Source organism: Pan troglodytes, chromosome 2, assembly GCF_028858775.2.
Source record: "Pan troglodytes isolate AG18354 chromosome 2, NHGRI_mPanTro3-v2.0_pri, whole genome shotgun sequence".
NCBI classification, from domain to species: domain Eukaryota; kingdom Metazoa; phylum Chordata; class Mammalia; order Primates; family Hominidae; genus Pan; species Pan troglodytes.
In genome coordinates this window covers 108,950,878-109,239,235 of record NC_086015.1, presented here as the reverse complement: position 1 = coordinate 109,239,235, position 288,358 = coordinate 108,950,878, and the positions used below count along the sequence as shown (strand labels likewise).

At 35.7% G+C, this 288,358-nt stretch overlaps 1 protein-coding gene across 23 annotated transcripts; it reads left to right on the top strand.

The window, feature by feature from the left end:
• Nucleotides 1–56,349: 56,349 nt before the first annotated feature.
• Nucleotides 56,350–268,444, top strand: CBLB (Cbl proto-oncogene B). Of its 23 annotated transcripts, none has more exons than XM_016941587.3 (19): nt 56,350–56,872; nt 58,715–58,896; nt 72,664–72,914; nt 149,830–149,976; nt 174,449–174,605; nt 180,028–180,149; nt 185,418–185,555; nt 189,316–189,403; nt 192,429–192,560; nt 206,344–206,547; nt 222,429–222,614; nt 224,145–224,510; nt 233,037–233,131; nt 241,130–241,276; nt 244,774–244,868; nt 244,982–245,113; nt 248,008–248,148; nt 256,241–256,360; nt 267,484–268,444. In XM_016941587.3, the coding sequence occupies exons 2-19, from the start codon at nt 58,729–58,731 to the stop codon at nt 267,741–267,743; spliced, it is 2,949 nt and encodes a 982-aa protein (XP_016797076.1). In that variant the 5' UTR covers nt 56,350–56,872; nt 58,715–58,728; the 3' UTR covers nt 267,744–268,444. The 23 variants fall into 23 exon arrangements, with proteins under 23 accessions (XP_016797076.1, XP_054536818.1, XP_054536820.1 ...); XM_003309912.5 differs by lacking the exon at nt 56,350–56,872 and adding an exon at nt 57,121–57,566; XM_009446087.4 differs by lacking the exon at nt 56,350–56,872 and adding an exon at nt 57,267–57,390.
• The last annotated feature ends 19,914 nt before the right edge of the window (nt 268,445–288,358 follow it).

Genomic DNA, 288,358 nt, shown 5'->3' with positions numbered 1-288,358 from the left:
ACAACTATGTGTGTCTGTGTGTGTGCACACTCTCCATCAATCCAGAGTGGGGAATATGGGCAGCCATGACAACTCTCCTGTGTGTCTCTGTGCACACTCTCCATTAGTCCTGAACAACTCACATATGAGGATATTCCTATGAAATCTCTCCAAGTGGTCTTCTTCACCATGAAACCCTCTCCCAACAGAAGTTAAAGAATGGAAAGAGAATAGGACCAAGAAGTAGGAGGAGTATGGAAAGAAAATAACTTTTTATCCCTAAAGTGAGGTAAGCACAGTACTTCATGTATTGGGACCACAGAAACTGAAAAAGGAAGTTACCTTTAGGCTGTTCCAACCTAGGACAGAGGAGTAGTTAGGATCTCTGAATTGTGCTTCCTCTTGAGCAACTTCTTCCAAAAGAAATAGGTGGCAATTTTCTTGGTGGATTTTGTGACCTTCTCTGTGACTATAATATTAATTCCATTATGATGTATCTACGTTTGCATTTTACATTCAGTATGCAATTTTAAATATTGACTCTCTCTCATTCTCTTCTTCTGGAACTAATATTAGACATGTACTGAAGCTTCTCATTCTATCTTCTTCTTTGTCAATATTTCTCATTTTCTTATATCTTTGCAATTTAATCTGAATTACCAACGTATATTCTAGTTCAACAATTCTCTGTTCACTGTTCTAGCCTATTCCTTAATCAGTTAAATAATAATAGTTCTAATAATACTAATTTCAATAGTTTTTTTTTTTTTTTTTTTTTTGACATGGAGTCTCACTCTGCCACCCAAGTTGTAGCGCAGTGGCACCATCTCAGCTCAATGCAACCTCTGCCTCCCAGGTTCTAGCGATTCTCCTGCCTCAGCCTCCTGAGTAGCTGGGATTACAAGCATGCGTCACCACGGCCAGCTAATTTTTTGTACTTTTAGTAGAGACGAGGTTTCACTATGTTGGCCAGGCTGGTCTCAAACTCCTGACCGCAAGTGATCCTCCCGCCTCGGCTTCCAAAAGTGCTGGGATTACAGGCATGAGCCACCGTGCCCAGCCTTCAATAGATTTTTTATTTCTAAGTTTTCTAGGATAGTCTTTTTCGAATATTTCCATTCTTATTTTGTGGGTTCTATTCCTTTCTATGTCTCTTTGAAGAATTTAAGCATACTTATTTTAAAATCCTTTCCAGATTTTTCTCTGTCTCATCTGTGGACTCACAGGATTATACTTTTTTATAGGTTTTCTTTCTTTTCTGTCTTTCCCTCCGTCTCTCCCTGCCTTCTTTTATTCTTGCCTGCCTTCCTTGCTTCCTTCTTTGCTTGCTTGCTTCCTTCCTTCCTTCCTTTTGAGGCAGAAACTTGCACTGTCACCCATGTTGCAGTGCAGTGGCATGAACATTCCTTACTACAACCTGAAGCTTCTGGGCTCAAGTGATTCTCCTTCCTCAACCTCCTGGGTAGCTGGGACTACAGGCAGATGCCTCTGCATCCAGCTATTTCTTAAATTTTTATTTTTTGTAGAAACGGGGTTTCACTAGGTTGCTCAGGCTGGTCTTAAACTCCTGGCCTCAAGTGATCCTCCCACCTCAGTTTCCAAAGTATTGGGATTACAGGCATGAGCCACTGCGCTTAGCCTCATGTTTTTTCTAATTATCATATGTATTTTCCATGTTCACAGACAGTTATTTTCTATCAGACACTTGTGCATGGGTCTTAATGGCCACCCTATGGGATTACTTCAAAGTTGCCTGTCAGGAGTGTACAGAGATTACCAGTACCAAACAAGATTTTAAATTATGTTAGGCTTTTCACCAGTATGCAACATAGCTTCTGAGTTACAATTTCTCTAGAATGACTCTTCCCATGCTTTAGGGCAAAGAGCTTCAGGCCAGGAGACAATTCCCCTGTCTTCACGCAAAATTAGGGCAGCTCATTCACAATTGCCTTTTTCTATGCAGAGAATGCATTCCTGCATTATGCCATACCCCAGTCCAGGAACTAAAACCTGCCTTATGCTATACCCCAGTCCAGGAACTAGAAAGTTTCCAGGCTGCTAGAGAAGTTATTTGTAATGTGACTTGTGAGAAGAGGGAAATAGAACATATCTTACTTTGTGTGCTTCTCCCCTTTTATGTGCATCCCCCCAAAATTCCACGATCTAGTAGGACATAAGGTGGGGGTGTTCTGGCTTCAAGGACTAATGAGAGCAAGGCAAGATTCTTGTGTTAGAGAAATTGGGGGGCTGGTTATCAAAGCAGGAACTCAGACACGGAGAAATACAAAACAAGGCCTCTGGGCCCGTTTGATGGAAATGAAGGCTCAGTATATTAGCTTGCTGAAATTCTGAACTAAAATTACCCCCTAAATATATACTAAAGCTTGGGACAAACTCACCAACAAGTGTAGGTTGAGTGTTTGTAATTGGGAAGGAAGACTGGCTAAAGAGGCAAGGAGCCACGCAGGTCATTTATTATTGTGTTAACTACCTTCGGATTCAGACTTTTTTAAACTTAATGAATGGAACAGAGTACTGTGAGCACTAAATTTTTTTCACATATTTCTGTGATAATATTTTGTGAAATGCAACTTTATAATTGATTGTAATGTAAAAAGATTCAAACCTGTAATTTCAGACTTCTGGAATGAGGGACTGTGGTCATCATGAAAAAGACCGTCAGTAAGAGGAAATTATTCTTTCATGTCTTATGAATTTTATAGAATATTTGAAAATAAAAATAAAGGCTTATTATTGAATTACTTCTGGGAGGGTAGTCTCAATTCATAAATACTACAGTATTAAAAGTATGTCAGGAGTGGAGCAATGGCGGAATAGGAGTTCTTTGGCTCCATTCTATCTCCCCAGCCCATTCCATCTCCCCACCCCTCCTCACACACAACCACAGAATCTAACCAGCAACTATTCACAGACAAGAATAGCATCCCAAATATCCCATAACTTGGGAGTGAAGCTGAAACACCTCCACTGGACTGCAGCACCAAGGAAAGCTGTAATCAAATGGTAAAAATAATGGTTCTCTTTGAGTGCACCAGCCCTCCCCAAAGTCAGCCCAGCACCACACATGGAGAATTCCTCTGGAACCATGGTTTTCACAGTAGGAAAAGTGAGGTAACTCGACATTCAGCTTGTCTACCATTCTAGGACCCACTCTTCTTTCATCCCACAAGAAACACTGGCAGCACAGGCAGAGTCAGACCACCTAAGATGAGCTAGAAACAAAGAATATAGGTAGAGCTCACAGTGTACAGAACTTGGTGGCTACTCCACATTCCAGGCAAGGGAGGCACCACACCAGAGAAACTAGCCAAGAGGATCACACTGCAGAAAACATAGTCCATAATTATTTTAGGCTCGAATCCTTAGCTCATGTCCCCACACAGCCTTAATGCTCTTCCCAGGTCTTCTATATGCCCTATTTAGGAGAAGAAAAGGTGCTAGGCAAGCTTGAGCTAGGAAGGCAAGCAGAAGCTCCACTCAATCAATAGGCACTCCCAATGACCTCACCCAGGCAGAAAGACTCCCATCTTCATACGTCTCAGAGTAGTGTATAGGCTAGAACAGCTTGAACCAAAAAGTTAGGCAGCAGCTTCAACCAGCCAAGATGCCTGCCAAATGATCCCACCCAGCCAGGGAGACTCCCACCCCCATGGATTTCAGAGAAGCAAAAGGACTAGACTGGGTTGACCCAGGAAGTCAAGTAGTAGCTCCACTCAGTCAAAAAGCCCACCCACAACTGCGCCAAAGCAGGGATACATTCATCTTCACAGATTTCAATCCTCAGTTACACATTTCTAAGGATTAGAGCCCCTGGCCCTGCCTGTCCCAAGCAGAGACTACACCTACCCTAGGAGCCCAGTTAGTACCTTTACTTGATAGCAGAGCTTAGCCAGTGGTCTCACTGGACAGCAGAACCTAGCCAGCAGCCCCAACAAACATCAGAGCAGAAGGAGGGGCTCAGTCAACTAGAGAATTCAACAGGTCTGCCTGTCCAGGGTCATAGCAGCAGGCCCTTCCACAATCACAGGCTAGACTAAACACTGAAGGCTTATCCCTGACAAAGATCTCCTATAAAGCCTAGAGAAGAGGCTGTTTCCTCAAATGTGTAGACAACAATGCAAGGACACAAGAATTATGAGGACTCAGGAAATATGACACCTCCAAAAGAAACTAATAAAGTTCTGAAAATAGACCTCAAAGGAAAGGGCATCTATGAAATTACTGAGAAATAATTCAGATTAACACTCTTAATTTCAGTGAACTACAATAACATATGAATAGAACATTTAATAAGATTAGGAAAACAATACACAAAAAAAGTGAGAAGTTTGACAAAGAAATAGAAACAATAAAAAATAATCTGGACATGGTTGGAGCTGGAAGCCATTGTCCTCCACAAACTAATGCAGGAACAGAAAACTGAACACCACATGTCCTCACATATAAGTGGGAGCTGAATGGTGAGAGCACATGGACACAGGGAGAGGAACAACACACACTGAGGCCTGTTGGGGGTTGTAGGAAAGGCTAGGGGGAGAAAGAGCATTTGGAGAAATAGCTAATGCATGCTGGCCTTAATACCTAGGTGGTGGGTTGACAGGTGTAGCAAACCACCATGGCACATGTTTTACCTATATAACAAACCCGCACATCCTGCACATGTATCTCAGAACTTAAAATTTAAAAGAATGTCTTTTTGGGGTTAGTTTCATGATTAAAAAAAAGATAGAAATCCTTCAGATGAAGACTACAATAACTGAACTGAAGAATTTAATTGAATGTTTCAAGAGCAGACACAGTCAAGAAGAATGAACCAGTGAGCTGGGAGATAGAACAGCTGGGAAAGCAAAAAGACAAAAGAATGAGAAAAAATGAAGAAAGCCTACCAGAATTTTGGGACAGCATCAAGAGACCAAACCTTCACATAATAGAAGTTGCAGAAGGAGAACAAAGGGAAAAATGGCCAGAAAGCATATTTAAATAATATTTGGCTGAAAACTTCCCTAATATGGAGATAGACGTCAACACCTAGACACAGGAAGTGCAGAGGTCTCCAATTAAATTCAAGACCAAAAGGAGTATACCAAGGTACATCATAATCCAAGTAACAAAAATCAAAGGAAAAGGTAAGATACACATCATATACAAAAGACTGCCAATACACTATCAGCAAATTTCTCAGCAGAAACCCTGCAGACCAGGAGAGAGTGAAGTGACACCTTCAAAGTGCTAAAGAAAAATAAATCTGCCAACCAAAAATACCCTATCCAGCCAAGATGTTTTCAGAAATGAGGGAGAAATAAAAACTTTTCCAGATAAACAAAAGCTAAGGAAATTCGTCACCACTGTGTCTGCCTTACAGTAATTGCTAAAGGGAGTTCTTTAAATTGAAACCAAAAGCTGCTAATTAATAACATGAAACATATGAAAGCATAAAACTTAATGGTATAAATAGGACCATATTCAGAATATTCTAGGACTGTTATAATGGTGTCTAATGCAATTTTATTCCCAGGAAAATGGCTAAAATACAAAACAGAGAAAACAATAGCTAAAATAAATTTTCAAGGGATATAAATTGCAAAATGATGTAAATTGTAACATAAAAACCTAAAAGTGGGGAGTGGTAAAAGTGTGTAGATTTGTTAGATACAATCCAAGTTAAATTATTATTAGCTTGAAATAGGCCATTATAAGTATATGTTATTCACATAACCCTTATGGTAACCACAAAGCAAAAATATTCAGTAAAAGCACTAAACAAAACAGAAAGGATTCAAAGCATATCACTACAGAAAACCCCAGCAAACCACAAAGGAAGACAGCAATAGACAGGAAAGCAAAGTATCTACAAAACAACTGGAAAACAACTAACAACATGGCGGTCCTCAGTCCTTACCTATCAATAACTACCTTGAATGTAAATGCATTGTATTTCCCAATAAAAATACACAGAATGACTAAATGGACAAAAACAAAACAAAGCAAAGCCCAAATATATGGTGCCTAGAAGAGACATCTTTAAAGGCACACATGGTCTGAAAGTGAAGGGATGGAAAAATAATTCTACACCAAGATGAACCAAAAGAGAACAAAAGCAACTAAACTTATTTGAGGCAAAATTGACTTTAAGGAAAAAAAAAATTTTTAAGACACAGAAAAGAACATTATACAATGATAAAGGGGTTAATTCATTGAAAGAATTTAAAACTTGTAAACATATATGCACACAACATTGGAATACCTAATTATAGAAAACACACATTAGAGGATCTATCTAAAGAAAGTGATAGAGTGCAATACAACAATAGTAGGGGACTTCAATACCATAATTTCAACAATGGACAGATCATCCAGACAGAAAATTAATAAGGAAACTTTGGATTTGAATAACTCATTAGATCAAATTGACCTAAGAGGCATGTATAGAAACATCCCATCCAAGAGCAACAAAATACACATGCTTCTCAAGTACACACAGAACATTCTCCAGGATGGATCATATGTTAGGCCACAAAGTAAGCTTCAGCAATTTTAAGACTGAAATTATATCAAGTTTTTTTCCAGCCACAACGGTATGAAGCTAGAAATCAATATTAGAAGGAATTTCAGAAAATTTACAAATACATGAAAATTAAACAGCATGCTCCTAAAAAGTCAATGCAGCAATGATGAAATTAAATAAGAAATTAAATATATATCTTGAGACAAATAAAAATCGGAAAAATGGGACACAGCAAAAGCAGTTCTACAAGAAAAGTATAGCAGTAAATGCCTACATCAAAGAAGGAGAAAAGTCTCAAATATAAAACCTAACATAACACCTCAAAGAAGTAGAAAAAGAACAAACTATGCCCAAAGTTAGCAGAAGGAAGTAAATAATAAAGATCAGGGCAGAAATAAATGAAATAGAGACTAAAAAATAACTTAAGAATCAATGGAACTAAGACATGAATTTTTTAAAAGGAAATAATTGACAAATCTTTAGCTAGACTAAGAAAAGAAAAGAGAAGACTCAAATAAATAAAAGCAGATATGAAAGAAGAAACATGACGCCCAAGGCCACAGAAATAGAATCATAAGAGGCTATGAAAAATTATATGTCACAAGTTGGACAACCTACAAGAAACGGATAAATTCTTAGACAAATAAAACCTACCAAGACTAAATTATGAAGAAACAGTCAATCTGAATAAAATTGCAATGAGTAAGAAGGTTAAATCAGTGATTGAAAAGTCTCTAATTAAAGAAAATCCCAGGACCCGATGGCTTCGTGGCTGAATTCTACCAAACATTTAAAGATTAACTAACACCAATCCCACTCAAACTCTTCCCAAAAATTGAAGAAAAGGGAATACTCCTAAACTCTTTTTACAAAGCCAGCATTACACTGATATTAAAACCAGACAAAAACATTAAAAGAAAAGAAAATTACGGGCCAATATCTTTGATGAACACAAATGCAAAAATCCTCAACAAAATACTAGCAAACAGAATTTAACTATATATTGAAACAATCATCAAACATGATCAAATAGAATTTATGCCTGGAATGCAATGATGGGTCAACATACACAAATCAATATATGTGATAACATCATATTAATAGAATGAAAGAAAACCACCATACAATCTTCTCATTAGGTGCAAAAAAGCATTTTACAAAATTCAATGCCCTTTCATGATAAAAAATCTCACCAGGTGCGGTGGCTCATGCCTGTAATCCCAGCACTTTGGGAGGCTGAGGAGGGTAGACCACAAGGTCAGGAGTTCGAGACCAGCCTTGCCAACATGGTGAAACCCCGTCTCTACTAAAAATACAAAAATTAGCCCAGCATGGGGGCGTGTGTCTGTAATCCTAGCTACTCTGGAGGCTGAGGCAGAAGAATTGCTTGGACCCGGGAGGTGGAGGTTGCAGTGAGCCAAGATTGCACCATTGCACTCAAGCCTGGGCAACAAAAGCAAGACTTCATCTCAAAAAGACAAAACAAAACAAACAAACAAGCAAAAAACAAAAAACACTCTCCAAATTAGATATACAAGAAATGTACCTCAGTACAATAAAGGCCAATTATGAAAATCCTACAGCTAACATTAGGCTTAACTGTGAAAACTTGAAAGCCCTTTCTCTAAGGTCTGACCAAAAGAATGCCCACTGTCATCACTTTAATAAGGTATTAATAAAGAAATTATTGCCAGAGCAATTAGGCAAGAGAAAGAAATAAAAGACATTGAAATAGGAAAGGAAGAAGTGAAATTGTCACTGTTTGCTGATGATGTCATCTTATATAAGAAAATCCCACAGATTGCATTGAAAAACTGTTAGAACTAAAAAACAAATAGACTGAGGTCACAGGATACAAAATCAACACACAAAAATCAGTAGATGCATTTGTATGCAGTAATAATAAATGATTCAGAAACTAAAGAGAACAATCCCATTCACAATTGCTACAAAAATAAAACATTTAGGAATAAATTTAACAAGAGGGTAAAAGACCTGTACACTGAAAATTATAAAACATCGATAAAATAAATTAGAGAAGATATAAATAAATAAAAAGATAGTCTGTGTTCATGGATTGAAAAAAATAATATTGTAAAAAAAAGGTCATACTACCCAAAGTGATCTACAGATTCAATGCAATGTCTATCAAAATTCCAGCATCATTTTTCATAGAAATAGAAAAAACAATGCAAAGATTCATGTGGATCCACAAAACCCCTAAATAGCTAAGGCAGTCACATGCAAAACAACAAAGATGGAAATATCACCCTACCTGATTCCAAACTATACTACAAAACTATAGTAATCAAAGCAGCATGGTTTTGGCAAAAAATAGACACATTGACCAATGGAACAGAATAGAAAATGGAACAGCAATGAATTCATACATATATAGCCAAGTGATTTATGACAAAGGTGCCAAGAATATGCAATGGGAAAATGACAGTCTCTTCAATAAATAGTGCTGGGAAAACTGAATTTCCACATGTAGAAGAAAGAAATTGTACTCTTATCTCACACTATAAAGAATAATAACTCAAAATGGATTAAAGACTTAAATGTAAGACCACAAACTGTAAAACTACTAGGAGAAAACAGGGGAAAACTACATGACTTGGGTCTGGGCAATAATTTTTTTTGATTTGGCCCCAAAAGCACAGGCAACAAAAACAAAATTAGACAAATGAGATTACATCAAACTAAAAAGCATCTGTACAGCAAAGGAAACAGTTACCAGTGTGCAAAGATACCTACTGATCGGGAAAATATACTTGCAAGCCATACATTCAATAAGGGGTTAATATCCAAAAGATATAAGGACAAAAAACTCAATAGGAAGAAAAAAAGTCCAATTAAAAAAATGGAAGTCCACTTCCACATAGAGTATGCAAGTATACAAATAAAAGTTGCATGTAAAAGGTTTTTTGATCATCTGTTTTCTTTATGATTCAAACCTGACTGTTGTGTAAAATGGTATTGTATTAGTCTGTTCTCATACTACTATAAAGAACTGCCTGAGAATGAGTAATTTATAAAGGAAAGAGATTTAATTGACTCACACCTCTGCATAGCTGGGAAGTCCTCAGGAAACCTACAATCATGGTAGAAGGGGAAGCAAACATGCCCTTCTTCACATGGTGGCAGGAGAAAGAAGTGCTGAGTGAAGGGGGAAGCCCCTTATAAAACCATCAGATCTTGTGAGATCACTCATTTCCATCAGAACAGCACAGGAAAAATGCCCCCATAATTCAATTATCTCCACCTGGTCTCACCCTTGACATATGGGGATTATTACAATTCAAGTTGAGATTTGGGTGGGGACACAGAGCCAAACCATATCAGGTATGTTAGGTCACATCTAGATGCCAAATAATGTTGCTTTCAAGGAACTTATGACTTGAGGAGTGAAGTCATAAACCAGAGAAGTTTAATTAATTATACAAGGCAATATGTGGTAGGTAGTAAATGGTCTGGAATCTCAATGGATTAATTCAGTAAAGTAGAGATTATTGATCATTTGCTTGTTGTAGAGTTGTAAGAAGATTTGACCCTATATGTAAGATTTAGTGCTATTACATAGCTCTAAGCTACAGATTCAAATTTCAAGAATTTTATTTACTGCTTTAAACTATAGAATTGCTATCCTATCAACAGGTGATAGTAGGAATACCAGTCACCTAATCTGAAATGTAAAGCATGGGTTAGAGTGGACATTCACTATAGTACCACATATTTTTCACTACCTTTTTTTTTTTTTTTTTTTTTTTTTGAGATGGAGTCTCACTCTGTCACCCAGGCTGGAGTGCAGTGGCGCAATCTCAGCTCACTGCAATCTCTGCCTCCCAGGTTCACACCATTCTCCTGCCTCAGCCTCCCGAGTAGCTGGGACTACAGGCACCTGCCACCACGCCCTGCTAATTTTTTGTATTTTTAGTAGAGACGGGGTTTCACCGTGTTAGCTAGGATGGTCTTGATCTCCTGACCTCGTGATCCGTCCACCTCGGCCTTCCAAAGTGCTTGGATTACAGGCACGAGCCACCGCGCCTGGTCTTCACCACCATTTTTAAAGGTAAAAACTACACATAATAACATTTCATGGAATCAATTATTTTTTATAAAACAACACTGATAATGTAATAATTGCTTAAGGTGCCTGTTAATCTTTCTCAATAATCTTTTATTATTGCTTCAAGGAACAATGTTAGTTTCTATCAGTATCAGTTTTTATCACACGATACATAACTATTAAGAGCCATCTATTAGTTAGAAATTATCTTTATCTTTCTAATTTGTTTCACCCTGAGTTCAGTTATAAGCTAAATAGACATGTCATTTCCAGCAAACCCACTGTCAAAAACCCTTAAAGGTTTGCTGATCTGCTAGCTTTGAGTACTTCAATGTACCCAGAAGTAAAAATTCTGATATCTATTTTGCGGACTATTTCAGAAATAAATTAACACGTGTTTAAATTCTTTTCTCTTTGACTTCCCTTTTTCTTTTCTCTGTATTAGTAGTCAAAATAATAATGGTTAACATTTATTGGGGACTTGCTGTATATCATCAATATCGCATTTAGTCCTCATAATAACACTGAGTTTGGCACTGCTATCACGTCTCCTGTGTTACAGGTAAGGGAATGCAAATATTGAGAGGCTAAATAACCTGCTTAGGGACACACAGCTAATAAGTTGAAGATCCAGGATTTATAACCTAGCCAGCCTAACTCCAGAGCCCAAGCTTTTGTTGTAGGACTTTCTTCTTAGTTCAGCTAAAAATGGGGTCCTTGTCATATGACCCTGAAATATTAGGCTCACAGACACTTTGACGGGTGAGGAAAATGGAATTTATTGGGCAAAAAGGAAAAAAGGGGAAACAGGGACTCTCAGCAGAGAGAGACCCTTGATACGCTATGCTTCCTGCCTCGCAGATTGAATCCCAGGTACCACCCAGGAAGAGGAAGGGGCAGGCTCCACCCCCTGCAAACAACGCTAACTTCCTGAGGCTCCACCCCAGGGTGCACTCCTCCCAGTGCGCAGGCCGGTCAGAGGCTTTTCGGGGTCCCCTTTATACTTGGCTGTCTCACTTTCACCACTACATGATATCAGACCGGACTGAAAATATTAACTTGAGAGAGATTGTTCTTCTCCAAAAATAAAGTATTTTGCTTTATAAGGCTAACAGCACTTCTACTTTATTCCGTAGACTAATCTACAAACATAAGATAACAGCATTTGGGTATCATAGTGCCATTCCTAGTAATATCTTAGCATCAGTTTGGCCAACAGAAAAGATGAATACTAATTTTTTAGATTTTCAGCCCTCCTACTTTCCACCTCACTTCCCTCCAATCCAATGTAATTAATGTTAATGAAGGGGAAGGCTGAGAGTTGTATATGGAGAAAAGAATGAAAGGTTAGTTGAGAAGGAAGAGAAAGGTAAGTAGCCATTGGAGTGTGTATTTGGGACAGAGTTTATTTGCGTATTTATTTTTAACTTTGGATAGAGGAAGAAGAGAGACACAGAAGGATGTCTATAAGAGCATTCTAGAATCTTTCAGTCTGTGATATATTACAGGATATAAGGAATCCTATAGCTCACCTCAACTCTCTATTTTGTTAAATTTTGATAGACTTCATTAGACATTTAACTTGCTCTGTTACACACACACACACACACACACACACACACACACACAAACTGAACTAGTGCTGGTATTTCTTCTGAAGGTTTCATCAAGCAGAACATGGACATCTTCATCTCTACTTAAGTACTGTTATTTTTTTTTCCCCTCCCACTTAACTTCTGTAGTTAAGCATGGAGTTAGTTGTACAGCAGTGTTTTGTGAAACAACCTATACTTCTTAAACAAATAAGAAAAACATAGTAAAACTTTATTCAAGTTTTTGAGTGGCCCCTTCAATCTAATTTCCCAACAAGCACTGTAACTTATACTTTTTCTTCTTCACAAACTTTCTATAATCTTTGGTAACACTCTTAAGAGCACACACTACCTGTCTAAAAGTAATAACTTTTTTGTTTTCACTAGAACAGAAATTAAGTGAAAAGTGACTAATGAGAGAAGATCACCCTAGAGAGAGAAAGATTACTATAAATGCTAGATGATAATATACTTTTGTTCAAATTACTCCTTAGATAGCCATGTTGTGTTCAATGATTTTTCTTTAGTTTTAATCCCTGGCCAAAACATTCCTTTAAAGCCCCTTGCATATTTATTTTCATCTGTCCTTGACAACTTTGATTCTCCAGTTTTGTTTTCCCCCTCCATGTTCTTTCAGACTATCAGGCCTCTCCTACAATCTCTGCTATCTTTTGTATCCCCAAATCTATATCTGATTATCTAAATGACTTTCAGATTACCCTCAATTTCCTTGCATTCCTCTTCCTCTTCTGCCCTCTGCATTAATGCTAAAATATGCCTTCTGTGCTCATATACCCTGGACTCTGAGCACAAGTGCAGAAAATCACCAAACGAATCAAACTGTGGTCATCTTTAGTACACAATTTCAAATCTCAGATGGTTCCTCTGTACCAGTAGTTAATGTTTTTATTTGTCCTTGGTCAATTACCTCTTCCATTCCTGTCAGTGATTATTCCAGATCCCAATCAATCTCTCTTCTTAAGTTCTCTGATCAATTCCCACAGTCTTCTTTCTCAGCAGAAAACCTTGATTCCAACTGCATTGATACTATTGGAGCCTTCAGATATGATCCATGTCAACTTCCAGGCTCCAAATATACAAATCTATCTATGTATAAACCCAAGATTTTTTCCTTCTCTCCTAGCTAAGAACTCAATCCCTCATGTTTTAAACAATCCCCAAATCTTTGCTCTCCTGATTCCAAGATTCCTTGCTCTTAGTTGTCTTACCTTACCTTACCTCTTACCTCTGTATTTCCAACTTCTCTCTCTCTCTCTTAATTTGCTGTAACCTCTGAGCCCAAAAATGTGCTCAAGTCTTCCCCATTATAAACAAACAAACTTCCCTTTAATGCAATACCTCCTTCTAAGAACCATCTCATCTTTCTTCTTCCTTTCTCATCAAACTTCTCAAAAGATTAGTTTCTATTTCTATTTTTTCATCTGTGTAATCATTCCTCACACATAGGCATAAGGATTCTTCCCCATTACAACTCTGGAAAAATCACTTACTAAGATACTAGTGACTTCCTTATCACCAATGAATAGGCAGATACTATTCTTTCTCCTTCTGGACTTTTCTGTTTCAATTAAGATTGATAATTGTTCTGTCCAGCTTTCTAGAAACAAAAACACATAAAACTTTAATGCTTAGTAGGCTTCTTTGACACTTCATTTTCCAGCTTAAATTTTCTTATTACGTCTAGCCAATCCCATTCTGTCTTCTTATAGGGCTTTCCTCCTCTGACCACCTAAAACTACTTTCAAAGACCATATTCTTGGGCTACTGATCTCATTCCATACACTTTTACTGGGAGATCTCAGCTCACTCATTATTTTAAATACTGATATTTATATTTCTGATTAGAAATCTCCTTTGAGTTTTGGCCTGGTATATACCAGTGCCTGCCAGATAACTCCATTTGGATGACCTAAATAAAACCTTCTTTAAAATTAAAATGTCGCAACTTCAGCCTATCCTCTTCCTCTCTAAACCTACTTTTCTGGAGTCTTTTATACAAGTTAGGGCTCTCCCATCTACTTTGTTACCTACACTATATTTATGTTTACTTACTACCTGAATTTTAAGTTTTCCAATTCAATAAATATCCTGCTGACTTGACCACCAAAACACATTTATCAGATCTGTCTAGTCTTATTCTTTCTTACTAGAAGTTTCCAAATTCTGGATAGACAGTATCTTTAAAATGGATTATTACAACAGGATCCTAATTAGTTTCAAGCTAACCCCCTCAAATTCATTCTCCACATGTCTATAACTGCTTATAACACTTCTATGTCTCCTCTTTGTTCATAAGTAAAAGACCAACATCCCAAACATGACATCCCAAGCCCTCTGGAATCTGGCTTTTCCCCATCAATCTAGTAACTCACTGCCATTTTTGATCTTCTACTTTATGCTTTAGCAATATTAGTGAAATGCCCTACATACCATCTCTTTTAAGCCCCTCTATCTTTAAGTCCCTCAGCCTTTATTCCTGATCTCAAATGCCTACCCACCTGTATCTGACCAATTTCTGCTCATTATTTAAGAAATTTCCCGCAGAAGGATTGCCCTCTTCAATTTCCCATCATCCTGAATCCAGCTTAAAGCCCTTTCATAACCACTCACTCATTGTACTTCATTTGCTGTGCCTATCTTCTCACTGGACCATGCCTTTTTTGAGAGCAAGGACCATAGCTTTCCATCACTTAGCGAGATGCATAATAGACTCTCAATAAATATATATTTTTAAAAAATGAATGAGTAAATGAATTCTGCCATGAACAATTTTGATGTACCAAAATTAACCTAAAAACTTCTTTAAGAATATCTTTCTCTAAACCCAGCTACCACTATGCATTTTTGAGACAGATATCTTTACTTGACTTCCTCTTACTAATGATCATTAAAGTTAATTTTAATAAATTAATGTGATCTTTTATGAGTTCTTCTAGGAAAGCTCCTTGTCATAACATCTGGCAATATAAAATCAATCATCAATCATCAAATTCTCTTTTAAGTGAAAAAATGTATGACAAGAATACACAAGTAATCTAAATATTTATTATTCGACCACTTTAGCTTCTTTCTCTATGCAACTTCTTACCCAAGATGGAACTTCTAATTCTTATTTTTCATTTAAAATTTACTCTGCCTAGTGCTTTGATGACATATGGATGATTTTATAGAGAATAAAGGGAGGAAAAAGTCAGAAACATTGAAAACAAGTTGTAAGTAATCTCTTTGAGGAGTTTATACATGAGATGCAAAGTAGAGGGATGCACTGATACAAGAGCTAATATGGGTAAAGTAAAAACTGAACCATTCATTTCAGTGACAAAACCTTCGATATTTCTCATTCTGTAAAACAAAGGTCTATCAGCAAGAAAATTTCTTTATGAAGGAAATAATGGCTGATAGGAACAGAATCAGACTTTAAAGACAAATTATGTTTGGAAGCAGCCTAAGAGTCCATAAACAGATGAATGGATAAAGAAAATGTGGTACATATACACAATGAAGTACTATTCAGTCATAAAAAAGAATGAGATCTAGTCATTTGCAACAACATGGACGGAACTGGAGATCATTATGTTATGTGAAATAAGTCAGGCACAGAAAGAGAGATGACATGTTCTCACTTATTTTTGGGAGTTAAAAATCAAAACCTTGATTCCAACTGCACTGATACTATTGGAGCCTTCAGATATGATCCATGTCAACTTCCAGGCTCCAAATATACAAATCTGTCTATGTATTGAACTCATGGACATAGAGAATAGAAGAATGTTTACCGGAAGCTGGAAAGTGTAGTGGGCAGGGTTTGGGGAGGGAGGTGGGGATGGTTAACGGGTACAAAAATATAGTTAGAAAGAATGAGTAAGCCGTACAATTTGATAGTATAATAGGGTTACTACAGTGAATAATAACTTAACTGTACATTTAAAAATGACTTAAAGAGTATAATTGGATTGTTCGTAACTGAAAGGATAAATGCTTGAGGGGATAGATATCCCATTTTCTATGATGTGCTTCACATTGCATGCCTGTATCAAAACATCCCATGTACTCCATAAATACATACACCTTACTATGTACCCACAAAAATTAAAAAGAAAAATAAAGATAGAATATTACATAAGAAAAAAAGACAAATTATGTACTTTGTTTGAGTGATGTTGTTAACAGATAAAAAAATCAACGAAGTCCCGGCGCGGTGGCTCATGCCTGTAATCCCAGCACTTTGGGAGGCCAAGGAGGGCGGATCAAGAGGTCAGGAGTTCGAGACCAGCCTGGCCAACACAGAGAAACCCCATCTCTATGAAAAATACAAAAATTAGCTGGGCATGGTGGCGGGTGCCTGTAATCCCAGCTACTCAGGAGGCTAAGGGAGGAGCATAGCTTGAATCTGGGAGGCTGAGGTTATAGTGAGCCGAGATCGTGCCACTGCACTCCAGCCTGGGCAACAGAACTAGACTCCTTCTCAAAAAAAAGAAAAAAAAACACAAAAAAACAAAAATCTATTTCTTAAATTTAGTAGCTGACGTGAGTCTATCTAAACTTTCAATTCCAGTTTCACACATTCCAAGACTGTCTCTAGTATCAATGACAACAGCACCGTTCATTACCAACAGACTTATAATATTTTAAATAATTAAAATGCTGTGTTGCATAAAAAATAGAAATTACCTTCTGTATAACACATATCTCCAAAAATGAGCTCTTAGATTATATTGTATTTATTGCTTTAAAATGGAAAAACATCTGAAAATTAATCCATACATGTCAAAAGTTATAAAAATAAAAAGAATGAATTAAATATTATCAGAGTTTTAATTTAAAAAAAACCCAACTATAATTATTTGTCAAGATCCAATCAGTTTCTATGCATTTTATAATATTTTGTTTTGAACATGATAGAATCTAAGAAGTGAGTTTGATGTAAGGAGTATTTTAAGACTCAGGATAATTGTTGCCAATGTAACCAGGTAACGTTTAAAACATCCTGGATCCTTTATTCCAAGAGTGAAGAGCTGTAGGGTATCAGGGCATTTTAGAAACTCTCAGTGGCATTTAGAAACTCTCAGAAGGAAGTAGTGTGGTGACTTTTATGTTTTAATGTTTCCAAAGGCTTTCAGAATGTCATGTGATAAGAGCTCAAAAATTTTTGCAGCAGCCAGCTTTCCAGCAGCTTGCTTCTGCTTTTTAGCATTGAAGTACATGAGACCTTAGTCGTTAAAAGCCTCTCAATATTTACCAACCACGAATTTGCTTTCTATATTTTTCCTTCCAAGTGAATCCCAATATCTTTAGGATGCCTATTTAACTTCTGTGCTCCACAATGACTGTCTTCTTTGATGAAGAGTTATTAATGAGTATTTGGCTTTTAATATGAAAAACGAGGTAAACAGAATTACCAGGAGAGGTCCTAATGGTACAATCAAGTCAGAGTAATGGACAGAGTTTCCTGGTGAATTTCTAAAGGAATATAAGCAAATAACAAACAATTTACTTGAGGGATAAATTTAACATTTTCTAAAAGTTCACTCTGAATATTGTTTGTTAAAAAGTTTACACATTTTTCCTGCATTTTTGCCAGTTAAAAAACAACTATACCTTTGTTTGATCTTAATATAATTAGGATGAAACAATATTAAATAATTTTTAAAATGTTATAGTTTAAGAAACAGAAATGCAGGACTTATACTTTCATGATAATTATTATAAGCTGTAGCAAATTATTGTACCATGACCTGATTTTAGTAGTTTTTAACATGACAAATTTTAGATCCAGTCTTTTACTGAACCATTTTGTAGAATTAAAATCTCTCTGAAAAACATTGTGATGCCTTTAGATTGGACAGCGGAAAATAAAATGTGTCTTAATAAGTACTCTTGACCTTTTAAGGCTTCAGGAAGTATGTGGAGGTAAGCACTTTCCTGAGGTGTCATCGTCTCTGAGGACAGAAAAGGGATCCAGCTGCCAAGTGACGTTCTAATTCTCATGGTTGGGCCTGTTGTCTGGAAAAAGAGTCATGCTCCATTTAGTAATTCCAGTGTTTCTTCCTCTTCCTGTAAAGAAGGGTGTGGGAGCAGGGAATATTCATTCACAAAAAATGGAACAGAAATATGTATCCCGTGGGAAGGAGCCATTTATAGAACTGTCTAAAAATATGTATTTGGGCAGGTCAGATGATATTTTGCAATATTACTGGATGACCATTAAGTTTGTACACTGGCTTTGAATATGTGTTCATTTCTGAAGCAGGAGTCATTTTGAAGTACTAGGAAAATGGGGTTGCCAAAGAGATAAACTGTTATATGGCTAATTTCTTTGTATCTAGTTCAAACCAGTTCCTCCAAGCAGAACTTATGGATATCTGAGAAATTAAAAAAGTAATAGTCTACTTAGGATTCCTTACCAATGACATTATCCTTATAATATAGTATTACAAGTTATAGTCTTTTTTAATTTAGTACATAATTTTATGACTTATTAAATAGGTCATAAAAGTAACTGGGCAAGGGAAAACTAAGATATTGCAGGAGAAATCCAGGTCATAGAGCTCATTCAGCACAGCTGACTAGAAAACTGATCATTCTTGGACTCTGATTGCTGATTTGGGGCATGGAGAGGTTTTTTTCATCACCGTCTGAGACTGTCTGAGAATGGGCACAGGTTGGAGTGTAAGAAACACAGATTGCACACAAAAGCCTTGGTTTCCACCTCCCTACTCCTTGTCACACATCCACTGGGTGACCTTGATTTTAACCTCTTTAAACCTCAGTTTCCAAAGCAGGAGTGAGAACTGAATAATTCATCAGTTTTTTTTTTGGCTCTAGATTCTAATTTCATGTTTTATTATCTTTGGCTCTCCCTCAGTTGTGAAAGAAGACTGCATTTTGCTTGTGTTCTAGATAAAAGAAGATTTTCATGTTCATTCAAATCAATATTTCAACAGAAAATTACTACAGTTTTATTTTTCAAAAGTGATCACTAGGCTTTCTTGCTCGCATATATTTTTATCCGGGAGACATGTGATGTGTCATGCCCCATCCTTGAGAGAGAAGCAACATCTAGCTTAAGGGTCAAAATGGAGAGGGCTGAGGTTGCACTCTTTCTGAGATGATGGTCACTGTCTGCATGGGAGGCTGTTTTTTTTTCCTGGGGGTGGAGTCAGGTCATCCCAACTCTTTACCACCTCATTTCTTTAGCCTCCGCAAGACCATCTCTCTATATATGCGGGTATATATAGGTGCTTTTCTTTATTGAAGCATTGGTGTAATTTAAGATGATAACCAAACAAAAAAGGAGTGAAATTAAGGCTTTATGTTAAGTAGTATATTTACAGTTTCCAAAAGGAAATCACAATAAGAATTGAGTTACTTACAAGGAGTCCAATCCTGGGCATCTCCCCACATACTTTCTAACCATATCTTTCTCCCCACTCCCCATAATGAAATCAATGGCAGTCTCTTCTAAGTGCTTCCTGTTCTAAAGCTTTTCTTGGCTAATCTTCATCAATTTTTTTTTTTCAGGAAACTTTAGCCTTACCTATTTCTTGATTATATTCTCCTTCCACAGTGCATTTTCCCAAATATGAGTCATAAGTTCTGGATTCTTGAAGAGGAAAAATTTTATTCATATAATGAATAAATATGAACGAAATTCTGGAATGACCCTTTCTTAGGATGGAGAGGAAAAGTAAATACATCATCTCCAAGTTAATGTCTTTATCTTTATTCTAAATCAGAAAAGTGAAGATCATGTTCTGTTACCATTAGGGAACATATCCAAGTCATGCAGCACCAAAGTATGTCAGCAGCAGTGAATTAGTACGGGTCTGCAGCAACCCCAGTTCTTGCCTCCTCAGGAGGAAGAATTCAATCAAGGGGCATAAGACAAACAGAGACTGAGGCAAGTTTTAGAGCAGTTGTTAAAGTTTATTTAAAAGCTTTTGAACAGGAATGAAAGGAAATAAAGTACACTTGGAAGAGAGCCAAGTGAGTCACTTGAGAGATCAAGTGTCTGGTTTGACCTTGACTTGGGGTCTTATACGTTGGCATTTTACATGCACAGTGGCCTGCCAGCACTTGGGAGGGGCTGCATGTGCATTGTGTTTACTGGAGTTGTACGCATGCTCACTTGAGGCATTCTTCCCTTACCAGTCAAATGTTCCTATAAGGTCATATAACGGTTAAACTCCATGATTTCGCCTCTTAGTGCACATGCTTGAGCTCACTTGCCCAACTCTTGAGAGCTTATCAAGAAGCTGCTGATCACCAGTATCGGATTTCTATCTACTGGGAGACTATCTTTGCCTGGCACTGGCTGTGACCAATTACTATTTTAGAAACACACTTAACAACCACCTGACCATCACCTGATGGTTGCCTGACATTCTTGGTTGGTATTGGAGGGGATGGCTCTCCTGCCCTGCTCATGTCTGACTACCTACTGTAACATTCAAATGAAGAGATACTATCCTGTCTTTTCCCACTATCCTGGTCATTTGGAGGTTTCTGTCCCATGTGGAAGAAGGAGGGGATGCTACATGAATGTAGGTCAAAGAAAGAAGAACTCAGTAAAATCCAGCTTTAGCAATAAAATGCAGGCGCCAACTAAACCATCACATAAGCAGAGCCAAGTTTTGACTGCAATGTCAACCACAGAAAGTAACTTTGCTGGAATGTCTAAGGGTTTCCAGTGGTCTGGTGGTGAGAGAGACAAGTTAGGCCTAAATTTTGCCAGCTCTGATTTCTGTGTTTTGAATGTGTTTCTTGGAAGTAGAATCTAATTATCTTATTTCCATGGACTATCTTCTATCAAATCACTGAAGTAACCTCTAGTTACATTTCGGTTCTAACATTTAATATACCTGGCATCTGGGTAGCCAAAAGATTGCTTTACCGTATGTATTAGTCAATTTTCGCACTGCTATAAAGAACTGCCTGAGACTCGGTAATTTATAAAGGAAAGAGGTTTAACTGACTCATAGTTTAGCATGGCCTCAGAGGCCTCAAGAAACTTATAATCATGGCAGAAGGTGAAGGGGAAGCAAGACACTTCTTCACAAGGTGGCAGGAAGGAGATGTGCCAAGGAAAGGGGAAAAGAGCCCCTTATAATGCCATCAGATCTCTTGAGAACTCACTCACTATCATGAGAACAGCATGGGGGAAACTGTCCCCATGATTCAATTACCTCCACCTGGTCTCTCCCTTGATGCATGGGGATTATGGAGATTACAATTCAAAATGAGATTTGGGTGGGGACACAAAGCCTAACCATATCACCGTATATAAATATGTTTATTTATGAGGTTTATTAAGTGTTGTTTGGGTTTGAGAGTACTAGTCTCTCCAAACACCAACAAATTCTGTACCAATTTAGAAATAAATAGAAGGGGCAGGGCACGGTGGCTGATGCCTGTAATCCTAGCACTTGGGAGGCTGAGGCAGGTGGATCACTTGGGGCCAGGAGTTCAAGACTGGACTGACCAACATGGTGAAACCCTGTCTCTACTAAAAATAAAAAAAATTAGCCAGGCATGGTGGTGCACCTGTACTCACAGCTATTCGGGAGGTTGAGGTGGGAGAATCGCTTGAACTCAGGAGGTGGAGGTTACAGTGAGCTGAGATTGCACCACTGCCACTGCATTCCAGCCTGGGCGACAGAGTGAGACCCTCTCTCAAAAAAAAAAAAAAAAAAAAGAAAGAAAGAAAAAACAAAAAAAGAAAGAAATAGAAGGGCTAACTATAGATAAAATTGTAGTATTGATTTGTATCTGATACAGCTAGATTAGAAAATCACTCTTGTACCTGAGACCACAATGGGTTTCTTCACATATGCAGGCACTGGAACTTACATATGTAGATAGTTGGGTTTGCAAAGCAGGCACATTCTTCATTAGTTGCCCCACCTCCAACTACACACAGAGCTCAAGAGGAAAGGCCACTTATGGTCAATAAGCATGAGCATATTGATGGTGGCCATTAGAAAAAAAAGTGTAAATCAATGTAAGTCAGTCTCCCACTATCAGACCTGTCATATAAATCACTCTTTCTACTAAAGAAAACATCAAGTGAGAAGCAAGAAAAAGGTTAATGGTTTCTTTGCAAAATCATCGTTTGAGTCTAAGTTCTTGTTTTATGAACTAAACAGAAGATGGAAAGGGGGAAAGGATGGTTTCCCTTATAATCGTAAGAAGGTCAGTAACTTTCAGCAGATTACCCGAATTTATACCATGAACTGAATGTTATTTTTTTTTAATTAATGATTATAAAATCTGCATCCTACCTAATAATTTTAATAGCACTGTTCTTTGTTTCTTTCCTCAGACTTTGTGGTAGATTCATTCCTTTATTTATTAACAGATACTAGGGATACACTGGTATCTTTGAAGAAAGCAAGATATTTCAGGAAAGAAACAAGTGAGCAAAGAGCTTCAATATACTGTGGACAATGCTGCAGCAGAGAAGGATGAGAAGGCTCCAGAGGTGGTGATACTTAAAAAGAAACTTGAGGCCGGGCACAGTGGCTCACCCCTGTAATTCCAGCACTTTAGGAGGCCAAGGTGGGCAGATCACCTGAGGTCAGGAGTTGGAGATCAACCTAGCCAACAATGTGAAACCCCTACTAAAAATACAAAAATTAGGCAGACGTCGTGGCAGGCCCTTGTAATCCCAGCTACTTGGGAGGCTGAGGCACAAGAATCGCTTGAACCCAGGAGGCGGAGGTTGCAGTGAGCCGAGATGGTGCCATTGCACACTAGCCTGGGAGGCAAGGGTGAAACTCCGGCCCCCACCCCCCGAAAAACTTGAAAGATGAATAGCCATTAAAGGGGCAGGCAAAGAGAGGGGAACGCATTCGAAGCAGAGAGAACGACATGCCTAAAGTTATGGAAAAGTGATACTGCTTCAGGGAGTTTCAGGGAACAAGAGTGGTTTGCCTGGAAATTAAGGGGCATGGGAAAGTTGGATTTCTTTGTCTGCCTCAATTATTATTGTGCCACTTCCTTCCTAGGACAGCACTTAATACTTTGATGCAAATTACTCCTTAAACTCTCTTTCCCCTTCTAGATCAAGACAATAAAACAAATATTATTCTTCTTGGCTTTCTTATTCTTTTGTGGCTTTCTCCTACTTTCACAAAGAGGAAAGTACATTCTAAGACTGTGATTTGTTTCTTTGTAGCCTTTTCCTTAATGTCTGTTGGTGAGGGGTTGGTTCTTATACATTTATATTTTCTTGTGTTTAAAGGGTAAGCACAATTTTTCCATATGTTTATTTTAAATTATTTACTATTGGGCCAATCCTCAGGTATATTTGCAAAAACTCTTTCTTAGAACTTTTACTTGCCCAGCTACACTTTAAATTCTGTGAAATCAAAAGAGAAATTGTCTCATTAGGAAAGCACAGGTAATGATTGGACTATACTTGAGAATTCAGAATATATAAGGAAAACAGTACAAAATGTGATCATGGAAAATTAAGCGAGTGTCACCTGATTAAAAGCCTTGAACTCTTCATAAAGAAGTCATTTGAAGGAACTAATGTAATCACATCTGTGTCTTAAAAACATTTGTGGGGAATGGACTTTAAGAGGAAACATTGAAAACATAGAGACTAATTATTAAATCCTACAATATTTATGGGAATACGTTACTAATTTTTAAGTAAAATGGGGCTAATGGGAGGAAACAAAGAGAAAGAGGAGTGGGTTTAAGAGTTGTTTGGAGGTCAGTTTCACAGGATATTGTTCAAAACAAGAAGTGAGTGAGGGTAGTGAAGTATAGAGATCTTTGCCGAGGTTAGAAACACAGCAGGAAAAGGAGTTGGGGCAATGAGCAAGAAAAAACACTGAATTTAATTTTAGACATTTTTAGCATTAGGCTCCTACAGGACAATCAGATCACAATTCATTTGGAACACTTTCAAAGCTTATATAAAAGGTACATTAGGAGTGGATCTAATTTTTCAAAAACTGACAAAAATTACCTCAGAAGTGGAACTGCTGTGTCAAGTGTATTTGGCGTGCAAATGTTCTCTTCTTTTTTGTTTTCAAGGAGTGTGATTATAAGTCAGTTATTTATGTGGTTTTCTATAATCTTACTAACATGTTACCTTTACATTGGGACAACTTAGAATCGACTAAAGAGCAATTAGAGAAATGCTTCTGCAATCAAAACTAGGATTTTAAAAGGCTAGAGGTGGAATATAAAACAAAAAATTCTTAGCAGAAAGATAGACTATTTCAGTCAAATCTCCTTCACTTCCCTCTCATTTGCTTACTCAGTGCCAGGACGTATTTTTATTCTGTCAAATCTCATGTAATATTTCAAATGAAACACTGGGTTCTGACACTTCAACATATATTCTACAATAAGATAAAATTTTCATAGTTAAGATCTCTTTTTTGCAGATTCTAAAATAAGAAGAATTGAAATAATAGAAGAGAAATGTATTCTTAAATATATAAATCCAGAAAATGGCCAATCTCTTAAGATTTTATGAATAGTCTACTTTCATGGACTATTATCAAGAATTATCTAAGAATTACTCAAAATTAAATTGCAATTATCTACATGACTGAAGATAAAGTCTTAAAATGCTGTATTTTTCTTCAGGGCATTAAAAATTAGCAACTGTATGTTCTCTGCATCTCTCTTGATTCATGTAGGCAATGTCATCAACTGCTATAGGGAAGCTATTCCCATGCATTAAATATTGCATTTCCCAAAGTAATAAAATTGTATGTCACAACTTTTTTTTTCCAGCTTAGGCAGATTTCATTTCTCAGATGATACTCCCAGGAGACCTCTCTTTTGGCAGCGCAAGAGAAGGATGAATTGATGTTTATCTAAATGCCCAATAGTCTAAGAAATGGAAAATAAATAGATAAAGGCTATTACAATATAGAATTCTATCAAAGCTATGAATTCCTAATTAATAACTTTAAAGTTTCCTGAAGAAACTTTTGCCCTGAAAAGAATAGATAGACCACTATTCCCTATCACAGCATATAGGCTTTTTTTTTTTTTTTGAGATAATAGGATCTCACTCCCATCACCCAGGCTGGAGTGCAGCAGCACCATCAAAGTTCACTGCAGCTTCGACTGACCTCCAGGGCTCAGGTGAGTCTCCCACCTCAGCCTCCCATGTAGCTGGGACTACAGGTTCATGCCACCACACCCAGCTACTTTTATTGTTGTGGTTAGAGATGGGATTTTACCATTCTGCCCAGGCTGGTCTCAAACTCCTGGGCTCAAGCTGTCCACCAGCATCTGCTTCCCAAAGTGCTAGGATTACAAGTGTGAGCCACTGTGCCTGGTGGAGACCCAATTTACATAAATATGCTGTGTGTTGAAAATGAGCAAACAACTGAGTATTAAATCATAGGTTCAATATAAAGTAATGATTTGGGTGTCTCAAAACAATAACTTGCTAAAGAAGTTAATTTTGTGTTAAAATGTATACTATTTCATTAGGCATATGGAGTGATAAGTTTATTTAACTAGGCTTTAATAGAAATAACAATATACATACATTTTTTAGGTAATAAAAGATTTTTTTAGGTCATAATACCTAAAAAATATCAAATGGAATAAAGGAAATTAAATAAGAATTTTCTTCCTTCCATCCTGCCACCCAGTCCTCATCTTTTATAGCTTCCCCAATTTTCTCTTCCCCAACCCACCAAGAAACTACTGTTATCAGTTATTAGTGTTTTGTATATTCTATTCAAAAAATCCTTTAGATATACAAGTTTATATGTTATCTATCTATCTATCAATAATCTTTTTAACACAAATATCCTATTCTACAGTCTAATTTTGTTTGCACTTAATATATCTTCAGTATCATTTCATATTAATGAAAAAAGAACTACATTTTGCTTTTTATATTGCAAGCTTGGTGTTCCTCCACCATATGAATGAGCCATAATTTTATTTTATTTGTATAGATTTAAAGGGTACAAGTACAGTTTTGATACACAGATATATTGTGAAGTCTTGGCTTTTAGTGTAAACATTACCCAAATAGTGTACGTTGTACCTATTAGGTAATTTCTCATTTCTAACTACCCCTATATCCTCCCACATTTCTGAGTGTCCAGTGCCTATTTTTGCACTATCTGTGTCCACGTATACACATTATTTAGCTTCCGCTTATAAGTGAGAACATGCAGTATTTGACTTTCTGTTTCTGAGTTATTTTACCTAAGATAAAAATGAGCCATAATTTTAGAAATGGCTTTTTCTTAAATATGATACAAGTTTGGTTAGAAACTATGCTGGCTTTTAAAGGCTCAAGAGTAAAAAATTCCACCTGCTGTCAACTCAATCTCAATTCCATTGCATTTCTCTGAAGAATTTCATAAACAAAGGAAGAGATCCCCCCAAAATGGAGGGGTCTCAGATACTCTGCTCTGCCTCAGGGAGCTTTAAAATCTTGAGAAAACAGGCTCCCCAAACACTTAGATCCTTGACATGTAAAATGAAAAAGTCAGTAAAATTATTGATGGATATTTCTTCCATCTTAACAATCAGTACTTTCAAAATGTTTTATGTTGAACATGTATTAATTCAATACTTGGTCTTTATAAACTGCATAATAAAATAAAGAACTTTAAGAAGATTGTAAAGTCAGGGAAAAATTTTGGTCAAAGGATGTTCCTGCATTTGACGACTCACATGAGTCATAGATACCATCTACATAGGCCTCTGCCTATTGCTTAATAAAATGGGATTCTTGAGTCAGCAAGTAAATTCCTGAGATAGTCTATGGGAATTTCTTGTGTCCTTTTCAGATTCTTATTTTAAGACCATCAGCAGGAATTATTTACCATAATGGAACTTGGGGAGAGAATTCATTTCAAAACATTTACTCAGTTCCAAGCTTGTAATGTCATAAATCCACAAAGTTAGCACCTACTAAGAGAGCTCACAAAGCAATGTAAATAACAGAGTGTAGAGCCCCCACTCTTCTTAGCCACTTAATTCTCAGAAGCTCCACAAGCTGACATCCAAAGATTCAGGCTTCTCCAAGACATGTTGGTTTAAGACATAGCCCACTCTTCTAATTTAATAAAATTTAAATTGTTTGCTTAAATTTTTAAAGTCTTTATTTTTTAAAAATTCTGACCTCTTCACTACTCCCAAATTTAGATTCTTTGTGGGACTTTGTGTTTCTCAGACAATGCTTTTCTATTTGTTTTCCTCTTTACTCGTGTACTTTATCATTTAACAGCATTTTACTGAAAATATTACTGGAACTTGATAGTGTAGAACTATATTTTGAAGGGTTACAAATGGAGGAAAATAATTTAGTGTGTCTGCAAGCATACTTTATTTTGGTAGAAAAAAACATACCTAATCAAATTCAGTGTAGCTAGTACCTGAAGTGTGTCACCTTCCCAATAACACAGCCTTCCTTGTACTCCATGTTGACCCAGGATATCATAAAGTTTCAGCCTGGGTTTCCTTCCCTTAGATGCCATTGCATGTCGACTCTACTCGAATGCTTCTCTGTCTTACAGTAAGGCCTACTGAATTCAAAGCCAGAGACCAGGGCCCTTTCCCAAATCTAGATCCTGCCTCCAGGACTTTCTGTCCACAGATCTGCTGTGTATAGGAAGTTCTCCTAATGTCCTGCACTTCAGAATTATCTGCAGTATTGCTTCACCCACTGGGCTAAACCTCCTGATATCAATATACATATTACATTTATGGGGGCTTGCTATGCCCATTAGGTACTATGCATTGGGCCACCCATTGGGACAGTCATCTGAGGCAGCTCTGTAGCAAAATGAGTTTGCCTAGGTCCTTCCCCACTTTAAAGATAAGCCTTTGGCTGGAACTTGGTTACCCATTTCTTAACAGCTTGCATTGTTCCAGTTGTGGTATATTTCATTCCTGAATCTACCTGAGTTACCAAAATAATATTTGAGGAAATCCTTCATAACAACTAAGTCTTCCTTTTCTGGCCAGGTACTCATATCCTGGGCTGGCAGTATTACAGCTGATAAAGCCATGTTCTCAAGGAAGATATTCTCGATTCCCCAAAGACAGAACTGATTGCCTGTACTCTTTCTGTCATAATACCTTATATTTACACAAATAAACACTTTTCATATTATTTGTAATTGACTGTCAAAAATTGTGCCCTGCTCACCATTATGGTAGTCGAGTGCGAAGCACATTGCCTGGCATGTAAAAGTGCTCTGTAAATATTTGCCAAATAAATAAATGAAAGTTGGAGCTTAAGGAGAAAGAACAATCATAGAGAGGGATATGTGAGCAAGCAGAGAGCTATAGAGATGCAACATAATCACCACAGATAATTTCTCCAGAAGGGTGTTTGTGTTAGAAGTTAATCTGGCAGATAACCATGAGGAAACCTTGTATAAACTTGCCCATATATGGCAATATAATAAGTGGTAATGAGCGAAATGGATTCTGAACTAAAGAACAGGGTAATTTGTGAGAGAAAAATGTGTTATAAAGAACAGTTGGGGAAGGAATATAAATGCATTTTATCACAGATTGTTTCATAGGCACTAACATGCAAGATGGCAAAACAATATTAAAAGAATAGATAATCCTATGTGCCGTGTGTGTGTGTGTTTCTTTTTAAAGTAATGGCTTTAATGAAAACAACTATGATATAATGTTAGCTGGAAACCAGTGATGTAAAAATGCATACATGATACAAACAACACTACAATTGCAAAAAAAATGTATGGGGTGAAAAAGAAGGGAAAGGTCTCAAAATAGCAACAGAATATGTGTTTGTTGAAAGAACTATGGGTGACGTATTATACTTTTTAGTATTTTCCAAAGTCTTATTTAATAAATGTATATTACTGTAATCATTTACAGTTTCTATCCTTTTTTACATAGATTAATTTATTGAACCTAAAAATGTAGTTCCCATAGCAACTGGACAGGTTGCAAATCTGTTTCCTTGAGTAAATACAACATTAACCATTAACTCTTTCAAAACAATATGAATGAAACATCCTGAAATAGTTGTTAGTGCCAAAACCAATCATATCACCATGCCTTTAAGATGAGCACTAATTATTTTCAAAGAAAAATATTTTAATATTTTAAGATATATGAAGACAGAGGTTGGCATTTTTCACTTCTCTATAACAAGTGTCTCCAAGAAGTATGAGTACCCAAACATGTTGAATAATGGTCCTTATCTATCCTTTTCCATCTACAAATGCACAACCATGTATGCATATGCATAAACACACAACACAGACACACACGTGTCAAGGGTCATATATGAATCCAGAGCTAGTTTTGAAAAGGGAAAAGTATATAAATAAGGTTTAATTGGGCAAATAAACTATATAATCTCTATAAGCATACTCTGTATAGGGGTTAAATAGAAGATTAAACAATATATCTGTGGACATGTTTATGTGTATATGTATGAAGTGTATACATATATGTACCCTTGCATTCAAGGATCTAAGTATATCATAAAATATATCAGATTAAATATTTCTTTACTTTTATTTTTTAAATGGTAGGGAAACTGAGATACTTGATACTAGCACAACTTCTACGGTTTAAATTGTATCCATCGTGCTTTTAATAATAGGGTTACAGAATTTTTAAAATCAAATTATAAGCATTTGTATGAATAAAATAGCTATTGTTTCTGGTCATAATATCGTAACTAAAATCACAGACAATATGACTTCAGGCAAATGTCAATTGAAAGATGGTTCAACTTACATTAACAGAATACTGACCTCTGGAAAAATTAGTAGAATATCAATTACTAGAACATACTCCTTTTAATTGTAAATATTCATTATGACCATCTTGTGCAAAAAATATATCTTGAATTATAATAGCTTCTGTAATGTATTTTCTGGCTTCAATAATTAAGTTTCAAACCCACAGAAATTAACTGGGTTTGATAAGAGAACTTCATAGAATATAAAATTTTCAAATATAGATGAAATAATGTAATGAGGTTAAAATTTACTTTCAGATGTATTTAGAAAATATATATATATATCAGAATATCATAAGAAACCCATAGAAAAATTAGAATTTTGGCCAGGTGCAGTGGCTCACGCCTGTAACCCCAGCACTTTGGGAGGCTGAGGCAGATGGATCATGAGGTCAGAAGATCGAGATCACCCTGGCCAACATGGTGAAATCCCGTCTCTACTAAAAATACAAAAAAATTAGCTGAGGTGGTGGCACGTGCCTGTATTTCCAGCTACTTGGGAGGCTGAGGCAGGAGAATTGCTTGAACCTGGGAGGCGGAGGTTGCAGTGAGCCGAGATTGCACCACTGCACTCCAGCCTGGGTGACAGAGTGAGACTCTGTCTCAAAAAAAAAAAAAAGAAAAAAAAGAAAAATTAGAATTTTGCTCTTCATGTAGCTGATAAATATGATATGAATTTTATTAAATCACTTATAAAACATTTAGACAATTGACTAACAAATAACAAGTTAACATTTACATTGTAGTTTTTTCACATCATAGAATTTTGTTTCTTACTTATGTCACACTCTGATTCTGGTGTTAATCATCCCTGTGTAAGTGACTTTCCAATATATGGTGATTCAAGGACCTAGGGTTCTTCCCTTTTGTCACTTCATCTCATAAGGTCTTGGAGCTCCTCCACATATATTTGACAAATGGGAGAAAAGAGCATAGGGAAGGCACATCTACATACTTTGTAAATACATTTGCCCAGAAGTGATACCGTGTATACCACTGTCACTCACATTCCACAAGCAACAACTAATCACACAACCCACTGTGTTGCAAGAGTAGTATACAGTCCCAGGCTAGGAAGCCACTTCCCAGCAAAAACTCAATATTACAGAAGGAAAATGTAAATTTTGGTGGCTATATCATCATATCTACCTCCCTAGCAATGATAATAACAATCTTTTATTAATATTTGCTTACTTTAAGAAAGATATTATATTATTTGATGTGCTTAATATATATAATTCAACAACTCTGTGGGCTAAGAAATGTTCTTGTAACTATATTATACATGAGGAAATAGGCACAGGAAATGTTCCAGAATATTTTTTATGAAAGGACTTTCTTATGGTAGAAATTGAATCTCACTCTAATTTTTCATTAGAAATGATAATTTTCACTTACATATAATATCAAAAGGTAGTGTGTATTTAAACATAGATCACAGAATAAATATTTTATTTTAAAAAGTAATGTTGGATGTATCATGAAACAATAATTAATTTTCCTTTTTATAGTCAATCCCGCTTTTTTCATATATAAATTTGTTGATTAGTAAAGGTTTTCAAATACTGCTTGTAACACAAACACTAAAAATTCAATTGCTGTATCATATGTTTCTATCATGTGAAGGGATAATTACCAAACCTAGTAAAAAGTCAATTTTCTTTATACACCAATACTTCTAATTTGAACAATTTTAACCCAAGGACTTTGATGATTTCTATCAGTCTGCTTCAGATTTGAGCAAATTAGGAACAAGTTTACTATTTACTTGATGAATTGGCAGCCTGCTTTTGGTCATTAAAAACACATTATTTTAGAATCACTAAAAATTTTCAAAATTGCTGAAGTTATAACTTGTACTGGAAGATGTTTAAGAGAACACACACATATTATTTTTCTTTTCCATTTGTACACATTATCATCTTTCATTCTTTTATTGGTCTTAACCAAATAATCAAATATCAAGGTTCCTAATACTTGTAATTCTACAGAGTTTTGAATTAATTAGGTTTGTTTTTGGTTACATTCAACAGAGAACATGACCTATAGGTGCTTAATCAGGTAGGTTACCCATTTTTCTCATATAAGGAGTTATCTGACTGCAGTGGTCCAGAATGGTGCAGCATATTCATGATGTTGTCTATTCCCCAGGCTCCTGTTTTTCTGCTCCCACCATCTTAAACATATAGTCTTTCATATTCATGTTTGCAAGCTTGATCCTGTGTTCTAGACAGAAAGCAGTAGAAAATGCAAATGGCAAAAGTGCTTTGTTTAGCAAGTTTTACGTTTTTTAATTAAATGGCCTGGGCCTTCCTCCTGCATCCCACTGTCTAGTACTGGGTCACATAGCCACTTGTAGCTGCAAGGGAGTCTGTTTTTAGCTGGATACCTTATTGGCTCAAATGAAAACCAGAGTTCCCTAAGGAACAAAACATTACACTAGTAGTGTCCTATTTCAATTCTTGAGAACCACATCTAACATTTTGACAATTTCTTTTAAATTTTACTTTTAAAGTTAAGACAAAAGCATGCAGCCAAACTTTCCTGAGTGACAATAATTTATTCTCTTGACATCTTTCAGATATTCTCAAATATACTACAAAGTTGCCGCTTAATATAGCATATGCTTTGCAAAAATAGGTTTATTGCCATTTTAAAACTTTCCTATAAAAGATAACTCAGACAGGACTTTGATCCATTAAAAGTTCTGATCCAGTGAAAATTTAATTTTGATTTTTTGAATAAGTTATTATGTTAGTCTTGAAATGCATTTTATTGCTTTCAATCATATTTTCAAGTCTTATCAAAATGTTTTGCTGTGTTATGTATTTTTGACTATGTTTTGAATAACTTGTGATTGCTGACATACACTATGTGTCCAAATGCTCACAACATAGTAAATCAGTATTAAAATAGAAATAATAAATATTATCCTTTTATAATTACATTTTTATTTTGATATATTTTTAAACTGCTTTCTTTCTGCTTTATTTCAGGAAATAAGAATAAACAAGTCAGTCTTAAACTTTATAGAACCATTATGACTGTATTTTCAAAAGATGAAAGCATAAATTTTACTGTGAAAAGCTAGAAAACAATACTGGTTGAAGATGTAGCTGAAGCATATAAAGAAGCTATAATTTAGGCTGGGCGTAGTGGCTCACACCTGTAATCCCAGCACTTTGGGAGGCCAAGGCAGGCAGATCACGAGGTAGGAGAGTGAGACCATCCTGGCTAACACAGTGAAACCCTGTCTCTACTAAAAATACAAAAAAATTAGTTGGGCATGGTGGTGGACGCCTGTAGTCCCAGCTACTCAGGAGGCTGAGGCAGGAGGATTGCTTGAACCTGTAAGGCGGAGTTTGCAGTGAGCTGAGATTGTGCCACTGCACTCCAGGCTGGGTGACAGTCACAAAAAAACAAACAAAAAAAAAAAGAAGATATAATTTTGAGATCATCTCTGAGTTTAGAGATGATGCCAAAGCAGGCCTTATTATGGTGGTGAATTGAGAACTAACTATACACACAGGAGGGCCAGTCTAAGAACTCCTCACATGTGGTCAAGAAGTTGGTACTTTACCTCTCCCAACTCTGTTCTTTATTTAGTCTTCAAGTAGCTTTCCTTGAGCAAATACAAAATAAAGAAAATAAGAAAGCAGAATTTATTTGATCAATAAAAAGTAGTACTTCCTTTTTTGGTCTATACATTGAGAATTATTTCTGGCTTAAAAATATACAAATTGGTATTAACTCACTCCAGGTAAAACCTTAGGAAATATCATTGTTATTATTTCTGATTTATGTTTGAATATTCTTTAAAAATTGGAAAAAACTATGTTTTCAGGCATTAGCATCCTGTCTTCAGATTTGATTCTTTGTGTCAGGCCTCTGAGCCCAAGCTAAGCCATCATATCCCCTGTGTCTCCACGTATACATCCAGATGGCCTGAAGCAACCGAAGATCCACAAAAGAAGTGAAAATAGCCTTAACCGATGACATTCCACCATGGTGATTTGTTTCTGCCCCACTCTAACTGATCAATGTACTTTGTAATCTCCCCCACCCTTAAGAAGTTTCTTTGTAATCTCCCAACCCTTCAAAATGTACTTTGTGAGATCCACTCCCTGCCCTCAAAACATTGCTCCTAATTCTACCACCTATCCCCAAACCTATAAGAACTAATGATAATCCCACCACCCTTTGCTGACTCTCTTTTCGGACTCAGCCTACCTGCACCCAGGTGAAATAAACAGCCCTGTTGCTCACACAAAGCCTGTTTGGTGGTCTCTTCACTCAGACGCGCATGACACTTTATAGATGCTCTCAGTCATTTTCACATATAAGTAATATTTGATATTCTTTATTACCTTGGATTAGAATACTACAGAACTAAGAGAACATTTCAAACTTGCTCATTTTAGTAAATTTAAATTCTCCCTGGTTTAGACTCAACATCCATTACTGTAAACGGCTCTACATATAGACCAAAATGAATACTTAGTCAATTCTCCTACATCTATTTACATGGACAACAATAGAAAGATACTAACATCATTTATTAAGCATTTCTAATATGTCAAGCTCTATGTTAAGTACATGGATTATCTCATATAATCTTCACAGTAGTCCCATCTATTACCATTTTTCAGATTAAAAATCAAATACAAGAGAATTAAAACAACTTGATCAAGGCCACAGCATACAAGAGACACAGTTACAATTCAGGCACTAACAGAAAACCAATAAAGTTTACATCTAATACATCTAATTTAATAATAAAATTCACATGAAGTCCAGAGAGGTACATGACCAGAAATGTGGCTAATAATTTCTAAATCATTTCCATCCTGCTGATATATGAGCTACAGTGTGAAAGTTTTGCTTAATCTTAAAATAGAGCTGGGGAAAAAAACAAAAACAAAAACAAACCTAAAGGAAATGATTATGTTAGGGAGAAAAGTGCTTGGCTTTTGAACCATGAAGAAAAATGAGTTAATACTACTTTGAGTGATTTTAGATTTGAATCAAACTTTACATTGACATTCCTGGATTCTAAGAAAAATCAGGGAAATATGTGTGATAAAAACTGTTCAGCAGGTATGAGTATACATTAGTATAGATCAATAGCTTTTCTTAACCATTTGACTTTGAGCATACTGTCTGGATTCTAAAGGCAGAATAGGATAAGAAGAGACAGAGTAGCATAAGGAGGATCTGTATCAAGTCTACAAGCTAAAGATAAGTTGTTTTATTTGATGATTCTCAGAAGACCAGATATTATCCTAGACAATTCTAGGACTAATCCTAAAATGTAAATAACATTTAGAAGTATCCTGAGTTCCTATAATGTGTATGTGTGTGGTAAGGGTGTGGGCGGGGGTTGGAGGGCTGCTGGGAGAGGTAATGGAACAAGAGGTTGCCTCAGAATCCTCCATCTTAAGAAGCAGTTTAAGCTGTACTGAGGCAGCTTGCCTGCCAATAACTTTTGCTGCAGACCTTAGCCTGGGGAAACATTTAATTTTGTAAGATTGGGGTTGTTTTCTCATGTTACTGAAAGAGTGAAAAAGTAAAAGGTTTGTGCCTTGGGGTTGTTTGCCCAGACTAGGAACTGTGACATTAAGCTCAATCCCATCTTGACTTAACTGTCTCATTTCTGACACCTATTCCTCCAAATTGGGATTTACTGATCTGTGAATGTCATAACATAACCAGGAAACTACAAAACAGATTTAAAGAGAAAGATTAGATGCTGAGTTCACATTTTCTAGATACAGAAAGCGAAAGGGGGAGGCTGTCAAGGATGTATGCAGAAATATTTTCCTAACATGATTTTAAATGTTTGATTTTTCAATTTTTATTTTTAGGTAATTTGACAGGAAGTTAAAGAGAAGTAAAGCAACTGGAAAAAAATTATAGCAACAATTTCAAATGAAAAATTTTTGAGTTCTGCATTATAAATCACTGGGTTACTTTACTTGGAAATTCTGGTTTATAATGAATTAAAGGATTAACTTATGAGGAATAATACAATGTATTTAAAATTGAGTTAATTTAATAAGTGAGCTCATTTAACAATTTTTCATAAAGTTCTCTTTATATGTTGCTTATAAGGTCAGAATAAGAAAGTTCAGTGATGGCTGTGCAGTCCAGTTTGGCAGCCATTAGCCATATGTATCATTTAAATTTGTATTTTAATTCAATAGAATGTAGGATGCAGTTCCTCAGTAGCATTAGCCACCTTTCAAGTGTTCAATAGTCACATGTGGCTAGTGACAATCTCATTAGAGAGCCAAAGAGAAAGATCACTTCCATGCTTGCTGAAAGTCCAATCGGACCGGAATAGTGAAACAGCATGGGCTCTAAATTTAGATAGACCTCAATTTAAAATCATTAGCTGAGGTTAATGACACTTACAAGTTAATTTATCTGTGTTGCAATTTTAATGTTTAAGTCACAGGCAGCATTTTCTGCATCATGTCATTGTTGTTAGGATTAAATGTTGTGACAGTCTTAGCTCAGAATGTCCCCGTTTAGGAAGTTTGTATTGTGAGAAATTAAAAGGATGGGCTCTGGAATCAGGCCTGTGTCTGAATCCGAGTCTGCTCTTTAGCAGATATGTGATTTGGGCAAACTACTTAATTTTCTAAACACCAATTCTTTAGATTGAGAAAACAATACCTACCACATAGAGGCATTGTAAGAATTGAAGAATTAACTGAGAAAATACAAGTAAAATACTTTACATAATGCATGGTACCTATTAAACAGTCACACGTTAAGTTCAAAATGTGAGTTACCTGTCATACTCAAGGCAAACTTGTATACCACAAAATAACTTCCATAAATTTCATAAACTAAAACATAGAAAGTATAAAATGCTGCCAAATATAGAAATAACAATAATAGTAATAATTATCACTGCTGCAATGATTAAAGAATAAGATATTCCAGTAACTCAATTCAGCCATTATTAAAATAGAGTCTTTTCATCAACATTTTACTGATCGTCAATGTTTTAAATAATGCTTTTTATCTCATTATTGTTATCTTGATTCCTTCACTTAAGGGAGAATAAATTAACAAATATATGTTTAACTTATGTTAACACAAACGCAATGTTTATGTTAACATAAATAATAGGATTTCTTTATTGTAATTTCATTTTAAGTGAATAACTATCCCTTGCCACATACCAAGGTATCTTGAGAGATAATAGCTTGTCTCCTTAGCACACCTCAATTTTGAAAGATGACATTCACTCTAGGTCCTATGACCACGAGAGTTAAATTTTAAAATGGTCCACAGATGGGATTATTTTATTTTTAAGCACTTCCATGTATGCACATATGCACATTAAATTTACTTCACAGAAAGGCCTTAAGTGTTTTAAAACTCTGTTTGGAAAAGCCTTGAAATTTGAAAAGGAAAGATTTCCAGGCATTGGTTGGTTTGTGGTTTTACCAACATGATTTTTTATATGTGTAGATTCTTTAGAGATGGTATTTAAACTTTATACTTTTACATTCTCCTTTTAATCTATAACTCTTTTATACTGTGTGCACTTTACTAATCACACTGAAATATGGGTGTGTGCATATGGCTTGGAGCAATGAAGTATTTAAAAGACATTTAAGGTAAAAAAAATCTGTGTAGTAAAAAAATGTAATGCTTATATGGTTTATGCAGAAAGAATATTTAAAATGGAAAATAAAGGCTACTTTAAAATATAGACGAGTCTCACCAAAAAATTTGTGCAAGGCATTTGGTAAAGCATAGGTATAATTGTTAAAAATACTATGTTTTCATTTAAGGTTAGTATGCTTTTCAGAAAAGAGGAAAACATCTATATTGTTAGCAATTCAAAATTACAGTTTCTAGGTTGACTAGCACGGAACTGAATACTATAGTGAGTTGTCCTGGCTTAAAATGTCAGTAACAGCGATGTTTAATGCCCTCAAGGAACAGTAGGAATATAACTGTTGTAGTAAAAACCACTTAAAGTTTTCCAGGGCTATTATATTCATGCTATCATATGTGCTACTAATTAGATAAATTTTATCTTTTTCCAGTCTTTTACCAGTTTATGAATTTCATGTCATCTTTGAGTATAAAAAAGTGTACATTTTTAACAAGTATTTATGCTCACTGTTCCCCAAAAATACTTTAAAAATCCTACTCTTATGACTTTGTTGATTTTGGGGAAAAATGAAGTACTCTTCTTTTTTAAAATTCTTTTGCATAGACAGGGTCTCACTCTGTTGGCCAGGCTGGTCTGGAACTCCTGGCCTCAAGCAAACCTCCTGTCTCAGCCTCTAAAAGTGCTGAGATTTATCAGCGTGAGTCCCAGTGCCCAGCCTGAAACACTTAAAAGGCAAAAGAGACATGCTTCATAAAATGTTATTTCTTGGCTCTCTTTTCAAAAAATATATGGAAAAACTGAAAGAATATAAAATACATAAGAAAGTATTTATCACTCATAGATTAAATGTACATAGGAAAAATAAAGAAATAAATGAAGCAATTAATGGAACTATCTCTTGAACATCATTTGTGTCCAAATTCCTGGTGTTAAACACTGTAGTCTACACAATGATAAATAAGAAAGAATCCTGGATTGCAAGAAAATAGTCCAGAAAAGGAAATAAGCCATGAACTCAAGCTACTATATGGTGAAAAGTTTTGTAGTGTTTCATTTGAGGGAGCTATGTCTGTCTGAAAGAATCAGAAAAGACCATGGAGGAAGTAGAATTTGTGCTTGAAGGACAGGAATCCATAGGGAAGAAGTTGTACAGAGAAAGTCCTAGAAGTGGTAAATGCAAGGCATGTATTGAGCACACAAAATATTTCAGTTTGATTGGAATATAATCTGTAAAAAGAGAATGTTTAGAAATAATTGGGTAAACGTTCATCGAATCAAGATCATAGAGAACCTAAATGCTGGATACTATATTGAATAGACACACAGTTGGTACCCTAAAATCATTTTGATGATAGGAGCAACAAGAACATTATTTTTGGAAGACAAAAAGAAAGATTGATACAAGAAGAGATTATATGTGGAATCCAGGTGGGTGATTTTGTAATAGTGCAGGGACAGGATGGGGAGCACCTCCCTGCACCAGGGAAGAGCAGTAACGGCATTGAGAAAGTTTATAGGACGATATGCTCTAGAGGCAGAATCCATGGCACCTGGCAAACAATCAGGGGTGATACCGAGAGAGAGAGACAGAAGCCAAGTAAATCTGAAAATTTGGGACTGGCGTTTGGGAGATGATGCTAATGCTATCAGAACTGGAGAAATCAGAAATGTAAGAATTTTGGGGGTGGACTGATAACTTGAAATGATGAGTAATTTTTACTTATACTTTTAAGAAATACTTATTGATATTCTATTATGTGCCAGAAGCTATGCTAAATCCTGGGGATGAAATGCTGAGTGCAAACAGGTTACAGTTCATTGAGGAAGACACCTTTGATGCTTGACAATACAAAGAAACATAAACATGAAAGTAACAAATGTGACAAGCACTTGAGACCAGAGAAAAAATGCTTCCAGGGAGATTGTTTCACCCACTAAAATGACTCTTAAACTGAAATCTGAAGAGTAAGTAGAGGGAGTCAAATAGAAGAAGACGGCAGCAAAAGGCCTTCTAAAACAGAGGTCATGTGTATGCCGCTACAACCATGACAGGGCCAGGCGTGGTGGCTCAGGCCTATAATCCCAGCACTTTGGGAGGCCGAGGCAGGTGCATCACTTGAGGCCAGGAGTTCAAGACCAGCCTGGCAAACATTGTGAAACCCTGGGCATGGTTGGCGCACGCCTGTAATTCCAGTTACTCGGGAGGCTGAGGCATGAGAACAGTTTGAATCTGGGAGGCGGAGGTTGCAGTGCGCCGAGATTGCATGACTGCACTCCAGCCTGGGTGACAAAGCCAGACTCTGCCTCAAAAACAAACAAACAAACAAACAAACAAACAACAGCAACACCAACAACAAACCCACTACAGAATCTGATGGAGAGGAGAAAGAAGATGGTTGTCTAAGATGTGGAAAGATGGCCATGTTGCTGGAGCAGAGAGCAAGGGGAGAGGAGGTGCAATCCCAGAAAAGAGGGGAAAGAAAGCTAAATCATGTACAGCCTTATAGTTTGTGTTAAGCTAGGAGCAAGAGGATGACACTGAAAATTTTTAAGCATGAAAGTACCATAATCAGAGGACAAAGTGGTAATATAGACTGTGTGGTAGTGAGAAACAGGGGAGAAGTGAACCTGTTTAAGAATATTTCAGAGGAAAAAGGGTAGGGTTTTACGATATGATATGCATTAGAGAGAAGTAAGGGCCAGGGTAATTTCTATGTTTTTGTAGTACCCAATGGGATAAATGATATGAGCATCAGTAGAAAAGGTCCACATAAAAAGAGGAAACTATCAGCTGAGTTTTAGACATACACAATTTAAGCCAATAAGATAATTTGCAATTTCCAAGTAGATATACCCATAGCTATTAAAAATGAAGAATAGCTATTTCTGAGGTTGGGGAAAGGTGGAGATAAAGACCTGAAAGTCGTTGGCACAGAAGTGGTAGTTGAAGCCATTAGAGCAAATGAAATCCTAAAGCAGAATACAGAATGAGATGAGGGAGACCAAAGACAGAACTTTAAGAAATATCCAACATAAGAAAATAGAAGGAAGACATTCCCAAAGGATTGGCAGGGAAGAAACAATCACAGAGGTTGGGAGTAGAAGAAACTGAATAATAAAGCTCTATGGAGTTTCATGAAGACCTAATTACCCATATTGTTCATGTATAATCCCTTTTATATATTTAATGATATGAACAGCTTCAAGATGTACAAACATTGACTTTGGTTGTCTAGACTCCCTCCCTCCAAAACTTCAACACACACACACACACACACAGACACACACACACACACGCACCTGTTCTCCCGCTGTGTTAGGTAAGTATGAGGTAAATGGTTATGAAAGTACTCTTTATTATCCTCAATAATAGGTCTGTATTTAGATAAACAGATTCTTGATATATTCTATTAAGATCTATGAAAAATAGAAACAAGAGAAAAATTATCTCTAGCATCAAGTGTCAAGAAATTACAGCTATTATTTGTCTGCATTTAACTTATTGAGATATTGTGGCATGCAGCCAGGTTAACTCAACAATAGATAGTATCAGCAATGTAACAACAAAGTCACTGGGCTTACATGAATACTATAAAAGGATATTTGCTGTATTGTTCTTGCCCTTGGAATGCTCCTTCCTTCCCTTCCTGTTTTGTTGCTGCAATAGGATGTCAGCTCAAATTTACTGTCATTATTGTCATTTGGCCAATGAATATTACGAAATGTGGTAGGCACTTAACGAACATGCAGTCTGAAGTCTGACTCCTTTAAAGAGTTTATCGGATTGGCTGAATGTTCTTGGAATATGAATGTGACAATAAGGCTTGTCTCTTCCCCCATGTGAAGTGAACCCTTCAGAATGGCTTTGTATCTCAAATAAAAGTTATGGCCTTTAAGAAATACAATTTACTTTCTCAGAAATTTTCAACATTAGTCCACAGCCTAAGGTAGCATCCAGAAATTCCGTAAGAATTTCCCTAAAAACAACAAAAACCTATCTTCATGAGAAACAAGCCTAAGACAGAGTTTCTTAACCTCTGCACTACTGACATTTTAGACAGGGTCATTCCTTGTTGTGGGGGTTTGTCATGTGCACTGCAGGACATTTAGCAACATCCCTGGCCCCTATCTTCTAGATTCTAACAGTACCCTAACTCCTACAAGAAGTGATAATCAAAAACCTCTTCAGACATTGCCAAACGTTCACTTGGGGGCAAAATCACTGCAGGCTGAGAAGCACTGGCAAGAGAAGTATCTTAATGGAAAGCAAAAATGAGTAGAATTTGTAAAATATATATGGTATAATCACAATTTAATTTTCCTTTTTCACTTCCTATCATTATATGGTATAATTGTACCTAAAGAATAAAGGCAAGCCTTTAAATAGTAAAATCACCTACTAATAGTAACAATTTTCTAATCTTTCTTATCATAATGAAATATTAGGTAAGCTCTCTGAGATGGTGTTTGCATTTTTTCTGTTTTGGATTTTACATACTAGTTTTATTCACTCATTTATCCACTCATTCATTCAATAAGTATTTCCCTTTATGCTCCAGGCAATAGGTGTTGGAAACAAAATAATGATTAAGATAAGCAAGGTTGCTGCTGCCCCAGTGGAGTTTAAATTCTAATAAACAAAAGCACAGTACACAAATAAGATTCAGCTAAGCAGAGGATCAATACAGTTTGATGTTATTGAACAAGGATTGGCAAACTATGCTGGCTTGTTTTTGCAAATAAAGTTTTATCAGAACACAGCAACACATTTACTTATATATTGTCTATGAATGCTTTTCTGCTGCAACACCAAGGTCAATTAGCTGTGATAGAGAACATATGGCCTGCAAAGCCTAAAAATATTTGCTATCTAGTACTTGCGGGAAAAGTTTCCAGACTCCTGTAGTAGAATGAGATTGGGTGGCCATTTTTGATTAATTGGAAAACAACATTTTGCAAAGATGATAGCTACTAGACATTTAAACTGATAGCTACTAGAAAGAATCAGGCCTGAGAAGAAGAGACAGGGAAGAGCAGGAAAAGGAGAGGCTGGAAAGAAACCCCTAAGGCAAGAATGAGCTAATGTGGTTGAGAAATAGGAATGGTCAAGAGATGAGGTAGGAAAGATAATGTGTGCCAGACCATGCAGGGCTTTGTAGGTAATGCTAGAGATGAAGATCTTTACTCCAAGTGAGATAGGAAGCTGAGTGGGATTTGAAAGTTTTGTGTGTTGTGACCTAAGTTACGTTTTAACTGGAATATTCTGGCTGTTCTGCTGAGAATAGAATATAGGAAGGCAGGAGAGATAATTTAGGAGGTTAATAGTCAACAGACAATAATTTCTTGAGCTGGACTATTAGTGAAGACGGAGAGAGGGAATGAGTTTGGGTTAAGTTTTAGAAGTAGAATTTACATGACTTGTCAGTAAGGTAGAAATGAAAGGTAAAGAAAGAAACAGAATCAAGAGTAACCCCTAGATTTTCGAAATAAATATGTGCAGGAGGAAACGGGCTTGAGGGTTTATAATATCAGCAGTTCTGTTTTGGGTTTATTAAATATTCATGTAGAAATATCAAGTAGATACAGAGATATAAGATTCTGGAGTGGCAGGGAGAAGTCAGAGTTGAAATTAAATATTCGGATGGTATTTAAGGCTATGAGAGAGAATGCGGTCATTTAAAGAGATGTTGCAGGTGGAGAAGAGCAGACCAGAGGACTAGTCGGTTCCCCACTGAGAAATTAACTACGAGAGGAGGATGCAGCAGAAGACAACAAGAAGTGGTGTCTGGTGAGAAAGAAATAAAACTAGGCAAGTGTGTTGTCCTGGAATTGTCATTCGATGAATAGAATACCCCATTGTCTTTCCAGACAAACTATTTATGTTCCTACTTTACAAGAAACTGAGAGTTAATGAGATTGGGTGGCTGGTCAAAACTAGTAATCAGCGGAGTGAGGACTAAACTCAGATCTTATTCATCTTACATACAGAGCTCTTGTGGCCATGAAATAACTGAGGTGGACGCTTGGTTTTTGTCTAGTTAGCACCTCTTTGAAGAACTATCTCCTCACTTCATCCTCATTCCGTGTGGGTGGAATGAAACCCCCTAATCAGACCTTCGATCTTATGGCTCCAGTAACTGTTTGGGGCATCAATTAATGATACAAGCCAGGCTAATCAATTTTTCTCTTTTTTTTTTTTGAGACAGAGTCTCACTCTATCCCCCAGGCCGGAGTGCAGTGGCGCGATCTCGGCTCACTGCAAGCTCCGCCCACCGCGTCACGCCATTCTCCTGCCTCAGCCTGCCGAGTAGCTGGGACTACAGGGGCCCGCCGCCACGCCCGGCTGATTTTTTGTATTTTTAGTAGAGACGAGGTTTCACCGTGTTAGCCAGGATGGGCTCCATCTCCTCAACTCGTGATCCGCCCCCCTCGACCTCCCAAAGTGCTGGGATTACAGGCGTGAGCCACCGCGCCCCGCCAAGAATTTCTTTAAACTGTGGAGTAGGGGAATACTTTCACAGGGATAATAAGCTGTGAGAATGATGAACGCCTTGAACTGCCAGTGTCCAACTTGCTACCAACTGGGGGAGGATACTGCTTACAAATAGGACCAATGCTGAAACAACATAATAGTTGTGTGAGCATCTGGAAACACAGTTGGGCCTGGGGATAAAAGCACAACTCCCCCAGACCCGGCTCGTTCCTTCATTTTACTTAAACTGGTTTGAATTGAGTTTTTACCATTTGAACTACCAGAATTTCTAGTACAACACTTTGACTTGTTTATCTGTGTATACCAGCGTATCTCCATCCGCACATAAAAGATGCTTAATAAATATTTATTAAATAAAATGGAAAATGAATATTTAATAATAACATATCTTGATTTAAAATTAAATCATTAGTTTAGCTATTTAACTTTCAAAGGATTTTAAAGGCTTTTCCTCCCATTACTAGACAAAGATGTTCAGTTTTCTGAGAAAACATAGTTTCAACCAAAATTGTTGATCTTTTCAAAATGTCAACATTGACAAGTAAATAATTTAACCATTTTTTTAAAATTTAAGGTCACTCTCTTCTTTTTTCTCTCCCCTTTATTTTCATAGTTTGGTGAATGGACAAAGAAGAATTTTAGGACAACGTTCATCTAATGGTTTCAGTTGCCTTTCTCGCTCTAGTCTTTAAAGTATATTATCCCATTTACCTTTTTTCCTACGTTTGTTACCCCTTGGGTTCTGACTTGACAAATTGGTCTTCAACCTAAGTGTTTATAAAATTCCTTTTGTATCTCTAAGTTGCGAATACACCTTTAAGCTTATGAAAAATAAGTTAGTATGACTACTGGTATAATCACTGTTGCCATTTTATTATAATTTTTTTCCTTTTGAAAATTGTGAGTGAAGATTATTAGAAATATGAGTCTTCCATTGTGTGGGGGAGGAAATAGAATTTTCAGTTATTCCTCATTTTAATGGAATCAGAATGAAAAACCTGACTTCTCTATCTAACTGTAAATGTAGTAGCAATAATCTTGGTGCTAATTTTTCCTTTCTGAAATTACTGACACTGCTACCATTTTTATTACCAGAAGGAAAGTAATCCACTGTTTTCTGGGACTACCTTAAAGAAAAAAGTAATGAAATTTTAGCACTCTCTGGAATTTTTAAAGTGTCCACTTCTAGGGCCTATAAATATTCTGATTCTACCTACCACAGTCTCCACACCTGTAATGTCTTAAATCAGAAACTGTAACAAATCTGGTTTGTGGCTATGAACAGAGTGGGCTCCACTGAAATACACGACCACCAACCTCTACAGTTAACTTTAGTCACTGCATAATTCATTTTTACTACTGCTGTGTCTGTTCTGCTTTATCAAAAGTTATGATTTCAAGTTCTATTTGTACCTTTTCTGGCTTAGTCTGAACCAGCTTTTTTTTTTTTTAATGTGTCAGGTTATTAATCAAATTTATACTGTTGTAAAAGTTTCCATTACTCTCAGCATCTCTTCCTGCCCCCGCAATTTTTCACTATTTGGATCAAGGTAGCATTTACCGAGTACTTATTTTCACACATTGTGCTTTGATTATTATATTTAATTCTTTTTCTATTTTTAATGTAGATTTTATGATACAAGCATCACTGAGGCCTCTGAGATAAATTCCACCCAGTTGAGTTCATTTCAGACTTCAAGTAAACATTTTTGTTTCCACAGTGATAAGCTTCTTTATTTAGTTAAGAATTACATATTAGAATCTGCTATGTATGAAAGGACACACATCTAAATTATACAAGCATAAGAATATTTTAATCAAATACTGATTCAGCATGTCTCTTCAATTATATGTTGTATATGAGTTTATTATAAAATGACTTCTCTTGAATTTCTATTTCTTATTGAAGCTTAACCTTTGATGACATCGCCAAAAAATGTTGAGCCATTCTTCATAAGCTTATCCATTTCAGGCATTAGCTAAATGTCATCTGGTGGCTTCTGTTACATAAATGTTGAATAAGTAAGAGAAATTATCTGAAGTGGATTTGAAGACTCTTCCTTTGATTCTAGTGAAGAGATCCTTTAAGGTAGACTTGACAAACTTTCTTGGATTTGGGTCTGCTACTATGGTAAATGGTCCTATTGATCACTAGAGTTTGTGTGTGTGTGTGTGTATATATGTGTGTATATATATGTGTGTGCATGTTTTAACTGATGGGTTATGAGAAAGTTATAATTAATAACGTTATTTAGGCAATCAAAAAGATGGGCAAAAAAATTAACTAAGTAGTATTTTGGATGAAATAGACTCGAGCTTAAACAAAACAATAACCTGACAGACCACATCGGTGGTAGAAAAGGCTGTCTTAACAAATTTATTATGTGTAAAATGAACAAGTCTAAATATGCTTGGTAATGAGACAGTGTCTGCAAGAGTATTCATACATGAACATTATATTTTAAGAGAGAAATACCAGAAAGTGAAGAAATAGAAAGCAAATAATTTGAAGACCAGTTTAAAAAACTTAGACTATTTATCCTAAATAATAGAAGGTACAGGAAACTTTATGTTGTCTTGTTAATATACTGTAAATACTTTTCTACCAAAACGCACATTGCATTTCTCTTTATGGCCCCAATTGGGAGAATTGAGGTCACTGAGACATGTCTAAGTACATAGATTTTGGCTGCTTGTAAGGAACAGCTTTCTTCCCATAAAGAGAAGTACCTAAGTGGGAACAGAATACTCTCTTTGTGTTTAAGCAAAGGTTGTTATATCACAAAGCGGGGTTGTATTTGGAATTGAAGCATTGAATCTTCCTAACCCAGAGATTTTGCTCTATCCTAAGCTATTTCCCCATCTATCAAACCAATGATTATTTAACCAGATATTATTAGGAATTGTGATATAACCCCAATTCTATTCCCCTTCTTGACTTCCCTATGTTTTTTTAAGTAAGATATGTATGTTATATACATATCTTTGATGAAAGTATATATCTATATCTACATATATTTATAAATAAATTTTCTTTTTACTTCTTTTCTAAATCATATTTAATTAAAATCAAAATCGTGATCCTTTTTCTTTAAAACATATGTCTAATATTCATTATTTTTAACTTCTTTTCATTGCTGGAGCTGCCACATTTTCCCAGATCCTAATCTGCTCAAACCCAAACCAGGTAGATAGCGTGCTAACAAGAGCCCTTGCTACCGGTATCCTCATTTCTATATTTTCTTAGATACTCTACCATACCAATAATACATCCCTTAAATAATAATTTTATTTTACTTTTTTACCTCTTTCCCTTTTTAAAATTTCCTTTGACTACAGAATTGGTACAAACTCCCAATTAAAAAATTCAAAAATTCCCATAACTTAATTTTTATTATGTATTGAATTTTGTCATTCTCACTGTGACCTTTCTGGTATGGGAGCTGATACCGTTCTTTCCTAGGGACATCGAGACTTGATTATTTGTGTGCACTTCATCCCCCAATTTTAACTCCCATCTCTGAACTTCAATTTCCTTCACTCAATATCCTGGAAGGTCTAGCATACTTTCCCTCTGGTGTACTTCCTTACCTCTCTTGCCCAAGTTAAACATCCATTTTTGTCTTAGTTTATAGTAAGCACTGTAGTTACATATTTATGTATATATGTGTTGAATAAGCTGGTAGCACTCAATTTACAGTGTGTTTGAAGAAGCTCCAGATTTATAATATATCCCTGTTCATTTTTTTTTACAAATAATATGGTTTAATTGTGCATATGTAATCACAATTCTACAATAACACTTACTTCCTACAACATTAGACCCTGAGAAAACATGTGGCAATTCTCTGTGAATTTGGAAAGGAAGCATTCACCTATGAAAGAAAATGCTTCCATCAGGTACTTCAAGGTTGAAGAGGCAGAGGACAAGCTATCCACAAGGAATTTGGAAGAGAAGCTTGTTTCAAAGTTGGATGAGCCATGGTAAAATCTCAAACAGTTTGTTATTTTTAGCTCTGCCAAGAAATAGCTAATTTCATGCAAGAATTATCTTGCATCTGACCCAGAGCAAAGACTCCCTGGCTATTCTTTGTATATGTTGATGCAACGGGAGGATTGTTTCATGCTTTAAAAACCAAGTAAGGAAGAACTTGAGAAAAAGAAAAGAGAGTTGTAGGGTAGGTAGGTAAACAATTTTGCTTTTCTTTTTGGCAGACTTATTTGTAACTGAAAAAGAAAAGACTGTCAAGATATTTGGTAGCTAGGAAGAAATGAAGTGGCTATTTTCCCCCCAAATTTTTATAAACCTCTTTTTCTAAGTCAGGTTCCTTTAGGAAACTGACTAACTAGGTAGTTAGGTCTTTCTTTCTCTGCTGTTGACATTCAACACAAACAATTCCGTCATTTATCCTTTTATGTATATATATTTTTTAAAAATCAATGTTTGCAATTTTGATTGCCTTCTTCACAATATTCTTGAGACTTGTGAGAATAAGATGAAGCATTAAAAATAGGTCATTTAGAGAGCAGGCATAGGGAATGGAGAAGTGTAGGAAATCAACTGTTTCATCACCCCAGTCCCTTTCCCAAGACTGCCTTCTAAAATGCTGCCTTTTATTTTCAAATTCATTTTTCTTTATATTCAGTTCACCTTAGGTAGTAAGAAAGGCTTTGATCTATATTTTATTGGTATTACTCATATGAATACTCCTTTGTATTATATAGAGGGTATAAGCTACACATATCTCCTGACCTCACCCTGCCTCTTGTCCTTGCCTGCTGGTCATGAAATTATATTTAAAATGTACATCTGTTTATTCCTTAATACCAAAGATTAAATAGCAACATGAAGCCTCCTTCATTTTCTCTTTTTCTGTTGGAGATTGAGGTTTTCTTATAATCAGCAAGCAAAATAAAAACAAAAACAAGACACGACAGAAAAAAAAAAACGGTATATAAGTAGACTAAATGACTTCCTGTTGGGGAGGTGTTTGACTGCGTGGGGGTGCACATAATCAAAATCATCAATCCTACCCAAGCATGACACTGGCATAAAACACTACCAAATGAAGACATCCTGTTATTCCTGCATAAAAGGTAACTATTTGGGAAAAAATAACATATTAAGCTCATATAACTGTCAGCACGAGAAAATTTGTCATAATTTTTCAGCAGTCAGTTGGAGGAAAGAAGACTGAGAGAGAACAGGAACTTGCCTGGAAAAAAAACATAACACAATCTGAGTACAATGTGTACAGTGTGGGTGAGCTCTGACATTAAAGAGCATAGAGTCATAGAAACTTGAAATTGGTTAAGTAAAGAAGGCCTGGTCAGATGGGCTTGGTCAGATTTGTATTTCTAAAGATAGAAAAGGTACAGTAAAAATATGGTATTATAATTTCATGGGACCACAGTCATATATGTGGTATGTCATTGACTGAAATGTTGTTCTGGGGTGCATGACTGTATATCTGTGTATCGCTCTTTTTATAGCAGAGGTCTCCTTTTTTCCATTCTCATAGGGTGACATGCCCTTTAATCTCTTCCTTTTAAAATTATCTCTCAACATATACACTCTTTAAATTTCTCATTCCAAGATTTTGCTCTCTTCTTTCCCCACATAAACTGCATTTATGTACAGGTACCATTTAAATTCTCTTATCCATGTTTCTCATGTTTCTCTTCTCATCTCCAGTTGTTATAGCCTATGAATGTTTTGCAAAAAAAATTATTTTTTGAGTCAGGGTTTCACTTTATCACCCAGGCTGGAGTCCACTGGCAGCATCCTAGCTCACTGCAGCCTCAAACTCCTGTGCTCAAGGGATCCTCCAGCCTCAGTCCCCCAAGTAGCTGGGTCTACAGGTGAGCATCATCATGCCCAGATATTTTTGTATTTTTTGTAAAGGTGAGGTCTCACTATGTTGCCCAGGCTGGTCTCAAACTCTTGGCTTCAAGGGATCCTCTTGCCTCAGCCTCTCAGAGTGCTGGGACTATAGTCATGAGCCACTCCGCTTGGCCTGCAATTTTTAAAATAAATTGGAACTCTTTCCTGTATTGAAACTGTTGCTCACTCCATAGAAACATGGAAATCTCAACTTTTTTTTTGTGATTATCTATTTTGTCCTTTGTTTGTCTATAATATCTTTTTCTTCTGTTATTCTCTGAATGTTGTTCCTCAGGGTTCAATTATCATCTCAGTGCTCTTCTTATCCTATGTAATCTCCTTTTATGGTTTAATAACTCTCAGGTATTACTCAATTGTCAGTGTTGCCAAACGTGTGATCATTTATATTCGATCATCTAATAAATATCTGCTTATTCCATAGATGTCTTAAATTTTCCATTTTCAAAATTAAGTTCATTCTTTCTTTCCCTGAAATAGATTGTTCTATAATATTCTCTATGCCAGTTGTTGAGGCTTTCACCCAGTAATTAAAACTAGCACACTGGCAGTTATTCTTGACTCCTCCATCTTTTGCACAGCTCATATTTCTGTAATTATCAAAGACCACTAAATTAGCTAATCAGTGGTTCTCAGCCTCCCTTGCTAACTAGAATCACCTGGAGATCTTTAAAAATATTAGATCAATTAAAACAGAATCTCTGGGAGTAAGGTCCTAGAATTTGTTTTTCTAATGTGCAGAGAGGAATGGAAACCACTTTTCTCAGATGTCACTTATTTTTTACCTCTGCCCCATTTCAGGTCCTCATCGTCACTGAATGGGTATCTCCTATATATGGCCACTCTGCCTTCAGTCCTACCCCCTCCGATCCATTATCAACCCGGCCATTAGGGTAAACATTCTTAAATAGAAATGTTACAAAATCATCTCCCTTGCCTCTTCTGTTTCTATTATATACACTCTCCCTTGGCTTAAAATCCTTCAGTATCTTCCCTTGAAAAAAAAAAATCAAATCCTAGCTCTTTAATTGGGCACATGAAGCCATATTTTAACTTATGCATCACTTGCCACTTTTTGCCTTTTGTTTACTGTTCTCTGCTTCCCACAAAATGGACTTTTTTCCTATTCTCTCTTCTTCTTTCTTTTTTGAGACACAGTTTCACTCTTGTCATCCAGGCTGGAGTGCAATGGTGTGATCTCGGCTCACTGCAACCTTCACCCCCCAAGTTCAAGCGATACTCCTGCCTCAGCCTCCCGAATAGCTGGGATTACAGGTACCCACCATCACGCCCAGCTAATTTTTGTATTTTTAGTAGAGACGGGGTCTTGCCATGTTGGCCAGGCTGGTCTTGAACTCCTGACCTCAGGTGATCCACCCACCTCAGTCTCCCAAAGTGCTGGGATTACAGGCATGAGCCACCACACCTGGCCTCTTATTCTCTCTTCATACACAGCTTTCTTTCTTTTATGGCCTTGTTCATGAGCTCTCCTCTGACTAGAATGATCCTCCTGTGATTAACTATTAATCCTATTTATCGTATATGTCTTGGTTTAGTAATTACTTTCTCCAAGCTGGGTTGAGTGCCTTTCCTCAGTTCTCATAATGACCTCTGCCTATAGAAATTACTGCTTTTACCACTTGAGTTTATAATAATCTCTTTATGTTCCTTTCTCTTTGGAAACAATGACTGGTTCATAATCATCTTTGTACATCCTGATGTCCAGCATAATGCTTGGAATATATTAGGTACTTTAAAAAAAGGCATATTAAATAGATGAGTGAATAAGAAATCAGAAATTTTAGCTGATAACATAAAGATAGGTGCCTAATAAGTTTTGTCCCCTAAAACAAACAAGATAATTAAAATAGAAAAAGATCATTTCCTTTATACTGAGAATAGGAACTTGAAAACCAATAGGGAAGACTTTCTGTAGATTTGCAATATATTAGATCTCTACTGGCATTGTTAGAGTTACTTCTGTAGGTCATTTTTTTTCTGATTTCTATATTTGTTTTGGATCTTAATTTGCCTTCTTGAGTGGAAAAATGAACATATAACTGGTCTATGTTAATTTTAATCTGATTAGCAGTTACTTTTCATGTAATTACATGGTTTTTACACTATAAAATAATCCATGAATTTAGGTTTATTACCTACACCTTTTAGGGTTCAATCACCCTGGATAAATTTGCCAATTTCCCCATCTGGCAAACTGAGTGGTGTGATCAGTACCAAGATCCCCTTCAGCCTTAAAATTTCTGAATTTATATTGTTAATTAAAAAATAAAAATAAAAATTCAGTGTTGTATTTATTTGGTATTAATCAAAATGCATGGGGACTGTAGAGACACTGTTATAACAAATTCTAACTTTACATTCTTCACAAAAATCTTGAGGGAAAAGAAAATTGTCCATTTTTTTTGAATCATGGCTTCTTAGGGAAACACAGGAAATGTGAGAGGGGCATGAAAAAAATATAGAACTGAGACAAAATAGTAGGTTTACTCCAAGTTTACAAGTAGCAATATTTAATGCTTTGGTATAAATCCTCTTTATTACAGAGAACAACTACCAAATAAATCATTGTGTGGAAAAGAATTGATTTGGGAATCAACTGTCTGGGAAAGAAAATCACAAAGAAGTGATTGTGAAGACATTCATTTGTTCTTCAGATATGTAACTGTTTAATCTGAAGTAAACTTTGGGATGGAAAACTATTAGGAACGTTTCTTGCTTAATTTTGCCATTGTACGCTCTGATATTGATTGTTCAGGATTAGTGAGCACACATGCTGTAATGAGAATTGTATATAATTTATTATATATACTTACATATGATAGACATTAAAGGATATATGTGTCTAGTAATAGCAGATGCATGTTTCTGCCCACTAAAGAAATGGTTGCAGCTTTTAATAAATATGGCTAAGGGAATGATGTTAAGATTACGTGTGTGTGTGTGTGTGTGTGCATGCACATATTCTGGATTTCAAATGAGTATACAAAATTATCATTATCTTACACCACTTGCATTGGGATCTTCAGTTTTTCCTTCAAGAAGTGAATGATTAATAACATATTTAACTTTTAGAGTATTATTGTGGTAGGACTCGCCAGTTTCTTGCTACAACATCTATTCATCCCTTTCTCTTTAGAAACAAACTAGAATTGTTATATTGCTTCCCATAATAAAAAACATATTGCCTTCCAGATTTTGCAGCTAAATTTGGCTATGGGACTAAATTCTGGCCTTGAGTTGTTTAAGAGAGATACTTGTGAGAGTTCTCTGAAGATTGGTCAAAGGAAACTAACTCAGATGGAAGATCCATTTGCCCTCCTGCCTTTCCTCTTAGCTTTTAGCCTGAAAATCAGTGGTGATGGCTGGAGAGCCAATAGCCATCTTGGAACACGACGTGATTCTGAAGGTGGGAAGCAAGGCTGGGATGGTACAGAATAAAGATAGGAACTTGGGTCCTTGAGAAAATTGTGGAGCCACCATATCTACCTGTAATTCCTACTTTCAGACCTTTTTCTATGTGTGAGAGATTTATCTTATTTAAGTCATTGTTATTTTTGTTGTTAATACTGTTGTCGTTAAGCTAGCATTCTAGTTGAGCCCAAGCTAGGACTCAGAGTCTGGTTATATCTGATGAGCCCCTAGATCAGCATCCCTCAATGCCAACTATTAAATGTAATGGGTTAATGATGAATGGAACTCTATTTCACGTAACAAAGAACAACTTGTTATGCCCAAATATTACGAGGTCATATTGCTCTTATTTCTCTCTAACCTGAGATTTGGGTCCATGTTCTCTATGAGAAATTAGAAATTTCTGTTGTGGTATTCTGTTTTTGTGTTAGGATCGTCACTGTAAATCTACTTAATAGTAAAAATAAAATCTTGCTTGGAATTGTGAATTAAATGAATTCTCCATTGTGCAGAAACAGGAACAGCATTATATTTTGTATGTAATACTCTTAAACAGTCAATTCATTTATTCAATTAATATTTTTGAGCTATTATGGGTTACATAAGTTATGGAGGGGCTTTGTTATTTAGTCAACTCATGTCCAATATCACAGGGGTCAGTTGTGAATTTGGAAAAAATAGAAGAAAAGAAAAATTAAAGCAAATGACAAAAGTCTAAATATTTTCCTCAAATAATTGTCTTTTTTTTCCTTAATGTCTTGTGTTTACAGACTGGAATTTAAGCCGCATTTTTCTAGATGGCACCAGCCTATTGGTACATATATTAATGTCAAACAGTAATGCTCAAATTACACGGGTTCACAGCTGTTTCTACATAATTTCTTAAGTATTCTTGCCACGAAGTCTCCCCCTCTTTTCTGGGAGACCTGGGGGAAGGGTCTCACATGTCCTTATGACCGATTTGCTCACGTTACTCACTTACTAGCCACCCTCGTGCTTACAAGATCCTTCATGTAGGAGCTCCACCATTCTGTCTTATGTCAGGATCTTCCAGTAGAACACTGCTGTCCCGTAATAAGGCCATATACATGTTCTTTCTAGGTTACAATTTCCCACACTGCTAACTGATGCTGTATTCACTGTAAACTGCACCCTACTGGGGACTGACTTGTTCTATAGAAATGAGGTGACTGTTTCTCTAGCCAACTCTGTCAGCTTGAAGTACTACTGCTTATGTCCTAAAGTCTCTTATGGAAACATTTCTTTGTCTTCTTATTTATAGTCCTGAAGCATGCATCTTTCATTGTGCTTTATCTCTTGTGTCTCTACTGGAGGCACCCGGGGTATGAAGTTTTATCCCAGCAGTTATTTATTCCCCGTGCACATTTACTTTTTCTAATAATTGGCAGGGAGGACTTCTACTGCTCCATCAGTTTATGACAGAAAACCAAACTGAATCCGAGTTTCAGCTCAACTGGGAACCCTGCTACACCAGAACTTAACCTGGATTCCAGATTGCTTGATAAAATAGCTAGTTGATGATAAGCTATAATTTCTTGACCACACACACACACATGCGTACATATGTACATACAGCAGTTCCCTTCATCCACAGGATATGCTCAAACCCACGGTGCACGCTTGAAATCTCAGAAAATACTGAACGCTATATATACTATGAGTATTCCAATACATACATACCTATGATAAGTTTATGAAGTAGTCACAGTAAGAGATTAATAACAATAACTATTAATAAAATAATAACAATATGCTGTAATACAAGTTATATAAATGTGGTATTTTTCTCTCTCTCAAAATATCTTTTTGTACTATACTCACCTATTTTCAAACCCTGGTTGTCCACAGGTAACTAGAACCAAGGAAAGTGAGATGGCAAATAAGTGGTAAGGGATGCTACCGTATCTCACATACATATATTTCAAAATATGTCAAACCATACACCTCAAAACTTGCAATTTATATCAACATGATATGCTTGATACCATAGGCAATGCCATTTTCTCATTAAGTCATCTCTTTCAGTTGCAAAACACCATATAAAAGGAATGGCACATGCTATAACATGTATTTTGGGTATTTTACATTTATCCAGATATGAATATAAGTAATATACTTAGTTATAATGTTCCCTTAAGCCACTGTTTCGCTACATGCTTCTACAAATTAATTCTTTTAAAATTTATTTTAAAGGTAACACAATTTTTTTCTTTTACAGTCTCCCCTTAGTAAATGTAGCTACTACGACTACGAGTAAAAGATATGGATGGGTGGAGGAGATATGGAGAGGCCAGCACTTTTGTAGATAAATGCAATGTGAAAACAAGGAACTACCCTTTAATTACTGGCACAGAAATAATGACAAGGAAACAAAATTACTTCCTGAATCACACTTTATCACCTGACTGGTTGCAAAGGCACATTTTTTTTTCTGTTTTCGTCAAATTAAAATCTTAACCATGTAAATTCAAGGCTGTAAAGGACAACTCAGGATCCTTCATCGTAATAATTACAGTATTAAAATTCTTAGTTGCTACAAAGTGGTTAGAACCATTGAGAAACATTTTATCAGGTTACGTGGTTAGAGCAAGATTTGAAAAAACAAAATCAAAAACAAAAAAACCCAATGTAAAATATCAGAACATCTGAGATGTCCAAGCTGAAAAGTGTAATAAACGCTATCAACTGTAGTGGAAAGAAAGTTCCAAAGTATGAAGTCCAGAGCAATTGTTGGTAGCATGAGTGGTGGGATTGAAGTAAACTGAAATAAATGGAAGGCATTTGTTTAACCTATGATATTGCTGAAAGACAAGTCCCAGCACAGTAGCTTTCTCCTTTAAAGACTAGCCAGATGTCGGCCTTTTTAAGAGCACAAAGAAGGGAGCCACAGAAAGAGGTAACAATGCTGGTAGAGAATGGCAGCTACAGTAAGGTTGTTTTTAAATGGATAGAAATCTATGTAAAGGTGACTCCGACAAAACACAGTAGCTGTCTCCTCCTCAGTCATTTAGGCAGAAACTTGCACTAAGTAAAAAGGTGCAAGGTATTTATCAGCAATTCCCATTATCTGGTACTTTTATTGCTTTGGCATGATTAGCAGAGACTGGCCAGCGTTGTCAACTATTTGCTTTTTCATCAGCCTGATGTTTGGTCTGCAATCCCTCTAAAACTAACAGCAAAAGAGAAACTCGGAAACTTGGGAAGTTTTAGTTGGCATTCAGGTGTCACCCCAGCCTACTCTCTGTGAGATTTATTCTGCATTTTAGAAGCTCGGTGGCTGTTGCTCTTTTTGATAGCCAACAAGAAACAACGTCATAGACCTGTTTGGCTGCTGTCCTGGGTAGAAGGGTTTGGCAGCCCTAGGGAGATGAATTTCTCCAGCGTTGGACCCGCCCAGAGCGGAGAAGCAACACCCTTCCAGCCACTACTCTGTTGCTATGAAACAAAAGACTAGGAAGGTAAGCGAAGCAGGAAGTCCCGCCTTTCAGCCCCAGATGGCTTTGGCTCCCGGTCCCGACGCTCACGCCCACCTGCCACCCCTTATTGGTTAGCTCCTTCGTGCCTTGCATCCCTTCGTCCATTTCCTTTCCCGTTTCCACTTTCGTTCCCGGGAGAGTCCAGGCCCCTCATTTCTCTCCGAGTCCAATTCCTTTCTGACGTGCTGCGAGCGGGCCTTCCTCTGGGGCCATTGTGTACTGTGGAGGACGTGGACGGGGCGGCAGCGCGAGGAGGACGGGCGCCTCCCGTCCATTGGCTGCACCCGCTGTCGGGCAGTGCGCGGTTGCGCGGCATTGGCTCAGCGGCGCCCGGCCCCGCCCTCGCCCCGCCCCGCCCCGCCCCGAGCCTGGGTCCTGTGTGTGCCACAGGGGTGGGGTGTCCAGCGAGCGGTCTCCTCCTCCTGCTAGTGCTGCTGCGGCGTCCCGCGGCCTCCCCGAGTCGGGCGGGAGGGGAGAGCGGGTGTGGATTTGTCTTGACGGTAATTGTTGCGTTTCCACGTCTCGGAGGCCTGCGCGCTGGGTTGCTCCTTCTTCGGGAGCGAGCTGTTCTCAGCGATCCCACTCCCCGCCGGGGCTCCCCACACACACTGGGCTGCGTGCGTGTGGAGTGGGACCCGCGCACACGCGTGTCTCTGGACAGCTACGGCGCCGAAAGGCAAGAAGGGAAGGGGTCGCCGGGGAGGTTCCACACTTCTTGCCGGCCCGGGGGCCCGGGGTAGCCAGGCGCGGGCCAAGGAGGAAGAGGGGACAGCCCTGGCTCTCAGCTGCCTTTGCCGCCGCCGTCCAGTTTGAAGTGGGGCATTTAAAGACCAGAACCCGCAGGCCGGGGAGGAGGGAGAGGGCGTCCAGGCAGACGGCGGTGAGGACTGCAGCAGGCGGCCGGGAGGCGCGTCCACCCAGGCGCCGAGCCCACAGTGTCCCTCCCGCGCCCTAGACGGACGGTGCTGCGGGCACGGGAGGGACACTTTGTCCCCTCCCAGTCCATCTTCCTCCTGCAGCTCAGACCCGAGGGGCCGGGAAGGGGCCTGAGCAGGGAAGGGACACAGGCGTCCTGAAACAAAGCTTTGGGTGAGGGCAGAGGCGAGGAGCCAGAGAAGTGAACTCCTCCTTTCCGTGGCCGCTCTTGTCATTTTTCTCTTTTCTCTTTTCAAATGGGCTATTTGTGTGTTAATTTCATTTGGTTCTTGGGAATAACGACTCACCGCGTTGATTTAAAGAAAGGTGTTCGTGTGTCCGTACTTGGTGGTTTTAGTGTGGGACATGTCCTGCGCTTTTGTTGACAACAGAGCTGTCCCTTACGTTTGTGTAGGATAATCTTTATGTTTATATAACTTGGAGAAATCTAACAGAGTGAAAGTGAAGTTTCTGCGTAAGGCTCCCAAAATGTATGATAGGACCTTCAGTTGTTCTGGTATTTTGAATTGGAATTAAGGCAGGAGGGGAAGAACATTCTGTTTTTATCTAGGTGGGGGAAACCTGTTTAAGTTTTGTTTGTTCTTTTTTTTTTTTTTTTTTATGAGTTGGGTATTAGTTCAGCCTTAGCTACTTGAAACGTGAGCATGATGCATCTTTAACTCTCAGTATTGTAAAAGCAAATCTAGGATCACTGCTCTTAAAACTACTGTGTGTAAAGATTGAGAGTGTAAATTCACAAGCTTATTGATAAAGATGAATCCGGAACTTTTGGTTTTGCTCTAATTGATGGAGGAAGATGCAGTGGGTACAAGTTAGTCTCTAGTTTTCTGGTGGGTAAATATTTTCAAAACCAACTAACTTTTCTTTTTTTAAATCTGCCTTTTAAAGAACTAAAATTCCAGATGGCAAACTCAATGAATGGCAGAAACCCGGGTGGTCGAGGAGGAAATCCCCGAAAAGGTCGAATTTTGGGTATTATTGATGCTATTCAGGATGCAGTTGGACCCCCTAAGCAAGCTGCCGCAGATCGCAGGACCGTGGAGAAGACTTGGAAGCTCATGGACAAAGTGGTAAGTTCTGTCTGACGTTGCCTGTGCGAAACACTATTCACTTTGTCTGTGGTTTCTCCAGATTTATTTATACTGTTAATTAATACCAACCATTGTTATGGCAACAATCTTTTGATTTCAATTCATCATTTTTCTTCAACTCTGTGTTTTTTGAAAAGTTGGATTCAAAGACTTTTTTTTTTTTAACGTTTCATCCTTTCTACTCTTTAATGTTCGGAGTTCCTCTACATGACTCAGTATGTAAAGTTTTACCTTTGGCTGCTTTTTGTTGGTGTATGGCCATAGAATGCTTGGAAGTGTTTGTTCTGTCTTCTGTGAGGTTGTGTTGCTCTTAGATAACAAAAGAGTACCAGCAGGTTATTTAAGTCTTTGACCACTCATGACAATCATCTGGTATGATACTGAAAATATTTACTGGGGAGAGAAACAGATTAGTTCTTAAGTGAAGAAGCAGTAGTTGAGGGAGTTTCCATTTTCATCTTTGAGAATTCATCTTCATTAAGAAACTTTTTTTGTTGTTAATGGGAGAGTTAACAGTTTCTTTCATCTACTATTCCATTTTGAAACAGGAAACCTTTCGATGGCACATTGTTTATTGTGAAAGGAAAATTTATGTTGGGGGTGGTGAGGCTGAGAGTATCAGAAACCTCTGTGGTTTCTGCATGTTGCTTTCAGACAAACTAATTTCACAAGAAGAAATCATGATGGGTGTCAGTATCCAGAGAAGTCAATCTGAATACCTTACAGAGATTTACTCAGAAACTGTAGCTGTCAGTATCCTACCTTACTAAGTATGATTATAAAATAAATTTAAGATGTAGCTTGCTGCTTTGCAAAAATTAATAATTCTTTTTTTTGAAGCAGTAGCACTGTCCTGGATTTATTAGTAAATGTTTGGAACACATTATGACTTTATTTCATAGATATCTGGGGCCAATTATAAGTTTAGTTGAGGCAAGACTAAGTATCTTTATAACTGAAGAAATGGAGGTTTTAAAAACAAATTTCTGTGTAAGGATGTGCCAAAGCATCCATGAAATCATGTGGTAACATTCATCTTTGCTTTGATTTGCTCCTGTCTGTAAATATTGGCTATAAAAGCCACTATCAGTAGTAGTAGCAATATATGAATGTGACAAGATTTCCATTATTTTCATTTATTCTGATGGAAAGGACACACAGATGAATGACTGGCCTGTCATTCTACAGGCAATGGTGCTAAATGCAGAGCCAGAATATTTTTGCCAGATAAATAGCCTTAGTTTTGGGCTTCAGTGTGACCTATTTACGCTTCTGCCAATTTATTCAAATTGTTATATTAAAGTGCTCCAGACAGAATGATGTCATAGTGTCAGAATATTGCAACTTGCTGCTTGGGGTTCAGTTTTGATTTTAGCATTGGATACTTTAGAATAAGGACTATTCAATTGGAAAAATAGCATATATTTGTCAAGCACAATGCTGCCTATCTTGTCTTTGCTAAAGAGTGTGCATTTGAAGGTCACTCTCACTGCCTAAATCATTAGTTGGGGTAAGAGAAGGAATTCAAGGTTTTTCTCTAACTTATCTGCTACATAAGTGGACAGCAAATGGTTCAGATTCTATAAAGGGGCTGTTCTTTTTCCCCCACCCTCCAACTTTGAGTGGTCAGTGTTTGTACATTTGTGTTAGGACATCAAATCAAAAAGATTTATATAAGGATGTGGTGAGCTATAGTTACTATAAAATCATTATTTTTGAAACATTAAAAATGATGTACACAATTTTGGTCTGTAACTGGTTGTTAACATAAGTTTTATTCACTTTTAATTATTTCACCATGAGTTATGGTAAAATAGATGGTTATTTGATAGTTAAACATCTGCTATTGTTTATTTTATTAACCCTTCTGTGGGTTTAGGTTTAGTCTCTCCAATTGAGAAACTTGACCCAACAAGGAAATCTATTATCAAAAGTCTCTGCTTAGTGGGATGTGGGTGCGGGTGTTGGCAAATGTACATTGCCTGTTTATCTTCATTATTTGTCAAAGATGAAAATGGTTGTGTTCATTTGTGAATGTACCCAGGGGCTTTGTGGAGAGAAATCGCATAAATTATTATGAAAGAATTCAGTACGTTTATTTTTACTGTAAGATACAGTAAATAGAAAGTCATTGATAATTACTAATTGGCAGTATATAAGTGTGTAGTACAGAAACATCCCCCTCTTTTGTTTATCTTTTCTTATTTGTTAGTGGTGAAGGAAGTGGCTCATAATATCAACATTGTCCTGATGATTACATCAGGAACTTTATTATTAGTTCTGAAGTTAATCCCTTGACACATTACCTTTTTAAAAAAATAACTGCAATAGCATGAATTTAGTTTGTGAATAACAGAAAATAGCAATTTTCAAGTCTAATTGGTAGGTATGTAAAAGGCAGAGTTAAGTGTATAGTTAATATTTTTTTCTTATGAAGCCTCTTTGCAAGGGTAGATCTTGGAAGTATAAATATGAACACAAGCTTCAATTTCAGTGTGTTTCAGCTACCAATAAAGTAAAATAACTATTTTTACAGGGAATAATGAAGCAGTCTTGGGTTGTAGGGGAAATATCTAGTGAGTATGTAGTTTTACCATTTCTTGGCCTCTGGAATTTAAAATGGTCAATTGAAATTCTTTCCAATTAATGTTCTGTTTTCAGAGGGCAGGCTTTTGCTCTAAGGTCACTGAGAATAGGAGAGCGTAATTGCTCAGTTGTGTTCCTTATAAGATGTAGAGTGTTTTGTAACAGAAAATCAGTAGCACAGAGTTAGCATAGTCTATGTTTTGAGGAAAAGAATAGTAGATAGTAGCATATCCCAAAACATCCCATTACAGATTTTCTGGCCTTAGCTCTGTGTATGTGTAATTTGATAGCCGACCCAGAAGCCCTCACATCAGTGGATGCTTATTTGATACAGTGATAGAAGTATTAATCATGAATACATATCTAGGTTCAAATGCGCCAGAATGAAATGTGGAGTCTGTTCTGAAGCTACTCAAGAGACAAGGTTTCTTAAACACTTAATAAACATTTTTTGAGGGCCTACTGTGTTTCCACTGAGTGCTCGTTACTGGGGATATGAAGCTAGACAAGACATAATCCCGCCTTTGACCTGTCAAGGAACTCAGAGAACAGTATCAGAGCCAAACACATAAATGGATAATTGCCATGTAGTATGGAAAGGGCTGTATTACAAACCCCAAGTACAGTGGGAACAGAGTAGAGAACATCCTCCTTGTTTTTCTGGCCAGTGTTCAGACAGTTTTCTGTCTGGATTCTGCTGGCCATTGCCTTTTAGGAACAGCATTATTGTGTTCTTGTTGGAAATGCTGAGGTGAGAGTAAGGAAATGATTACTAATCAGTATGGTTGGAATGATAATTTATTAATGTGAGGTTCCTGAGCATGGTTTTCATAAAAATCTTAGCCAGGTGATGGAAAATAGAAGAAACAATTTTCCATCTAATAGATACTAAATGTACTGAGCATACATGGATGCTTAGGAAATTAGAAAATAATTAATTGATGCTGAGGAGCAAAGCACTCTGAGTACCTGCCTCAAATTTTTGTTTTGCTGTCCTCGTCATTTATTTTAAATTACATTACCAAAAGAATTTAAAAGGCATTTAGGAAGCGATGATGCCCAGTAGGCTTTTCCTGCCTTTTGCCCTCAGTCTATTTAGTACATTTTTCAAGCTTGAAATATAATTTACACTCCTTTTAATTTAATTGTGATCATAATATATTTTAAAGTTTGTCAATCAAGGATGCTTGGATTATATATAAATATTTTAAAGAATACAAGTCAACTTTCTTTTCTAAGCTGAGTTCCTCATATCTCTGAAAGATATTCCATGTGGACTAAGACAGGTTTTAGATGCTTGTTGTTTGTGTTTACTAAGTTGGAGACTCTTACATTCCTAGAGCCTTAAAACCAGGGATATCATTCATTTGAATTATACTTCTTGACGTATTTCCTTTTCCTCACTGAAGTTGTTCCACCTTAGCAGAATCATGGGTCATGGTAGACTTGGTTAGGGGATAATAACAAATTGTCTGGACAGTTTTGTTTAGTACTCAGTTCAGTTTTGAATTTGTGTTGTGATAAATGAAGTGATCCCAAAGTTTGGTACATGACTTCTTAGAAAAGCTATTGATAAAGTGAAAGATTTAAAGAAATCATATGAAGACTTACCTTGGTTTATCCCTGTGATATAAGGCATTCATATAATTCAGGCCTTAATCAGTTAGTAGTCTTTTAAATATTACAGAATTTTTAGCATTGAGATTTTGAATCTATTTCTTTCTTCTTTTTAGAAGGTGCTTTATGTGCTGTCTGTTGATTTCATCATTCATTTATCAAATCTCAACTATGGAAAGACAGACATTTCCAAATAGCTATGCCATAGAGTAAAATGTAGTAAGTGCTTTAAGGTAGTATAAATAAAGTGCTGAGATGTAGTACGTGGTAGAGGTGAACCCTTGCTTGCTAAGGGTGAAAAGTTGGTGTAGAATGAAGCATGGAGGAGGTACTGTCCAGCTTATGGGTTGGATTCCAGTGAGATGGAGGACATGTTAGGTTGAAGGAATGATAGATTGTTGAGTAAGAGAGGGGAAGTTAGGGTAAGATGATAGAGGTTTTGATTGCTTTTGTCAAATAATTGTGTCTTAATTTATTTGGTAGAAAACCATTGAAGGCTGTTAATCAGGGAGGGAAAACTTCAGGGCTGTGCTTTGATAGAATACTTACTTGACTCTGTAAAGCTTGAATTAAGAGAAAAAAACTGAAAGCAAGAGTAATGATCAAGAGGAATTAAAACAGTCTGGGCAAGAAATAATGAAATGCTGGCCTAGATACTTGGAAGTAGGTGTAGCAAGTGTTGGTTCAGATGTGGGAGGCATTTTGGAGGTAAAATCTACAGGTCTTGGTGACCCCTTAGAATTAGTGGATGAAAGAGAAGGTGCAGTGAAAGTGACTCTTGAGGTTTTCAGCCTAGTTGACTCCGAAGGCAGTGATGCACTTAATGAGGTAAGGAACGTAAGAAGGAAAAGAGGAAGTGTGGGGGTTAGTTTTTGGCCATGCTAAGTTCACCGTACCAGAGTGAATTTCATTTAAAGTCAGAAAATTAAGTGTACAGTTCAAGAGAGAAGTAGAAACAAGAGACACATATTTGGTAGATATTCTCATAGAGATAGCATTTCAAGCTATATAACTGTCAAGAGATTTCGGAGGAAGAGTAGAGGGAGCAATTCAGAGAAAAAGTCAGATAATTGAATTCTGGGGAGATTGAGGGGTGTAATTAAATACCAGAGAAGGAAAGAGAATCCTACATAGATTAGTGATGAGAAAGGTAGAATTAAACCATAATGACATCCTAGGTACAAACAGCTTTAAGAAGAAGATAAAATCTGAAGTTCTGATAAAACTAAGTTCAGATTCAAGTGGAGAAAACCAAACAGGGTGAAAAGTTAAGAAGTCATTGAATTGTATGATTAGAGGCCATTATTGACCTTTGTGGAGCAGTTTAACTTATGTGATGGGGTGAGATTAAAATGAGTATGTGGATTATTTAAAAATTGTTCTAGAACTGTAACAACAATGAAAAGGAAGGGAGTTCTGTTAGCTTGAGGATTTGAACATCATTGAAATAACTCTCTCTGTGTGTGTGTCTGTGTGTGTGTGTGTGTGTGTGTATGTATGTGTGCACGCACCATAGGAGAGGTTCAAAGATTGGTGGGAAAAAAAAAAGATTGATGGGAAAGGATGTAGTTAGGGAATGGCCTAAGATGCAAGGGAAAAAGAAATAGTTGAAGCAGTAGCATTCTAGATTAAACTGTTGGAGGGAAAGAGTAGGAACAAGTAGAAGGGTTAATCTTGGCGGATAGATGTAACTTCTGCTTACACAGGAGGAAAGCAAGGGAATATACAGAGAAGTTTTGAGGGAATTTGTAAATTTTATATTGGGTTGTCAGGAAGTGATTTAAGGCATAATATTTATAATGTTTAAACCATGTTTTTAATTTTTATATCATGAAATATGCAATATATGTATTTTAACTAGTCTTCTAGCATTTAAGTGGGTAAATGAGTAAAAAATTAAAATGGAAATCAATTCTTATCTTTAATATTAAGTTCATCTTATTATACACTTGCTGTGACTTAAAGGATGCCACAGTGCTATTTTTATCTACTCTGCTTGGGCATATATTAATAATATTATTACAATTTTACTAAAGTTTTTTGTTTTTTGTTTTTAAGTATTTGTAGGTTGCTAATTTTTTTCAAGTAATGAAAGACACATTTTGAAAATATCCAACACATTTTATAGGTTTTTAACATAGTTACATTTAGATGATTGTTGAGCTTATATTATCTTACAGTATCAATGAGAAAAGTATTAATAGTTATAATATTCTACCTGTTAAAAGATTTAAAAAAATATTAAAGCCCTACGTCTTTTCCTGAGAGCCTCTTGGGTTTGAAGAAACCAGAGGATTCCATGTCAGCTGACAGGAACACTGACCTGGGCTTAGCCTTATTTCCTGCTTTTCTGCACAGAACATTCCAGGCTTTTTAAGGGTTTTAGGCAGCATGAGTAACTTTATGAGCTAAAAGAGCTTCTAAAAATCATGATCCTCAACAAACTGTTCAGTGCCCTTGGTCTAATTTTCATACCTTTGCAAAATCTGCAGGGATTTTGCCTTGTGATGGAATGTAAAATATGGAAGGGAGAAGAAATATTAAGAAGGAGATAGGGCTAACTATGTTCTGGACACAGTGCATAGCACTTTACATTTCCTCTTGTAAGAATTATAATATCCTAAGAGGTTTCCCGAAGAAGAACCCTGCCCAAGGTTGTAAAGCTAGTAAATGTTAGGGCCAGATCCTAGGTTTGCTTGATTCTAATGTCTGTGTTCACAGTATGAAGAGTGAAGCACACTGCTCCATGGAATAATATGATGCTTCCTTTTTCCAAAGGAAGTAAATCAAAAGGGCATTTCCCCTCCTCCACTTCCATATTTGATATTATCAAATTCTTCTCCAAATTTTGTACTCATTTTTAGGCAGCTTTATTCAATGTAGTTGTGGATATGCTATTTGTAATATAATTTTCCTGAGAGGTTCGTCCTTACCTTGTTTGCTTCCTCCTCCTCTTCCTCCTTTCTGCCATCAAATATTTGTTGCACATCTACTATATGCAAAGTTCCATATTAGGTGATAGAGAGAGACCAGTGAGAAAGACTGTTCTTCACCTTCAAGGAAGTTCCATTCTCATTTGGAAGAAAGAGAGTGAACAGAATACACAATTGATATTTTAATTACAACTAGTCAGTTCTTTAATGGTGCTTCTTAATGTCAATCTTCTGAAGACATCTTCGTGGAAAACCATAAAGGTCTTGGTAATTTTCTGTAAATTCAGCTGTGCTGGACTCATGATCAATTTTATATGCCAACTTTGTTTTGCCCAATTAATAATCTATTAAAAAAGTGTATTTTTATACTTTTTTACACTGTACATTTTTATACTTAGTAAAATACATTTTTATAATTTTTATATTTAGTAATTATTTGCTGCATTAAAATGGAAAGAACCCAAAGAACTCTTCGGTACCTGTTATTATAAAGAGAGAGATATATATATACTTTTAGGTAACTGTAATAAGAAACCTCTTCTAACATTTATAGGAGGAGGACAGGGCTTTCTTTCTTTTTTTTTTTTTTTGACACGGAGTCTCACTCTGTGGCCCAGGTTGGAGTGCTGGAGTGCAGTGGTGCGATCTTGGCTCACTGCAAGCTCCGTCTCCTGGGTTCACGCCATTCTCCTGCCTCAGCCTCCCAAGTACCTGGGACTACAGGCGCCTGCCACCACACCCTGCTAATTTTGTTTTTGTATTTTTAGTAGAAACAGGGTTTCACCGTGTTAGCCAAGATGTTCTCGATCTCCTGACCTCGTGATCCGCTCGCCTCGGCCTCCCAAAGTGCTGGGATTACAGGCGTGAGCCACCGCGCCTAGCCCAGGGCTTTCTATATTGTCTTTAAGAATGAGGCAGTTCACTTGAGAGTATATGACTTTATTCAGTATAACTGAATGCTCCATGAAGTGAGGCGTGCTTTATAATGAAAGTCTTACAGTATAGGCACAATCCCTTACTGTTGAAATTTTCATTTTATTTGGTAAGAGTTCTTTCCTTTGTTTCACAGGGTGGTTTGAACCTTGTTTGCAAGGAATGTACTATCTGATCTAATACATTTTTATTACCTTTTGGCTGGAAGTTTTAATTAAGGCGCAGTCAGAAAACTCTTTAAATGCAAGATTATTCCAAGAATAAGTAATGACTTTGAAAATTCTTATAGCATTAGTAAATCCTGTTTTTGTATTTGTGCTTTTGCTTTGATATGGTTGAATATATGTATCTAAATACGTATTTATGTATTGGAATGCATAGCCAATATATTAATAGTATATTTTTATTCATGTGAAACAACGCATGTACAGAGAGAGTCTCCTTAAATATTTCTAATACATTTAAGCAAATACAAAACTCAGTTGTATATTGGTATGGAGACAGTTCCTGATTCTCAAGTCCAGCTATCAGGGTTCTGAGCAGTAACCTTAGTTAGGTTCTAGTTCTGTATTTCAATATTGACATGTCAAAGGGAATTGGTCCTGGTAATTTCCAAATTTTTTGAGTCAATGGCTATAGTGGAATTTTCAGCCTAATTCCAATAATAAATGTTTTGCCTTTTAGTTCAACAGAAAAGAGCAATATTGCTATCGAACCAATTCTTTTATGCACCAATCGGTGCCCTACAAAGTTCATCATTTTATAATGTGACTACAGATTTGTTCTTTGTCAAAGCTCTTCTGTGTTAGTACCAAGCTTCATTCTAGGAAGCAATTTAGGTATTTCTAGAAGAGGTGTAACCATTTGAATCTGAACTTGACCCTGGTGGTGAGCTTGATTTTCTCTCTAATATACTGCTTTTAGAAAAGCAATTTTTCTTTCCTGGCTTTTGCAGCTCCTTGCACATAGCAGGTATTCAGTAAATATTTATTGAATGGAATTGAATTTGACCTGCTTAGAAGTCATAGTCCTGAAGTAGGGTTATTCATTTTTGGCAGAAGCTGTCATAAATCACAGGGTTTAATAGTAATCCAACTGATGAACTGCGCACTCAGTGGCATACAGTAGTTCAGCATTGTATGTTGCACTTTCCCAAGTGCAAATTTAGAAAACAGTTTAGCCTACAGGGCCTTGATGAACTGACTCTGGCCTATTTCAGATCTCTCGTACTACTCACTCACAGCCTTCCTTCCTATGCTCTGACCTTTTAGAATAACTGCATTTACTTCTCTCTTAACATGCTTGCTCTCTGGTGTCTCTTAAGCCTTAGCACACTCCTTTGCCTAGAATACTCCTTTTGGCAAATTTAAGTATGTATTTCCTGACACTCTTGGAGTGTCACACTCATCTCACACGTGGAGATGAGTGAGCTGCTGCTTTTCTCCTGTAGCAGTTTGTACTTGCCTCCATCATAGCACTAAATTCTCCTGTAATTCTTTTCCTAAGCTACCAGTCTTTCCCACTAGACAGCTGCTTGAGGGCAGGTGTGTGATTTATTCCTTTCTGTGTTCCCTAGAGCCTGAAACAATGCCTGCCACATAAATGTTTGTTGAATTAACAAATGGGTCCTGAAGTTTATGTAAATTTGCAAATGGAATAAAATAAAAATGTAAATGAGTTTAGCAGGGATCATTAATTATATGCCTAATTTTAATTAAATTGTGATATAGTTAGAAAGATCAGCCCAAGATTCAGAAGATACAAGCTCTTGTATTGGATTAATGATATTTTAATTGTCCCTTAATCTTTCTAGTTCTTAGTTTTTTTAAATCTGGAAATGAATGGATTGGGTGGAATCTTTACTAAGATCCCTTAGAGCAAGAATTACATTGCTCTGAAGTTAATTATAGAGAACTACGTCTCTTCTGCCAGACTCTTTGCATCTCTTTGAATCAGGAAGTATGTTCTAGTCATCTATAATTTCGTAGCTCTAAGCTCAGTACCTGGCATATAGTAGTTCAAACAATTTCCACCTGATAAAGCAATAAATTCCCACATGGAATTACAGTTTTAAATAAAGCAAATGAGAAAAACATTCAGATAAAGAATAGTGAATTAAATATTTGTAAAACATAAACGTTTCTGTCAAAGAATATTTATGTGGAATGTCTGGAAAAAAATACCTGACAGAAATTTTGTATGTATCAGTTAAAAAGTTCTCTAGTAGAGGAAATGAATTTGAAGCTGCCTGGTCCCCAAACTAGAAGAAAATAATGTATCAGTCTGTGACATGTTACACCAAGTTTTATGTTGCTGAAATTAAACTATGCCTGCTGTAGAATGTTGGTGGCAGTATTCTTGGTATTTATGTATACTTGTGATAGTATTTTTGGTTTAAATAATTTAAAAACCATATTCTTTTTCAAGCAGGATTTGTTAAATAATTGGCATATTTGGGACTTAATCTTTAGGACAGAATGAACTCTGATTATACTAACGTATCACATATTAAAAAGGGGGTAAAAAAAGCTCTGTCAGCCATTTTCACTATACTTTGTAAAGATTTGCTGTTATTTAGTAAATGAGATGACATCTTACCTTTCCAAGGACTTTCTTGGAGATAAAAATACTATTATTACTTTTTAACTAAGCCTATACCTTTGGATTATTAATTTGAATACTTGATACTTTAGAGTTCAATTGTAAAAATAAAGGAAATAATACAATCAAACTATTTGTGAAAAAAAATAGCAGTCAACCAATCCATTAATTTGTTGGTTATATACTCAACAATTCTGCTTTAAGGCATTGTTTACAAAGAGGAAGAATATAAGATCATGCCCTGGGTTAATGTGAAAAACATCTTAAATTAGAGGCTGATGGTTGGAAATTTGAACCAGATTTTTCTCTCCATCTATTCCCCCTGAAAAAAACCCTGATCCCCAGTGATTTCTTTTTTTTCTTTTTCTTTTCTTTTCTTTTTTTTTTTTTTTTTTGAGATGGAGTCTTGCTTTCTTGTCCAGGCTGAGTGCAGTGATGTGATCTCAGCTCACTGCAACCTCTGCCTCCCGGGTTCAAGTGATTCTCCTGCCTCAGCCTCCTTAGTAGTTGGGATTACAGGCACCTGCCACCACACCCAGCTAATTTTTGTATTTTTAGTAGAGACAGGGTTTCACCATGTTGGCCAGGCTGGTCTTGAACTCCTGACCTCATGATCTGCCTGCCTCGGCCTCCCAAAGTGCTGGGGTTACAGGTGTGAGCCACTGCGCCTGGCCAATTTCTTTAAGAAAGTAAGTGTGATAGTGTGTATAAGAGTACCCTTTAAATTTGTTAGTTCCTTGATTTATTGTGTTCGTTATCCTTGAAGTTGTTATAGTTCGATTGTTTATTTGTCCCAGGCACTTTTATGGGTGCCCAGAGGCAGATCCATGTTTTATGCCCCCTGAAACTTACATAATTTGAAAGAATCTTAACAAATATAAAGAATACGAAAGTACAAACATCAAATTGTTTATGAAAGTGAATTTTTTTTAGAATGAGAAAAATCCACAGAGCACTATAATTTTTAAAAAGCCGGTATATCTACAAGTGATTAGAGAAATAATCTAGACTAGTTTTTGGCTCTGTACATTCTATACTTTGATTATCTTCCGTTACCGCATATACTTCCAGTTTTGGGTGCCATGAAACACATTCAAATTGCCAGATTTGAATTGGATTTCACTGTTCCCATGGTAGGCTAGTCAGCATTGTGGGCACCTCAGGTATTTCTAAAACCATCTTTTAAAAAAAATTCTATTACAGATTTAAAAAATATTGTATTTATTTAAGGTGTATAACATGATGCTTTGATATATATACACATAGTGAAATGGTTACTACATCAAATAAATTAACATATCCTTCACCTTCCATAATTACCTTTCTGTGGTAAGACCATTTAAACTCTGTTCTCTTAGCAAATTTTCAGAATACAGTATTATTAGCTGTAGGCCTCATGCTGTACATTAGATCTCCAGTATTAATTATCCTACATAACTGCAAATTTGTACTCTTTGACCTTCTTCTCTCCATTTCTTCCCCTCCCCATCCCTGGCGCCCACCCACTGTTCTACTCTCTGTTTCTTTGTTGCTTAACTCCTTCTTTTAAGATTTTGCATATGAAAATGAGATCATATATTAATAGTATATTCTTTCTTTGCCTGCCTTATTTCAGTTTCATTGGGATTGCTGACAGTAATTAAACCATTTTACAGGAGTGACTGTATGCCTCACATATACCTTCCACTAAACCCAAAGTAAATGTGTCTTCAATTCAAATTTCCATTAGCCAGATTCCAAAAATACCCACAGCCACTCCAGTGCCACCCAACAGGAGGCTTTAGCCAATTATGTTTAAGATATTATACTCTTAGGCCGGGTACGGTGGCGCACACCTGTAATCCCAGCACTTTGGGAGGCCGAGGCGGGTGGATCACAAGGTCAGGAGTTCGAGACCAGCCTGACAAAGATGGTGAAATCCCGTCTACTAAAAATATAAAAATTAGCCAGGTGCGGTGGCAGGCACCTGTAATCCCAGCTACTTGGGAGGCTGAGGCAGGAGAATCACTTGAACCCGGGAGGCAGAGGTTGCAGTGAGCTGAGATCATGTCACTACACTCCAGCCTGGGTGACAGAATGAGACTCCGTCTTAAAAAAACAATAAAATAAAATAAGATATACTCTTGTCAATTTTACAAAAAAAAAAATACAACGAGGGCCTTAGAAGAGAGCCATGTATCTTTATGATCTTTATGTGAACATTTAACCTTTTGTAAGAGTGCTGTCCCATTACACTATATAATGCTATTGTGCAATTCTCAATTATTTCATTTGAAAGTTATTTATGTAAAGAGTTGATTATGCCCTTTCTGGAGGGATAAGAATGTGGTGGACTAACTTACTCTTGGCTAAATCACATGAACATGTAGAAGTGAATACATTAGTTGGATTACTACCTTCTCTGGCCGGCAGAAGGTACTTTCAGTTCTGCAGGCAGCCCCTGAACGCCCCAGTGGTTGGGCAGCACCTGTGATGGGATGACTGAACCGTTATATGCCACATGTTTATAGGCGTGGTAGACAGTATGGGGAGGTGGAAAAGACTGGTTCTGACCTGACACACATTTACTACTTAATAACTCAGTTATTCAAATTGCACCTCTTTGTTTTATTGTCCTCGGGGTTCAGAACAGTACACCAAAATGCTAATTAACAAACTATGAGACAGCAACAGCTGGGAATTCAATGTAGTAAAATAACATATAAATGTGAGACATTGGTTGTCAACAGAGAAGGCCCATTTCCTCATTTTTATTTAAAAAAAAAGACTATCAGTGATGTACAGTGATTAGCATACTGGAGTTCTTTTAAGCTATGCACAATGAGGTATCTTAGAATTAAACTTTAGAGGTTCAAAATAAGGATATGATATAGAAAAGATTGAACGGTAGGAGAACAGAATAGGATTTATTTATATTATGACAAACGTGACTATCAGTTAATAAATTGGAGATAGTAAGTTAAGATCATTATTTATATTATGGAAAAATGAAGAAATAGGACATGGTTCTCTAACTTTTAAATTTTTCTGTGAAATAAAATATTATGATTTATTTTATTTTTATCTTTGTTTTTAGGTAAGACTGTGCCAAAATCCCAAACTTCAGTTGAAAAATAGCCCACCATATATACTTGATATTTTGCCTGATACATATCAGCATTTACGACTTATATTGAGTAAATATGATGACAACCAGAAACTTGCCCAACTCAGTGAGAATGAGTACTTTAAAATCTACATTGATAGCCTTATGAAAAAGTCAAAACGGGCAATAAGACTCTTTAAAGAAGGCAAGGAGAGAATGTATGAAGAACAGTCACAGGACAGGTAAGAAGAATATTTCAGATGTTTTGGTGTAAAGGTCATTTATGTTGCTTTTTACTTAATAGTTAACCTAAACATCACCATGTAATTGTTTTGGGGTAAATGTGAGTCACTTTGTATATAGTCCTGTGGTGCTTAACGATGGGGATACTTTACAAGAAATGCATTTTTAGACCATTTCATTGTTGTGTGGACATGATAGAGTGTACTTACACAGAGCTAGATGGTATTACCTACCACACACCTAGGCTGTATGATGTAGCCTATTGCTCCTAGGCTGCAAATCTATACAGTATGTTACTGTACTGAATACTGTGGGCAGTTGTAACACAATGGTAAGTATGTGTGTATCTAAATATACCTAAACATAGAAAAGGTATGGTAAAAATACTGTATAAAAGGCCGGGCGTGGTGGGTCATGCCTGTAATCCCAGCACTTTGGGAGGCTGAGGTGGGCGGATCACTTGAGGTCGGGAGTTCGAGACCATCCTGACCAACATGGAGAAACCCTGTCTCTACTAAAAATACAAAATTAGCCCGGCGTGGTGGCACACGCCTGTAATCCCAGCTACTCGGGAGGCTGAGGCAGGAGAATCGCTTGAACCCAGGAGGTGGAGGTTGTGGTGAGCCGAGATTGCACCATTGCACTCCAGCCTGGACAACAACAGCGAAACTGTCTCAAAAAAAAAAAAAATACTGTATAAAAGATAAAAATGGATAACCTGTAATAACCTGTATAACATGCATGGAGCTTGCCAGACTGGAAGTTGCTCTGAAAGTGAGCGAGTGAACGGTGAGTGAATGTGAAGGCCTAGGACTGTTACTGTACACTACTGCAGACTTCAGAAACATTGTACACTTAGGCTACACTAAATTTATAAAAAAAATTTCTTTTCCAATATGAACAGCCTACTGTCACATTTAAACTTGATAAACTTTTAATTTTTTTTAACTTTTTGACTCTGGTATTAACAATTAGCTTAACAAAAATATTTTCTTTCTATATTACCCTATAAGCTTTAAAAATGTTAAAAAATTAAGTTTTAAAAAAAATTTTATAAACTTTTTTGTTAAAAACTAAGACACAAACACACACATTAGCCTAGGCCTGCACAGTGTCAGGATCATCAATATTATTGTCTTCCACCTCCACATCTTATTCCACTGGAAGGTCACACAATATGTAACTTTTTCAGATTGGCTTCTTTCACCTAACAATTTGCATTTTAGCATGGCGCAATAACATGCATGGAGCTATCATCTGTGATAATAGTGCCTTCAGGAATACCTCCTGAAGGACCTGCCTGAGGCCGTTTTACTGTTAGCTATTTTTTAATAAGTAGAAGGAATACCCTATAAAATAATGTTAAAAAGTTTATAGTGTAGTAAATACATCAGCTAGTAATATAGTCACTTATTATAATATCATTATCAAGTATGTGTTATGCATAATTGTATGTGCTATGCTTTTATGTGACTGGTGGCACAGTAGATTTGTTTACACCAGCATCACCACAGACATGTAATATGTTGCACTATGACCTTGTGACGACTATGACATCACTAGGTGATAGGAGTTTTTCAGTTCCATTATAATCTTATGAAAGCACTAACATAAATGCAGTCTGTCATTAACTGAAATGTCCTTGACTGAAATGTCATTACGGGGTTCATGACTGTATTTGCTTTTAACATTAATAGCTTTATGTGAATTTACTTATGATAGTAGCTAGATCATGAGACAGTATTCTCAATGTTTTAATAGACTTTATTTTCAGAGTCATTTTAGGTTTACAGGAAAATTATTCAGAAATTACAGTTCCCATAAATCTCCTCTGCCCAAGCAGTTTCTCCTGTTCACATCTTGCATTGGTGTAGTGTGTTATAGTTGATAAACTATTGTTGATACATTATTATTAACTAAAGCCTAGAGTTTACATTAGGGTCCACTTTTTGTGTTGTGCTGTTCTGTGCTCCATAAATGCATAATGTAATGTATCCACCATTACAGTGTTATATAGAATTGTTTCACTGCCCTAAAAATGCCCTGTGATCTACTTACTGTCTCACTTCCCCCCCTGAACCCATGGCAACCGCTGATCTTCTTACTGTCTGTGCAGTTTTGCCTTCTCCACGGTGTTACATAGTTGGACTCACACAATATGTAACTTTTTCAGATTGACTTCTGTCACCTAACAATTTGCATTTTAGGTTCCTCCATGTCATTTCATAACTTGGTAGCTCATTTCTTTATGCCACTGAATAATACTCCATTGTGTGGTTGTATCACAGTTTGGTTTTTCACTCACACCTTGAAGTACATCTCGGTTGCTTCCATTTTTTGGGTAATCATGTATAAAGTTGCAATAAATATTTGTGTGTAGGTATTCATGTGGATTTAGGCTTTTAACTCATTTGGGTAAAATACCTAGCAAGATTGCTAGATTTTCAGGGTATGCATAAGTTTAGAAAGCACATAAGAAACTTTAAAGAAAGTTTGTAAGAAACCCCTTGACTGGTTCCAAAGTGGCTCTACCCTTTTTCATTCCCACCAGCAACGAATGACAGTTCTTGGTGCTCCACATCCACACCAGAATTTGGTATTGGAGACAAGTGTTTTAAAGACATAGTTTGATTGAATCTGCGGATGTGGTAGATGTGGGTGGGAGATGTAACTTCCATCTGTGTATTTTGACTTAAGTGAGAAACTGAACTGGGCTGGCAAGGACTGAATTGACATCAACCAAATCCTAATTTTATAGCCAGGATTCTTCATTTAGATATCCTCATTCAAGTTTATTGTTTGGCCATTCTAATGTTAAATTTCAGGATCTATCTTAAACAAAATAAGGAAAATGATAGAGTTTTCCATTTCTGGGCTATTTTAAATATATATGGAATATTCATGATAGTGATAGTTTATTTAGATTTCCAAATTGGAAAACCAATATTAATGAAAATATATAGTGTCTTAACATGTTAGTTAAATTTTAGTGTGAGACTCTTAACCTCTCTGTATTTAGTTTTCTGACATAGGAAAACCTTTAAGAAACCTCTAATATTTCTTTCAGGTCAGAAAAACTGGCCTCATAGGGTTGTAAAATAGAAAATTCAGTTATGGAGGTATGTGAACTCTAAATTTTCTATGAATACTGGCCAAATACCCATAACAAGTAAAACCATCAAATTCAAACATAAAAAACCCTCTTCCAGATGTAAAATGGCATAATTATATATTTATAATTTATAATTTTCTCTCGCAATTAGAGATGAACCCAAACATACTCGTAGACGTCTAACCAATTATGTAACTTTGGGCTCGTCACTTAATATTCTTGGGCCACAGTTTATTCATCTTGAGGGTGGTGAATCTTCCTGTTGCCTTTTAGCATTAATTAATGCTTTAAAATTCTCCAGGAATAACAAGAGGAATTTGAGTTGCCACAGTGTGACAGAAGTAAGGTAGAGAAATATTATAGTGATTGTTTATTCTTGTACACTTTTCAAGAAGTGCTAACATCTTGGGAAGTCAGATATTTATGTTAAATTTTTATTTTTCACATTGTATTTCTGCCATTGACCTAATAAAACTAAGTTCTTTACAAATGTCTTTATAATTCTTTTTTCAAATTTAGTAGTTTTGAAATTCTTCCTGATCCAGCCAAGTCATCCATTAAATTTTACTCTTTAGGGTATCAGTACATTGACAAGGCATATAACTCCTTTGACTAGGAATTTGAGTGGATACAGTGTTTTAATTGGATGTAATCATATATGATGTGGTAAACTTGTATCCCACTTTTACATCTTCTGTGGAAACTTGAAACATTTTCTAACCCAGTAGATGTTTTATAATTTCCATTTGATAATTTTGATAGTTTTGCTTATGTGGAAACATTTCATGGGAGACATTTAAGTTTTGATTGATAATGTATAGATTCCCATAGATTTTGATAGCTCTCACAATGCTGACTATTCACAATGAGGTCACTCATTCTGTGTATTCTTGCCTGCATTTTAAGTGTCCAAGTGAATTTTGTTCACTGTCCTAAATGCAACCCTAAGGCAAAATTTATTGGTTTCTATGCTGATATAGCATATCCTTAATTGGATATTACTGTTATCCTTGTTCTGTTTACTGACAGTGTTCTGTGGCCAGCTGTGTTTATGCAGAATTTACATTTGATAAATGTTTCATAACAATTCATAATAATGTACCATTCTTGGTACACCATAACAGGCACATAAACTTTCGAACTGTGTTTCTTTTTCTAGTAATATATTTGGACACATTCACTTCTAGGTTCCCTTAGGATTCCAAATGCAAACTGAGTCTAAAATGTGCCATTGCACACGGAGCTCTGAGGCATTTTGCTCTACAGAACACAGAAGAGTCTTCTTAGCATGTTTTCATTTACAGAGTGGCCTCATTGTGAATAGTCAGCATTATGAGATCTATTGATCTATGAAAATCTATACATTACCAATCAGAACTTAAAAGTCTCCCATGAAATGTTTCTACATAAGCAAAACAATCAAAGGTAGTTAGGCAACAAAGTATATGGTTTAGTAGAATGACTCCACCTAATCGGTATGACAACGCTGGTTACTGGGAATATTATAAATTCACTACAGAATTGTTTCTTTGATTCTGTAAGTAGCTCACTAGGGACATTACTATAATTGAGCTAAAAATGAAGGACAGTAATAGTAGAAACAGTAATTTGGAGTTAATTGACTTAATCAGTATTACTTCATGTGATTCTGCCCGCTTTATTGAAGAAATTGTGCTGGATGAGTACATGAATCAAAATGCATATTTTAATGTTCCTGCACCTCTGTTGTGTCAACAATAAATGCGGATTGTTATAAATTTAAGGGGAGATGAGAAAAAATTTAGGTGTCAATTCTGAACTGATTGCTTTTTAAAATTTTAGTTGATTGTTAATGATGAATGAGTAGCCCAAATTTTAAAGCAATTTTATATAAATGTAATAAATAGAAAGATAAAGAAGTAAATGGCATTCAATACATTTCCTAGTTACTTAGGTCCTGTGTAGAAGGAGAGAGGTAGAAATTATAGTCACATAATTGTATATGCTACTGAAATAAATATTTAGGGCACAGTGAAAGTCTTTTGCCTTGAGAGTAGATAATGATTTCTAGTAGAGAAAAGGCATGAGCAGGCTGCATGCCTCCCCCGACTGATACAGTAAACCTTCATCTTTTATATCATTTTTCCCAAATTGTTGTTGTTGCTGGTGCTCTGTTGTTTTGTTCTTTTTCTTTCTTTCTCTTTTCCTGCAAACAGTTCAATGTCACACTGAGTTGGTGCTACTCCAGCTGGGTGTCTAAACCATTCTGAGCTGACATTTCTGGGAAGAGTAATTCAGTGATTTCTGGCAAGCATAAAGCTTGCATGTGTATGTGTGTGTATGTGTGGAGAGAAGGAAAGAACATGTGGAGAAGTCTGTAGTTTGAAGCACAGAGAAAAGGAAAAACTCTAAGTATTATATTACTTAAAGTTTTAGTGGCACAAGTAAAAATGGATGTGAAGGTTGTCATTGCTAACGAATGTATAATTGATAGGAGGCATTTCTATGATTTGACTGGCAGTTTCATCAGTTAACCATTTTAATAGTAAAATTTATTTCTTCTGAAAAGTGTGTATTAATCAGCTGCTCTGCAAGGTCTGGTGTTGGCCACTGTGTTTTTTAAAACACTCAGATGATGGCCGAAGGATACTGAGATTTTCCCTATTTTTGAACTGCTTGAGTGAGCCAGGGTGCTACAACCCATTTTCCCCTCCTACACACTGCTAGACAACCACTGGAAAAAAAAAAGTCAACTGAGGTGGAAAAAATAGCTCTGCCTTTGATAGACTGTGAAGAAAATAAAGATTAACAAAAGCTCTGGCCAGAGAGGAAAACATAGATGTTGCCTTAACATTAACATTAATGTCATTTCAGAGCCTTTGAATCATGCCTTAATAACCAGTGTTGTAGAAAAAATAAATGACAAAATGGTGTGTGTGTGTGTGTGTGTGTGTGTGTGTGTGTGTGGTGGAGGGTTACATGTTCTGTAGTTAAAAAAAGTATTTGACATAGAAAAATTAGCTCTAGAAGAAGCTAGCCTGTATTTAAAAGGCTTCAGGAGCATCAGGCAGAAATATTTTTCTCCATTGACTGTTTGGCTAAACAAAGAATAATTTGTAATCTGCTCCATTAATAAAGTGCCTTTCCCCTTAAAGGACTACAGATCACTATGCTTGCTGTTTCTACTTGTGTTGGTTATTTACAAGATAGTGTACCAAAAAACATTTTGCAACTGGTACGTTGAAGATACATGGTTAAAAGTTGAATCAAAAGCAACAGCAGCCACAATAATAACAAGAGCAACAACAAAACAAAAGCTGCAAACAAACCTACTTTCTTTCCTTATATTACTGTATGACATCATTGCTTTGAGTAAAGAATAAAGTAGTATTAATTTAAATGCTTAAATTTATATTTATACAAATGTTGATAGCATGGTCATTGAAATAGTTTTGCAAGTCCTCATAGGTTTTCAGTTTACCATATAAAGAGATTGATCTGTATGTGTAATTTGTGCTTTAAGTGGTAGTTTTAATAGTTACTGGACCTCACAGTTTAATGGGCATGTTTATAATGCTACATCAATTACCACATTTTCTCATAGTCAGCTCTGTATATTGTGAGAAGAAAATGAAAAAAGTGCTGTTTAACTAAGTACAGGAATGTGGAGCCGGGAAATCTCATGCTCTGATGCCATTTCTTCTCCCAGTGTTCTTTGTAACTTTGGTTGGCTTTCTGACTCCAATTTACATTTTTTCAGTTATTAAATTATTTTCTGGTTATTCATAACATTTTCACCTCAGACATTTCAATATCACAAATGAAAATTAAGTTGTTTCAGACTAAATGCTACTATTGCTACCTCAGTCTGTTAATATTTCAACTTTAGTAGTAGTTTCTATAGTAAAAATATTGTTTTTGTTATTATAACAATTATTTGCAAGATAATCTTAAGGTTTGTCTTTTATAAATAAATTATACTATATTGGATATCTATGAAATATGTAATGATACATGAAAGGGAATGGCTTATATTCATCATTAAAATAATTTTACATTTAAAAAATTAACCTAGTTTTTCGGTTTCTCCTTTTTTTGTTTACTAATGGTGAAAATTGCAATTATTTTGAATTTGATGAGGACAAAGGACAAATTGCAAGTAGAAAATATTTCTAAATAAATCAAAATAGGCAACTAATTTCTTTTGAACACAAGTATTTTGATATAAACATATACATTTACTCATTTTTTCTATATTTGTTTGCATTCAAGGCATTTTTTCCTTTTAAATGGGAAACTAGAGGAATGAAAATATGAATTTTTGATACTTCAAAATAATAATTTTTATCTTGGATTCAGAAGACAAATAGTAATCAATCTCTTATGTAGAAGTATGTCTGCCAGATAGGAAGTAGAATTTGCTTTAGAAAGCTTGAAAAATCTTCTGAGATTGATTTATTGTAAATGAATAAAAAGTTTATTTTATCTTGATGAGAATGTTTTTATGCATATTTCAAGCATCTGAGTGGTGTGAATAGACTTTTCTAAAGTTTGGAAATGAAGGGGCTCATTTCTTTAACACACCATGAAAGTAGAGGCCACAAGAAAGTTATTTAGACAAATGTTTTCAAAGTTAAACAAAGGGAGTCTGTTAGGGGAGGCAGGTGAGAGCTTGCAGAATCTTTGACTGTTAAGGACTTTATGGCCCTGTGTATTTGGCTAACTGCACCCCTGCTGCTTAGCTAGCTAGATACAATGTAATTTTCTTGTTGATTTTTCAATGAAAAGTGAAAGTTTTTTTTTTTTTTTTTTAATAGCAGTTTCCTCTCTAGGGTATATTTTACAAAATACAAAAGAAAATGAAATTTTTCAGATGTAATTAAAATGAATTCCACCATTAGCTTTTTAAATTTTAATAAAATGCTTACTTGTAATACATTTATTTGCTATTTATTTCATTTATTTAGTTTAGTTTTTTTTTTTTTTCTAAGCCCCATGTTAATACTGTTCAGCCCCCAACTCCTGGTTTCTTAGTAACTAAAACTTATTGCAAGTATTTTAATTTCTTCTAAATCAGATCATATATTATGCACATATGATAGTTGGATATTAAAATTGAGGACTTTTTTCCCCCACAGATGAGCATTTGTTAAATGTTTATATATTCCTGAGAATGATACCAATTATTATATATATTAAGCAAACTCACAAGACTCAAGTGAACTTGGCTTTGCAGTGGAATACCTTTTATGTTTTTCAGTCTTAGGTAGCTTATTAAAATTGATGTTTTCCTTTCAGTAAATATCTGGTGACATTAAAATTTGATAATTAAAATCCAGAAGCACTCAAGAAAGAATGCCTGCTTTTAGTTTCATAATAACAATACTCCCACAAAGAAAGTTGATGAATGATGTCTTTCAAGTGGCAGAGTTGTTATTTAGTTAGAGAAAGCTCCTTTGGCAGTTTCTTACAAAACTAAATTAAAGTTTGTTTATAAAACAGACAAGCTACAGTGATAATCCTATAGCCTCAAGAGTGCTTGGAAATCTAGCCCAAGAAGAGTCTTGTTTTTCAGTGATTTAACAAAGAATTGGAGTTTCCAAGAATCCAAACAGATTAGCATTCAGTGCTAATTGGGTAGGGTGTAAAATAGTATTCATGTCTGATTGTTTTGATGTGAAGTACTTCATAACCATTCCGTTTTCTAAATCTTTTAAAAATATTAATCTTTTGTCTCTTCCGATTTGTTGTTTGAGCATGAGTTTTTGTTTGAGGATATATGTATACATCAATGGTTCATAGATGTGCTGTAAACAGCAAGACACATGAGATCATTACAAAAAGTCCCCTTTATAGATTAAAATAATAAAGAGAGATTGAGGCTCTGTTGTTCAGTGGAAACATTGAAGAACAAATTAAACTGAAAGATAATTTAGATGTTCTATTGAAATGTATTACTTTGAACATCTGATCATGTGATTATAATATACCACTTTCACATATAATCACAAATGTGTGACTGTATTTGTTTCTTTGGGCTGCAGTAACGAAGTACCACATACTGGGTGGCTTAAACGAGAGAAATTTATTCTCTCACATTTCTGGAGGCAAGAAATCTGAAATCAGGGTGTCAGCCAGCAGGGCCTTGCCCCCTCAGAACCCTCTAGAATAGGTAATTTCTTTGTCTGTCTCAGTTTCTGGTAGCTCCAGGAAGTCCTTAGCTTATGGCAGTGTAAGTCTGTTCTCTGCTCTGTCATCACACAGTGTTCTCTGTGTATGTACGTGTGTGTCCAAATTTCCCTCTTACAAAAACACCAGTGATTTTGGATCAGAGCCTACCCTTGTGACCCCATCTTGACTTCATTACAGCTGCAAAGATGCTATTTTGAAACAAGGTCATATTGACAGGTAGGATTGAGGTTAGAATTTAAACATATCTTTTTAGGGGACACCATTCAGTCCCTAGCAGTGACCAAATATGGCAGTGTACATTTATACTAAGGAGGGGAAGAAAGTTGAAACTCATTAGAACATGTCATGGAGGTTTGAAAAACTTGGATTAATAGAATATAATAGCAAACAAAATTACTTGTAATTATTTTTTGTAAAGGTCTGTAGCTGAAATAAGTTTTTTTCAGATGTGTAATGCATGGTTAATTTATGCATTACTTTTTATAAATATATTGGAAAACATGGTGTATTCTACATTTCCCAATAATACATTTTTGTATTTATTGATATAATTGAATTTGTAAGTACCTTTTTATAACATTCTTACCGATTTTAATGTATAAAGTGCCATCTCTCTTTAGAAATTATTAGTAATACAAATATGTACATTTAATTTACATTTATAATATTAATAGCCCTGGTTATTTCTTAACAATCCCTGTTTTCTTTAATTTTGTGATAATCTCTGGAGGATTAATTAGAATAATTATAACTTATTAAATCTGCTTATAAAGTTTTCCCTATTGCACATAGAAAATAAATAATTGGGAAGTGTTTTCCATGTTGGTGACAAAGAGAAGGCAACACCATATTCATTTTGTCTTTAATATTAAAATATGAAGTATTAAACATGATTTCAATTCAAATTTTAGGAAATCAATTTGAGGATTTTTGTTTAGACAAGAGTAAATGATTGTTTCCGAAAGTGGCATGTTGAATGGTTTAAACCATGGGTCAGCAAACTGTACAGAGCCAGATAGTAAATATTTTAGACTTTGCCAGATGGTCTCTGGCAATTAGTCAGCGTTGCCTCTGTACTAGGAAAGCAGACATAGACAGTCTGTAAATTAATTGACATGGCTGTATTTTGATCAAAATTTATTTACAAAAATGAGCCAGACCAAATTTCACCATTGGGTGGTCCTTCGCCAACCCTTGGCTTAAAGTACCTATCTAATTTTTGGAGAGTAAAATTTTAAAACTATTTTATCAACACCAATCCATCATATAAGTTGCATTATATGTAAGTTTCATCAACACAGACTGAGTATATAAGTTGGCTAAAAGTAACAATACCCATCTAACAGTACAATGCTGTCAGAGACCCAGGCTCTTTCTGGCTTATTGTAATTCATTTCCTTAGCATGTTGGGTTTTATCTTCATTCTGTTCCCTTCACAGTTGTGGAATTCCTGTTGCAGCTTCATTTTTTAAGGACACAAGGCAGGAAAGGGGAAGGGCAACTCCACACGTGTCTGTCTTCTTATCTTGGATTGCAAAGCTGTCCCAGTACCTTACCACCTACTTGCTTCTCTAGCAGATTCTCTTCCATATTATTTAAGCCACTGGGTCACTCCAGGTTACAAAGGTAGCAGTATATTGAAACTTTGAAATTTCAGCCTCCATAGTAAAGAAGGGCAAGGGAGAAACGGTGTTTGTTTAGTCAGTCTAAATTGTCAAAAGAGATAGCCAGATATCTCTTTTTGAGAGATAAATAGACACTCTTCATTTAAACATGGTATAACTTGGCTTTAAGGCATATTTCTTTAAAAATATATTGTCAAGGACTGTGAAGAGCCTGAAGCTACTTTGCCATACTTTCAGGGATAGCAGAAGACAGGAGAATACTTGGTCGGGGAAAATGAACCATTTATTAGTCACAGAGGGACAGCATTAGGCAAGGGGTCATCACTTGTGCCAGGTCACCAACCCTCAGTTTCTATAGGACAGTATAAAGGGCAGGAGACACCTGCATGTGCAGTGGCTGGCATTACAGACGGATCCCAAGCCTAAGGACCCTGAATTTTTATAATGGACAGTAAACCTGCCTGACTCTTGCCCTGGAAGGAGACATTATCTTTATTGAACTGGACTGTAAGCCTCTTTTTTTTTTTTCTCCAGAGGAAAACACTGTCCCTATTATCTAAGGCTGTTTGATACACAAATGTTCCTGAAAGGATAATTTGAAAGGCTGGCAGTATCTGGTTGCAAGACATGAAAAAATGTGAGAGACCTATGGATAATTCTCCCCAAAATATTTATGTTCTGTTCTTTCTTAAAAACTCGTAATGTATCTCATGTTCTCAGTTTTGAATGCTACTTAAGAGTAAGGATATTGATTCTATTTTGGATTATTGGTAAGCTTAAAATCTTGGGTTCTGGGCCGGGCGTGGTGGCTCACACCTGTAATCCCAGCACTTTGGGAGGCTGAGGTGGGCAGATCACGAGGTCAGGAGATCGAGACCATCCTGGCTAACATTGTGAAACCCTGTCTCTAATAAAAATACAAAAAAATTAGCTGGGCGTGGTGGCGGGTGCCTGTAGTCCCAGCTACTCGGGAGGCTGAGGCAAGAGAATGGCGTGAATCTGGGAGGCGGAGCTTGCAGTGAGCCGAGATCACACCACTGCACTCCAGCCTGGGCAATACAGTGAGACTCCATCTCAAAAAAAAAAAATATATCTTGGGTTCTGCCATTTTAATATATATAACAGATTATGTATTTGATATATCTAATATGTATATTAGAAATCTCACATATATGTGAAGTAATGTGATCTCCAGAACAACTGTGGAAACTTTGTGGTGTAAACATTTTTCATTCCTTTTTTTTTTTTTTTTTTGAAATGAAGTCTTGCTCTGTTGCCCAGGCTGGAGTGCAGTGGCACGATCTCGGCTCACTGCAACCTCCGCCTCCCAGGTTCAAGCGATTCTTCTGCCTCAGCTTCCCAAGTAGCTGGGACTACAGATGCACGTCACCATGCAGAGCTAATTGTTTTTGTATTTTTGTAGAGATAGGGTTTCACCATGTTGGCCAGACTGGTCTCAAACTCCTGACCTTAGGTGATCTGCCCACCTTGGCCTCCCAAAGTGCTGGGCTTACAGGCATGAGCCACTGTGCTTGGCCTACATTTTTTATTCTTGTTTGCATATTAGAAAAAAAACTTTAATAATTAAAGAAGGAACAGTTTTACAAAGACTTTTCACTTCAAGCTCATTATCCTTTAAAAGAGAAGACGATTCTATTTTCTTCTTTTTCTTTTTCTTGAGTAATACTTCATTCACTTTTCAACTTTGACTACTGTAACTTTAGGTTTAGACCCAAATAATTGGTTTCAGTAGGTAAGGAAGGTTGAAATTATGTGATATAAGAATGATATTGTTTATCTTTGTTATCAGTGTCTAAACCTCAGAGATGAGCACCAGGTAGTCCAATTCCATTTTCCTATGTGGAGAAGCTAAATAGATTGGAGGTTACATGACTTGACACACTGGGGTGTGCCTATAATATTCATGTGTGATATATTTCTAAATGAAGTCTCGTTACCAGTTGGCATGTCTGAGCCTGCAGCTGTTGGCATATGAAGGGTATCAGAATTGTAATGCCTTTTTCAACTTTGTTTCGGGAGGACTCATTTGAACAATTAGCACATTTTATGGTTGTGAAAATGAACTGTTGTTTTTTCTCTTCATTAAACCAGAATTAATATTGTATGTCATCTGGTCAGTTGATGCAACTTTTTTTTTTTTCTAACACGATGCTTGTATTCATTAAATTCAGAAAGACTATTTAAAGATTTATTTTTCAAGTATACCTTTTTCTGTAAATATCTCTTCCTTTCTCACTCTGTTTATGTATATACATGTGTGAAATATTGCTTGTAACTTTTTAAGCATTTAATTTGTCTTGATGGGCACAGATTTTTAAAAAGGAAGTAAGAAAGATTACCTAGTTTTTTCTGAACTATATTAATGATAAAGCATCTCAGCTCATTTTACAGATGCTGAAAACCCTTCGCGTTTTGTTCTGAAGGTTTTTTTGTAGGGCATACTGATTTTTTATGAAGTATGTGGAGCTGTCAATTTTATTCTTTTTTCCAGAGATTTCAGAAAATTTTCATTTAACTAAAGATTTCCATACTGGTCAGCAGGGTCTCATTTACCTGATTAAAATAGGTTTGCATGGATAAAGTCTTAAAGCAAATTCTCCTTACCAAATTTTGTGTGAATTTTTTCCTCTTTAATACTAATTTTAGTTTGTTCTCATTACAGTTGCATATGTAAAAAATATTTTTTGATAAAGCAACTGAAACTTTGAAGTTGATAATTTATCACAATACTTTTTTCCCCATTATATCAACACTTGGCAAACTACAGACTGTGAGCCTAATCCAGGTTGTATTTCCTTCTGTGAGTAAATTTTCAATGGCGGAGCCATGCTCATTTATTTACTTACTGTCTGTGGCTACAATGGCAGAGGTAAGTAGTTCCATAGAGACTATCTGGCCTGCAGAGCTGAAAACTTTTACTCTCTGGGCCTTTACTGCAAATGTTTGCTGACTCCTGCATTACTGATATCATTTTCATAACAGTCTTAAAAACTTGGCATTTTTAAACTTAAATACTTTTTTCTTCTTGTCGCTTTCTTCTCTACCCTATCTCTGCCAGCAGTTCTTTGTGAATTACCATTGTGATCTTCTAAAGGCAAAAAAATGGTAGGTAGTCAATGACTGATAGCTATAGACCTATGAAACTAGCATTTCCTATCTTGTCTCAATATTCTGATGTATATAATCATTTTAAAACATAATAAATTTAGGCCTTTTTTGTTTTTGTTTTTAACACAAGATATGCCACTAATGTCTGACAAGCATTTAATCTAGTGGCTTTCCTGCATTTTCCATGGATCAGATGCATTCTAATCCTCTGAAATGATTATTAAATGCAGATTGCCAGCCTTTATATAATGCCTGCTAAATTTACCAGTTGGGATCTGCACATATATTGGTAAATAGTGCCCTAGCAGTTTCTGACCTTCTGTCTGCTTTCAGAATCCACATGAGTCAAATTATCTCCTTTTATGTATAATCTTATCAAGGACTATTGAGGTGGCACAGGTGGGGATGGAATCCTGGATGTGTTCAGAACTCCTTTCATTTTACTAAGCTTCCTTTATACTACCGGAGGAATCCACTTCCAGTCTCGAGTCACTTAGAAGAGGGGGCCGGGCGTGGTGGCTCATGCCTGTAATCCCAGCACTTTGAGAGGTCAGGAGATCAAGACCATCCTGGCCAACATGGTGAAACCCTGTCTCTACTAAAAATGCAAAAATTAGCTGGGTGTGGTGGCATGCGCCTGTAATCAGGAGGCTGAGGCAGGAGAATGGCTTGAACCTGGTGGGTGGAGATTGCAGTGAGCCGAGTTCACACTACTGCACTCCAGCCTGGCGACAGAAAAAAAAAAAAAAAGGATACATTTCTGTAAGGTTTTTAAAGTTTTGTTGGAAAAGATGGATTGCAATTCTCTTCTTATGTTTTTCTGAGATTAGCCTAATCACTATCCTTGGAATTTACCTTTGCTTGCCAGCCTTTTATCCTGCCCCTTTCTCCTCACTTTCCTATTTCCAGTTTATGCAGATATTCTTTCTTATTACTGGCATAGCTAACATTCCCACTCTATCCCCATGCCCATCTTGGCTCTGATTTTCTGATCATTCTAGCTAAAATGTGTCTTTTCCTTCTGACCATAGCATTTATCAAGGCCTTTCATGTGGCAGTTAATGATATATTGTCAAATATTGTTATCTTTTTAAAATGGTGTTAGGAGCCTGGGTAACAGAGAGACCCCATCTCTACAAAAAAAAAAAAAAAAAAATAGCCAGGTGTGTTGGCACATGCCTGTGGTCCCAGCTACTCTGGAGGCTGAAATGGGTGAGATTGCTTGAGCCAAGGAGGTTGAGGCTACTGTGAGCTGAGGTCATGGCGCTGCACTCCAGCCTGGGTGACAGAGTGAGATCGTGTCTCAGAAAAAAAAAAAAAAAAGAAAAAAAAAGAAAAAAAAAGGTAATAGGCTATGTCTCTTCTGTGTCTCCCATGGTATCCAGAACAGTGCTTTATACTTGGCAAACACTCATAATAATATATGGTTATTTCTTTAGAATTACTATAGGATGATTTGAAAATCCTGATGTATTCCTAGATTACGAGCTGCTGGGGCCTGGAGGGAGGCAGAAGAGAGATGTTACAATGGAAAGTGTTGAAGTGTCTGAAGGCTTGTTTTTAGAATTTGTAGGTACACTCTGAATGTCAGCTTCTTCACATTTGGGAATGAGTACTGGCGATTTTAGAAGAAAAGAAAATGCTTATAAGGATAGTAATATCATTATTATGTTTTAATTAAAAATATTATATTTCAAAGCAACTCTTAACTGTATGTATTCTCAAAATAGCTTTACTGTAATAACATTCTTGGACAAAGTTCATGAAATTACTACAGTTTACAAGTACTTCTTTAATGGAGTGTCCTTGTAGCTACACTTAGTACCTGTAAGATAAATTCCTAAAAAATTCACATCATTCTGCCTACTCTCACAAACTACTCAAAGCAATGAGCATATTGCATAGCCTTCTTATTGACTTATTAGTTCTGTATCTGAGCTCCAATGAGTGTTTTCACTTCCTCTTATGCTTATATTAACATTTCTTCAAAGACTGTTTTTGTTTCTGTGATGTGTTGTACTTATGACCCTGAATACACAGGACTTTTCGGCAACTGGGGAATCCTCCAAAAATCTATGCTTTCGACATGAATAGTCCAGTTTCATTTGGTATGTATTATTGACAGAAGTGCTTCATCCTCTTTATAGCTTGCTGTGCAGCAGATGGTTGTTATATTATTCAGGACTCTTGAGGGAGTGCATTAATACACGTGCACAATGTTTTTTAAGTCTTATTGTGGGAATTGTCTTGTGTCCTTGTTGACGGAATTCCTTAATACGGATGAAGATTTCCAAACTTGAAAACTAGTTTTTAAATTTTAGCTAAGGCTATTTTGTATTTATGTATTGCTTAACTGCTATCTCTTTTTCTTTCCTTTTAAAGTAAAGGTCGGAGGGTTGGATCTAATATTCTTGCTATAAATGATTTTTTTTTTTTTGGTCTTGTTTTGATGTGAGCATATCAGCTTTGAGGGACATCTGAGATATTTTGAATATGTAGGCAGGGCTTTTAAAGAAAGGAATTGCTGTTTTCTTACATCCACCATGCAGACTTAGACTTGACAGGAAAACAGAGGCATGTGTGTTCTCACTGTGTATTATCATTGCGCCCCCTCACATAGCTGTTAGGGTTTGTCAGCAGTTTGTTTTGACTCACTAGACCAAGGGTGGGGGTGGTTTTGTGTGTTTTTGTAAGTTAACTAGTGTGGGATGTCAGTAATCTCAGCTTTACCATTTTAGTTGGCCATGATCCCTTCATGTAAGAAACCGTCATATTTGCCCTATTTCTCAGGCCATACTGTGGTTCCGAAACTTGCCCGTAAATATTTGTGAAATAGTTTTTCTTTTCTTATAACTCTGGAGGTCAAAACCCAGCCCTAAGATAAACTCCTGTTTCATATTGCCTCTGCGGGGTGCTCATGGTATGTCCCCAGACTAATTTGGGAACCTCCTTGAATTACTTTTTAAAATTTATCTGGATAGTTCTTACACAATTAAATTTAATTTTTATTTATTATAGCAAGATTGGGGACACTCCCAAATCCACACTTCATTTCCTGGGAGATCATGTTAGACACAGATAACTATGCTAAATTATTTTGATCCAGGTAAGCGTGTTAGAAAGAGAGGATGGGGCTGCTGGACTTCATTGAGAGGATCTTTTGATTTCAGAAACCATTAGTGAAGGAAAGGTGTACTAGACAGAGCTGTCGTAACCTTTTTACTATTTCTTAAGAGAAGTGGTACCTCTGAGAGTTGTGTAACATGGTGGTCTTCCCACATCTTTATCAAGAGATTAATTAAGGTTGTGAAGTAAAGCTTTAGAGGTGAGGCACAAAAGGCAAGCAGTGTTTACCTCTAATCACTCGAGGTAGCCTTTATATTGGAAGATCAGTGTAGATGTATTGTGTACCAGATAACATTCCATTATGTAACTATTCTTTATTTACTTCCTCTACTGTATGTGTGGCATCATTCCAGCAGCAAGTTTAATCCTTCTTTGTATGCATTTATTGTAAACTGTCATTTATGTGGGATTAAAATAACTGGAAAGCCTAAATAACTGGAATTCTTGTAGCATGTTTGGTACTTGACATTTAAAAGAGAGACAGATGGCAAGTAAACAAGGTGAGAGCAGGACTTTATTTGCTGTACTGCAATCTCAAACTGCTGTCAAGAATTTTAATTAGATGTTATTTTAGGAAGCTTTCAATTTACTGCAGGTCATTGAAGCTTAGAAAGAAGCAGAATGTACACCAAGTATTTTAATATGTTAGCAATCCACTGCATTTAGTTAATCTGGAGCTAGTAGGTTGTATTTTTAAGAGTGTAAACATTTTACTGGGTTTCAGTGTGACTTAGAGTAAAATAATTTTTCTGTTTAATTTTAAATCATACTATTTTAAATTTCTAAGTTGGGCTTCAGTATCAAGTTGGTTGAATTAAAGATTTAAATATTTCTCCTGATGTCTTCCCTTCTCCTTCCTACTAAACTGGTGTTCATTTTTCTTTATGGTGATCATTTCTAATTTCCCACAGCTTCCCTGGACATTTCCTTCACTGTGAGATAGTAGTTTTACACATCATTCAACATCCAGTTGTTCAGTTTTCACAAAAAGATTTCTGAGAAATCTGACTTCAAAGTTACTCTTTTCAAACTGAAGCTTGTTTTTAGAACTATTCATGATATAGGAAAATACATTCCTAACTGAAAGCTTTTTTTGGGTTATTCTTTGTAACATTACATGCCGCTTTTCACCAATGAAAAGAATACTCAAGAACCTGGAAAAAGCAATTCCTTTTTGCAGTTAAAATGAAGATAAAGAGCCTTGAAAAATGGCTGATGCTAATAGTTCATGGAGATTAATAAGTGATATGTGAAAGGCAGACTGTCCTGTAGTTGCAAAATGTTACATGGTTTGTACACCTTGTCAGCGTTGTGATAACATGAAGTCATAGTTTAATTGGTAAACAAGAAAAGCTTCCAATAAAGTGTCCCATGGATGATCTTTTCCTTTGAGACTGCAGCATTTCTGAAGAATATAGGGTATCTTGTGATACAGCAAGGTAAAAGCAGGGCACATCTTCCCTATGATAAATCTGTGCTCTTATTGTCGGAGTTTAACCTAGTCCTTCATATTTTGTTTCTGAATACTTGAGTTCATTTATGTGTAGTGGGGAAGATTTTGTTTTTGATTTTGACTTCTGTCATGCTTGCTTGCTTCCTTGCTTACTTGATTTCTTTTTCTTTTCTTTTTTGAGATGGAGTTTTGCTCTGTCGCTCAGGCTGGAGTGCAGTGGCGCAATCTCGGCTCACTGCAAGCTCCGCCTCCCGGGTTCATGCCATTCTCCTGCCTCAGCCTCCTGAGTAGCTGGGACTACAGGTGCCTGCCACCACGCCCGGCTAATTTTTTGTATTTTTAGTAGAGACGGGGTTTCACCGTGTTAGCCAGGATGGTCTCCATCTTCTGACCTCGTGATCCACCCGCCTTGGCCTCCCAAAGTGCTGGGATTATAGGCATGAGCTACCGCATCCAGCCCTATTTCTTTATTTAAAAATGACAAATACATTTATGGTTGTACTACATGATGTTTCTGTATATGTATACATTGTGGAATGGCTAAATCAAGCTAATTAACATAGCCATTACTTCCCATACTTACTTTTTTTCTTTTTTAACTGGTGAGAACATTTAAAATATACCCTCTTAGCAATTTTCAATATACAGTACATTGTTGTTAACCTCTTGAACTCATGTCTCCGGTCTAACTGATATTTCGTATCCTTTGACCAATAGCTCTTCATCCACTGCCTCAACTGCCCACCCCCACCCCAGGAAATTGTGATTGGTATATTTTTTAAGGATGTTGAATTAATTGTCTCTTTTGCAGTTAAAAAATATATTAATAGTAAAATGGGCTAGGTAGAGATTTTTTCAGAGGGCAAGTTAATTCTGGACCTGACAACCTTAAGGTCTGGAAAAGCAGTTACTCTCAAATTTTTTTTTTTAAAACAAAAGGTTTTACTTAATTATCAGGTTCTAATTCCCTTAGGATACTGGTCTTCAGTGATTGTTTAAATGTCTCAGAGGAAACTGTTATATAAAGTTTGGAATTTTCATTTTAAAATTTGTGTTGTTCCGAGATTTCAAAACAGATCTAATCTAGATTATTATTGATGTTAAATGATGTAAAAGAAAAGTATATTTAATTTTAGAAATTTCCATTAATAATAAAATTATTCAAATTATAAGGAAAATACCCAAGAATGTGAGTTCTTTTCAAACCAGAATTAAACTCATTTATATTTGTAATACCCCTAAGTACTGAAAATAAATACTAACAGCATTTCTTATTCAGAAAACAAAACTGGTTGCAAGCAGCAAGAGAAAATATCTTGCTGAGTGTCGCTTTGAAAGCCAAATGAGTTGTAAAAAAAAAGTAAAAGTTCCTAGTTTTTGTTCTTACAATAAAGTTTCTAATTTTGTCTTTAGTTTTAACTGATCATAGAAATTAATAAGCCTGTCTGTCTCAGAGAGAGATATTTGTTCTGCCTTCACTATTCTGCCTGAAGCAGGATTCTGGAATGTTCTTCAGAATCATGCAGAATGAGTTGTAATTATTTGCTACAGAATGAGTTGCAATATTTGCTAGTCTTCAAATTCATTCTCATTATTCAAGATTATATGATCAGAATGAATGGAAACTGCGATGGCTGTAACCTAGAGAAGTAATAAGACAAAAAGCATTATTTACTCATATGAAGGGTTTATCATTCATATTTCTTCATCATCTACCTTTCTAGATTCATTTCACGACACTCTCCCTCAGGTCTTCCTTCTTTATCCACTCACATCATTTTTCAGTTTTTCAGGCCTTTAGGACCTCCACATCTGAGGCTTCATGTGCCTGATTTTTTTCCAACTACCTAACACATCTTTCGTATCATAACTTAAATGTCATTTCCTCAGAGAGGCCTTCCCTGACTGATCATTAAATGTTTTGACACATTATTTTATCTCATGGTATTCTGCTGTGTTCTTTCCAGTACTCGTCACAGTTTCTGTTTCTTCGTTTTCTTCACCACTGTCACCACAGTGCCTACTTCATTTCCAACACGGTGTAGGTACTCAATACAGATTGAAGGAATGAAGGATAGATAATGCACTCATCTTGAGCTACATCCTATTTAGTGAGCCCCATAAAACTTGTCAGGCATCGTTAGACCTTTATATGGACAAGAGCTGTTGATGGTTTGTTTTTGTTTTGTTCAGTTTTGTTTTCTTTCTGGAGATGGAAAAAGAAATTTAATAGTGATAAAGCCAGAGAAACTTAAGCTGGACCTGTCAATCTGGTATGGTCGAGAGGTATTTATTTTAATCAGCTGTGGATTGTATTTTCATGTGACGTTTTAAAAAGGATGAAAAGGGTCTTACAGCCACATGCATCATTCTTTTGCCTGCTGATCCATAATTAGAATCAGCATCTAGAATCTGTTTTTGTATAGAACTGAAGTATCAGAGTTACAAGTAAAACCACTTTCCACGTTATTTGTTGTCCATTAACTGCTGAAGATTAGCATATTTAAAAGTTTTACTGAGAAGCACATAATTGGAACGTGATGTTTGTTATTTATCCTGATTCATGTTATATTTTCTTCTTAATGGACATTAAAATTTCAAAATTGCTATAACAAAGGTGCTGTTGGGGTAGTTTCTTAGTTGTATATGGGTTGTATATTGTATATGGGAATCTTTTTATGGTACACATCTGTTTTCATCAAATAGGTGAGTAGTATTCGGGCATTACCTTATACCTTCTTTAAAGAATTTTCATCCATTGCTTTAATAATTATATTATGCCAGCTCTATTTAATATAATTAAATTTTTTAAAAAAATTTCCTGTTGTATCAACCTGAAACTACTTTGACTAGCATTTTGGCTGCAGCCTTCTTTTCTTAACTATTCAGTATCCCTCTGTGTATTTTTATTTGGTTCCCTTAATTGGAAATAATTTAAAAAACATAATGTGTGACTTTCTTGCTTACTCTTGAATAACATTTAAACTTCAGCCTCACTTGTCTAATTTCAGTTCCGAGGTATGTTCTACTTGTTGCCTCCTCAAATTGCTTTGCCTTCCTGAAAAGTTTTTCTTTTGATTCTACATATTTTCAGGGGAGGGATAAAGATCTAAGCATAAATATCACCTCCTTAGATGGGTCTTTTTTGACCATCCTATCAAATAGGTTGTCACAGTTAGTATTGTGAATAGTTTCTGATGATTTATTTTCTCCCCCAACAAATTTTAACTGTCTTTCAAAGTATAATTGAAGTTCTCATTCTTGAAGCATTTTCTGAATAATCAAGTGCTAGAACTTGAGCATTTTTTAGCTTTTACTTTTTGTCAGAACATTGTAGTTGGTGGTGTAGAGACAGTTCTATCTTGATGCTTCAGGTTCTCATTTCTACTTGAGGGAAGCTCACAATTTTCAGGAATCACGGAGGATGGCATTTGAGCCCGCCTGGCGGTCTGAGCCCACCTGGAGATCCCCATCCTTTCAATGGGGAAATGTATTTGAGCTATTCCCCAAGCTAATGCTCAGGTAGGAGATACAGGCAGGAAAAGATGTCATGGAAGATATTTTAAAGGAATGGGAGTATATGCCTAGCTTAGAATACAATATGTGAAAGCATATTGTATTGTGGTTCTTTGGTGCTGGATATCTCAGGAGTGGAGGAATTGAAGGATTGTGTTTTCATTTTTACACTTTTTCTCTTCTGCTCTTCTGATTTTTCAACCATGAACATGGTTATGTGTATGGTCTGGTTTGGGGAAAGTGTATATCAGAAAAAATAAAACAAGAAAGGAAGTTACTCTGGTTACCATGCAATTTCGTATTTAAATGACAAGGTTTTGCATTTTGGATATTTCATGTCAGCCGTGTCTCCTCAGCTAAGTTCTAGTCACTTAGAAGTTTGGTGTCACTGAATTATAATTTTGGTGCTTCCCATGTTTTATGTTTACACTAGACTACATGCTATATGGACAATGTGCAATCAGTTAATATCTGAATGAATGAATTGACCAACTTTTGAGAACAGAGTTTGACATAAATTTGGTGGTTTTTGGTTCATTGTGCTTTAATTGAAGGAGAAGTAGACATTGTACTTCACATTAGGCTACTCTTTAGATAAGCTTTCCATTACATGGCGTGTGTCTTACTTTCTTACTTGATAATGGCTCTGTTTCTGAAATTATATAAACAGATTTTTACTGTTTTTAAACTTTACAACTTAATATTAGACTGTAAATTATTTACTTATTTATTGGAAACAAACTTTTAGATACAGAAATTGGTCTTTTAAGACAACAACAAAAAATACCTAGTTTTTAATCTGGCTCCTGTCTTTCATGACTAAGTCTGACTGATCTTTCTTGTTATATGATGCTTTATAAGATTGATTCTGTATCCGGGTTACCAACGCTTCCTGTAACAGAAGAAAAACATTCAGATCCTTATAGTGCTGAGTCAGGGGAAATTATTACATACAACAAAGGAAAAGTGTTTGATACAAAATATTGCTTCTGGTAGGAAATTAAGTACAGAGTACAAGGATCTAAATGTCTGTCATATAAACAATGGGCAATCTTATTAGGCAATTTTGGACACCTATTACGTGGCTTTATTTATTTATTAATAGTAGGCTTTTCTCATCATGGTTCATGGGGATTTGTAAGGTAACGATACCCTGGACAGCCTTCCAAGATGTTTTGATGTTGGCAGCCATGCATTACTGGGGCAGGGGCAGGGGAGGAGGTAGAAAGTGTGATAACTCTACATCACTCCTTCTTCTTTGTTCTCATTTATAACACCTAAGGCATTGGAATTCCCCAGAGTAAGAATTCTAGTGAAAAGGGAAGCAAATAAAATACATCTGACAGTTGGGATCCTTTGGTTTATACATGTGCTGACTAATTACATATGAAATGAGATATCCCCTTAAATTAAAACTATTTGAAGATACCACTTCAAATATATGTAATAGATGATTTACACTTCTTATCATGGCTTTCAATAGCAAGAATTTCTCTTGCAGTAGGATAATTAACTAGAAATATAAAGAAATGTTTCAAAAGTATAATAATGTAGAAGAAAAATAGAAAAATTTGATTTTGGAAAATCTTCCTCCATATTATGAAGATAGCTGCAGTTTGTTTTTTTTTTGTTTTTTTTTTGGGGACGGTCTTGCTGTGTCACTCTGGCTATGGTGTGGTGGCATGAACACAGCTCACTGCAGCCTGTACTTACTAGGTCGAGCCATCCTCCTGCCTCAGTCTCCAAGTAGGCTCCCAAGTAGGTGGGACTACAGGTACATGCCACTATGCCTGGCTGATTTTTTAATTTTTTGTAGAGACAGGGTCTCACCATGTTGCCTAGGCTGGTCTTGAACTCCTGGGCTCAGGCATTTCTCCTGCCTTGGCCTCCCAAAGTGTCAAGATCACAGGCATGAGTCACCACACCCAGCTGATAGCTGCAGTTTTGTGTGTGAGAGTTGATCTTCTTGCCTTTACTGTGACAAAACATCTTTATGGAAAGACAAACAGTATTCATTACATTTATTTTACCTGTGTATTCAAGAATGTTTATTTTTTTCATAAGCTACAAAACCAGATTAGAAAAGTAACTTGTATTTCCTAAAAGGAGGCATATTTTAGGAGCTATATGAACTGGGCATTTTTAATTTTTTTTCATTACTTTGGGGAATATTTCAGGATCTCATCAGCATTCATTACACGGGAGGACAGGGGATTAAAAAAACAAAATTGATTGTTAATGAATTTTTTTTTTTTGTATTTAGGAAGAAGAAAGACTGTAACTTAAAAAGAATTGTGGCAAATTATATATGTTAAATATTCTGGTCTAGAAATGTGGTATAGAGGTTCCCTAGAAGCTTCTGTTCCACTGTGGTTAAAATGTTTTCTCACCTTCTTGAACTGTCTTTGTAGGTGATGTCATGAAATGTCCCAACAGAACGTTGTATAAAACTTCCTTTGACCTTTCTGGACTCAGGGCTGAGCTCCTTAGACCTACAGTTTCTTGTTAAAATCAAGTAGGTTGTGTTTGAAAAATAAAGTTTATTTGTAAAATTATTTCAGTTTATATTTTATGTATAATCATCTCTCTTACAAATATATGACTCAAGGAAAGATAGTATTTTGCCCTAGGGTCAAGAGTGAAATTATTTAAACTTATTAGTGCATATTTATTTCTTTTCTATTTTATGCTAAAAAATGTGTGGAACTAAAATTTGAAAAGATACTTATTTTGTTAGTTTAGAAAATGTTTAGTATTTCATATAATCTTAACTTTCAAGTATTTTGGCATCTATCTTAATATTTTCTCCTTTAAGAAAAGACAAAAATTAAAAATCTTATTCTAACTTAGTTTAGTCCACTCAGTGAAACAGCATTTAATATTTAATGAAAATTGTTTTGTCGTTTCCTTTGACATCTGTATGAAAGATTGCTAATTGCCTCCAAAATCCATTTTGTCCCTTTCCTATCATTATATATTTCCCCATTGTTATCCATCCATAGTAAAGATAGCATTTCCTGGGTTCACATGTTGCTGATGTGGCCCTGTGAGCAAGTTTTGATGAATTGGATGTGAGTAGAAGTGAGCTGTGCAGCTTCTAGATCATGCCCTTAAAGGGAAGCCACATGCCCGCTCATTCCCCTTTTTCCTGCTCCCTGCTGGCTAGAATGTGAACAGGGTTATGAGTCATCTCAACCATGTGAAGGAGGATGATGGAACAGGGATGGGAGAAGGAGCCTAAGTCCTTGACTTCTCCATAGACTAGAGCTGCTTTGCTTAGGCGAGAAGGAAATAAAATCAGCATCAGATAGTATTATTCTGTCACACTTAGCCAAAACTGTGTATAAAATACATCACCACGCTGACAGAATTCACCATTTCTGCTGTGTTTTTTTGAGGTTTAAGTTTCAAATTTGCATAATATGTGAAGGCATTTTCATGTGAAATAAAACATTATTAACTATATCTTGTTTTCAGAGCAACCACTGGATTCATGCTAATACTGCTTTTATATTACAGTTATTCAGTATTAAACCATTTTGTGACTATCTGTAACTGTTAGATGTATGACCCATTTGAGGCGTAAACAGAGTGCTGTCTCTTGATAATCTACATTTCCTGTCTTAAATTTTTGTGTCTGCTTTGCCTCCCTTTCTTTGTCTTCCTCCCTCATGTCTTTCCCTCCCCTTTCTGCCTTTGGCTAATGTCTGGGCCAGTGCTGGTAAAGTGCTCCCTGGCCAGTCCATGGGAGTTTAAGGACCTTAACAGAGACCAGGTTCCTGGCGTTACTTCTGAACACACACACACACACACACACACACACACACACACACACACACACTGGTAAAATTCAGTTACTTGCTTGGGGAGTTTATGAGTTTATATTGTAATGGATGGAAAAATGCCCTGTGCTTTGCAACCTTTTAGACTAAGTAATAACACTTACAAGAAATTGTGAGTGTTATGGGAACCAACTTTTGTGTGGGAGATGAGTACGAGGGAAAAAAAAAAGTTTCATAATGATGAATGAGAAATTTTCAGAAAGCATTGTTTGGTTTGTCATTTTCAGTCCAGAAGGTTACTTACGTCATTACTCTGGGGATGGAATATAGCTTCACTGAATGACAGCATTTGGTTCCAAGTTATTTAGTTATGTTTCATTGTGTTGAAATACCCTACCTTTGCCAGAATCGTTGTAAACTATGTGTGAAGCCCTAGGTGGGGAAAAATTGAAAGGAGCGCCATATTATATTACAGGAACAATGCATGTCCTACTCTTGGTTTCCTTTCAAAGCCCTGTATTTGTGGCTGTGCTAATAAATTCCATCACATTCATTATGCATAGCTGTAAGTGTATGTAAATACCATGCATCTTGCATTTTGAAGAAAACCAGGGAGTGAACACACATAGTCTTTCTTGCCTGGGATTCATTTATGTTTTAAAATTCATTTTATATATGAATGAGAAAGTTGAGGGAACATTTCCTTTCATACCAACATAGAAAATCCTCTAATACCACATCCCCTGTCTCCTGGTCCCGGGAGCAGTAATGGGATTTTCTGGGTGCATTTGCATCATGTGTATCATTGCTTTTCTGTTTATGTTCAGAAGCCTTTTCTGCCAAGGCTTCCACAATCTTCTGACCCCAGCAGCAGGCACATCCTTGTAGATGTCAGTGTAAGTCTTTATATTATGAAGAGTATTTGAGAGAATGGTACAAGAGGATGAAAGGGTGAATGGAAGTTGGGGGCAAAATAATGGAGGGCTAAAGAATATAGATTTGATTTTACAAAAGCTGTCGAGAAACCATTGTGCATTCTTAAGCAGTGAAGTGGCACCATTTAAAATGCACATGAATGATTAGTCTAATATAGTTTGTCTGACGGCAAAGACTGGAGAGTGGAGTAAGAAATTTGTTGGATTTTATACCAAAAAGCTAAAGTGTTTCTAGGATAGCATGTCTTGTTTAATATTTTATCTTTTTTCAAAATGGAGATCATGTTTTATACTGCCTTGTTATATGGTTTTATTACTTCTTTATGAATGACTTAATAGAGCATTTTGTGTATGTAGTAAATATTTGTATGTTCGTTTCTCTGATCAAGAAGCTAATGGGTTATTTTGAAGTATCTACTATTTTGTAGCACTACATGAGTTGTACAATTAACTTGAGTCCCCATAAACAAAATTGGGGACATGCTGGATCCATGTCATGCTGTCATGCTGGAGTTGTGTCATGCTGGAGCCGTGTCATGCTGGAGCCATTTCAAACTCCAGTGTGCTTGACGTTAAATTTCAAAAGTCAAGGAAATTGTTGTTAAGGAGCTTAGTTGAAGCTATCTTTTCAAGAATTTAAGTCTACTAATTCATTTTGTTTAATTTTTAGGAATTTGTATGTCATTAAAATACTCTCAAAAATGCTGTTCTGATTTGAAATGAAATACGAGTATAAAAGTTGGGGTCTATCTTTGGTATATTGTTTATTGTACTGGAAAATGAATGCTTAACATTAGTCTGTGATAGTGATATCATGCTATTTTATATTCAGGCCTTTATATGTTTTCATCAGGAAGAGTCAGGCAAAAGCAGACAAAAATTTCAACTAATGGCAAAGCACTTTGTACCTTTAAAACAATTTAATGAGGAGTTGTTTTTACTCTAAAAGCTGAGGCAAGAGATACATGGCAGTAAAATCTGCTATTGTTAATCTACTGTAGTCTCAAATTTTTATTCATTAATTTATTTATTCATCAGTTCCTTCAGTGATATTTGTTGAGCGCCTACTCTGTCCTGGCACTGCTGTAGTCACAGAGGACAATTATGAGTTACTGAGCCTGACTCCTCTCCTATATGGATTAGAGAGTGAACATAAAATATCAGGAAAACTAAACAGTTTTTACATTTTGCTTTGAATGTTTTTTTACTTTCCTCTCCCCTTCCTTTCCCCCCTTCTCTTCTTTCTCTTTCCATCCCAGGTCCTCCTTTTTCTCACTATCTGAGAGTCAGAGGAAACAAGGAGATGGGAATTTGGAGTTGAAGATAGGTTTAAGGAGATAGTTTTCCCACTCTGGTTCTAAATTCTTGCACAATATCTGATATGGCATTAGCTGAAGAATCATGACATGATTGATTTCTTTTTTTCATCCCACTAGTATATGTTACAGGCTCTCAGTGTGCCAACCTTGTTTGAGGCACAAAGGATTTAGTAGTGAATAACCTAGATGCAGTCCTCATGGAGCAGACGCTGTGATGGAGAAGGTAGACCACAAGGAAATCAGTATATACAAACATGCTATAATTTCAGTTAGTGATAAATCCTATAAAGAGGAATGATCTAGGATAGGAGGAGAGAAAAGGAGAAGATGCCTTTATAGTAACGCTCTAGGTACTCTTCTGATTACACTCTAGGATTGTGTATAGGGCTCTCTCATGTCCTAACACTTTTGCAAAGAATGGGGATATGTTTCTTTTAGTAGGTCTAAGTCTAAACAAGAGAAGGTGGAATGATGAGATCTCCCTCTCCGTGGCTGGAGTGAAGTGGAAGGGTGTAGGAGGCTCCCCTTTCCTGAATGCCCTTGCTGTCTCATCAGGGACACCAGATGAGGCTGAGCTGTTAGCTTCCCTCTCCAAATTGTCATTTCTGCCACCTTGAATCCCACAGTTGGCATAAAAATCGTATTTTAAGATGTTATTACTATAATTTAGTTGTGAATAGGAATGGGTTATGTGATAGGCATCAGGGAAGGGCACAAAGAAGAAAGGGGCCCAGGGTGGGGAGATGGCAATTTGCTAAAGTCAGGCTGACTCTACTCCACAGTCCTCCTGACCTAAGGCTGTGTTTATGATATTCAGTCCTCTTACGTGACAGAAATATGTGGTACTTGGTTTAGGTTCCAGGTGCATATTTGTTAACTAAAATTGCCTTGCTTGGGTGGCAAAAAACTAGCCTATAGTCCATTTTACAAGCATAAGCGGTGAAGGTGTTTAAGATTTGACTTTGCATCCATGGTAACAGTCTCCACCAATAGTACATGTTACAGAGTCCTTTAGGCCTACAATTGTACTGTAAAGACAGACTGTAGTGACTTGTCTTTCTTATCAGGACCCCACCCTACATGGATCCTTGAAGAGTGAGCAGGTCAGGTGGATTTGACAGCTTATAAACCTGGAGTTTGGGGAATGCTGAGGCTTCAGGAAGAAAACACCAGTAAGCTTAAGTTTAGGATTCCCACTACTCAGGAGGACTGATGATGGGGACCAAAGTTAGGAAAGCAGAGGAGTTTTGGAGAACCTATGAGTTCAAAAGGGTGAAGTAGGAAAGGTGAGAATGTGAGGGAGAAATGTCAGAGTTTATTTGGATTCTTTTAAAGAATAAAATAGAACACAGTGGGGAGATTCAGAGTCAGCTTGGTAGGGTTGAGTTTGAGGGCCTAAGAAGGAAGAGAGTGATGGAGACATTATAAGAATGGAAGCTCAAGAGAACCATGTAGGTGCTTTGTACCCTGGTATGGAGAATTTCTGGGTGCAGAGTTCATGGACCCTGGTGAGTAAGAGCTCAGCACAAGAGATTAGTTGCTACTTAAAATAAACATGATAATTGTGGCCCAGACAGAAAAGCCTCCTCTTTTTCAAACGTCAAGATTGCTGAGGTACATGACTCAGACCTTGCATAGCAGTAGGAAGAGTAACCAGCAGCAAAGCAGTAAGTTGTTTATCAAAGGGTGCTGGTGACTGAGTCGGGAGGATTTGGAATAGAATGATTGATTTGGAAGTAGGTTAAGCTAACCAAATAAGATGAATCTCCTATGTGTTTCTTAAACTGATTATTTTGAACTCAAGATTCTCTTCTAGTGTTGTGAAAATAGTTTGTGATATGAAAATGTATATGCTCAATTGCTGTGACCACTAAGGGAGACAGGTATAGCAAGAGAAATAATGGTTCAGTCTGGAGGGGAAGCCATCCCTTCTCGCCCTTCCCCTACGTTGTGTGGATGGAAGGTCTCCAAGAGAAGCATCTATGAGATTAGGCCAGGGAGCCTTCTGTTTCAGGGCCACCCCATTCTGTGTGGTTTTATTTGTCAGAGACGCTGATCCTAACAGAAACAGCTGTTTCAGTGAAGTTCAAACTTGCCATCTATTTTCAGTAGAAGCAGGAAGAATGTCAGAGACAATGTTTGCATTTTAGGACCTTTTATAGGAGCCTAAGATAAAGCTGTTTAAACCTTCTGTCCTCTGTCATTTCACTTATCAAATTCAAGCAGAGCCTTTTAATTTCAACACACTTAACTTCTGGGGATGAATAGGGCATTGAACGGATTCTATAAACAAGTAATTTTCTGAGCGATAAACAGGAACAAAAGCAGCACAAAGATAGCATGTCAACAAGGTAGGGTGTATTGTGAGAAGGGCAAGGCTTGAGAGCCTTCTCTATGCTATTCTGGGGAAGCAACTATGTTTGTTCGTTTGATTTAAGGAGCAGTGAAGTTATAAAGAGCAGAAAATGCTGATGTACCTGAAGGCCATTATTCACTTCTGTAGACAGTGCTACTGGGTGAGAAGTGAATAATATTAGTAATATATGTTCATTAACTAAATGTAGCTTTTGAAAGAAAACACAAGATGGAAAAGTGAAACAAAATGGATAGAGTTGTTTGGGTACTAAGAGTAGTAGAGTAGATTGAAGACCATTTAAATGGGAGGCGGATTTTCCCATGCATATCTAAAAAGGTCCTAGTGTTACCCCTTCACTCCATTTTAGATTTGTTTGTTTAGTTTGGCCCTGAGTATGCTAGAACAGATAATAACCTCCCAGCAAATGTAACTGAGTGGGAACATTATTTTAGTTCACTTTCAAAAGAAGAGGGAGATCCAATTCATAATACCCAAAATAGAGAGTACCGGTTAGTTCCAGAATTGACCAGCCATGGAAAGACATAGAAACTTTGCCTGTTAGAATGCTCATCCTAAGAATAGGACCTGAGCTTTTAGAGGTGTTAGATGACTAGAAGGCCTTAGAACCATTAAGGCATTTTATTTCTTTCACATTCAGCCAGCTTTCCTTGAGCAGCTTTTCTATGCCTCTTGCATTTATAAATACTTAAACATGTTATCCCATTCAAAAGTGTAATTTGTTGATACATTGGTTCAACACTGCCATTGTATATGTGTGTGTGCGCACCATATATGTTCATATTATAGTTGCAGATGAATAAAAGATAATGATAAATAATAAGTTATTTATAATAGTGTCAATTGGTTAAATAACTTATACATCCATATGATGAAACATTTCCATTTTTAAATATAATGAGCCACATTTATATGTGCTTGTATGGAACAAGCAAAAAAAAAGTTAAGATGCAGAAAGATGTGTTTAGTATCATAACATTGAGGCAAGCAGAGATACACACAGATGCAGACTTCACATCTCTGTTCATTTATATTTGAACTATGAGAAGAAGTGAGAAGGGATGAAATCATGACCTTGAAAATAAGAAGCTGTTTCTTCCTCTGAGGTAGGAGGGAAAAGAAGTTGGGTAAAGATATGAAATGGTGAAACATTAGTTGAGGAAGAAAGGACAAATCAGTGAGCAAAAATCCTGTTTTTGTTTTTATAAACATTTCAATCCCGGGCAATCTTGAGAAAGCCAGGGTCATAGGTTGGATGATTGCAGTACTTTCTTGTGTGTTCAAAGAGGAAAGTCCAAATGCGCATTTGGCACTGGCACTTCTGAAAAGCCCTGACCTTTGTAATCAGGTTCTTTTTCTACCTGCCCTGCAAAGATTTCTTTTTGTTTTGTTTTGGCAGTAGTGTTTATGTGAACCTGTACCCTTACTGTGAAATTTTAACTTACTGTATAGACTGGTTTGTGTGATGGGCTCCTACCTATTTTAGGACTAGAAAGGACTGATTAGATCATTTGCTCTGGCAGTTGGCTTTTAGGAAGGTGAATGTGTAAGCCTTTGAACTGTTCGGCATTGAAAGATTTATGGATCTCTTAGGCAGTTGTATCACCATTTGAATAGTAGGTGATAGATAGATAGATAGATAGATATAGATATAGATATCTGATCTTTAAAGGACCAGGATTGTAGAATAATGTTAGCTAGGTATGTAAATTATTTTGTGTTTGGATGTATTTTGTTTTTGGATGTAAGGGACAGAACAAGTACATGGATCAATTTTCTTCATCCTATAAATTTGGTAAAACAGAAACAATATGATGTTTATTTCTTATTTCGTATTTGTATAAAGAATGTAAGTGTTGGGGATCAATGTCTCTTATGGTACCTCACAACCCATCACTTTATATCCTACCTTCAATGATATAGGTAAAAGATATATTTTTTAAACCAGATTTTACAAATTTCCATTAAAATGTTGAATTTTTAGTTTTTATAAAACTAAAATTTTGAGTAAAGAACAAAAAGGAACAGAAAATAGTGAAGATAGAGAACGAACTTCCTAGGACTTTTTAAGCAAAATGAATATTCAGGCTAATAGTTCTATTTATTTCCTAGAAGTAGTACACAGTCTAGTTTTTCTTTTATACATTTTCTTGATTTTATGGTATAAAATTAAAAAAAATTCTGAAGAATTTCTTTCTGTGCTCTTTGAGGTTTTGCATTTTTATCTGGTGTTTGTGTAAAATTCATTCAACTTAATTATGGGAGGGGTTTAAAACAAATGATACTCTTTCTAAGCTGGGACAAGTTATTTTCCTTAGTCACTATAGGAACAAAGAAGGAATGAGTGGCAGAGTAGAATTGCTTTTGTTGAGCATGAGCTCTGATATCTTGGCTGTACTGTTCATTTACACATTACAAATATTTTCTTAGATTCTAAGTAAATGTTACCCCCTGCCCCCGAACCTTGCTTTTACTATTTTAAATTCTTTCTGCTAGCTGCTTCTTTCTGAACCCTAACACAGGGGTCCTTAACCCCTGGGCCACAGACCGATATCGATATCAGGAACTGGACGTACAGCATGAAGCAAGTGGTGGGCGAATGAAGGCAGCTTCATCTGTATTGACAGCTGCCCCCACATTGCTCACATGACCACCTGGGCTCCGCCTCCTGTCAGCTCAGTGGTGGCATTAGATTCTCATACGAGTGTGAACCCTATTGTGAACTGTGCATGTGAGGGATCTAGGTTGTGCTGTCCTTAAGAGAATCTAGTGCCTGATGATCTGTCACTGTGTCCCATCACCCCCAGATGGGACCGTCTAGTTTCAGGAAAACAAGTTCAGGGTTCCCACTGATTCTACATTATATTATTTCATTATATATTACAATGTAATAATAATAGAAATCAAGTGCACAATAAATGTAGTGCACTTGGATCGTCCTGAAACCATCCCCATGCCCCTGGTCCATGGAAAAATTGTCTTCCATGAAACCGGTCTCTGGTGCCAAAATAGTTGGGGACTGCTGCCCTAACACATGTAGGGTAAGTGGGATTTCACATACAGGTATAAAGATAACATTTTCATTTTAGGAATATATTTTTCCATATAATAATAGGAAAATTGTGTATCAATGAAGTTTTGGAATGGTTTGAGACTCTCTATGTAAGACAGCGAGTCCAACTGAAAGGAAGCATGGTGTCCATTGAATGAATTTTGCTTCTTATCAATTCCTGCAAAGTTCTGATGATATCACATTTGTAGAAATGAGAGCAAAGATACAAACAAACAAAACAAAACAACAAAATACTACTTGTCACTTTTGAGGAGAAATTGAATTGTTTCTATACATCTTACTTTCCCTTCATTATGGTTTTTCTTTTCTTTTTTTTTTTTTTTTGAGAGGTGGAGTCTTGCTCTGTTGCCCAGGCTGGAGTGCAGTGGCACAATCTCAGCTCACTGCAACTTCCTCCTCCTGGGTTCAAGTGATTCTCCTGCCTCAGCCTCCTGAGTAGCTGAGACTATAGGCATGTGCCACCACGCCTGGCTAATTTTCGCATTTTTATTGGAGACAGGGTCTTACAGTGTTGGCCAGGCTGGTCTCGAACTCCTTGCCTCAGGGGATCCACCCCCCTTGGCCTCCCAAAGTGCTGGGATTACAGGCGTGAGCCACTGCACCTGGCCTCATTATGTGTTTTGATGAATCTGTTAATTTATGCTCCAACTTAAATATTCATATTTACTTTTCTCTTCAAGTGTTTTCACCATTGTTGACTATATTTAACTGATATATGAAGCTAGATTTAAGTTATATCTAACATTTTGCAAAGTATGCTTGAAGCAGAATGGAGTTATTGTATAACTATACATAAGCAGAAGTTCTATTTGCAGATTCACAGATGCAATTATGAAGTTAAGTCAGAGACAGTTGAGTTGAAACAAACTTTTTCACTATAGTTTTGCTTCCTCATGTAGCCATTTTATTTTTTTTTACAAATTAATCTAAATCTCTAGACTTTCATTTTTCTATATCCTATATTCATAAATTACTAAAGGTTTTAAAGTAATAGAATAGGTTAAAATAGCTGCATACTCTTCTTAGAATTTTGCATAAAACTAATCTTCACAATCTGTTTTTCTGAACATCTGTATGCTTTTCGTATTTAATTTATTGTTTAAAGAATTTTTGCAGTTTCTCTTGTGTTTAGAGTTAGGTAAACAGCATTTGCATTAAATTCAGTGGTAATCTACAGTTGCATTATATACTTACTATAAAAAGTAAAAATTATTCATGATTTTTTTGCTGGTAAGTTTGAGTTTTTAACTTAAATTAAATTGCCTTAATTTCATAAATTTCAGTGCAATTTCTTAGCATTTTTATTGAAGTGAAGAAGCTATGTAGTCATTGTGCCTTATTTTTAAATTGCTCTGGTACTTTCAGTAGGGAATATTATTAACATGAACCCCATTTCATTACTTTTTAAATGTCCTTCTAGTTGCCCTAACTGTATTGTAAGTACCTGGAGATTTTATGTCTCAAGCCTTCTTTTTATCAGTGTGGATGTATAATCTCCATAAATGTCAATTGGTAATGATGATGAGCCATTAAAATTAATAGCTTATTTGCTAAATTTGATGCTTTTAAGTCTAGGATACGATTTTACATGATTAGACCTATAAATACATTTTATTATTACAAATTTATTGGTGTCCATTCTTTGGAATAATCATTCTGAGAAGTTTCTTTGGGATACGTTTTCATTAATTTTGATGAAATTTGTGGTGTTTTTGAAACATCCCCTTTAATATTATTGTGACATATTTAAAGGAAAGCACATGGATTTCTGGAAACCAGAATTTTAAACAAGATAATATAATTACATCTTTTGGGAAAAAAATTGTTTATTTTCACTAGTGTGTTTTATTCCAGGAAGCAAGTTTCATCATCATGATTTAAAATAATAAATTGAAAGACATAAAACTTAATAATGCAAATTAGCTTTTGTTGGTTGTGATGATGTACTTTGCTTTACGTGTATTTATATAATACCTCAGATACCCAAAATATTTATTAAATACCAGCATCTTTCTCACATTAACCTGAAAACTTACAGTAGTCACTTTTCTGCTTGCCTTTATTGCCAGACTAGTGGCATACACAACTGTCTTTTCTTACAACTAATGCCTTTGGTTATTTCTTAGATATGAGCTTTGGTATGTTACAGTTTTCAGAACTTGCTCAAGTAAGGCCTCATTCGGCCTCATTGTTCAACTCAGTGGCTCGGGCTCTGTTGCATCTCCCGATAGTTTTTTGGAATATTCACTACTCTAGTTTTCAGTGACATTGTCTGTCTTGGTTCTTCTAAACTACTTAATGTGCATTCCTCTTGTAGGGTTCTCATCCTCCTAAATGCCGGTATTCTCCAAGGCTGCTTCTTTTAGTGTCCTCAAGCTTCAAGTCACCCATGGCTACTCATCCTTTTCTTCTATTTACCATCTTCAGTTAGTCCCAAGTCCTAGAATCTCCTCTCCCTTAAAAATAATCTTTGCTGCTCCTCCTTGTCCCCTGTTCTTGCAACTGTGTTATTTCATCCTTCCCTTACTCGTGATAAGATTACTGATAATGGCTGGCCTTCTAATATCTTGCTCCCCAATGTGCTAAAGCTAGAGAAGTCTTTAACACTTTAATCCTCTTCTGGGCATTTGCTTTTCTTGCAAAAGATTAATTATCTTCTTTTTAATCTGGTTTATTTTACATATGCCGTCTTATTTCTCACTACTACGGACTTGTCTTCATCTCATTTTCATGCCTTCATAATTCTAAAAACATGTCATGCTAATTCTGCCACTCATCTGGAATCCTGCACACCCAGTTCCTGTCCCAGCTCTTCCATAAGCCTTCAGACCTTGCTGATTTCTCATTTTGCTGAACCTGTCTTCACTTTTAATAGCATGGATACTGATGTATATATATCAAAAACCCTTTTTTTTAAACATTACTTAGAATTGTGGTGGAGTTGTCACTAAAGATTAAAAGTAGGTTCCATTGATAAGAGACCATATACTTTTTGGTATCCACCGCAGCAGTGCTGGGCCCATATTTTGGTGCTCAGTAAAGTTGATGATTGATTTAATTGATTAAATAGGTGATACTTCAACTTTCAAATAGAGACTTTGTTTTTAAAAAGTACTTAGCTTTATATTAGTTGAACAGCTGTGTACATGAACATGTAAAGTAGAACTTACTTTATGCACTATTTACTCCTGTAGTTCTAAAAATACTGCATTTTGCTTCTCTTTTTTTGTAAACTACTTTCTGGAGTGCTTTTATTATTTAAAAATGTATTTCTTATCATAGGGATTAGTGAGAAGTGTTTATGAGAGTTCTGTTAATGTACCTGTAACCTTAGGTATACCCAGGAGCTTAACATTGCAAAAATCAAGCTTTTGAGGAAAGAATAGCTTAAGTGCTAAATTTGAAATTGCCTGCTTAGTAGTTTTCTAGAAAAGTAGTTTCTAGAAAAGTAGTTGACACGTTTGTTTCAAGTGATTTTGGAGCAGCCAATTTGTTCGTTTTTTAAAATTAATAAGGGCAGTCAATTTACTAATTTTTACTAATTTCATGGTTTTGCAAAGAGAAAAACAAGATCGGGTGACATCATGCAATTTTTTTTTTCTTTTTTAAAAAATATACTAAGTTCTGGGATACATGTTCAGAATGTGCAGGTTTGTTACATAGGTATGCATGTGCCATGATGGTTAACTGCACCCATCAACCCATCATCTACATTAGGTATTTCTCCTAATGCTATCCCTCCCCTTGCCCCCTACCTCCCGACAGGCCCCAGTGTGTGATGTTCCCCTCCCTGTGCCCATATGTTCTCATTGTTCAACTCCCACTTATGAGTGAGAACATGCGGTATTTGGTTTTTTGCTTTTCTCTTCCTGTGTTAGTTTGCTGAGAATGATGGTTTCCAGCTTCACCCATGTCCCTGCAAAGGACATGAACTCATTCTTTTTTATGGCTGCATAGTATTCCATGGTGTATATGTGCCACATTTTCTTTATCTAGTCTAACATTGATGGGCATTTGGATTGGTTCCAAGTCTTTGCCATTGTGAATAGTGCTGCAATAAACATGTGTGCATGTGTCTTTATAGTAGAATGATTTATAATCCTTTGGGTATATACCCAGTAATGGGATTATGGGGTCAAATGGTATTTCTGGTTCTATATCCTTGAGGAATCGCCACACTGTCTTCCACAATGGCTGAACTAATTCACACTCCCACCAACAGTGTGTAAGTGTTCCTATTTTTCCACATCGTCTCCAGCATCTGTTTTTTCCTGACTTTTTAGTGATCACCATTCTAACTGGCGTGAGATGGTATCTCATTGTGGTTTTGATTTGCATTTCTCTAATGGCCAGTGATACATCATGAAATTCCTTTCAGTTTCATTGGAACTGATAGAAATTGTCATTGATATTCCATTGTAATATAAAGCCATTAACAGCCTTTCTTCCTGTGTTTTTTGCTAATCATCCTTTGAACAGAATGGATGCTTTTGTCTTTCACTACTACATTCAAAAGAACAAAGATATTTTTATCATTCATTCAATAAAGAGTAGGTACCTACAGGTGTACAAAGCATTTTTTCTAGATTTAAATCTCAATCTGCACTGAAGGAGTTCTTAAATTAGGGCAATAATGTAGGTTTACAAAAGACAGTATGATTTTGCATGAAAATGCACTGGGAAGTGCTTTCATAGATGTATAAACACATTCTGAAGAGAGAGAATTTCTTATGCCTGACAGGGCTAATTACAGATAATTTTGTGAAGGAGCTAGCATTTGAATTCATCTTCGGAAGCAGTTGGAATATTAGTGGCTAAGGATGGAAGTGGAGAGACTGTACTGTGTGAGACACAGGGGCAGGAGATACAGGGTGTGTGGCATTAGAGGGTGGGGGGTGGGTACAAAATTTGGCTCTGGAGATAAGTGGGACCATATCTGGGAGGTGTCTGAATCTTAGACTATGGATTTTCTTCTCATATTCATTGGACATGAGGAATAATTGAAGGGAATTTTCATGACCAGAGGTGTGTTTATGAAAATTTGTCAGCGCTGTTGAGTATAAATTGGAGCATCATGAAATTGGTAATGAGGACGGTCCTAAACAAGACGTTGTAGTAATATAAGTAAGAAATAATTGAAGCCTAAACTGAAGATAATGGCAGTAGGAATGGCAGTAGGCAAAAGAAGGAATGGACACAAGAGTGATTTCAAGAGACTCAGCATAACTTGCTGCCATATTCAGTTATATTTCCATGAATCCTTTTTGTCATTCTTTAAGTACATATTGTACATGTACACTATTCTCCTTCAATATATTCAGTGGTGGAAGTTAATTGATTAAACGATTTTAGTTTTGTAGCATCAAAGTCTGTTTACTCTTGTGACAAATAACTGAGTTCAGGTTTGTTACAGAATTTAAAACAGTTAAATATACCATTTGCATAGACAAAACAAAAGGGAATCAACAGTCTCATTAATACTGATTAATGATTTAGGTATATTGATAAATCCTCTTATCTGGGTTCTATGTTGTTAGTTTTATTTTCCGTCACATTTTATTTTTCTTATCTCTGATGCACGTATAAACATAAAGCACACAAAAGCTTTAGTTGGGAGAATTTAATTCTTTCCGAAATTCTATTCGGATTTTGAGTCTCACTCTTTGATTTCTCAAGTTCTGAGTCATGAGTGTGTGGGCATAAAAACCTGATGATCTTTTTTAAAATTTTCATTAGAAAGAATTAAACAAGCAAACAATCAGAATTGCTTAATTGAACTACATTTGAAACCAAATTATAGAGGTAGTTATAATTTTATCAACTTTTTCTGTCCTACGATCTTTCTTATTAGACAAGTCTGATAGGCTTTGTAAGCAGTATATATGACAGGTTTTCATTGAAATGCTGCCAGTGTTGAAGAGGAGAAAAGCTGATTTTCCACAAGTGAGAAAGACAAGGAAACAGTCACAATTTTTTAAGATTAGTTGAGGAATACCACACTTGGCTTCTTGTTATTGAAGTTTTTTGGTGTACGTCTAACAATAAAAATCTTGTAATATTGGTTCCATATGTATAGCTGCTTGTTTCATGTAATACTTTCATCACAAAAAATATATATCTAATATTTCTGTGATAAATTATAAATACAGTATTGGTTTTGGTCCTTGGAGGAATAACCTTACAAACCTTTAAAGACTTTTAATTTTAATTTTTATTTTCTTTCCAGCTTTATTGAAGTATAATTGACAACTGAAAGACTAGTTGGTAATTGAAATTAGGACTCATTTTATAGTCAGACAATGTTAATATTTAGGAGGAGAAATGATGATTTATTAATAACTTTACTCAAAATACCATTGCATAAAAATTATACATATAATAAAGTGATTAAGGGGCACCCACTTTTAATTTACTAATAACTTAGAATGTTCAATAACTGTTGTTTGTAAAGTGAATTTTCTTTTATCCCCATGTCTGTCATTCTCCATTCTTAAAATATTTTCCTCTGTGAAACAAGCCAGCAGGGATAAGCCCCATGTTTTGTTTGATCTAGTTAATTTGACTTCCTTCTGTTTGCAATGTGTTATTATAAGGTGAAATATTTTCTGGAGTTGTTTCTTAATCATTTTATTACTCTTCCTTCTTGTAGGGAAATGGCGTGCCATTGTTTCCTTCTTTTGTTTGCTAAGTTATCTGAATTTTATCTAAGCCATAGTTTAGGTGGGTTAGCTTTAATAGTATTTGAAATACTGCTTTTGAATTAATATACTGCTTGTTTACTTTATCCTTTAAAATGTACTTTACCATTTAATTCTTTTAGTAGCACTGAGACATAAATAGGGCTGAGGATGATTTTATTTACATTTCCTAGATAAGAAAATTGATAGACTATCAGTTTAACCGCCTAAGATGACTAAGTTGAAATGAGAAATTAGGACTGACATTAAGGTATTGATTTTATTTCAAACAGCATTCAAGAAGAAGGTTAATAGTTATTTTAGATAAAATTAATATAGAAATAGGAAGCACAAAGAATAAGCACCCCACATTTCTGATAGATACCACATCTAAATATCACCTATAAGATCTTCCTGAGTCTAGCCCTTCTTACTTTTGTATCTTCATCTCACAGGGTTTCCCTTGTTTCTTTGCTGCATCCATGCTGACCCTTTTTTCCAGTCCCTTTGCAATTGCTCTGCCTCCTTTTAAAACAAAACTTTTGCCCTTGCTCATTTCTACTTGGAGCCGTCATTTCTTCCTCTTAGCATCAATAACTCCATTTTGCTGTTTAGATCGTATCTTCCTCAGAAAAGATGTTCCAGACTTCACTAAGTCAAATTCCTTTGCATAGCTCTTGGCACAGTTGTGGTGTTACTTTTGTGTGCATGTTAGTTTTATTCCTTCCTTTATCCCACTGATCTGAGTTTACAGATCAGTGGGATGTGACTGGTCTGTTTTTATTCATTCTTGTGCCCTAGGTGACTAATAGCATAGCCATTGAGACATAGTAGGTGCTCAGTAAATATTTGTTGGATGAGTGTTTAGGTTTAAGAAAGTATCTTTGCAAACATTTGCAGCATTATCTTTTAATATTTATAGCTAGCCAGTCATATATGCCAATTTCTGCATCTACCTATTTGTCCTCTTTAACTGTATATGCCACTAGCAGCAAAGCAGTAATATGGATATTACTGGCAGGTTTAAGTCATTGATAGGTAAGTTAAAACAACAAACAAACAAGAAGGGAAGGGAGACCAAGTATTTAAAAAAACAAACAAAAAAAAGGAAGTGGGGCCAGGTGCGGTGGCTCATGCCTGTAATCCTAGCACTTTGGGAGGGCAAGGTGGCAGCTCACCTGAGATCAGGAGTTCAAGACCAGCCTGGTCAACATGGTGAAACCTCGTCTCTACTAAAAATACAAAAATTAGCCAGTGGCAGGCGCCTGTAATCCCAGCTACTTGGGAGGCTGAGGCAGAAGAATCACTTGAACCTGGGAGGTGCAGGTTGCTGTGAGCCGGGTTCGTGCCATTGCACTCCAGCCTGGAGAACAAGAGTGAAACTCCATCTCAAAAAAAAAAAAAAAAAAAAAAGGAAGTGATTTTCGTAGGGTTGTAGAATTACAGAGCTTGATGGAATACTGGGGTTTATCTAGGGAAATCTCTCTGTCTCTCTTTTAAAGCTTTTTATTTTGAAACTTTACCCAGTCTGCCTCAGTGTTAACGTCTGTAGCACAATACCAATAGTAGGAAATTGACATTACTGTCATCCACAGAGCTCATTCATATTTCTCTAGTTATGCATGCATTGATTTGAGAGTGTATGTGTGTGTGTAGGCCAGTCATTTTTAAGATAATAGACGTTTATAAACTTGTTTCCGTGACTTACTCAAAGCCACCAGGCCATGAGGTGAAATAATTTGTTTTTAAACTCTATATTGCTGTCTGCCCAACAGCCATGAATTCTGTCATAAAATTCTACAGATATCAGGGATTGTTCATTAGCATTAGTACCAGATTTAGACTAATCCTACAATATTGAAAGATATTAACTATACCTTTTAGCTATAACTGTGTTTATAATGACTCAAAAAATTTAGTTCTATCAACTTGGATCTATGTCAAAAATTAGAATTAAAATCCTACTTTTGTTTTTGCCCAGTAGGACTTCTCTGCTATTCAGGGAAAGGCCTAATTAAGGTTTCCTGAAAAATACTCTTTAATCACTTGGATTAGAATAAAAAAGAAATGTTTTTAATCACATACATATCTGCTAATGCTTTTCTTCTAGTATCTAATGGCTTTGATAATAAAAAGTAGTAATAAAACTGGAGAACTAATGGATTTTAAACATGTTTCTATACTGTACATATTATAAAATATGTATACTTAGTGCAATAAGTAGTATCTTAAACTTATACCTATGAAGTACTTACGGTCTAAAATTGATCAGGAGGCAACCTTACTTAGTATTTCCTGGAAGTAGCAGGCATTTACTCCTAACAAGAAGTACAAAGAAATTAATATAGAGTTTGATTCAGCATTGGAGTCTGATTTTTAAAAATCAAACTCATTTCTGTCTTGCAAATAATTATATGTAATATTTCCTACTTTTTATAATTATAGAAACATGACAGAACTATAAATTATTTTCTGAATCTATGGAATATTATTGATTGGGTCAGTAAGTTATCTATCATTGGACATAAACAGAAGAGTATATAGGTTTCCTTTGATTTTTTATTTTGAGGTTTAGAATTAAAGTCTTAATGAAGATTAGCTATTTCTTCGCTAATGAAGATTAGCTATTTCTTCGCTAAATGCTTTAAGTTATACCCGTGCAAAAACCTCTGATTTGTTTTTGTAATTTCACTAAAATAGGCTAGTTGGTGGGCTGTGGAGTATGTCTTAGGAATTTAAAATAAAAATAAATATTAAACTGCTTAAGTGAATCTGGTTCACACACAAAAAAATTCAGGTATTTTAATTTTTTACCAGGACATTTTTTAAAAAAGATTTTGGGCCAAGAAACTTATTTTAGTAACAACATGCTATAGTAAATGCAATTGGAAATGTAAGTAATTAATTTTATTGAATAAAATAAGAGCAAAACATTTCCCAATAAAAAATCTCTTTGAATTGGCACTATTTCCAGCCCAATTGATTTTAAACAGGTATAAATTCATAGCAGAACCAGCTTAACTTAATTTGTAGAGCTCCTATCAAGCAGGTCTCAGGGTGTACACGTTCTGTCTTTGGTGGAAGCGTTAGTTTATATTTCCTCTTGAAGCCAGTGGACATTTTAAAGTTTCTTTTTTTCTTCTGATGTTTACAAATATGTTTCTTTAGTAATTTTAGGCTTGCTAGTTTGCTATGCTAGCTTATATTTTGTTATTAGGGAGTGCTGATTCCCTGTTTCTAAATGTCCCATCTTTTTTTCTCACTGAATTTCTTCACTTCAGAAACATGATAATGGGACATTAAAACCACATGTGTAGTTTACCATTGCTTTATTGTTATTATAGGTATTATTAAACAGTGTACATGACCTTTCCCCCATCTGATCCCTCGTCTGTTTGAGAAAGTAGATAACCAACCAGGATTTGTAAAGGAAAACAATAAGAACAGTGTTTGGCAGCTTGCTGGGGCAGCTTGGGGTTTATACATATTTCTTTCTCTCAGACTTTGAGTTTATGACTCCACCAATCATAAAAAAGAGTAAGCATAAAGCAGATCTTTTAGTAGATATTCTGAGATTAAAAACAAATCCAAGATGGTAATGAGGTTATTGTTTTGCTTGTGATTCTTGGTAGACTGTATGTATGTTTAAAAAATAAGTCTCAAGGTGCTGTTTGTAGACTCATGAGTGGCTGGCTCTGTGATGGGAGCATCTACTGAGCTGGTAGTATAGCCTCCTGCTAATCATCTGCCAGCTTCTAAGCTGCTCAAGGAGTTAAATGACTGTTGATACAATTTTTAAGGAGTGGAATTCCATTCTTGTCATTCAGTCTATGTTAATAATCTCCTGTGATGAAACTCAAGTGTTGGGTATGTTTGTTTCCTGAGCTCCTCATAGACAGAATGTGTGTTTATATACATAATACTTTTTAAACTACTTCTGATGTTATTATAACAAGGTTGAGTATAATAAAACCAAAGTTATGTTTTAAGATTTGCTTTATGTGTGTATTTGTCTGCTTCTATCTGTTTCTCCGTTTCATTGGTTTATCCAGATATCTTTCTATACATTCACTGCTGTGTCACTGTTGCCCAGATGGGTGCGTGCAGGTAGCTGAACTCAATAAATATGAGCTAAGTGAATGAATGAATGTTCCTAAATGGTGGGTTATTTTGTCTTTTGAGCAGCTGACAGTGATTCTGATCTTACAATCTAAAAGCTACAATTAAGTTAAATAATACATAGTATTAGGAATTTTTCTTAATTTATTTTCAGTGCTCCTATTTTTGAATATACTCTTGCATTTATCCTAAAGTGATATTTAAAAACTGTTACAGGAAAGCATTTGTATCAGTTATTTCTATAACTGGTTTCTATAAATCAACCAAATAAACAATGAATACTTATTTTTTTGAAATATTTGCAATGAATAATACCTATTAATGCTATTCTCTTCTTCAGTGTACTTTAACCTGAATGCATATTTCTGTTGGTGGCTCACATAGTGAGATTTAAGTCATAGATTTTGTTATCTACAAGGAACAGTTATTATATGTTTACCATTTGCAAAACAAAAGAAATATGAAATATGACTCCTGCCTTCAAGAAACTTAAGAATATAGTTGGATAAATTTAGTGTAATGACATAAGACAGCCTAGTATACAGCATGAAACTGGCATAAAGTTTATATTATGAAAACACAGATCTTGTCTTGATGGAATTTCAGGTGAATGAGTATTTGGACAACTTACCTGTAAAATAAAGACTACAAAACAAATACACAGACAGGTCCTTAGAGAAACACATATTACTAAAGATGTGGGACAGGAATAGTTTAAAGTTCTTTTATAAGTTTTTGTATTAAGCTAAAGATTTTTAAAAATAAATTTTCTTCTTTAAAGTTTGTAGGTATTTTAACAAAACATCATTTTATATGAAAAATGGCTTTGTAGAAGTTTGGAAAGTTAACTTAATATTTTCTTTTAAAATTTATATGGAAGATACTTTTCATCTTGGTTTTATAAGGCTCAGTTGAAGACAAGTGTTAGCACTGAAGCTTAAATAGTTAAGCTGGCCAAACAGCCAAAGGATGAAGAATATTTTTTAGGAAAAGTTCGGTAAACTTAGGTTCCTTATGGGTGGCTTGTTTTCTAATTTTATAACATAGAGCGGTTACATATTTGTTACCTACACAATGATAGTGTAATGACTGAGCACTCACTGACGCATCAAGGGATCCCAATTCTAGTCTTGATTCTATTTCCAACTAGTTGTATCATGCAAGTCCTCTGAGTTCCTTTACTTATCTAATAATTCATGGAGTTACACCACACCATGTCTAAGGTCCTTTCCAGCTCTATGCTGATATATTCGATTCTACTTCAAAAGAAGTTATTCCGAATAACCTTTGCACAAACTCACAGTATAGTCTTGAGAAGGATCTCAGTTTTGTTTTGCTTTTTTTTCTTTAAAGCAAATAAGGACTTTTAAAAATAAATTCTCATTATGTTTTGTGCCATATATAATTACATATATAATTATAAAGTATATATAAAAATGTATGATTATATCCAACTATGATGAAATTATGTTTTTCCATTAAATTATATGTGTTTCTCTGAACATAGGATTTTACTTCACAAATAAGACTATGTATTGAACTGTTAAAAGGGCTCACTGGACACATACCAGATTCTCAGGATTCTTTTCAAGATTATATTGCTAGTTAGTGCAATAATATCACTGGTAATGCAGAATATCTCTACCTACGAGGTCTGGACATGTTGCCCAACCTGTTCACGAACGCCTGGGCTCAGGTGATCCTCCCATCTTGGCCTCCAGAAATGCTGGGATTACAGGTGTGAGTCACTGTGTCCGGCCATATCACAGTTTTTTGAGGAAAAGTAGAATCTTTAAGAAAATAAGTGACTAATCTTTCTCAAAAATTTAATCTGGTAAAATTTATTTAGGTGACATTTGAATGTATTAGCAGAAATTTACTTGAAAAGTTAAAGTTTCCTTTCATATAATGGTATTCTATTGGATGTATGTATGATGTACTGTTCAATGTACTAATTGACTTAAATGTTTAGTTTGGTGTTACTCAAAATTAACTTATTGCTATAGTTAGATAGCAGTGAGTGGGCCTAAAAGAGCTTGTTCGTGTCCCTGTGCAGCTCAATAACAGTAGTCTAGCAATTCATATGGTTCCATTTTTAGTTTTGTAACAAAAATGAATTGCTTAAAAAATTTTTTTAAGTTTTGGAAGCAACAATGAATGTTTTACACAAATCAGCCTCAATTAAATTTCTTTAATTCTGGTAAATTAAGATTTAGTTTTCTAAGTATTCCATATTATTGACCAGTATTTTAACAGTTTTCGGATGTTTTTGCCATATCTCCTTTTTGTGCATTTCTATCCATCAATTTGCCACTGAAAATTAAAAGTAACCTGTTGCAGGGTAGTATTTCAATGAAAAAAAATTAAAAGTAACTTGGTATGACATGCCTGCTTCCCATGGCATGTCTGTGTTCTTTGAGTTGGTTTTCAGCCAGCTATTTGGCAAAGCTTACTGAGGGGTTATGACTCATCATATCTTTGTGACCTTTAAAAAGAATATCCACTTGCTGTAACAGATAGGGATCTCACACAATTTCTGTTTTTTTTTTTTTTTTTGAGGTTTTAGTATTAGGTCACAAACCCATATAAATAGTTACCACTTCTATTTTTGTTTTGAAGTGGAGTTTTATGAATATTTGAGAATATAGACAGCTTCCCATTGAGGATTGTATTCCTTGTCCAGAGGTTTCATTTCAGTGGTAAATATGGTTAAGTTTGTTACAAGGTATTTACATGAGTATGTACAGAAGTGTATTCATTTATGCATTAATTCAACACATACTATATGTAATGACGTCTTAAAGTGAGAATTAAAAATCTCTCTGAATTTCTGAGTTTTTAAACCCAGAATCAATTTCATTCACATTGTTCTTTCTTGAGCAAAATGTCATTTTAAAGTGAGAATTAAAAATCCCACTGAATTTCTGAGTTTTTAAACCCAGAATCAATTTCATTCATCTTGTTCTTTCTTTAGCAAACTTTTCTCCTGTAGAGTTCCCCATATGTAGACCATGGGAGGAATAGGCACTGTGGGAACATAGTGGTTTATGTGACTGGCTTCCTTTCCTTAAGAGTAATTTTTTTCTGTTTTTTTTTTTCTTTCCTTTTTCTCCCTCCCTCTCTTTCATTCTTTCATTCTTATTTCTTAAGAATCATGCAGTGGAGATACGTGAATATAATTCAAGGTAATAAAAAAATTAATGTCCTACTACTGATGGTGGCAAAGTGGTATGCGGCTTCAGAGAATAGAGTGATTAATTCCAATTTTGGGGACTGGAGATAGTTTCACTAGGAGATGAATGGATTTTAATAAACACCCATGTGAGGGAAGGCTCTTGCAGCCTGAAGTCGTAAGACATGTAAAGGGTTTTTAATGAACCTGGCAGTTGAGGGAATAAAATATAGTAGTATAAGAATTTGAGTCATCGGCTGGGTGGGGTGGCTCATGCCTGTAATCCCAGCACTTTGCGAGGCCAAGGCAGGCAGATTGCTTGAGGCTAGCAGTTTGAGACCAGCCTTGGCAACATGGTAAAACCCCGTCTCTACTAAACATACAAAAAATTAGCTGAGTGTGATGGCACATGCCTGTAATCCCAACTATTTGGGAAGCTGAGGCACAGGAATCGCTTGAACCTGGAAGGCAGAGGTTGCAGTGAGCTGAGATCATGCCACTGGGCATCCCAGCCTGGGTGACAGGGTGAGACTCCCTCTCAAAAAAAAAAAAAAAAAAAATTGGGGGCCATATGTTTTGAGGAGAGATGTAATAAGAAATGTGGTTGGGATTTTCTCGTTTGGCCTGGAGAGAATGAATGCCATGCTCAGAAATGCGAACTTTATAAAAATTAGGGTACCATTGGCATTTATTTCAGGAGGTAAATGAAGTGATCTGACCTGTGCTTTAGAAAGATGATGGTGGCAGAGTATGGAAAATGTGTTAAAGGTGATAGATTGGAAGCAGTGGAACCAATAGGTGGCCATGGGCTATTGTTTGGATAAGTGATGGTAAGGGCCTGACCTCTCAAACAGCAACTACTATGGTGGTGGGTATGGAAGTTACCATGCAGTGAAGAAGAGGAACTGATAAATATAATGTTGCTTATTTTTTTTAGATGGTTGGTATGGAGGGTATTAGAGATGGGATACTCTCCCACTGTGGAGTAAGGATAAAGGAAGGCTGTTCTACTGTAGGGGAATATATAAATGGATTCAAGGATCCTTAAAGATCCTTGAAAATAAAGAGGAGGTAAAAACTAAAGAGAAATAGAAACAAAGAATGGATATAACAGATGTTGGGAGCTGGTGAACTTTAAGGACAACAGTATCCAACAGAAGTATCATGTAAGTACAGGTAATTTTAAATTATCTAGTAGCTATGTTAATATTAACGTAAAAATAAGCAAATATAATGAATTTTAACTATCTATTTTATGTAACCTAAAATATTTAAAATATTATGTCAGGATATATTCATTATAACAAATTCTTAATGAGATATTTTACATTTTTTTTTTTTTTTGAGACAGAGTCTTGCTCTGTCACCCAGGCTGGAGTGCAGTGGCGCGATCTTGGCTCACTGCAACCTCCACCTCCCAGGTTCAGGCGATTCTCACACCCCAGCCTCCCAAGTAGCTAAGATCACAGGCGCCTGCCACCACGCCTGGCCAGTTTTTTTGTATTTTTAGTAGAGACGGTGTTTCACCATCTTGCCCAGGTTGGTCTTGAACTCCTGGCCTTGTGATCCACCCGCCTCAGCCTCCCAAAGTGCTGGGACCACAGGCATGAGCCACCACGCCCGGCTTTACATTTTTTTAAACTATTTGAAATTCAGTGTGTATCCGCATTTATAGCCTATTTCAATTTAGAGCAACCACATTTGAAGTGCAGAGTAGCACACATCCTGAGTGACCACCATTTGGGCATTTGAGATTTAAGAAGTCAACTTTTTTAAGTCCTCTATGATTTTTATGTGTATATTAAAAATGTCGAAGCTAGGCAGTTTAAGTGTGCAGTCAGAGTGCCATGTGAGAACTAACTTCATAAAGTTGTAGCCTAAGAGAAAAGCACACAGACTCCTGAGTGAATAGAAGAAACTTACTCTCGACATTACCCTAAAAATCACTCCTGTAATTGAGTGTCTTGTTATTTTCATGAACTGTTTCCAGTTGACAGTATTATTAAGTCAGCAATGTATTTTTGAGGGGAAAATGTAACTTAAAAATTATAGTGAAAAGATAAGTGACCCCTTCAAGTAGTATAACAAATTTAAGTTCATTCTATTATCTTTAAGAATGTGTACCCGGCTTTATTAACTTTGTTATATTAATCAACTTCCAAATTATTTTGATTTTCTACTAAGAATGGACTGTCTCCTTACTCCCACCCCCAGTTAGAATTTTGGAACAAATAATTAAAACTATTACTTCATAGATTTCGAGGATACAGAGTGGGGCTCAAGTGAGCCACAACTCCCTGTGCCTTACCTGACTTTCGAATTGAGAATGGTGGAAGTTATAAACATTGCTTTGAGTTAGGCTTCTTTTTACTGACTTTTGAATCATGAGGAGGTAGGTGGTCCACTCCATGAAAATGAACTCTGAACGTCTTTATGCTACCCTTGACACTTTGAAAGGAGCCGTATTTAATAGGAAATAGCACTTACGGAGGAGAATCTGAGACATGCAAGCCGCCATACAAAGATAAATCAACAGGGGCTTGAAAAATAAATTGCAGGCCTCATAAATTCACAGCCTCTCTTCTAAAATACTAAGCCTAAAGAAATAAGTAGAAGTTCCATAATTATTCTACAAATTGTGTATTCTGAATCTCTTGGGTAATTATCACAACTAAAAATTACATATTACAATAATCACAACCAGCAAATTACCTGAAATTGCTTGCTCAGTGAATATCTTTCAGTAACCAAAATTTGTACATAAAATGACTATGCATGAGTGCTATTTATAATGAGCACTTGTTAATATTGGCTGTGTAAAGACTTCTCTGATTTCTCTAATTTAATTTTCATCAACACTACGGGTTTAAATAGTACCTGCTTCAGTATCTAAGCAAAGGGGTTTTATTTTTAGAATAAAGCAGTTAAATTACACTGGTGTAATGGAACACTGTATCAAAATATATACATATATGTGTATAAATTCTAAGAAAATACTATTTAATTCATATGTTAATCCCTTTGCTAACTTCATTACAATTTTTTCCATTAAATGAAAATTAAGTGTCTTCTAAATGTTTTATGGAGTTCAAATTAAGTAGTTGAATCCACTGATGACTATAAAATGTGTGAGCTGCTTCAATAGTTGTTGTATCCTGAAGTACAGATTGAAGGTGTGTCTAGATGGAGCCAGCTGTACATCTTCCTCTTCTAAGCTTCTCTCCCAAAACATAGGGGCAAGTAAATGATTTTTATAGGTAGATGCTTTTAGGATTTGAATATTTTTGTCATGTATTGGTGTTAGCTGTGGGTCCATTACAAATCCCGTGGGACCTTCATTGGTGTGAACATTAGTGTATGGGACTTCCAGTCTGATCTTTGGCACCCATGCAACTTTCTCTTATGTTTTTAGTTGGCAACTCTGGAGAATACTGGTTCCTAAGCTCTTTTGGCTCACAGATACCTTTAAGAGTCTAATGGTGACCTAGGGATTCTCTTTACCGGAGAGATGTACATAAGCATGTGAGCGATTTTGCATAAGGCCAAGGAGGAATTAGTGAGACTAAGAAGCAAACTGGGAACTGTTCCAGCTGGAGAGGACACTGGTGTCTGCCTGTTTAGGTAACTGCAGATCTTGTGCGTGAAAGCTACAGTAAGAAAAGAGGCTAGGGGCAGGGGCCGAGTAATGAAGAAAAGAATCTGACATCCAGGATGCTGCAGGTATCTTTGGATGTATGAGTTTCTCCCTGGGGTATTTCAGATTTATTTCATGTTAGTGGCTTGCTTGTGAGATTTTTCTTGAAGGTTATTACAGTGATTCAGTGAGTTATTGTTGGCTAATTGATGTTTTTATCATTTCTGGTTTAAATGTATATATACTTTCATTCACGCATTTGAACAAGGCTGTTCTCAGTCCCTTTTAGAATCCAGGCAACTTCCTCATCTTTCCCCACCATCCTGTGGATCTTTCAGGATTTTTCCAAGGTTACAGCTCAACGTGTCGTGTTGACAGGCTGGAGCTTGTCACCATTTCTAAAGTATGTTTTTGAATGAATTCAATATCCTTGATTCTTATCCCAAGGAGTTTTAACACACTTTTTGTCATTGTTATTGTTGTTAGCAGTAGGCTAGCTTAGAATTGTAAGTTGCCCATGCCAAAGCAACAACAACAGATTGCAAAGGAATCTTCAAAATGGGCGGTGGGCAAGGCCCAGCCTGTTTTAGGAAGTCCCCTAGCTGTTTGCTGTACCACAGTGAAGAAGAAAGTGAAGAAGACCATTTCATGTAAATGAATGCAGTGATGTGGGTAAGCACATCAAAGTTCTTCGTAAAATGAAAATTAAAATTGTTCAGACCTGTCTTAATGCTTAATGCTTACTTAAAAGTCTAAATGACTAATTTGACTAGCCATTTGTTAGAGGATTACTCATTTTAACTTTCGAGTTCCTTATACTTAAAGTAGCTAAACACATTTTAAATAATCTGTAATACATTAAGATATTAAAAATATGATATGCTTTTCTCATTAAAAATACTATCTTTTACCACTTTTATAAGTAGGGTATTTTACACAGTGATTAAGTATCATTTTAGTTTCCTATACCTAGGTTTTATAAGCTATTAAAGTTATAGACCATTTATCTGTTAATAATGGCTGCTGCTGCTTTTTATGCTATTTTCCTGAGTGCGTTAAAGGTTATTTTTATTAATTAGCCAATATTTCAGCCCACAGTAAGGGTAAATCCTCTCTAAAAAATTTGGTTTTCAGCCTGCTCAACTCACAAGCGATTAAGAAAAAAACAGTTGTGAGAATTCATTAGTGAAATATTTAAGAAACATGTTTTAAGTCTCTTCCCGAGATTTTTTTTTTTAAAGCATGCTGAGATAGCCTTCTCTCACTTTCTCCCTCTTACTTTCACATGACATATAAGCCAAATGGATCAGTTCTTTTTGACAAAGTGTGCATTGTACTGTCATAATTTGTTTTCATGTTTATTATCTAAATTCGATTTGTGTAGCAGTTTGGTAAAACCCAGATTATATGTATGTCTTTTCACTTTGTTCCTTCTTTCTTCCTGTGGTAATTTACTATAATTGTATTTTCCCAGTAAGTCAGATCATATTAGAGACATTATTCCTTAATTATCAGTAGGTGTCCTTGGAATATTGCTTAGCTCACAGGAAGTGGGTGGGGGGGCGGTTTGTGTATATTTTGTTTTCCCAGAAATTTTTATGTAATTCTAGGTTATTGTCAACAACCTGCTTGTAACCAGACAAAACCTTGCTATTTAAATAAGTCTAAGGCTAGTTGTTCTGTCAAACACGTGAGTCTTGACAGTGAGTCTCAGTCATGGTGATGCATCAGAAATCATCTGGCGAGCTCTTAAAGCAATACCAGTGCTTTGGTACTGCTAAGGCTGTGATTGAATTGAGCCAGGATGGGCCCTGGTAATGGTAGGCTCTACAAGTTCCTCAGATGATTCCGATATGCAGCTCACCTTGGGATTCGTTGTGTGTTAGAAGGAACTAGAAAGCATCCTCCTACTCAGTGGTTTTCAGCCTTGGCTCACACTGGAATCATCTGGGGGAACTGAACTCTCTAATAGCCGTGTCCCTTCCCCAGAGATTTTATTGATTCTCTGGGATATTGGTCTGCACATGCGGATTTAATAAAATAGCCAGGTGATTGTAACATACAGGTAGGTTTGAAAACCACTGACCACCGCTTCTGTTTTTCAGATGAGGAATTTGAGGCCCAAACCAAAGAGATTAGGTGACTTGTCCAAGATCCACAGAACCACAACTAGAACTCAGATCTTCAGACTTGTTATCAAATGTTTTTACCAGGACATCACATATTTTTAAGAAAATGTGGGCTTTGGTATTTCAGATGTACTTTTAAAATTATGTCCCTGGCTGCTTAGTCTAAAAAACAACGTTTATTTTATTTATTTTAATACTGGAAATATGAAAGGACATGACTAAGATCCAGCCATTACCTTAGTTATGACATAAGAGACCTTAGGAGCTGAGAATTAGAAACGTTCATGTATCCTATAACTTGTCCACATTTTCTAGAAGCAAATCAGGCAAATAAATAACCCAATTGAAATTTTCTTAGGTTAGATTAACTCCATGTCACTATTTCTATAGCAGGAATTGTAAATGCCTGTGTTTATAACATGGGTCATTCTCTAGGAGAATGTTTAAAAAAACATTTTATTGTTTTCTGGGTTATAGGGTGAATATTATAGAAATTTTGGAAATATATGAGTATAAATTAAAAAATCACTTGTATGTAATCTTATCATCCAGAGATAACAGCACAAACGTTATGTTGCGAATCAAATGGTGAAATGCCTTTTTAATGCTTGTTATGCGGGTGTTTTCCAGTTGTGCATAGAATAACTTTATATGAAAGGCACTGAAACACACTTCATGATGCAACTGTTGCCTCATCTATTTAACAAATGGTACTAATTGTGGCTATTTATGTAGTTAATAAAAATGTAAAGATAGCTGAAAAGTAGCTTTTCCATGCACTAATGTTCTCTTACATAACGTCTACCCAAAATATCCTTGTTTGTTTTTTCCTGCCCTTTGTTTTGCTAATTTGCTTTTTTATTTTGATAATACCCTCTTAATGTTTTTACTTTTTTCTTCATTTTCTTAACTGCAGGGATTTCTTTTTTTTTTTTTTTTTTTGTTCTTTGTCATTATTTACCATGTGTTTCTTTCTCTCACTGCTATTCATTATTTTCCCATTTCTATTTTTATTATTCTGGTCATTGTTAAACATTTCATTTTTCCATCTAGATACTTTGTTAGATCTTGAAGGATTAGCAACTAATTGTCATCCTTGAGATCTCATCTTAACTTTTAATCAGTATTGATATTTCTTTTAAAAGAAACAAGACCCTTTACTGTTCTGGAGTCCAACTTAATTAGTCACCTTTTTGTCTTTCTCTGTGATGCTCCTGCCATCCAGAACAACAGCATAATGCCTGACCCCCTCTGTCTCACACACATATAAGGCAGGCAGTTAGGAGATTTTGACATCTAGGCTGCAGCTTTTCATTGAAAATCTTGCAGAAAATCTTGTGTTTGCATAAATGCATGTCACTCAAAATAAGCAGCAAAGGGGAAAAAAAAGAGTAGCTCTTGGGTTTTAAAAGAGGAAGTTTACTTCCCCTACCCCCAGTCTCAATATTTAACATCTGGTTCTGACTAAAGATGGGGAGGAAAAACAGACTTAAATCTCCATTCATCCTGTCTTACCACCAAACAGTTTGATCACTGATAGCATTTCTATTTCTGTTGTGGTCTGTATGATCAGATGTTTTTGTTAATGATTTGTAAGGGAAGATAATGCCTTATATTTCTCTGAGTGGTTATAATGTAACATGCCAACATTTCTAATCTCTAGATAGGGCTAGATTTAATCATTATTTAATGAAACTTTGAAGGAAATAAGTTATTGCTGGACCTCATGTGTTTCTGTCTTATTTCAAAGAGAAAACAAAAAACAGAAACCTTTAATTAATCCACTGATAATATTTATTTTATTTTAAAATTTTAATTTATTTCAACATTTGAATAAGTAATACATTCAAATGGGCAGAAGTGAAACAGTCTTGTGAGATACCTGTTTTTTAAAACTCCATTTTAGAAAAGGAATTAACTAGGACTTTATATCTCTTCATTCAATATAATTTTAAAGAAGAATTGTTGAAAAGTAGATATGTTTTGCCATTTGCTGAGAATATTTTGTACGTTAGCTTGTCTCTTACAAAAACTAAATGTGTTCCTACTTCTGATAATGTATGTCAATTTAAAATTTGGAATGGCCAAGATAAGTTGCTCTGCATCTGCCCTTCATATGGCTCCTGAGCACAGCTCGGTGACTGGCCCTTGCAGTGCTTCTACCGTTGTAATGGGTAAAACCAGGGGAAACTGCCTTGCTCTTGAGCTTGAGCAGGTTAATCAAAAGGATAGAGCTTCCACTTCTCATTATTCTCCTTTCTACTTTGATGGGCAGAATAAGGGGATGCTCATGGAAGAGAAATTCACACCCATGAAAAGCAAATTGCCCTGATGTCTGAATCACATTACAAATTTGAATTAAATTACAAACTTAAATCAAGTCTAATGTTACCTACATTGTTGTACATGCCATCAGAAATTCAAAAGCATTTTATTGGACAACTGAATATTTATTGAAATCCAAAATTTATTATGTAAACTTGGTGGTTAGATTTTTCTTTCTCTTTCTCTGTCTTTTAACCTTTATTTTAGGTTCAGGAGTAAATATGTAGGTTTGTTATACAGGTAAACTACATGTCATGGGGGTTTGGTGTACAGATTATTTCATCACCCAGGTAATAAGCATAGTTCCCCATGGGTAGTTTTTTGATCCTCTCTCTCCTCCTGCCCTTCACCCTCAAGTAGCCCCTGGTGTCTGTTGTTCCCCTCTTTGTGTCCATGTGTTCTTGGAGAGAACTAAACATCAAGTGAGAGCTAAACAAGAGGATTTATGGTATTTGGTTTTTTGCTCCTACATTAGTTTGCTTCAGATAATGGCCTCCAGCTCCATCCATGTTGCTGCAAAGAACATGACCTCATTCTTTTTTATGACGTGTAGTATTCCATGGTGTATATGTACCACACTGTCTTTATCCAGTCTACCATTGATGGCATTTAGGTTGATTCCATGTCTTTGCTATTGTGAATAATGCTGCAGTAAACATATATGTTCACGTGTCTTTATCGTAGAATGATTTATATTCCTTTGGGTATATACACAATAATGGAATTGCTGGGTGGAATGGTAATTCTGTTTTAAGTACTTTGAGTAATCAAGATTGCTTTCACAATGGCTGAACTAATTTACACTCCTACCAGCAGTGTATAACTGTTCCCTTTTCTCAGCAGTGTATAAGATTCCCTTCCCAGCACCTGTTATTTTTTGACTTTTCAATAATAGCCATTCTGAGTGCTGTGAGATGGTTCCCATTGTGGTTTTGATTTGCATTTCTCTAATGATTAGTGATGAACATTTTTTCCTATGCTTGTTGGTTGCATGTATGTCTTCTTTGGAAAAGCGTTTGTTCATGTTCTTTGCCCACTTTTTAATGGGGTTGTTTTTTGCTTGTAAATTTAAGTTCCTTATGGATTCTGGATATTAGACTTTTGCCACATATGTAGTTTGCAAATATTTTCTCCCATTCTGTAGGTTGTCTGTTTACTCTGTTGATAGTTTCTTTTGCTGTGCAGAAGCTCTTTAATTAAGTCCCATTTGTCAATTTTTATTTTTGTTGCAATTGCTTTTGGCATCTTCTTCATGAAATCTTTGCTAAGTCCTATGTCCAGAATGGTATTTCCTAGGTTATCATCCACACTTTTATAGTTTTGGGTTTTACATTTAAGTCTTTAATCCTCATGAGTTGATTTTTATGTATGGTGTAAGGGAAAGGGTCTAGTTTCAATCTTCTGCATGCTAGCCAGTTTGCCTAGCACCCATTTATTGAATGGGAAGTTCTTTCTCCATTGCTTGTTTTTGTCAACTTTGTCAAAGATCAGATGGTTGTAGGTGTGAGGTACTATTTCTGGGCTGTCTATTCTGTTCCATTGGCCTTTGTATCTATTTTTGTACCAGTACCATGCTGTTTTGGTTACTATAGCCCTGTAATATAGTTTGAAGTCAGGTATTGTGATGTCTCTAGCTTTGTTGTTTTTGCTTAGGATTGCTCTGGCTACTTGGGCTCTTTTTTGATTGCATATGAATTTTAAAATAGTTTTTTTTCTAATTCTATGAAGAATGTCATTGTGGAAGGAAGACAAATTTTAAAAAATCACGGTGTTGGCCTGGCGTAGTGGCTCACTCCTGTAATCCCAGGACTTTGGGAGGCCGAGGTGGGTGGATCACAAGGTCAGGAGTTAGAGACAAGCCTGTCTCTACTAAAAATACAAAAATTAACCAGGCATGTTGGTGGGCACCTGCAGACCCAGCTACTCGGGAGGCTGAGGCAGGAGAATTGCTTGAACCCGGGAGGCAGAGGTTGCAGTGAGCCGAGATGGCGCCACTGCACTCCAGCCTGGGCGACAGAGCAAGACTCAGTCTCAAAAAAACAAAAACAAAAACAAACAAATCACAGTGTTATGGTATTCACCATAAAAGATGAAAAACAAAAAACCATAAGCCAACTTTCTGATATTAGCCTCAGTTCATGGACTTTGGCTATTTCACATTGAGCTTTGGGCGACAAGTTTTGACAGAAAGTAGAGGTTCCTCTCCTGTGGTCATGAGCTTGTGTTTCAAGGAGTTAATGTTAAGGGTGCAGAAGTCTCTTTCTTCTTTATCCAGAGAATAAGGGGGAAATAAATACATTTTATACACACATACTCAACATATATCTATCCACATATTTATGCATATTTATAGTCATTAATATGTAATATTTCCACATATCTAAGTATCTGTTTCTTAGATAAAGGAAATTATATGATGTATACTTGTGTTTTTGGTTTCTTTCGATCAACATTATGATGGTGAGATTCATCCATATTGCTGCATATTGTTGTACTTCGTTAATTTTCACTGCTGTTTAGGTTTCTAGTTTGTGACTGGTTCATAATTGATCTGCTTATTGATGGACATTTGTTTTGAATAATGTTGCCATTGGCTCACGCCTGTAATCCCAGCACTTTGGGAGGCCGAGTTGGGCAGATCACAAGGTCAGCAGATCTGGACCATCCTGGCCAACATGGTGAAACCCTATCTCTACTAAAATACAAAAAATTAGCCGGGCGTGGTGGTGCGTGTCTGTAGTCCCAGCTACTTGAGAGGCTGAGGCAGGGGAATCTCTTGAACCCGGGAGACAGATTGCAGTGAGCTGAGGTAGTGCCACTGCACTGCAGCCCGGCGACAGAGTGAGACTCCATCTCAAAAAAAAAAAAAAGTTGCCATTATTCAAAAGAAGGTTCTGTGCATGTCTTTTGGTGCATATATGCATGCATTTCTTCTGGATATGTGGAGTAAGATTGCTGGGTTGTTGGGTATGTATATACTCTGTTTTGGTAGAATGTATGTATATATTTTTAAATGTAGTTTTATGTATTTATGTGGTATCTGTTATTAACATTTTTTAGTCATTTAATAATGAGTTGTGGCTTGTTAATTGTTTAGCTCACAAGAACGTCTTGCCTACTTGTATTGGGGATAATACGATAAGGTACGCATAGTTTCAGTGGAACTTGTAGTTCAAAGACTCAATTCTAGCCCCTAGTTGGTTTGTGACATTGGGTCTGTCACAGCTTTAGGTTTGCAGTTTCACCTTTATAAGTAAGATCGAAATTAATAAATGATCTCTGAGGTGACTTCCATCTGTACAATTCTGTGATTATTTCAAAATATCCTAAAAGACTGTTACAGAAGTATGCTTTTTAAAAATATGCTGCTGACTCTGGGGAAACAAACTGCTCTGTAAGGTTAATGTCAGATTGTATCTTTTTTACAGTAATTAAGTAGTATTAGGTTAGGCAGAAATCTATTTGGATTTTTCAGTAGCAAGCCTGACTTTTAGTAATAGGCTAGTTCATATAAGACCGATATTAAAATAACAGTTTTTTTCTTTACATGGTAACAGTTGTCAAGAAATTTCACAGAAAATATTCATAATTAAATTAAAGCACTACAAGTGTATTACTTACTGTTAAGTAATTTGATGACCGGGAATTTTATGCCCAAATAAATCTTTGTATTTTGTGTTACATTTTCAGTTGAGTTCATTGAGTCAGATGGGCATCATCAGTCTTATTTTTAGTGTTGCATGGGTATATTTTAACAATTCATTCTTTTTCTCTTGGCCTTTTCCCATATATAAACTCTATTTGCAAGTTATTTTCAGAGTTGGAAAATAATGAGCTAATATTTTCATACTTCATATTCATAGATGAATAACTAGTTATTAGCAGGCCATATTTAATTTATTTTTGTAAGAAGCTTCTTTGTCACCCTTTTTTGCATTTCTTTTTCAAAGTTTGTAGTGTATATTGAGTTGTTCTTCACCTGTGTTTAGAGGCATGTGGATGTACTGCAAAGTGGAACAGCTACACCTCGGATTTTCCTGAGAGTTGCTCCTGATGAGTTCCTTAGCACCCATTTGTGACGTGGAACTGGAAGTTATAATAGGCATTTTAGTGAATCTTTCATGAAATTCAGTTTATTTCATTTAAATGGATACTTTTTTTCCCCCTGAGATTCTTTTCCTTGTTCTTCTTGTGTGAAAATATTAATGACAGGTAAATAATAGATTTTGTGTTAATGGTGTTATTTGATGAACTGAATAAGAGTCCTATGTCAATCCCTCCCCCTTCCTTTTTTTTTTTTTTTTTGTTAAACATTTTAGCATCTCTTAAAGCATCTGGAAACCAGAGGTTTATGGAAGGAACACCTTCCTCCATCAGTTCCTTATGAAAAGACTTGCTTCCTGCATCCCAGCTTTTCAGAGCCCCTTAGTTCATTTTACCCTTGGCTTATTACTCCAGGGCCAGCTTCCCAGAGAGTGCTGGGCATGCTTGTGTGCTCCACCAAGAGTTCTGCCTTTCACTTTCCTTCTCTCAGGTACCAGAATGTAGCGGCATTTCCTGTAGGATTCTGCAGCTGCTCCTTTCAAATCACTCTCTGGCCTTGTTCTGTGATGTTGCATTCAACATCCCACCACAGACTGTGTCAAGATCTTTCTCTTTTGATTAGAGGTTCTCAGGACAAAATAAGTTAACAGTGCTCGACTGACATTTTCCAAGGATATTTATGCTGGTGGAAGCAATCAGGGGAGGCCCTGATTACTCTTTAATTATTAAGTTACAAGGAGATACATAAGAGGAGGAAAAATCAGTTCCAGAGGATAAAGCATCTTAGTGGTGCATTTGGAGAAAATACTTTTTTATTTCTTTACTGGTTGGTCTTACCTTTTTATATTTTTTTCCTCCTTTCCTGACCTTAAGGATAGAACTAGACACGGCAGATGGATTGTTTGCATTTAGGAATCTCAGAGGTTAATGGTGATTGATGGAGATTATTGAGGGAGGAACTAATTTGCTCCTTTCTCAAATTAGGCAGAGGTGAGTCACACTTTGACTGAACTTGTGATGTGCCTGGTCCTCTTCCATTTCTTGTAGTGGGAGGAAGCAAGGAAAGAGCAGCCCTCTTTCTGACCTTTGGCAGTCTGTTGACCCATCGGAAGAATTTAATTTTTCTCCCAGGATAGAAATGTGGGGGTGGACTGGGGTGTGGTGATGAGGGAATTATCAGTCTGATGTTGATATTTACAAATGTGAAAAGTACACGCTGTCCCAGGACTGGGCTGTCAGAGACTAGGGGATGAGTACTTCAGGGTTATTGAGCAAGAGGGATGACAAATGAAAGTCCTATAAGTAGTTGCCCTTGAGGTCTGACCTGAGAGAGAAGCTAACTCACTCTAAAACAATGATGCTCCAGTCCAGTAGTGACGTTAGCAGCCTCCCCGCTTGGGAGGGGACTGACTGATAGATATGTGGTTTGGGACAACAGAGAGGAGTTGCTTTCACAAATCTTTAAGTAAGTACTGAGATCTTGAAGATGCTTTAGATGTAGTTTTACCTAGAGGCAGAGCAATGAAAAATAAAGGATCTTTTGAGGTTCCTGCTAAACCAGTGCTTTCAGACATTAAACTTGCATAAGAATCACCTGGGGATCTTATTAAAGTGTATATTCTGAGTCAGCAATTCTGGGGTGGGACCTGAGATTCTGCATTTTTAACAAGCTCTGAGGTAATTGCTATGCTGATGGTCTAAGGACCAAATTTTGAGTGCCATTATTAGACACTTATTTAAATAAAATTCAAATTAAGATTCACCACTCCGTGTAGTTTTTCCTTCTTTACACTTAAATATGAAAATGCTGTAAACAAGATATTGTATTATTCCTTGTGGCATATGTAAAATATTATGGAATGAACGTGATAAAAATAGATATTAATAAAATCCAAATTAAACTCACCAACTAACATAATGGAAATAAATGCTGATCAGAAACCAAATGCTAGGCCACCCATTGCTATTTACAGATATCCCCATGTGGTACTGTATTCATGTATATGTGACACCAGATGTCTGGAAAACAGATTTTTGTGACAAATTTTGACACAGGAAATTTATCTTGCTCCATAAAACTTAATGGAAAAATGTAATGCTTAACTTCAGTCCATTTTAAAAGAACGGATTTCAGTGTAGTCCATAGAATCAAGTGGGATTTATTCTTGAGAGCTGCTAGGAGTCTCTTTATCAAGAGAATTACCTAAGAGAACGTCAGTGGGTGGCATGGTATTTGATTGGTTATTGATAATATGTGTTTTGAGTTTGCCATATTCAGCTCAGTATTCTATTTTAGATCATGAATAAAGGATATATTTCTTTACTACACTAAATATTTATCAGATGAATCATTTCTGGAAGTGAGGGAATTAACTGTGGTATTTTGAAAGAGAAACACATCTTTTCAGAAGTACATCAACAGTGTGATTTCTGAATGTGTTTCAAACGGTTAATACACCAGGGGCTGAGACTCTGCCAAAGTAGAACATCTGCTTCTAAGACATAGGCTTCTGGTGCATTCTTCTCTGTGCACTATTGTTTTCTATTGCTTGTTTTCTCAATTTGTTAAATCTAGATTATATTTCATAAGGATACAGGGAAGAAACGCTCCTAGCTCATTTGTTATCTTACAACAGAGAAATCTACAACAGATCTTTTAAATTTGGGTAAAAATCTAAGAATTCCTAATGGTTAAATTATGCCTGGTGATAACGTATTATTGAAAGTGGTTTTCTGTTTTGAACTCCCCACTCATGCAGTTCTCCCTGGTGGAAGCATGGTTGCACATGCAGACCTCTGAATTCCTGAGCAGCATGGATAGAAGGGCTCCTGTGCTGGTGCAGTGGGCAGCCTGGATGGGGAGGCAGGGTCCTATCTATGATGTGTTCTTGCTCCCCTATCAGCCTCTTTCCTGAATACACATCACTTCTATCCCTGTAGTCTGTCATATTGCCATACTGGTCTACATCTGTATGCCTTCATCTGCCAGGCTTGTTGCCTGGCACATTCTTCTGCATTTGCTCTGCTCCTCTTAACAGAGTTGAACACCTCTCTTTAGTTCCTGTGTTTTGGAAGCACCTTGAATGACCTTAGTTGTACAGTTAGAGTGTATGTAATTGTGTGTTTTTATATCTAAGTAACCACTAGACTGTCGACTCCCAGAAAGCAAGGACTGAACTGGTCTTTATCTTATATTTCCATTACCTAATGTAGTGGCAGATTTTAGCAGGTCCTCAAAAAAGGTTCATTGAGTGAATAAACTTTATTAAAGTCGATGGAACTCCATATATGTTGATTATAATTTTCATGCATATAAACTCAATCTGAAAACAGGGAAAACTGATAGTTGTTTAAGTAAGCTATACTTGTAGACAAAGAAGCAGCAAGCTGTGACATGAGTAAGATGTGTAAGAAAATGTAAAGATTTTCTAGTGCTGCTTTGCAGCCTGATCTTTGTGGATTATTTGTAGCACTTTTTCCTCTATTTTAATATTTAATTCCTTAAGAAATAATTAAGCAAGAAATCATTTTTAAAAAGTATACAATCTTCCTATCATTTTGATGTTTAACAGAAATATTAAAATTTGTTTTTAAAATTATTTTCTTATTTTTATTACGACAAAATAATCAGTATCTTCAGAGAGGAATAACGGTTGATTCTGGTGCTTACCATATAGATTAAGTCCTGCAAGTCTTGGGTATAGCAGTGCATCTATTGAATAACCATTTCACTAATAACATTTACACAGGTAGACAGGTACAGTGATCTGTTAAGCAATATTTTTAAATGTCTTCTTAAAAGTATTGTAATGAAAGGTCAGGTACAGCTGGATGCCAAAAGAATTATGCTAAAAAAATCAGTATGTATCTTTAGTGTTGATAAGTAGGATTATTAATAGTGCTTGACTTTTAAACAGAGACCCCATTGAATAGAACTAGACAAGCCAATATCCAGGATGATTTCTTATCTAGACATATGTCAAATCTAGTTATGTTAAATTGTCTTCAGAAAACACATAATTTAAATGGCAGCGTAATTAAAAGACACTGCTGTTAGGTCTGTAAACATTCTATGTCTTTGCTTACATTTTACCACATACCATGTCAGGGGTTTTTCTACCTTTGAGAACTTATAACTTGTAGAAATTAAGTCTATTGTCAGTAGAAATCAGTGGATTAGCTTAATGGTATTTTCACAGTTCAGTTCATTGTGTGGTTATCTAAGTAAATACGTTTTGGGAATTAATTGCAGTAAATTCCTTCTGATTCAAATCTGGGTATGCTGCTTTCCAAATAGGATAGTACAAATTTCTTCTAAAAACGTTCCCTGGTTGGTTTTTTTATCAGAGAAAATACAGAACATGTAAAATTTATAATTTCTAATGTAAAAACTACTTTGTTTAACAAGAATAAAATTCTTAAATAAGATGTTTGATACTTTCTACCCAGCTTCATCACTCATTTCTATTCTCAGAGAGAAAAGAGCCCTATCCTTTCAAGTTCCTTTCAAGTGCTAGAATTGAGTATCGTGATAATAGTAGTAGATTGGTAGCTCTAATAGTGCTAATAACAATTAACATTATTGAATGCATACTCTTTATCAGTTTTCTAAGCTAATTGTTTATTGCTGTATAGCAAACCACCCCAAAATTTCGTGGCTTGATTTAACAGCAATTATTATTTGTCATGGTTTTGTGGGTTTACCGAATGTTTTTTCTGCTTCATATAATGTTGGTTGGGATGCTAGTTCAGCTGGAAGGTCCAGTGGCTTTACTGTCATGCCTAGCATTTGGTACTTGGCAGCTGGGAACATGCTTGGGTCTTTCTACGTGATTTCTTGGACTTCCTCAGAACATGGCAGCTAAACGCAAGAGCATTTTTAAAGAGGCAGAGGCAGAAACTGCCAAATTTGTAATGCCTAGCCTCAAAAATTTATGTAGCGTCATTTCTACCACATTCTATTGAGTAAAGCAAGTCACAGGCTACTTCAGTAAAAGGGGAGGGAAATAGACTCCCCTGTGTTGGGAAGAGTGCCAAAGATTTTGTGGCCATTTTTAATTTTTTACAGATTGAGCTAAGTACTCAATCCTTTACAAAATTAGCTAAGTACTTTTACAATGTATGTTTTAGAGATCAGAAGACTGAGACTTGAAGAGGTTAAGTCAGTGTCCAAGGTCATCTAGTTACTAAGTACCTTAAGCTTTAGAGCAAGCTTGTCCAACCCATGACCTGGCCCAGTACAGCTTTGAATGTAGCTCAACACAAATTCGTAAACTTTCTTAAAACATTATGAGATTTTTTTTGTGACTTCTTTTTTTAAGCTCATCAGCTATTGTTAGTGTTAGTGTATTTTATGTGTGGCCCAAGGAAACCAAAAGATTGGACACTCCTGCTTTTTTTTTTACTTTAGAGCTGGAGCTTTTCACCGTTGTAATATATTACCTTCAATGGTATAGGCAGATAAATTTGTCCTTCTGCTCCAAAGCCAATATCTGAGGAAGTTTTATTTATGTGGCGGGATAATTGTCTTTGCAGTCAGTGAGATTATAAACATATTTGGATCACATTATTGAGGAGCCATCATGTGGTAAAAGTAGCAGTCTCTCCAAATTTGGAAATTTCTGAGTTGTTGGGTGATATGAAAGGTAAAATTTTTACATCTGATGTTATCCTGCGTCTACTACAAATATTACCACATTGCCTCACCAAGAGCAAATAAATAAGTCAGCTTCTTAAACCATAAGTTTCCCAGTGGGCATATTCCATTCTACTACAATTTATATTTTTCATATGGTTTCAGTATTCTAGTGTTTACTATTCATTAACATGACACACAGATTTTAAATTGCCTTTTTAAAAATTATTCCTGCTGCTTTGTGGTTTTCTTTGTTTTGAGGGCCATGTTATTCATGGAGTTTTCATTGTTAAAAAAAGAAAAAAAGAAATGTCAGTAATGCCTGTGATGGTAAAGAACAAAATAAAAGTCAAGGCTTTCAAATATACTAATTGAAAGTTTTTATGCTTATGGTAATTTGAGTTTTCTATGTTAGATTCTTGGCATACTGCCTTCAGGATTTCTTCAGTCTAAGACTGAGGCATACTGAGGAAAGTCTGTAAGTTGAAAATATCATATAGCCTATTGTACTTTCATGTTAGCTGTATGTTGTGAAATGGATTCACAGTTTTTGCTTAAAGCATATAGACATTTTAGCGCCAGAGTTATCTAGTCTCCTGCTGATCAGAATAAAAGTGGTAGATAGCCCCATAGAATGTTATGGGGCCATAGAACGTATGTACCACAACCCCCTGGTTTTATAGAAGAAGGTTTAGATAAAGAGAAGCTTTCACTCTTGTTCATATCATGGAATAGTGTGAAGGGCAGAGTTGTGTCTAGAAACCTGGTCTGTCAGCACTGTGTTTTCTTCCACTGTATCCCAGTATTTCCTTAATTAGCCTTGTTATTAGAAATGTAAACCAAGTATCCAAGAAGGTCCTGTCACCACCACTCAGCTGTAGAATAAGTTAAATCCAGCTTAACTTTTGCATTTGTGAAAGTCTTAGACCTTTAAAAAATGCTTAGTTGTCATTGTATTCAGAAAGTTTAAGACTTCTATAGTGGTTCAGGGAAATTGTACTGCTGAGAACTAGTAGGTTATTACAGCCATGTTTTTCTGTGATTACTTTTTATTTTTCATTTTGAAAGAAAAAAACTACCTGGCATAGTCTCAATGCTTTAAAAAGACAGGATTTTTCTGTGAGACCATTGACATCTAAATTAGTGTTCTCTTGAACTGTTATCATGCATATTAAGACATATCATATATCTAATAAATGGAAGTAAAATGGAGTTAATTGAATCATCTGGTTGGGTTAAACTATACCATTTCTTTCATGATGTTATATGACAAAGAACACATGTGATGTGCTAATTTATCTATATAACTATTCTGAGGTTTCTTGCTCCTAATAATAATTTAGTTTTAGTTGCATTTTTTAGGAGACTATTATAAAGGAAGGAGATAAATCATGAACTAGATTTAAGGATCCAGACCCCTCCTTCTGTTTAAAGCAATTTTAGACTGTGGATTTAAGTGTTTGAGCTTTCTGTTGTCTGGTTTTTATTTTAAAGATATGAAATTAGAACTAAGAGGTTTTTCTTTTGGGGAAGGATATGGAAAAAATACTGGTGTGCCATTTGTGAATGTACTATGGGGGAAGGACTAACACTTTTTAGAAGATTGGTAATCAATGGTCATGCAAGTGGTTTGGCTTGAGTGCCCCAGAGATGCCTTCTCTGTTTGAAAGCCGAAGCAGCGTGGTTGCCAGTGGAGCCTTTCGGAGTACGGGAGACATTGCAGTGAGTCTGGAAATCTATTCTGTCTCCAGTAGGCACATCTCAGGTTTATCAGAGAACATCAATATAATGGCTTTTTAATGACATTTTTGTTTCTTACTGAAAATAGGGCAATTTAAAGAATAAAAGAAAGAAAAACTATAGTAATTCTACTAACCAGAGGTTACTATTGATAATGCCTTTTTGTGTATATCCTGTATTTGTTTTCCTATTTACAACACATCATCTATAATGTGGTATTTATAGCCTTTTAATAGAACTAAGATTGTACTGACCATAGTATCGATTACCCTGCCTTTTTCACTCTACACTTTCATTTTACCCACTTTCCCCCCCGATCCTCTCACACAGTGTTATGTGTGAGAATAGATTTCCAGACTCACTGCAATGTCTCCCATCCTTCAAAGGGCCCCACTGGCAACCAGTCTGTGTTGGCTTTCAAACGGAGAAGGCATATCTGGGGCACTTGATATGCACTTGCACTACCACTGGTTCCCAGTTTTCTATGAGGTATCTATATCAGATCATGGCTAAAATGAGTGGGAATTGCTTGGCAAACTTGTGTTTGTTTTTATCTTTATATTTGCACATACTGAATAAAGATAATTTTAATCCTGGGGAAGAGGTAGAAAAAATCTCATGATTTTAGTTTTCTCTGTTAGTATTGCACGACATAAGCACCAGAGAGATGACTTTTTTCCTCCTTTGGTTCATTTGTATTTTACTTGTCCTATTCCAAAAGAACAGTATTGAAATGAGACACAGGTATCAATAAGGAAAATTTCCAGAGCCAGAAGAAGGAAGGAACTGTCAGGGAACAATTAGTGTGATGGGAAACTATGTTATGCTTCCTCAGAAAGTATGACAAATATGTTACATTTACTTGAGTTTCTGGAAACTGCACATGAGGGATATAGCATTAATTTCCTTTGTCTTGTTGGTATTCTGTTTTACCATTCATGAAGAAAGAAAAAAAATGAGAGAAAATAAAAGGTCTCAGAACTCACAGAGTAAAGATATTTTTCTAATTTAAAGTCAAACTTCAGAGTTGTAATTCTCTGTTAAAGTGGGTTTTGGTTAAAAATTATTTTCTGTAAACTAATTTTATAGGCTATTCCTATCTGTCTGTTCATTAGCACAGTTTTGGGGTCAGCAAATTATTCCTTATGGTTTAAAAATATTTTTTATAATCTTTGAAATTAACAAACTTTTATTTGATATCTATTTTAAGAAGTTGTTACAGGTATAAGACTTTTTCTTCTCTAACAAAGATGTGCGCTGATAGAGCTGAAACACAATATCTATGTAAAATAACCATGGTGCCCTTCAAGGAAACCTTTGTGCCCTGGCGGATAAAGTGTTGTGGCATGTCACATATGGGAAGGGGTAGGGAAAAGATTCCATGTAAGTATTTTGACATAAAGCTGGTGCATTTGAGAATTCAACAGGCTGAGACATAGGAACATTGTATCAGAGTAGGGTGAAGGAATGGCTTAACTCAAGGAAAGCAGACCATTTGGATAGCTTGGGGAGAAAACAGAAGTAGTGTGAGAAATGGTGGAAAGGACACTAGAAATACTTGAGGAGTTTCTAACTATATTCTATTGAGTAAAAACAAGACAAAAGCCATCCTTGATTTGTCAAAAGTGATAAAAATGGTGTAACAAGTACAAATAGGATTTTCCTGCTGGGTTTGGGGTAGAACTTGGAAAAAAAACTGATCAATTATGTCTTTTTGAGCCATGTGTTTAAAATTAAGGTGGAGGATCAGAAGCAATAAATATGGATTAATTGACTCCATTCAGATTGCCACTTCACTGTTTTATGATAGACTACTGGGAATAGCAAATAATAAGAAACTTAATGTAGATTTGTTTAAAAAATTTGTTACCACTGTTGTTTCAATGTCAAGTTTATTTTTCTTGTTGATGAAACTGGTCTTTTATCACATAACTCTAGGTCATAAAAGTATAGTTTGAATTTCCAACATTTCTAATGTTTCTTTTTCTTTTGAAGAATAATCAAAGAAAAAGTTCTGCTATGTTCTGGTTACTTCTGTATGAATCTCATAGCAATCATGATTTTCCATTGTGTTTACAGAACTTTCATTGTGTTTTATCTTAAAGGAATGAAAGAATGGATTATTTTTTCTTTTTTGTCTCAATGGAGTGGTCTACATTTTAAAGGTTTATTTTACAAAAGGATACTTGTTACATATTAGGTTTCTTCAAAAGAAGTTCAATACTAAAGATAAAGAGTTTTCTTTATTGAAATATATATTGTTAAGCTTTTAAACCAAATGAAAGTATGAGTGGTCATATTATACTGTAGTAGGTTTTCATAATAGATTTTCCAGATTAAAACCATTTGTTGAAATCATCAAAGAGATGTTAATCCTGCTTTAGCATTGATGCAAAGTTAAAATAACTGACATTAAAAAAATCATTTGGGAAGCTTTATTGAATATATTGAGATAAGGTTTATTGTAGTCCTTCTCTTCATGCATACTGCTGTTACAATTCCAGGAGGTTTCAAAATCCATGTGAATGACCCCATTCAACCCTCAAACTGTCCAATTCCTGGCCTAATTCACCTTCACTCTGCTGTAGCTACCAGTTGCAGGACTAGCTGCATTTTGGCCAGAACTGCATCACCCTGGAAATTTTAAACACACTCTCTCTCTTCTGATTGCCCTCTTTTTCTGGTTCCATCTCAGCTTTATTCCCACTGCATTGTTCTTTATCTTTGGAGCTCTCTAAATCCCTTAAATTCATTGGGTATAGGATTCTGTCATCTTCATCTTTGTAATATCAGTGCCTAGACTAAGCCTGGCGTATAATAGGCACTCAGAGATTTGAAGAATAAATGACTAAATGACTGTATCAAATACTTGCCCATTGTTTGCTATTTCTGAATTGTACAAGGCCATCATGATAATTGATGATCTTAATAATGTGAGAATATGATTCTCTTACCTTAGTAAGAGAGCCATCAGTTTATTGGATGATAGTTATATGGAAAAAGAAGAAATGCTACTGTGATAAATATTTATAATTTTAAACAAGTGGTAAGTAGAATTAATGATAAATAACTTACTTATTGAAGGTTTTCAAAAAATTAGATGCATCAGGGTCTTACCTACATGTCTTATGTATTTTTATTCAAAATTTTTAGAAATGAGGAAACAGAGAGGTTAAGTAACCTTTTCTTTATCTTTAAACAGGCTAAGGATATTAAGCCAGTACTAACAAACTTAAGGACCAAACTCGTCAATATGTAAGATACTAGAAAAATTAATCAGAATATATTTTGAATATCTTGTGGAAGCTTCTCAAAGGATATTACATTGAGCATCATAGGCTGGCATGTTATTTCATGTTTTAAGTAAGGCATTTGTAAGTTGTCCATTTAAATATATTTATTTTAGAAAGCAAATATATTTGTCCTGTGAAGAGCATCCTTATTTTGAGGGATAGCTTCTTGCTGTTAATAAAACTTCGTAGATAACATGTTGAAAAGAATACCACAGGCCGGGCTCAGTTGGCTCACGCCTGTAATCCCAGCACTTTGGGAGGCCGAGGTGGGCAGATCACTTGAGGTCAGGAGTTCCAAACCAGCCTGGCCAACATGGAGAAACCCCTTCTCTACTAAAGTACAAAAATTAGCCAGGTGTGGTGGCATACACCCTCTGGAGGCTGAGACACGAGAATTGCTTGAACCCATGAGGTGGAGGTTGCTGTTAGCCTAGATAGGGCCACTGCATTCCAGCCTGGGCAATAGAGTGAGACTCTGTATCAAAAAAAAAAAAAGAAAAGAAAAGAAAAGAAAAGAATACTACAGAGAGATCAAAGAATGCCCAAAGTTACCTCTCCCAGTCAGAATTTTGGGTGTAACCTCCCTAGCTGTGCTAGTGGTGGATGAGGTGTTTAACAAAGGAAATGTAAGATCTTCCTTTAGTTGCCAGTTCAGTGTAGTTTTTTGGAATTAGTTTACTAAATTTCTTTTAAAGTGATCAGTTTAGTATCCAAGAAGTAAAATGGAGCAAGTTGAAAAATTGTCCTGCCTGTGTTTCAGTTTAGATTGTTCCTAGGCGCACTGCTGACTTCTCTTATGACTTTGGGTAGATTCAGTCTTTATTGGTATTTGAACTTTTAATGTCTGTTGTGTACTCTCCTTAGACACATTTAAAACTTTAAAGCATTTGGGCAGGGGGAATGGGTAAGGATCCAGTTTTATTTAAGACTGTCAGGACCCATCTCAATAGTAGTATCTATTCCCATGAGAGAGAAATGAAAGGCAAGGCTTACATCAGCCTAATCTCCTCACTTAGGAATCACAACATTCCTAAGGTCAGAAACAGTGTGAAGTAAGTCTCTGAACCCATTTTGGAGGGCAGTACATCAGAAATACAGTGGAAATTGCTCTTTAGCTGGATGTGAGTTTCATTTTAAGCACCACTGTTTATATTCTTTATGTCTTGCCTTTCTTTTTCTATTGAGTTTGTTTCACCTTGTAAAAATTAAGAAGAGCATGTTCTAGCTTTTAAATGTGAGAATTGAATTATTAATAGTTTTTGGGTAAAAGTATCACCTCCCATTTCTTCTACCAAAAGCAGCACATCCTCACAGACTTTGCACCTCACTGAAAATAGTCATTTAAAGTTTTTACTAATTCAGCATTTAAAGCTTTTTATTTCCTCCTTGATTTATAACACAGCTGTTTCTTGAATAGAAAAAACTCAAGGACTACATGCAATCTAATTAGATTACATTCTTTGTGTGAGTCTCCTGCATTTAGTGGAGGCCACTAATCAAATCTTGATATATTTTCTATTTCTTTTATGAATTTAATTCATCAAGTCAAGATGGCTATAATTAGAGCAGATTACTCCTACCACATTGTATTATGATGATCTCTTCATGTTTTTTTGTTTCATACTATATGATATTCATTAAGGGTAGCATTGTGCCATCCTCCATCAAGCATTATATGCTTCCTTTGTGCTTATGATGTTGACTGTAGCAACCTTAAACTGTTAAGACTTGTTTATAAACGGCGAAGCTCCATCATTCCAACAGAGTCAGCATGCTAATTCACTCTAGTTCAAATCCACATTCTAGTTGAATCCCTGCAATGTAACTTGACATTTGGAGAAATTGATTCATACCATTTTAAAGAAATATGATATAGGTGACAGAATCCAGGATGAAGAGGTACCTTGTTGCTTAGATGATGACGTTGTGGATTCATTTCACATCTCTCTCTCTTTTTAATGTAGCTCTTCTCCCTCCTTGGTTTTTATTCCTCCCTCCTTCTTTCTTCTTCAAGCCTCCTCTAATGTTAACATCTTTGGCAGTTTGGCCAGTGTTGACAACTACTTTTTGATTATTTGGTATGTTAAAATATTTGGTATTTTAAAATACTTTTATTGGCCAGGCGTGGTGGCTCACACCTTATAATCCCAGTACTTTGGGAGGCCGAGGCGGGCAGATCATGAGGTCGAGATTGAGACCATCCTGGCTAACACGGTGAAACCCTGTCTCTACTAAAACTACAAAAAATTAGCCGGGCATGGTGGCGGGCACCTGTAGTCCCAGCTACTCAGGAGGCTGAGGCAGGAGAATGGCATGAACCTGGGAGGCGGAGCTGGCAGTGAGCCGAGATCGCGCCACTGCACTCTAGCCTGGGTGACAGAGCGAGACTCCATCTCAAAAAAAAAAAAAAAAAAACTTTTATTGTAAAATTATTTATTACAAACAAAATCCCATGCAAAGAAAATGAATAAATGTGATGGTTAATGGAATATATGTGGAAATAAGTAGCTTCTCTTATAAGTGAAAGAACTGATGTCGAAAATTCCATGTAAAATTAATTAAAATTAAAATTAAAATTACATTTGTAAGATTATTGAGTCTTTTCTTTCTGGGCAGATTTTTATTTAGTTAGTTGTTTGGGGATTGTTTGGATTTTAGTGGCAGAAATATATTCTTCATAAGTATCAGATTCTTTATTAGGCAGTCATCATTTTAGGTCTTACAATGATGGGAAATCCCATGGGCTTAGGGAAAATTGGCTAAGTATAGAAAAATTACGTAATAGAAAAAAATTCCATCTACAAAGATGTGTGATTGTTTCTTTTCTTCTCCCTATGTCTAGATGGTTAGAGATGACTGTATTCTTGGATTGTTTTATTTTCAAAATTGAAAGTTTTTTTTTTTTAAATGGGTAACAGGCTGGGCACGGTGTCTCATGCCTGTAACCCCAGCACTTTAGGAGGTTGAGATGGGTAGATCACCTGAGGTCAGGAGTTTGAGACCAGCCTGACCAGTATGGTGAAACCCCGTCTCTACTAAAAATCCAAAGTTAGACGGGCATGGTGGTGCATGCCTGTAATCCCAGCTACTTGGGAGGCTGAGACAGGAGGATTGCTTGAACCCGGGAGGCAGAAGTTGCAGTGAGCCGAGATCACACCATTGCACTCCATTCTGGGCAACAAGAGCAAAACTCCATCTCAAAAAAAAAAATAGGTATCAAAGGATGCATCGTGGGATGGGGAATAAAGAAAGCACATACTACATAGCAAAACATTGTAAACAAAAAGAAGTCACAGCGTCATATAAAAAAGAAAACGTATTTTCTATGATAACAAATTTAAATGAAATTAGATACCAGAATTAGTTTTCAGTTCTCTTTCTCTTTTTTTTTTCCTTTTAAGCTCCAACAGAATGAGTTTGTCAGTTCTTTTCATACCTTGGTGTCGATTGCAACCTCTATAAATATGTTAAATAATGGATTTCTAAGATGATTATTTACATATATATGGAGTGTGTGTGAGTGTATAAGTATAAAGTAAATATACATATTCTGGAATGTGTATGTATATATGCATATATATATTCAACTATTTTTAACAATATGAGCTTGAGTTTCTTTCAAGACTAAAGGCAAAATGTATTTTTTCATTGCCTTATTTTGTGCAAAAGCCAAATAAAATTGTGGTGATCCATTTGCAGAAGCAAGAAAGTAGAAGCATATACACATTTTATAGTCAATCAGTGAGTATTGATATAGGTACTGGTGATTATTAGAGCTTCTAGACTATAAAAAATGTTACTATGTTTCTTTTAAAGTTTAGTGTCTGCATAGCCAGTGGATCAGATACCCAGAATGGGTGGGTAATCACTGGCGTTGTGTTTCAGACTTTAGATCTAACAAGTAAAAATTAAAAAAATAAATTGGATATGATTAAAGGACAAAGAATCAAGGGGATGGAGTGCAGCCAATTCAGAAAATAAAGAACAGTTGGTTTACCCTAATTATAGCCATTTTGATTTTTCTTTTGTATGTATCAATTGGAAGTTTGGTAAAAATTAAATCTTTAGCCCAATTATAGAAATAAATTCATTGCAGATTTCCTAAGGTGACTTTATACTTTTCTTAAACTCAAATCTTTAAAGTCGGTTGTAGTTTGTACGAGCCACAAGTCTTTCCTTTGATATAGTAAAACAGTTTACTTTTTATTTTTTAAAACAATATCTTATATCTACCATCATCTAAATTGAGGATATGTTAACATAAATGACAAAATCATATTGATATCAAAGATTCAACTGATTAAGAGAAATTTTACACTTGGATTAGGATAAGTTGTGCAAAAGTGGCTGAATCTAATAAAATCATGTAACATTTATGTATATTATAATGAATTTTCCAGATTGTTTATGGGTACAGGTCAAGCATTAAAATAAGGCCTATGTTATGCCCTCCCCCCTTTCATCAAAAAGCTTTCCGTAGATAAGTTATGGAAATAGGTGACTGTTTTTTTTTAAACTTTTTTAAGGAAGATGAATTTATTGATTTTATAGAATATCTGATTGCATTCTTCTTATTACTACTTTTCCCACTTTTGATCATGCGTATCTTTTTTCTATATTCATCTTATACAGGAAGTTATGTATCTCCTTTGTAAATTAGAAAGAGTGTCATCCAATGATTTTATTGTCAGGTGCATATTAAATGATCTCCTTGGTAACAAACATAAGTTATTATTATTATTTGACAGTTATTAAACACAGATACATGAGTAAATATGGAGCAAAGAAACACAACTTTCAATGACAAAGGTCTGTTGATACATTGTATGGTTTTATATGTTGCAAATTTGATGACTTTCTCTGTGTTAATTTCCCTCTATATTTTTATTGAGTCCTAACACACTTGCCTCCACTCACATCCCAACACACACACACATACACACACACACGCACACACACTCTCTCTCTCTCTCATATATACAGGTGCACATACACATGCATAATAGCTGAAGCTTCAAAATGAAAACATATGCAGAATGTACCTATTGATTTCTGGTCATTCTGAGCAAAAGGGAATATAAAGAAATAAAGTTTGTTTGAAACTGGGGAAGTTATTTAGTATTTTGTGTTTTAATTGCTTCTTAACTATCTAACACTAGTAGTTTTATGCCGATTAACGTAATATTGAAAATTTAAGAAATGTTAGCAAGGATTATAGGTGATTGATAGTACTGTTTTGTAGTATGAAGCATGGTTTAAATCTTGTCAGAATCCCCAGAACTTAACATGGAAATTAGAATAGAGCTGACACCTGTATCTCCATTCTAAACCATTTAGTCATATTACTACAATTTTTTCCTTCTAAAACAGACTTCATCAAGTCTTCAGAATTCTGAATCCATTAATCCATTTGACTCTCCATTTATTTCTTTTCTCTTTCATTTTTTGTTTTTGAGACATTGTCTCACTCTGTTACCCATGCTGAAGTGCAGTGGCGTGTTCATGTCTCACTGAACCTCTGCCTCCTGGCTCAAGAGATCACATCAGCCTCCCTAATAACTGGGGCTATAGGCATGCGCTCCCACGCCCTGCTAATTTTTTGTAGAGATGAGGTCCTGCCATGTCGCCGAGGCTGGTCTCAAACTCTGGGCTCTAGCCATTTGGCCACCTCAGCCTCCCAATGTGGTAGGATTACAGGGGTGAGTCACCACGCCTAGCCTGACTCTCCATTTCTTATAGCAGTACCTCTTAATGAGGAAAGCACATTAGAATTGCCCACGGGGCTTCTAAAATATGCATATATCTAGAACCCTTCCTCAGAAAATCTGATATTTAGGTAGGAGTGGCAAGCATGTTTAACAAAAACTGCACATTGATTCAGATGCCTCTTTATGTCATGTCCCAACTAAAGTTTCTTACTCTGTCTCATGTTATTTTCTCTTGTTACCCTCTGCTGTGCTTTCACTGTGCCAAAAATGATATAATACCAATACATTTTCATTTTATACTTTTGTATTAGTACTTTTGTACATGCTGTTTCTACTGCCTGAAATACCTTTTACTTCCCTCTGCATCCCCCCTTTCTCTCCTCTCCAGGTCTTTTATCTGTCAAACAATGAGTTTTCTTCCTAGATTCTCCTCTGATGGCAAATCTTTCCTTACTCCCCCAGGTAGAAATAGTCACTCTCTCTTTTATATTTACCATTTATATTTGATTATTAATTTTTTAAGTGTCCATCTCTTCCATTAATCTGTGAGCTCAGTGAAATTATGTAATTTATCTTATTTGTGTTTATGTTAAATGAATACGTGGATAACTAATAAGTTGACAGCTTTGTTAGGAATTTAAATGTACAATGTTTTCATAAACTTTTTTTAAGGGCAGCATTAAGTTGAGGTTTTCGTGATCAGCCACCAAGACATACGTTGATACATACATAACATTGTTTGTCTTAATATATGTTACCATAAAAATTTGCATGCATATAGGTGTTTATTTCTTATCTTCATTTTTTTCCCTTGTGCCTACAGACGAAATCTCACAAAACTGTCCCTTATCTTCAGTCACATGCTGGCAGAAATCAAAGCAATCTTTCCCAATGGTCAATTCCAGGGAGATAACTTTCGTATCACAAAAGCAGATGCTGCTGAATTCTGGAGAAAGTTTTTTGGAGACAAGTAAGTAAAAATCATTTTTATAGCTGTGGATCTGTCTTTCAAGGGTTACTGTATCCTCCCTCCAGTTGGATATGGTATATATTTTACTTGAGTGTTTTGTGAATGTATTTTATTATTTTTGATAAGCATTTTGATTGATTGGTAATTTTTATAGTCACCAAAGGTACGCCTCAATAATGCAATAGTTTTTTAGTCACTAAGTAAATATTATACAATGTTATTTATTTCATGAGCATTCATTGAGTTTGTTCTGAGAAGCAGAGGTATGTAAGAGTCTTTATACATGAGAAGCTGATAACTTCTTATAATTTAATATGTACTTAATATACAAAATAAAGGGTAGAAGGGCATAGATACTTTAAAAAATGGCATAAGTAAATTGCTGTGACAATTTAGAAGGGAATAGTTGCTTTGGGATCAGTGATCAGGGACTGCTTCCTGGAGGAGGTGGTATGTTAAGCTTGGTTAAGATCTGAAATCGAGGTGAGAGAAGGCCCTGGCACCCTGAGCCAGCCTTTCTTTGTTTTACTGCATAGAGATTATATATGTGTGAACAAGATATGAGGATAATGTTATCACAAAGATGTAGTCTGTTGCAAAGTAGTTAAAGATGTTTTCTCTTAGGTATGCCCTACAGAGACACAGATTCTGGTGAGCTTGGTAGATAATGGAATTGAATATCTAAAGTCAGCATAATTTATATAAAAGTTGCAAAACTTTTTTCATAAATGTCTCAGTAAAATGATCAAGAATGAGCATCAGGAGGCAAGTGGTTTCCCCAGTAACCTTTTAAGAATTACCTTTAATGAGAACGCATCCTCAGAATGTCCTAGAATGTAGGCAAAGCCCTGGCTAAGTAAGTAAGGAGGAAGTGTGACTGCTTACATAGATTATTGTTTTAATGTTGTCTCAAAGGTCTGTATTTGTCCTTTAACTGATGAAATTAGACATAAAAATTGTTAATATACACTTTTTTTTAGTACTTTGATATGTTGAACTGCAATATTGGTTTTCCTTTGTTTGTTTTTGTTTTTTCTTTACAAAGTACTATAGTTTACTATAGTCACCACCAAGATTGGAATATACCTACATAGAGTAATGTACATTTCATTAAGCACACAATTTTTTTGGCATCCAAAATATTAAAGCCTATTTCCCACATTGTACTAAAATGTATTCTGAATTATTTTTAGGCACTAAAGGAGAAAATGCCATTGTTGCCATTAACATGGAAATTCTGTGTTGTAGCAATCTAGTTATTTATAATGTTCATATATTCATTCAGAAATGAAGAATTTAGAAAAAAGTTTATCCTTATCTGAATTAGAATAACACAGACAGCTAAGACTATATTAATTAAATATTTATTAATTGTAGAAAGCAGAACAATCTTGCCAGGTTCAGGGTGTAGGAACTGAGAGGGTTTGTTTCCTGTAGTTGCAGTTCATGTATTAACATTGTAAGCTTAGTTCAAACAGTCGGTAATCTTCAAAATAAACTTTCTCTTAAAGTTTTAAGAAAATATATAGGACAAATTGATTATGGGTATTTCTTTTTGAAAACTGAAAATTCTGGTGAGTTATAAAATTGTTTACTTGTCATAAGGTCAATAAAAAATGGAAAGATTGCTCACAGGTTTTTTTTAAGAGAGGAGTTTACTTTGCTGGTACTTCAAGCCACAGAAAATTATGCATTTGAGACATCTTTATTTCCCTTTATTTATAACCACAGACATCAAGGGGCTGAAATTTCTGTTCAACTGCTACATGAGTGAAATCACTACTACATCAAATGAGGGATTCTTGAAATAGTGATTAGATACTTTCCCTACCTCCCAAGTCTTTTCACTTTTGTCTGCTGTTTTTACTGAATTGAGAAAGCTGCTTAATTTTTCTTTAACACTTTTAATTTGTGGATGACTGCCAAATTTCATGCTCCTTTTGGAACTTATATGCATTACCATAGTCATACAAATTAATTATTCCTTTATTAGATAATTGGAGAAAGTATTTTTTATTCTTCCTAGGTTTTTACCTTGTGGTTCCATAATATTTTATTGAATGAATGGACATATGCATGAATAATGTGTATCCTTTCGAAAGGTTGAATTTTTTTTTCCATTATGCTCTAATACTGTTTGTATTTTCCCAAAACTTAGTTCTCCTGTGGGAGCATGCCTGTCATTTATCTCACTGTTCATTGAGGCCATGTAAGAATGCCTTTCATTTAGCCTAACCAGTGCCTTTAAACTTGAAAACAGCATTCTTTCCTAAAACAGAACCATTAATCCATTCATGAGGGCAGCGCCCTCAAGATCTAACCACCTCTTGAAGGTCCTACTTCTTAATACAGTCGCAATGGCAATTAAATTTTAACATGAATTTTGGAAGGGGCATTCAAACTATAGCACTGTTGTTTTTGAAGACATGGTAGTGCTACCCTCTCTGCTCAGGGCCCAAGCCCAGCAGCCAAGAGGCACTGCCTGCCTTGTGGCCCAAGGGGAACAGTAACACATGTATCATGGCAAATTTGTTGGGAGATTCTGTTTATGGTCAATTTTTATGCAAATGAATATATTTTAACAATGCAGTCATGCTTTTCCTTTCATAGTCTGTTGACCAGGAGTTAGAAATCTGTAGGAAAAGAAAAGTGACATTATTGAATAAATGTGTCTAAGTATGTTCAGCAAAATGAGACCAATACTAAACTGAATCTTCACACTCCGGAATAATAACTTATAATCCAGAAACTTTAAGCATGAAGCTCGAAAAATATATTACTAGCGTTAAAAAAAGAAGCACATCAATGTGATTAGACTCTGGGTGACAGTCATTTTTCTTAGCGAGTCAGGTAGCAGCTTGTGACTCATTTAAGTACTTTTTGACATTGAGAAAAGTGATTGATTGAAGTGGTGATTTATAAGATTTTAGTGCACTGGTCACCTGAGCAGTGCACACTGTACCTAATATGTAGTGTAGTCTTTTATCCCTTACCCCTCTCTCACCCTTCCCCACCACGACCCCAAAGTCCATTATATCATTCTTATGCCTTTGTTTGCTCATAGCTTAGCTCCCACTTCTAAGTGAGAACATACGATATTTGGTTTTCTATTTCTGAGTTACTTCACTTAGAATAATGGTTTCTAGCTCCATCCAAGTTGCTGCAAAAGACATTATTTCATTCCTTCTTATGGCTGAGTAATAGTCCATGGTGTAAATATACCATGTTTTCTTTATCCGCTTGTTGGTCTATGTGCACTTAGGTTGGTTCCATAGCGTTGCAATTGCAAATTATGCTGCTATAAACAAGCGTGTGCATGTGTCTTTTTCATATAATGACTTCTTTTCCTTTGACCAGGTATCTGGCAGTGGATTGCTGGATTGAATGGCAGTTCTACTTTTAGTTCTTTAAAGAGTCTCCATACTGTTTTCCATAGTGGTTGTTACTAATTTATACTCCCACCAGCAATGTAGAAGTGTTCCCTTTTCACAACATCCACGTCAACATCTATTGTTTTTAAAGATGTTTAACAACATCTATTGTTTTTAATTATGGTAATTCTTGCAGAAGTAAGGTGGTTTCTCACTGTGGTTTTCATTTGCATTTCCCCGATGATTAGTGATGTTGAGCATTTTTTCATATGTTTGTTGGCTGTTTGTATATGTCTTTTGAGAAATGTCTATTCATTTCCTTTGCCCACTTTTTGATGGGATTATTTGTTTTCTTCTTGCTGATTTGTTTTAGGTCCTTGTAGATTCTAGATATTAGTCCGTTGTCAGAAGCATAGTTTGCAAGTATGTTCTCCCACTGTGTGAGTTGTCTGTTTACTCTCCTGATTATTTCTTTTGCTGTGCAGAAGCTTTTTAATTAGGTCCCATTTATTTATTTTTATTTTTATGCATTTGCTTTTGAGGTCTTAGCCATGAATTCTCTGCCTAAGCTAATGTCTAGAAGAGTTTCTTTGATGTTATCTTGTAGGATTTTCATGGTTTCAGGTCTTAGATTTAAGTCTTTGATCCATCTTGAGTTGATTTTTTAATAAGGTGAGAGATGGGGATCCAGTTTCATTCTTCTACATGTGGCTTGCCAGTTTTTCCAGCACAGTTTATTGAATAGGGCATCCTTTTCCAAATTTATGTTTTTGTATGCTTTGTCAAAGATCAGTTAGCTGTATTTGGCTTTCCTTCTGGGTTCTCTGTTCTGTTCCATTGGTCTATGTGCCTGTCATTATACCAGTACCATGCTGCTTTGGTAACTATAGCCTTGTGTTGTAATTTGAGGTCAGATAGTGTGATGCCTCCAGATATGTTCTTTTCGCTTAGTATTGCTTTGGTGATATGGTCTCTTTTTTGGTTCCATACGAATCTTAGGATTGTTTTTTCTAGTTCTGTGAAGAATGTTGATGGTATTTTGATGGGAATTGCATGGAGTCTGTGGATTGCTTTGAGCAGTGTGGTCATTTTATTCTTCCCATCCATGAGCAGGTGATGTGTTTCCATTTGTTGTGTCATCTATAATTTCTGTGTTTCAGTGTTTTGTAGTTTTCCTTCTAGAGATCTTTCACCTCCTTGGTTAAATATATTCCTAAGTATTTTATTTTATTTTTTTCAGCTGTTGCAAAGGGGATTGAGTTCTTGGTTTGATTCTCAGCTTGGTTATGTTGGTGTATAGCAGTGCCACTGATTTGTGTACATTGATTTTGTGTCCAGAGACTTTACTGAATTCATTTATAAGATCTGGGAGCTTTTTGGGTGAATCTTGAGGCTTTTCTAGGTATATGATCATATCATCAGTGAATGATGACAGTTCGACTTCCTCTTTTCCAATTTGGATGCCTCTTCTTTCTTTTTTTTTATTGGATTGCTCTGGCTGTGACTTCCAGTACTGGGTTGAACAGAAGTGGTGAAGGTGGGGATCTTTATCTGGTTACAATTCTCAGGGGGAATGCTTTCAACTTTTTGCCATTCAGTATGATGTTAGCTATAGGTTTGACATATATGGCTTTTATTACTTTCGGGTAAATCTCTTCTATACATATTTTGTTGAGGGATTATAAAGGGGTGCTGTATGTTATCAAATGCTATTTCTGGGTCTATTGAGATGATTATGTATATTTTTAAAATTTCTGTTTGATGTGTCACATTTATTAACTTACATATGTTAAACTGTCCTTGTATCTCTGAAACCCACTTGATTGTGATGTATTAGTTTTTTGTTGTGCTGTTGGATTAGTTAGCTAGTATTTTGTTGAGGATTTTTGCATCTTTGTTCATCAGAGATATTGGTCTGTAGTTTGTTGTTGTTATGTCTTTTCCTGGTTTTGATATTAGCATGGTAGTGGCTTCATAGAATGATTTACGGAGGATTCCCTCTTTCTCTGTCTTTCAGAATAGTTTCAGTAGGATTAGTACCAATTTGTCTTTGAATGTCTGGTAGAATTCAGTTGTGAATCTGTCTTGTCCTGGACTTTCTCTGTTTGCATTTTTAAAATTACTGATTCAGTCTCACTGCTTGTTATTGTTATTGGGTGGCAGTAAACCTTACCCAGCTCTCCTGCAGTTGGTGAGGCTGATCTCACTCCCACAGTGCTCTGCTAACAATGCTTGGTTTAGATCCAGGTAGTCTATAGACAGAACTCAGACCTGCCCCAGGTCATAAGCTTCTCCACATAGAAAGCTGCCATGGCTTTCAAAAAGCCATGCCCCTCTTCGTCTTCCCAGGCATGGCCAGGCACCCAGCTCCTATGCTCCTGTCTGCAGCACACTTCGCACTTGCCGCAACTCCTCCCTCCCCATTCTGTTCAAGGGAATTTGTTCCACTCGAGATTATATTACAAAATTCAGTTGGGAGGTTCTTTCACCCTGTGTCCTTTCCCTGAGCTCATTGGCTGACCAGAGGGTCCCTGTGAGATATAGTCAGGAATAGCTTCCCTGGGTTCATGCTGGAGATTGGGAAGTCCTGCTGCGGCTCCTACTTTTTTATTTCCCTAAATCTGTTCCAGCTATTGGAAGGGTAAAGGGCTTCTCCAGTGGCCTGGATTTTCAGATTCCCTGGTGGGGATGTGTACTTGGAGGCAGGCTCTTCCCCTCTCGCACTCTGAGGACTTAGGAGTTTTTCACCTGTCTCACGTAGTAGGCTGTAGCCTCCCAATTCTTTCACAGGGTCTGTGGATTCTGTTTTCCTAAGTTCCTGCATTGGTTCTTTGGGAAAAAATTCACACTGAATCTCTGCACATTATTCTGTCCTTCCAAGTGGGAGAAGCATGCTGACACTGCCTCCAGTCTGCCATCTTGAAAAAAACAAAAAACAAAAATTAGCATTGAGAAGATTTAGACATAAATTTCCAAACAAATTATAATTCAATTAGAAACACAGATTCTAACTCTTGAATCTTCTTACATAGCCTCTCCTCTCCATACATAAAATTCTCTTCTTCAAATTTAAATTCATGCTCTGCATTACCCCAACAATCTTCTGATTAGTCTTCCTATCTCCAATAACAACCTATCCCATTGTTCTTAGGGGACCAGTGAGCTGTCTAAAAAGCAGAGCTAATCATTCCAGTCTTTCGCTTGAAGTGTTTGCATGAATATTAATTCTAGGTTAAAGTCTAAAATCACATTAAACATCACAAGCTTTAGAAACTTTTTCGCTGGCTTCTTTTTTTCTACTTATCATTTCGGTATACTTAACTCATCTGCAAAGAAACAACTCAATACTGTTCATATTTCCCAATGTATGTCTCATTTTTTACTCCTCATTGTCTTTGTTTTCGTATGTTGCATTCACTGCTTGGATAGGCAGTCACCCATGCTCTATCCAGTGTTGCCACTTTGAAAGCTTTACTTTAGTACCCTAATGGATATCCCTACTCTGTGCTGCCAGGTACCTGAGCTCACATCTGTCATAATATATTACAGTGAACTGCTGACATGCCCCCATTTCTCAATTGAGAGGTTTCCAATAGACTGGAAAGTTTCTTTGGAGGCAGAGACTGCATCTTACTTATTTTTGTGTTTTTGAGCCTGACACATTTCCTGGAATGTTTAGGCAATAATAATTTTTTTTTTTTAGGTGGAGTTTTGCTCTTGTTGCCCAGGCTAGAGTGCAATGGCGCCATCTCGGCTCACTGCAACCTCTGCCTCCTGGATTCAAGCGATTCTCCCGCCTCAGCCTCCCAAGTAGCTGGGATTACAGGCATGCACCACCACGCCCGGCAATTTTTTTTTTTGTATGTTTAGTAGACGTGGAGTTTCTCCATGTTGGCCAGGCTGGTCTCAAACTCCTGTCCTCAGGTGATCCACCCGTCTCAGCCTCCCAAAGTGCTGGGATTACAGGCATGAGCCATCACGCCCGGCGGCAATAATTGTTAACAGACTACGTGAATAATTGCATAGATGGATGATGTCTATCCTCTAGTCTCAATTTCCAATGACTTCATTATATATAAATTGATCTCTTTTTAAATAATCAGTTCCTACATTTCTATTCCTTAGATGCCTCTCTTCCCTCTTTCTTTTCATCTGTCTCAGAATTTTGACACCTTTCTTTAAGTTCAGTTCAGAAGTCCACTTTTCTGAGTTTTTCTCATTTATATACACCCTTCTACGTGATCTATGTTAATTACTCTATACTTTGGTTGCTGTGGTATTTTAGACACATTTATATTGTAAAATGTGTTTACTATGTAGGTCTTTCTTGCTTGATTGCAAGAGTCTTCAATGACTTTCTATGCAAAAGTTGGTGAAAACAGACACATTTATTAGAGTTATTGTATGTCAGATTTTGTGTTCAGTGCTTTCACATATACTAGCCTCATTTTCAATATAATCTTTACTTTGTAAATGGTTGTTGAATGAGTCTTTTACGTACCATATACATTGTAGACATTTAGTAGTTATTAGTTGAATGTATGAGTATAGGATGCAACTTTTCTGCCATTTAAGCTCTCTCTTCCTTTACTTATGTTCTGTTCTTCAGTCAAATTGGCTTATTTGGCTCTTTCTGGACACATCAGCAATTATAGGTTTCTATGTCTTTGCTTATATTGCTCCTTCTACTTGAAGATTTTTATAATCTCTGGCATAACAATTCTTACTAATCCCTCAAAGATAATTTTGCTCATAATTTTTCCCATTAGTGTTATTACTAGATCTCTTCTTAAACTTCGCTAAGCTCTGGCTTATCTTGTGCATTTACTATTTTTATGGTTTTATTACAAGTATTTGTCTAGTTGTCATACTTCCCCCTAGACTATATGCTCCATGAAATCAAGCTTATTTATTCATCTTTGTATTTCTAAAGTAGCTCAGCACAATGTTTTATATACAGGCTTTCAGGAACCATTGTACATTTAATTCAGATGAGTTGAGAAGTAGAGGAATGTGCATTAGCATGTGTATGTATGAGATGGAGCCTGCTTGCTTGATTGATTGGGAGACAGCATACTTAGGGTTTGGCATGCAGGCTCTGCAGCCAGGTTATCTGTCCCTGGACAGGTTCTGACTGCAACATTTACTCACTTTGTGACTTTGGGGAATCTAGTTGGTTTTTCTATGCATCTTTTTCCTCATTTATAAAATGTAGATGATACTAATAATACCTACCATCAATGGTTGTTATGACGGCTTAAAATAGCTAAACCTTACCTGTAAGGCACATAAAACTGTGTCTAGCATATAATAAATATTCTATTTTGTGGAATAATTAACCAATTGAAACCTTTAAAAGTGGTCCAAATTCTCTAAATAATGTAATTTACATTTGACTTTGTATGATGGAGGTTTCATACTCTGTAGCAATCTAAAAGCAAAAAAAAAAAAAAAAAGAAAGAAAAAGAAAAATTTTAAAAATTATTTTATGTGTATCCCGAGATGAAGGTAGAATTGAAAATAAGAAACTGTCTTGGTTACCACAGGGGGAAAGTGGTTTATTTATAGCTCAATTTATTGCCTCTATGATTGATTTCCTGCAAAAGCGATAAGGGCCTTCTTTGGTTTCCCGTATTTTCCTTTCACTTTTAATATGAAAGGAAGGAAAATACTTTCTTTACCTTTCCAGCGAGTGAGATATATATTCTTCTAGCATATTAACTAGCTCAGTTTTCCCTCTAGGTAAAGAAAACACAACCTAATTATATTAAATTAAAAGAAGCGGTACACAGTAGAAATTAAGAGTTTTTACAATGAAAATTTTTAGCAGATACTCTAAAGAGAAAGAAAAAAGAACTAAAGTAGGATTCAAAGAATCACTAGTTAATATTTCTACTAGTTAGCTACCTCCCTTTGTTGCCTGTTAAAAAAAAATTTCAGGTATCTTTATGTCAATAAGGAAAATAAAAACTTACATATCTACTGGAGGCCTATTTTGTTCAATTCATTGTAACAAGATACAAAACAACTAAGATGCCAATTGTAATTTTCTACCTATAAGCAATATTCAGTTTGGGGAAGACAGGATATAAAAAGAAGATAAATACTTAAAATCAGCTCTGTAGCATTAGAAAATCACATAAAGAATATCACAAATAATAAATTAATTTACTAGTACATGCATACCTCAGAGATACTGTGGGTTTAGTTTGAGACCACTGCAATAAAGTACATCGCAATGAAGTGCATATTGCAATAAAGCAAGTCACATAGATTATTTTTGTCTTCCTAGTGAATATAGAAGTTGTATTTATACTGTACTGTAGTCTGTTAGGTGTGCAATAGCATTATGTCTAAAAAAATATATGTACCTTAACTAAAAAAGAATTGCTAAAAAATGCTAACAATCAGCTGAGCCTTCAGTGAGTTGTAATCTTTTAGCTGCTGGAGAGTTGTGCCTCGATGTTCATGGCTATTGACTGATCATATACTGAAAGTTAAGGTGGCTGTGGCAATTTCTTAAAATTAGGCAGCAGTGAAGTTTACTACATCAATTGGTTCTTCCTTTCATGTAATATTTATCTATAACATGCAATGCTGTTTGATAATATTTTACTCACAATAGAGTTTCATTCAAAATTGGAGTCAGTCCTCTCAAACCCTGCCACTGCTTTATCAACCAAGTGTCTGCAATATTCTAAATCCTTTATTGTAATATCAGCAGTGTTCACAGCATCTTCACCTGGAGTAAATTACATTTAAGAAAGCACTTTTTTGCTTTTCTATAAGAAGCAGTTTTCGTCTGTTCAAATTTTATGAGATTTGCATCAATTTAGCCACATATTTAGGTTCTACTTCTAATTCTAGTTCTCTAGCAAATTCTACATCTACAGTTACTTCTTCCACTGAAGTCTTGAAATCCTCAGAGTCATCCATGAGATTTGGAATTCACTGTTTCCAAACTCCTGTTAATGTTGGTATTTTGACCTCCTCACTTGAATCATAAATGTTCTTAGTGGCATTAGAAAGGTGAATCCTTTCCACGAGGTTTTGAATTTTCTTTGCCCAGAGCTATCACAATATATGACAGCTATAGCCGTAGGAAATGTATTTCTTAAATAATAAGACTTGAAAGTCAAAATGGCTCCTTGATTCATGGGCTGCAGAATGAGTACTGCGTTAGAAGACATGAAAACAACATTAATCTCCTCGTACATCTCCATCCAATCTTTTGGGTGATCAGGGGCATTGCCAATGAGCAGTACTATTTTGAAAGGAATTGTTTTCTCTACACAGCATATCTCAGCAGTAGGCTTAAAATATTCAGTAATCCAGGTTTTTTGTTCCATTTGTGGAGCACAGGAAGAGTAGATTTAGCGTAATTCTTAAAGGACCTAGGATTTTTGGAATGGTGAATGAACATTGTGTTCAACTTAAAGTCACCACTTTTATTGGCCACTAACAAGAGTCAGCCTGTCCTTTGAAGCTTTTTGTTTTTTTAAATAAAGAACAGAAATTTATTTCTCATAGTTCTGAAGGCTAGGAAGTCCAAGATCAAGGTGCTGACAAATTGTCTGGTAAGGACCCACTTCCTAATTTACAGATGGCCAAACATCTTTTTGCAATATCCTCACATGGTAGAAAGAGTGAGCAACTATCAGGGGGCTTTTGTTTTTTCTTTTTCAACCTTTATTTTGGAGGTTATTTAGGGGGTACATATGCAAGTAATTGCATATTGCATGATGCTGAGGTTTGGGGTATGATTGAACCCATCATGTAGCTTTGAAGCTAGGTATTGACTTCTCCCTAGCCCTAGCATTTTCTAGATAGCATTTTCTTTCATCTTAAGGCTGTTTCATCTACATTAATTATCTGTTGTTTTGTGTAGCCACATTCATCAATGATCTTAGCTAGATCTTCTGTATAACTTGTAGCTTCTACATCAGCACTTGGTGCTTCACCTTGCACTTTTATGTTAGAGAGAGCTTCTTTTCTTAAACCCCATAAACAAATTTCTGCTAGTTTCAAACTTTACTTCTGAAGCTTCCTGAATTCTCTTACCCTTCACAGAATTGAAGCGAGTTGGGACCTTGTTTTGGATTCGGCTTTGGCCTAACAGAATATTGTGGCTAGTTTGATCTAACCAAACCACCAAAACTTTCTCCATATCACCAGTAAGGCTGTTTTGCTTTCTTATCATTCATGTGTTCACTGAAGTAGCATTTTAAATTTCCTTCATGAACTTCTCATTTCCATTCACATCTTGGCTAACTGTTTGGTGCAAGAGGCCTCACTTTTGTCCTATGTCAGATTTAGACATGCCTTTCTCACTAAACTTAATCATGTCCATAATTAGATGTAAAGTGAGAGACTTGTGACTATTCCTTTCACTTGAGCACTTGAGGTCATTTTAGGGTTACTATTTGGCCTGATTTCAGTGTTGTTGTGTCTTAGGGAATAGAAAGTCCCCAGGAGAGGGAGAGAGAAAAGAGAACAGTGTTGGTGGAGCAGTGAGAACATATACCATTAAGTTTGCTGTCTTACATGGGCATGGTTCATAGTGCCCAAAAACTATTTGTTTCACACAAAAAATACTGTTTTGAAACTGAAAAACTGGGAATGATGGCAACAATAGGTATGAATTGTGATATGACAGCAATTGGCTAGACCTGTGTGCCAGCTGTTTTTCTTAGATAATCTCTCTTCTAATTCGTCACAATCCTTTCCTGGACGTCTTTACTAATTTATATTATATACCTGGTCCCCAGATATTTGATTTTTTAATATCTGAAAGCTATTTGGAACCACTGGACTAATAGTGTGTGCCCCTGGATTTATAGAGGTCCTGGTCTTAATCCTCTAAACATTTGTTCTCTTCTCTGCTGGATGTGTCTACTTGGGTCAATAAAGAGAGAGAAGGTCTCCTTCTAGAGCAAGGATCTTAAAGCCTTGTAAAATAGAGGTAGTATTTCTCCCTGGGTCAAAGGATATGCATTATCCATTACAAAATATTTGGGTTCCTTAAGTTCTAGGTTCTACTCCAGAATCAAACCCACAGTGTATGCAGATGTCACCTGGCCCTCTTTCCATCTTTTAGGAGAATTTGTGTTTAGGGAACAAGGGCAAGAAAATGCTGGTACTCTAGCCACTGCTCTTGCTGTGAGTAACAAAGTCCTTTGACTCTGACCCAGTCCTTTGACAGCAACCCAGTATCTTCTGCCACTATACATGAAACTGTGATAGGCCAACTTCTTAGCTTGCAAGAAGAGTAGAATCTCATTCTTTGGTTTTTTAGAATCATGTTCTGCTGGTAGAGAAAGTGTGACTTAATAGCAAAGTAAATAAAACTTACTTATATTAGTCTGTTCTCATGCTGCTGATAAAGACCTACCTGAGACTAATTTATAAAGAAAAAGAAGTTTAATGCACTCACAGTTCCACATGACTAGGGAGGCCTCACAATCGTGGTGGAAGGCGAAAGGCACTTCTTACGTGGCAGCAGTTGAGAGAAAATGAGAGCCAATGTGAGATTTATTTACTACCACAAGAATAGTTTGTGGGAAACCACTCCCATGATTCAAATACCTCCTATTAGGTCCTTTCTACAACATGTGGGAATTATGGGAGCTAACAATTCAAGATGAAATTTGGGTGGGGACACAGCCAAACAATGTCATTCTGCCACTGGCCCCTCCCATATCTCATGTCCTCACATTCCAAGACACAATCATGCCTTCGCAACAATCCCCCAAAGTCTTAACTCATTCCAGCATTAACTCAAAAGTCCACACTCCAAAGTCTTATCTGAGATAACAAGAGTCCCTTGCACTTATGAGCCAGTACAATCAAAAGCAAGTTAGTTACTTCCTAGGTACAATGGGGATACAGGCATTGGGAAATACAGCCATTCTGAATGGGAGAAATTGGCCAAAACAAAGGGTCTACAGGCCCCACACAAGTCCGAAATCCAGCGGGCCAGTCAAACCTTAAAGCTCCAAAATGATTTCCTTTGACTCCATGTCTCACATCCAGGGCACGCTGATGTAAGAGGTGGGCTCTCATGCTCTTGGGCAGCTCCACCCTGTGGCTTCGCAGGGTACAGTTTCCCTCTTGGTTGCTTTCATGGGCTGATATTGAGTGTCTCTGGCTTTTCCAGGTGCATGGTGCAAAATGTTGGTAGATCTACTATTCTGGGGTCTGGAGGACGGTGGCCCTCTTCTTACAGCTCCACTAGTCAGTGCCCCAGTGGAGACTCTGTGTGGGGGCTTCAGCCCCACATTTCCCTCCCACACTGCTCTAGCAGAGGTAGGGCTCTGCCCCTGCAGCAGATGTCTACCTCCACAAGGGCCCTGCCCCTGCAGCAAACTTCTACCTGGATATCCAAGCATTTCCATACATCTTCTGAAATCTAGGCAGAGATTCCTATACCTTAACTTCTTGACTTCTGTGCACCTGCAGGCTCAAACACCATGTGGAAGCTGCCAAGGCTTGAGGCTTGCACCCTCTGAAATAAAAGCTTGAGTTCAACATTGGCCCCTTATAGCCATGGCTGGGATGCAGGGCACCAAGTCCTGAGACTGCACAAAGCAGCAAGGCCTTGGGTACAGCCAATGAAACCATTTTTTCTTCCTAGGCCTCCAGGCCTGTGATGAGAGAAGCTGCCGTGAAGACCTCTGACATGCCCTGGAGACATTTTCCTCATTGTCTTGGTGATTAACATTTGGCTCCTCCTTACTTATACAAATTTCTGCAGCCAGCTTGAGGTTCTCCTCCGAGCATGTGTTTTTCTTTTTTATCACATTGTCAGGCTGCAAATTTTCTGAACTTTAATGCTCCGCTTCTTCTTGAAACATAAATTCCAATTCCATATCATATCTTTGTGAATGAATAAAACTTAATGCTTTTAACAGTACCCAAGTCACCTCTTGAATGCTTTGCTGCTTAGAAGTTTCTTCTGCCAGATGCCCTAAATTATCTCTCTGAAGTTAAAAGTTACACAGATCTCTAGGGTGGGGCAAAATGCTGCCAGTCTCTTTGCTAAAACATAGCAAGAGTCACCTTTACTTCAGTTCCCAACAAGTTCCCCATCTCCATCTCAGTCCACCTCAACCTGCACTTCATTGTCCATATCACTATCAGCATTTTCGTCAAAACCATTCAACAAGTGTCTAGGAAGTTCCAAACTTTCCCACATCTTCCTCTCTTCTTCTGAGCCCTCCAAACTGTTCCAACCTCTCCCTGTTATCCAGTTCCAAAGTTGCTTCCACAGTTTTTGGGTATCTTTACAGCAGCACCCCACTCTACTGGCACCAATTTACTGTATTAGTACATTTTCATGTTGCTGAAAAAGACATACTCAAAACTGGGTAATTTATAAAGAAAAAGAGGTTTAATGGGCTCACAGTTCCATGTGGCTGGGGAGACCTCACAATCATGGCAGAAGATAAAAGGCACATCTTACATGGCAGCAGAGAAGAGAAAATATGAGAGCTAAGCAAAAAGGGAAACCCCTATAAAACCCTCAGATCTCATGTGGCTTATTTACTACCACAAGAATAGTATGTGGGAAACTGCCCCCGTGATTCAATTATCTCCCACCTGGTCCCTCCCACAACATGTGGGAACTATGGGAGCTACAATTCAAGATGAGATTTGGGTGGGGAAACAGCCAAACCATATCATTATTAAAGTCAGTGTTTAGGGGGTGGGTGCAGTGGCTTATGCCTGTAATCCCAGTATTTTGGGAGGCCAAGGCAGGTGGATCACTTGAGTCCAGAAGTTCGAGACCAGCCTGGCAACATGGCATAACTCTGTCTCTACAAAAAATACAAAAATTAGCTAGGCATGGTGGTGCACACTTTAATCCCAGCTACTTAACGAGGCTGAGGCACCAGGATCACTTGAGCCTGGGAGGTCGAGGTTGCAGTGAGCCAAGATCATGCTACTGCACTCCAGCCTGGGTGACAGAATGAGACCCTGCCACAAAACAAAATGAAATGAAAAACAAAAACAACAACAATAAAGTCAGTGTGTAGGTATTTACATTTCGGTAATAGACTGCTAATGATTGATCTTTCTATTCTTCCTTATTTTAAATGTTGGTTATTAATAGGAAATGCAGTAGTTGTTTTTCTTGTATAGATTTGTTTTTGTTTTGTTAATCTTTAATAACAAAGGAGTTATTTAAAATATCAGTAGTTTTATTAAAAGGACTTTTTGATGGATTTAATTATGCACAACAATATATGCAGAGTTTTTTCTTTCAGGGTTTTAGAAATGTTATCAGAAGCTCTTTATTTTTTGCCTCAGTTTATCTTATACATCTAGGAGACTTCACTCATTGGTTGTTAATTTAATTGGCTCATGTTGAGAGACTTACAAGGAACTTTGTTTTATTATTGACTTTTTTTTTTTGTTTGTAATTCTGAGCTCTTATTGCTAAAGGGAGGATCATTTTAAAGCCTTACTTAAACCTCTCTTTGGCAGCACTTTCTAGAGTATGAATTTTTTTATTTTATTTAATCTGATTTCAGCATATCAAAGGTATCTTGCATAACCCATGAGCTGCTGTATCTCATGAATTTATCCTGTATTGGTGAACTTTCAGAGAATATATACTGAAGAACAGTTGTACTTTAGAAAGAAAAGAACAAGTATTCATTGTTTAAAACCTGAATCTTTCTATTTTTTACAGTCAGTGGCTTCTAAGTGGAAAAATTTTTAATGGAATTTTTACACATTATTATGGATTATACTTGCAGCTTCTCTTCCTGTTCCTTTCCACTAATGAACTTTATTTTCTAAGCTGGAAAATAAATAGAATTATGTACAAATAATTTTATGACTACAGCAAATTTATTGTTTATTATGTTCCAAGGTTAGGATGTGAGACCAGAAGTTAGAAAGCATTAAATCTATCATGTGAACAAAATAATTGAGAAGATTAGAAATAATACTAAAGACACTATTTCCTGTGTTCCTGCAATCTTATAAAAATATGATTATAGATTTAGGCTGCAGAATATGAATATGTGAAAGATACTTGTCCACTATACAGAGAAGTAATGATGGCCCCAGCTGCCCGTCTGGAGTGGCTGCTGCAAAGGTGCTGCAGTAGGGGAGGCATGGCCAGGGCTGTGTGCTCTATGGAGCAGGTGGGATCTGGGAACAGGCAGGAGCCCCACCCTCTTCTGAGTTGGTGGGGTTGGAGCCCCATGCTTCCAGGAGCAGCTGCAGCTGTGGACCTGGGCATCCCTACACTCTTGGGGGCCCAGGAAGTCCCCCTACCCCAGCAGGCTTGGAAGTGCCTGCTCCTGCTGTCTGGCCTCACCCTGCTCACAGTGCCTGCTCTGGGATGGAGCAAAGCTGTGGCCAAGCCTGGGCACTGTTGTGACCTGGCTGGGTGTGCACACACTCAGGGTGGCGCTGACATGCCAGCCCCCTGCCACCGCATCCCTTTCCAGACTTTGGGACCAAGGAGCACTGGAGGGAGGCCGACGGGGTTGGGCTGAGGGTAGCTCCACATGGGCCTGCAGGTGACCCTCCACAGAAACAGCCTGTAGATGACATGATTGGTGGCAGCAGGAGGCAGACAGGCTCATGGGTGGAAAGGGGCAGGTCCCCATTGAAGCTCTACCTTCAAGACAGGGACAGCCTACAGCCTCAGGGCCGGGCTGTCAGTTCCTGGTGGAGTTCACAGTGGGAGTGGAAACTTATGGAGCTTTTTCTGGGCCTGCCCTTGGACCAGTCAGCACACACTTCCTTCCTTCTGAGCCCATGAAAAACTCCAGACCCAGCCAGAGTCACACAGACATCAGACTACCAGCTACAGGAAGAAGCTACCCAATTTGAGTCTCTTTGACTCCTTGGGATGATCTGCCTGCAGAAAGGAGCTACCCACTCTGGGTTTCCTGAGTGCTGTTCTGCTGCTCAGTAAAGCTCCTTTCTGCCTTCCCACCCTCCAGTTGTTTGTATACCTCATTCTTCCTGGACACGGGACAAGAACTCAGGGCCTGCCAAATGGCAGGACTGAAAAAACAGTAACACAAACAGGGCTGAAATGTGCCCACCCTCCACCCCCTTCACTCCCCACATTGTGGGCAATGAGAAGGAGAGAAGAGCTGTGGCCCTTTGGGGAGCCCACACCTACAGGCTACCTGAGCTAGGCTGTGAAGCCCCATTTGGGGGTCTGCAGTTTCTGGAGTCTCCAAGCTTTTGGGTGCCACTGGTTCCCCTCCTCCAGACACAGGTGCCCACAGTGGAAGCCACTTGCTGTGCATCAGATCCAGCCACTGGCTTGCCCAGAGCCGGTGCCTGTGCTGGTGCTTGGAGCTGCCCGCCCTGCTACATCAGCCAGTGTGCTTGGCTGTGCGCAGTGGCTGGACTCCACGCTCACTTGTTCATGCACCACTTGCTGCTCCGCATCTGACTCATCCTTGGCAGGTGTGGGATCTGTGCTGGTAGTGCATGGTGAGCGTGGCCTGCCAGGTTGAGTCAGTGGAATGAGCCCAGCAGGCCTGAGCAAAACTTGGGTAATGGCGCAACCAATCACAGAGGTTTCTGGCTGGAAAAGTGACACACAAACAATAAGCGACAGTAGTGCTTATCTGCACTAGAGACAAAGTGTTATGAGCTTTTTGACAAATAAAAATTATGCAGCATAAATACCCAGCATCTGTGTCTTTATCAATGTCAGGAATTTTCATGTATAAGGAAGAGTGGTTCAATCTAATTATGAATATCCTTGGTAACTATGGTTGCCATCCTATCAAAGATGACTTGCTGTATGGTGACTATGTGACCAGAGTGTTTTGATATGCTGTTTCTGTGGGTTGCTGGAAAACAATTGCTTTTCCCTTATTGATAGAACAGCAAGAGTAATAATGGTCCCATAAGAATCTATCTTCATATTCTTAAAAAATGGAGTCATGATAAAAGAAGGTTGGATTTAAGGAATAACTGTATACAAAATGTCAACAGATTTAGGAATCACAGCGCTAATATTTTGTGTCCATAATGTAATCAAAACATATCAAATATGTTACAAATATCCTATTATCTTCTGAACAAAGCTTGCCCTCTGTTTAAAGATACTGACATTGAACATATCTTAGTTGATCAAGGTGAATTTTCTGACAACATTTACATAAAATTAGAAATAGAGTTGGGCTGCTGAATATAGAACATATTTTCTTTTTGTTTAAAATGAGGATGACAGTATATATTCCTGAGCTACAATGGATCTTAAACACCTGCCACCACTAATACCACAGCAACAAAACAAACCAACAATAAACAAACATGTTGATTTCCTTGTTTGTATTATGGTAGTTACTTTGTTCATTTCCATGTATCTGATTTTTAGTCTTAGATTTTTAGTGTAATATTTTTTAAAATTTAAATATATAATTGAAGTTTAATGTACATGGGGAAAAGTACACAAATCATACATATAGAGTGAGAAATTTTTATGAAGTAAACATAATCCATGTTTACAGTATGTATCCATGTTTATCTGCTACCCAGATAAAGTAGTAATACCTTGCTGCCTGCATCTTGGAAGACGCCCTCTCTCAGCGCGTCAGAAAGTCGCACATAGTCACCACCCAGTAGTTCTGATACATGCCATCATAAATCATACATAGTTGAAATCATACTAATTATACTCTTGGAAAAAACTGGCTTCTTCCTCTCTTTATGTTTATAGAATTCAACTCTTTACTTGCATGTAGCAGTACTTTGTTCATTCTCCTTCCTTCATTGTATAGCTGTACCACAATTAACCTATTCATTCGATTATTTATTTATAAATTACCCAGTCTCAGGTATTTCTTTATAGCACTGCTAAAACAACCTAACACAGAAACTGGATATATAACATCAATTATAATTTATAAAGAGAAGAGGTTTACTGGGCTCTTGGTTATGCAGGCTGTACAGGCATGGTATTAGCATCTGCTTGGCTTCCAGGCAGGCCTCAGAGAGCTTTTGCTCATGGCAGAAGGTGAAACAGAGCCTGCATGTCACATGTGGTGAGAGCAGGAGCAAGAGAGAGCAAGGGGGAGGTGCCGTGCATTTAAACAACCAGATCTTGTAAGAACTCATTGTCGTCAGGATGGCACCAAGGAGATGGTGCTAAACCATTCATGGGAAATATGCCCCCATGATCCAATCACCTCCCACTGGGCTCTACCTCCAAAATTGAGGATTACAGTTCAATATGAGGTTTGGGGGGAACAAATACCCAAACTCTATCATCCAGTGTTTATATATGGGTACATAAGTTTCTAAAATTTTAGTTTTGTTCCATCTATTTGTTTATGCTTGTACCAATGCCACATTGTCTTAATTAATGTAAAGAGTACATACTTGTTAATGTTCCTAGTGAAGATTACCTTTTTTGTTCTTGACTCTTGCATGTCCCATAAAGTTCAGAACCAATTTTTAGTATCTACTACAAAAAATACCTCCTGGGATTGTTTATTTGAGTTACATTAAATTTTTAGACTAATTTGGGAAGAACTGACTCTTTATAATATGAATCTACCATTAAAGTGTTACATACCTTTATTTATGTTTTTTATATCTCTGTGTATGGGTGTATGTTGATATTTTTGCCTTGCTCATCTATTGTTAGCTTTATTTCTATTTATTTGGGACTTTTAGATAGCATTATAAAAATTAAATGTTTAAAGTTTCATTTTCTAGTTATATATAGCCAATATAAAAACTACAACTGATATTTTATATCAATTTTGTGTTCAGCAACCATGTTCAATTTTCTTATTTCCTAGAGTTTAATCTGTAAAATTTTTGTATTTTCTACATATAAAGCTATGTCATAAGCAGACACTGCTTTGTGGTTTTCATTGATTCTTCTACGAGTATATACATTTAAAAGTTTTAGTACATCTTCTATTCTTTTAGTACACTAGAGCATATTAGACATATAAAAAGTTAAAAACCATGAACAAATACAGAAAATATATTTTTGAAATCACTTATAATCCCTTCCACAAGCCAGTTATTAAATTTGTGGCATCTCCAGACATTATAGTTTAACATTGGATCATAAAGGACAAAATTTTAAAAATACTATTTCCATTTAGTAGTATCCCATGAACACTTTTCCATGACAATAAATATTTTTCTGCACAAAATTGTTACTAGTGAACGTATTTGTTTTCAAATATTTTGCTCTTATAAACAGCACTGCATATAAAAGACTTGTGGATGGGCCTTTGGCTGCTATGCATTTTTTGGACATAATTTCCTTAGGTGAAATCCCTAGAAGTAGATGTTCTTAGTCCTAATGTATAGGCTTTTGAAATTTGTTTCCAAATTGCCTTCTAGAAGTGCTGTGTAAATTCTCATTCACACCAGTAGTATACAGAAGTTCCTGTTTGCAAACACCCTGGCTTCTGTTGATGTTCACCCTTTGTTGTATGAAATGTTTTTCATTTTTTCCTATCAGTTGAAACTAAAACCCTGTAGCCTTTTATGAACTAGTGGTTTCATGAAAATATTTTACCTTTTTTTTTTTAAAAGAAATCATTCTCCTCACACTTTCTATTTTCCATTCCTCTTACCTTTTCTTAAAATTGCAGGATTTTCAAATTAGAATATCTAATACACTTCTCCACATTTACACAGGAGAAAACAAGCCTGGAAGATTAAGTGATTTGTCAACTACTGACCAGCTGACACCTTTCCAGATTTATTTCCCTGCATCTGATTAATCCCATTGTCTTTGAAAAGATACTGTTTTTCAAGACTTTAAAGAGGATTACTATTGTTTTTTGGTAGACAGACTAGAACTCATTATCTAATAACAGGACTATAACATAGTCTTATTTATCATGTTCTTATCTCATGACATTATATGAACAGAACTATCACTTTAACAAAAAGTCATTAATAGATTTCTGTGTAATAGATAGGTGGTAGTAAGCCATCAATAAATGGCAGTTCTTACTCTTACTTGAAATAAAAAGATCCTGAAATTATATTATTATTACAGGTGCATGGCTATCCATTGGTCGTGTATTCTATTCTTTGTAGATTGACAGTTACTTATACTTGTTCACTGTATTTTAAAAGCGATTCAGCCTGCAACTTAAGTGGTTTATAATTGTAAGGGTCAATAGAATATATTGAAAGATTTTTGGATTAGTGAAAACTTGGAGTTTAGTTGGCCTTTTTATTTTCTCTCTCTCTCTCTCTCTCTTCCCTTTTCTTCTTCCCAGGTCTCTGCCAGCACCCTGAAATTTCTACATTTGTAAAACAATTTGCCATTGATATTTTCTCTCATTTGCTTCATCTCTAAAGGAAGAGGTAGTAGAAACCACCACTGTCTTTTTGCAGAAGTTTAAATGGAGGTGTGAAAATTCATGCTTTCTGGGTTCCCTTCCTCTCATATACCTCAGAGAAGAATGGTAGCCACTTAGTCTTAAGAAAGTTTAGAGCCTTAGTGCAACAGTTTAGAATAATCTAATTTTTTTGTTCGTTTTTAAAGACTTTGTTGTTGTACTCTATTTCTATTCTTCATTCTTGAAATCCCCTTCTCCCTACCTCTCTTCCCCAGCCCCACCTCCTACACAATAATGGGTGTTTTGCTGAAGTGATCAAATGAGGGTTATCAGTTGCGCAAACACTCATATATGAAAAGTTAACAAAATAATGCCCTGGCTCCCTAATCCCTATTACTACTACTAATTAAGATTCCAGTGAATGCCTCTTTGGATTTGAGGTTTATCACAAGTAATCTGACAAAGTTTCATTTACACAAGTACTGTGGAAATGTAGCTTGTCCTTTTGTAAATTGTTATTATGAAGGGGTACATTAGACTAAAATTTTCTTAAGTTCATACATCTCGTATAACTGGCTCTGGGAAATCACTGAGTGCTCAAAAGAGTTATGAATTGAATTCACTGTAAATGCTAGATTAGAATAATTTTTATAGTAACAGATGTGGAAGATGTCTATTTGGCCTTTTTAAAAAAACTTTATATGTTATACACAAAATAAATATTGACAGTTTGACCACTTTACATTGTATACTTTATATACGAAACAAAAATGCTTTAACTTCTTCATGCGAAAAATAAAATTTATACTGTTCTGAAGTCAGTGGTTCCCTGATCATATTTTTTTACTCTGAGTATCATGATCAATGTCCCTTTTGTGTGTTGAGTATTTGAAACTTTAATTTGGAAAAGAAAAATGTACTTCTTAGACATTAGTTTTATGGTAATTATAATGAAGCTGGACATAATTGCATATTTATACTTCATTGTAAATCAACAGCTTCCTAATATTCTTAAAAGTGTTCCTTTTTTTTTTTTAAAAAAAACAGCAGCATTTTGTTAACCTTAATCAGAGCCTGACGTGTGTTTCTTCTAAATGGCATCTGATGTGGTATCTCTCCTCAGTTCTCTGTGGTTTCCTGTTTTTTTCATACATAGAGAAACACTTTTTGAGGTATTAAGCCTCATATTTTTCTTCTTTTAATGGTACCTGAAACCTAAACTCTCTTATAAATACAGCATAGTGTTGTCAACCTGTCTCACCATTAATTTATGCCACTTCCCACAGACTGCTTCTCTGGAATCCCTCCAGCCCTTGCTGTGTATCCATCACCCAGCTAGCATGTCCTTACATACCCCACTCTAGATTCTTTAGCATTACAGGTTTTACTTCTGTCCCTAAAGTGTGATCTTCAAAGACAAAGATGTTATCTTTATTTCTATAATTGTATTTCCCCAACAGTGCCTTGTTTTAGCAATGAATAGATATAGTAGGCTCTCAAAGTGTTGTCTCTAGAGCAGCAGCAGCAGCAGCAGCCTCAGGGAATATTTTATAGCTGTCAATGTTCAGGCCCCACCCCAATGCTACTGAATCATAATATCTTGGGTTGAGGATCAGGCTATGTTAACAAGCCCTTCAGATAATTTGGATGCATGCTGAAGTTTGACAAACACTACTATGGAAAATTATTGAATGAATATGAAAGTTGTACCTTTATGGTGATATCTCATTGAAGAGGATTGATATAGAATGGGGCCAGGCACAATTTAGTTTATTCTGCCTGAGTCTTGTATTTCAGAGATACTGGTAAAGGAAACCTAAGATTTAAATATTTGCTATCTTATAAGAGGATGTTATCTTATAAGAGGGACGGCTTTTATGCTATTCTGTTGTAAAAATTGTAGTTTAAATTTTAAAAACTGAATGATTTCTTTCTTCTGCCGAATTAGGAATAGGCATTATTCTGAAGCAGGAAGGTTAACTAAGAAATGCATCCTGGGTGTCACTAATTTTCATGGTGGGAAAGAGGGTAGGTGAGTTGGAAACTGGTCAGGTGGGGATAGGTTGAGAGACGTTTCCCTAGTTACCATTCTGTGCTCTTCTAAATTTTTTGAATCATGTAACTGCATAACATGTTAAAATTTTGTCGAATGATATTCAGTCAGAATAAAGTAATAAATATTGAATAAACTCCCATGATATAACCATTGTGGTTGGTTTAAAAATTAAGTTTTTCTTTTGTATTAATATGAAAAGTTAGATAACATATGTTTTTCATCTCTGCAGAAAACATCAGGGTTGTGGCAGAAATGTCTTGATGGCTTTCTACCTTAGCCTTCTTGAATTGGTTGATACATATTACTCATTTGTGCAATGAATAAAGGATTTCTATTATTATATGGACCCATCATCTTATGACTGTTTTTAGAAAATGAGAATTAAATCTTGATTCATTATTAAATAACCTTGTATACACACATGAAGAGGTCATGACACATAAGACTTTGACCTAATACCTTTTTTCAGATATGTTTCTATAGCTATCTTGATAGCCTAGGACTGTTTGAGAGAAAATTAATTTAAATTTTTGTCATATTCTTAGCAAATGCAAAATAATTGAGTTAAACAGAACCCACTACATTTGTTCTGAAATATGAACAATATTCTCAAATATTTGTCTGGTAGTACAAATACAATTATATTAATTTTATTATTGAATTTTGCTGCTTCAAAGGGAGGTATTTCTTAAATGATACTTGATTCAATTATTTCCCTTTTTTTCCACCTTGCACAGAACTATCGTACCATGGAAAGTATTCAGACAGTGCCTTCATGAGGTCCACCAAATTAGCTCTGGCCTGGAAGCAATGGCTCTAAAATCAACAATTGATTTAACTTGCAATGATTACATTTCAGTTTTTGAATTTGATATTTTTACCAGGCTGTTTCAGGTAAGTTTATACTTGCTTAGTCTATCCATTACCTTCTTCTCTCTCCCTGTCTTTTCTCTCTGTTTCTCTCTCTCTCTGTCTCTCTCTCACACACACATAAACAAACGTATGGAAAATAGTGTGATTCCTATTAGTCTGTAATTTTATTGGTATGTTTGGTCATTGTTAAAAGTTTAGAGTGAGCCATTTGGCTTAAGTTTGGAGTTATCAGATGCTGTGAGCCTGGTGGCTGCTTGTTAGCTTTGAGAGGATCCGTCCAAAAGAGCTTTGTTTTAAACTCTCTACTTAGTTTCTTACTTTATTTTGTTGATCTTTTAGCACAATGATGGATAGAATGCAACAACTAGAGGTGGGCATTTGCCACCTAGATCTAAAATCTTTCCCTTTGCCTTCTGTGTTTATTAGGTCAAAAGGGAAATAGTAAACTTAGAAATATCAGACTGTTCTGTATAGGACAGAACTGTGTCCTGTACTTATTTTGTAAATTGCTTTGCACATTCAACCATGTGTAATGAACATTTTTCAAAGTCAATGAATATTCTTCATCAGTTCCTTTGTCATATTCATTCAAAATAGTATGTCAGTATTAACAAAGCTCTCTTTTGAAAAATTTAGGTCTTTTCCCACATTTTCTCTAATGTAAACAACTTTAAGATGAACATTTTTGTTGTGCTTATTGTTTTTCCCTTTAAATTGTCTTCCATAATTGTTTTCACATAGCAAATTAGAAGAAGGTACCATTATATGGATACTATCATTTTCTTCTTTTGCGTGCCTTAATGGAATTATCTTAAACATGAAGACTTGAAATTTGTGTTTTGAGTTTGACTCTGCCACTAAAATGTGTATCATCTGTGGGATTCAGTTCAAGTAGTCACAAAATAAAAATTTTCTGCTTAACATTTTTATGATTTGGTAACATAAATTATATAGTAAATGAGGTAAATTGATCAGACTGGGCTTACTTATGTTCTGATATTATTTTTTATCATTTTAATCTGAAGTAACATTGATTCTCTTTGAAACATGCTTTCAACAAATATCAGAGTATAATGTTGATTTCATGTTTTTCATGTTACATGAACTTCTCTGATTTATAATTCTGCTTGGCACTAGCTAGCAAGGATTGGATGACTGGTTTATGTAATAAAAACCACAATGCACAGGATTAGCTTTTAATTTATGAAGGAACCCATTAATAGAAGAGAGATTAACTCCTGTCAACAATACACATAGGATGTGAAACCCCACCTCTACTAAAAATACAAAAAATTAGCTGGGCGTGGTGACGAGCACCTGTAGTCCCAGCTACTTGGGAGGCTGAGGCAGTAGAATGGTGTGAACCCAGGAGGCAGAGCTTGCAGTGAGCTGATATCGTGTCACTGCACTCCAGCCTGGGCAACAGAGCGAGACTCTGTCTCAAAAAAAAAAAAAATACATATAGGATATATTTCACTTCATTACAATTACAGAATCATAATTCTACCTTCTATATAGGGTAAGCAATTACATAAATCACTGATGAAAGTGTGCTTTTGATTATTTTAAATTTTTTAAATTCGTGATTATTCCCTTGGTGTGTGTATTACAGTTTGACAGTTTATGTTTTTTTCAAAGATTTTAAGATATATTTTAGAAAAAAAAGTTATCTGATACTGGTCATTTTATAATGGAACCTCTCCTTTCTTTAAAGGTTTCTGATAATTTTACAGAATATCTTATTTATTTAACATGATACAAAGACATTCTAAATAGTAAGAGCTTTGCTTCTTCACCTTGTCAAGGAAGAGAGTAAAAGTAATCTTCCTAAATTAAACCTAACTGCTCATTCTAGGAAGTGAGTATATTTTTTGTGGTGAGCCTGGATGACTTTTTACTGTGGGTATTAAATGCTAGAATTCCTTGCAGTTATATATTGAAAGTATGAGGGCAACTTAATGTTGGTTAAACGATTACCTAAACTGCTATTTAATATGTGGACATATTTTCTTATAAGCTGTTTTACTTTAAAACAGCACAAGTCAACCTTAATACTCTAAGGAATATATATCTTATTTACTTTCACTGGGATGGGAAAAGAAAGGGCTATTTTTAGGTCAAGCTACTGTGAAAAGTTTTATATCATAAAATGAAAATCTTACCTGGGCTAGGGAATGCCTAATCATTTTAAAAACATGATTACAGAAGCAGCTGAAGAACTCTTGTTAGCCCGTGTATTTCTGAGATTCATCATTCCATTTATTTCTATGCTGTAATCAAATGCTTTGAATATAATCGTATGTGTGCCTTAAAATATGATAAAATTGGTTCTGTTTATAGAGAAGTAGATGGTTTAACTTTTGCTGATCTTTTAGTTTTATACAACTTTTAAAATGAAGTGATTTTCTTAAATGTATTATATTTATTAAATCCTTACATTTATATATTCTGTATGAAAATATGTTTTGCTAATACTGTGTGACTGCGGGAACATACATTCAGCTATAGCCATGATATTAGTAGTTGATTGGCAGTGACTTCTTCTGACTAAATTATTGGGAGTGGGGTATTTAGCAGAAAGGGAACTGAAGGTGAGCAAGGTACACTTAGAATTTGGGGTCTGAAGTAGAGAAACTAGCAGAAGAAGGAGCCAGTGGGGGGGCAGGAGATGAAGTTGAGAATTGCAGAGGGAATGAAAGAAGTAAAAATGTTTGCTTCCTCTTGGCTTTCATTCTTATATGCAGGCAGAACCTGAACAAATACTTGGGAGTCACTGGAGGGATCTTACTGTGGTCACCTTCCTCATTTCCTCTTCTTCCTTCTTTCCTTTTCTTTATCCTTCTCTTTTCTCTCAAAGTCACTTAGAGATGCTGGAATCAGCACATGCTAATATTAGTCCTGGAAAGAAATTATAGGGATTTTGCTTCTCCCTTCCTTCTCCCTGGGGCTGTTGTTCCCCTTTTCCTCTATATCCCCACTGTTAGAAAAAATGGGGTCACTGAGAAATGGGGCACTACATTTGGGGGTAGCAGGATAAGGACGGAGTATTTTAGTAGAATATCCTAGTGACTATGGAATGTGTAGCATCAATGGAATAGTGAGGAAAATCAAAGAAGAGGAAAGTCCTCAGTTGTAGCAAAGAATTATAGAGAGTGTCTAGGCAGACCAGCCAAGGACCCTCTTCCAACTTAAGTTGTAAGTCAGTAACTGGCTCTTCTTGAAAATAGTAGCATTTGGGAGAATGGAGGGACTTGTCTCCTTTATTCACTTCATTAATTTCTATAGTCATTTAAAAGTATCTAGATAATTTTATGTTCTTGTACACAAAAAAATTTCTTCAATCTGAAAAACAAAATAAAAAAAAGTTACTCTCCAAAGCACTTTGTTTTGCCTTTTCTAAGCCAGTAGTTGTCGAAATACTTTAAAAAGAAAAAGCACATAAGTACTACATGTTTCTGTTTTGAATGGGCTGCATACAAGGAAAACAATACACAGACTCATTCTATTACATAAATATTTTTGCAATTAGAAGCTGGCCCTCTGGATTATGTACTAAGAAATGGTTGCTAAATACTGTAGCAGTTGGCTCAAAACTCCAACTTAATTTTTTTACTTGTATTTTGATCTGTGCATTGGTGCTCTATAAAGTTTAGCATTTTTTTTCAACCACTCTTCCACTAATTTGTGTGGACTTTAATGGAAGTGACCCAAATATTTGTTTGGTATTTCTTTCATCCTTGTCCTTCATAGATGGGTAGAACAAAACAAAACAAAAACTAGGGTCTAGAATAACAGTTATTGCTCAGTTTTTTAAAATATATGCTGACATTTTCCAAGTAATGTTTAATGCAGTTTTTAGTCATGCATTAGGAAGAAAATTAAAAACATGCATTTTTTTCAACCTCTCATATTATTATTCTCTAGAGTGCCTTTCTTGCCCAATTAGGTATTTTAGTGTGATGGGGAAATACCCCAAAGATTTTTCTTGTTATGTTGAAAAAGGCTAAAAAACTTCATTATTACTAAATCATTCTTTGTTATCCTCATCTCAAGGGATATAATCCTTGCAGAATTCTGCCTTGTAAATTTGTAACTTGCTTAACAATAATGAGGAACAAGTCTCAAAACAAACAAAAGCAGGAACTTTCTACCAGTAATCATGTCTAGGATGACTGTTTTAACAGCTTTAACATGGCAACGTAAAAATACTTTTTTTTTCTTTTATGTAGAAGATTTAATAATCTGGCACATCAGATAGAGTATACTGCCAGTTCCTTGGAATAAATGTAGCTTCAGCCTTAAAAAAATCGCAGAGATGATTCATCCACACCCTTGAGTAAAGTTGTCTATCACTGACTGCCTTTTTTCTCTTGCCCTGGTAACTGGAGAGACAACTAATCAGATTAAAGAGAGAATGATACAGTGGTACAAACCAAATACTTCTGTGAAAAGTTTTGTTTTTATGTAACTCACTTTTAAACCCTAAACCTTTCCTAAGCTTATAGTTCTGTACAGTTAAGCCAGATGTGACTACTGTAGTGTTAACACTAGCCTTTTACACAAGTCACTATTTAGAGGATCTATCTGTTCAATGACAATTATCCCTGGCTGATTACTATTATCTGACACTTGCATTGGTCCTGGCATCCCATGGGTGAGCAAGACAGGCATGTCCCTTGCCCTTATGTAGCTTATGGTTAATGTGTAACCTTTGCCAAGTCATGCAAGTTCTATGATATGGTTTCTTACTGTGTAAAATGAAGCAGTTGTTAACAGTTAACAGACATACAGGGAGGTGAAGAATATGGCAAGAGGTAACAGTTTTAAATACACTGGTCAGAGAAGGCTTCATTGAAGAAGTGACATTTGGAGACAGGAATGAGATGGATATTTGGGGGAAGAAAATTCAAGTAAAGGCATCGGCAAATACAAAGTCTCTGAGGGGGAAGAGGGCTTTTTTGTTCAAGACAATAGCAGGCTGGAGAAGATGCAGAAAGTGGGAGAGTTATAGCAGATGGAGACAAAAAAGGGAACTGCTGGGGATCAAACCTTGTAAAGTCCTTCTAAGCGATATATGAGGACTTTGACTTTTATTCAAAGTTAGAAGGCTTTGAACAAAAGAATTATTTCATTTGTGTTTTACAATGGTCACAAGTGCCGTAGCGAGAATAGGCTGTGTAGAGAAGAGATTTTGTGGTTTTCTTTTTTGTTCTCTGTATTCTCTTCCTGAAAAATCTGTTTTCTGCCTAATCATATTTCTGTAAAGAACAATAGACTTGAACGTCTGCTGTTAAGTTACAAAGGTTGACCTAAACCACATAAGGTCAGATTAACTTTTAAAATATCCAAGATAATGTTAAGTGTATTAAATATGGTTCAGTATGTAATCAAAATATTTGATATTCTCTAGATACTAATCTCTTTTAATTTTTTTATTTTTTAGCCTTGGGGCTCTATTTTGCGGAATTGGAATTTCTTAGCTGTGACACATCCAGGTTACATGGCATTTCTCACGTATGATGAAGTTAAAGCACGACTACAGAAATATAGCACCAAACCCGGAAGGTAAGACTTTTTAGCAGTAATATTATGTGATATATCCAAAGATGAAAAATTCTCCATGGTTTGTTCCTAAGTCAGCAATACCCACTGATGGCATGCTTGGGAGGGGGCTAGAAAAGGTAAAAGACCAAAATGGTGCTTCTTAATATAATGTTTTAAATTGATACATTGTGCTTACTCTGAAACTTGGTATTCATAAAGTGAAAGGGAATATGGTCTCCTTTCTGTTTTCATGATATCCGTGTTTATGTGCAAAATTGAATGTATATATTTGAATACTTGAATACTGTGCTAAAGAACAAATAAACAACAGTCTTATGTTCATTACTTTAGGGTATTTTTAAGACATTCATTTAGGCTCTCTCATAAATATAAGTACATATACATGCACATGAACACATAAATATACATGTAAGTTTATGAACAAATACATGTATGTACATAAGCATATATAAACCTATTGTTATAATCAAAACCAATTTCGTGTCCTTGAAAACTTTTTTCATAATGCCTCGTGTTTTATTATAGCCTCAGAATTTATATTTTATTTTCCACATGATGAAACTAAATGAGACTTGGAGAGGTTGGTCAGCCCCTGTGGCTTTGGCCAAGAAATTACACCTTATTAATGGCAAATCTGGATCCAGAAAATCTGTCTCTTCCATGGTTCAGTGCATTTTCCCATGTATTTCATCTAAAAATGCATTAGGCCCATAGTAGGCATTTGTGCTATGGCAGGCAGTATCCTGAGTACAGCAGTAGGGATATTAGAGACCTGCTTGTCAGAGTCCTCACATTTCAGATGCTATTCCGGTATTCATTAGTGCTCTGATTTTCATATAGAGAACATTCCATTTTAGGGATGAATTTGGTGCTGGTTTTTAAGACTACCTTTTTTTTCTAGTATCATTTTTATTTGGTTTATGGTGTATATAATGTTTGTACTTTATAACATTTTTGTTTTGTTTTGTTTTGCTTTGTTTTTGAGATGGAGTCTTGCTCTGTCACCAGGCTGGAGTGCAATGGCACAATCTCTGTTCACTGCAACCTTCGACTCCCTGGTTCGAGCAATTCTCCTGCCTTAACCTCCCAAGTAGCTGGGATTACAGGCGTGAGCCACCACGCCCAGCTATTTTTTGTATTTTTAGTAGAGACGGGGTTTCACCATGTTGGTCAGGATGGTCTTGATCTCCTGACCTCGTGATCTGCCCACCTTGGTCTCCCAAAGTGCTGGGATTACAGGCGTGAGCCACCATGCCTGGCCAAAACAGTTTTTTTTTTAAGTGCAAGCCAATAGTGCTGATTTTTTCTTCTCTGCCATTATGAAAATTTCCATATTTTTGTCTTTTTAAGAATTTATATAGTGTATTTGAAAAAGGAGCTAGTGAATACAAAAACAGTTTGGCTTCCACTGAAATCTTCTCTTTAGACTAGGAGAGTTAGTTTTCATTGTAACCATGAGAGAAGGTCAGTTATTTTGCATATTGACAGTGGTTTAGATGAATGATTTTCTTTCATTCAAGAATCTCTCATGACCAGATTTTTCCATAGTTTTTACTCTCTTGAATGACATCATATAAAGTATCTTTCTTGCTCTTGGCGTATGATGTGAAAAATGTGTTGTGGTTGGAATTATGCAGTCATACAAAATTTAACATGTGAGTTATTTGATAAATTTTCTTGTCCAATCATAGAAATAATGAGGGAACTGAGGCCTTTATTTTTGGTTTTGTTTTCTTGTTCAGTATCATGGAGAACATGAATTACAATATTGAGAACAACAGCCAAGTCTCATTACTATTTGGAAAAGTTCTCTTAGTAAAAAACTACTGCCCTCTGATAAGAATATCATGAGACCCACCAGTAAACTTATCTTCAAATGTGTACAATATATACATTTTATACAGCTTTTTTGTATATCAATCATACCTTAAAAAACTAGAATAATGTCCTCTGAGAAAAAAATCCTTCTTTCCTTCCTAACTTGCCATGTAATGATTTTTTCTACTAAATTTTAGGTAGCTAATGATGAAATAAATAATATATAACAAATTATAATGTGTAAAGTATGACATGGGTACTAAAGATGTGTTTAGGAAAACACCCTTAATGAATAAAAAAAAAACTGTAACAAATATTTGCTTTGGAGAATATCTGTGTTTAACATTTTTTTTTTTTTTTAATCTTGGAACGTATTTCATGTCTTTGACTTCATAGTATAGAAAACAATTGGATTTACTTCAAGGACATTTTGGCTCCTTAGGTTGTGCTTTATTATTGGGGATCCATCTGACAAAATATGAGTTATGGGGTGAAGGTAGTAACATTTGGAAATCTAAGTGAAGTATTCATTAGGTGACAAGAGTGGCATTGAACCCTAAACCACCTCGTCAACATGAAAGATACTTCATTTTATATGCATATATATTTTTTTTTTAATTTTTTTTTTTTTTGAGACAGAGTCTCACTGTGTTCACCCAGCAGGAGTGCAGTGGTACTATCTTGGCTCACTGTAAGCTCCACCTCCTGGGTTCAAACGATTCTCATGCCTCAGCCTCCTGAGTAGCTGGGACTACAGGCATGTACCATCATGCCTTGCCAATTTTTTTGTATTTTTAGTGGAGACGGGTTTTCGCCATGTTGGCCATGGTGGCCTCGAACTCCTGGCCTCAAATGATCCACCTTGCTCAGTCTCCCAACGTGCTGGGATTACAGGTGTGAGCCACCACTCCTGGCCCCAATTTGATTAAATTAAGCATGTTGTTTAAGAGAGCAAGGTGCTAAAAATAAGCCAAAAATTCACTTGAGGTTGGGAAGGGGTAGCCACCAGCCAAAGGGTCAGCAGCAAATTAAATGGAATAGGAAAAAGGTGCATGAGAGGAAGAAATTGTTCTAAAATGCCCTTGGCTCTTACCAGATTGCTGGTATTACTATCTCTTATATACATGAATTGCTTGAACCTTCTATATAATAATGAGTTTTAGAAACACCATCCCAAAACAATGTTTAGAGCAACAGAGAAGGACATGAATTAAAAATGTGAGCAATTTCACAAGTATGTATTTCAGTATCTACTAGATTCTTAGTATATGAATAAATTTGGAATTACATTTAAAATTACTAGCAATGCAGATGTGTAATTATTTTCTTCATGTTAATACACTCTGTAAACTTTGCTGAGATTCATAGTACACAGATTTTTAAGATTTTAACTTTTGACTTAATTTGAAGGAATTTTATCATTAATTTTTTTATGTAACATTTTAATAATGTCCTGAATTATAATTTATAGTGACTTTCTATTATTTTTGGCACTTCTCATAATATAGTCGTAGGTCTCTGTGGCATTATTTTATCTGATTTTGATTAAGAATGCCAATAATTGACAGATTGATATCCTATTTTCAGTTTCTCTAGGGATATATGTTTTTAGACTTTTTTGAAAAGTTCTTTCCAAAGATTCTATCACCAATATAAAGTTTTTAATATTTAAAAATCACTTCTTTTTTTAAATTCTAGTTTGTACAAAGATGAAATTACACTCTACTACTAAATATACAAGTTAATTAAATCCAGTGACTGCAGCCATTATGTATGTTAAAGTATATCTTTCAAGTTACATTTATAGTGCTTGGTCTATCAATGACTAAAGTATATTTTGACATACTTGTGTCTGCCACATACATACAGCAGCTAGAATATTAAAATATAGCCAACAGATTTAAGTTGGTTTGTTTTTGATCTGCTTAATGGGTAATAAAGTCCAGAAGGTTCATATCCTGATAGAAAGATTGAATGCAGTACACTCAAATAAAGAGAAATGATCTAAAATGAAATAAGTACATAGATAGCTACATGAATACATAAATGATAATGACGGATTTAAAGCCAAGTTGCTGCCTCCTTTTGTTGGATATTAGTTTCAAGGTACTTGATTTGATTTATATTTTTGAACTATCTTAACTTCCCCTTGTAAGATACTGAATTTGACATGGTTAGATGGCAGGCATGAAATTACCTAGTTTGCACTTTTGAGCTTTAGGGATGAATGGCAGGAATACCTGAAAGAAAAGTTACTATTTTTTTAACAGTTGGCCAGATGCGGTGGCTCACGCCTGTAATCCCAGCACTTTGGGATGCCGAGGCGGGTGGATCATGAGGTCAGGATATCGAGACCATCCTGGCTAACGTGGTCTCTATTAAAAATACAAAAAATTGGCCAGGCGCGGTGGCTCATGCCTGTAATCCCAGCACTTTGGGAGGCCAAGGCGGGCAGATCACGAGGTGAGGAGATCGAGACCATCCTGGCTAACACGGTGAACCCCGTCTCTACTAAAAATACAAAAAAATTAGCTGGGTGTGGTGGCGGGCACCTGTAGTCCCAGCTACTTGGGAGGCTGAGGCAGGAGAATAGCGTGAACCTGGGAGACGGAGCTTGCAGTGAGCTGTGATTGCGCCACTGCACTCCAGCATGGGTGACAGAGCAAGACTCTGTCTCAAAAACAAAACAAGCAACAACAACAACAAAATAACAACAACAACAAAAATACAAAAAATTAGCTGGGCGTCGTGGCACATGCCTGTAGTCCCAGCTACTCAGGAGGCTGAGGCAGGAGAATCGCTTGAACCTGGGAGGCGGAGGTTGCAGTGAGCCGAGATGGCGCCACTGCACTACAGCCTGGGTGATAGAGTGAGACTGCGTCTCAAAAAAAACAAACAAACTAATTTTAATGTCTAAATTACAAAGGAATATATCGAGTTCTAAGCCTGGGTGACAGAGTAAGACTCCGTCTCAAAAAAAAAAAAAAAAAAACCCTAATTTTTATGTCTAAATTACAAAGGAATATATTGAGTAGAAACTGGCTCAGTTTTTGTCTGAGGTAGGCAAATTAAATTTAAATTTTTACTTATTTATTTTATTTTTACATTCCAAGAGTGATTTATTTTGTAGCTATTCCATGCCATCAGCATTTCCATACACCGCATCCTGATGATGATGGTAAAAAAATCCCTAGTTTACAATCTTGTTTATTTTCTTATATATGTATCTGGAAGTATTTAAATAAAAAGAAATGATCAGTGTTTCTCTTGTAAATTGATAAATGGAGAAGTACATTGTTGCTAAAAATAAGTTAGAAGACAGAATATGAGGAGTATTCAGGAATTCTAAATGATTCTGTTTATTCTTTTGCTTGGAAGAAACCTAACAAATTGTTTAGTATTGATTTATATTCTGAATGTAATTAGATGTAATTTTCTTATGTTTTGCAGCTATATTTTCCGGTTAAGTTGCACTCGATTGGGACAGTGGGCCATTGGCTATGTGACTGGAGATGGGAATATCTTACAGACCATACCTCATAACAAGCCCTTATTTCAAGCCCTGATTGATGGCAGCAGGGAAGGATTGTAAGTATGAGAAATGGAAGTTGGAGTGCTTATGATTCATGAATTTAAAAAATAAAGATTGCTTTGTGATGGCGAAAATGGATAGCAAGGCTGCTTTTTATGTTAAGACTGAGAAATAATGGATGTTCCTTAGTTTTTTGTTCATCTTTTTATATAATCATTTTAAGGTAACCTAATTATTTGAAACTATGTTATAGCAAATACATTTCAACTTCAAATTACAACATGAATTTTTATCTTTCATATGATAAAAACTTGGGACTTAAAGGTAGTTTTAAAATGGATGTAAAACTGTTTATATATTAAGAGAAAATTATTTAGAATAATTGACTTCTGTTTCTTCATATAACCCTTAGAATACTAGTTTCACTTTTTCTTTCTTTTTTGTTTTTTGAGATGGAGTCTAACTCTGTTGCCAGGCTGGAGTGCAGTGGCACAATCTCTGCTCACTGCAACCTCCGCCTCCTGGGTTCAAGGGATTCCCCTGCCTCAGCCTGCCAAGTGGCTGGGACTACAGGCATGCACCACCATGCCCTGCTAGTTTTTTGTATTTTAGTAGAGACGGGGTTTCACCGTGTTAGCCAGGATGGCCTCAATCTCCTGACCTCATGATCCACCCGCCTCGGCCTCCCAAAGTGCTGGGATTACAGGCATGAGCCACTGTGCCCAGCCAGTTTCACTTTTTTTCTTTTGATTGTTAGTGCCAGATTTTCTTTTCTCTTTCTTATCTGTTTCTCCCTCCACCCCTTTTCTTTTCTCTCTGTAGATCTTTCCTTTTTCACACTAATAATAACTCCATATTCAGGACTATATGTTAATAGCTAAGTTTAGTTTATCTCAAGCTATTCCTTTTTAAAATTTAAAAATAAGTTAAGTTCCCCTTTGTTTTTTAGATTAATAATGAATTCTCCCCCACTCACTCCACACAAAGTATGGACAGTCTGTTGGGCCCCTTCATAGTAAATATGTCTGATTCTTCTTATTTGTTTTATTCACATGCCATTCCCTTTGTCCTCTCCTTGTATTCTCAGTGCACTTGATCATGCTGCTTTTTCTTCCCCTCTGCCTTGCTGGATAACTTAGAGATGCTCGTGATCAAACTCGCTGCAGTATGAATTCTGGTAGAAACCTAGAAGGAAAAAGTCCACCAGAATTAACAAAGAGCAAATGATTTGAGTTTTACCTTTTTCAAAGTAATTGCAAAAAAGAAAGAAAGAAAAGAAAAAAAGTGATGAGATTTATACAAAGAAAAATTAGGAATTTCTAAAAACCTATGAGCTTTTGGGTGGGAGTGGTGGCTTACGCCCGTAATCCCAGCATTTTGGGAGGCCAAGGCAGGAGGATCACTTGAGCCCAGGAGTTCGAGGTCAGGCTGGGCAACATGGCAAAACCCTAGCTCTACAAAAAATGCAAAAAAATTAGCTGGGCGTGGTGGCGCGTGACGGTAGTCCTCGCTACTCTGGAGGCTAAGATGGGTTAATCACCTGAGCCTGGGAAGTTGAGGCTACAGTGACAACATTGTGCCACTGCACTCCAGCCTGTGCATCAGAGTGAGACCTTATCTGAAAAAATAATAATAATACCAACACACACAAAACCTTTCAATAAATTAATTACATAGTAATTGTATGGCAAGTTATGGTACCAAATGTGTATTTCTCTTTCTTTTTCCTTCTAATTTTCATAAATTTGCTAGTGTCGGTTATTTATACCTTTCTTCTAATGCATCAAAGCTTTGTGTATAGATTTTGATTTACCATGATTACAGATTTTTTTAAAGAAAATATACTTTAAAGTTTGAATTTATAAGTAGAGGGTGAAAGGGCAAATCTGTAGATGGAAAAATTTTGATATAGCTTGTTTGAATTATTCCTTCTATTTTTCAAATGTCATTCAAAGAGTCACAAATTTTAGTATTGTAATCAGTTGAGCAAAGCCTTTAAACTCCTGAGCACAATAACTCTTAAGAGTTACACACACACACACACACACACACACATATCTCCAGAGGGATTTAGCTAGTTGATTTCGAACTTTAATAATATATTAGGATAAAATAGGATTTATAAATTAATTAGATAAGGTTTCTCATAAGGTCAGTATAGGATATCATCTCCAGCTACCATCTGGGTCCACTGTATTTCCTTATATTAATAGTTAATCCAATATTGTATGGCATAGTTGATACAGATGTTTATTTTGGTAACCTCCCAACATTCTTTACTCCTTCAATGCCATTGAAAAGGGCTCACTGCAGTATATCCTGGGTGTACTAAGGACAGAAATCATCAAAAGTGATGATTAGCATACCATAGGAAAGGTTAAAGGTTCTTTTTAACCTATCAACAACCTTCTGATAGGTTAAAAAGAACCTTTAACCTTTCCTATGGTACCCTAATCATGATTTTTGTAATCTTTAATTTCTGAATTCTTGCTAGAATTTCTTCATATTATTTGAAATGTGATACATAAAATTTTATATAATATTTTTTTAAATGGCCAATTTTTAGGGTATATAAAAAAGTTGCTTATTCTTCTTTGGATTATCATTCCTCATTTAATGTTTGTCAAATTTTGTAACACACCCATAAGGACATTCTAAATTTGTATCATACTCAGATGTAGTAAACTCCTTTTGCTAAATCATAAAAAAATCATCTCACTGATTTGTCCCTTACTATGTAAGAATTATCTGTCCTTTAAGTTCATTTTTCTGGTTTTCCTGGGTAAATTCTGACACTTAACATGTTTGTAGACTCCTCATTCGAGGATAAATATTTTTTGTTATTTTAAAGAATAGATTTGTTATAGTTTTACCCTTTAAAATATACATACTACAGTACTATATTCTTATTGTTTTATTTAAGAAATTTAGTATAGAAAGATGTTAAACAGAATTAACCATAATTTAATAAACTGATGAAACACAGCAGTGACATTACCACTTTTTTCAATTAAAAATAAGTATTTACCAACACAGTAAATTTTATTTTTTAATGAATTTTTCAATAACAAGTACAACTTCTGATTTAACACAGCAAGAATGCATTATTACTACAACTTTTAGTTCAGATTTCAGTTTTCCCTGATAATAGAACCTTGTATCTATAGACCATTTTGTGTTTGTAGTGTTAAGTCAATGAAACATGGAAACGTAACATTTTCTAATTTTTTAAAATGTGTGTGTGCCTGTGTGTCTGTGTGTTTGCATATGTGCACATGTGTTTGTGTTAGGTGAGGGGAAGATGGGAGAAGAGATATGGAAACTGTAGAAACAGGAATACCACAGAAGTGTTTGAGTAACTTACAAGAAAACTGTGGCCTTTAATTATATTTTTCTTTCCATGTGGTATTAGGCATGGTGTAAAATGATACCATTAACGTTACCTGTGCCTCAGATGAAAGATGTAATAGTTGCAAATAGGTATATCTTCAAAGTGTTTTGGAATACAACATGATTGACCAGTGAAATAAATTCTTAACTTATATAAGAGACATATATTAGAGGTATTTCATTGAAAATGGTTGCTTAGTGGGTTAGGCTATATTCATTATGTATGTCTTATATGAAAATTCTACATTTTAAGTGTCCTAAAAACAACATAGTAATTTGGAAACATTGAAGTAATATGTTATTGATATGTTACATGAAAAGGAAACATCCAAATGTATGTTTGAATATAGAAAAATTTGATTAAATATCCTTAAATGCAATTAAAACTTGTATATTTAAGGTAATAAAGTTTCTGTTTAAATTCAGTTATCTTTATCCTGATGGGAGGAGTTATAATCCTGATTTAACTGGATTATGTGAACCTACACCTCATGACCATATAAAAGTTACACAGGTAAGGATAATTGCTAGAAAAGTATAATTAAATAAGTATCCATAATGCCCTTGAAATAAATAAGACTCTCATAGTGTAGTTAAAATCATGCACAGGTATTTAATACAAAATATACTTAAGGAATTCTAAGAGTGTTTAAGGAGAAATTATATTACTTTCTTAGATTTTTTGATACAAATTTATGCTGTTAAAATTCTTGCTTTCCATATAGTATTGGCATTTATATGGGGGAAATAAATAAATCCATAAGCAAGTAGGTGGATGTAAGGAGAGAGCCATAGTTTAGAAAGCTACCAAAAAAAGATTAGAATAATTATATGCCTTAGATTTTAGAGTCAAATGGGTAATTGAAGCCTGTTGAAGATAACAATTATGTTTTTCTAAATCCATTGCTGGCAGCCTCATAGCTTATGAATAGGAATGTAAGTTGGTAAAACCTTTCTTGAGAGTGATATTCAGTAATTATAAAAATCTAAGTGAAAATATCTTTTCACTTTAAATTCTATATCTGTAATAGATCCCATATATATCACTTACACATGCACACAAAAATCTGTACAACAGGTATTTACTGTAATATTTTTTGTAAAAGCGAAAAATTACAAAATACTAAGAACTTTAGTAATAGATTAAATAAAATAGACTACTATTCTCATACTGTATTGTGTGAAGTCATGAACAGGAGGGAGGTAGCTCTACATACTCACACGGGAACTTCTGCATCTTGTACTGTAAAATAATTCCATTTATGTAAAGTACATGTAGGTAACATTTTATTTGGTCAAGTTACATTATGTACGTTCAACTTCTGTAAGGAAATAATTAATTAATTGCTGTATATGAACATGTGAGTATAGTTTTTAAAAGATCAAAAAAACACCAAACTGGTAAGAAGATTTAACTGAGGAGGTGAAAAGGGATTGAGCAGTCAGGGAGGGGATGAAGGGAGAACTTGAATATTTTATTTTACATTCAGTCTAGTTTTAAAATATTTTATATTTGAGATATGTTCACGCCTTGTGTAATAAATAATAAAAATCTAAGGGAAAAAACAAGAGAAGAATTACAGCTTTTTTTAAGACAGTAGATAATAATTTACCTTATAATTCTCCAGATTTCAGTTCCCATGGTCTTTACATTATTATGTCAGACATACACATTGACATTTAGATGTACATATTGTACATGTAAATTTAATAAATGATTGCCTTGTTTTTCTTTTTTTGAGACAGAGTCTTGCTTTGTCGCCCAGGCTGGAGTGCAGTGACGCGATCTTGGCTCACTACAACCTCTGCCCTCTGGGTTCGAGCAGTTCTCTTGCTTCAGCCTCCCGAGTAGCTGGCATTACAGGTGCCTGCCACCATTTCCGGCTAATTTTTGTATTTTTAGTAGAGATGGGGTTTCTCCATGTTGGTCAGGATCAAACTCCTGACCTCAGGTGATCCACCCGCCTCGCCCTCCCAAAGTGCTGGGATTACAGGCGTGAGCCACCGTGCCCGGCCATGATTGCCATTTTAAATTTAATATATGATTGCCATTTTAAAAGTTATGTGGTGATCCTGTATTTTCAAATATGTGTGAAAGGATACTTAGGAAAGACAGTTCCTCTTTATAAAGCCATTAAAAAAATAAATCTTTGGAAGTAATAACATTCCCTTAAATTACTCATAAATATTCTTACTGTTTAGGTTGCATTGAGATCTGCATCTTTGATTTTAGCTTAATGTAATTTTTTTTATAATTGCATATTTTTCCTTTGGACAGTCATAACCAGTATCAATACTTATCTATTATTTCAGGGACATCAGCAATTTATAACTTACTTTGAATTACTTTAGTTTTATTTCTTTTCCATTTTTATGCATTCTCTTGTCTCTTTCCTTAAGTTCCCCACAAAATTTTTGTATTCACACATCATGATAGACACAGTTTATGTGTGTATGTGTGTACCTGCATGTACATGCATATGTATCCATGTATGTTTATGTATATGTATATTTTTCTCACCAGGATTATAATATATTTTAGTAGTCTGTGGACTAAATATTATTATTTATCCTACTCAGTGCCAGGTACATTGTAGTCACTTACTGAACTAAAAGTTGCTTTATTTACCCAAATATTGGTTTCATAATTCCTTTTCTTTGTATTCCTAACATCTTTTTTCATTATTTACCAATTTATTTGTATTTTTTCAAATTTACCAATTTATTTGTATTTTTGTCACGAAGATCTTTTCAGTATTTGAATTTTGAAAATTTTACTGTGTCAAATGTTTTAAGCTAAAAACCCAATCAATCAAGAACATTGCAGTTTTAATAAAATGGTTTTTGGTTACTGAAGTGATTTGTTTTCTTGACAGTGTTAGGGAAAGCGTATGCACTTTTTAGTCAGAGGCTTAATTTAGAGTTTGAAGCAAACAATTTAAACTGATTAAGCCCCAGGCCTAACTTTTGTTAAGTTCAATATATCTTCTTGTGCTTTGGAGATTAAGTGAAATAGTAAGTGTGGACCACAGTGCCTGGCATGCGGGAAGTGCTTGGTAAATGTTTGTCACTTTTCTTCCATTCAGGGATTTCTAAAGATATTGAAACAGTAAAATTTAATGTTTAGCCAAGTATCATTTTTTTTTTCAATTTGACAGTTAAATTATATGAGCATGTGGCATTTATAAAAAAGATAAAGTCATTTTATATTCCTATTTTAAAACCATAGATTTTGTCTTTTGAGTCACCATGACTATTGAAGCAAGTCCCTTCCTAAAGGAACAGTAAAGGAACCTTAAATAATATGAATCATTAAGAAGCATATAAGATAGATGATAAAAGTTCAAACCTTTTTAAAATGAATTTTGCAGACCAAATTGTGATTATCAATTCAAAACATGTCTCAAATGGTAACAAAATTCTGACAAGGTCAATTGTGAGATATTGACTCTGCGTCATTTTATTTGGGAAAATTTGATACTAACAATTCATGCTGGAAATACATTAACATTACTTTCTCCCTCCTCCCCAAATTCCAGGAACAATATGAATTATATTGTGAAATGGGCTCCACTTTTCAGCTCTGTAAGATTTGTGCAGAGAATGACAAAGATGTCAAGATTGAGCCTTGTGGGCATTTGATGTGCACCTCTTGCCTTACGGCATGGCAGGTATAATCATTAGCAACATGGATGTCTTTCTTATATGTCCTACTAATATTTCTCTTTTCAGTTTTCTTAATGGCTTAGGAATTAATGCTGGTAAGTGCTTTCTTTGAAATGATTGTGTAAAGATTTTATATGTTTGAGTTGCTATATATAATTTGATTATTAACTATCTTATATTTTATCTTTAAATGTATAAATTTTATTATATTAGTCATCAGTAGTTCTACTTCTGTAGTACCATAGATTTCAGTATGTTCACTTATAGATATTACCAACTAGACATTTTTATGCCATTTATTGATAGGTCAGAATCTGTTTGTAGTAGGTCAGTTTCTGAAGCCAAGTAAACCATAGTAGATAAATCTTATTTTGATATTTTCAAGCAAACTTCTTTACTCCTGAGGAGGCATGGTTCCTGTCTCACATATGCTCCGTAGTGCTGAAATTGGAGAATCAGACAGGAAGTATCTCTCAAACACTTATAGTTCCCACAGAAACAGGCATTAAAGTTCCCTATTTACTGAAGCATAATCTCAGGCAAATTGCCTTCCCATCTGCCGCAGGCATTCAATAAATATAAATTGATTTGAAGTTTTATAGGAAGGTCTGGAGAATAACTGGTTTTCCCAAGGACTTTCTTTTTTTTTTTTTTTTTGAGACAGAGTCTTGCTCTGTCGCCCAGGCTGGAGTGCAGTGGCACGATCTCGGCTCACAGCAAGCTCCGCCTCCTGGGTTCACGCCATTCTCCTGCCTCAGCCTCCCGAGTAGCTGGGACTACAGGCACCCGCCACCGTGCCCAGCTAATTTTTTGTATTTTTAGTAGAGACGGGGTTTCACCATGTTAGCCAGGATGGTCTCGATCTCCTGACCTTGTGATCCACCTGCCACGGCCTCCCAAAGTGCTGGGATTACAGGTGCGAGCCCAAGGGCTTTCTTATATTTCTTCATCTGTAACAAAGATTGGGGATTTTTAAAATGGATCTTTGGACAGATTTCCAGTTTTGAGTATTTGGAGGAGTCATGGAATATTTTGATCAAGCCATTTTGAAACTGTTTGACATAGTTATATTGAAGCTAGAAGTATATTGATAGGGTTTAGAAAGCAAATAATTAAATTTTCTAGTCTTTAAAAAAGATTTTCGGTGAAGCATAAAGTTGACATTCCTACTCTATTTCTAAGCCCTCTCAGTCCTTGATTTTCTTTGTCCAACCCTGCATCTCTGCATGAGTTGAGGAAGGATGGACATTGAGGTTCATGGAAGGGGGCTGACAGACTCAGAGGGGCATTGATGCCTGCCGAGCTTCTTACTTAGTAATAAAATATAATGATTTTCCCGTTTTCATAGTCATAAAAGGGCCTGCTTCTTCTTTCGTGAATATTTTTTTAATGGATGAGGAAAAGAGGAAGAATTAGAAAATGAATTACAGTTGATTTATATTTTCAAAGTCCTTTCTGAATGCCCAGAGATCTTTGCTACCTCAGTAACGTTGTTCAAAATCCCTATACTTCTCTTCTTCATATGCATTTGGCTTATATTTTGTTTTACGTTTTTCTTTATATCCTCTCCCTTATTTCCTTTTATCCCTTCATGATGTTGGCGAAATTTGCATATTACAGGGAGATGTTGAAGGAGATCATTCTCAACATAGATACTTGATTCCTATTTAAATTACGTTAACAGTAATAGTTCTGCAAACTTAGCAGTGCCTTTTAAACTACATTCAATAAATGTAGATATGTTGGTAGAAGACAGAATTGTTTGCAAATTTATTTCAAATGTGTCAGTAGGAGGTATTATAGAGATACTGACTCAGTGATAGATTGTCTGTAATTGGACTACTTAGGATTGGTGTACCTGATAATCATTCAGTGTTTCAGGATACGTGTTAAACTAACAAAGAAAACAAATTGTATTTGTCACCCTTCTTTGCCTTCAGGGTGGTAGTGTGGTTTTTACAAGTACAAAGAAACTAAAAGCCTTGCATTTCTCCCTGAAGAAAATCAGAATAATAGGCTGATACAAATTCCTAACACTCTGCCTCCATGCAGGGCTTGTGTATTTCAGCCATTTTTCTTGGGGCTCCAGTCTTAGAGCATACACGTGCATACATGTTGCAAGACTTCACATCTGTAACTCAATACTGTGCTTAGTATTTGGAGGTTAAGTTGGTTAAAAGTCAGAAGCTGCTATTAGTTTGACAGAAACATTTGTTTAGTAAAATGTTTTGTTTAAAGCATCATACAAAATAGTTTACTGGCCAGGCATGGCGGCTCACACCTCTAAATCCCAGTACTTTGGGAGGCTGAGACAGGAAGATCCCTTGAGCCCAGGAGTTCGAGAACAGCCTGGGCAACATAAGGAGACCCCGTCTCTATAAAGTAATAATAATAATAATAAAATAGTTGTTTGCCTTGCAGCCCAGGGTGAGTAGAAAAGTATGGCTGAATGTAAAGCAACAAATATTTTATTTATTTTACTTTCTATATACTTCTTAAAAGAAAGTTTATTCTTAGTAAATAAATACTACCTTTACTTAAGTCCTAACTTCACATTGTCAGTACATTCTTGGAAACTGCAACTTTGAGCAAAGTGACATACTGTATGCTGTAGGAACCTTAACTCTTGTTTCTATCAATTAGCCTAGGGTAAAATGGATTTCATTATACAGTAAGGTGTTTCACTTAAAGTCTCAATTTCCAAGAACTAATTAACAATATTAATTGAGGACTTACTGTATTTATTTGTTAGGTTTGTGAACTATTTGCAGTAGGTTCATTATGTGCAAAAGGCATAGGAACATTTCCCAGTTGTCTTTCTGTATTACTAATGCTGTGTAATCATCACAACATTTTACATCACCACAACATGTCTGTGTGTTACTGTGCATTCTCCAAATTGGTGTAGTTCCTCTTGCTTGTTGCTTATCAATTCCTTGAATTATTTCATGATTTTTTATATTGGCCTAATGGCCTTATATGAAGATATGTTCAGTAATGTTGGTAAGTTGTTAACATTTACTATTTCTCTTTTTCATTCTCAGCTACTTCTCAGTTTTACTTTTATAAATTGAGGAAGTACATAATTGTCAAGCTCTGAAAATTGTGTTTAGCTAAAATTTTAAAAGTTATGTGAGAGTAATAAAGTAGTTTACTAAGTAAAGTAGAAACAAAAATGACAAATTCAAAACTATTCAGAAGGTTGAAATAATAAATTACATTTATGTTACTAGACAGTAATGTTATTGTCTTAATCTGATCATTGAATTTTGCACCTAAATTAATGAAAAATATGCAAACCTTTATTTTCAGTATTGTTTTTGAATTCTCCTCACACAAAGCAGCTTATCATTAATAAGCATCCTCCTGATACATTTTGTATATGTTTCTGTAAGCTCTTACCTCATTATGTTCATATTGTAAATATTTCCATATTTATGTATTTTCTTTCTAGAATGTGGATTACTTTACCTATTTTAGAATCTCTCTGCTAGCATGTTATCTGCACATTGGTCATTACTCAGTAAATACTTATAGATTGCATGCTAGGTAATGTAAAAGAAAAGGAAGTCTAAAAGTACATTAAATAAAAAGACAGTATTGTAGGTTGTGAAAAGCTCTTACAATACTTTTCTGAGAATTATTTATGATCTTTTCAAAGACCTTTTATCATACTCAGTATCTGAGAACGAATCCTAGAATATCTAAGGCTTCGTTCCCTTTGTTCCATTCACTAGCTATTGTGTGATTTCCTTAACTTTTTACATTGTGATTTTTTTCCACCCATTCTTGAACCATGTTATTTTACGTTTATTGTATGCAGTACTACCAGCACTAACACAGAAGCAGTAAGACTGCATTTTTATCGGTTTTACACCAAAAAAAAAAATATGCACAGTAATCCCCGGTTCATGTTTTCTCTCCCCCTAAAGAAAATTGTTCTTAGGTCAATAATTCTAAATTGATATTTCACAGTCTCTGTATCTCAGTGGGATCTTACTGGTCAAAGGAAGTTTCAACTTTTGAACATTTCTACTTTTGGATAATCTAAATATTTTTACATTTAGATATAGTCTTCACGTAGTGCTTCCTGCCAACTAGCGTATCTGTTTTGGCAGCTTTTGTATTATTGCATGAACAGGAATGTTTGTTGATCATTAAAATATGTTATTGCAAAATGCCTCTGGTATTTAATAAAAATAAAAGTCCTATAAAGTTAATCTAGTTAAAGCACAGTTGTAAAACATTAGATATGCTGAAGGTCTCGTATCTGTAATCTCACCTAGCTGTGCTCACTTGACTTAACCTAATTGATGATAAATATGTCAGTAAGAAGAACAAAATTATAGCACACTTCATAGTTCCACAAAATATTGCCAAAAGTGGTATCTAAGCTTGTACATATATAGGGAAATGTTCTCAAGGTATTAGGTGTCTGGACTTAGATTAAAATAACACGTCTCTCTTGTTCAATTTTTTCCTCATTCAAAAATGGTACCTTAAAGACATTGTTTTTGTTTTATATGATTAAATTTGCAAGCTTAACTGTGCCCAGGAAGAATTTGTTATTTTGCTTCTTCCTCTTACTGGTTTGGTAGAAGCAAACCAAGATGGTTTCAACTATCATTTTCCATTTATTTATTTATTTCGGAAACATTCTTTGAGCAGCTGCAATATCCCATGTTCTGTAGTATGCTCTGAACTAAAAAGAACTCTGAGACACAATCCTTAGCCTCAAGAAGTTAAAGTTAAAATTAAACCTGAAATTTCTATTGAGGGGCATGGTGTTAATAATTACTTAAAATGAGTATCCTGTTATCCTTCAAATTTAATTATGGCTGCTAGACATTTTTTCTTACTTTCTACTACGTTGGTTGGGCATGCTGATATGAACATGATTTTAAAGGCTGCGTGTCTGCCAAGAAGCTATGATAAATCAGTTAGAATCCAATAGGAAATATTAAACCCTGACCATAAATCATACTATGCTCAGCAGTGTGCATTTTTAGCAAGTCATTCTTCACCAACTTTTCCTTCCATCTGATGCCCTACTTTGGTTTAATTGAAATTCATTAGAGACTTAAATTTTATGTAATTAACAGAAAACTTAAGAAATGCACAGTAGCTGTGTCAGTAGTTACAGGCTGCAAGTGGTTACTCTTTAATTGCTGTCATAATGGCCCATTAGTCATGCCTCTGAAGAGGTGTCAGATGCTTTTTTCTCTTTCTGAAACATCTGTGTTATTTAATAAATTGAATAAGCAAGCAGAGTTTGCACAGAATACTAAGTAAGTTGAATAATCACCTTTCTAGAGACATTCTTTGAAGTAATACTACTCTGTGTGCAACATTTTTGTGCTACCCTTAGTAATAAAACTTGGAGAGTTGTCTTTCACATCCACGTGTTAATGGGACATTAACAAAACGTTTATCTTCTCAACCCTGAACTTCTGCACATCTTCCTTTGTGAGGTCGTATATTATGCAGCAGTGATTCTGCAGCATTACCATGTAAGGTTAAAAGTTAAGGAATTGTTTTCATTCTGTGCTTATTTCAGGAATCTAGAAAATGGCTTTTGATTTGTAGTTCTCCTTGAAGAGGTCCTTCACATCCCTTGTAAGTTGTATTTCTAGGTATTTTATTCTCTTTGTAGCAGTTGTGAATGGGAGTTCACTCATGATTTGGCTCTCTGTTTGTCTATTATTGGTGCATAGGAATGTTTGTTATTTTTGCACATAGATTTTATATCCTGAGACTTTGCTGAAGCTGCTTATCAGCTTTAGGAGATTTTGGGCTGAGACGATGGGGTTTTCTAAATATACATTCGTGTCATCTGCAAACAGAGAGGACATAAAGAAAGAATCAATATCATGAAAATGGCCAAAATGCCCAAAGTAATTTATAGATTCAATCTATCCCCATCAAACTACCATTGACTTTCTTCACAGACTTAGAAAAAACTACTTTAAATTTCATATGGAACCAAAAAAGAGCTCATATAACCAAGACAATCCTAAGCAAAAAGAAAAAAGCTGGAGGCATCACGCTACCTGACTTCAAACTATACTGCAAGGCTACAGTAACCAAAACAGCATGGTACTGGTACCAAAACAGATATCTAGACCAATGGAACAGAACAGATGCCTCAGAAATAATGCCACACATCTACAACCATCTGATCTTTGATAAACCTGACAACAACAAACAATGGGGAAAGGATTCCCTATTTAATAAACGGTGTTGGGAAAACTGGCTAGCCATATGCAGAAAACTGAAACTGGACCCCTTCCTTATATCTTATACAAAAATTAACTCAAGACAGATTAAAGACTTAAATGTAAGACATAAAACTGTAAAAACCCTAGAAGAAAACCTAGGCAATACCATTCAGTACATAGGCATGGGCAAAGACTTCATGACTAAAACACTAAAAGCAATGGCAACAAAAGCCAAAATAGACAAATGGGATCTAATTAAAGAGCTTCTGTACAGCAAAAGAAACTATCGTCAGAGTGAACAGACAACCTACAGAATGAGGGAAAATTTTTACAGTTTATCCATCTGACAAAGGGCTAACATCCATAATCTACAAGGAACTTAAACAAATTTACAAGAAAAAAAAACAAAGTCAAAAAGTGGGCGAAGCATATGAATAAACACTTCTCAAAAGAAGACATTTATGCAGCCAACAAACCTGAAAAAAAGCTCATCATCACTTGTCATTAGAGAAATGCAAATCAAAACCACAGTGAGATAACCATCTCACGCCAGTTAGAATGGCGATCATTGAAAAGTCAGGAAACAACAGATGCTGGAGAGGATGTGGAGAAATAGGAATGCTTTTACACTGTTGATGAGAGTGTAAATTAGTTCAACCATTGTGGAAGATGGTGTGGTGATTCCTCAAGGATCTAGAGTCAGAAATACCATTTGACCCAGCAATCCCATTACTGGGTATATACTCAAAGGATTATAAATCATTGTCCTAAAAAGACACATTCACATGTATGTTTATTGTAGCACTGTTCACAAGAGCAAAGACTTGGAACCAACCCAAATGTCCATCTATGATAGACTGGATAAAGAAAATGTGGCACATATACACCATGGAATACTATGCAGCCATAAAAAAGGATGAGTTCATGTCCTTTGCAGGGACGTGGTTGAAGCTGGAAGCCATCATTCTCAGCAAACTAACACAAGAACAGAAAAGCCAACACTGCATGTTCTCACTCATAAGTGGAAGTTGAACATTGAGAACACATGGACCCAGGAGGGGAACATCACACACCAGGGTCTGTCAGCGGCTGGGGGGCAAGGGGAGGGATAGCTTTAGGAGACATACCTAATGTAGATGACTGGTTGATAGGTGCAGCTAACCACCATGGCATGTGTATACCTGTGTAACAAACCTGCACGTTCTGCACATGTATCCCAGAACTTTTAAAGTATAATAAAAGAAAAAAAAAAAAAGGAAAATGGCTTTTGAGCTCCTGAATGGAACAAACCCCAAACTGTGTTCTTCATATCTTCCTTCCAAAATAAAAATGGATATCTTTGTCAGTTGGATATGCAGCTATGTTTTGAATTACTGCCAAGGACTTTAATTCAATTAAATGTAAAATTAATTTTCCTGTGGTTATTCTTCCTGTATATTGTTTGATATAATTTAAAAGAAAGATATCAGCATATTCAAAATAGTAATTTACAAAAAAATCAATAAACTCTGATTTTAATGTAGAATATGATTAAGGAGATTTATAGATGTTCCATATGTAGAGAGTGTTGTTGGGAAAATGTATATAGTTGTCTGAGAGAGGTGAGAAACAAGTTCAAATGATCACTTTTAAGGCAATAAGAAATAATCTTTGGCCAGGTGCGGTTGCTCACACCTGTAATCCCAGCACTTTGAGAAGCCGAGGTGGGTGGATCACATGAGGTCAGCAGTTCAAGACCAGCCTAGCCAACATGGCGAACCCTGTTTCTACTAAAAATACCAAATAACTGGGCGTGGTGGCGGGAGCCTGTAATCCCAGCAGCTTGGGAGGCTGAGGCACAGGTGAATGGCCTGAACCCTAGAGGCAGAGGTTTCAGTGAGCTGAGGTCACCGCACTGCACCCCAGCCTAGGTAACAGAGCGAGATTCTGTCTCAAAAAGTAAAAAAAAAAGATAAAATAAAATAAATCTTTTACTCTATCTTCCTTCAAAGGCGACCAGTCTTCACATTTCTAGCCTCAGTGAAATTTTATAACTTAGGTACTACAAAAAGAAAATAATACTTGCCTTTACGAACGTTTTAAATTGGCACTTTTGTCTTTAACCACCCGTTGTGTCTTTTGTGTAAATGAGTGATTAAATGTTGGAGCTTCCCTTTCACGTTGGGAGTAATAAAGAAGCTGCGAGAGTTGTCCAAACACGTTATAGTAACATTATGAACTAGAGCGATGCACTAGAAAAGGAAAGGAACTGATGGATATGAGAAAATAAAATCTGGTAGAATAAGTGCTTGATTCTTAAGTCTAATGACTAAATTAGATGGATGCCCACTATATTGTAGAGTGTGTGGACAGTAACAGATACTGGCACTTTGGAAACATTTTCAGTTGACTCCAACATGGATCTTTTATAGGTGTTTTTAAAGTTGACACCATTTTTAAAAAGTGTTTAGAATGTAGACTCATTCTAAATGACCAGCTCATTCTAGACCAACTTCATGCATTAAAATTTTAAATTGGATTCAAGCAACAAATGTTTAAAACAAAAAGCTTTTACTATGTAAAAACGTATCCTCAGAAATGGTATAATTATTCAGATACATTTTACGTCTTCCTGTTAAAGAGCTGAAACTTTTCAATTAGAGCGAACAGAATATTCATTGATTGTAGTAGTTTTTTTAATTTTGATATTTGCAATTTGAGCAAAATAGTTTTAAATTTTTTACATTTATGAATGATCAGTAGTAGCAACCGGCTATTTTTCACCTTTATTTTAACCTTGACTATGAATCTGAGATTGAAAAACCACTACATGCTGATCCTATAGTGTAGTGTTGAAATGATTAGACTCTTGAAATAGATCCCCTTGTTGTGATTTCCTACTTAGTATTTTTTGCTATGTGACCTTCATCAAACTAGTAAACCCCTTTTTCTTGTTGGGGAACAATAATTGTACCTACCTTATAGGATTAAATGAATTAATATTTAGAGAGTGCTTACAACAGTGCCTGGAATTTTAGTTATTATTGTTTCTAATAAAGTGCTTAGGAGATATCTCATATTTTTCCAGTTATGATTAATCTATGCACATTGATAATTCTGCAGGTTTAAAATTGTATTCATTACATTACAAAATGGAATTCGTATAGAGATATGAGTTTTTTCAAATGTTAAGATATGTTTCCTTAGTTTTCTTATTATATTTATTCTTGAGACTATTTTTATACTAATTATGCCAACTGGACTTTTTATAGCACTTTATAAAGCTTTAAACTAATTTATCTCATTTTATCTTTATGGTGTCTCTAAATGTGCATTATCTCATTATGCCCTGTAAATAAGATGCAATGAATTGCCCAGTGTCACACAGCTGTAATTGGGGAAGGTAGAAGTCCAGTCCAAGTATCCTAATTCAGAATGTCTGTGCTCCTTTTCTGATTCACTATGCAGGCTTTTATGGGCGTCCCAAATCAAAACTAAAAGATTCTAGATTCACCAATGTCTTTTTTCCTTGTCCATCATAATAAACCAGAACCAAAGATCTCTCCTGCTCTGGGGCATTTTGTCTAAGATTACTATTAACTATCCTTCCTTATTCTTTCATTCGTTCTTTCAGCCAGAAGTTATTGAGTTTCTGTGGGAGATACTGTGCTTTGAAAATTCTTGATATGGATCCAACCTATTCTCAGTGCATTTATATACATATAATTCTTCCAGTTATAATTGCTATGTTTAAAAAAAGATTTGTGGCAACCTCATAGCTACATGAAATATAGCAAGGTAATATAAATTAGAAGTTATTGATAAAGGAAAAAATACAAACATACATATGCATACACATACAGTAAAAATATAAAATGCACTCCAAAATGAGACTTAGGAGGGCCTATGTATATACCCTACAGCCCTTGATGTATATTACATATGTGGGAAGGCATAAAGTGATTGACCTTAAGTCAAAGTATGCCTCTAATAATCATGCTGAGAGCAAATAATTTATATATAATGCTATCTTGAAAAACATTTAAAAGAAGGTATTTAAGATATAGTATGTCTGTCTTAGCAATATTTAAACAAAGTATGGAAGGTGATTGATACATGATGATGATGAGATGGTACTAACTATTCATTTGGGTTTTTACATAGAGTATTTGTGGAGAATGGAGTATTATGAAGGTTTAAAATTTTTTTCTATTTGTTTGTCAATGTTAATTATCTGAGTTTACCTAAAGTTATATTTTAAGTAATGTCACTGACTTACAGTATTAATGGTTGAAATGTGAGTCTGAATTATTTTACTGTATTATGAGAAATGACAGAATTTAGTTTCAGCTGTGTATAGTATTCACTGATAACTTCTGTATCCTTTGGTTTAGAAGTATTTCTTATTCGAGGAAGTGAAACCTACTGAGTCATTTAGAATAGACGGAGTCCTCAGTACTTCCTCTTAACATTCACAGAATGGTGGGAACTAGAAAATGAGTTATTTATTGGTCTTTATTCTCCATTAATGCATATTATTTGATCTTGCATTAAGTATACATTGACAGAAACATTATTTTAATTATTGTATTGAAGACATTCTTCATGTGTATTTAATCAACCACCTGACAGAAACTAGGGCAGAGTAACCAAAGTAACATTTGAGACTTTATGGTTAGACGTCTAATTTGCATGTGACAGTAGTCCATTTATAAAGTGTGATGGATGAGGTCATATTAGAGTAAGTACCATTAGAGACACATTCAGTGTGATCTGTGTTTTTGCAAATCAAAATTAATGGTCATTGCAGCTGTTTGTTGATCTGTTGAGTAATGTAAACTCTCAACAACAAAGCTGAAGAGAAGATGTATTTTGTGATATCTACTCTTATAACAGGTACTCTTAACAACATCAGTAATTTGTATAACATTAAATTTTCAAGTAGCATAGAGAAAAATCTAAATTCAGTTTTAGATGAACAGTTCTTTGTTTTTTCTTGTGCTATAAAGACACAGTTATTGCCTTTCACCTCCTCCCCCTTCAAAACTCAATATTTTCAGTTATCTCTTGTGAGGAAATAGATCACATAAACTGGAAGTCATCCTTAACTAGAGCAATATGTGAGTTGACCCTGGAGGTTCAAAGAGAAACTTACGTAGCCTAATAGTGTGGCTTGCACATTCTATGCACTGTACTAAAAAATAATGTAACTTTCATGATTTCGATTGGGTGGAATAATTTTTAGTTACGATAATTGCACTGAAATTAGGTCTTTAAAAGGTTCTTGGTTTTTAGTTATGATACTAAAATATTTACCAGTGAATTTATATGATGTGTAGGAGGTACTTCAAAACGATCTAAGAGTGAAAGGAACAAGAGAACATATAGATGAAACTGGATTGGGGATGAATTGATAATTGTTGAAGTCGGGTGATAGGTACATAGAAATTTATAGTTTTCCCTCAAATTTTATGTGTATCTGAGATTTTCTATAATAATTTTTTTAAATGTATGAGACTATGTACTTCTCAAAGTACTGCTTTCCATTCTTCATGTGTTAAAGACAGAGGGACAATCAGATCTTCAGATCTTGCTTGCTTTTTTTCTTTTCTTTTCTTTTTTTTTTTTTTTTTTTTTTGGGCACAGGGTCTTACCCTGACACTCAGGCTGAGGGCAGTCATGCTGTCGTAGCTCACTGCAGCCTCAAACTCCTGGTCTCAAGCAAAGTCCCCAGCTCAGCCTCACGACCAGCTGGGACTTCAGGTGTGTATCACAACACCTGGCTAATTTTTTAAACATTTATTTTTTGTAGAGACAAGGTCTTGCTATGTTGCCCAGGCTGGCACAGCTTGATGTTAAATAAAACTATCTTTTTGAAATTGTCTTATGTAAATCTGTAAAAGTATTCCACTATAGGCACCTAATATGGATCTCTTTTGACTTGTATAACAAGGGGAGTTTTGCCTAAATGATAATATTTATTGAATATGACTTTAAATTTAATATTCTTTTTATAGGAGAAAGATTTTGCTTTTCTTAAATATTTATTCCTGTGTTAGAAAATATCACTGCAAGGAGGTTATCAAAAATAGAAGAATTAAATCTTGGTTTTGTTATCTGTAAAATGATGGAGCAAATAATATTTAATGTGTTTTGAAGCCCGCTGGACATGAACATGTATGGTGGTAAACCTTGAAGGATTCTATATTTATATGTCTGTATTTCTTTATACCACCTTAGTTCAACTGTTTTACCATTCTAAGTTTCTTTTCCAAATTATGTACAAGCAGATGAATAAGAATATGTTGCAATTGATTTTTCTTAAGCAAGCTCAGTGTTTTTTGTTTTTTGACACTTTGTTTGGCAAAGGAGGTGTTCAATTTGTTGAGCTGACTGAAACTTAGAAAGAATAAACTATCACAGGATCTGCCACAAAGTAGATGTGAGGTAGTTGTTCAGTGAGAAGAGAGTGAGAGAGTTATTCCATCCTTGATCCAAACATCACTGTTGGGCAGGTAGATCACTAATTTCCTATTAAACCAAGTGGACAGGACAGTCCTGAATTAATTATGGAACAGTTTCTTTAAAGACGTCAGCTCTCTGCATCCCTTGTCTTGCCACTGAAATGGTGCTATTTCATCCCATTTCTCCGTTAAAGTAATTTTGTGATTTTTGCCACTTTTAAATAACACATTGCTAAAGTCAGGGTATAATGCAAAACCAAAAATCGGGTGGAGAATATCATATACCATCTTATCTCTAGAAAGCAATGTTGTCTGTAGGGCAAGAAAACAGTCTTTTTTTATTTCCCTGCAAATTGTGAATTTTTAGTGTAGTTAGTTTTGAGAAATGAATATAGGAAACTTTGAGCAAAACATCCAATAATGACCAGTAAATACATTTCCAGCCCAAAAGTATTTGCACAAATCTTTTTGTATCATATTGTTTAAAAGCAAGATAAGGGCAAAACTTAGTATCTCACAGAGAACTTTATATTTGAGCTGTGTGTCAGGATGACAGGCTTTCAGGACAGATGATGGCTTTTGAATATAAATGTACACATTTTAATTTTTCCTAATTGTGTATAAAGATTTTAAAATACACAGGCAGTTAAAACAAATATTTAGCCACAATTAGATGCCCAAGTATTGTATTTTTCTCACCGATACTACCGCTTTATTATGAATTTTTACCAAAATATACTTTTTTATGGAATGTTTGGTTAGTACTGCACTCTTTTCATAAGGAGAGATATGATTCAATTTCCAGTTTTCTTCAGGACTCTAATGCCTTGATACATTAGAATAATAAGTGAACAGTCAGGAAAATAAAAAGGTTTCTTTTCTTGGGAAAATCAAACTTTTTTAAAACTTTTTTTTTCCTTCGGAAACTGAAGATACTGACCATTTATTATACATTTTGTTGGCTCCCTGTTCTATACCCACTACCACTTCAAGAGAAATCTTCCCCCACCTCCTACCCCAAAAAGTCTTTTTGGGGGTGTGACTTTTATAGTTGTAGAACATTATTAGCATTTCTCGGTACTGTTTATTTTGAACAAAACCAATCCATGCATTTTCTATTTGTTTAGGAGTCGGATGGTCAGGGCTGCCCTTTCTGTCGTTGTGAAATAAAAGGAACTGAGCCCATAATCGTGGACCCCTTTGATCCAAGAGATGAAGGCTCCAGGTGTTGCAGCATCATTGACCCCTTTGGCATGCCGATGCTCGACTTGGACGACGATGATGATCGAGAGGAGTCCTTGATGATGAATCGGTTGGCAAACGTCCGAAAGGTAAAACTAGAAACATGGGTTTAGTTAAGGTGATGTGACCATATGAAAAGGAAATGATGCCGTCATAAATGGAGTATGACTCAGTGTATTTGAGTTTAGAAAAGAGGCACACACACATACTAGCCTGGGCCTGTACAGGGTCAGGATCATCAATATCACTGTCTTCTACCTCCACATCTTGTCCCACTGGAAGGTCTTCAGGGGCAGTAACACACGTGGAGCTGTCATCTTCTATGATGACAATGCCTTCTTCTAGAATACCTCCTGAAGAACCTATCTGAGACTATGTTACGGTTAACTTTTTTTCATAAGTAGGAGTATACTCTAAAATAATGATAAAAAGTATAGTATAGTAAGTACATAAACCAGTAACATTCATTTATTATCATTATCACATATTATGTACTGTACACAAGTATATGTGCTATACTTTTATGCAACCAGCTGCACAGTAGGTTTGTTTACACCAGCATCACACAAACACGTGAGTAATGCTTTGTGCTATGACGTTAAGGTGGCTATGATGTCACCCATCAGGCAATAGGAATTTTTCAGCTTCATTATAATCTTATAGGATCACCATGATGTATGTGGTCCATTACCGAAATGTCATTGTGCAGGGCACAACTACTATAATGTTGACAGGCTGATATAATCATAGTTTGAGAGAGAACTAGATTCTCCTCAAGGTACTCTCATTGGTTTTAAACATCATAATGAGAGGTAATGAGAGTGTTTGTATAAAATTAAACGTCATCTAACACTGGCAATAGCAAATCTGTGAAGAAAAAATTTAAGAAAGGAAATTATTAAATTTGGAAATGGTGAAACTGAATTTGATTAAAAATATTCTTTGTTCAAATCTAGAAGAAGTGTCTGATAGAGTTTTTTCTTAATGGGAAGGCTGTCTCACTGTTTGGCTTCTAAGAGGTCACATAAGATTTACTTCTGTGAATTTACCAGAATCTGAGTTTGCTCATTAATGTTGTTGACTCAGAAAAATTGACCTTGTCAGTTCACTGAGAATGGATGTTACTGCCCAGTTTAAGTTTATATAACCAGGTATACAACAGACTAGTCAATGAACCAGAATGCCAACTGATTAATTTGCAGACCAGAAATACAGTGGTCAAGAGGGGTAGACTCTTGGATATCAGGCTATTCCCTGTACAGGAAGATACATGAAATCCCAATTACTTTCACAAATTTTTTGCTCTCAAAATCAGAGAAATGGGATTGAGTGGTGTGAAAGGTCTGCATATATGGTGCCACCCTTCCTCCTGACTTGGGCAGACATGGCTAATCAGTCATGATACTTACCGCCGCTGAGTTCAGACTTGGCCAACAGAGCCTTTCAACACAGCCCTGAAGATCTTCCACTGTAGTTCATTAGGATTTGGCAGGTAGCATGAAACCTATTTGCCATTGTCACTAGGTGGAGTGATGATAATGTGTAATGGCATCAGATTGTATTCACCGTAATCATCTATCTCTGTAGGAAGGAAATGCTTGGTAGTGGAATTTTGACAAGGCATTTCTTTGAGTTACTTCATTTTTAGGGCTGTGTGCGAGTTTTCCTCTTGGGAAACTCTTGCATTTTCTCCCTTCCAATGTTCCATGCTGACCAAATACATTCCCTTAGGATATTTTACATACAAATTTTTACATAGGAAGATATGTTAACATCACCAACATGGCTACTCTCAAATTTTGCATTTTTCTGGAATGATTTTTATTATTTATCTTATTGGTTTTTCATAAATGTTATAATTTAACACTCAGAGAAACTACATGATTTCACTCTTTAATCCTGAAAGATACAGTTTTTATTAATAGTTTGAATTATGTGATTTTTTTTGACCTAAGAAATGGAAGAAAGTAGTTATTCCTCAGAAATCCTGAAGGATGAACAAGAAAAAATAATCTTAGATTGAAACAGACTTGAGACTTGAGTCTCAAAACAAAGTTAACTTAAGGAAGACGTGGAATAAAGCACCAGTTCTGCTACAGAGTAGTAATGGCATGCTAGGCAAGTTATATAACCTCTTTCTTCCTCAGTTTACCCCTTCGTAAAACAGAAAAATAATAGTAGCTTCTCTGTTGGGTGTTGTGATGATCAAACGGGATCAAGGACCTAAGAACCTAGAAGAATGTCAGGTCACCAAAGTCATAAATGCTCACTATATTATTACCAATGTTAATTAATAATACTATGTAATACATATTCTAGGATATACTCCATAATCTGAGTTAGTAGAAATCATTTCATCACTATGCATGTGAGAGAGCTACATATGCGGAGTTGGTGATATTGATGTACTGTTCCCCAGAAGACATAAGTTTGAATACTGGCTTTACAATGTACAAATACAAACAAATCACATGACTAGTCTGAGCCTGATTTCCTCTTCTGAAAAATGAGAATAATAATACCTCCCTAAATTGTTGAAATAATGACATATGTTATTAATGCTGGTTTTATTGATTTGTGACCCTTTTTACTGCAAGTTAAAAATGATTTTACATTTTAAGTGGTGTATATTTAAATTCCTATATAAGTACCTACAAAATGTCCTTGATTTTAAATCTTGTCCTAAAATATTCACTACCTGGCCCTTTAAGAAAAAGTTTGCAGCCCCACGTCTAGGACATAGTAAGCATTTAAAGAATGGTTATTGAATGGATGGATAATGGAGAATGACAGAAAAGTATTTGAGATACAACAGCTCAAGTAGTTGAAGTGCTCCAGGTAGCAGTGTTTTTTTTAGCTGTGAAGACATTTCAATTTTCTTTACTAAATGGGTTTTCATCTTCAATGATCCATGTGAGAGGGTAGGTCTAGGCTTTAAGAGAAATTTTAAAAATAATTTTTGTATACCTTACTGCTTGGGAGAAAACAGTATTTGCCCTATGTGAATTTGGGAAAAGTTGCAGTCTCAACCTGCTTTCCATTGAATTAAGTTGAAGCTTGAGCCTCTTTTCAGTAGTGGCACTAACAATCGAAAGGAAATGCTGGGAACATAACATGAGAAGCAGAATGTTCCAAGGTGACTCTAGTGTTTCTCCTTGATCTTATCACCTGCTCCCAAGACCATTCATATTTCATTCTCTCTGGCACACTGGTGAGCTTTCTGTCAAGGGAGCTGAGACATTTTCACATTGATCCTTTCTGTTTTTTACCCCACAAAGAGTAGAATGATGATCTCAAGCATTATTGTCCTAGTAGTCACACTTCAGTAGCTTATTTGGCAGTCAGCAGTGTCATTTAATAAAGCTTTACTTCACTACAATCTTGTTATACTTTCCTATGGGAGTTAGATAGTTTAGAAATTTATATCACTTGTAATTATTTGTTTTTAAGTTGAAGAGGTATATTTCAGTTAAATGTCTTTATGTCTACTAATCTGCCTCTAGTCAATTAAACTGATTGTGACTTTTATAGCATTTCATAAATGTGTACCACTTAATTTTCAATAAAACCTAAATTTTTATATAGATACAAGCATAATTCTTTCTGAATAATTTGGAAGAATATTGCTATGATGTTATGTTCTTATAGTATTTTATATGTACTTCTATATCAGGAGTTACACTAAATTGTTATTTAAAGGACTGCCTTTAAGGCCAGGGACAATGCCTTGTATTTGTGTTCCCAGGCACCTAAATGCACTCAATAAATATTTACTAAGTGAACTGATAAATGCACACTCCTGCACACATGTTCCTTTAGGGCAATAACCTAATCTTATGCATATTTTAAACTTTGTTCCAACCTGAATACCAAATATATATATATACACAGAGCATCAAACTGATAGATTTTATCCAGTTTTTTCTTATAGGAGTGGTTATAAACAAATGTCACATGGTCATTTTGACACAGTAGTTCTTCTACCTGAATGTTCTTCCTGTTTTTTAAATCATTCTTTTGTCATTCATTCATGCATTTTCATTCATTCACTCATTCATTTATTCATTTATTTTTTAATTAACTAATGAATTAATTTAGAGCTGGAGTCTCGCTTTGTTGCCCAGGCTGGACTGCAGTGGCACTATCTTGGTTCACTGCAACCTCTGCCTCCCTGGTTCAAGTGATTTTTCTATCTCAGCCTCCCGAGTAGCTGGGATTGCAGACGCCTGCCACCACGCCTGGCTAATTTTTGTATTTTTAGTAGAGACAGGGTTTTACCACATTGGTCAGCCTAGTCTCGAACTCCTGACCTCAAGTGATCCAGCCGCCTCAGCCTCCCAAAGTGCTGGGATTACAGGCATGAGCCTCTGTGCCTGGTGCCTGGACTTACTCATTTATTTTTAAAACATTTTATTCTCTCAGTTAAAAGAGTGACTGCCAGTGATTGTCCAACAGAATGGTTCCATTGTTTCTATCTGCCATTTTGAATACTCATCTTTTTCTTCTTTTATGAGTGGGCCGATGATAATATTGTGAAATTGTTTCTGCCTGTCTTCAGCATATTACATTCTTTAAATGAATAATGCTGCCATCGTAGCATGGAAACCTGCTTTGATTGTATATTCCTGTTACCATGGTGATATCCCACAGCTGGAGTTCATAAATAGTAGCATACTAAACATATAGTGTATTTCTATTATTTCTTTTATAGTTAAATGTGTTTAATAATGCTAATCCTTACAGAAGCAATAGAACCTAAAAGTCTATAATACATACTTTTTGATTCCCTCTTTGATAGAAAGTATTTCGTGATTCTAACTAGAATATGTTTTAGATTTTGCCCAAGTCTGTATCGTTGCCTGAGTTTTCAAGCTGTCAGAATCCTGGGATAATTAGATCTGATGTGAGCCCTCAGACAAAGTCCAGGATGTGACTGGTAAGATCACAGCCTTCTCTCTGACTTCAGTCAGATCAGAGCTAAAAAACAGTATCTGTTGCTACCCAGTGATTTGCTTCATTTTGCCAGAGGATTAAGAGGAATCTTAACAGTTTTTCACAGTATTAGTCACCAAATACATAACATTAACATTTGAAATAAATAAAAATTTGCATATAAAAATAAAATGTTGACAGACTGAACTAGTGAATGAGCCCAGATTAGTTCTTATTGTCTTAAACATTGTATTTTCTTAAAATAATATTTAAAATCTTAATGAATGGCCACATTAGAACAAAAATGGGTATGAACAAAAGTCAAGGAAGTTATTCTTTTTTATGCATTCTCCTTTGTTGCCTTCTTCAATTAAAATACATCTTGCTAATTAGAAATGTAACATGTCATCTAAGTATTGCATTTCCTAATAAGAGTGAAGAACGTCTCTATAGCAGGGGTCCCCAAACCCCAGGCCATGGACCAGTACCAGTCTGTGATCTGTTAGGAATCGGCTGTGCAGCAGGAGGTGAGCAACAGGCTAGTGAGCGAAGCTTCATCTGTATTTACAGCCACTCCCCACAGCTCGCATTACCGCCTGAGCTCTGCCTCCTCTCACATCAGCAGTGGCATCAGATTCTCAAAGGAGTATGAACTCTATTTTGAACTGCACATGGGAGGGTTCTAGGTTGTGCGCTTATTAGGAGAATCTAATGCCTGATGATCTGTCACTGTCTCCCATCACCCCTAGATGGGACTGTCTAGTTGAAGGAAAATAAGCTCAGGGCTCCCACTGATTCTAAATTATGGTGAGGTATATAATTATTTCATTATATATTATAGTGTAATAAGAATAGAAATAATGTGCATAATAAATGTAACACATTTGAATCATCCCCAAACCATCCCCTTCCCCTCCCTGCCACCGTTCGTGGAAAAAATGCCTTCTACGAAACCAGTCCCTGGTGCCAAAAAGGTTGGGGACTGCTGCTGCATAGTATTCCTGATCCTAAGGAAAGGGGTGTGTGTGCACATCCCAAAAGGGGTGTTTTGCAGCTATTTTTAGGAGGATGTTGCCTTTTTATGTTGTCTATTTAAATCTGAATCACAGGATTAGAGTCCGTGTTGGAGCCGTAAGGTCAAAAATTACAACAGAAGTGAAATACAAAAATAAAAATAGACATTCGAAATGCAGAACATGGTTCTCAACTATAGGCAATTTTACCTCTTGAGGGTATTCAGTAATATATGGGGACACTTTTGTTTTTTGCAATGACTAAAGGATGGCAAATACTGCTGGCATTGAGTGGGAAGGGCCAGAGATACTAAATATCCTGCAACCCCATGGGTGGTCCTACCCAAAAGAATTATTCTGACCATAGTACTAATAGTCTAGTCCTCACCACTGCCTTCCCACAACATTTAGGTAGAGTCGTGAGTGACAGTAAGCAATCCGAAGGCACAGGTTTGTTGTTCATCATTTACTTGCACTCTGTTTACTGATCTTCTAAAAGCTCTTCATGCAAAATAGTGGTATTTTCTTTATTAGCATGTGATTAACAAAAGAAACAACTGCATCATCCAAGTGCTGTGTGATGTCGTAGGATACCTTGAAGACATTGTTACATATTTCTCAAAAATAACTTGAATACATAGTATATTAGAAGAAGCAACACTTGAACTCTAAAAGTTTTGAGTCCACTGCGTCAGGTAGATTGTCAGCTCCTTGAGGACACAGGCTATGCTTTATTCTTCTTTCCATTCTTAGAGCTTTGCATGGTGCTTGATACACAGTAGGCCCTTGAGAAGGATTTTTTTTTTTTTAATGATCAGTGGTGACACTGTTCTTAATTGTTATATTCTTAAGTAGAGCTGCCCTCTTGGAGTGAAACTGCCTGGGCTCATCTTCTAGTTTTCCTACTTAGTATCTATGTGCCTTGCTTTATTTAACACCCCCTCCCACTCCCCTTCCCCCAAATACTTGGTCCATAAAACTCTGCCTCTTTAAGATTAAATGAGTTCATATATATAAAAAGCCATTAGAACAGTGCTGGCACATGGAAAATGCTAAGTATTAGTTGTTATTAATATTATTTTTAAAGTAAATTAACAAAGATGGGGTCTCACTCTAATGCCCAGCATAGTCTTGAAATCCTGGCCTCAAGTTATCCTTCCACTTCAGCCTCCCAAAGTGCCAGGATTACAGGTGTGAGCCATCACACCTGGCCACATTTTTTATACTAGTGTTATTTAAGACTCCTGAAATATTGCTGTACTTCTAAGAATTAAGTTATTAGTATTTTTGAGTTGTCTATGGAAGGTTTTCTTTTAGATGTTGATATCATTCCATTAGGAAGAATTAGATGCCAAAATTTTATTGGTTACCAAGCAATTGGTTGTATTTCTTTAACATATTAACATCTATATAGTTATAATTTCATTGCATGACCACATTAAAATAATTTACTGTTAAACCATGCTTCAAGTTTGAAACTCAGAAAATGCAAACTTGTCAACATGTCAGCTGAAACACTATTTTGAGGATTAAATAATTTAGATAAGGTTACAGTGTTCTTATTTTCTGTATAACTAAGTTGAAATGATTAAGTATTATCTAAAGTAGGGTGAAGAACTACAGTAACCAAATAGCAATTGCTTGTTCCAACCAGCTTTAGCTGGCATTTGGAGAGCAATAAGGGTTTTCACATGAAAGCATTTTTTCAGTGACCGAAATTTATTCCTTTAATTCTCAGAATGTTCTTGTTTCTTGGCCATTTTTATGGAAATATTTCTGAATTATATGTCACCCTTCCCTGCCTTCTCAAAATTGATTATGCAGCTGAGCGAACCAAAGGGCATAAGAAGCCACTATAGTCAACATGACACATTTCTAGAAGCTTACATTTTGCTACAAGATTTGAGGGTAGCTTGCATAAAGAGAAGAGAACCATAAATTTAAATTAAAATCACACATATATTTGGATCAGGATATAAAATTTGTGTAAATGTTTAAAGTAAAATATAAAACTTTAAAGAAATTTCAAGGTTATGGAGGCTGATCATAGGCCAGGAGATCAAGTCCCTCTCATAAGAAGGTACTTCAAGGAGAAGCAGTATCATCACTTGTGTTAACAGTGTTTAATATTTCAGTAGAGCAGTGCCCTTAAGGTTATCCCCAAGTGTGAGACTGCACTACTTTAAAGGAGACCTATCGGCAACTTTGTTGACCACTTCTCTGCCAGACCTCAAAGAGAAATCAGCTCTTATTCCATTTGGTGTTTCTTAATATATAGGTTTCTGTTTTCCTCCGCTTCTTTATTGCTTCTAATTTGAAAATTTCCAGAAGTTACTAGTGGAACATAGACAGTAATTCAGCCTTTGAATTAGTGAACTTCATTTTACACAGAAATCAAATGTCCATATTCTTAGGAAGGTAGCAGGGTGCCTACATTCTGTTTCTGTATTAAGAAGTAGAAAAAAAAATGTTCCTCCTACTTCAGAGGACTTTCCTGTTTCATTCTGGGTTTCTCCCCAAATTATTGTAGGTTGAGACTTCTGGAAGTATGACCATGGGTAAGCAGGAAATGATTGTATTGCTCTAACACAATATTCTTCATGTAAGCTTTTGTTTATTATCTGTGGAGGTACTCCAAAATAGATAACACAAGTCATTTACTTAAGCTATAATGCCATATGAATATGTGAGTATGTGTGTAAGCATTTTTGTGGCATATACCCTCTCTGAATAATATTCTGTATAGGCTACTATTTTAAATACTCTTGATTTTTGTTTTGTTCACAAAATAAAGTGAAAAAACTGAGAATAGTAGCAAGTAAAATATGCTTAGAATATTTTATCATGTGATAAAAGTTTTATCAATGTCCTTCATTAATTTTCACGCATTTATAGAAAAACATTGACTCTCTGAGTCCTTCTCGTCATCCTTATTATAGTACCTGTATATACCTTGTTCAGATATGGAAATTCATTAAGTAAAAATCTTGTTAAAAGTATTATAAAATTGACTTTGATTATCTCTGGGACTGTCAGAACTCTCATCTTATTAGTAATTGGAGAGGTTTTCTCTTGTCCTGTTTTTATAATAAGCCTGACTGTGCTTGAAGTTTCTTACCAAATGTTTTGCCATTTCCATAATAATGGATCTTATTAACGTTTTTATAAAATGGCTCTTTAAAGGTGTGGATAAAATGAAGAGTGACTAAAATAGAATGAGTTCCCAATTATTATTGGTAATTGCTGAACATAATGAGATGGGCTTTTGACTACTTTACTTCTTAGGGTTTTTCTGTCAGGATTTTCTGTTAAGATTGAAAATGTGGATTTCTCTGTTCCTCATGGTAGTTATAAAGGATTCTGTGCATTTTGTCAGAAAAATAAATAATAGTATTTATTAATTTCCAAAGCAAAAGGATGAGTATGTAGACGTAAAAGAATCCAATGTGGTCTTTAAATTTCTAGAACACCAGGATTCTAGTTTGTAAAAGATGTTCTCATCTGTTACTAGGATTAAAGAACTTAAGAGAAATTGTTAGTTAGACAAATATACTGGTGTGATGATAATACAGGAAGGAATCAAGGCTGGCTCAGCCTTTGGATTTGGAAAGAAGCTGAAACAGATAATTTATCATAAAGTTTTAGAAACAAGTGTAATACTAGAAAAATGTGAGAATCACCTAAAATCAAGATAAAGGAATGAAATGATACTGATCAGTATCTTGTAACTTGAAAGGATGTTTGTGTCTTTCCCAACTTTTGCAGTTACCTCTACATAAGGATTTTGGATATTGTGAATAAGTTCTATACAGTTAATTCTGTGTTCACATTCTACTTTCTATGCTTTATGACTTAATTTTTCCATACTTATATTTGTTTGTCTTAAGATTAGAGAGATGAACATGAAGGAGTGACAAAGAAAGGAACTCATTTAAGCAGTGCTCAAAAGGACATGATACTTTAGTCATTCATTAACACATGAAGACCAGAAGAGCACAGGCGAAATCTCTACCATGAAAAAGTCAGAAAAATTTAACTGCAGAAAAAATAGTGACAGCAATTATAACAGATAGAAAGAGGTTGACTATCCTAATATATAAAGAGCACTTTCAAATCAACAAAGAGGAAATTAGTGGATATGGGGACCAAAAAAACGTAAAAAGCTAGTGACCCAAAGAAGAAGTACACATGTCCAACAAAGATTGCATTTCTTTCAAATTATTTGTCAAGGAAGGAAGGGCAAATTTAAACATTGGTATGGCCCATTAAAATGACAATCAAGCATCAAAGCAAACAAAATATTCTTTGCATTTGAATTTTGTGTAATGGTAATTATCACACATGGCTGGTGAGAGAATAAATTGGTTTTACCATCTGGACAGCAAAAGAGCCTTAAGAATATTCATAAATTCGACACGGTTACATGTCTAGTATCTTGTGCTCAAAAAAATTCTATGATTCTTTCCTTAAAAACTAGCACATACATGGTTAAAGATTTCTTTGTGATACTACTTTATAATAAAGAAAACTTGAAAACAGCATAAGTGTTCATTGCACAGGAATGGTTTTGTAAATGCTGGTACATCCATATATGCATACTTTAAAATTATATTCATGAAGAATGTTTACCGCTAATTTTTTTTTGTATAATGCTAATAAACATTGAGTAGACTTAACATTGTGTATGTGATTAGGAACCATCACCAATGGCTATATGTAGGTGTTCTTTAAAATATCTTTATATTTCCCTATAATTCCAAAATTTCCTAGAGTGAAATTATGTTCTTTATAATGAAGAGAGAAAAAGTGAAATAAACAGAAAATTGAAAAGATACAAGGACAGGACTGCCAAAACCAGTAAAACGTATTTTTTATGGGAAACAGTTTGACAACATGCATACCCCTAAATTTATAAGCCTAATCCAATTCTTAAACTACTTTTCTTGTTATCGTTTGTTGTTTTTGTGTTTAAGACCCTTTCTAGGTTAAAAAGAAAGCCTAATCATGTTAAATTAAATTTTAAGGTTGCTTTTTAAAGGTCAGTGCTAATAATAGCAAATAATCCAAGAGGCATTTCTATTTGACTTTTGAATGCATTTTTACTTAATTTAATTATTTGGTTAGATATTTGATTTTGTTACTATTGCATTAAGAGCTGATAGTGGGAGGAATTGTCTGGGACAAGATAAGAAATAACAAGGGTGGGCATTTTGTTTAAAAATAACTTTAATGGAATTACCTTTTGGCAGTGTAGATGGGCAAGCTTTGACTAGAAATTTGGAGATAATATAATAGATTACATTCTGTCCCTTTTACATCAAAATAATCCATTTTCCTAACCATTTCATCTAAATAAAAATTAAATATTTTACATCAGCATTTATTTTACATAATGTTTATAAATGTTTTACATCAGCATTTATTTTATAATGCATTATTTAATTTTATTAACCCATAATGTTCTGTCAAATGCATTAATTTTATTCTTTAATCTACAGATAACAACACCAATAAGTGGTGACATTTTCAAGACTGCATAGCCTCTTTATATTATAACTGAAATTTAAATATAAGCAATTTGAATATAGGAAATTTAAATATAGGAGATCTGTGGTTTGATATTTATATGATTACTCAAATGCAAAAAAAAAAAGTTCTTTATAACCAGTTGGCATTAGAGCTTAGATAGTCATACTTGAAATTTACATTTTCTAATCAAGAGTATCCGTATGAACAAAATACTAACTGTTGTTATTCAGAATTTAAATGAATCCTTTGCTACTTTTCTACCCAAGATGTTTTATACTTATGTATTTGGTCTGCATTTTTATACACAATGGAAGTAGTAGTGATTAAGAGGAACAGTGGACAAATCAGTAAGTGATAATTAGCGCAGTTCACAGTCTTAGAATTTAAACCTGAGCCAGGGGATTGGTTCTATGTTTGTTTGTTATTATTGTTTTACCCCAACAGCTCCCTTTATCACCTATCGTATGTAGAAAAAGATAAATGGCCTGGGTGATTTGAGCTGGGGATTAGAACTGTGGAAGAAGGCCCAGAAAAGGGTGGAGGAAATGGCTGATAAGGAGTCAATTTAGGGGATAATATGAACTGGTGGGCTAAAGATGAATTCCCACATTCAGGTCCCAGCTATAGAGGCATTTGAATTACCTGGTGATTACCTGTACAGGGGAAAAGTCTGTTACTCTAGAATTTAGTCTTTTAAAATGCAAAAATAAAAATAAAAAATGCAGCTATTACAAAAAGACAGCATTGTCTTTTAAAGGAGAAATAATTTTGGTCTACATTGAATTGATCTAATTTGTTTTTTTTTATTTTCAGAAGGATAAAAAAGAGCAGACTTTTTATTCTTTAAAGTGAGCTGATAAATTTTGATGTCCTGAATTTTTAATATCTCATCCAAAAAAATTAATTATGGACTGGATTGTGAAACATTGTGCTAGATTTCCTTTTTTTCCGTAGACTTTCCAATAGGAAGGACAAAACACAATTTGTGATGACTCAAATAAATTAAAAGTGACCTTCTATATGAACATTACCTACTAAAAATGTTTACAAATCTTCATAGTGTTTGAATTTTACCAGCAATGAAAGTTAAGGCAAAGCTTCAGTACACTAATTGCATAATTGTTTTTAAAAATAGTAAAAGGTTCAGCAAAGAATAATGCATTACTATCAAAAGAGCATTGTTAAATTATCTACTCTTAGGTAGGAATTTTACTCTAATTTAGGAGAACTCAGGAAAATGAGGTTTGGTGAGTTTAGTACATATAATCAATAAAGATGAAAGATATTTTGCTTCTTCACATACTCTCCATAAAATCCTTCTAACTAAGCCAACTTATAGATACTGTGTTGCTTCTAAATGAATTAATTCTTCAAAAGGACAGTACATAATCACCTTCAGAACACAGTATGAATTGCGCTAAGCAAGATATGCTTCCAATTACATTCACAAAGCTTCAGAGAGCCTGCTCGTCTGGAAGTATCTAAAAGTTCAAGGTTATTACTTTGCCACACACATTGGTTTGGATGTCTGTTCTGAGGATTTTCATTATACTCTTTCAGTATCCAACAGGCTCTTCAACACATTTGAGATCAAATTTACCCCATTTAAACATGCTAGAAATTTAGTAACTGCTTAAATATTAGTAATTAATCCAATCTAGGGTGAAAGTCAAGTCCTAATACTGATAATGGGCTGTTAGCTCTATCACAATTCTGTGTCTTGTTTCAGCTAATGAGAGAAGTGGGAAAATATTTGCAGAAAAAAAGTGCTTGGAGGAGCACAGGTCTCATTCAGCAGTCTTTGCAGTGTGTGCATCTAGCCCTGAAAAGTGTCTTTGCAAGTAACTAAAGAACTGTGCATTCTTTCTATATATAAAAAAATATATTGTTTGGGCTAGAAACAGTATTGATAGCTTTGCTTCTTGATTCTTCTTTGTAAAGGAGAGTAGCCATATCAACAAAGCATTTTTTTCAGGTAATAGCTTTTCTAGTTCTCAGAGAATATAATTTATCCTAATAGGAATGGTGGAGAATTAGATGTCCTGTGACAATTGCTGATCTACAGTGTCAAGATGCTGTGATGCAAATAGCTTTACATGAGGAATTTTTTCTGATCTGTGATGATTTTGGGATTAGTTTTGCTCCAGAAGGTTCAAATTTATGGAACATGTGAGGCCCTGTGACTTTCTGGGTAGAACTATTCTTTTGTTAAGAATCACTGGCTGTACTCAAGTCAGTTTGTGACTATAGATTCTTTATTTTCTCCTTCAGTGAGAATTGAATTTTTTTGACTTACCATAACCAAGCTAAAAGAAATGAAAAAGAATCATTAATTTTAAAAAAAGAAATGTTTCTAAAAATTGTAATGTAAAATTATGTTGAATTTTGTTGAATGATTTTGTTATTTGGCACCAACAAAGACTTTGCAGTTTAGTAATGTCATGACAATATTCAGGCATATCGGAGGTATAGTCTTCTGTTTAGCTACTCAGATTTATTTATTTTATTATTTTTTTAGAGACAGGGTCTTGCTCTGTTGCCCAGGCTGGAGTGCAGTGGTACGATTATAGCTTACTGTAGAGTCAAACTCCTGGGCTCAAGGAATCCTCCTACCTCAGCCTCTTGAGTAGTGGGACTGGAGGCGTGTATCACCACACCGTTCTAATTTTAAAAAAATAAAAAATTAGTAAAGAGGAGGTCTTGCCATGTTGCCCAGGCTAGTCTCAAATTCCTGGCTTCAAGCAGTCCTCCTGCCTTGGCCTCCCAAAGTGCTGGCATTACAGGCATCAGCCACCAGGGCTGGCCTCAGATTTATTTTTAAAAAGTCTTTACAAAGGACGCATAAATTTCCAACCATATAAATGTGGGCTGTGCAGTGACTTCCTTGCAAAGAGTATACTATGGGAAGGAGGAGAAAAAAAGAAACTTAACAGTGAAGAAGTCTGATAAACAATACCACGGTCAGGTAATTAAGGTCAGCAACAGCAGTGATGAATCATGTTGATAGCATGGATCCTTGATATGATGTGGTCAAAATGACACTTTACTTCCGTGGTCCTACTCCTCAAAACTTTTAACCCCAGGCTAATTATTTTTAAAAATTAGACAAATCCCAATAAAGAAACATTCTGTATAATCTCTAACCAGTACTTTACAAAACTGTCAGAGTCATCAGACACAATGGATGTCTGAGAAACTGTCAGAGCCAAAAGGAGAGTAGGGAGACGTAATAATAAAAACTAATACAGTTTCCTGCATGAAATCCTGGAGAAGAAAAAGGACATTGGGTATAAACTAAGGAAATCTGAATAAACTATGGATTTTAGTTAATTAACAAAAGCCTTATACAATGTAACTAAGTGTGAATGTGAACGCAAATCCATTATCTCAGTTAAAGACAGACTAAATGATAAAGCTGCTGAGTTCATATTAAATTGTCAAATGATGACATCAGCAATTCGTACAAAGGTAAGTAATGTTAGGAGGAAAGTGGCTTACAAATAAGTTTAAAACTATAAATACTAGCATTCAGAAACAGAACAATATCAAAGCATGATAGATAATGTTGTAAACATTAAGCCTAAATCTTCAAAGAGCTAGTAACTTAGACTCGAAAAGGAAACTGCCCAGTATTTTAGAACAGAATATTGTTTATCCTGTTAAGGCTACTTGATTAACTGTATGGCTTTTATAACAAATAGAAATTAGGTTATGCTGCATTAAAACACATAGACACACACACACAAACACACAACGTTATGCAATAGGAAGTGTTACGTACAAATTGAAATACTTACTGGCTTTTCGATGCTACTTTATCTACCAGACAATATGGAAAACTTGTAGTAACAGAAACTTAATTAGTTTTTGCCAGAAGTACAGACAGACTTTCCTAGACATAGTTCATTGTGTTTCAAGAAAAATGTTTAACTTGAGAATCTTTTCCATGTGTAGTATTAAGGAAAAAACAAATAGACTTAAATCAGTTTGTTTTAAACACACAATTATTTTTTTTAAAACCCCACCTGATTTAATTGGTTTGCAGGAAAATAGACTACATACAAGATACATGTTTGGAACAAAGCAATAGCTAAGTATTAGAATGTACAAAGCTCGAGCAAAAAAATTTATAATATAGAGATCCAAGAGCAATGTGCATTATTGCATTATGTGTTTCTGCCTTCCTCATAAAATATAGATGGTTTTCTTGAAGAATATCTGCATTTGATTGTCTTTATACTAAACTTTTGCTGTTCTTTTTTCTTAGCCCCTTTCTGCAATATGTAGGAAAAACTTATCAGTCTTTTCTTTTCGTAATACTACCCTTGAGGGACAGTATGAACTATTTGCTTCTATTAATCAGGGTAAACTAAGGGAATTCATTTTAACAAATGTATGGTGCCAGAAACCTTCTTCCAACCAAATGTATTCTTTAAGAACAGAGAACACTCTGCACAACTAATAAACAGCGGCATCTTTCTCTTTTTCTGTTCTAGTGCACTGACAGGCAGAACTCACCAGTCACATCACCAGGATCCTCTCCCCTTGCCCAGAGAAGAAAGCCACAGCCTGACCCACTCCAGATCCCACATCTAAGCCTGCCACCAGTGCCTCCTCGCCTGGATCTAATTCAGAAAGGCATAGTTAGATCTCCCTGTGGCAGCCCAACGGGTTCACCAAAGGTAGATCAATTTTATTAGAAACACAGATAAAAATTTTGTAAGACAATTATTGATTGCTCAGATTCTTTTAAATTCCATTACTCATATTTTTTTGCTTTTAATTGTGAATAAGTTTGATGAGTTTCTCATTTAGTTTATGGTGAGCCCACATTCATATTTCTTGTTTTATTACTATGAAAGTTACACATAATTTTTGCAGAGAGAGAGCATATGTCTGTAGCCCCATGATTTGCCAGAATAAGTAGCAGAGTAAGTATAGTTATTTTGTAAAATAGATTTAAAAGGTCATTATATGCATTAAAATAATTTGCATGCTGTTATCAAATGATATTTTACGCTCATTTTTATAGTGCCATGACAAGAAAAATGTGATGGGAGTATATTTGCATAAGGGCTTAAGGTATGACAAATTATCACCCTTGTTTCAAGGCGACTCAGAAGAGGGAATTATATGTAGTTTTTAAACCTGGAGAAATTAATTACAATGAATTGCAATATTTGCAGAGTAATTATATTACTGTTTAATATTAAAGACATAATTCTTACTCTACAGTTAAACCTACAGTTTGTTTTACCGTGTGGATTTTTTCCTCGAATTTGATAAGTATAAGATTTTAAAAATTAATTTTATTTGGTAACATGCTCTGTTGTCTAAAATTTGTTGGAAGCACAATATATTTAGTAGTGTTTGATTTTCCTGTATTACCAGTTAACCTGGTTTTAAGATCACACATTATTAGAATATCATTTAGAATTATGTAAGCAAAACATATTCCTTTTTTCTCTGCTGTTTTCTAACATTAAAATTACAAATCAATCATCAGATTAACCATGTAAATAAAAGTCAAAAGCTACGAAAAGCATACACATTCAATTCATTGATCTATACCTTTATATTTCTATGTAAGAATCAGCCTGATCTTTTAAAATACTGTAAGAATTCATAAAATTGAAGTAATTCCATATGTAGTGCTGCTCTGTTACTTGTGATCTTTTACTATTCTGGTAATAACCGATAAAGAAGCAGAGCCCATTTGCCCCCATATCAGTTTTGCTGTATCACAGTGATGAAAACAAAAATAAAGAAAAAGCTTTTAATCTTCTAAAAATATTACAAATATTACAAATCAAGTTACTCTTTAAAAAAACTGAAACCGTGACAACTTTTCTCCTCTCTCCTAAATCATAGAGATGTGCAAATAAATTATTGACGTATTCTTTTAATGTCAAAGTCATCGTATGATTTTGATCTTCTACTTGTTTCTGTATCATTTCTATAACTTAACATTTGGATTTATGTACTCATTTCTACTTTTTCCTAATGAAATGTATTTATGAGTTTTTTATTCTCATTTAAATTTCATTAACTGGTAATAAAAGCAACTTATTAAAAGATGGCACAGGAATCTAGTAAAACTCCTTGTTTGGCTTAGAAAATTAAAGCAGTAATACACTAGTTTGGAAGTTCTTTCAGTGCATGGTACAACCTTTAGTTTTTTTGTTTTTTTTTTTTCTCTTCTGTTTCTTTAGTCTTCTCCTTGCATGGTGAGAAAACAAGATAAACCACTCCCAGCACCACCTCCTCCCTTAAGAGATCCTCCTCCACCGCCACCTGAAAGACCTCCACCAATCCCACCAGACAATAGACTGAGTAGACACATCCATCAAGTGGAAAGCGTGCCTTCCAGAGACCCGCCAATGCCTCTTGAAGCATGGTGCCCTCGGGATGTGTTTGGGACTAATCAGCTTGTGGGATGTCGACTCCTAGGGGAGGGCTCTCCAAAACCTGGAATCACAGCTAGTTCAAATGTCAATGGAAGGCACAGTAGAGTGGGCTCTGACCCAGTGCTTATGCGGAAACACAGACGCCATGATTTGCCTTTAGAAGGAGCTAAGGTAAGAAATATGCAAAGCAGAAGCTAGAGAATCTGCTTATAAATGCTTCTGATGGTCAGTAGCATAAAAGGTTGGAAAGTGGTTTTTTTTGCCTAGCATGGCACTTCCCTGTAAGTCTTTAATTATCCCCAAGTTATAAATAATCAGAAGCTCATTAAAACTTGAACTTAAGAGAAGTCAGGAGGTTCTAAGTAATGATTTAATTTTAATGTGAAGACACGAGACAATTTGCCAGAGATTTATTTCACCTTCCCTTATTTCATTTGCCAAAAATTTCTTCTATTAACAACTTAGTGGTGGTATAATCAGCCTGCATTTTTTTTTTTTTTTTTTGAGACGAAGCCTCGCTCTTGCCCCCCAGGCTGGAGTGCAGTGGCGTGATCTCGGCTCACTGCAACCTCTGCCTCCCAGGTTCAAGCGATTCTCCTGCCTCAGCCTCCTGAGTAGCTGGGATTGCAGGCACCTGCCACCACGCCTGGCTAATTTTTGTATTTTTAGTAGAGATGGGGTTTCACCATGTTGGCCAGGCTGGTCTTGAACTCTTGAGCTCAGGGGATCCGCCTGCCTCAGCCTCCCAAAGTGCTGGGATTACAGGCATGAGCCACTGTGCCCAGCCAGCACGGTATTTTTAACAAACTCCTTTAGTTCCATCCAATTTTTACAAGTTGTGTTACTATACATGTCATAAATCAGTTGTTGGAGTTAGTTATTGTTGCCTGGGACAGTACACATTAGGCAGCCAGGTAAAATGAACTTCCTATATACTTAAAAACACTAAACCAAGTTCACTCTTAAAAATCAAGTTCTTTTCCCAAGTTTTTTCCCCTAAAATTGAGAGATTCTCACCCTTTTTGACTCCTCACTTGAAGGATGTTACTACTATCATTTATATGTCCAGGAAGGAGTTTATGTGTGCAGGAAACTGAAGAGACAGCAGCAGAAATCATTTACTTTAGAATTCTTGGTAGTTCCTTGGCAGAGGTATACTGTAATAATTTCTGGTATTTGGTTCCAGGATGCTTTTGACTCTGAGATTAGATCCCTGCCATCTTCCCTCTGCTGATGGAGGCCTTGGCTCTTCTGAAGACTATAATATTAAAGTGATCTCATCTCTGTAGACCTTAAATTGATATTTTACAGAAGTAGTCTAGTCCTTCAATATAATGGTTAAAGTTGGTGAGTTCGTCTTATATTCAGGATATAAGGAAGAAGCGTGACTTGCACTCAGCTCCTCTGTGTGTGGAGGTACAGTGATAATGAACACTTTGTATGACAGTATTTAACCTCAGTGATATGGGGTAGCCAGGAAAGGAAGAGTCACAACTCAGTAGCACAGCATTCAAAACAAAGGCAAGGAGTGGTGGCAGTTTGCTTTGACTCTTTGCTGGTGACTCACCTTAGTACCTTCAGTCTCATCTATTATAAATATGAGGATCTCTAAAGGTTTCCTCAGGGTCACCTAAATATAATGTAAATGTAAGAGAACATACTAATAAAACCAATTTTATAATAATCTCTGTCAGTGGGGAGCTCCTCCTCAAAAGAGTTTTTCCACAACCTAGAATGCTGATTGGAAGGACCTGCCATTCATTTTCAAAAATTTTCAGTTTTTTTTTTTTTTCCCCTTTAGCTTTACTTTTTATTCATATGTGATCACACTTGTCTTGGGAAGAGTGTTAGAAGAAGCTGTAATTAACTAGTTATATCTCAGCAGCATGTTATAATTTATTTTCTAAACGGACTTCAAAAATACTTGAAATATAATAGTTGTTATAGCCATTTCATTGAAGATATCTTGTCTCGGGGTTCTTTTAGATAACATGTTATAGTTTTAATGCTATTATAAATTTGCCCTCCTAAGCTCTAGAAAACTGGCTGTTAATTTTTTTATGAGATGTTACCCCAATTTCTTAGGTTATTGGTATGAGATACTGTTTTTATTTTATTAACTATAGGTGTGAAATATTGTGAGTTCAGTTATAAAAACATTCCTTTAAATATTTCTATGTGAACTTTCATGTTGTGATCATTGAAACTGATTAGTATAACAGAGAACATTGAGTGAAAATTTTATCTCTTATTGAAAGCTGAACTTTAATATTGCTTAGTTCTCTCTAAATAATTCTCATTAAGATTTCCTAAGTTCTAATCTCATATATTGTGTGTATTTATATTGCAATGCTAATATCCTCCAGTTAATTTCTTGTTACTCTTAGATTTGGTGTTTCAACCAAAATTAGACTTCTGAGATTTCTAATTTCAACCTAATTGTTTAACTTCTGGAGTGAGCTGTAAAGAAGAATTTATATATAGTTGATGTATTGAATGCCACAAAACTATAAAACAGACCATGTCTCCTCTTTTATTACTGTTATAAAGGAAAAATGATTCACTTCATTAGATCATAGGGCATACCAGAACTTAGATAAAGTAGAAAAGGCCTAATTCCTCTTCTCATTTCATTGTTGGGAGACTTAAGAGGTTGGCTTCAACTAACAACTGACATAATCACTTAGGATCCTGTAATTCTCAGTTTCTGTGATCCTGGGTTGGAGTTTGTTACCAGGCTCCAAAATCAGGCCTGGATTTCACTTTTTGCTCTAGAATATACTGGCTTTGTCCCCAACCTCTTTTATTTTCCTTATAAATAAAGTGGAACTTTATTTTATTCCTTTATATAAAATGGAATAATAATAATACCTGGTATCTAGGATAATAGTTAGCTTCCAGCTATCTAAATTTCTAAACCCCTTGGTTCAGGAATAAAACCAAAAATAACAGCTGTACATAGAGTGTCAAAATAAGTTGTAACACTTGGCGTTTTTATTCAAAATAGTTGTCTGTTTTTTAAACCGAACCATCTTCTCTTTGTTTCACTCCTTTTTTCTTTTATTTAACATAGTTCCTAATGAATGCTTGGTAAGCACTCAATAACCAAGTTAATAACTTGGTTAAGCATTCAACAACCAAGTTAATAACTCGGTGCTTATAATATAATACTTACTTGGTGCTAGTAATCTAACACTAAAGCCAGTGGTGGAGACAAACAGTATATGTGCTTGGGTTTGAGTATGGGCAGGTGTAGGCCAGGAGAGAAAAGGTGGAGGGAGAGGATGGCTGTGATATGCAAGGAGTTACAAATGGACAGGTTTTTATGTATCTTGCATAGTTTTCTTATTTAAAATAGGATTTTTGTTCCTCTGCAGAAGAGTAGTCATTTTAAACATGTAGATCTTATACAATAAGAAAAGGAGAGCAGGTGAAGAGAAAGGGGAGATATTTTGATTTTTTAAAAAGACTAAGATTTTTAATGAAAATAGTAGATGTTAACGTATTTTCACCCTTCATACCTAATAGTGCCATTTTGTTTTGTCTTACTTTATCATTGGATTAAAGAGTGTGGAGATTTAGGTATTTGGAGGTTGTTTTATTCACATAATTTATCAGGCCCCTAATATAAGCAAATGCGCTTTTTTTTTTTTTTTTTTTTTTTTGGTCAAATGGTAAAAACTGCCGCTTAGGTTTAGTAGTTTTCATTAGCGGCAAAGCTTCAAATCTAGTAGCATCTTCCCATTTTAGAGATAAGAAAATGTAGATAAGTACTAAAAATTTAAGTGAAAACTAATTATACATGTGGAACACAAGGGAATTTATAAAAGTCAATACCCTGTCAATGGGTGAGGACTCGCTTCCCTTCATTACTCGTCCTGTCAATATGTCAGTTCCCATCATCCAGAAGAACCATTTGCCTTTTCTGTTTGCATTGTCACTAGAACAATGAATGATAGGGGAAATGGAAATAAATTAAGCTCTAATTACTCCATTTGGTAATTGTAGAGAGCTCTGAGGAAAAAATTATTCTAGCTCATAGTTAAAATGATGTCTAAGAAGTTTTCGTGATATTCATTTACTCCCTTTACTCTTCCCCTCCTACCTAGCATAATCAAAAGCTAGCCAAGGTAATACTTTACTTTAAATGTGGATCTACAAGCTAAGAGTTATTAAGTTTATTTATCTGATTTTGTTGGTAAGAGATTTCTGTCCTATAGCATTGTTTCCATTCTCTGAAAGTCTCAGATTTTAGTCACCTTATAAAGCTGTTCCTTAATAAACATCTTGTTGGCTAGATATTTATTGTTGTTGGTGGTTTGTTTTAATTATCTGAGCAAAATAATTCACCAAAGTATATTAAAATATGACTAAAAACTTGCAATGTATCTACTTACCTCTAGATATTAACATTATACCCAACTGTCATTATTTGTTCTCTTGAGGCAGTAAGAATACTGCTGTTTCTTATATGATAAAACTATCTTTAACTGGTCATGTTACTTACAGTGACATTGTCCTAAAGATGACCTTTGCATGATAATCTTTTGAAGATGCTGCAAGATAAATATATCAAATGATTTCCCTTTTTGCAGTTGTGGCTTGTTGTACTTTTGGTGGAGAGGCACATGTTTACATTCATGACCTTAAAGTTATCTATAAATTTCAAGGGCTGTCTTTCAGAAAATCAGTCCTCTGTGTGTGCTGGTTTCATGTACAGTCTGACGTTGAAGGACAAAATATAGGGATACTTTTGAGGTAGCATGTGTAGGGGTTTACATGTGTAGGATAAGGTAAAGGCTTGTGTTTTGTAAGATTTTTAAAAAATGTTTTTCTTAATTGTGCTAAGATTTTCACAAAATTGTTTTCTCTGTATCTCAAGGGTCCCACATGTTTTAATCTTCAGTTTTTAAACAATATCTGAATCACAAGAAAACATTTTACACTTTAGGATTAGATGATACCTTGAGGCATTTAGAGAAATATTACTCTAAGATAACCTAGATTTCTAATAAATTATACAAGCCAGTTTATACTTCTTTCACAAGTCTACACTTCCACTATTGTTTTCTTAGTTCTTCAACCTCATTACCTAATTCAGCTATATGAGTACCTAGGATGTTCAAGACACTCTGGGGAATACAAAGAGGAATAAAGCACAGAAAAGCTAGTCAGGATGAGACAGGCATGTGATTAAGAGGTAAGGCATATGAGAAGCATCCAGAAAATGTGTGGGATCCCCAAGAAGAAAAAAAATTCCAAGATGCAGGACTGAAAAAGGAATAAAGAAAGCTTCATGCAAGAGGGTCACTGGCTATAAACATTAAAAGATTGGCAGCTGTTGTTTTTGTAGGTATGACAGAAAGGAATAGCATGGAGGTGGGAGAATATGTATAGTAATAATGTAGTAAGTTTTGGATAGCCTATAGCATAAAAAGAGTAGGCAGGTGAGGTAAGACCATGGCAAGGTAAGTTAAAACCAATTATGAAGTGTCTTGAATTCTACATTAAGTAATCATAATTTGGTAGGCAGGAAAGAATATTTAAAGTTTTCTTTTCTGGCAGAGGAATGCTAGAAACAGAATTGGGAATTTAGAAGATTTAAATTGGTATCATTTCCAATGCAATTGTGATAGATTTCAGACAGTGAGCTAAGAATGCAGAGGACAAAAAGATGTTTCTTAGTTGAGCATTCACTGAGGTTTCAGTGTGAACTGCTTCAGTTGATACTATCAGTCTGTGCATTTGAGGAACTATAGTTCTTTTTTACCATTTGCAAACAGGTTTTTCAGATATCTGGAAAAAATATAAAGTATTTATTTTTAGCCCCCAAAGTTGTGATTTATTGTACTCACTCAGGTAGTGGCAGCTAAAATGATTTTTGGGTGTAATGAAATGGTTGTAGGTGAGAACATGAAATTCAGAATGACATAATGTTAAATCTTGTCCTCTAGCCACCGTCAATAAATATGAACAGCCATTTTAGATGAACGGAAACATGATCATCACTTTATAAAGTACCTGCACATTTAGGTCCTTTGCTATCTCAATCTACTAATTAGGAAAGAACTATACAGTTCTATTCCAAGTTTTGTATTAGGCGTATTGTCAACTCTCAGTACATATTTACGAACAGTTTATAGGAATAACAGCCATTAAGCAAATTATATATATATATGTGTGTGTGTGTGTGTATATATGTATGTATATATATGTATGTGTATATATATAACATATATATATACATATATATACTCACACATATTTGCTGAGAGTGTTTCAGTAATAATGAATTTCTTTCAGCTAAACCTAAGGAATGTGATTTCACTAGTTAATACTTCCATTAATAAGTACATCTGAGCCAATCAGCAGTCAATATTAATTTAAGCCTTACTGTGTGTAAAGCACCGTAAGGCATATGCTATAAAATGGTAAAGGAGTAATAGAATTTTTGTCCTGAAAGAGGCCCAGTGTGGCCTAAATTCTCCTTGACAAAACTTAAGTACACAGAACATGAGCAAAATATTATCAGATGCCAAACATCAAATGAATGGTTCAGAAAAGACACTACAGCATTTCAGTGGCCATAGAAATCCTTTAGTTACTATACATCAGTAACAAATGGTATTTCTGAAACAGTTAGAAAAAGTGCCATTTGCATTTTAAAGCAGATTAATGGATTGTTTCAAAAAATTAGGAATAAGTCACTTAATTTTCTTAGGTATTACCCTCCAAGAGTAAGTTACCTCATTAATTGTACTTTGTGGCTTTACTAGTGATAGACATCATTGCCTGTATGACTTGTCTTCATGAAATTTAATAGTAGTACATAAAAATATGCAAACTCTGTTATTAGTATTTTATTCTCATTTACCTAATGTGCAAGATGAAAGCAATTTCAATACCAGTAAATGTTTGAGTGTATTGGTATTTTTTAAAGATATGTTCATAATGTTCTGATTATAAAATCATAGTTGGTTTATTGTTAAATTAGAGCCAATACAGCTGAAACTATTATTCCCATATCTGTCTTTTATTTTATTGTTGCTGAAATTTTATTAAGCATCTATCTATGTTGGATGCTTTGTCCTAAAATAACAAACTATTGCATATAAAATCCACATTACATTTTCCCAAATGAGTTTTATATGTATTTGTAATATGAATTAAGGAAATTTGATTGCAGATATCTTACATTGTATCTATTCCTGCAGCATGCAAAGAATTCCAATGAAGAATGACTTCCAATGCTCAATATCACAATGAGCGTTTGTGGTTTGATATGTGTGTTTGTCTGTTAAAAGGCCTTTTTTTATGTTAAAGGATTTTATTAAACTTCAAAATGATTAATATCTATTAGGAAATTTCTTCTTTCTGGCACACTTCAGAACACTTTGCCTTGTTCTGTTATTTGGCCACAGTCAAAAGCCCAGATAAAATCATTGTATTTAAAGGTAATATTTTGTCATGGTATGGCTACAGTATGTTGAGTCTAATGAGGGGAAACATGAAAAAAGAGAAATTGGTACTAAAGCATAGGACCAGTCTCTAGTGAAACTTTAAAGCTATAAAATTTGATTTTGTAGCTTTGAAATACGAACGTTGATACATTTCAAATATGTTCTTTAAACTTGTTTCGTATTTTAAGTTGATAGGTAAGGGTATGGTCTTTTAAATTTTGTATTCTAAAGCTTCCACATCATTTCAGAAATATGATGGGGGAAAGTAATTGGTAAGTCCTTGACTGAATTATCTAGCACTGCTCAAATTACTTTACATGCATTTAGCCCCACCATCAGTCTACCTATTAAATATGAATTAATAAGAGTTTGCAAAATAACTCCATGATAAAAATCTAATGATTGCTTATAGGTCTTAAAATGTGTTCAATCTTTTCTTGTGACTATGTTTCTGCAAAATTATCCTCTCATAACCCCCCCCCCTTTTAAGTTGCTGTAATTTCAAATTGTAGGAGAAACGAACAGTTTTTCAGACATTCCCTGTAGTGTAACAGAAATCTAGACATCAGAATCTCCTAATTCAGAGTAATTGAACACTGGCTTTGGATGGTCCCATATGAGCAAGTTAGAAATTGTGGTTTGTGTGTTCACAAACTAAAAATTTTGTTTAAATTTGCCTGCACTTGGAAAGCCAGAACAGGTCTCTAGTTATCATTAGCACAGAAGCTTCAACCATGAAAGAACAAAGGCACTTCTGATTATATTAATGTACTGTTTCATCAGAAAGTTTAAGAATGTTCCATTCACCATGGAGAAATATAATTTAGAGCACTTTAATTTGGAAGGAATTAAAAAAAGAATAACATCAGTGCTGCTTTTTTCTTTACCCCTTATAGAGAATGCTAACTTTTCAGTAAAAACTGATCATAGTTGGTGAATTTTACTATCTACCTATTTAGCCATTAATATCTGTATCTGGTGTATATAAATTATAGTATTCCCTCTCAGTGTTTAAGAATCATGGTGTAACATTTTTATTTTTTGTATAAGCTTGAACCCCTTTGGGCAGTGGTGAATCGTCAGTGTGGTGCTACTGACTCCTGAATAAATTGTATGACATTTCACTTATTTAAATATACTGAACTTACATATTGTCTTCAGAATGGTAGAGCAGCTATGGCTTTAAGGTCCTTCAGAAGTTAAATTCTTGGAAACTAACAATTTGATTTACTTTCAGGTCTTTTCCAATGGTCACCTTGGAAGTGAAGAATATGATGTTCCTCCCCGGCTTTCTCCTCCTCCTCCAGTTACCACCCTCCTCCCTAGCATAAAGTGAGTTTTGTTGAATTTGGAGATCACTTGTCTATGCATCAAGATATGGTAAAGAGTGGTTTTGAGAGGTTCTCAGTACAGACACTACATGATGAATACAAAGTCATTGATAGTAAACAGCCAGCTGTATTTACAAACTAAATTACCATAAATTAAGATCCTTCCCTGTACTTTGCTGGTAACCACAACATCTGTGAGACTTACCTAAACTCTTGAGGTTACATAGAGCAACAGGGAGAGAAAGCTACGCATTCCTTGCATCAAAGAGGATAGAGTAGCACAATGAGGTATCCCTTCAAATTTACCTCTTCTCCTCAGAGGTATCCCATTTTATCTGAGCTTCCCAGTTAGACATCATAAAATAATCTTTGGTTCCACCAGGTTTCTCATTTCTCACATCCATTCAGCTACTAAGTCCTTTTGATTATTCTTTTGGAGTTTTTCATATTCCTCTAATCTTCTCCATTGCTCTAGCTTTGCCTCAGAGCTGGACAACTGAAAGAGCCTTTTATCTGATAATCTCATATGATCGGAGAGTTAGTATCAATGGGTTTACGGCTAGTAAAATGAGATAACTGGGTATCTCATTTGAAAAATGGTGCCCCAGAGGCACACTAGATATCTCTCATTGATATCTTCCCAAGTTAAACCAGGATAAACTGGATATCCCAATTCTAATTTTCCTGCTCTTTATATGAAGTCAGGATGTCTGCCTTTCCTCCAGTATATTTTGTTCACTGTAACTGAGTTCATTTAATTTAACTTCTGCCTTCCCCAGGTCACCTTCCCACTCAAAAACCAGCATTGTTTCTCTTTTTCCATTAAATTAACTCTATGCACTTCTGCTAACAGTAAGATCCTACAGAATTTTACCCAACTAAAATATTTTTCAGTGATTCCTAATACTTGCCCTGTAATTATATCTGGATTGTTTTTTCTGACTTTGTGAGATTTTTATGCTGTTCCTCCTGTGCTTCACCTTTTCCTAATCTTTATCCTAAAGGTCCATATCTCAGACTCTATTTCTTTGTGAAATGTTCTGTGACTTCTTCAATTGTAGTGATTAAGACTGATTTACATTCCTCTTCCTGCAGTTTATTTCCTACTCATTTAATTATATACTCTACCATACTGTTTTCTAATTTTAATGTGGCTCTCCAATTGAAAAGATTACAAGACTTTGAGGACAAAAACTTTGTGTTCTCTATCTCCCATAACATCTTACTGTATTTGATATATACTAAGTAAATGATTTGCATATAGTAAGTAAGTGCACAGAGAATACGTGGATGCTTGGTTTATTGATTTAAATTTTATCTGCTGAGGTCCTTATTTACAATAGAAAGTCTTAGAGCTTCTTCATTCCTTCATCTGAAGTTCACTGAACTCCCACTATACATATAGATCCCAGCCCCCCAGAAATTTACAGTCTACTTTAGAAAATAACATTAATGTATATGAAATCACTAGAGAATGGTGTGCACTAACATTTATAATGCTAACTTAGTAGTTTCAAATGAGTTTGGAGGAGAGGCTGTTATAGACTTTGTGAATGAAGGATGTTTCATGGAGGGATGGGCATTTCATGACTCATGAAGTACAGGCACAATTGGGAAAGGCGGAAGATGAGAAAAAACAAGGGTGTGAAATTTGGCATCGTTCAGGGGACGGTGGGAAACTCAGCGAATTAGATCATTCTCCAGTGGGAACTTCTCTTGGAACTGCGAGATATTTAGCAGGCATAGGAGTTGGAAGCAATTACACATACTCTGGGTAGTAGGCTCTAAATCAGTGACAACATATGATTATATTCTAGTGCTAAATGAACTCTGGATATATGTGCATGTAATAAAACATCTAAGCTCAATTACCTTTGATAACTCAGAGAACATTAGAAAATGAAATCTTGCTAATTAGAGATTAAATTTTCACATTCTGTTTATTAAATCCATATTGGCAAGCGAGCTGGAAGTTGCAGTGTGCTTCATTTGTATTTAACATTAAATACCTGCTTCTCCTGTAAATGAAGCAAGAATAACAAATTCATAGTAAAATGTATTTTTTCTAATACTTCAGTTTGTAAGTGCATCTAAAATTAGTCATACTTTCTCCCTATTTACTCTTGATTTTTCCCTCAGAAACAGTGCAGTTGTTTCACTTAACTAGAGAAATATTTTAACAGTGCATGCTTGCCAGCAAATTAGTTTTCAATTTTGCATGCTGCAAGTCAGCCATAGTTAGCAGTACAAATGCTAGCTTTTAATGGCACAGTTATCTCTCCAGTTTATTTTTGTTTCTGACTCTGTGGGTAGCAGTTGTTCACTGTAGACAATATGCAAAGTATATAAGAGAAAGAAAAAAGTGAGATACATAAGCACAAGCATATGCATATGCTAAATATCAATGTCCAGAGTTTTAACATTTTGACATTTTTTATTTAAACTTGTTTTTACCTTATTTAGATTATATGGTAGAGATAATTTTATGCCCTCCTTTCTTAACATTATCATAAGCATTTTTCTTAATTGTTTAGTTATGCATTGTGTTTATTACAAAACCAGCATGGAATGCTGATGTGAACAGTAGAATAAAATCAGACTGTGTCCCACACCTGACTCCGCCATTAAGTATTTGTCTTTTTTTTTTTTTTTTTTTTTTGAGATGGAGTCTCACTCTGTCGCCCAGGCTGGAGTGCAGTGGCGCGATCTCGGCTCACTGCAACCTCTGCCTCCTGGGTTCAAGCGATTCTCCTGCCTCAGCCTTTCAAGTAGCTGGGACTATTAGTCATCCGCCACTATGCCCGGCTAATTTTTTTATTTTTAGTGGAGACGGGGTTTCACCATATTGGCCAGGCTGGTCTCGAACTCCTGACCTTGTGATCCACCCACCTCACACTCCCAAAGTGCTGGGATTACAGGCATGAGCCACCATGCCCAGCCTTTGTCTTATTTTTAACAGGAAAACTTCTCTGGGCCTTTCCCCATCTGGTAGAAGAGAGGATCAGTTTAACTTAAATTATCTCCAAAATCCTTTTGAGATTCAGCTTTTTAGGTTCTATACAGTGTGTTTTTTTAAAGGATACTGATGGCAAACCTGACAATAACAGTGAGTCAAGAGTCCTGGCTGTGGATGGTCTTAGAACAGAGGTCTTAGCAAAATGCCACTCACAGAAATAGGAATGTCGGATGTTCGAGAGTTCATTTCCATCTTAGACTCTTGGTATATGTTTCAAAATCAGGCCAAAGCAAAATTACGCATTGCTACCAAACATACACTTCTGTAGTTCTCACAAATGTTGAAAACTCCAATGTTAAATCCAAGAATGTCAAAGCTAACATTTACCTTACATTTATACTATGTTGTTATAAATATTTACTGAAATAGAATTGTTAAATATTTGATATTGTTTACTCTGATTCCCATTTACATGATGTCAGAGGCTGCTCTGTCATAGTGTTTCCTGTTAAACTGTATCTTTGCAATTATTTGACTTTTATTGTGTAATTTGTCTTGAGACCTAGAAGAGTATGAGATTTACTTTTAAAAAACATACTGTTGTAAAAGCAATCTGAAATTATTTGTATCTATATACTTAATTTTTCTAAATTAATGTTTTTTTCTAAATGGTTTCTGCTTAACATCTTTGACACTTAGCTATAAATATAAAATTGTAAGTAAATCCTAGAAACATGGGTAATTATTTTTTTGGAGGGAGAACAAAATAATCCTATGTGGATTCTTTTTACTTTATAGTTTAAATTATTTATTTACTAAATTATATTTATTTTGAAATAATTTGATTTTTCAAAATTAACACTAAATGATACTCTGAATAGTTAAGGAAATATTTATTTTACTTGGCACACAATAGATTGGCAAATGAACAGAGGCATTATTACAAGTAATAATGGAGTAATTACTTCCAGGTAAGATAATGTTCTGAAATGCTGAGGAATATCTTTTTTTTTTTTTTAAGAATTTTTTGTGTGTGTGTGCCTTGTCTTTTAGAGATGGACCTTTTGTACTTTTGATATATTAAACTTAGGCTTTCAAATAGCCATGAATCAATATTACTTGGTTTTGCATTTTTGTAAGAAAGGTTTTTTTGTTGTTGGAGGTGGTATTATCTATTTTTATGAATATATATTCTTATAATATAGATTTTTCTAAAGAGATAAGTGCTTGTATTTTTGGTTCCATAAACAGAGAATACAAATTTCACCTAACTGTCCTATTTTCATTCAGTTGCTTTACTGACTAGAGGTTCAGTTTGTACAAGATAAAATCCTTTATCCTCTTTGGAATTTAAGCTCTAGTTAGGGAGAAGAGAAAGTAAACAAATAACTATATTGTATATTGTCAGCTAGTGGTAAGTGCTAGGAGGAAAAATAAGCAGGGAAGAGGATAAATAATGATAGAGAGGTTTATACTTTAGATGAGGTCATTAGGAAAGACCTCTCTGAAAGGCTAATATTTGAACAGAAACTTGAAGGAAGTAAGGGAGCAAACCATGAGGTTATCTGTGTGAAGAGCACAGAGGCTGGATAGAACACAAGTACAAAGCAACTTCAAATCTGTTTCTCTGATTTACAAACAAGTTAGTGAAAATGCTTATAAGTAAAGCTTATCTTAAAGCTTGATAGTATACCACACAGACTTTTTTTTGATGTCATGAAAGACCCTTGAAAATTAGCATGTATATGATAAAATTTAGTGTTTTGAGGAAATGATTTATATGTGGCACATGTGCAAAAATCATTTCAAATATAGCTATATTTTGTTTTGTCTCTTCTCTGGACTATTTGAGTTAGACATTTTTCCCTGTTAGGATTGGGATAATGTAATATAAGAAATATGGTGTAATGTATAGGGCAAGCTCTAAAGATTCTATTTTAACAGAAGATATTTTTCGTTACTTGCCTTCAGATACTATTAAAGGAAGATAGATTCTTATATGTAGAAAACAAGCTTACTAATTAAGCATAGCATTGGATACTATCTCCTGTGCTGGCGTGAAAATTCACTTGTTTCTTGGTTTGCTTCAAGTGTGCATATGTGGAAGATGAATGTATTTATCACTGAAGGCCCAAATAACTAACACAATGAATTTAATAAAATGTCCAGGTTGTGGGGGGGGGGGTGACTATGCATCTTTGAGAGTGTATGTCCCTATGTATTACCAGTGTATTAACTCAGTAATAACAGCAACAGTGCAGAACACTCCGGGAATGTAGGATGAGAATATAAAGGGATTACAGTAATAAGTGTAATGGTAGGCTTTAATGTGGAGTCAGCCAAATACAATTTGTTCAGCTTTATTCCTCTGGTATCCTAAAAATTTCCCATAAATTTAGTCAATGACTGAAAATTGTCCCATGCCCCATAAGATAGAAATTTTTTCTACTGCCAAATGTCACATACATGAATAGATAATGACTAAATATAAATCTAATTATTTTACCTGTTATTTAGTAGTAAGTAAAATTAAACCTGTTTTTTGAATGAGTTTGTGGAGGAAAATAAAACCCCACATGTAATTCCAGATGGTATAATTAGTTACATGACTCTAGTTTTTTATTTTGCTATTTTATATACAACTTCTTTATCTCATTTGTACCATCCTCTTCTGTTATTTTTTTTTTAACAGAAACCAGTTTTTTTTTTCAGAACTGGATAAGATTAATTTTTAATAAAAACTATGTAATCTTGAATAAAATACACTGGAATGTTATTCTTTTGGTTTATTTCTAATCCAAATAGACTATTATACTGATATTAAACATTTTCATTAAAAAACATAAGCAGAAAAATAAAATCTGAATCTTTAGAACTTTATTAAAATGGTGATAAATGGAACACCTAAGTATTTTTTTCATATTTAGATACAAACACCACTTGAAAACTATTTTTTCACTTCTAGATATAATTCTCTAAAATCTGTGTAAGCTGACAATTTATACTAGTAAGTTTTAGCAATAAGCCTTATTATTCCATGAAGTATTAGATGAGCTTTGCTTTTCTCTTCATTCTGAAATAATCTACTGATTTGTGGCAAAGCAAAAGAGTGGGGGAAATTACTCGAGAAATTCTCTATCAATGAAGGTAAAATATCAAATTAGCCACAACATATGTGATTTAAAAAATGGTCCATTGTTGACTCATAATGAACTGCTTCTTTGGAAACTTAAATCTTTGGAGGGAACCTGCAACAGGCAGATCTTAGAACATTTCTGATATTGAATAGTTGTTGAATGTTTAGTGAAAAATACTGTTTTCTTTTTACATAGTGTATGCTTGAATTGCATAGAAAGGGATTCATTATAAATGAAAGTATCTTAGGCATAGAGAGGATGTACAGTATATATTTCTCATTTCATTTGGTAATAGAACCCATTCTGGTCCTTGACTTAGCTAAATTGATGGCTGTATTTACAGGAATTTATGGAAAAGTAATATTATAAGTCTCTCCCAGCTCCGGTGCCATCAGATCACCATTTTGCAGCCCATATACTTAACTTCCTTTAATTGGAAAGTAAATCCTCCAAAGTTAAACCATAATAGGTGTAATAATAGATTATTATTAAGGCCCTTAGCTTGTGCTGTAGGTAGTGACACTGGACCTTTTGTCACTATGCTTTTGTCTCTGTGCTTTTGTCTCCCTGTAACGCTCATGTGAATTCTAAAGTTGCTCAAACAACAAGAATTTAAAGATCAGTATTGAAATTTTTTTCAAAGATAGGTATCAATAAACATACACTTGAAAAATCTTAGTTTTTCTTTGATCTTTGAATGTCCTATCTAATGACTTAGATAATATGGTTGAAACTTAAATCTTTAGATTTTTCAAAATGCCTTCTTGTAATGGTCACAAAGAAAAGCCCCTAAAATTGTTTCTGTTCTAACTAATAAAAAGAAATAAAAAATGAATGTTAATTCAGGCATGTTTGTTTAATATACCAAAGGCCTCTTGCTCCCTCTATAGAAGGTGCTTCAAAATTGCAGTCACTTAGTTTTTTTTTTTTTTTTTTTTCCTTCCTTTTTAAATTGAACAGATTTCTCATGAGGTTCATGATGATTAACAAAAAGATTTGGATCCATGTGTGTATTCCCAATGTCTTGCAAACTAGTTGGTCGTCCTAAAGTGAATCAGGATGAGTTTGTGAATTTCTGCCTTGGCATTTTTCATTGGCTTCAGCCAGGGTTAGATTAAACTCTGGTAGCAACAGTTATGAAAAACATTGTTTATGTTTGCCCATTTGTTTGGGTTTGTTTTATTTGGTTTATTTACTCTTATGGATAAGTGAAATGCTTAATGTTTTTGATATTAGGTGATGGTTTTACTCATTTTAATTCTCTTTTATTTAGCCAGGGAATTTAAACCATACTTCAAAGACTTAAAAATAAGTTCTCTCATTATCTACATCTAATCATTCCATTCATTTCTAGCTCTCAGTTGTTGGTAGGAAGAAAAACCTAACAACTTCAACTATAATTTCACAGGATAGTTAAGTTTTACAGAATTAAACTGGATATTTTTCCAACTATAGATAATATTCACAGGAGACAAAAAGTTTGACCATTCTATAAAGACTTCTTTAATATATAAAACAACCATGCTTATTATTGTAGCATCATATTTTACCCATTTAAATTGGAACAAAATATTAATATTTTAATAGATTTGGTTTGAATAAATTTATACATTTTGTCTTACAAATCCAACATCTTTTTATTTTATTCTACAGGTTACTAGTTTTTCCTATTGTGCCATTTAAAATTGTGAGGATGAAAATTCTTTTATCCCATCAAGGGTCTTAACAAAAGATTGAAAATTGTTTTCATTTGTATTTGATATAAGAACAGCTTCTCTGATGATACCCTGTAACTGAAAAATGAACATAAGTGATAAAGTAGCTTCTTTGACTTGAATATGTCACATCAGACTTGCCTGTTTTGAATATTATGCTTAAACTAGATTGGATTTTTTTCCCCTGGTAGGTGTACTGGTCCGTTAGCAAATTCTCTTTCAGAGAAAACAAGAGACCCAGTAGAGGAAGATGATGATGAATACAAGATTCCTTCATCCCACCCTGTTTCCCTGAATTCACAACCATCTCATTGTCATAATGTAAAACCTCCTGTTCGGTAAGAGTATGGGCAGATTTTTGCCACTTACATCTGCATAAGCATTATCATTTGTAATGTTTGTTTTTAAACAATTGATTCACGTCTAGTTAAAAATCCTTGATTTCCAGCTCAAATCCTTCTCTTCCTATATACCATTTCCAGCATTACTTTTAAAGAAAACTAAAAGATGCAGATTTCTCATTAATCAGCAAGTCACTTTATTTTATCAGTTCTAAGCACCTATCTCATGAAGAAAAATTAGTGCTCAGAAGCTAAGGTATTATTCTGACCTTCCTTAGAATTTTTCTTCATGATGTACATACTAGTATAATTTAAATTCATTTTCCTTCTTGATGTACTTGCTACCTACTTCTATTCAGATTTTGAAGAAGTGGTTTCTCTTAACTTTTTGTTTTTCTATCAAGTGCTATTTACCTTCCTTTAGATCAAATAAGAATGTGAGGAATAGGCCAGGCGTGGTGGCTCACGCCTGTAATCCTAGCACTTTGGGAGGCTGAGGCGGGCAGATCATGAGGTCAGGAGTTTGAAACCAGCCTGACCAACATGGTGAAACCCTGTCTCTACTAAAAATACAAAAATTAGCCGGGTGTGGTGGTGGGCGCCTGTAATCCCAGCTACTCAGGAGGCTGAGGCAGGAGAATCGCTTGAACCCGGGAGGCAGAGGTTGCAGTGAGCCGAGATTGTGCTACTGCACTCCAGCCTGGGTGACAGAGCGAGACACCATCTCAAAAAAAAAAAAAAAAAGAATGTGTGGAATAATGGGGGTTTTTTCCTTACTTTTGTGGCTTGTTCTCACTTACATGGGGATAGCCTTGGTCTTTGACTTGGAAGCTCCATCGAGGTGAATAAGAGTTATTAATAATGGGTTGTTTGTATTGAAATATTACTTTATCTTTAAGTAAAGGCATGAGTCTGCATTTATACTATTGAATTTATAAACTGAAATCTATTATTTCTAGGTTTGTTTGTTTTACCTGACTGACATATATGAGGTACTCAGTACTCCCAGCTACAAAACTTACTTTCTGAGTTCTGGTTTCCTTTGTATAACATTCCTGGGGCCATGCTTGGCACATAGAATAGGGCTCAAGTACTGCTGGTGGCCCTACATTCCAGCATCTCTCCATGACTGACTGAGGGATAGGGGAGATGGCAATTACTTCAGTCATCTGTGCCATCTTTACTTAGTGTGCCATTTCCTTTTGAGGTCAAGTCAATCAACTGAAAACATTTTATAAGTACAGTGTTCCCTTCTTTTCCAATGAAAAACTAAAAAATGTTTTAATGTGTTTCTTCAGGCATCTCACTGAGGTAGGAAATGCAGCACTTGGAAAGAGAAGCACATTTTCATTTTAAGCAGATGTCTGTCTTAGTAAGTGACCCTGGTTAGAATTATCAACATTCTGCTGAATTATTACCCAGAATTATTAATAGTCTACAGCGCAGGACTTTATTTTTTTAAAAGCAAGAACCTAAACACTCTTTGCTATTCCTGGTGTTTAGATAAGACATCTGTTGATAAAATCATATCATTGAGAAGACAAAGAAATAACGAGGAGGTAATTTTATGTATCAGAAGAACCAAGTAGCTAGTGATGTATTTGAGAACAAAAGATATTCCTTCTCATCAAATATAAGTTGTTACAATTTTCGGTTCTTTGGCTCTTACAAATGTGCAGTAATTTTTAAAAACTAAAGTAGGATGAGCTTTTTTTGGTCTCTTTGGGAGTCTTATTTTTTTTCATTGCTGGATAAGTGAGGAGTATAATTTTAATACGTTAAATTTTAATTGTTACATCATATTGGATGTGATTTTTTTGTGGCAGAGCTCCCAAATCTTGAAAATAAATTTGAATTATAACCATCATTACCATTTTTCTATTGTTACAGAAAAGTAATAAATGTTGATAATCCCTAAATGTAATTGGAGTGAATTCTTTATCTAATTTGTTCTTGAAAGCTGATGGATGAAGTATCTTCTTTTGTGCTCTCCAAAGAGCTCTTTAAGCTTAACACTTTCTTTCCCTGTGTGTATTTTTCCCCCTTTGGAACATCAGGAGAAGTGAATTGTCAATATGTAGAAAAAGTGACCCAGTAAATGAGTAATTCAATTTAATTTCAGTAAAAATCCATCATTATTATGAAGATTCAATACATGATAACTATTTTTAAATGAACTATATCTGGCCCCTTAAAGAGAAGTGGCCACCAGAGAGAATAGAAATGAATTTCAGATGAAGCATTCTTGCATTATCTATTCAAATATCCACCGTCTCTTCCATTACATATGCACTTTTACTTTGCTCTAAAAATTCAGAGTAAATCAGAGAAAAGTAAAATGTAAACTCTGATTTCTATAGCTCTTTGTCAGTTGATTGTTATAGAGCTATATGCTGAAGGCAAAATATGCTCCTTATCTTCTCTTCCTGCTGCTATCTTCCCATGGCTCAATTTTAACCATTGTGTTCATAGTATGATTCCGAAGAATTAATACCAATAATTTGGCTGGGTTCGGTGGCTCATGCCTGTTATCCCAGCACTTTGGGAGGGTGAGGTAGGCAGATCACTTGCGGCCAGGAGTTTGAGACCAGCCTGGGCAACATGGCAAAACCCTGTCTCTACTAAAAAATAAAAAAAATTGGCTGGGCGTGGTGGTGCACGCTTGTAATCCCAGCTACTTGGGAGGCTAAGGCATGGGAATTGCTTGAACCTGGTAGGCGGAGGTTGCGGTGAGCCAAGATCATGCCACTGCACTCCAGCCTTTGCAACACACAGATACACACACAACAAAACAAAAAAAGCCCCAACAACTCAAGCATACTTTTCTGGTAAGTAGTACCCTTTACAAACACATTAAAAACTGTACTTGTCGTGTACCCAAGGCCTTTGCTAAAGTCATTTTCTGTAGTGTCAGAGGGCCAGAATTTTGTTCTTGGCAGTGGTGAAATAGTACCACAGGCTCTAGTTCTTTGAATGTTCCTGTCAGAATTGTAATGGAATTATTGAAAGTTCAATAATTTTTCTTCTTTTATGTGCTGTAGCTTATTTTTATTACAAGGAAATTTTAAGTTACAGAAGCAAAAATATGATATTAAATACTATCAACAAATAATAAAGTCATTGAGACTGCTATATGTTTTTGCCTTGGCGCACACATCTTTTTTTACTTCAAAAACTTGACCAGGTTCTATTGAATACTTCCACAGAGATAAGTTAATTTTACATAGTGTTTAGGATATCAACAATTTTTGTGGCCCTTGTAATTCTTGGTTATAGTTTAAAAAAAGAGAGACTGTGTTACTTGAGATATTTACTTCTACATTTTAAAATAAGGGATGAGTATCTTGATGTTATTACTGGTAATTTTCCAGAAAAGAAAAATATATGTTCAAACTTTATTAAATAAACAGGAATACTAGTTCCCTCTACCTCTCAAGTTACTTTTAATTGGAAAGTATTCTCCTTATATAATTTTACTCTGAACTGTCCTTTAGGTCTTGTGATAATGGTCACTGTATGCTGAATGGAACACATGGTCCATCTTCAGAGAAGAAATCAAACATCCCTGACTTAAGCATATATTTAAAGGGTACGTATAGAATATAATTTCCTTTGTGATGTACATCTTAATGGTCAGAATTTAAAGGCAAAATTTCATGCCGTTGTACTGAAAATACATTAAGGTTTTGTGTTATCCTCTAGGAGATGTTTTTGATTCAGCCTCTGATCCAGTGCCATTACCACCTGCCAGGCCTCCAACTCGGGACAATCCAAAGCATGGTTCTTCACTCAACAGGACGCCCTCTGATTATGATCTTCTCATCCCTCCATTAGGTTGAAACCTTTAAAAAAGTTTTGAACAACCCACCCCTCCTTCTTTTAATTTCAGAATTTTCAGAATTCAGAGTTCGGTATAACACAGACTCACTGGGTTGTGAATTTGCCTGAAATTTGAATGGGTTCTCCAGGTGCCGGTGACTCCCAAGTTCATGACACCATTACTCCATGTAGATGATTAAAGTAGTAGTGTAGTAGTTGGGCATCAGTCAGGTTTTAAGCAAGTTGTTTTGTCCATACTAAATGTAGTCTAAAAACACATGAGAGCTTTGTGCTCTAGTAGTTTTGAAGTGATGACTTGAAGTGTTGAGATTTTCTTTAAGTATAATAATTCTTAATAAATATGAACTTGCTTTTCTTGCAGCATGAGCACCAGTTCCACTTACGCTAATTAAATTATGCAAAATTAAATAGTTGTATGTAGAGAACTGATAATAAATTCTGTTTTATTCTAATCATTACAACTATAACACATTCAAAAAAATCTCAATTTCCTTGTTTCAAATTATAATAATGAAGAAACATCCTATGTGTATTTGTTTGTATCCACAGGTGAAGGTATATGTAGGTGTGTGTATATGTTGAAGTTGGCTGGTGCCACTGTCACTGTTAATTTCATTAATTCTAATTAGGAAGCATCTCACCCTGTTTTTAGAAGACAGAATGTCTGCACACCTTACATAAGGCTTCACAATAACAAGTCACTGTAACATAAAATAATATATGATGAAAGTCAATTTACAAGCTTTTCTGAACTGGCTGTTAGGCCACCAGAAATACGAAATGAACCTTTCCATTTTCTCACAAGTACCACTGACTAGTATTTTGAATGACACAATTGCAGTATCTTTTGCTCCTGTTCTTTCTGTAGTTCAGGACTTTATTCTCACCTACGTCAATTACAAAAGCCTCCTAACTCTGTTACCTACAGTCTTTCTCTCCCTTCCACTTCTTCCTGCACACTGGTTTTTGACATATTACCCAGATCTTCATCACCTGGATAAGCATTGTTCAATAAAGCTTTCTGTGGTGATGTAAAGGATCCGTATATTTGCATATGGGTTAAGTGTGATTATGGAACTGACTTTTCATTAAATTTAAATAGCTATATGTGGATGGGTGACTACTTTATATGACAAAGTAGACAGATTTTCCAACCTGTCTTTTTACCTTGACCTTTTTCTAGGTCTTCTTACGCATGTCATTTTTTTCTTCATACTGTTTACTCTACTTAGACGATCCTGTCCTTGCATTTGATGAATAAATTTTTGAGCCTTCTGATATCCCAGGACTTCCTGTTCTTCAACACTTCACTGAATACCACTTGTCTACATTTCTCTTTCCTCATCCAATGCGTATGTCTCTTTTATGGGACCAATCAAACACTTTCACTTGTAAATCATACCTATTTGTGAGCTTTTTTTTAAGCTCCTTTCATGGAATCTCAGCTCCTTGAGTCAGAGCCTTATAATTTTGATTTTCATATCATGCATGAGCCTGGCCCAGTGTCAGATGTTTAAGGGCTGAAAAAAGATTTGAATAAATATGATAATGTAGGAAATAGCTGAAGATTAAAATGATAGCAAAACTCTGTCTCGTGCATCTTCAGATGTGTTAATAAGAAAAATATGATTAAAGAAATTAGTGTGCAAATTTTTTCTAAAGCAAGTTCAGTAAATAGTAATATCTTTTTTTTTTTGAGACAGAGTCTTTCTCTGTCACCAGGCTGGAGTGCAATGGCACGATCGTGGCTCACTGCAGCCTCCGCCTCCTGGGTTCAAGCGATTCCCCTGCCTCAGCCTCCCGAGTAGCCGGGATTACAGTCACGTACCACCATGCCCGGCTAATTTTTTGTATTTTAGCAGACATGGGGTTTCACCATGTTGGCCAGGATGGTCTAGATCTCCTGACCTCATGATCCACCCACCTTGGCCTCCCAAAATGCTGGGATTACAGACATGAGCCACCACGTCAAGCTTCATTTTTCTTTAAATATGCCATTATGTTTAAATCATTCAACTTAAAAGTGTGAATTTTTATTATTAGAATATGTGTTTATGTATACCCTGTCTCATTCCTAAAGTATTTTGAGATAGCTTACCAAACATGTGCTTTTTTTTTTTTTTTAAGACTCAAGGTAATGAAAACTATGAGTAGAATAGTAAGGTGTGGCAGGGGACAAATAAGTAGATATAAAACTATGCTGCAATATTCTAGTTATTAAAGCTGGGAAATATGCAAATGTAAGTAGTGCTTGGAACCAGAGAAGGTTCTATATTTAGCTGTTCTTCTGTAGCTAAATCTGACAAATTGAAAAATATCATATTCTCTGCTCTAGGTACATTTTATGTATATTTTGACAGCATATCAAATATATGAAACATTAGGTTAAATAAATTAAAATCCAGTGGAATAAACTATATGGGATAATCTAAACTATTCTTTGACATTAAATTATATGTATTTGATGTGATTTTCCAGTTAAAGGCTGTGAACTCTTTTTGCTACACAGAAAATCCTGTTTTCATAGTGTGACTGATAATAATTTTTAGTTCAAACTCTGAGTCCTAATATTATAAAGGTTACAAGTGAACTATGAGCTGTTTCATAAGTTACAATGCTGCTTTTTATAAAAAGGCCTGATAGAAAAAGTTTGCATGGGTGTGTATGTATGTATGTATGTATGTATATGTGTGCATGTGTGTGTTTCTCTCCAGACTCTCCCACAAAATAATTAGATCCCATTATCAAAGTTGGTGAACTGCTGGATAAACCCTGCGAGTGAAATTCTTTATAAGCAGCAAGAGAAAATCAATTATTACTTTTGTTAGATGCTGTGTATTTTGATTAATGAAGTTCTGCTGCTGATATCGACCTTTCTTTAAATGCAGGTGAAGATGCTTTTGATGCCCTTCCTCCATCTCTCCCACCTCCCCCACCTCCTGCAAGGCATAGTCTCATTGAACATTCAAAACCTCCTGGCTCCAGTAGCCGGCCATCCTCAGGACAGGATCTTTTTCTTCTTCCTTCAGGTAGGAGGGAAAAGCCAAAGAAAACTATTCACTTAAAGCAAAAATATTTCCAAAACCATACTATCAAATAAATGTTAGTGATTCATTAGTCTCTACCTCCCTAGCAGAACAGAAAAATCCCTGGGTGGTAAAAGTAGCAATCGTGGGTACGTTTGTTTGTCAGTTGATTGGTTTAATGCCAACAGAATTACAGAGATGGAAAGAGCAATAAGGAACTACAGAATGTAGAAATGATGCTGTAGAGATTGTCCAGTCCAGAAACCTCCTTATGTTACAAATGCAACCCTGAGAACCAGAACTGCTAAGGGGTTAGGCTAATAGTAATGGGAACAATATTTAGACTTTGTCTTCCGATTCCCAATGCAATGTTTTTTAATAGGTTTTTAAAATTTTACTAGATATGCCTTAGTGTCATAATTTTGTTCAAAACATAAGATTTTGGTAAATTATGTTGTTATAACAAGAATAGAGAAGTTTTTCTGAAATAGCTGCATTTTATTGTTTTGTTGTGATATTTTTAATGCCTCAGTGTGTATCTACTCACTAATTATTGGTATTCTAAGGAAAACTAATTTTTTCTTAGTAACTATTTAATATTATTATTTATATATGTATATATTATATAATATTATTTGTTTAATATTAGTAAACTAATTGTTTGTATTAGTATATTTTAAAATTTCAAAAGAGGATCTGAAATAAAAATGAAGACTTAATAAACTATCTGTTGCATTAGTTAGAATTATCAGGAAAAAGAAAAAAAAATGTTATATGGAATCTGCTGATACTAATTAACAGTTCCAGTCTGTCTTGTTAGTGATACTGTGCCCTGAAACCTTTGCCTCCTGGACTTGATTTGGGAAAATACAGGGTAAAGATGTTCTTTTTTTCACAGTTCCTTACATTTCTACATGAGATAAATCATGAAAATCTTTAAAAAGTGCTCAGTTTGTCCTTTAGCTACGTATATACCTCATGGAAACTTGAGAATCTTTATTCCCAACTGATTCCCTTATCAGCTTCCTCAGTTGATTATTAGTCATGTCTACCATCAGTTTTTCTTAGTTTTTTTTTTTTTTACTTGGTTTGATAGTTTAGAAAGTTTGAAGAGATTTGATAAGACACACAAGTTATGAACGTACAACTTGGAATACACAGCTTCAATTTCTTAAAGTGGTTTATTTTTCAAGAATAATCTTCTGCTTTTACATCAGTAAATATTGATTGAGCCATTCACTGTTTACCCATTTGTGATAGATGCCTCCTGACCTGTGGAACCTTATGAGTTTACTGGATTCTGCCAATTAAAGCACTAGTGTCATATCCCATTCCAGTCCAAGCAGGAAGTATAGTGTATGAGTCCGTTTTCACACTGCCATAAAAGCACTACCCAAGACTAGGTAATTTATAAAGAAAAGGGGTTTCATTGCTTCACAGTTCTGCATGCCTGGGGAGGCCTCAGAAAACATACAATCATGGCAGAGGTGAAGGGGAACCAGGGCATGTCTTACATGGCAGCAGGTGCAAGAGAGAGTGAGCAAGCAGGGAAAATGCCAGACATTTATCAAAAACCAGATCTCATGAGCACTCACTATCATGAGAACAGCATGGGGGAACCACCCCCATGATCCAGTCATCTCCCATCAGTTCCCTCCCTAACACGTGGGGATTACAACTCAAAATGAAATTTGAGTGGGGACACAGAGCCAAACCATATCATAACTGCTTGGGCTTTTATTCATATAGTTACATGTAAACGCTGCTGTATTTCGCTATTTTTTTTCACTTATTCAAAACTTTGTCTTATACATAGACTTTAACATGATTTTTAGAACAATGAGTCATTCCAAATCTTAGTTACTTAAATTTCCTGATGCTAAGTTCAAGATAGTTTCTGGCTCTCCTATTACCTTTTATATGCGTAACTTAAGCCCCAATAGATGGAACTTTGATGATGTGGCTTTTTTGACAAATAAAGTCAAGCTTTCCAAGAGCTATAATAAAAGAGAACATTTTACACAAATACACACTTTTACCTGTTTTTGTCAAAAGAATTAATTGTAAAAGGTTTTAGTTATTTATTTTATCTTAATTGTTCATTTCCTTTTATATAAAATCTTCATAAAGAAACCCCTCAAGATTAATTGCTAAAAAAATTACTAGTTTAAAATGAAAATGTCCCCTCTTATTAGCTAAAATGCAATTTTTATAAACCGTTGTATTTATTTTATATATTTGCCTGTTTTGTGTTTGCTTGGCTGCCAGGGAGCTCAACAACAGTTATCCTTAACTTAGAGTGTCAGGCTAGCATGGGCGTCAGGGCAATGTTTTTCAAGCCTGTTGACTCTCTCTTGACTTTCATTAATAGATGGACATATTCTAATTCTCTTCCCAATAATATCAACATCCCTTATAATAAGTATTTCTTAAAAAAAAAAAAAAAGGCAACTTTTTTGTTTCCTTTTCCAGTCTTTCATAATCATTTACATGACAGATTTCTAGTCTGGTACCAGATCCTTTATGACTTTTTTTTTTTTTTTTTTGAGACAGGGTCTCACTCTGTTGCCCAAGCTGGAGTACAGTGGTGCGATCTCAGTTCACTGCAACCTCTGCCTCCGAGGTTCAAGTGATTCTCCTGCCTCTACCCGCTAAGTAGCTGGGATTACAGGTGTGCACCACTACACTCGGCTAATTTTTTATATTTTTAGTAGAGATGGGGTTTTGCCATGTTGGCCAGGCTGGTCTCGAACTCCTGGCCTTATGTGATCCCCCTGCTTCAACCTCCCAAAATGCTAGAATTGCAGGCGTGAACCACTGCACCCAGCCCCTTTATGACTTTCATTGTGACAATTATTTTGATTCAAATTTAAAACCGTGTGTATTAGCTTTCCTCCTTTTCAAAAGAAATATTTTAATATTTTAATGCTATTGCATATCATAGAGCATAAAGGTTTTTTTGGCTGATAAATGAGCATTTGAGTATTGTTTTGCAAAGTATTTAATACATTATACTGTCTAAAGAAATGTAAAAGATTCATTATAGCAGTTCTCCCTAAGAATTGACTTTATTAAGAATATGCTATAAATGCTAAAGTTTAACTCAGTAGTTTTAGAATTATAAAAGGTAAATAAAAGGGACTGCAAAATTTAAACAAACTCTGTGAGCATTTTACCGTTGTTTTCGTTGTTCAGTCTGTAAAATCTTAGTCTGGTGGAATGATACATCTTTTCTAAACATTATTGAGATTTGGTTTCCTGAGGAAATAATTATTTCTAATTAAAGACAAATGATAGGTGTCTTAGGAAGAGAGGTTGAATTTTCTCATGATATTATACTAAGTACCTAATCAAGCCTACATTTTTATTCCAGCATTCAGTGCCCTGCACAGTAGGGCCAGGTTCAGCTTTTCAGCCTTATAGCTCATTGACTTCTATATAGTAGTGATTGTCAAATTGCAGTGTCCTATGTCTCTGCAAAAGTGCCTCAGTACTGTTGTAGGATCAAGGGGGCAGGGCAAGCAGAGGCAGGGCTCTCATTCTTCTTTTATCTCTTTTCTATTTTAGGCTTTCATGTAAGATTTCTTTTGGCAGAATAGTAATGCCTACAGCTGTACATGAGCCCTCAATTTTGGACAGGCCAATCATATCTTAACAAAACCTGAAGTCCCCAACAAAAGCTTTACACTCTTTTGTCTCCAATCCCAAGGCTACCACTAGTGTATATGTGCTTTTTTCCATATTACAAAAAAGTACTTCCTTTTTGCTGGTAGATTGAAGTAGACACCCCTACCTCTACTTTGTGCCAGGTCAGGGCTCAAGAAACAAAGCAAAGACTGTATTTAAGTCCTGCTCATAACTGTAACTAGGTGTCTTTGTGCAGTGCACAAAATACAGTGTTTTTGTCAGTCTTTATGCTACCTTTATTTTGCTGTTTCTCTAACCTGTAATCTCACTTGAAGATCTTATCTAATCTTAAAGTCACAGTTCAACTCTGAAAGCTAGCCAAATTGACTTTATTAAAGATAAATGGAAGTTTTATTCTTGGATCCAGAAATGCAACTGCATAAGTAAAATATGAAGAAAATCCAGATCATTAGCAACAATTGTTGAAAAGGTTTTAGGGGTTTTGTTGACTACAATCTTTATAAAGCATCATCATGATGAGAAAGCGCATGCCATTTGGGGCTTGAACTCACAGAATTCAAATCTGAGGAGTGAAGTCCTCCACAGTACTCAGCCTTTGTGGAGACCACTGTGTTCAGATGTTGAAGCATTAATGGGCTAGAGCAGCAATTCTCAAATTGTGTTCTCCGGATTCACAACATTAGCATCTCCTGGGGATTTGCTTTAAAATGAAAATTCAAGACTTAATAAATCAGAAACCCTGGGAATGGGACTCAGTGGTCACAAGCCTTCCTGGTGATTCTGATGCATGTTCAAGTTTGAAATATACTGGGCTGGGGTATTCTCAAAAAAGTGCAACCAGGATGATAAAGTAAACTAGAGTGGATTAAAGGAACTGAGAATTGGCTCAGAGAAGAGAAGACCTTGGATGTAGACGAGAGTTGTCTTCAGTTACAGTATTTGGGAAAGAAGGATTATATTTTTTCCATGTCACTTCAGAAGGTAGGAGTAAGATCAATGGGAAATGTTAAGAATGAAAATTGCATTCATCCTACAAAGAAGTTTCCTAAATCGTTACGAATTGTTCTACCTTGAGTGTAGTGAGTTATCTGACACTGGAGGATTTAAACCAGTGGTAGATCATTACATAGTAGAGATATGAACATGAGCTAAAGCATGAGGGCAGCAAAGAGGGGAGAACTTTGTTTCGCCTAAATGGCTCTTCAAACCTTTTCTAGCATTAGTTTCTGCTTTGATATACTCTATTAAAATTTGGGGGATAATTGATAAATCTTCCAGGTGGTTTATGGATGGCCAGGGAGGAAATTTGCCATTGTTTTAATTATTTAATTTTATTTGCCTCTGTTTTTACACTTGGTAAAAATTTGGAAGTGTTTCAGATAGTGAAGAAAAAAAAGAATTAAGAAAAACATTCCAGGCCAGGTACAGGCTCATGCCTGTAATCCCAGCACTTTGGGAAGCTGAGGCAGGCATATTGCTTGAGCTCAGGAATTTGACACCAGCCTGGCCAACATGGTGAAACTCCAGCTCTACAAAAATACAAAAATTAGCCGGGTGTTGGTGGCTCGCGCCTGTAGTCTCAGCTACTTGGGAGGCCAAGGCAAGAGAATGGCTTGTGCCCGGGAGGCAGAGGTTGCAGTGAGTCAAGATTGAACCACTCCACTCCAGCCTGGGTGACAGAACAAGACGCTCTCTCTCAAAAAAAAAAAAAAAAAAAAAAAAAAAAAATCCATACTTCCTCCTCCTAATCATTGATAGGTATCCTTCCTTTTTTTTTGTTGTTTTTTTTGTTTAGTTTTGTTTTGTTTTTTGCCTATGAGTATGTAAGTTCACATTTATGTAAAATTTATTTCTCATAGTATATGCTATTTATAACCATTTTCCAGTTAATATGTCATGAGCAATGTATATAGTTGTTAAATATTTGTACACAATATAATTTTTATTGATGTATATTTCCTCATTTCTTTTGTAAGTAGCAAACCATTTCCTCCCAGTCTTCCCTTAGTTTTTTATAATCTCTCAAATAAGTACTAAATTTTCAGTTTTGCAGTGCTATACTATAAATCACAGGCAGTAGTACTTTGCTTTTTACAACAGATTAGTCTCTGTATGTGTATCCATTTATTTCTCAAACACTTATATAAGTGATAAATTGGCTGTGATCATTTCAGTTTGTTTTAATCCTGTGGATATAATATTTTTCTTTAGTTTTTGAAGAATTTATTTTAGAAAAGCTTTATTACTTTACAAAGTTTTCTTATCAGGGGACAATTGGTAATTATTATACTCTGTGTAGCAATTGTGTTATATCTAATGTCTTTCCCTTTAAAGCCTGAATGCTTCCAACTTTATAATTTGCTTTAGAGAGCCCAGTTTACCCTATGGCTGACAAATAGCAAACTTAGGATATGATGCAAGATAGAACATGATAATGATTCAAAACAGAACCATAAGCAGATATTTTTGCTATTTATAATAATATTTTGAGTGTATCTAGTACCTTTTAAATAATATAGTTTAATGGAAGAATATAGTAGAGTGGTATATTTTGTAGTCTATGTATGGCTCTGAAGTGTATCCAGAGTTTACTTTTTAACCTTAAATAAATAGATGATTAGAAATAGCATTAAGTGTATTTGACAAACCTATAAATTTCCCGTAAAGAAATAAGCAAGTGTATGTATTGTAAAAGACAGTCTTTCCTCTGACTTAATGTTGTATCAGGGGCATTTAGAGTCTACAAGAACCTAAAGTAAATTTTATGAAATATCTAGTTCAAAATCTTTGGGAAATTTCAAAATTTATGCTGAAATCAGATCCATATTTGTTTCCTTTGGTTTCTCTAACAAACCAAAAGATCAACATTGTCTCATGCGATTTATCTTCTCATTCCTTCCTAAAAATATTTCTGGAAAGTTAATGGAGCTGGACCACCAATTCTTCAAATATTGAAAACTCAAAATCTAAGAGTTATTTTAATCTTGAAATTAATGAAAACAAGTTAAAGAGCCTTGTCTAAGTCAAAAAGTCCTCAGCAAAGCTGGTGATAATTATTATACTCCAAAAAAGGTGAAAAGATAATGGCTTCAAATCCTGCCTTACATTATCCAGTCAAAAACTAATATCAAAATAGTCAATATTTAAGCCTATGTTTTCATCATAAGTAATCAAATACTTACATATTATTAATGTCTAAGGGAGTGGAAGTTAAAACAATGAAATTCAATGGGGTCTTCTTTAATATTTACAATTTTTGCTTTACATTAGCAATTCAGGTTTCACTGATTTTAAAATTGTGAACAATCTGAATTTGTGTGGATTTGTTTGTGGTAGTTAAAAGTAAATATTAAGTGCAAGCTATTTGCCAAGAGTGTTCTAGGTGCTATGTTTGATTTAGGAGGTATAATTCAAACATGAGAAGTAGGAAAAGATCCCTCAGATCCCTGTCCTCAGAAGAATTGATGGTACTTTCAGAGATATCGACAACATAGAAGTACTATGAGAGGAAAGCAGCGGTGCCTGAGGTGGGAGTGATAGCTAGATAAATTATTAGTGAACCGAGGTTTTCAGATGTAATGTTTGTCTACTCAAAAAGGGAATCAATTCTCTAAGAATTTAAACCCATATAATACTATGAATGTTAAACCAGTTGGGTTTATGGTATTAATGATTTAATACAGCAACACTGACAAAATCTCTTTTTCTCCCTTTAGTTCCAGTTAGTAAATATCATATTTTTTACTATTTCAGATGCCCTGTCTCTGACTGCCAAGGTGGTAAATTATCACATTTTACTGTATATTCAAATGTTAATTACTAAATGGCATAATTTTAACAATTAAATTTACTATTTTGTGAGCCAACTAACAACAATGATGTTAAGCATAGGATGCCCAATATAATAATAAGCACCTTGTATGTACAGAAGATTTTACATGCACAAATTCATTTAATCCACACAAATCCGAAGTTTCAGGTCTGTTTTACAAATTTTGTATGCCCAATGCTTAGAGAGATCAAGTAATTTGATAATACTCTTATAGGGAGGATCCAAACCCATGGTTTTATGTATATTTGTTTGTTTGTTTTTTGCTTTTACTTTAGAACAGTTTCTATACATTGTGCAGGTTGGATTGGGACAGAAAATAAAATTTAGAAGCTGTTTTTATTGTCAACAATCTTATAATTAAATATATCTGCAAAATATAAATATAAAACAAGTAGTCTTTATTATCTGGAAATAAATGTGAAGAGCATATTTAAGCAAGTGATGAATAAATTAGAAAATATGCAGGCAGTAAAAAATGGTTAATATCAGTCATGAATTTAATTTTCTAATTTATTTTTGAAAGCCATAATCTTCATAAAATAATTCTAGAATTTTTTTCTTCAGCCAATCAACAGAGATCATCCTTTTAATTTGAAACTTGTTTTTATTTTTAAGATCCCTTTGTTGATCTAGCAAGTGGCCAAGTTCCTTTGCCTCCCGCTAGAAGGTTACCAGGTGAAAATGTCAAAACTAACAGAACATCACAGGACTATGATCAGCTTCCTTCATGTTCAGGTGAGTTGGCTAGTAACAGTAACAATAATACCTTATTGTTATATAGTGCTTTTTGCTTTTCAGAACACCTTCTTATTCATTATATAATTTAATGAATGTTGTCCACCCAAGAAAGTATTTTGATCATCATTGCATTTTGCTTATAAAGCTGGCATTGTGAGAGGAATGGCTACAGAACTGCCTCATTGAAAAGAAAAATATTAAGCTTAATATTATCTTTGATCACTCAGTGGAGCCACTTCTTTGATTCAAATTGTATTCATTATCTAACTTTCATTTTGTCTCAGATTTAGGAAATGAGGAAAATCTCTTTGTACATTGCAATGCTGTTTTATAGCAATGTCTATGGAATTAATACTGGCACCAAACTATTCATTTTCTTAGCTTATTTAGGGCTCCAACCAGTGCTGCACTGACAGCCATCAAATAGAAGGATGTACCATTTTTGTAAATACAAGTCATACTCACAACCGTTAATAATGGAATGCTGCTTCTTTGCTTCTTGAGGAGGCTTTCCCTGAACATATCTAAATAGCTCCTATCTTCTGCAGTCATTTTCTTTCCTTTTTTGCTCTATTTTTCTTCATAGCACCCGTCACTACTTAAAATTTTGTTATTCAAAATTCATTTGCTTGATTGTTGGTTATCTGTCTCGTCTGCTAAAGTATTAACACTTTGGAGATAAGAATGTTGTCTGGTTCACTGCTTGTCCTAGTCAGTTCAGGCTACTATAACACAATACCATAGACTGGATTGCCTAAACAGCAAACATTTATATCTCACAGTTCTGGAAGCTGGGAAGTCCAAGATCAAGCTACCAACATTCAGTGTCTAGTGAGGGCCCTCTTCCAGGTTCATAGATAACTGCCTTCATACTGTGTCCTCACAAGGGCAAGGGAGTGCTCTGGGATCTGTTTCATAAGGAAACTAATCCCTTTCATGAGGGCTTCCCCTGCATAATCTAATCATCTCCCAAAAGCCTCCCCTCCAAATATCATTACAAAAGGGATTAGGTTTTAACATATGGATTTGCAGGGAAAAGGGGACAGACATTCATTCAGTCCATAGCATTGCTTTATCCTCAAGTGTCCAAAATAGTGCCCAGCATATGTCTCTTTGATGGATAGTTGGGGATAGATGGATGGATGGATGGATGGATGGATGGATGGATGGATGGATTTGAGTGGACAAATAGGCAAAAGGAGGGAAGAATAGCCAATGTCTGTATTAAACTAAATGCAAATATCTGATAAGCAATATTTTTGTCACATATTTGTGAATATCAGAAGTTTTCCTATATGAACTTTTGTCTTATTTCAAAAATTTTTAAGCTAAAACCTCAGTTCATAGAAGACTTGCTAATACTAATAGCAATACATTCTGAAACTTCTGAATCAAGATAATTAATGAGCTGTTTTAAGAATTGTCAGTACGGTAGTTCTTACGTGCTCAATGCCATGCATGGGAGATGCAGAAATCCCTGTGTAGTTTTATATGTTTAACTGCTTGCATGTAACTCAGGAAAGCATAGAAAATCTTTTTAATCTTTTCAAATTTTGGCCAGTGTTCTCTTATCAGTTTATTTCTAGTCATTCTAAGGTTTCATATGTATCCATGAGTAGCCTGTAATTCCAGTCAAAATAATTTGATGACAAAACATGAAAGTCAAGAAAGAAAGACAATATCTGACAGCTTCTATATAACATAAGGAAGCAATTTTTTTTAAAGAAAATAGTATTAAAATATAACTTTGAGCAAAGTGCTATGACTGATTTAAAATAACATATTCAGTACCACCAGCTCTGGATTAAAAGAAACCTATACTTTAGTTATGGGAAAACTTGTAGCCAAAACACAGTGTTTTCACAGCTTCTTTACAGTTTTCTCCATAATAAGTGGGTGTTGTAGAGCCCAGAGGAACATCATTCACATATATGATTTCAAGCAGTATGAATCCCTATTAGCATTACACTAGAAATGTCTGGAAGAACTTCAAATCACAAACCTTGTTGAAATATCCCCAAATAGCCATTTGCCAGAAGCCTGAACTGGCTTTTACCTAAGTAATAAAAGAGTCCTGACTATTACTCTGAGGGCCCAGCTAGCTGTAACATCAAATATTTCAATCTATTCCCTAAATTCTCTTTACAAACACAGTCAACCACAGAAAATAAGATACTTTTTTCCAACATATGTTTGTTCACATGAAGTTCACAGGCCTACCAGGCTGTTCACTAGTTTATTTTACATCAGCAGAGAGACTGAGCTTGCCTTCTAGATGAGGTCTTTCCATTCAACCCTTGAGACTGAATGCATATGCGCCTTTAGGATTCTAATAGCTCTTATTTTGCAGTAATTAATCTGTTTTTATTAAGGCCTTTTTAAGATGACCAAATGGGGTTCTGGTATGATTGCTCTGCCTTATGAATTCAACTTCTGTTATCACTTATGGCTGTCTAAATAATTGATAGTCACTTATTTATGAATAGGCTTCTATGGAAAGTATATTTCTAAAGAAGTTTAAAATGTAGTTTCATTGATTTTAAAATATCTCCCTTGTTTTCTTATCTAAAAAGTATGTCTGCATGTATATGTATGTCTACATATATAAAGAGCCTTCTAAATGTTTATTCCTCCCAAAGAAAATATTTTATGCTTTTCTTAAAGTTTTTCTACATGTATAATTGAAATTTAAATATATGAACGTATCGTAGGTAGTCCAGATATAAGAAGAGCTTACCAGCCCATGTTAAATTCACATATATCGGTATATAGGACAAACATTTTTGCTAGTAATCTGCTTGTTTCTTTACATGGATGTATTATTCACATGGGGCACATGTCTCTTCTATCTATGTGTGAGGTTTTACAAATTTCTCAGTTTGCTTTTCTCTTGTTGTAAGACATATTGTACTACAGTTTGAATACCATTCTTTGAAAACTCTAAAAGGCTGTATTAATGAAGTGCACCATTCACTCTTGAGGTGATTTTTCATATTGTTAGTATTTAGAAGGAAGTTCAAGGTAACACTTGAAAACAATGCTTGATTTTAGCACAACTCAAATGTGTTTGAAACCATTAAAAGACCTTATTGCCAAATAAGCCAATCTCATTATAAAATAAAGGAGATCTCATTACAAAATGAATTAATTTCAATACTACTATTAGTTTACTAGCTTAAAGGAGAATTGATGGAATGTTGAATACATTTTATATTAGGACCAAGTATTCAATAGTTTATCTCTGTTAAGATCTCAATTGGAAATCGTGGCTTCACTTCACGCAAGGGTTGGAATTTTAAGGTAGATTATGTGTCTTTAAGATTTTGTGTTTCAACAAAGGAAATGGCAATGTTGAGTTTTCCCACAGTTTAGCTATGTGAAATACTGGGGCTTACAGACAGCTTCAGTTTGAAAGCCAGAGAACCTAGAGTTGTTTTCCTTACAAATCTAAGATTAAATAACCATTTTCTGGATGTATTTAAAACATTGTATGTGAAGATTTTTTTATTTGTAATTTAGTTTATTAAATCATGTCCTTCTATAGGCAGTATTTCTTTTTTTTTGAGATGGAGTCTCGCTCTGTCGCCCAGGCTGGAGTGCAGTGGCGCGATCTCAGCTCACAGCAATTTCCACCTCCCAGGTTCAAGTAGTTCTCATGCCTCAGCTTCCCAGGTAGCTGGGATTACAGGCATTCACCATCATGCCCGGCTAATTTTTGTATTTTTAGTAGAGAGATGGGGTTTCACCATGTTGGCCAGGCTGGTCTCAAACTCCTGACCTTGTGATCTGCCCACCTCAGCCTCCTAAAGTGCTGGGATTACAGGCTTGAGCCACTGCGCGTGGCCAGCAGTATTTCTATAGAGGCAGTAATTCAACCTTATGGCATAAAAATGAATCCCAGAATTAATTGATCCAACTTCTAGTAGAATAACAAAGTTAATCATAATGTGTTTGAGATTTCTTTTATTCCTTGATCAATTAAATGTATTTATATTTTTTTCTAATTCTGTTATTGTTATAGTTGAGAAGGTCAGTAGTCTAAGAGTTTTGATATCTGTCCCAAGAATTGTCACTGGTTTACTAAGTAAATTTAGACAGTGTGTTTCAGATAATATATACAATATTATTTTATCTAATTAAAATTCGTTAAGTTTGTTAAGCATTTACTATAGTCCTGATGCTTTGCTAAGTATTTTAGAGACAGATATATAATTTTTTTTTTTTTTTTGAGACGAGTCTCACTCTGTTGCCCAGGCTAGAGTGCAGTGGCACAATCTTGGCTCACTGCAACCTCCGCCTGCTGGGTTTAAGCAGTTCTCCTGCCTCAGCCTCCTGAGTAGCTGGGACTACAGGCGCCCACCACCATGCCCAGCTAATTTTTACATTTTTAGTAGACACGGGGTTTCACCATATTGGCCAGGCTGATCTCAAACTCTTGACCTTGTGATCCGCCCACCTCGGCCTCCCAAAGTGCTGGGATTACAGGCATGAGTCACCACGCCCAGCCAGATACAGATATATAAATTTTATATAAGTTAATATTATATATAATTGTATTTATATAGTTATGCAGTAAAATATAAATATTCATGTTATTTTATTTAATAATGTATATTTTATATTATCTGTTTATAATTATACATTTATATATTTAATATTGTTATACAAATATATGGTTATATAATATGGTATAGATATAAATATAAATTTATTTTTACTGTGTAATATAGAAATAGATATAATTTTATTTCTCCTAACCACTCTGAAATATATATATGTGTGTGTATTTATATGTGTGTGTATATATATATATACATATATACATATACATATATATATATTTATATTTATATATATATATATATATTTTTTTTTTTTTTTTTTTTTGGAGACAGAGTCTCGCTCTGTCACCCAGGCTGGAGTGCAGTGGTGCAATCTTGTCTCACTGCAACCTCCACGTTCCAGGTTCAAGCAATTCTCCTGTTTCAGCCTCCCAAGTAGCTGGGACTATAGGCAGTTTTTATATTTTTAGTATAGACAGGGTTTCACCATATTGGTCAGGCTGGTCTTGAATTCCTGACCTCAGGTGATCCACCTGCCTCAGCCTCTCAAACTGCTAGGATTATAGGCGTGAACCACTGCGCCTGGCCTGAAATAGATATTATTAATGTCAATTTATAGAAGAAAGAAAGACTTAACAAAGGTTAGTAACTAACTCAAGCTACTGCAGAAAGTGTAAGCCTGATAGAATTTACATCAGTTTCAGTTTTTAAAAAATTTGTTAATAAAGTTTATGTTGTTATCCCATCATCATGCCAGAATTAAGTTAGAAAAAAATGTACACATGCATCTCACATCTCCAGACTGAGTTTGGAGATGTTCAGTGGTAAAATCATGATAATAGTGATGGAATAGTAGTGATGACAAAATAATGAAGGGTTTTAGAAATAGTAAAACTGTACTAGAAATTTCAAAATCTAGATTCTGATTATTTTTCACATGACCTTAGGAAAGCCACTCACTATGTACTTCCTATATTTTTCACATGAGCAAAATCGATCTCTGGTTCTCAGTCTTAGATACTTGTGCAGCTGAGGCCTTTAAGAGTATCAGAGGAGATCTGAGACTATTTTGTTGTTGGTGGTGGTTTTTCTAATTATGCACATATTATACATGCATTGGAAAATAAAAGGAAATTACAGAGAAAACAATTAATAAGAGAAAGCAATCACTTAAAACCCTATCTTCAATAAGGAACATTATTGCCATTTTCAAGTGTAGCCTTCTAAATGTTTTGTCTATGCACATTTTCACTTATGATCTTAAGATCATACTCAATATGTCAATTCTATCTCAGTTCCATTTAGGAGTATTATAAGTATTTTACCACATTATTTTAAAAAATAAATGTCATTTTAAATTATTGTATGACAATCCATTATTTTTATGTGCTATCAAATACTATTTTTAACATTTTGAAAGTCTAACAGAAACCCTAACTTTATATACTAGAAAACTTTCACATTAAATCCCTTTGCTGTTACCTAGATATACAGAAGCTCAGTGTTATATTTATTGTTGAACATGATCCAGTGTAATAGAAAATGGGAAAATGTATTCATCAATACAATAGCATTTGCTTATTAGACACATCTTTCAGAATATAGAAAAAGAAAACCCAACCCAATCTTTAGATGATGAGGGGAGTAATAAAGACTTTTTGTGGCAAAATAATTGACAGCCACTGAAATGAAATATCCTCAGTTCTTTAAATGGAGGTTATGTAGATATACAGCAGTGTGTCTCACTTAAAAAAAAAAAATATGGTCTGCCTACGGGCCTTTTGGACACGTTTTTTTTTTTTTTTTCCTAATAAGCTTTCTGTCCCCAGCAATAATGAAAGTTTAAACTACAGATGTGCTTAGTAGACATAGAGATAGAGATATATCTCTATGTACCATGGCTCTTTGGAAGGCCACAAACCATTTTACCATCTAAAATTGTTTTCTTTCATCCCACAAGAACCAATGATTGCCCCCGTCTAGAATGTATGACCTAGAGTAATCATTCTGGGTAATATTCCAACCATGTTAGGCTAATTCCCATGCAATCCAGGAATGTTCTGTTTGTCACTCTGTTGGAGGCTGAAAGAATGAGGGTCGTGATCAACTCACTATACCACTGGAGGCTATATGAGTGAACAGCAAACTGTTCTCATAAAAGCAGAATGTTGACAAACTGACAAACTGCATGTGCTGCCCAGGAGGAATGCTGAGGGCAGTCACGATCCAGGCACAAGTGTTTCTTGTGATTAGGCACATCTGAAGCCTGTTAACAATAATGTGAACCTGTGATCAGTCAAGCAGCTGACCAATCGTTACCTCCTCATCCCTGCTCTTTCTCCCCAATAAATACAAAGGGCTATAGAAGCTCAGGGCTGCTGCCTTTGCTCACTTCTTCTTCCTCACACCCTTTCCTTAAAACAGTTTCTTTTGTTTTTTGTTATCATTTCTAGGTTCTTCCCTTAGTTCAGTCTTGTAATGATGGTCTCAGGTAGTAACAGTAGTAACTGTTATAATGACGGTCTCAAATAGTAACAGCAGTAACTGTGATAGTGAAGGTCTCAAGTAGTAACAGCAGTAACTGTGATAGTGAAGGTCTCAAGTAGTAACAGCAGTAACTGTGATAGTGAAGGTCTCAAGTAGTAACAGCAGTAACTGTGATAATGAAGGTCTCAAGTAGTAACAGCAGTAACTGTCATAGTGAAGATCTCAGGTAGTAACAGCAGTAACTGTGATAGTGAAGGTCTCAGGTAGTAACAGTAGTAACTCTCGTAGTGACGGTCTCAAGTAGTAACAGCAGTAACTGTTGTAGTGAAGGTCTCAAGTAGTAACAGTAGTAACTCTCCTAATGACAGTCTCAAGTGGTAACAGTATTATAGTAACTGTAGTATTGATGGTCTCAAGTAGTAGCAGTGGCGGTCGGCCACATCACTCTGTTCTTTTATATGCTCAGAAAAGGAAAGCTGAATCAAAATTTACTCCTAAACCAGGGCTTCTCAAATCTTTCTTTCTCAAAGAAGAGTTGACAGTGAACAACACAAGGACTGGGACATTAGGTAAAAGAGGACAATATTTAGTTTTTTAGTGCAAGACATTGTTTCTATTTTGTCTCAAAAATTTGTGCAAACTTTATATTTTACTCCTTAGTGTATCTGTATTCATTTCAGTGCCTTAAAATATTAATGACCTTATATCTTTTAAGAAAATTGGTAACCCAGAAGATGTACTATTTATATTCTGTGGCTTACGTTCTTGTACTTATTTTGATACCACTGCAATTACTCATAAGAGTTCAAAAATACCATGAACATGGATGGTAGCACTAGAACAAACACATGCTTTTCCAAAATAACTATTTTTAAGGATGATGTATATTCAGGTACAGAAATTCCACAGGGTTGATAAAATTTATAGTTATTTCAGTGTGCTCCCAAACTGCAATATAATAATCTTAGGGGACCAGAAGATAGTTTCATCTTCATTTCATTGCTTCCTTCCACTACCCTACACGTTCGAAAGTGCTAAAGTAAATGAGGACCTGGTGTAATCCACTTTTAGGTACTGTGAAAAAGAAAAGTGGAGAAAGTGAAGGCTGCGTCTGGGCTTTGGGAAGAGACAGAAAGAGTAATCGGTTCTAAGCAATTTGCTCTAATGGTCAGCATGGAAATGATCTCCTCCTCCCCACTTTTTAACAGCTTCCACTAGTAGTTCAGGTTGCACCAGATCTTGCTTTTTAATATTCTGCTAGAAGGCTTTCTGTAGAATCAGATACTCACAACAAATTTTGTGTTCTTTCTTCTTTCACACTTCTCTGGCATTCCTGTTATAGTAATTGCTGGTTTATAGCATTTGAGTATAGCACTTATCATTATAAATATTAATTCATTGTTCTTTCTTTTTAATGGTCTCCTCAGTCCATATACTGTATATTACATTAATTGTTATACTACCTGGTTGAAAGGGATAAATAATACCTCTAAACACAGATATATAAATTAGATTTGGAGAATGAGAATTGTGAAAGTAAATTGCTTAGCCCAAGATCTTAGCGGCCAAACTGAGATTTAAGATTCAATTGCCAGTTATACCATTTATTAGAGGCATTCGTCATAGTATTCATCCCACTTGTATACACAGCTGTTCTTTTCAAACATGCCTGGCATTCATGTGCACATCTCAGTATCCTGGACAGACAAAATTACAGTATTAAAAATCTCTTAGAAAATTACCCGTAGAAAACAAGTTAATTGTTTTCTAAGTCTAGGTACTTTTGTATCAAAGTCTAGGTCCTTTTCTCATCTAACAGTGTCTCAGAACAGACATGATTTAAATGTATGAATTTTTTGGTAATTGATTAAAGGAAAGCTTTCAATAATTTCTAATAGTTTTGAAAATGATTAAAAGCAAAACATAATTTATTGTCCATTCCTGTATGACATAATGAAAATACTTAATAGGAAAATAAATGGAACTACAAAGCATACTAAGAAATGCAGTTTATCAGACGATAATAGTTTGAAATGTTTAATTACAGATGCAAGAAACAGTACAGATGTTAGCAAGAACCAGAAATTATATGTTCTTATATATGGGCATACTTTAATATACATTGTCTACAGCTATAATATTTTTTAAAACTGGACATTTTGTTGCAAAAAAGGAATAATTTAAAATAAGACTGTCATCATGGCCGGGCGTGGTGGCTCACGCCTGCAATTTTAGCATTTTGGGAGGCCAAGATGGAAGGCTTGCCTGAGGACAGGAGTTCGAGACCAGCCTGGTCAACATAATGAGACTTCATCTCATTTAAAAAAAAAAAAAAAAAAAAGAATACATCCTATTTGATGTGGAAACAAATGCTTTTATCCTAGAGGCTTTGTTTTATGTATGTTATATTGATATTGCTAGAATTGTATATAGGATGATGTTTTTACAAGTTACCTTCTCCTGGAAAAATATCATATATCTTTTGATTTAGAAAGGAAAAATATTGAATAATACATCAGATTAGCTTTTATTATTTACGTTTATTATTATTGAAAATATCAGCTTACAGTATCTCCTGAAGCCATTGGGAAAGTTGCTGAGGCAGCAGGAGTGGGGAGACAAGATGGGAACATTAAGCATGAGACATTTGGCTTTTAACCTCACATCACCATTCACTTAACTCTGTCCTTGAATTTATTGTTTGGCATTTGTCAGTGGTCTGAGAGAAAGGTATTAAATATTGTTGTCTAGATAGTCTTAAATCCATAAGTGTATTTCATGACATAAAGATGACATTTTAAAATGTATATATGGGCCAGGTGCGGTGGCTCACTCCTGTAATCCCAGCACTTTGGGAGGCCAAGGTGGGTGGATCACTTGAGGTCAGGAGTTCAAGACCAGCCTGATCAACATGGTGAAACCCTGTCTCCACTGGGAAAAAAAAAAAAAATTAGCCAGGCATGGTGGCGCACGCCTGTAATCCCAGCTACTTGGGAAGCTGAGGCAGTAGAATTGCTTGAACTCGGGAGGTGGAGGTTGCAGTGAGCTGAGACTACGCCATTGCACTCCAGCCTGGGCAACAAGAGTAAAACTCCATCTCATGTATATGTATAGTGTGTGTATGTGTGTATTTTTTGTCTAGGCTTTTGACATAAAGTGCTATACATAACCAGGAAATACATGATGAAAGTGCCCTGTCAAGTTAGCTAGCCCATGACCTGGGACCTTTTCTTTTTTCTTAAGGTTACTCTCCATTCATGGGTGCCAATGTCATTGGTTTAAATTGGAGGCTGTATTATCACCAAGGGACTAATCTAGAACTCAATTCTCTACTCCTAATATTTCTTCTAGGTTTGCTTTTTCTTGAGCAAAACTTCCTACACTGCAATCTGTATAAAGTATTTAAGCAAAGCACTGAGTTTCCTTCCGTTCAGCCTATTGACTAACAGTAGAGTCAAAGCATCTACTATTTTGTTTTTTTTTCTCCTAGCATCAGTAAGGCACAGATTATTAACTTGAAAAATCAGCTAGGAAGATGCTACAGAGCATCTGTTTTAGAGCAGTTCTGCTGTGACATGGATGGGACTCAGGACCTGTGAGGACGTTCTGCCATGGCTATTTGTGAGCTTGTGAACAAAGTTTCCTCTCATAGAAACCTCCCAAGATTGTTCCTCTGGAGAACCATCAACCAGAGCCTGTGCTGTAGTAGAGTGTGAACTGTATTGCTAAACAAAGTGAAAGGCTTCCCTTTTTAGATAGTTATTTTAATTATTTTTTCCTTTCTCTATCTCTCTGACCACATATGGCTTGAAGAATAAAATGTGGAATAGAGAAGGAGATGTGTAAATTTCTCAGTGGAACTACCAACACACTGTACCTTAATTTTCTGTTGTTCAAAATGAGGATTATACTACCTATCCCACAATAGTATGGAAAAATTGAAAAAAAGTTTATTTGTAAAGAAAACAAGAAATAATATTTCCATAGGAAATGAGATAATGCTGTTATGTTATCTTGCCTTCATTTTTATTTCACTGTTTAAATAGTATCTCTCTTTGAAAATCTACACAGATGGTTCACAGGCACCAGCCAGACCCCCTAAACCACGACCCCGCAGGACTGCACCAGAAATTCACCACAGAAAACCCCATGGGCCTGAGGCGGCATTGGAAAATGTCGATGCAAAAATTGCAAAACTCATGGGAGAGGGTTATGCCTTTGAAGAGGTGAAGAGAGCCTTAGAGATAGCCCAGAATAATGTCGAAGTTGCCCGGAGCATCCTCCGAGAATTTGCCTTCCCTCCTCCAGTATCCCCACGTCTAAATCTATAGCAGCCAGAACTGTAGACACCAAAATGGAAAGCGATCGACATATTCCAAGAGTGTGGAAATAAAGAGAACTGAGATGGAATTCAAGAGAGAAGTGTCTCCTCCTCGTGTAGCAGCTTGAGAAGAGGCTTGGGAGTGCAGCTTCTCAAAGGAGACCGATGCTTGCTCAGGATGTCGACAGCTGTGGCTTCCTTGTTTTTGCTAGCCATATTTTTAAATCAGGGTTGAACTGACAAAAATAATTTAAAGACGTTTACTTCCCTTGAACTTTGAACCTGTGAAATGCTTTACCTTGTTTACAATTTGGCAAAGTTGCAGTTTGTTCTTGTTTTTAGTTTAGTTTTGTTTTGGTGTTTCGATACCTGTACTGTGTTCTTCACAGACCCTTTGTAGCGTGGTCAGGTCTGCTGTAACATTTCCCACCACCTCTCTTGCTGTCCACATCAACAGCTAAATCATTTATTCATTTGGATCTCTACCATCCCCATGCCTTGCCCAGGTCCAGTTCCATTTCTCTCATTCACAAGATGCTTTGAAGGTTCTGATTTTCAACTGATCAAACTAATGCAAAAAAAAAAAAGTATGTGTTCTTCACTACTGAGTTTCTTCTTTGGAAACCATCACTATTGAGAGATGGGAAAAACCTGAATGTATAAAGCATTTATTTGTCAATAAACTGCCTTTTGTAAGGGGTTTTCACATAACATAGAGGAGCTTCCCTTTTTTGTTTAAGTTTTGTAACCTTTAATCCTCCATATTCTCATGTCTGTCATCCCAGGGGTGTCACAACTGCAAAAATCTACAATATTAGAAAGCAGCTACTACAGATGTGGAAGAGAGATCACTTGTATAAGACAATGCTGTACTGAAGTTAAATAACAAGGTCCCCTGATACTTATGCCTGCATTACTTTGAGGGATGCTGAATGAGAGGGCCATCTCCCTGAAATATATTAATAATTTTCAGATAAAATTATGAACATAACATACCTTTTCTCAAGTGGAATTAGAGTTCATTTCCCATTTAAGTGATTACACTCTATCTCCTAAGAGCTGTGGGAACCAGTTCATATTGCAGTGGAAACATTAACTCTTTGTTGCACTGTTGAGTGTCAAGGCTACTGTGGCAATGTTTTTTGCAAAGTTCTCAGTAATTTTCTCTCTGCAATCAAATTAGAGTTCATATTTAATTTGCAGATTCTCTCATTCATTGCTCCACACTGCTTTATCAAATCAGGTGAAAGAAATTAATGTAGTTTTGCCTTTTTTACAAAATGGTGGTTGGTTCTTTAAACACCATGTTATTACTCTTAATAAATCTACAAATATTTATTGAGCATCTATGATGTGCTTGGTGCTGTTAGGCACTGTGTTTTTAAAGCGCAAACTCTCAAAAGCTGATTCCAGCGTAATGTTTTATTTTTGTTTTTCTGTGTTTTTTATGACAAAGTCTGTCTGATAGACAAAGCCTGGAAGGTTTCCCCCAGAGCTTTAGAATTTAGAATTAGCTGGTTTTCATTTCAAATGGGAAATTAATGGAGAAATGAGATAAAATCATCTCTGTGTAAATGCTTGAACCCACAGAAAGTTTTCCAAATATGGACTAATTGTGGGTTTGTGCATATTTCTCTGTCTCCTCTTTTCACTTCACACCCACCATGATATACAAAGATGCATCAGAGAGTGAGCCTGCCTTCAGGACCTGAAAGGACATGACTGAACATCTAGTAGATCTGGTGGAAATTAATGTTATACAAAAGACACATAGACTAAGTTGATCCTGGGAGAGGAGTTAATACATTCCTTTGCAAAGTGACATGTGCCCTTTTTTTGACAGTCTGGCTTTCATGGTATGAGATGAGGACTCACAGGCCTTGGGTAATTTCTGCTTTTGTATGAATTTTTTCAGATGGTTCTGAGCTGGTTATGTCCCTGGAGGGGAATTTTTCATTTGCCTTAGATGTTCTTCCCATGAGTAGGTACATGAGTGAAGTTTCTTACACTTTTAAAATTGCATTGGCAAATTTTCTTTTGCTTTATGAACCCCTGTTTTGTCATTATGATTTTTCACTTGTTTTAACAGTTTCAGATGTCACCTTGGAATAGCACTGTTTATTTTGGCCTTTTTATGATTGCTGATGATAGGTACAGTCTAAAGGCCAAAAGTTGCCACTTCATTGTGATAACGTTGCAACATTCCTAATATATTAGAGAATGATGTAAAATAAGAATGTTAGAGAACATAGCACATTCTCATTCAGTTTATAAACAATATTTGAAAATTTCCAGTGAGAATTAGAAGGACTAGTGATGATATAGCAAACCTGGACCTGAAATTTGGGGGGGGTGGGGGGATATCTGTTTTGCAGAGAAAATTTACCAGCCTCCAGCAAAATCTCTGCATCGTGTACTCAATAGCAACCATTAGTATTGTCATTTAAAAAGAATGAATCAAAAATTCGTACGTAATGGAATGAAAAGAGGAAAACTTTCTATTAAACACTGTCAAGAAAGACCCATTGCTATCTATCACCTATGAAATTAAACCTAAAAAAATTTTTTTTGAGAAAATAATTAAAATTTTTTTTATTGTAAAAGCGACTCCTCATTGATGTTTGGAAGTGATCCAGACTTTGTTTCACTGTGATCCAAAAAGTTAGACATTCCTTCCATTTCTCAAGATTTGGTAACAATTTTTTTTAAGTCAGCTTTTCATATAATACATAAAATTAAGACAAATTAACTTATTGATATGTGGCCAATATCAACCCTTCTCACCCAACCCAAACATGTTCTGGAGATAGAAGGACTTATCCTCAATTATATTCCAGTAAATTTATCTCCATAATCTGTTTTTTCCCCTAATGTATGATATATCTCACCAAATTTTTCTAGAATTGAATAAAAGCAGTTTTTGCTTAACTTGAATTACCTTCCACAAATACAACCTTCAGCTCTTCCCTCTCTGTTTCCCTTTTGCCCACACTGCAAATAGTCTTCATAATAGAACCCTCACTGCAACTTAAAAGGGTCCCATTTCTTAACTCAGCATTTCATATACCAAGAACACTTGCAAAGATTTCTTCATAATGTGATTTTTTAATTTTTCAGTTCCAGAAGCATTTCCTACAGTTCGAACGTTATTTTTTCTCTCAGATTTTCAACTTGAAGCTTTGATTTGCACTGAATTAACTTGGATAAAATTTTAGTTTCTCTCTTCAGCTAACAGATTTGGAAGCAAATTACAGTATATTTGAATAATTCAGGTACTACCTGTTGACCTGGAATTTTAGTGATTCTGGGAAAGTTTTCCAGACAAAGACACCAATAGAGTAAAGGGTTTTTTTCCCCGATTACTATTTTATTGTTTTTTAAAATGCCTTTTTAAAACTTGTGTAACGTGGCAAAATAGTCATGTTCAATTAATTTATATTTTATTCATTCCTTTTCAATTCTGGTTATTATGTAACCTCAAGTACTTTATCTGTTCTTTTAAAGTATTTTATAAAATGAACGTTAACTAAATGCGGAGTTGGTACTTTATTTTTCAAATGAACACAAAAATTTTAGAGCATTTCTATGATGTAATTTTTCTTTTTCATGTCTAATTGAACAAAGTGGTGCAAGGTGTACCCATCCTAGGTAATTTAGTTATTAAGTACCAAAATCATAATTTTAAGATAGCCTAATAGATAAAATTGCCCCGATGTCATAGATCTGAATGTCAAAGGTGTATCAAGGTTCCAAGTAAGAAATATCATATCTGGGAAATGCTGAAAGTCTTCAGGATGATGTACTATAATATATAATTGATAATTCCTGATCAACAGTACCATCTGGTCTTTAAATTCCTCATTTCTTAAATCATTTTTTCACTGATCAGTATATAGTGGGGAGAGAACAACAGAGATAACAATGTTAATAATTGCTTTTATATCAAGAATCATGGCAGAATATTGTGAAACTAATTGTTACATGCAAAGTTCCGTGCATAGTAATAACAATTACTTCCTGGAAGCATATACCATGAAATGGAAGATACACATAAGCAAGTAATTCCAGTACAAAAATGTGTGTACAACATACCACATTGTACTAGAATTACGTCTGTATGATAAGTGCTTAAGAACTAATTATTGAGCCCTTATGATGTGTAAGGAGCTTAGTGTCAAACCATTTAATGCTTTCGACAACCCTGCCTCTTTTAGGACTGTGGAAGGGAAGTTGGGAATTATATTTCTAATAGAAAGTTTGACAACCCGTAAGACTAAGTAGTCTTTTGTAAGCCTAAAAGGAGCAAGGATTTGTTGTTGGTATTAAGAAAGAAATTCAGAGTTAAAACTTTTCAAATAGGAAGAGCACACATGATAAAATATTGTTATTTAAGCAAAGGTGAGATGCCGCTCATCATCACTTCAGTGCTTTGAGAAGACTTGTTCTTCTCCTAACAGCCCCCTCCCCTCCCCCCGGGAAACCTCTGTGGGACTCATTAAGAGGCTGGTGGCAGAACTTCCATTCCTGTGTCCTAAGAGTCATCATAAGCAGAAGAGGATGGGCTGGAGGGTTACCTGGGAAAAGTGAGTGATGAGTGAGAATGTTCTGGGTTTGGTCCACCTCTCCCAATTCAACTAATGATAGCTCCCAGAGAACACCAATTATAGATATTAGGGAACTGGCATTTTATTCTATTAAAGTCCACACAGTGGACTTACTGATCTGCCATCTGTGGTTACTAGAGCAGAGCAGAACATAACTAGAGAGGAGTCAACAGTGAATCAGGTAATAAGCATCTCCACCATTGGGAGAACAAGGATACATCATACGCCCCTGGGACAGGCAGAGCCCTGTCAAGGCAGCTGAGCTGGAGTTGTCTTGGCAGGACCCAAGAAGGCCACCTGTCAGCCACAGTAACCCAAGCAGCAAGAGACTTTGGGGTATACACTGCTGGACTAGGCACAAGGAAGTCAAGCCAGTGGATATCTGATGTATCTGATGTGTCAGACACTAACCGAGTGTCCTCCCACTTGAGCTTGACAACAAAGTCCACATTTGAGAACTTACTGTATGGGCAAAATACAAAATCAAACATGCCCTACAATAGCACTTGTAAAAAGAATTTTACTCCTTTCCTTAACTCTCCTTCCCCTATCCCAATCCCAAAGAAGCAGAAATGTAAGAATGAAGAGGAGTGGTTAAAAAGGGTACATCTTGCCCCTTCTCTGCTCCTAGTCCCTGAGGTTAAGGGCTGCCCAACACTGGGAGACAGTGGACAGGCTAGACTGAATTAGAATGCAGGTGATTAAACAAGGAAAGATAATTAATAGTTAAAAGAAGTGATTACAGAAAAAATCTCAACATACCATGTTGGCAGCCTATCAGGTTCAAGGTGTTTAGTAAATTACTAAAAAAAAAAAAGCCAGACATTTCATTTCAAATGAACTTTAGTGGTTTCCTTAGTTTAACAAAAAGTATTTATAGTCAGATAGCCATCATTAAAGGGTCCTTCTCTGGGGAGGTGGTGTGGGATGGATAGATGCATTTTATTTCTCTGGAAATACTTCCTGCCTGGCAAGCTCAGAGGGCTCACCCCTGGAGATGCAAATTCTGCCTAACCCCTCCCACAGTCTTTTGAGCAGAGATCCTCTCCTCTGTCCCTTAGCAGTGCAGGGCCCAATCTCACCCAGTTCTCCCTTCACTGCAAGCATTGCTTCCCCCTCAGTAAACTACCCAAACCTCATTTGTTAGCTTGTTTGTGACGTAAATATCAGGGACATGAAATAAAACGTCTGGCAGCAACTTCCCTAGGACATCAGTGACTGTCCTCAAACTACTCTCAAAAGGAGCTGTACATTTCCCTAAAGAACCATTCCAATGTAAGATGCAAAGTATCCTTGCAGAAAATTAAACCTAACCACAAGTGCCTAGGCCCTAGGCTATTTAGACATGAATCAAAAACAGCAGTACCCAGGCACTTATTTGTATAAATGTTTAATCAAGAGTGATGCTTAATGTCTATCTGGAATTTCTTGCAAAAAAAGAGAGGATAGATGGTCTAAAACAAGACTAATATATCTCTACTGGGCATTTTAATCCGTGCTAACATAATTAAATATTTTTATGGCACTTTGGGTTTGGGAACATTTTCTGTTTGATTTTCAAAGTTGCATTTCTCAAAATTCTTGTAAAGTAGGTCCATTACACTTGATACCTTCTCTTTGCACATAGAATTTATAAATCAGAGAACATAACTTTCCCTGAGTCACTCAACAATTGACAAGCATTAGAATTATGATCGTATCAATTAGTCCCACCTCATGCATTAGATATTAAAAATAGACCTAAAAACAATTAGGCAAGATCTAAGCAATCCTTCTGTGGGCAAGAAAGAGAATTTAAAATAAGTATGTGACTTTCACCTCCTGCTATTATCACATATTGCAGGAGGTATCACCCAGAAAGATAAGTACATGTTGACATGATTTGGCTGTTCTCCACCCAAATCTCATCTTGAAATGTAGTTCATGTAATCCCCACATGTTGTGAGAGGGACCCAGTGGGAGGTAATTGAATCACAGGGGCAGTTAACCCTCATGTTCTCATGATAGTGAGTAAGTCTCACGAGATCTGACGGTTTTATAAGGGGCTCTTCCCCCCGTGGCTGGGCACTTCTCTTTGTTGCCGCCATGTATAAGAGGACGTGTTAGCTTCCCCTTATGCCATGATTGTAAGTTTCCTGAGGCATCTCCAGCCATGCTGGACTGTGTGTCAATTAAAACTCTTTCCTTTATGAATACCCAGTCTCAGGTATGTCTTTATTAGTGTGAGAACTGACTCCTACATGTTAAACATGACTAATACATGTAAACATGTTACTTATTGACTAGTTGGGGTGTTTAAAAAATGATTTGCTAATTGGTCATCACTAATCATGTAAACAAAATCATGTAGTTGAAGCTGAACTCCATATGCACAGCAAATTTTGCAAAGAGATCAGCAACTTGAAAGTGTGGATGAGTTAAGCAACCTGCATTCTAAAGTGGCTTAGCACTATGGGTCTTTCTAGTGCCATTTTTAATGTGTGTAAGTACCTATTTTTAAAATTAATTTACTGTTTACTACGAAGAGGAAAGGAAAAATCACCTTACTGCTTGCCATTTTTCAGCAAAGGAAGTGTTCTAATTGCTCAATTCAGTAAAAAGGCTAATAGGGAAGGAGAACAAATAAATATTCTCAGAGGTTAAATCAAAAAAACACCTGTTTCATTTGTGAACCTTTAATGTGTAGGCACAGAAGCAATTTTGGCAGCCATGCTATTAATCTGTAAGAGGCCATAAACTTGTCATGGTAAGGACACTGCAAATTCAACTTGAATATACTTTGCTTTTCACATTAATGACATATAAGGACACTTAAGCCTCTCATCATCACTTTAGCACCTTGAGAAGACCAATGTTCTTGTTCTCCTCTCAAAGGACCATTACCACTTCAATGTGTGACTTGTCAATCCTTTGTGATACTAACCCCTAAAATTAAACTCTCTTGAAGTTGAAGATGACAACAATTTCATTCCACCTGGAAATTTTAGAAGTATTCAGACCCTTCACTGTTGATTAAAATCAGATTCAAGCTCCATTTTCCTCAGGAAAATGGCCAGGCTATTTGATAAAACATTAAAGAGAGAATGCTAACTCACAGACTAGATCTAGCAGTGTTGTGGTTGTGTGTTTGTTAGCTAAGTTAAACTCTAGTGTCCTCTGATTTTACTTTATGCTCAAATCTCTTAACCTAGAAAGTTAATATATGCCTCAGCATGTTGTGAAAATCCACAGGTGAGTTTAAAAGACCTTAAATGGCTTCAACAATGCTCTCCACATTTTAAAGTACGCATTCTTAAATCCATTGCACTTTTCACAAAGATTAGGAACCAGAACTTCCTTTCAATGGTTGTTTCCCAGCATCATTTAATATACTGCTTCTACATATAATTCCAACTCATCCAGGTTCTTAGAGGGAAATTCTAGAAACTTGGTTGTCTCTATGGGAAAAGCCTTCAGAATGAGTTTCTGGCCTCAACATTGTTTACCCATAACTTCAGAGGTCATTAGTCCATGATTTCATTCTACTGTTATCTTCCTTGTCAATGGCAAGACTATCCGACATTCTGGTCCTCTTCATATTTTTATGTATAGTTAGAAACAATTAAGTTTATTTTAAAATATATAATCTGGCTGGGTGCAGTGGTTGCATCTGTAATCCCAGCTACTTGGGAGGCTGAAGCAGGAGGATCACAGAAGGCCAGGAGTTTGAGACCATCCTGGGCAACATAACAAGACACTGTCTCAGAAACAAAATTTTTATTTTAAATTAGCCTGGCATGGAGGTGCCTGCCTGTAATCTCAGATACTTGGTAGCCTGAGGTGGAAGAGTGGCTTGAGCCAAGGAGTTTGAGGCTGCAGTGAGCTATGATCACGTCTCTGCAGTCCAGCCTGGCAATAGAGCAAGACTCTCTATCTATCTATCTTTAGACACACACACACACGTGAGAAACACACATATATATATAGTTTGCCTACCAATAATTCAAATTATATCAGAGAATGTTCAAACTTTAGCTCAAACTATAAGTAAAACATGATGCCAGTTACAATCCCATGTTTCATTTTTACAAGTGCAGCATCCACTGTTGAGTGCCGCAAAGGCAATTGCTTCACTCAAAAATATCTCTCTGAGGGACTTACTGTCTAATGGAATGGAATGTATGCATTAGCCCAACAAAACTTCACACTAAGAATCTTTATTGACAAACTTTAATGTTATTAGAGACACATCATTTTACATTATTGCTATCTCTTTGTTTTTAGATTAACTGTGTGTGTGTGTGTGTGTGTGTGTGTGTGTGTGTTTGGGGTTGGGCTGCATAATCTGAAATTCGTTTAAAGGAAAAATACCCTGCAATTCTAGTTCTGTCATCACTGATGACTCCTCACAGTGAGGACAGGAAAGATAATTGAAGTCTTTGTGACCTAGTTTCCTTATCTATAAGGAAAAATAGAAGGACTGCCTTGCAATTATTTAAAAGAACTTGGGAAAAGCTAAATGAGCATTATCTTGAAAAGTCCTGAAAACCAATTAATAATATATTGAAAGATATATTGCTTTGACCACTGTGGATGAGTGCTCTAGTGTATGGTTAGTGATTCCATCTTTACTTGAAGAAAGAAGGCATTTGAGAAGAGATAGTTACTTCCTCATTTGAGGCACCCCTTCAATTAATCAGCATGCAGCAAATCTGCTCTTTAGTCAGTGGTAAAATTGTGGCAGCCTGCTGCGCCTGCCGTCTTGTCACAGCAATTACAGTGTGAGAACAGGACATTATTATCAATCACTAGATGCTGAACCAGTGGCAACCCCCTCAAAAGGGAGTAAATCAGAGAAAATGGAAGAAAAAGACAGGGAGACAACTGCACAGAGCAAAAGGGAGCAGGAAAATGCAAGACACAGGAGATAAAACAACGCTCTGGAGGAGTATAAAGATATTAAAGGGACAGAGAAAATATGGTACCAAAAATGCACTGCTGGATCACATTTTATGTGCAACAGGCACATTTGGCATATTTAGCATATTTGATTAGCATTAATCAATAAAACTTACAGGGAACTTCGGAATTAGTATGTGAGACTGCAATTTATTTTCCACCATTAGAGGTTCAAAATGAGAGGGGGACTAGTTTTAAGGAAAAGAGTGTAAAGTAGGACAAGTTCATTTTGAAAGATCTGTCAGTCCTTTCCATTTAACTCAATACACATTCATGGTCCTTCAGTGTCCCATACCATACAGGATAATGAAAATGAGACGTAGTCCTTGCTGCAGGAGTTTAGGATCTGGGGGTATAGTGGGAAACATTCATAACTAGTTAGAGTGTTAGGAGTCAAGCGTGAAGCGCGAACAACATCTTCCCTATTGCTGACACTTTATCCAGAGGATAAGTGCTCTACGCGTACCTACCCTCACCCACACCCTTTATGCTAGAGGTCCTTTTAGTCTTACTCTTTTGACAATGCCCCATGCTCTGGAGTTTTCTTTTTCTCAGTGTTCATATCCAAAAACTTTCCTGGCCATGTCTGCAGAACCATTGCCCTCTGCTAGCTAACTACTAGCTAAAAGAAACTGTGTAAAGAATGTAACCTAGGAATTAACATAGGGACTTTAGAGTCAAACAATACAGTTATATTACTGGACTGCATCTGAATACCTTTATGATCTTTGACAAGTTTAAGTTTCTTCTCTGTAAAACGCATAATTATTGTATTTACTACATAAGGTAGTAGAAAGGATTAAATGAGTATATTAAGCACTTATGTTAGTTACTGTTTTCTATTTTGGGAGTTCTGTTGGTTTACCAGGGCTGCCATAAGAAAATATCACAGACTGGGAGGCTTAAACATCAGAAATTTATTTTCTCCCAGTTCTGGAGCACGGAAGTCCAAGGTCAAGGCACTGGCAGCCTTCGTTTCTCCTGAAGCCCCTCTCCTTGGCTTGCTAATGGCCGCTTTCTTGCTGCCTCATCAGAAGGTCCTCTTCCTGTTAAAGCATGCGCCTGTGTTTCTCTGTGTGTCCAGACTCCCCTTGTTATAAGGTCTTGCTCTGTTTCCTGGGCTGGAATGCAGTGTCACAATCATAGCTCACTGCAGTCTCGACCTCCTGGGCTCAAGTGATCCTCCAGCCTCAGCCTCCCAAGTAGCTGAGACTCCAGGAGTGTGCCACTATGCCCACCTAGTTTTTCAGATTGGATTAGGACCTACCCATATGTCCTCATTTAACCTTAATTTCTCTTTGAAGGCCCTATTTCCAAATGCCATCACATTCTGGGGTACTAGGGGTTAGGTCTTCAGCAGATGAATTTTGAAGGGACACAGTTCAGCTCATAACGGAGAGTATAACATGCTTACAGTAAATTGTATGCATACACCCACAGAAACACACACTCATACTTGCATGACTGTGTCCTGTAAGATGATTTTGCAGTTTTTTTCTACACTCCAAATACTCCATCATGTACCTTCCCGATCAATACCATCTTCCCTTCCAGAAGTATTTTTTGACTTCTATCATGAGAGAGAAATTTTACCCATCCTTGAACGTTATATAATGAAATCATACAGTGCATATATTTTGGTGTCTGGATTCTTTAATCAATAACATTTCTACAGAATTTATCCACATGGTTCCATGTAGCAGCAGTTTGCTCTTTTTAATTGCTATGTATGTATGAATATACCATAATTTGTTTATTCATTCACCCAGTGAAGGGCATTTGGGCTATTTCCTTTATAAGAGTATGAAATGCTACAAATGCTCTCATGTATGCGTTATATGGAACATATGCATTCGTTTCTCTTGAATGGTAGTGCTCATCTAGAGATATATTGGTTAATTTGCAAACAAATTAAATTTTCTAGGTTTCTTTTATTTTTTCTAGTTTAATTTTAACGTAGTCAAAAAAAATACTCTGAATTATTTCAGTCCTTTAAAATTTTTTGAGATTTGCTTTGTGACAATGTATGGTCTTTTTTGGTAAATATTCCATGTGCACTGGGAAAAAGTCTATTCTGCAACTATATAGCACAATGTTCAATAAATGTAATTAGTGGCAATTAAGTGAAGTTAGTTCATTTTTTTTTCCCTTTTGAGACAAGGTCTTGCTCTGTCTCCCAGGCTGGAGAGCAGTGATGCAATTATGACTCACTACGGCCTCGTCTGCCTGAGCTCAAGCAATCTCCTGCTTCAGCCTCCCAAAGTGCTGGGAGTACAGGCATGAGCCACTGCACTAGAGCTCTTTTTTTTTTCATGACTTATATGTCTTTACTCTTCGGTGGACTGTTAAAATCTCTAGTTAATTATGCTTTTCTCTATTTCCTTTTTTGTCTTATATGTCTTTACCCTTTGGTGGACAGTTAAAATCTCCGGTTAATTATGCTTTTCTCTATTCCCTTTTTTGTTTTCACCTGACTTATATATTTTGAATTTATGATATAAGATGTATACATATTTGGGCTGTTTCATTTCCTATTGAGTTGACCTTAATCATTATGAAATATTCTTTCTTAAAGTTTGCTTTTTCTATATTAATAAAACCATATTTATTTTCTTTTTATTAATGTATTCATGCACAACTGTTCAATATTTTAACTTTCAATTATTTTCTCCACATGTTTAAAGTGTGTTTCATGTGTGTGTGTATATATATGTATATATGTATATATATGTGTATGTATGTATATATGTATATATGTATTATATATATAATTACCTTATCAGCCAGCATGATGATCTTTGCCTTTTATTTAGAATATTTAGTTCAGATAAATGCCAGTTAATTAACTACATACTTGGGTTTAATTCTACTGTCTTTCTATTTATTTTCATTCACGTGTTTCTTTTTTCCTTGACTTGCTTTGTATAATTCAGGCTTTTTTTATTATTCCATTTTTTCCTCCATCATCAGTTTTTCGTTTTGTTATTTTATTTTATTTTATATTTTTGAGATGGAGTTTCACTCTTGTCACCCAGGTTGGAGTGCAATGGCGCCATCTCGGCTTACTGCAAACTCTGCCTCCTGGGTTCAAGTGATTCTTCTCCCTCATCCTTCCAAGTAGCTGGGATTACAGCCACCTGCCACCACACCCAGCTAATTTTTGTATTTTTAGTAGAGATGGGGTTCACCGTGTTGGCCAGGCTTGTCTCAAACTCCTGACCTCAGGTGATCTGTCCTCCTTGGCCTCCCCAAGTGCTGGGATTACAGGAGTGAGCCACCATTATCAGTTTTTTAATGATACAGTCTTTAATAATTCTCTTGATAGTTACTCTCCTAATTTAGAGATTACAATACACATTCTTTACAACTATCGAATAATTAAAACATGTTTTTCCATTTTAAAATTGAATTTTTCTTTGAATTGCTTTTCTAGATTCCAGGTATCTTTTGAAACTACAAATACAATCCTATATTTTCTTGAACAAATTAATTGTATTCATTTTAAAATTGTTTTCTGAAAATATGAATATCTGAATCATCCATACCATATGTCCTTTTCTACACTTTTTTTTTTTTTTTTTGGCTTAGCTTATAGCTTCTGATTGGATGCCAGACACTGTGGATAAGAAATTGTGGAGGCTTTTGATGATGCTTTCTTTCTCCAAAAACCACTAAAATATCTTTAAGGGTGTATTACGTTCACATGGATTACTTATAATTTTAAAGGATGGTTTTAGTCTTTGGGCTATTTGGGTTTTGCTCTTAATCCTAGGACATGGTCTTTCAGGGCTTCAAGAGAATGCCTAGTGTTTACTGGGCCCCTTTAACTGGACAGAATTTGAACATTATCTACATGTCCCCAGCATAATGCAAAATTTCTCCTCAGCTCTTTAAACTCCAACTGCTGCCATCTTCCTGATTTTGTAAATTTCTCTGTGACATTTAAGAGTTAATACCATGAGGAAAAATTATATGTGGAATTTTATCCTCCCTTCTTTTTTTTTTTTTTTTTTCTGTCTCACTCTGTCGCCCAAGCCAGAGTGCAGTGGCGCGACCTCGGCTCACTGCAACCTCTGCCTCCCGGGTTCAAGCAATTCTCCTGCCTCAGCCTCCTGAGTAGCTGGGATTACAGGCGCCTGCCACCACGCCCAGCTATTTTTTTTTTTTTTTTTTGTATTTTTAGTAGAGACGGGGTTTCCCCATGTTGGTCAGGCTGGTCTCGAACCTCTGACCTCGTGATCTACCCACCTCGGCCTCCCAAAGTGCTGGGATTACAGGCATGAGCCACCGCGCCCGGCTTCCTCCCTTCTTTATGGCTGCTTTCTGTCTGGGATTTTACACTTCTGGTTGCCATGATGTCTACATACTCAGTCCAGTTAAATTGATGTGTTTTGTTGTTGTTTGAGCTCTAGTCCCCTGCCTAGTTGCTCTGCAGTATCATTACACACACACACTGTCTCTCTCTCCCACCCCCACCCCGTCTCTTAGTTGTTTTCTGTTGGCCAGTGGGTTGACCAAATACCAGCTACTCTATCATGAACAGAGCAAGTACTCTGGGTTAAGGTTTTTAATATATTAATGTGTTTCCCCCAAGAATAGATTTGAAGTATAATAGTAGGTAGTAAAATACTAGGCTTTACTGCCCAGGTGCAATAGTGTTCATGAGTGTAGATTTCTGGTATTAAGGCAGTCCTCAGGGAAATTTGTAGTGCTTCTAGGAATATTTTAGATAGACATGACCATAATTATAGTATTCAGGTGATACATTCATGAAATAGCCTCTTGATGATCATATATCTATGGTTTCAAGAGCGTGTACAGTGAGAGAAAGGATGAATAAATAAACTGGGAAAAGAGTAGAGAGTGGGTAATTATGTGGAAAATGCATGTCAAATAAAGGCCATGAGATCAATTAGACATTTATGGAGTACCCCTATATTAAATGCCTATACTAGGCACAGTGGTATAAAATGATAAGGGTACTTATTTGGGGATGGTTGACCCCAAGAAATTTATAATACTATTCAGAAAAAAGATTAAATGGAAAATTGAGAATAAAATTTCAGGTGCTATATAGCAGTTTAGAGTGACAATAAAAAGATTTCTGAAAGAGATACAAAGTAGAGCTCAGCAAGTATATATTGAGCTTAATCCTATCTACATTTAAAACAAAGCGAAGTTAATAAAACAAATAAGCAGGATGTTTAATTCTAATTATCAGAAGGATAAAAATTTTAAATTTCTGCACATTCCAAAAACGAAATGGGGTCAACTGGCACTTTACCACATAGGGTACTAGGAAAGAAAACACTAGTTTGCACACCCTAAATAAAGGTGTATTGTTCAAATGAGAGTTTTCTGTTTTTCTCTTTTTGTAAATTTCAAATTCTATGGCTAACAGGATATTGGTTAGCAGTGTTTTAGACTTGGTGGAGCACAAGATTTTTAGGGCTTGAAGGCTTCAGGACATGTTATTTGAAGTAGGATTAAGGTTTAATTCCATTTATACATGGCTGCACCCAAGATTTACTCAATCACAGCCTCAAATCATGTTCACCAAGCTCTAAAAATGTTTCTGATATAGAGCCAGGTTTACAATCCACCGTTTTATACAGGAATTAAATTATAACTCCTTAATTTACACAGTGACATTCAAGGACTGAATACAAAACACCTCTGCCTGATTGACATCATCAGTAAGATATTTTATTCATCAAAATATGTAGTAAACATATGCTGCCAAAAATTAAATTAAATAGATAACTCTAAAGATAGGAAAGGGTTAGGAAACTGTGACCATTTTGAATCTCGTATCTATATTATGTTCATATGAGAAGTAATTTTCATTTTTGACTCTTTTAAAAATATACAATTTCTGGTCAGATTATTGTCTATGAAACTGAAACATTTCCTCTTAAAAGTAAGTAGAGACGCTGAATACAATAAAACAAAAGTAATTTTGAGTTTATAATGGAACTTTTCAAGAAAGAAAAGGAAATCTCAAGATGCAGGAAACAAATAGTGAACTAAAAACTAGAATAAAAAAACATGAGAATATATGTTGTGGCTGCCCAAGGGTCCATTATTGTTCTGAATCATGGAAGAGCTTGTTTCATAAAGCTCATGCCCTACATGGACAGTAGGTAGGCCATGGGACCATGCCAAGTAAAAGTTAAAATAGAGATTCCTACATAAAACTAGAATCTCAAAGCGCTAAAATTTCAGCAAAAGGCAAATTAGGGAAAAGCCTGTGCGTAAACACAGGGAGTTGAAGGGGAGCATACCTGTCTCTACCTAGACTCTAGAGAGACAATAAGTATCCCTTGAAAAGCCAAGTTATGAAAATTTTGCCTATTTAGATATTGAAATTATAACACCCTAGAGTTCCAGGTCCTGTAAGTCAATCAATTATTCAAAAATAGTTCATGACGAGTAATACCCCTAAAATTCCTGAAAGAAACATTGAATTCCACAATCCAGATCATCCACTCTTTGTACAGAAAACAAAGCCCCACTTTGTATAAAAATGCTACAAAACACATGATGTGGTTTGCCTGTGTCCCCACCCAAATCTCATCTTGAATTCTCATGTATTATGGGAGGGTCCTGGTGGGAGATTATTGAATCATGTGGGCAAGTATTTCCCCATGCTGTTCTCATGATAGTGAATAATTCTCATGAGATCTGATGGTTTTAAAAAGGGATTCCCCTGCACAAGTTCTCTCTCTCTTTGCCTGCTGCCATCTATGTAAGATGTAACTTGCTCCTCCTTGCCTTGCACTATGATTGTGAGGCCTCCCTAGCCATGTGGACCTGTAAGTCCAATAAACCTCTTTTTTTGAAAATTTCCCAGTCTCAGGTGTGTCTTTATCAACAGCATATAAATGGACTAATACAGTAAATGGGTACTAGTAGTGGGGTGCTGCTGAAAAGATACCCAAAAATGTGGAAACAACTTTGGAACTGGGAAACAGGCAGAGGCTGGAACAGTTTGGAGGGCTCAGAAGAAGACAAGAAAAGGTGAGAAAGTTTGGAACTCCCTAGAGGCTTGTTGAATGGCTTGGACAAAAATGCTGATAATGACATGAACAATGAAATCCAGGCTGAAGTGGCTTGAGATGGAGATAAGAAACTTGTTGGGAACTGGAGCAAAGGTGACTCTCGTTATGTTTTAGCAAAGAGACTGGTGGCATTTTGCCCCTGCCCTAGAGATTTGTGGAACTTTGAACTTGAGAGAGACGATATAGGGTATCTGGTGGAAGAAATTTGTAAGCAGCAAAGCATTTGAGAGGTGACTTGGGTGCTGCTAAAGGAATTCAGTTGTATAAGGGAAGCAGAGCATACAAGTTTGGAAACTTTGAAGCCTGACAATTCCAGAAAATTCCATTTTCTGAGGAGAAATTCAAGCTGGCTGCAGAATTTTGCATAAGTAATGAGAAGCAGAATGTTAATCCCCAAGACAATGGGGAAAATGTCTCCAGGCATGCCAGAGGTCTTCACAGCAGCCCCTCCCATCACAGTCCAGAGGCCTAGGAAGAAAAGATGATTTCATAGGCTGGGCCCAGGGCCTCCCTGCTGTGTGCAGCCTAAGGACTTGGTGCCCTGCATCCCAGCCACTCCAGCCATGGCTAAAAGGAGTCAAGGTACAGCTCGGACTGTGGCTGTACAGGGTGCAAGCCCCCAAGCCTCAGCAGCTTCCATATGGTGTTGAGTCTGCGAGTGCACGGAAGTCAAGAATTGGGGTTTGGGAACCTCAACCTAGATTTCAGAGGATGTATAGGAACACCTGGTTGTCCAGGTAGATGTTTGCTGCATGAGTGGGGCTCTCACGGAGAACCTCTGCTAGGGCATTGCAGAAAGGAAATGTGGGGTTGGAGCCCCCACGTAGAGTCCCTACTGGGGCACTGCCTAGTGGAGCTGTGAGAAGAGGGCCACTGTCCTCCAGACCCCAGAATGGTAGATCCACTGACAGCTTGCACCGTGTGCCTGGAAAAGCTGCAGACACTCAATACCAGCCCATGAAAGCAGCCAGGAAGGAGGCTGTATCCTGCAAAGCGACAGGAGCAGAGCTACCCAAAACCATGTGAACCCATCTCTTGCATCAGCATGGCCTGGATGTGAAACATGGAGTTAAAGGAGATAATTTTTGAGCTTTAAGATTTGACTGGCCCGCTGGATTTTAGACTTGCACAGGGCCTGTAGCCCCGTCATTTTGACCAATTTCTCCCATTTAGAATGGCTGCATTTACCTAATGCCTGTACCCTCATTGTGTCTAGGAAGTAGCTAACTTGCTTTTGATTTTACAGGCTCAAGGCTGGAAGGGACTTGCCTTGTCTAGGATGAGACTTTGGACTGTGGACATTTGAGTTAATGCTAAAATGAGTTAAGACTTTGGGGGACTGTTGGGAAGGCACGATTGGTTTTGAAATGTGAGGACATGAGATTTGCGAGTGGCTAGGGACAGAATGATATGGTTTGGTTGTGTCCCCACCAAAATCTCATCTTGAATTCCCACGTGTTGTGGGAAGGACCTGGTGGGAGGTAACTGAATCACCGGGGCAAGTCTTTCCCATGCTGTTCTCATGACAGTGAAGAAATCTCATGAGATTTGATGGTTTTAAAAAGAGGCGTTCCCCTGCACAAGTTCTGTCTCTCTTTGCCTGCTGCCATCTACATAAGATGTGACTTGTTCCTCCTTGTCTTCCTCCATGATTGTGATGCCTCCCCAGGCATGTGGAATTGTAAGTCCAATAAAGCTCTTTTTTTCGAAATTGCCCAGTCTCAGGTATGTCTTTATCAGCAGTGTGAAAATGGACTAATACAACACACAATGAGAAAACACCAAGAAGAGGAGTCAGAGTCCCAGCAACCATGAGGGTTACGTAAGCAAGAATTTAATTGATAGAATATAGTCTGGAAATAACACAGAATAAATGTGGATATATAATTACTGAGGCAAAGAAAAATGAATTCTATCAATGAGAAAAGGAACAATAAAAAAGATTTGAATAAAGATAAATAGAATATCTAGAAATAGAGATTTAATAATGGGAAGACAGATTATAGGAAAGTAACCAGAATACAACAAAATTGATAGAATAAGAGACCTGGAAGACATAATTAAAAGGCCCAACACAAGCTGAAAAGAATTCCAGACGGAGAAAATGGAGAGATTTGTGGAAAGCCACTGCTGAAAACATTAAGTGTGTGAGAATGTGATAGAAATAGTGAACTAAGTGAAATCCTACATTTGAGAAGCACGAAAATGCCAAATCAGGATAAATAAAAGTAAGCTCATATCTGGATACATTATAGTAAAATTCACAAAAAAAAAAAACATGAAAAAGGGGTTGAAATAATATGTACCAAAAAAATCACATGCAAACAGATAAGTAGATTGATAGAAAATGTCTGAAGATTTGACTTCTGCTTCCAGTGATGAAGACAACAAAAGCAAGACTTAGCCTCCTGATATAAATAACCAGAAAACTAGGCCTGAGTGTGGAAAAAATATTGAAAAATGTTTGAAAAATATTGAAAAATGTTTGAAAAATAACCATGTTCCGATATTAGGCAACAGTTTCCAGACTATAGGTGAACAAGGTGAAAACTAAAGAGAGTGTGGCAGTCTTATGAAGTTAAGTTGGCAATCAGTGCTAAAGGAGACCAATGCAGGTGAAATCTGTGGGCAGAGTTCCAGAAAAGGAGAGATATGCAGAAAATATATCCCAGATACCTGCATTCGCTTCTCCTTGAGTGTTTGCTAAGGACTATGCCACACATGCATAGAGTAAAACTCCACAAAGCAGAATGAAGGATGACCAAGGAATTGTATAAAGAGCAATTTCCAGAGCTCACCATGGGTACTGGGTTACTGAGCTCCAGTCAGGCACAGTGGAATGTCCCCAGTGGTCATCACGTCATTCAGTGGAACCCAGAGGCATCATGCCTCAGTAGTAGGCCTGAACTATCCAGGCCCACTAGAACAAAATTAAAGCAGGATTCAAAGTGATCAAACTCATCCATAAGTGCTTGATTCCCTGATAAAAGAAAGCTCAGCACTCTTTAAAATTAGACAATAAAATCCAGACCTTCAACCAAGTAATCATCATAACGTCCAGCATCCTGTCATAATCACTAGATATACCAGAAGCAAAAAATGCAACTCATAGCCAGGGGAAAATTCAATTAATGGAAAAAGATACAGAAATGCCAGAGATAATGGAACAAGCATATAAGTATATTATAATAGCTATCCTAACTATATAGAAAGAAAAATATGAATAAAATTAGATAAATGTTAGACATTTTAAAAAAATCAAATGAAAGCAAAAATTTCACTGGATTAGTTTAAGAGCAAATTAAACACAGCATTTGAAGATATATTAATAACATACATCCAAATGAAGCAGAGAGATAAACTGAAAAAGAAATATTAGTGACCTTAGTTTAATATCAAGTGTTCTAATATATATGTTATATATTTATATATACACATAATTACATATAATTATGTACATAATTAAGCTATTTATATATGTGTATATCCTAGGATATATATTATGTATAATATACGTACATAATCATATACATATATATGATTCAATATATATCCTATGATTATGTATATATATTATATATATGTATATAGCCTAGGATAAGGACAAAGCCTAGCCTGAGGATAAAGTTATATATGTACATATAATATGAATATATATATGCACATAATTAGAGACGTAAGGGGAGAGGAGGAAGGAACATAAAAAATATTGCAGAAATAGGCCTAGCGCGGTGGCTCACGCCCGTAATCCTAACACTTTGGGAGGCCAAGACGGGTGGATTGCCTGAGCTCAGGAGCTGGAGACCATCCTGAGCAACACAGTGAAACCCCGTTTCTACTAAAATACAAAATATATATATATATTAGCCGGGCCTGGCAGTGTGGACCTCTAATAGTCCCAGGTACTCGGAAGGCTGAGGCAGGAGAATTGCAAGAACCCACGAGGCGGAGGTTGCAGTGAGCCGAGATCGCGCCACTGCACTCCAGCCTGGGTGACAAAGTGAGACTCTGTCTCTAAAAAC

Bases quoted from the DNA above. Each gene is read 5' to 3' on its own strand.
- CBLB (XM_016941587.3), top strand. From the start codon at position 58,729: ATGGCAAACTCAATGAATGGCAGAAACCCGGGTGGTCGAGGAGGAAAT. The intron at 174,606-180,027 runs GTAAGTTTATAC...TTTATTTTTTAG, and splicing joins TTTTTACCAGGCTGTTTCAG to CCTTGGGGCTCTATTTTGCG. The intron at 206,548-222,428 runs GTAAAACTAGAA...TTTCTGTTCTAG, and splicing joins GGTTGGCAAACGTCCGAAAG to TGCACTGACAGGCAGAACTC.